This window comes from Calliopsis andreniformis, chromosome 5 (genome assembly GCF_051401765.1).
Source record: "Calliopsis andreniformis isolate RMS-2024a chromosome 5, iyCalAndr_principal, whole genome shotgun sequence".
Classification (NCBI taxonomy): Eukaryota; Metazoa; Arthropoda; class Insecta; order Hymenoptera; family Andrenidae; genus Calliopsis; species Calliopsis andreniformis.
This window is the reverse complement of record NC_135066.1, coordinates 12,725,005-12,982,763: the sequence shown is the minus strand read 5'-3', so window position 1 is coordinate 12,982,763 and position 257,759 is coordinate 12,725,005. Positions and strand designations below refer to the sequence as shown.

At 31.5% G+C, this 257,759-nt stretch overlaps 39 protein-coding genes, 4 long non-coding RNA genes and 1 other non-coding gene across 85 annotated transcripts; 22 read left to right on the top strand and 22 right to left on the bottom strand.

The window, feature by feature from the left end:
• The first annotated feature begins 2,665 nt into the window (after positions 1 to 2,665).
• LOC143179488 (spliceosome-associated protein CWC27 homolog) lies at positions 2,666 to 9,233 on the top strand. 2 transcript variants are annotated; one of them, XM_076378750.1, is made up of 7 exons: positions 2,666 to 2,894; positions 3,223 to 3,432; positions 3,505 to 3,705; positions 3,791 to 3,930; positions 4,005 to 4,259; positions 4,330 to 4,488; positions 4,555 to 9,233. In XM_076378750.1, the coding sequence occupies exons 1-7, from the start codon at positions 2,853 to 2,855 to the stop codon at positions 5,075 to 5,077; spliced, it is 1,530 nt and encodes a 509-aa protein (XP_076234865.1). In that variant the 5' UTR covers positions 2,666 to 2,852; the 3' UTR covers positions 5,078 to 9,233. The 2 variants fall into 2 exon arrangements, with proteins under 2 accessions (XP_076234865.1, XP_076234866.1); XM_076378751.1 differs by lacking the exon at positions 2,666 to 2,894 and having other exon boundaries at positions 3,263 to 3,388.
• Positions 5,833 to 16,046, top strand: LOC143179487 (uncharacterized). Of its 2 annotated transcripts, XM_076378746.1 has the most exons (7): positions 5,833 to 5,938; positions 9,731 to 9,948; positions 10,483 to 10,664; positions 10,751 to 10,901; positions 11,622 to 12,329; positions 14,024 to 14,253; positions 14,880 to 16,046. In XM_076378746.1, the coding sequence occupies exons 1-7, from the start codon at positions 5,905 to 5,907 to the stop codon at positions 15,205 to 15,207; spliced, it is 1,851 nt and encodes a 616-aa protein (XP_076234861.1). In that variant the 5' UTR covers positions 5,833 to 5,904; the 3' UTR covers positions 15,208 to 16,046. The 2 variants fall into 2 exon arrangements, with proteins under 2 accessions (XP_076234861.1, XP_076234864.1); XM_076378749.1 differs by lacking the exon at positions 5,833 to 5,938 and having other exon boundaries at positions 9,938 to 10,072.
• A 2,245-nt stretch (positions 16,047 to 18,291) lies between these two features.
• On the bottom strand, positions 18,292 to 18,749 carry LOC143179867 (uncharacterized). Its single transcript, XR_013002033.1, has 3 exons — positions 18,639 to 18,749; positions 18,379 to 18,556; positions 18,292 to 18,318 (listed from the first exon to the last, which is right to left on the bottom strand). It is a non-coding gene; the product is annotated as an uncharacterized LOC143179867 (long non-coding RNA).
• A 4,562-nt stretch (positions 18,750 to 23,311) lies between these two features.
• On the top strand, positions 23,312 to 26,171 carry Hlh3b (Helix loop helix protein 3B). The gene is made up of 3 exons (XM_076378939.1): positions 23,312 to 23,599; positions 24,289 to 24,500; positions 24,860 to 26,171. The coding sequence occupies exons 1-3, from the start codon at positions 23,312 to 23,314 to the stop codon at positions 25,569 to 25,571; spliced, it is 1,212 nt and encodes a 403-aa protein (XP_076235054.1). The 3' UTR covers positions 25,572 to 26,171.
• Positions 26,172 to 26,279: 108 nt separating this feature from the next.
• LOC143179831 (uncharacterized) lies at positions 26,280 to 28,187 on the bottom strand. Its single transcript, XM_076379218.1, has 2 exons — positions 27,921 to 28,187; positions 26,280 to 27,488 (listed from the first exon to the last, which is right to left on the bottom strand). Exons 1-2 carry the CDS (start codon positions 28,092 to 28,094, stop codon positions 26,895 to 26,897), a joined length of 768 nt encoding a protein of 255 aa, XP_076235333.1. The 5' UTR covers positions 28,095 to 28,187; the 3' UTR covers positions 26,280 to 26,894.
• A 1,206-nt stretch (positions 28,188 to 29,393) lies between these two features.
• LOC143179828 (ADP-ribosylarginine hydrolase CG2909) lies at positions 29,394 to 38,051 on the bottom strand. Of its 3 annotated transcripts, none has more exons than XM_076379212.1 (10): positions 37,901 to 38,051; positions 33,704 to 33,976; positions 33,010 to 33,273; positions 32,266 to 32,435; positions 31,928 to 31,999; positions 31,115 to 31,401; positions 30,706 to 30,867; positions 30,525 to 30,635; positions 29,812 to 29,996; positions 29,394 to 29,531 (listed from the first exon to the last, which is right to left on the bottom strand). In XM_076379212.1, exons 1-9 carry the CDS (start codon positions 37,904 to 37,906, stop codon positions 29,812 to 29,814), a joined length of 1,530 nt encoding a protein of 509 aa, XP_076235327.1. In that variant the 5' UTR covers positions 37,907 to 38,051; the 3' UTR covers positions 29,394 to 29,531. The 3 variants fall into 3 exon arrangements, with proteins under 3 accessions (XP_076235327.1, XP_076235326.1, XP_076235328.1); XM_076379211.1 differs by lacking the exon at positions 37,901 to 38,051 and adding an exon at positions 36,400 to 36,717; XM_076379213.1 differs by lacking the exon at positions 37,901 to 38,051 and adding an exon at positions 36,242 to 36,353.
• A 110-nt stretch (positions 38,052 to 38,161) lies between these two features.
• Positions 38,162 to 40,955, top strand: Tango4 (transport and golgi organization 4). Its single transcript, XM_076379214.1, has 10 exons — positions 38,162 to 38,798; positions 38,880 to 38,986; positions 39,058 to 39,182; positions 39,255 to 39,532; positions 39,622 to 39,771; positions 39,857 to 40,051; positions 40,133 to 40,251; positions 40,324 to 40,503; positions 40,577 to 40,730; positions 40,816 to 40,955. The coding sequence occupies exons 1-10, from the start codon at positions 38,796 to 38,798 to the stop codon at positions 40,873 to 40,875; spliced, it is 1,371 nt and encodes a 456-aa protein (XP_076235329.1). The 5' UTR covers positions 38,162 to 38,795; the 3' UTR covers positions 40,876 to 40,955.
• On the bottom strand, positions 40,727 to 42,163 carry Tbcb (tubulin-binding cofactor B). The gene is made up of 6 exons (XM_076379219.1): positions 41,954 to 42,163; positions 41,732 to 41,875; positions 41,573 to 41,657; positions 41,320 to 41,511; positions 41,160 to 41,232; positions 40,727 to 41,087 (listed from the first exon to the last, which is right to left on the bottom strand). The coding sequence occupies exons 1-6, from the start codon at positions 42,071 to 42,073 to the stop codon at positions 40,970 to 40,972; spliced, it is 732 nt and encodes a 243-aa protein (XP_076235334.1). The 5' UTR covers positions 42,074 to 42,163; the 3' UTR covers positions 40,727 to 40,969.
• A 12-nt stretch (positions 42,164 to 42,175) lies between these two features.
• Positions 42,176 to 45,476, bottom strand: LOC143179827 (uncharacterized). The gene is made up of 3 exons (XM_076379210.1): positions 45,157 to 45,476; positions 44,956 to 45,046; positions 42,176 to 44,846 (listed from the first exon to the last, which is right to left on the bottom strand). The coding sequence occupies exon 3, from the start codon at positions 44,734 to 44,736 to the stop codon at positions 42,988 to 42,990; it is 1,749 nt and encodes a 582-aa protein (XP_076235325.1). The 5' UTR covers positions 44,737 to 44,846; positions 44,956 to 45,046; positions 45,157 to 45,476; the 3' UTR covers positions 42,176 to 42,987.
• A 234-nt stretch (positions 45,477 to 45,710) lies between these two features.
• Positions 45,711 to 48,036, top strand: Tasp1 (Taspase 1). 3 transcript variants are annotated; one of them, XR_013002027.1, is made up of 9 exons: positions 45,711 to 45,976; positions 46,120 to 46,187; positions 46,262 to 46,533; positions 46,600 to 46,679; positions 46,830 to 46,897; positions 46,972 to 47,101; positions 47,184 to 47,370; positions 47,475 to 47,626; positions 47,706 to 48,036. XR_013002027.1 is itself a non-coding variant. In XM_076379216.1 (9 exons), the coding sequence occupies exons 1-9, from the start codon at positions 45,937 to 45,939 to the stop codon at positions 47,796 to 47,798; spliced, it is 1,080 nt and encodes a 359-aa protein (XP_076235331.1). In that variant the 5' UTR covers positions 45,711 to 45,936; the 3' UTR covers positions 47,799 to 48,029. The 3 variants fall into 3 exon arrangements, 2 of the variants coding, with proteins under 2 accessions (XP_076235331.1, XP_076235332.1); XM_076379216.1 differs by having other exon boundaries at positions 47,184 to 47,360; positions 47,706 to 48,029; XM_076379217.1 differs by having other exon boundaries at positions 46,972 to 47,088; positions 47,180 to 47,360; positions 47,706 to 48,026.
• A 22-nt stretch (positions 48,037 to 48,058) lies between these two features.
• Positions 48,059 to 51,237, bottom strand: Sotv (exostosin glycosyltransferase sotv). The gene is made up of 10 exons (XM_076379209.1): positions 50,704 to 51,237; positions 50,422 to 50,628; positions 50,175 to 50,358; positions 49,950 to 50,089; positions 49,637 to 49,862; positions 49,380 to 49,560; positions 49,124 to 49,290; positions 48,900 to 49,043; positions 48,550 to 48,678; positions 48,059 to 48,463 (listed from the first exon to the last, which is right to left on the bottom strand). Exons 1-10 carry the CDS (start codon positions 51,228 to 51,230, stop codon positions 48,242 to 48,244), a joined length of 2,127 nt encoding a protein of 708 aa, XP_076235324.1. The 5' UTR covers positions 51,231 to 51,237; the 3' UTR covers positions 48,059 to 48,241.
• Positions 51,238 to 51,689: 452 nt separating this feature from the next.
• On the top strand, positions 51,690 to 52,787 carry LOC143179833 (RNA-binding motif protein, X-linked 2). 2 transcript variants are annotated; one of them, XM_076379221.1, is made up of 5 exons: positions 51,691 to 51,830; positions 51,910 to 52,005; positions 52,098 to 52,250; positions 52,333 to 52,462; positions 52,550 to 52,787. In XM_076379221.1, the coding sequence occupies exons 2-5, from the start codon at positions 51,992 to 51,994 to the stop codon at positions 52,670 to 52,672; spliced, it is 420 nt and encodes a 139-aa protein (XP_076235336.1). In that variant the 5' UTR covers positions 51,691 to 51,830; positions 51,910 to 51,991; the 3' UTR covers positions 52,673 to 52,787. The 2 variants fall into 2 exon arrangements, with proteins under 2 accessions (XP_076235335.1, XP_076235336.1); XM_076379220.1 differs by having other exon boundaries at positions 51,690 to 52,005.
• A 440-nt stretch (positions 52,788 to 53,227) lies between these two features.
• Positions 53,228 to 56,250, bottom strand: Kat60 (katanin p60). The gene is made up of 11 exons (XM_076377868.1): positions 55,875 to 56,250; positions 55,491 to 55,759; positions 55,278 to 55,413; positions 54,973 to 55,117; positions 54,807 to 54,897; positions 54,613 to 54,734; positions 54,363 to 54,542; positions 54,120 to 54,262; positions 53,927 to 54,039; positions 53,729 to 53,855; positions 53,228 to 53,664 (listed from the first exon to the last, which is right to left on the bottom strand). The coding sequence occupies exons 2-11, from the start codon at positions 55,753 to 55,755 to the stop codon at positions 53,466 to 53,468; spliced, it is 1,521 nt and encodes a 506-aa protein (XP_076233983.1). The 5' UTR covers positions 55,756 to 55,759; positions 55,875 to 56,250; the 3' UTR covers positions 53,228 to 53,465.
• A 297-nt stretch (positions 56,251 to 56,547) lies between these two features.
• Positions 56,548 to 58,702, top strand: LOC143179365 (peroxynitrite isomerase THAP4). Of its 5 annotated transcripts, XM_076378561.1 has the most exons (4): positions 56,548 to 57,386; positions 57,483 to 57,736; positions 57,917 to 58,299; positions 58,373 to 58,702. In XM_076378561.1, exons 3-4 carry the CDS (start codon positions 57,919 to 57,921, stop codon positions 58,499 to 58,501), a joined length of 510 nt encoding a protein of 169 aa, XP_076234676.1. In that variant the 5' UTR covers positions 56,548 to 57,386; positions 57,483 to 57,736; positions 57,917 to 57,918; the 3' UTR covers positions 58,502 to 58,702. The 5 variants fall into 5 exon arrangements, with proteins under 5 accessions (XP_076234676.1, XP_076234678.1, XP_076234677.1 ...); XM_076378563.1 differs by lacking the exon at positions 57,483 to 57,736; XM_076378562.1 differs by lacking the exon at positions 57,483 to 57,736 and having other exon boundaries at positions 56,548 to 57,469.
• Positions 58,703 to 59,217: 515 nt separating this feature from the next.
• On the top strand, positions 59,218 to 64,593 carry LOC143179364 (uncharacterized). 2 transcript variants are annotated; one of them, XM_076378557.1, is made up of 4 exons: positions 59,218 to 59,664; positions 59,742 to 59,804; positions 60,735 to 60,897; positions 61,546 to 64,593. In XM_076378557.1, exons 1-4 carry the CDS (start codon positions 59,594 to 59,596, stop codon positions 64,444 to 64,446), a joined length of 3,198 nt encoding a protein of 1,065 aa, XP_076234672.1. In that variant the 5' UTR covers positions 59,218 to 59,593; the 3' UTR covers positions 64,447 to 64,593. The 2 variants fall into 2 exon arrangements, with proteins under 2 accessions (XP_076234672.1, XP_076234673.1); XM_076378558.1 differs by lacking the exons at positions 59,218 to 59,664; positions 60,735 to 60,897 and having other exon boundaries at positions 59,759 to 59,804.
• A 1,540-nt stretch (positions 64,594 to 66,133) lies between these two features.
• On the top strand, positions 66,134 to 98,292 carry Ampdeam (AMP deaminase). Of its 7 annotated transcripts, none has more exons than XM_076378520.1 (14): positions 66,134 to 66,257; positions 66,689 to 67,192; positions 70,023 to 70,159; positions 80,803 to 80,980; positions 92,356 to 92,509; positions 93,435 to 93,621; positions 94,483 to 94,832; positions 95,276 to 95,473; positions 95,591 to 95,886; positions 95,963 to 96,089; positions 96,165 to 96,328; positions 96,398 to 96,692; positions 96,808 to 96,918; positions 97,014 to 98,292. In XM_076378520.1, the coding sequence occupies exons 3-14, from the start codon at positions 70,027 to 70,029 to the stop codon at positions 97,182 to 97,184; spliced, it is 2,364 nt and encodes a 787-aa protein (XP_076234635.1). In that variant the 5' UTR covers positions 66,134 to 66,257; positions 66,689 to 67,192; positions 70,023 to 70,026; the 3' UTR covers positions 97,185 to 98,292. The 7 variants fall into 7 exon arrangements, with proteins under 7 accessions (XP_076234635.1, XP_076234633.1, XP_076234634.1 ...); XM_076378518.1 differs by having other exon boundaries at positions 66,166 to 66,257; positions 66,684 to 67,192; XM_076378519.1 differs by lacking the exon at positions 66,134 to 66,257 and having other exon boundaries at positions 66,285 to 67,192.
• LOC143179336 (uncharacterized) lies at positions 71,421 to 72,113 on the bottom strand. Its single transcript, XR_013001953.1, has 3 exons — positions 72,066 to 72,113; positions 71,535 to 71,986; positions 71,421 to 71,463 (listed from the first exon to the last, which is right to left on the bottom strand). It is a non-coding gene; the product is annotated as an uncharacterized LOC143179336 (long non-coding RNA).
• Positions 98,293 to 98,802: 510 nt separating the features above from the next.
• Positions 98,803 to 100,923, top strand: LOC143179013 (alpha-ketoglutarate-dependent dioxygenase alkB homolog 4). 2 transcript variants are annotated; one of them, XM_076377980.1, is made up of 5 exons: positions 98,803 to 99,166; positions 99,296 to 99,421; positions 99,773 to 99,865; positions 100,057 to 100,487; positions 100,651 to 100,923. In XM_076377980.1, exons 1-5 carry the CDS (start codon positions 99,065 to 99,067, stop codon positions 100,799 to 100,801), a joined length of 903 nt encoding a protein of 300 aa, XP_076234095.1. In that variant the 5' UTR covers positions 98,803 to 99,064; the 3' UTR covers positions 100,802 to 100,923. The 2 variants fall into 2 exon arrangements, with proteins under 2 accessions (XP_076234095.1, XP_076234096.1); XM_076377981.1 differs by having other exon boundaries at positions 99,296 to 99,435.
• Positions 100,924 to 101,187: 264 nt separating this feature from the next.
• On the bottom strand, positions 101,188 to 114,336 carry LOC143179014 (uncharacterized). Its single transcript, XM_076377982.1, has 8 exons — positions 114,087 to 114,336; positions 111,565 to 111,753; positions 110,875 to 111,045; positions 110,317 to 110,538; positions 102,276 to 102,464; positions 102,000 to 102,170; positions 101,547 to 101,789; positions 101,188 to 101,431 (listed from the first exon to the last, which is right to left on the bottom strand). Exons 1-8 carry the CDS (start codon positions 114,162 to 114,164, stop codon positions 101,243 to 101,245), a joined length of 1,452 nt encoding a protein of 483 aa, XP_076234097.1. The 5' UTR covers positions 114,165 to 114,336; the 3' UTR covers positions 101,188 to 101,242.
• Positions 112,778 to 112,859, top strand: Trnas-uga (transfer RNA serine (anticodon UGA)). The gene has a single exon. It is a non-coding gene; the product is annotated as a tRNA-Ser (tRNA).
• Positions 114,337 to 118,679: 4,343 nt separating the features above from the next.
• LOC143178705 (CD63 antigen) lies at positions 118,680 to 125,109 on the top strand. The gene is made up of 6 exons (XM_076377490.1): positions 118,680 to 118,886; positions 121,303 to 121,491; positions 121,691 to 121,861; positions 122,168 to 122,389; positions 122,583 to 122,644; positions 124,531 to 125,109. Exons 1-6 carry the CDS (start codon positions 118,824 to 118,826, stop codon positions 124,547 to 124,549), a joined length of 726 nt encoding a protein of 241 aa, XP_076233605.1. The 5' UTR covers positions 118,680 to 118,823; the 3' UTR covers positions 124,550 to 125,109.
• Positions 125,110 to 130,261: 5,152 nt separating this feature from the next.
• Positions 130,262 to 133,396, bottom strand: Ubc2 (ubiquitin conjugating enzyme 2). 3 transcript variants are annotated; one of them, XM_076377494.1, is made up of 7 exons: positions 133,272 to 133,396; positions 131,981 to 132,065; positions 131,719 to 131,853; positions 131,594 to 131,644; positions 131,090 to 131,222; positions 130,815 to 130,962; positions 130,262 to 130,631 (listed from the first exon to the last, which is right to left on the bottom strand). In XM_076377494.1, the coding sequence occupies exons 3-7, from the start codon at positions 131,847 to 131,849 to the stop codon at positions 130,534 to 130,536; spliced, it is 561 nt and encodes a 186-aa protein (XP_076233609.1). In that variant the 5' UTR covers positions 131,850 to 131,853; positions 131,981 to 132,065; positions 133,272 to 133,396; the 3' UTR covers positions 130,262 to 130,533. The 3 variants fall into 3 exon arrangements, with proteins under 3 accessions (XP_076233609.1, XP_076233608.1, XP_076233607.1); XM_076377493.1 differs by having other exon boundaries at positions 131,719 to 131,883; positions 133,162 to 133,385; XM_076377492.1 differs by having other exon boundaries at positions 133,162 to 133,385.
• Positions 133,397 to 134,726: 1,330 nt separating this feature from the next.
• Positions 134,727 to 136,060, top strand: Pgrp-s3 (peptidoglycan recognition protein S3). Its single transcript, XM_076377491.1, has 4 exons — positions 134,727 to 134,878; positions 135,329 to 135,536; positions 135,659 to 135,777; positions 135,876 to 136,060. The coding sequence occupies exons 1-4, from the start codon at positions 134,824 to 134,826 to the stop codon at positions 136,058 to 136,060; spliced, it is 567 nt and encodes a 188-aa protein (XP_076233606.1). The 5' UTR covers positions 134,727 to 134,823.
• A 2,438-nt stretch (positions 136,061 to 138,498) lies between these two features.
• LOC143179850 (uncharacterized) lies at positions 138,499 to 139,844 on the top strand. The gene is made up of 3 exons (XR_013002030.1): positions 138,499 to 138,664; positions 139,037 to 139,164; positions 139,535 to 139,844. It is a non-coding gene; the product is annotated as an uncharacterized LOC143179850 (long non-coding RNA).
• Positions 139,845 to 139,956: 112 nt separating this feature from the next.
• Rcd5 (microspherule protein Rcd5) lies at positions 139,957 to 142,585 on the bottom strand. Its single transcript, XM_076379246.1, has 6 exons — positions 142,289 to 142,585; positions 141,529 to 141,901; positions 141,240 to 141,440; positions 140,666 to 141,085; positions 140,327 to 140,542; positions 139,957 to 140,241 (listed from the first exon to the last, which is right to left on the bottom strand). The coding sequence occupies exons 1-6, from the start codon at positions 142,402 to 142,404 to the stop codon at positions 140,152 to 140,154; spliced, it is 1,416 nt and encodes a 471-aa protein (XP_076235361.1). The 5' UTR covers positions 142,405 to 142,585; the 3' UTR covers positions 139,957 to 140,151.
• Positions 142,586 to 143,604: 1,019 nt separating this feature from the next.
• Positions 143,605 to 148,831, bottom strand: Pp4-19c (protein phosphatase 19C). 4 transcript variants are annotated; one of them, XM_076379250.1, is made up of 7 exons: positions 148,693 to 148,804; positions 146,748 to 146,840; positions 145,593 to 145,763; positions 145,364 to 145,516; positions 144,720 to 144,971; positions 144,378 to 144,616; positions 143,605 to 144,221 (listed from the first exon to the last, which is right to left on the bottom strand). In XM_076379250.1, exons 3-7 carry the CDS (start codon positions 145,740 to 145,742, stop codon positions 144,092 to 144,094), a joined length of 924 nt encoding a protein of 307 aa, XP_076235365.1. In that variant the 5' UTR covers positions 145,743 to 145,763; positions 146,748 to 146,840; positions 148,693 to 148,804; the 3' UTR covers positions 143,605 to 144,091. The 4 variants fall into 4 exon arrangements, with proteins under 4 accessions (XP_076235365.1, XP_076235367.1, XP_076235366.1 ...); XM_076379252.1 differs by lacking the exon at positions 146,748 to 146,840 and having other exon boundaries at positions 148,693 to 148,831; XM_076379251.1 differs by lacking the exon at positions 148,693 to 148,804 and having other exon boundaries at positions 145,593 to 145,758; positions 146,748 to 146,965.
• Positions 148,832 to 148,920: 89 nt separating this feature from the next.
• Positions 148,921 to 157,877, top strand: LOC143179847 (protein decapentaplegic). Its single transcript, XM_076379247.1, has 4 exons — positions 148,921 to 149,059; positions 154,495 to 154,850; positions 154,954 to 155,398; positions 155,505 to 157,877. The coding sequence occupies exons 2-4, from the start codon at positions 154,526 to 154,528 to the stop codon at positions 155,902 to 155,904; spliced, it is 1,170 nt and encodes a 389-aa protein (XP_076235362.1). The 5' UTR covers positions 148,921 to 149,059; positions 154,495 to 154,525; the 3' UTR covers positions 155,905 to 157,877.
• A 926-nt stretch (positions 157,878 to 158,803) lies between these two features.
• Arr (low-density lipoprotein receptor-related protein 6) lies at positions 158,804 to 166,515 on the bottom strand. Its single transcript, XM_076379245.1, has 10 exons — positions 166,380 to 166,515; positions 164,469 to 165,494; positions 163,205 to 164,135; positions 162,786 to 163,070; positions 162,306 to 162,586; positions 161,957 to 162,208; positions 161,018 to 161,873; positions 160,647 to 160,882; positions 160,053 to 160,562; positions 158,804 to 159,800 (listed from the first exon to the last, which is right to left on the bottom strand). Exons 1-10 carry the CDS (start codon positions 166,444 to 166,446, stop codon positions 159,427 to 159,429), a joined length of 4,818 nt encoding a protein of 1,605 aa, XP_076235360.1. The 5' UTR covers positions 166,447 to 166,515; the 3' UTR covers positions 158,804 to 159,426.
• Positions 166,516 to 167,258: 743 nt separating this feature from the next.
• Positions 167,259 to 169,598, top strand: LOC143179080 (guanine nucleotide-binding protein subunit beta-like protein 1). 3 transcript variants are annotated; one of them, XM_076378099.1, is made up of 5 exons: positions 167,259 to 167,504; positions 167,661 to 168,073; positions 168,263 to 168,441; positions 168,739 to 169,057; positions 169,173 to 169,598. In XM_076378099.1, the coding sequence occupies exons 2-5, from the start codon at positions 167,930 to 167,932 to the stop codon at positions 169,470 to 169,472; spliced, it is 942 nt and encodes a 313-aa protein (XP_076234214.1). In that variant the 5' UTR covers positions 167,259 to 167,504; positions 167,661 to 167,929; the 3' UTR covers positions 169,473 to 169,598. The 3 variants fall into 3 exon arrangements, with proteins under 3 accessions (XP_076234214.1, XP_076234215.1, XP_076234216.1); XM_076378100.1 differs by lacking the exon at positions 167,259 to 167,504 and adding an exon at positions 167,558 to 167,660 and having other exon boundaries at positions 167,783 to 168,073; XM_076378101.1 differs by lacking the exon at positions 167,259 to 167,504 and having other exon boundaries at positions 168,031 to 168,073; positions 168,226 to 168,441.
• Positions 169,599 to 169,806: 208 nt separating this feature from the next.
• On the top strand, positions 169,807 to 171,502 carry Sicily (NADH dehydrogenase (ubiquinone) complex I, assembly factor 6 homolog sicily). Its single transcript, XM_076378200.1, has 4 exons — positions 169,807 to 170,057; positions 170,318 to 170,540; positions 170,647 to 171,042; positions 171,112 to 171,502. The coding sequence occupies exons 1-4, from the start codon at positions 169,948 to 169,950 to the stop codon at positions 171,289 to 171,291; spliced, it is 909 nt and encodes a 302-aa protein (XP_076234315.1). The 5' UTR covers positions 169,807 to 169,947; the 3' UTR covers positions 171,292 to 171,502.
• Positions 171,503 to 171,737: 235 nt separating this feature from the next.
• Rabex-5 (Rabaptin-5-associated exchange factor for Rab5) lies at positions 171,738 to 174,681 on the bottom strand. 4 transcript variants are annotated; one of them, XM_076377757.1, is made up of 9 exons: positions 174,416 to 174,681; positions 174,092 to 174,207; positions 173,698 to 173,949; positions 173,489 to 173,618; positions 173,320 to 173,417; positions 172,984 to 173,240; positions 172,752 to 172,883; positions 172,425 to 172,670; positions 171,738 to 172,338 (listed from the first exon to the last, which is right to left on the bottom strand). In XM_076377757.1, exons 1-9 carry the CDS (start codon positions 174,592 to 174,594, stop codon positions 171,946 to 171,948), a joined length of 1,803 nt encoding a protein of 600 aa, XP_076233872.1. In that variant the 5' UTR covers positions 174,595 to 174,681; the 3' UTR covers positions 171,738 to 171,945. The 4 variants fall into 4 exon arrangements, with proteins under 4 accessions (XP_076233872.1, XP_076233873.1, XP_076233874.1 ...); XM_076377758.1 differs by having other exon boundaries at positions 173,698 to 173,946; XM_076377759.1 differs by having other exon boundaries at positions 174,092 to 174,204.
• A 450-nt stretch (positions 174,682 to 175,131) lies between these two features.
• Positions 175,132 to 176,894, top strand: Uqcc1 (Ubiquinol-cytochrome c reductase complex assembly factor 1). The gene is made up of 6 exons (XM_076378424.1): positions 175,132 to 175,274; positions 175,686 to 175,892; positions 175,977 to 176,049; positions 176,135 to 176,301; positions 176,452 to 176,646; positions 176,723 to 176,894. Exons 1-6 carry the CDS (start codon positions 175,242 to 175,244, stop codon positions 176,804 to 176,806), a joined length of 759 nt encoding a protein of 252 aa, XP_076234539.1. The 5' UTR covers positions 175,132 to 175,241; the 3' UTR covers positions 176,807 to 176,894.
• On the bottom strand, positions 176,876 to 181,475 carry LOC143179275 (sphingomyelin phosphodiesterase). Its single transcript, XM_076378422.1, has 8 exons — positions 181,390 to 181,475; positions 179,192 to 179,502; positions 178,494 to 178,889; positions 178,245 to 178,417; positions 177,912 to 178,112; positions 177,457 to 177,802; positions 177,151 to 177,341; positions 176,876 to 177,071 (listed from the first exon to the last, which is right to left on the bottom strand). The coding sequence occupies exons 2-8, from the start codon at positions 179,423 to 179,425 to the stop codon at positions 176,939 to 176,941; spliced, it is 1,674 nt and encodes a 557-aa protein (XP_076234537.1). The 5' UTR covers positions 179,426 to 179,502; positions 181,390 to 181,475; the 3' UTR covers positions 176,876 to 176,938.
• Positions 181,471 to 184,302, bottom strand: Nmd3 (60S ribosomal export protein NMD3). The gene is made up of 11 exons (XM_076378423.1): positions 184,168 to 184,302; positions 183,810 to 183,944; positions 183,445 to 183,595; positions 183,248 to 183,382; positions 183,063 to 183,171; positions 182,807 to 182,957; positions 182,466 to 182,608; positions 182,229 to 182,380; positions 182,020 to 182,135; positions 181,781 to 181,960; positions 181,471 to 181,698 (listed from the first exon to the last, which is right to left on the bottom strand). Exons 1-11 carry the CDS (start codon positions 184,206 to 184,208, stop codon positions 181,491 to 181,493), a joined length of 1,521 nt encoding a protein of 506 aa, XP_076234538.1. The 5' UTR covers positions 184,209 to 184,302; the 3' UTR covers positions 181,471 to 181,490.
• A 737-nt stretch (positions 184,303 to 185,039) lies between these two features.
• Positions 185,040 to 189,771, bottom strand: LOC143179405 (protein fem-1 homolog B). Of its 3 annotated transcripts, none has more exons than XM_076378621.1 (10): positions 189,551 to 189,766; positions 188,587 to 189,260; positions 187,486 to 187,835; positions 187,238 to 187,398; positions 187,008 to 187,168; positions 186,784 to 186,927; positions 186,407 to 186,636; positions 186,194 to 186,310; positions 185,731 to 185,837; positions 185,040 to 185,525 (listed from the first exon to the last, which is right to left on the bottom strand). In XM_076378621.1, the coding sequence occupies exons 1-10, from the start codon at positions 189,600 to 189,602 to the stop codon at positions 185,368 to 185,370; spliced, it is 2,154 nt and encodes a 717-aa protein (XP_076234736.1). In that variant the 5' UTR covers positions 189,603 to 189,766; the 3' UTR covers positions 185,040 to 185,367. The 3 variants fall into 3 exon arrangements, 2 of the variants coding, with proteins under 2 accessions (XP_076234736.1, XP_076234737.1); XM_076378622.1 differs by lacking the exon at positions 189,551 to 189,766 and having other exon boundaries at positions 185,041 to 185,525; positions 188,587 to 189,148; positions 189,229 to 189,510; XR_013001962.1 differs by lacking the exon at positions 185,040 to 185,525 and having other exon boundaries at positions 186,194 to 186,324; positions 189,551 to 189,771.
• A 748-nt stretch (positions 189,772 to 190,519) lies between these two features.
• Med14 (mediator complex subunit 14) lies at positions 190,520 to 198,577 on the top strand. 2 transcript variants are annotated; one of them, XM_076377739.1, is made up of 19 exons: positions 190,520 to 190,608; positions 190,684 to 190,864; positions 191,315 to 191,447; positions 191,527 to 191,700; positions 191,785 to 192,090; positions 192,180 to 192,838; positions 192,915 to 193,282; positions 193,372 to 193,794; positions 193,864 to 194,007; positions 194,415 to 194,558; positions 194,636 to 194,808; positions 194,891 to 195,085; positions 195,191 to 195,454; positions 195,537 to 195,783; positions 196,382 to 196,752; positions 196,833 to 196,991; positions 197,067 to 197,336; positions 197,435 to 197,698; positions 198,413 to 198,577. In XM_076377739.1, exons 2-19 carry the CDS (start codon positions 190,716 to 190,718, stop codon positions 198,575 to 198,577), a joined length of 4,608 nt encoding a protein of 1,535 aa, XP_076233854.1. In that variant the 5' UTR covers positions 190,520 to 190,608; positions 190,684 to 190,715. The 2 variants fall into 2 exon arrangements, with proteins under 2 accessions (XP_076233854.1, XP_076233853.1); XM_076377738.1 differs by lacking the exons at positions 190,520 to 190,608; positions 190,684 to 190,864 and having other exon boundaries at positions 191,375 to 191,447.
• Tsp66e (Tetraspanin 66E) lies at positions 198,572 to 220,892 on the bottom strand. 6 transcript variants are annotated; one of them, XM_076377742.1, is made up of 10 exons: positions 220,682 to 220,892; positions 206,200 to 206,291; positions 204,129 to 204,227; positions 202,914 to 203,042; positions 202,764 to 202,838; positions 202,536 to 202,643; positions 202,237 to 202,401; positions 201,651 to 201,792; positions 201,375 to 201,449; positions 198,575 to 198,710 (listed from the first exon to the last, which is right to left on the bottom strand). In XM_076377742.1, the coding sequence occupies exons 2-9, from the start codon at positions 206,257 to 206,259 to the stop codon at positions 201,415 to 201,417; spliced, it is 813 nt and encodes a 270-aa protein (XP_076233857.1). In that variant the 5' UTR covers positions 206,260 to 206,291; positions 220,682 to 220,892; the 3' UTR covers positions 198,575 to 198,710; positions 201,375 to 201,414. The 6 variants fall into 6 exon arrangements, with proteins under 6 accessions (XP_076233855.1, XP_076233859.1, XP_076233857.1 ...); XM_076377741.1 differs by lacking the exon at positions 198,575 to 198,710 and adding an exon at positions 200,139 to 200,844; XM_076377740.1 differs by lacking the exon at positions 201,375 to 201,449 and having other exon boundaries at positions 198,572 to 198,710.
• On the top strand, positions 204,982 to 206,382 carry LOC143178847 (uncharacterized). Its single transcript, XR_013001857.1, has 2 exons — positions 204,982 to 205,033; positions 206,133 to 206,382. It is a non-coding gene; the product is annotated as an uncharacterized LOC143178847 (long non-coding RNA).
• A 1,798-nt stretch (positions 220,893 to 222,690) lies between the features above and the next one.
• On the bottom strand, positions 222,691 to 227,812 carry LOC143178963 (uncharacterized). Its single transcript, XM_076377910.1, is given in 9 exon segments — positions 222,691 to 223,991; positions 224,112 to 224,652; positions 224,726 to 224,877; positions 225,004 to 225,144; positions 225,254 to 225,416; positions 225,505 to 225,780; positions 226,696 to 227,037; positions 227,040 to 227,082; positions 227,412 to 227,812. Coding segments are annotated over 9 exon segments (2,757 nt in total). The 5' UTR covers positions 227,426 to 227,812; the 3' UTR covers positions 222,691 to 222,906.
• Positions 227,813 to 228,991: 1,179 nt separating this feature from the next.
• Tbcd (tubulin folding cofactor D) lies at positions 228,992 to 235,773 on the top strand. Its single transcript, XM_076378535.1, has 10 exons — positions 228,992 to 229,075; positions 229,491 to 229,874; positions 229,951 to 231,631; positions 231,697 to 231,900; positions 231,978 to 232,142; positions 232,222 to 232,346; positions 232,418 to 232,771; positions 232,853 to 233,155; positions 233,225 to 233,542; positions 235,634 to 235,773. The coding sequence occupies exons 2-9, from the start codon at positions 229,533 to 229,535 to the stop codon at positions 233,504 to 233,506; spliced, it is 3,456 nt and encodes a 1,151-aa protein (XP_076234650.1). The 5' UTR covers positions 228,992 to 229,075; positions 229,491 to 229,532; the 3' UTR covers positions 233,507 to 233,542; positions 235,634 to 235,773.
• Positions 233,859 to 242,991, bottom strand: Fuctb (alpha-(1,3)-fucosyltransferase 10). Its single transcript, XM_076378937.1, has 11 exons — positions 242,911 to 242,991; positions 241,804 to 241,852; positions 241,631 to 241,694; positions 239,054 to 239,141; positions 238,251 to 238,364; positions 236,265 to 236,304; positions 236,038 to 236,168; positions 235,613 to 235,832; positions 235,344 to 235,533; positions 235,086 to 235,263; positions 233,859 to 234,403 (listed from the first exon to the last, which is right to left on the bottom strand). The coding sequence occupies exons 1-11, from the start codon at positions 242,989 to 242,991 to the stop codon at positions 233,918 to 233,920; spliced, it is 1,641 nt and encodes a 546-aa protein (XP_076235052.1). The 3' UTR covers positions 233,859 to 233,917.
• Positions 242,771 to 247,912, top strand: Singed (fascin domain-containing protein singed). Its single transcript, XM_076377826.1, has 7 exons — positions 242,771 to 243,017; positions 244,877 to 244,999; positions 245,321 to 245,564; positions 245,670 to 245,803; positions 245,999 to 246,285; positions 246,432 to 247,063; positions 247,152 to 247,912. Exons 2-7 carry the CDS (start codon positions 244,937 to 244,939, stop codon positions 247,355 to 247,357), a joined length of 1,566 nt encoding a protein of 521 aa, XP_076233941.1. The 5' UTR covers positions 242,771 to 243,017; positions 244,877 to 244,936; the 3' UTR covers positions 247,358 to 247,912.
• Positions 247,913 to 249,043: 1,131 nt separating this feature from the next.
• On the bottom strand, positions 249,044 to 253,312 carry Rnasez (ribonuclease Z). 4 transcript variants are annotated; one of them, XM_076378187.1, is made up of 7 exons: positions 253,157 to 253,312; positions 251,800 to 251,997; positions 250,929 to 251,646; positions 250,535 to 250,860; positions 250,036 to 250,428; positions 249,602 to 249,945; positions 249,044 to 249,499 (listed from the first exon to the last, which is right to left on the bottom strand). In XM_076378187.1, the coding sequence occupies exons 2-7, from the start codon at positions 251,959 to 251,961 to the stop codon at positions 249,124 to 249,126; spliced, it is 2,319 nt and encodes a 772-aa protein (XP_076234302.1). In that variant the 5' UTR covers positions 251,962 to 251,997; positions 253,157 to 253,312; the 3' UTR covers positions 249,044 to 249,123. The 4 variants fall into 4 exon arrangements, with proteins under 4 accessions (XP_076234302.1, XP_076234303.1, XP_076234304.1 ...); XM_076378188.1 differs by lacking the exon at positions 253,157 to 253,312 and adding an exon at positions 252,346 to 252,558; XM_076378189.1 differs by lacking the exon at positions 253,157 to 253,312 and adding an exon at positions 252,370 to 252,558.
• A 331-nt stretch (positions 253,313 to 253,643) lies between these two features.
• LOC143179132 (uncharacterized) lies at positions 253,644 to 257,449 on the bottom strand. Of its 2 annotated transcripts, none has more exons than XM_076378192.1 (6): positions 257,191 to 257,449; positions 256,794 to 257,033; positions 256,404 to 256,506; positions 255,742 to 256,006; positions 254,521 to 254,674; positions 253,644 to 254,171 (listed from the first exon to the last, which is right to left on the bottom strand). In XM_076378192.1, exons 2-6 carry the CDS (start codon positions 257,008 to 257,010, stop codon positions 253,975 to 253,977), a joined length of 936 nt encoding a protein of 311 aa, XP_076234307.1. In that variant the 5' UTR covers positions 257,011 to 257,033; positions 257,191 to 257,449; the 3' UTR covers positions 253,644 to 253,974. The 2 variants fall into 2 exon arrangements, with proteins under 2 accessions (XP_076234307.1, XP_076234308.1); XM_076378193.1 differs by having other exon boundaries at positions 255,754 to 256,006.
• Positions 257,450 to 257,759: the final 310 nt, after the last annotated feature.

The following is a 257,759-nucleotide window of genomic DNA, read 5'->3' as shown; positions in this document are numbered from 1 at the left end:
AATTTAATACCGGAAATTGTTAAAGAAATTACAAGGTTGTAAAATACACTTATGAAAAATTAATAACAGTGCTGATCAACTGTTATGCCTCAGGGTGAGGTTTGCTCGTGATTATCTTTTGGAACTCTATTTCTACTAGAACTGTTGATACCTGAGATATCCGGTCACCTGTGGGATACCCAGGATTAGAAAAATTTCCTGAATAGACACAACCCTGGCAAACTACTCGAGATGCAGTTTAAATAATAGACTAAGTTAATTTAAATTCTAACATTACTGAACTAATATGTTATTATTGTCTAAGATATATCTTTATAATGTGTAATACTAATAATAAATAATCAGATATTATTTATACAACGCTCATTTGCTGCAACAATGACGTAACTTAATAATCACGATTTTCCGGAAAATGAGTTCGAATCTTTTGAATCATAATTCATTTTATTATAAGTGCAAAGTATGTGCAGCACGGTCGTGAATTCAACTTTTGACTCTTTTTCGTTTAAGTATAATGCAAGTTTTAGGGCTTCCCAGAATAAATGAAGAATAGAATATGATTAATTATGACCTCGCTATATTGTGGTCTGTGCAATACAAAGTACTAAACTGTTATTCAGTAAAAAAATGGTTCTTTAAATACCAATCACACAAAACTAAGAAATTTGGAGTTGAGTCACTGTTCTGGTAAATGAGTGACATTCAGAAAAAAAGGAAAAATGTGCAATTACAGTGAATTGTTCTTGTATTGTGACAAATCAAAAACGAAGTTAAAATTAATTAAAAAACAATCATTATAACAAGATTCGCAGAATATTGCAGATCAAGTGTCTCAAGTAGTTTATTCGAGGGTCGTACCGCCTTGCAACATTTTTTATTCTCGAATTCATTGTCTCGATATATTTATTCTTTGTTCGATAATACATTCAATACACATTCTTGGAACTACTTCACTTTACCGAGTCCCCGTCTTTGATAAAGCCAATTTAAGTGATTACTGCATGAATTGATCTTAGAATTTCACTTATGTCTTATAAATGCCTAACTGATTCCAACTCGTGAGTTTATAGCGAGACGAATATCTCTTGGGTACTCGGGTAAGATCAACAGCTCTAATCTCTCCCCTTTGTGTCTTTTAGATCATTTAGGACTTAGGATAATTAACCCTAGATTCCATGCAGTATCATGAAGATTAATTATTTCACAAAAACTATATCGACCCTAATGTCGTCCTAATTATCCCATTAAATTCCTACTCTTTGAATCATTTCTACAGTCAAGAAAATTAATTTTAACAATGGTTTATTAGCGATAATTAGTAATAATATATTTCGCTTCTGTTTCTTTGTCATGATAGAGTAAGTGGTTGATTGTCCTTTATATCCACCTTGATTTTATTTTTACAAATAATTTTAAATTATGAGTTTCGTAACAAAAACGACCCTTGTCAATATTTTTTCCAAGAAAATAAAAAATGCACCATTTTCAATCTTTGTTCCATAGATTAATATGTGGATCTCGTTTTTGATTATTAGAACAGTTTTAAATTCTATAGAAAAGATATTGTAAAATTGAACAAAGGGCGTTTTTATCAGTTCTTCAATTTTAGTCTTTGCGTATGGTTTCTTATCGCCAAATGCCATAATAAATATGAGTTTAAAATTGAAGTAAACTTCTTGAACCTAACATATTCTGTTGCGACAGACAAAATTTAACGTGATATTTATTCTTTAGTATCAATAGTATTTTCACGTTTCAATATTACTCCATATGATATATTTCATTCAACTGCTCATTTATTAGATTGCAACATATAGTGTAATTGAAATCTACCTGTAATGTAATCATTGATCAAGATGGCACCTGCATCGTGTCTCATCTCTCGCAAACTTGTAGAAAATCGTTACTGGCTCTGGAAGATACTCACAGAGCAGTAAAGATTTTAACGTCAAATCAAATTATATATAATAAATGTGAAGTGAATGAGCAGAAAATAAGGATTAATGTATGGAATCATTACATATTATACTGGATGCTGAAGAATCGAACAAAATATCCCTAGATTGAAAAGTTTTGATACTTTTTATCCTTCCATCTTGATTATTAGACACAATGTGTGTAAGGAAGAATGAACTTGTGTAACAGCTAAAGATGTTTCAAAATTGAGTGATTCATGAACGTGATATTGTGACAGGTGCAAATAATTATGAATGAATCTGTGGATGTCTGTGAAAATTTTTGTACTAAATAATGATGTATATACAATGAAGGGAGAAATAAAGAATTTAATATTATTGAAAAAGAAAACTCGAAATTTTCCTGTTTAAACAAATTATTTCTTTTTCGATTAAGATAAATGTAATTTAGAATTTAAGAACGAAAAATAAATATTTCAGGGCTTGCCTACTATATTACAGAGTCTCTACATATTATCTTACTATTTTCTAAATTTTTGTTAATTATTTTTACGATGAATAAGCATATTTCAATTTTTTTAATCTCTAATTTTAATTCCTGCCACTTGTAGCGCTATAATCTCATTTCTAGACTGAGTCGGTAATATTGATTACGATAGAAAAATACATTTTATGATAGATCTATACTATACTTTATTAATGGTAATACACAGATAAATAAATATAATTTGAATAATAGCAACAAAATAGTTTAATATCTTCATAACACTTTTATGACAGAAGATTGTCGCGATGTTGTTGATTCACAATGTTAATTACGTAACTTGTAATATCCAACAATAAAAAGTATTGTTTTATGCAAAACAAAGGCCAAAGTGTACATAGTGTTCCTGTTGTCAAATAGTTTTTCATCATTTGTAATAAACATTTGCAAACATGAGTAACATTTACATACAGGAGCCACCCACTACGGGTAAAGTGAGTATCCTTGCATCTCAATATATTTTTATTTTCTTTTTCAACGACTCATGATAAAAATATAACCTATATTACACAATTTTTTAAATTCTAACTTACTAGAGATATGTAAAACTAAGTTTACTTTCTTTAACTTTCTTTTAGTAGCACATAATTTTATTTGCAAGTACTACAAATCAATTTTCAAAATATTTTTCCTTCTTATAATCTGTCGTCTTACTGAAAAATTTTTTGTTCTAAAACTTTTACAGTTTTTCAGTATATAATATTTTTAATTGTACATTTATTTTACAAATATTATAAAACTTAATTTATTTACTTTAAATAGGTAATGATGAAAACAACTGTTGGTGATATTGATTTGGAATTATGGACAAGGGAAGCTCCTAAAGCTTGTAGAAATTTCATACAGTTATGTATGGAAGGTTATTACGATAATACTATATTTCATAGAATTATAAAAGGATTTATAGCGCAAGGTGGAGATCCAACAGGTACTGGCGAAGGTGGTGAAAGTATTTATGATCAACCATTTAAAGTGCGTCATAAATTTAAAATTATAGTTCTTGTATCATTGTTAGATGACAATTAACAAATCTATCTGTATTAGGATGAATTTCACACTAGATTACGTTTTTGTCGGCGTGGTTTGCTTGCTATGGCAAATGCCGACAAAGACGATAATGGATCGCAGTTCTTTTTTACTTTGGGTCCTACACCAGAGTTACAGAATAAACACACAATTTTTGGCAAAGTCACAGGGGAAACTATATTCAATATGCTTAAACTAGAAGAAGCACTTGTAGATGAAGTAAGTTTGTATCTTCAATATAGGAAACTAAAAGTTACTTACAAGACTATGATAAGAAAGTATAGTAATAATTGTATGTTTTTAGAATGATAGACCACTTTACCCTCCAAAGATTTTAAAAACGGAAATATTGAATAATCCTTTCTCTGATATTGTACCTAGAGTAACAGCAAGAAAAGCTGAAGAAGGGAAGGAGAGTACAAAAAGCAAAAAAGCAGGAGTGAAGTAAGATGAATAAATATTTACTGCATCTACTCAGTTATCAATAATATTCTTCATTACGAAATATTTTCTTCCAGAAATTTTAACCTTTTATCGTTTGGAGAAGAGGCAGAAGAAGATGAGGAAGAATCTGTGATTTTAAATAAGCAATTTAGTGGTAAAGGAAAATCGGCGCACGATCATTTGTCTGATCCAAAGTTAAGTGCACAGCCAGCTGTCGAACCAGCTGGTCCTCCAAGTAAGAAGAAGAAGGAAGATCGCAGTAGCGATTGGGAAAGTGACGAAGAAACAAAAACTCCGGAAGAATTGGAAACAATAAAAAAGGAAAAAGAGTAAGTTTATCATATTTAATTTATTTTTAGCCGAAAGAGCATATTTCTAAGTATGATACTATGACTTTAGAGCAATGAAAGAAAGGATTAAGAATAAACTGAAAGATACGAAAAAGGAACCGAAGAAGGGAGAGAATTATAAGGTGGATGATGTTGAAGATGACAAAGATGTAAAAGAAGATGAGTACTACCTTGGAAAGGATAGAGACGATGAGAAGAAAAGGCGAGCGTACGTATTGTTTCTTAATATCTCTCAGGCAATTGTATATAAATATTTATGATTAAACTTATACAGGGAAGAAATTAGGAAAGAAATTCGAGATTTAAAACGTGACGTCAGAAATGAGAAACGAGCAAAGGAGGAGGATAAAAAGATACAACAGGGATTGGAAGAAAAGAAAGAGAAAAAAACAGAGATTATGAAAGAGTACGTTGAAACTCAGGAAAAGTATAAAGAGGCAAAATCAAAACTGCCTAAAAAAGGTAAAAGTCGTGAAGATTTCACGATGGATTTGTTAAATAAATTTAAGTCGAAGCTTCAAAGCGCCAAAGAAACCAAAAAGGAGAGGTCGCCGAGTCCACCAAAAAAAGAAACTAGTAAAGAGGACGATTTCGATCCATCTGATGAATCTTGGATGGTACACGCATTACATTGCGAGGAAAAAGCTCCAGTTCTTGCCAAAGACGCAAGTACAAAGGACGATGACTGGTTCGAGATTTACGATCCTCGAAATCCGCTAAATAAACGACGAAGAGGCGAAAAATCGCAGAAATTAAGGGACGACAAAAGTAGACGAAGTGATTCTCGTCGTAAATAAATTGTATTATATATAATATTACTATTATGTGAAAGAGAGGCATATATATTGCTTATGCACTGTACAGAATCATGTATAGAACGTATATTAGACAAAATATATTTCTTTTTAATAGATGAATACTATTACAGGTTACAACGTTAAATGATTTCTCTCCTAGTAGGTATATAGTCTATTTTAAACGTATACGCACTAAAAAATGACTAATAAGAAACATTGTATTTTAATGCCAACAGCGAAAAAGCGTTTGGATATGTGCCTTCGTGGGCGTATGGTAGCGTTTACCATACCCAACGAGATTACTCAAATATTTTGATGGCAAAGAAGTTTAGCAGTAGCGCCCCGATTTTGTGCAAATAGACGTATAGATCAAAGCTTATCCGAAACACAGTAAAAGTTGATAAGGCGCTGATACAAAGCGTGACATGTACGTTCACTGATTCAGTCGATCTGTCGACGGCGAACGATACGCATCGTGCATTTACGTAACTTCACGATATCAAACAAACGCAGTTGATTGTTATGGTTTTTTAAATACTGTGCAAACACATAATACAAGTTTAAAAATCGTAAAAATTAAAAGACGATATAAAGGACCTCAGTACCTACAAAGATAGAAAAAAATATAACAAATTGGAGTTATATTATAAAAGAAAGTTAAAGTGAAAGATGCGTATTGTAATATTTTCCTGAACAGTACATATTAATATTTCTTTCATAACTTATCACAATTATTCGTGTTTGTGTGCGCTATCTTGTGTTTTAACGTTATCCACGTGGGAAGAAAGTGATTCTGAAAGTGTCTATGCCGCTTTTCTACGAGGAGAATGTCGACAACGCCATTGAAAATAGATATACTCGGTATGCTTTGTTTCGTTAATATGTTTTATCAATTGCTTGGGAAACCTTGCCGCGCAGTGGTGGTTGTTATCTGCGCTGTTAAAAATCCACTTGTTCCACCGCTACAAATGACTAAACTCGAATTTCTATTCAGTATCGAGCATATGTTCGACTGTAATTTTAACGTATCATTGTGAAACTAAGTTATACACTGCAGACGCGTTAACCAGTGTCTCTTAACGCGTATTTCTCTGTCACGCGGTGAAGTCAACTTTGCACGGCGCGCCTGTTGCACACGTACACTACTGCGCATATGCGTTTGAACTTCACAATTTTACATTATAGGAAATTGTATGAAGTACTCTTCAACTAAAAGTCTTTAATATACTTTTACCTACAGACCTTATCTCAGACGACTATCATATAAGGTTTACAAATATTGATCAGAACATCTGATATCAGCTAGCGTAAATAAAAAAGTGTATTTCACGCATTCCCAATCGTGTGAAAGGTTCAACTACTTATGCAGGGTAGTGTGTATAGCGAGCACGTTGCTGAGGTTTAAGGTCCGTTAAAATCATATTAGCATTGATAGCTGAATTACCTAATTATGCAATGACTCTCTATTTACTCAAGCCGCCGTTAAGCAACGAGAAAACGTATCCCCTTTGAGACCGAATAGGGCACATTCACTCTTCAGTCGCATATTCTTCTTTAATGTAGCTCATTTAGTCGTAATAGCAGCTAGCGTATAAATGTCCCTCCACCAGATAGGACAAGTTTTATTTTTAAATCCGTGTATCTATGTAAGGATCGTTTCATATATACAGGGTGACCACGAATTTATTGTGGGAACTTGGCACGCGCCTACGCTCGTCAAAATTAGCAAAAAAAGTGTTGGTAAATAAGCTGTCTAAAAACGAAACGCTTCCGAGTTACAAAATAGAAAAAAACAACGCTGTTTCATACCAAATGCGATATGTCTACAGTTTGGTTGAACAAATAAGCCTGCGTATATTTTGCTCTGATCAAAAAACATCAGTTCTCACTTTCGTTTCTTGACTAGAGCGACAAGGTTAGGTGTAATAAATCACAGTAATAAACAGTACGTAAGAAAAAAATCGTGATTCATTACTAATAATGAATAATGTAATCGACGCACTGTTTGCACAGAATAGGTTTTTCGAGTCAATATTTACGAACAGCTTCTCTGTTTTGTTTTGATGAGTAATGCGTGAAATTGATGACTACCTTGCATGATTGCCTTGGCGAGACAGAAAAAGAAAGACGTCAGAGATATAAAAATTTCACGAATTTTTACATAAGGATATGATAACAGATACGTCGATTCGGTGTTACTAAACAGACTTAGATTAGGGACTTCTCTGGAACGTGTATTTATTTGAATACAAAATGAGCAAGCGTCTTTCGATTATTTGACCGATTATCGAATGAATAATTTTAAATAAGGAGATTAGTAGATTAGATAGATTCTGATAGATTAAGCAGCTAGATATTCGTGCCGCAAATCAGTGATATCTTACCTCTTGTTCTATGCACGTGCCTTTGTTTGCACTAAGAGTATTTGTGCGAGATTCGGTGAAGACAATAGGCTGTGCTGCGACGATCTTGAAGGTTATCGCTTTCATTTGGTACAAAGGTGAACGATGAAGCGATACCCTCTTCGTTTATTCCTCAAATGTGTGCTGCATGAGTTCAATAGCTTGATATGTAATCGAATGATTTGGACCTGATCTGTCGAATCTTATTTGAAAATTATATCTGTGGCATTAAACCAAAATGGTCTACATATATCAGACTTTCAACAAATTCGAGATAAGGCCTTAAGATCTAAAATATTGGATTTATATTTTCAGAAAGAAGAAAGGGTATTAAAACAATTTTTTTATTTAAAAATATGGGTTCAAAAAAGCGGAAATTTATGATTCTTGTTCAAGAACACTAGCATTCGAATCCTTTCTGGTCCTAATCTTTTTTTGTTGATTAGAGTGCCAGATGTACTGAAAAGTCTTTCTGAGATGTTTTTTTGATAATTTCATTCAATTTAGATGCTTTTTTCTGGCCTGGGTTTTGAGAATTTCGAATCACGAAAAAAGTGCAAAATTTCAATTCTCGAAACTCGAAATTTTGTTGGGTTTTCTATTATCTAGATATTCTACTCCATTGTAAGTAGAAAGTTACAACCTTTTTTATTTTAAATACCTATATGCAAGCAGTGGGCGGGTGTTTGATGCATGTCGAATAAAAATTCGCATGATTATTATAGATAAGTATTTCTAGCTGCTAGACAAAAGGCATAAGCCACATTTTCAAAAAAGTTTACAAAATAGAATTTGTATTTTTAGGAAAAGAATGCTTGCGGATATCTATAAAATTTCTTATCTTTAGAAACTCAGTTAAAGAAATGAAATCTTATTAAAGTTTTTCCTTCGAACTATTTATATGTAAAAAAGGGTATTTAACTCAAAAGTTAAAGAACACCAAAGTGTTCTTTACATTTTTGGATACTCTACTCTTTTGCATATGAATATTTACACAACATTGAAAATTTAGGATTTCTTAGACAATTATCAAGATGATTAAAACGATATGTGATCTGATCTCTAAAATCCTCTTAACACAATAATCTTGTGTTTTTATTAATTGATTCTCTATGTTCAAGTAGATCTTCATTTGTCTCGATCTTAAAGCAGACGTATATTTTGTCGTTATTATTAAGCAATTGTTCATTATCCTCAAGATATCGCGATACAAGAACATACAGACTAAATTACGGTAGACAGATATCGATGAGATAACAAAACAGCAAAACATAACCCTTGTTATGTGTAGATGAACATGAAGAGATCTGTCTGTCGAAGAAAATTTGCGGAATTTTCCGTTGCTGTTAGTACTGTACGCAAGAATCTTGTACTGTGTAATCAAAGTAACAAATTAATCTCTTCGAAAGATAACTTACATGATAAAGTACAGTGAACCTAAGTAGTGAATTTTTTTCGAAAGAAACTACTAATGTTCGAGATTTTTACTGTCATAAAATGACGCATTTTCATAAATTACAGCAAGATTCTTTCGATCGTGCTCGTAGAATGACCAGAATATTTAAAGCCTTACTGATAATGAATAAACATTGAATGTTAATGCATTTGGTCACAGCGTGATTGAAATGGTATACAAACATAAGCGATGTTGGAGCGATCACGTTTGCTGTACCTTTTTGTATGAAATAAATTACATTGATGTAACGACAGCACACGTTTGTAATGTAATAAATAAATAAATCAGTGGAAATTGATTTATATCAATCGTTTATTAACCTTTAGATAATCATTAAGTAATGAAGATTGTGTCAAAGATATTTCCCAGATAATTTAATTTTTTTTAAATGTGATGGATGGATTATTAAGTAATTAAGAAAGACTTTACTTTAGTCTAGCACAAAGTGAATGATATTTACATTTTCTTTTTTTTTTTTTTTTTTTTTTTTTTTAGTTTTTAATCAATATGCAAGTTTTTTCATAACATTATTATTAACAATTAAAAGCATTTAATTTCCATTTCCAAGTGTTTTTGTTGTATTATAATTGACTCGATTTCATGAGGCAGGTACTCTAAAAAGGGCGGTATAAATACTATGTGAGTAATATGCACCCTCAACAGTGATGAAGAAGGTTCTCGTGCCACATATTATGTAATCGAGACTTTTAGCGATTAAAATTAACCTCTATTTAAATATATACTTGAGAGATACTTTTGAACGAAGAATTCTTATAAAGACTTTACAATTCGTAGAAGATGGTTCTCGTCCAAGAGATTGGCAGCCTCGTAGATCTCAGTACAAGGTGCCGCTGAAGCTATTGCGATTATGCTTGCTTGGAATATTTCTTCCCGCCGTATTGGTCGCGGGGCCGATGTACTTGCGATACCGCGTTTATTCCGAGCAATTGTACCCTTTAACCGTCTCCGATCAGAGGCTTATCGATGCAAAAGTGTCGACAACTTGGTGCCAGGTAGGTGTTTCCTCATCTCTTTGCTAATCGTTGTTACACGTACAGGATATTCGGCTATAGGTGGGGAAAAATTGATGGCATGATTCTAGACGTTCAAACTAAGGGTAGAAAATCGAGAATAAGGGTACGTGTCCATTTGACAATAAACTTTCATTAAACTTGACCGAAAACTTTCAATTTACGCGTATCAATTTCTAATTTTAGCACTCTTAAGGGTGTATTCTAGTTTAGAATACAATTTTTTTATCTTTTTTAAGATTCTTTTTTCAAAGAAGTTTTAAGACCTTTTCCTGGGCTTTTTAATTAAATTTAAATTATCTTCTTTTATTAATCTGTTCATCCATGTCTATATAATTGTCTTTCTTCCTGTTTAAAAAGATAGAAATTATAAAGGGTTGTTTCTGTTATGAATGCTTCAATTGCGTTCCTGTAGTCGAACATTCCGGATAGAAATGTATATACACCTCAAAATATCCTTAAATAGTTCAGTGAACCTTGAAAAATAAAATGCAACTTAAAATTAACTGTTCGTAGAGCCAAGTGATAAAAGTCAATACGACTTTTAACGCTTATCTGATGAGCGACGAACCAACAGTAAAAAATGAAGCCGTGCCAGTTACTATGACCAGACAACTAATTCTGGAGGACGACATGAAGGAATATTGGGGATTCTATCTTCTTCGAGGTAGCAGCGTTACTGTTTCCACTTGCGTGAGGTAAGAGACGCGATTAACACTTTGAGTGGCATGTTAAATTTAGGAAAAATGTTCCTAATTTTTAAAGAATGTGAATTTTATGGTAGATGGCCTGGCGCTTCGTTGACAATAATTCGTGGTCATAAACACCTGCACGAGTGCGCCTTCATTGGGGATAATAGCAGCGAAGAGATGGAGGAACTCCTCGAGGTTGCTAAAGAGACTGGGTTTCTTACGACCAATGGATCAGCGGTTGAGGTACTATATAATTTTATATTGGGTAATAATAGTATTAGTAACATCGTTCTTATTGCATAGAACAATATAAGATAACATAAAAAATAAGATAAGGTAAACGTTATATAATATAATTTATTAAATATAACTTAAATTAAAATAAGATACAAAAAATAATGAAATACAGATATGGAAAACGAAATGTGGTGTGTAAATTTTAACCCTACCTATTTAATAATCTACTGGATGTAATAGATGGATCACAGAAACGGTTACAAGTTATTTTATAGAATTAGAAAAGTTAAAAGTCAAGATAAATTTCTTTTTTAATTCAAAATATAAAATGAGTGCCTTAAATAAGCATTATTTATTTCCAAAAAGTTATGCCACTCCATAAGAAAAAATGGAGTACCTTCTTCTACCACATTCCTGGAGAAAACTACTCAATCTTAAAGCGTTCAAAAAAATTTTTCTTCAGCTCTAACAGTTCTCAAGGAAATAACTTGTAGCGACTGAGCCATTCCACTTTGCATATCTAGTAGATATTAATGAAAAACTTCGCCAATACAATTGGTACCAATTAATTAAAAAGATGGGTCACTCAGAACCATTAATAGCATTCGATACCTCACACGTCAGTCTTCAGAGCGATTCTTCAACTCAAAAATGCTTCACTGTACTTCCTTTTATTTCTAATACCATTGCTAAACAATGATCGATCTTATGTCTCATTTTGCGCAGAACGAGAGTCCGAGCAACGAGCCTGAGAAAATGAAAAGGGTTGACCAAGGGATACAATTCCTCCACAAAGATCACACCCACCTTCTGAACAGTACCAAACACGCAGCGAATCCCATGTCTTATCACTACAGCAGCCACGAGTTGGACGCCAAGACCATGAGGGCCATTCTCACTGAGCTCTTCGTCAAGACCTTCGACACGAAGAAGAAACAGAAGGAGAATCCTCATCATCATTACGAGGGCACCTTTCGCGAGACTGCAAACATTGACAAACCGCCCACTCAATATTCTTCAGACATCAAAGAAGAAACAAAAAACGTACACAATGATAATAATAAACCAGAGAAGATCGAAAAGCCACATGATATAGAAATTAAGAAACAAGAGCAACAAAATGGTGGAAGCATTCAGTTGCAAGAGAAACAGGAGGGCAAGGAGCCTACGTCAGCAGAGGTGATGCAGGATGTTTTAGGAAAAATTAATTCTTTGGGTTATCGTGGCAAGAAGATTCTTAGGAGACTTATGGACGAAATCGAGAAGAAGGGACCTGAAGCAGGATCGTTGCGACGAGTGGTGAATGAAACGATGAACGATGAAAACTTGTCGGCTAGTGAGAAAAAAAGAAGACGAAGAGACTTGATCTTGTCCTCTCCTCTTCATAAAGAGCTGACGGAGGAAGATGAAGAGAGGGATGTTGGTGTTGAAGAGGTAATAGATACCTATTTTACTTTTCTGTGCGATTAATTAGGATTACGTATAACTTAACAATTAACATAGTAAAATAAGGCTTATTATAGTAAAGTCAGAGTTCAAATACAGATTTTCAAGGATTGAAATTCAGATGATTGAGACGAATACGTAATAAGTCATTGAAAATTTGTGAATTAACAGGTTTCACGATATCTTCGTTAATTGCTCAGTTGCGAAAGCTAAGAATGGCGGGTGCCAAAGGAATTCAAAATTAAGCCACAGAGAATCGTGGAAAATTTTCTTCGTCGAATTTCCTTCGAAAGTCTCCCCAATAATAATCAGCTGATACACGATATTGTAAAACGGCTGATAAGACGTGGGATCGACGTCGAAAAAAGCGATTGTTGATTTGATCCTGAAATTTTGTTTTCTCAGGCGATTGTCGAAGGAATGTGGAACCATCTCAATTCCGTCGATTTGACGTCAGCCATGTAGTTGATAAGAGTCCATTTAGTAGATCGTAATCTATCTTTTATCGGCCAGATAGATATATCGGATTACTTATATTGTCCCCATTAAAGATTACTAAATCTCATAATTGTACCTCGCGTATTATCTGATATTTTGCTCGCGTGTATTTCCATCGAAAACGTATGAGAGTTTTCTTATCAAGATATTATTGAGACAATGTTAATATTTGCCTGAAACGCTTTCCCCCCGAGCAATAAGGAAGACGATCGCGAATTTGGTTGACTTTCTTTGACATCCTATTATGCATTTGCGTAGCATTGATTCATCTTTTTGAGGCAGATTAAGAAAGAAATATTTATTCGAGAACAAGGGATGCCTTTGGAAAGATGCCTTAACGATTTGATTAAGGAATGGTTATAATTTAACAGATTGAGTAACAGATTCGTTTGCCTTTTCTGTTTTTAAATTCGAAGTATATCTTATATCGTAGTATTACTATTATTAATAACAGATTTCTGATTCATATGTAAATTCATATTTCTGTAAGTGCAGCTGAGGCGTTTACAGGCCAAAGTATTTAAATCTACTTTTAGAATTTTTAAGAATTTTGATCTTTAAAATTGTATGACGCTTGACTTTCTATATTTAAAATAACTATAAATATTTTTGTGGAATTAATCGATTTGGCAAATAAGCAGCTCAATTAGACAAATTGACTTTAAATAGAGATTTGTTTTATCTTACAAATATAACATGTACTCTGGACATTTTTTATATGTACATGGTCTGTATTTAAAAAATTCAAACTTTACTTCAGTTATTAATAACAAAATAATGATTTATCCTTATTTATTATCGTCTCTGCTTGGTCGAAGTATAAATAATATTTCTCCCACACTGATCATCTAATTTTCAATCAAAACTTCGTGATAACGTCACTATTTTCTTCGAGCCTTATCAAAAACAATCATTCCATGAACTGGTATTACATTCATACATTTTTAAAAGAACTTATCTCTAATAAAATTCAATACGCTATCTACTGTATACTAAACAGTCTCAACCACTGCATGACTTAACACATTTAGAAATCGCAGCTTACATGACATAATAAAATAACAAGATAATACTTCTTCAAATATTATGCCATGAAGGGGTGAACGACCTCGACATTCTACTAAAATATTTTGCACATAGATAATAAGGTATTTAACACGTTAGTAACTTTTCTCGTACATCAGGGCATAATGCACCCAGATGGCATCGCCGAGGACAGAGGAACAGTGAACGAGACAACGCTGAACGACAGAAGCAACTCCGAGTTTTGGAGCTCCTTCAGCAGCTCAGAGGAACAGCTTCTCAATTGTCAGGGGTTGATTCTGAATCTACCCCTAACACCGCATCGACAGTGCACACCGAAGCACGAGAACGAACATTCCACTGCGTCGTTCGCTAATACTGTCACATACAGGTACCCAAGAATTTCCAGACATATGTGAATTTTTTCCTAAGAGGAGATATGAGATTTAGTCTTTAATTCTTGGAAGTAAATACAATCATAAACTGAAGGAGATACGAACTTTGATGGTGTCTCACAAGCGAAGTAGCCATGACAAGTTTATATGTACTACATCAAAAACTGCTACCACTTGTTTCTTATCTTTTCTATGAGAACTTTGATTATTTACAGTAATGTTGTTAAAATAGGTTCATAAACTGAAGCTTTACATATTAACATAAAACTGCAGATTTTTAGTCGAAATCAAACTTTTATAGATACATTTTAAAAATAGAATCTGAGTAAAAATCATGTAGCATGTATTTTGTATCTACTTTTTTAGACATTTAAATTTACTGTAAATGCATAAAAATCCGCAGTTATCTGCATTTTTAGTTGCTGATTTCTGTGACATTATTTCATGGAGTTCCTGTTAATGGATATTATTTCTTCGGAAACTGCTACGTCTCGTGTCTTATCTCTTCTATGAAAACTTTGATTATCTGCAGTACTATTGTTAAAATAGTTTCGAAGACTGGAGCTTTACATATAACTGATCTGAATCTTTAATTGTTGATTTCTGCGATATTATTTTATAGAGTCCCAGTCAATGGATATTATTTTTTCGTCTTTAACTCCGAGAACGAGATCCAGCCAAATTACCTTCGAGTGCGTTTCGACCTCCTGAAAACCGTCTACAATCTCTCCAATTCAGTGTACTCCTGCGAAAACAGTACAACAGAGTGCTCGTTACCATTAAAGCTCTTCAGCAACGAGAAAACCGTCCTTGAGTTACCATTAAGTGGCAACGACTCGCAATGGAACGAGGAGCATGTGGTGGTCTCAATGTGTGAACCTAGGACGTCGATATACTTGCTATGCATCCTGTTGGTTCCTTTGCTCATCCTTATCTTCGCCTTTCACTGACGTCAACAAGACGAGAGGACAATACAATTCTGATCTAGCAACGAGAACCGATAATGCTCACTTTGTAGATATTAGGATTAAGTAGATGAAAGAGTCGGGACGAACCATGATGGTACAACAGTATTTTTATCGTTTTTCATTGATTAACTGGCAGCTGCGATAAGGTAGCGAGTTTGTGATAAGAGGAGTCGAATATAGACTGTCTGAGATTGTGGTGAACGAACAAATTTGAGGGACAGTTGAAAAGTAACGAAGGGGGAAATTTGGAATGTTGTTGATTAGGAAGTTTTGCAGCGATTCTGAGAATATTACTAATATTAGTATAGCTGTAAGATAGCGATATTGTACATAATGTAAATTGAAATTAATCGATTGGATGCTTTAGGCATGTGCTCGAGACTTTATGAGGGAGTAAGTAATATATGCAACTAGGGAAAGGATTGGATCTTTTGTCATACAACATTTTATGTTTCATTTGGGTTCCCCTACCATCTCTTAAATTATTGAAAAGTATATCGTTTATGCCTTTGTATATACAAAGTGTTCGATAATAGATGGGAGAAAATTTTAACGCTTTTTAGAGACAGAAAATAAGAATAAATTGAAGAGTAACGAGATTGTGTGTGAGGATACTTTTGTTAATTATTAATATTTAAAAAAATGTTGTGCTTGTAATGACTACTAATGTAATGACTTTACCATATTTTTCCAATCTGGAATTTCTAGAATCATCCCTTAAATTTTCTCCCACCTGACGAACATCCTATTTACATGTTACTATATTTATGTAGTATAGTAGTACCTGGTTATAGTTAGGATATTTATTTACAAATATTTAAGAATTCACACATATAAATATTCAAATATTCTGATAATTAAAAATTAAATATTTAAATATTCAAGTAAGTATTCAAATATTTAAATATTGAGATATCAAAATATTGATATATTCAAATATTTAGACATTCAAATTCAAACATTAAGTATTATTATCTTAAAATTGAAATTATTCCAGTATTCTATTCTTCAAACATTTCAATATTAAGTAAGTTAAATATTCCAATATTTAAAAATTCAAATGTAAACAATTTTTGAAGTGTCTTTTTTTGTATCAATTTTCAAATACCAATTTCTCCAAATTTTTCACCAATTTACCTTTTATAATAAGGAGATAATTTCGCATGTTATCTCGAACATCCTAACTATAACCAAGTAATCTTACAACACTCTTTATAAGTTATACTTGCGAAACACGAACAGACTAAACTACCAGACTTATTTGAGACTTATTTGTATATATTAAAGAATAGCGAAATATTTTTATTTTCTTATCCGAGGATAAGTTTTTAGCCAATTTCTATCATAGAAACATCAAAAGCCAAAGTACATACCTAAGTCAATTACTCTTCAATATGGAAAACACAAATTTTTCAACAGTTCCATTATTGTATATTACAAGAATTATTTCCAATTCTTATTTACTCGACAGAACTGCGTCTATTACTCTATTTATTACAGCATTCAATTACTCCTATGAATCAATTACTGTGTATAGAGTTATACATACAATTGTGCAAGCCAGAGACTGTAGAAAGTATTTATATTTTTAATATAAAAATTCGAGTAACCCTCAATTACTATATTTTTATTTTAAACCTGTAAATGCAGCAAAGAGGAGAAGAAAATTTGCACAGTTCTCACTGTTGAAGCTTTCAGTAAGTCGTATCCTTTTGAAAGAAATTTCCTATCGTTTCACAAATATTTTAACTACCCTCATCAGTAGGGGGATAAAAAATGACTAATTTCTTAATTTGTAATTAAATGGAATAGTTTGTTATTTCTAGACAATGATCTAAATCATGAATAGACCTAGTGAGAATTGTATAAATAGGGGCCGTATAATCCTCAAACCTTTGATTAATAAGAAAAATTGTACAGTGATAGCTGCCGACGAAAAAGTGGCGTGACCAAGGCAAGACTAATTAAGCATCCAAGGGGGTTAATCCTTTACTTCTCTCAACATCTTAAGAATTAATCTCCATCCTATCTGTTCCTTTAATCCGTCAGATTAATACTTTATGTCGGTGCAAGAGACTCCCGACAACTTGACCCTGCGATTCCATGGCCGTGGGGGTGCGGAGGACTGCGTCGGGGGTTTCGAAGGCGGAGCATCCCTTATCAGCGGCGAACACTCGCGGCTCGCGCAGCCTCCGTGGCGCCAATGACTTTTTGGGGTGAATTCACTGCTACTACTCAGTTGTTCTTGTACGTGAATGTCCTTGCACGATACTCATCTAGGAATATTACCAAAGGACGTTTTATCTGTCCCCTTAGTTAGGTGACAGCAGAAATTCTATTTAAACTGGAGACACAATTGTCTCCTAGTCTTTGCCGTTTTGTTATGTTGTTCTTGGAACCACGGGGAGGAGAAATGTATTGCATTGGTTTGGAGAGATTTTGATTGAGATAATGTTGTTCCTTTTAAGTTCGATATTGTTAATTTATTTATGTATGAAGTCTGTATTAAATAGATTTTTTTTATATTGATGAGTTTTTGGTTTAATTTTACAGCCACGTTTGTTTGCTATTTACAACCGAAGGTGAAGTATCTTAATAGATACCTGGTAACTGTTATGAATATTCAAATATTTCAATACTTTAATAAAAATGTTTTTAAATATTCAAGTGTTTAAATTTTCAGTAATCTTAATATTTAACTTTGGAAATACTCCAATTTTCAAATTTCGTAATATTCAAGTGAAACAAATTTTTAAATCTTTGCGTTTTCTAATTTGAAAATTTTCAAATATTCAAACTTCTTAATTTTTTAAATTCCTCAGAATCGCTTATTTAAACTACTGTTAACTAAACTATTGTAAGTATAACTAAATTTATCAGAACAACATATTCTGTTTATTTTGAGCGATGAAGACTTTCGTCCTTCTTTTCCCTGCCCTTTAAAATTCAAATGTAAAACTACTCAATCAATATCACCTATACAGGGTGATACACTTAAATAAAGTCACCTACATATCTGTTTCAAATGTGTTAATATACAAAATATTTTACTTGAGATTTGGAAAAGGAACATTCTCTGCAGTATACTGGTCCCTGGTAGAATATCTTTTGTGAGATCATAATTAGAAGAGATATTTAAATGGCTTTACTTACGTCAACTATCCTGTATATCATCAATAGAAGATATCTTCAACATCCTAATACCTTGTGTCCGCCAATAAACCCTGTATCCTTCACGAAAAACTTAAAAAAGCTTCCCTTGCGACATCCAGCAAGTCCAATTTCTTCTTGTTCTTCCGATGTACCGGAACTCCGACAATTGGAGGATTTCCTGCAAAAGTTGGAAAACAAACACTAATAATGGGATTAATATGAGGCGGCTGGTTGACAGCGATAACGAAAATTGATTTCACCCTTGTGCCCTCCCCCATTCGTATCGCTGTACTCCTCGACGCTCACCCCCAGCCATGGGGATTCTATTCGAACGCGTTGACGTTTCATGGGACACTGCGCAAAACCGTCGACACGCCTCTTTTCTATTGGCACGGCCTGCCAACGATATTTCTTCTGCCTCCTCGACCATATTCCATTCCCGTTAGGTTTACAGATAACAGTCTCCCATACTAGCACCATGCCTGTGAACAACACCCTTATGGTATTCGCAAATTTTTCAATTTTATATACAGAAAAATACTGATATATCGCCAACCTCTGAAAGAAATTATTACAAGTTGTCAACCTCCTCTTGACTATATTTTATAATGACATAATTTTATAAGTAACTATATAAATAGAAATTTTCTTTTTGCTTTTCTTGAAAACTTTGTTTTACCATCTTTGGCAATTTTACTTTATTTTAAGGAAAACAGGTTACTTCGTTAAGCACACACTTTGTTACTTATTTTGTATTGCATAAATATGGTCTTGTATTGCATACATTTGTATTGCATAACTATGGTCGTTTTGAACACCCAAATTTTGGGGGTGGTTTGTAAGCTACTTTTACTTTATTTAAACGAAGTTTTAATATAAGTGGGAGGAAGATAAGAATCATTATTAATATTCGATGACCACGCGATTATATTTCACAAAGGACGTTAATACCTAATTTGTATTCATTGCCACGCGCAAATTGAGCTATATGTTACTAAACCTGTGGGAAACCGCTACAAAACCCACCCCTCGCGACTTTTTGCTGCGCTCGGAGTCGAAGCGTTTTTGGGGTGTTTTTATCGATACGATGGGAACTCGTCGAGAATTATAATCGATCAAATTCGGAAGGCAAATTTATTACGGAAAAATTGTATGGTTTAAATTCAAATGATTCTTCATTCTTTCTTTTCCAATATATTTATATTTCTCGAAATACTCCATATACAGGGTGTTCTAAAAAAGAAAAAATTTCTCTGCACACCGAAACAGCGTTTACTCATATTTTATCACACTCTACAGAAGTATCACACACCATATGTGGTCGCAATAATGGATTAGCAGAGATCGAAAAAAAGTCACCCTCAGATCGTCTACGAATAAGGCACGCGGCTCCATTGAAGGGTGACGCACGTGTCATTTATACGCCTTTTATCTCCAGATTAAGGTGTCGATAAAGTTAAAAAGTGGGATCCTAATAACGGTATTAAAAAATACATTTAACTGAATTTCCCCCATGGTTTATATTTGTAGACGCCAAAGTCGGTTCGAGCTGACGATTTTCAATGCTATTTGGATTTGGACATTCAGTGAGCAATATGTAAAAATACATTATTATAAAAAATTATCAAGGTACAGAAGGAAGAAAAAATAATAGTTCTTTAATAAGTGGTGGCTCAACTAAGTGCACCTCCAAATTTTAACTCTTTGTTCTTCTGTATCTCTAGGTGTGAGTCTTTTCTTTTCTTTTGAAGTTTTTAACTTCAATACTGCTTTATGCATTGTGTCTTCTCCAACCCTTATTTTTGAGTGAACAAATTTTTTAAATGCCTCTTTCGAAAATATAAATTCTATGTTCTAGATTTCTAATTAAGGCCTCAATTGGAATTTTTGGAAACGTGACTTAGGTCGTTTTCCCATACAGCATATTTTTATGCAAAAAGTTAAACCTGAGTGTTCATAAATTTTCACTCATCAAATCTGGAAAGCCCTTTGTCCCATCTCTCGACTGAGAACGAGCAAGAAAATCGTTCCTTTGTTATCTGCTGGTCATATGCACGGTGACTCGTGACTAAATCTGTCTCCACCTCCTTCCTGTTTCGTCCCATTAACGTCTGCCTCGAAGATGCTTCCTACACAATTGAAGAATAAACAACATCGACTCGTGCCTTATCTAATCACCACCGTTATCAGAAACGATGAACGAACCGTGCTTCATTTTTTCTTTTCGAGCCATTCGCGTCGGTTTAAATGCAATTTACCCTCGTTCTAGTAAATCAAGTTAATGCAGCCTTACTACAAATATTAGTTTTTCGTGACAGTAGATTGGAAAATTATTCTATTTTGCCACTGCCATGACTTGTGCCTCTTAAGCTTCTGGCGTTTCGTTCATATAATGCTTTGCAAGAATTTGATAGCGCAACGAGGTTTGTTGTGTGAGTCATTGCACAATTGTCATAGATTATAGATAACTGTATGCACATGATGATTCCTTTCTTGGAACTGAGAAGTTTGAATTCTGGATGAAATTTTCTTCAAGACACCGCACAGTTTATTTTTAAGCTTAAGTATTGAGATCTAAATAGGTTCCAAAATTTGAGGTGGCAATTTCAACGTTGAGTAAAAAGATTGAATTTTTTTAAGGATCAGGGGTTTTTTTAATAACTTGAAATATTGAATTCAGCTATTTTATTAGAAAAAGTCAGAAAAAAGTGAAAATTTTGAAGGATTAGAATATTTGTATGATAGTTTTTAAATAATTATTTAATATCTAGACAAAATTAGACCAGCTCCCACGCAGATTGACCGGTAATAGCGCTCGAATGAGCACGATCACAGATTTAATCATTTAATCAGGATGGGACGATGACACCCCTACGATTCATCCCTCTGGAAAATCTGCGCCACCCTCAGGAGGTGTCACAATAAAACAGCTCGTGGCTGGTGGCCACTTGACAACGCCTGGGGTTCAGTAAACTTCTCACCCCTAATGTATATTAAACAAGGTTCCCTTTTTTGCTCACCCCCTCCACTAGTCGACTTTTTGGGGTTTGGCTAATAAGAATCTAATTGTTTGAGAATTCTGAGAGCAAAAGTCCCTTCTGAGTCGATCGATTTGCAGTATTTATTTTATTGTTCTATTATCTTTAACACAATACTTAACACTAAACTAAAGCGTCATTATACATGATTCTAGTGGCTCTATTAGTGGCTAATTTTTTAATTCTCTGTCGACTATTATTAAACCAGAAATTGAATTTCGCTCTTCACAGTTCTCTTATCATTACTAGAATGAATAATCTAGAATCTGGATATCAGAGATCATTATACATCTATATAGTCTACATCTACATAGTAGACAGCATATTTTTATGTAATTTCATATTTTCACGAATACAGTTAAAGAACTGGAGCCTAAATAAAAATTTACTTTATTCTTCAATTACTATAATTCGTACTTCATTCTTCATTATGTAACTTTTTGCACGTCTAAAATTTCCTTAAATGTCTAAAAATCTCCAGTCTAATCATTAGTACCTAATTACAACTCGCTCACTCGAGATCTTGTTACATGTCACTATTGCAACAAACGAAAGATTTATTAATTGCGATTGCATTGATTCAGCAATCTGTCAATTAAGATTTCGTCGAAGGTTCAATCTTTCTCTAAGTAAACTCGTCAAGAAAGAAACTACCTACTGAAATTTGTACTCACGTTGCTCCATGATAAATCGATATTTCTTTTCTAATGTGGCATTTCCCCACCATCCAAGGGTCTAACAGCGACCTAAAGGTCCGGAGGGATGCTGGATGTGTACAATATGGGACGGTCCAGAGAGGAGCTCCACCCATGGGGCCTGCGCTCCGCCTTCGCAAAATTCATTTTCCCGGGGGTTGCAGCGCACTTTCTATTAGTCAAATCGACTCCTCTGGGCTCGTCAGTCGGTTCAACGTCAGCTACAATCTTGACGAGAAATGTACTTCCTTAAGTTACCCTAATCAATTCAGTGACAGTTGTAGTTGCTATTATTCGTACCCTAAATTTGCCAAGGTGGTGAAAGTGAACAAAATTCTCCTAATATGGTAAGCTCTGTTAAATTTAAAAAATCAGTGAATAATACAAGTGACTCTGAGTATTTTGCCCATGTGTGAGGATGATCTTCATGAAATCAGTAAGTTGGAGCAGAATATGAGCCACTCAAATGCCAACTCACGAACTCTGTAAAATAAAAAGCAGAGGAAAATGACGATGCTATAAATGATGCATTTTAAAGTTGAACTTGAAGTAAATAAAAGGATGTGATACAGTGGATTATTTAAGAGAGGATCAAATATCGAATTTTTTTACAGAAACTTGAAATTTGTCAGACCAGCTGCGGAAATATGTAAATTAGGTATAAATGTTAATTAGGTAGAAAAAATATGTAATTTAACAGCCATACAGAGTTTTGTTATTTTATGACAGTAGATACAATTACACAAAGTTATTCTCTAAACCAGAGTGTCAGCGATAAAATTAAAAACTTATATTTATGAATAGTATTTTCTACAAACAGTGCACAAATTTTTCAACAATCAAACTTGGCTTTAGTTTCATAATTTTGGGAAATTTATAGCAATAACATATCTAAAATTTGACTAGTAATAGTTTTAGTTTCTTACTAAAGTTACTGAATATTGCCGTGAAATAGTCTGGCACACATACATATCTAATTGTATCTATTGAATGTCAGGGACAATAGCGCATGGAGGGTGCGATAGTAGCATCCTGTTGGCGCTATGTAGGCTAATTTTATTCGCGATAATTTAGCTAGATTTCCCGCATCTTCTGTCATCAACCATTTAATCGTGTGACTTCACTGACAAACGTCGGAAGATTGATTACAATATTAATTAAAATCGAGAGGGGGGAAACGACTGCGCAAAGTAGAAAAGAATGATTCGAGCGGTTTGTCCGCGTGCAGAGAAGTTGAGGCAAACAATTCAAAAATTCCAGTCAATGCTAACGTACAATGGCTGCTCTGGAGTAACGGTGGACACGGAGAACGGTTCTCCAGCAGAGTCCCTTTTGTCTGCCGAAGGAGAACTCGCGGAGGAAGTCGGAGACTCCCCAGGCACCCCCAGGGATACAGAAGAAGAGGCGACTCTTTCGGATGAATTTTATTCTCATGACACGGATGAGGAGGAGGACCAAGGCAAAAAACGAAGAGATCGTATTAATTCCGTGAGTAGAAGTTTGTTAAATAATACCTATAACTGTAACATAAATAACTTAAATAATCATTCTTGTTCAAACTTCAAATAAACAATAATTCAAAGTGATTATAATAATTGTATCGTCTACTGTGCTTCACTAGTAATATAAAGTTATAAGCTGACTGCGGATTTTTATGTAATATCATGTTTTTATTAACACAGTTAAAGAAATGGAACCTAAATAAAAACTTGCTTTATCTGTCAAATAGTATAATTAGTACTTTATTTTTCATTATGTAACTTTTTGCACGTTTAAAATTTTCATAAATGTATGAAAATTTACACTCTAGGTAGTTATAAGTATAAAGAAATGTTCATTGGAATATTAGTTGGTCCTCACAAGAAACTACAGAAAAAGGTTTAAAAACTTTTGCAAAGATATTGGTATCAATTTTATGACCTCATACGAAAGTATGTACATAGCCATTTTTCTTGTGTCTGACTTATTATAGGTTTCAGAGTGCATTGAATTGAGCATATAGGATTCATCCTTGATTAACAATTTCTATAAATATTAACCATGAAAATACATCATTAAAGATGCATTCACATAAAGTCATACCTTTTTGTCTCATTTAGAAAATTGTCAAGCACTTCTGTTCAATCCAGTGTCAATGTCCCAGATGATTCTTAAAACCACTCGCAATAATTTCATAGCTAGACGGTATTTCATCTTCCGGCGGCGGACACATCGGCTCACCCACACCTCGAATCGGAAACCAAGGTGTCCGAAAACTGTTCACGAATAGTCGTGAGCGTTGGAGGCAGCAGAACGTCAGTGGAGCTTTCGCTGAGCTGAGAAAGTTAGTACCCACTCATCCACCAGACAAGAAGCTGTCAAAGAATGAAATTCTGCGACTGGCCATACGGTAATTCTTCTTCTAATATACTATACTACAAACTATTATATAAGATGCTCTTGGATTAAGTAAACAAACTTTAGATATGAGTTTAGGACTGTAAAACAAATGTTTCCTTTGAAAGTATACTCGCCATTGCTTCCTCCAAAAGATATTTAACTCTAAAATTATCGTTCCTATATTCTTATAACTTTAGAAGTAAATGTCTCATATAGGAAGCATTTGCGAGCATACTTTCAGAGGAAAAATTTGTGCCTTTTATGGTCCTAAATTCATATCTAAAGTTCGACCATTTAACTCAGACACACCTTGTACAACAACTCTTTAGACACCAGATTAGAAGCAGTTAACAATCAAACAATCTCCAGGTACATCCGTCTCCTCAGCAACGTCCTAGAATGGCAGAAGGCGCAAGACCGCAATGATAGCAGTCAACACGAGGTGCGAATCAAGTGTGAGAACACTTACAATGCTCAGAATTCGACAGGCTATTCCACGAAGCTACCAGTGACGCTACTGAAACAGGAAAAGCAAATGAACGAGAACCATGGGTACAGAACGACTTTTCCAACACAGAAACAACTGCAACACCCCGTGACCCACGTGGCCAGCGATAAAAATGGAAATAATTTATTGATGATCGCACCAACTGGTCACAATGTGTCAGGTTCAGTTAACAGAAGAAGCTTGACGCCATCTACAGTCGCTCAAAACATTTTCTCGCCTGCTGCTCTGAATAATGGCAGCTTGATACGTCCTTCAGCGGGTCCACGGCCTTCGACCTTCCCGAGGTCGCCACAGGTCAACGTCCAGGCGGTGACCAGTCCTAGCATTCTGACGAATTGCTCCTCCAGCGTACCTTTGACCAACAATGTCTCCGCGGTCAATGGAAGTGCTCCCAATTGTGGTCAGAAGAGGCTGAAGATCGAAAGAGAGGATGAGGAAAGCCAGGGGAAAGATTGCAAAGGGCTGACGCCTGGGCATAGTGTGCCAGTGAGGAAGAGGGTGAAAGTCACGTTTGTTAAAGACTCGAATTCGGGATTTCGTAGTGATATTCGATCGAATGTGGATCGAAAGTAAGGAGAACAGTGTGGTTAAGATTGACTTTAAGTATTCGTTTATGTCGGTCGGTAATTGATCGATTTCTTTGACAAAAATTGGAGCTGGATTTACTCGTTATAGTCTCATGATTCGTTATTGAAGAAAGAAGCTTTTAAAGTGGAAGAGATGTTTTAAGATCAGTTTATGTGTCGAAGATTTGCGTTTGACTTTTTAATGATGATACTGCGAAAAGGGAGAGTAGTTTTGAGGAAAAGTGAGAGTCAAATGTGCTTATAGCGAGTAAATACTGTAAAAGTGATAAAGAGAACTCCATAGTGTGATTCTTAGATTTTAATTTGTTTTTGCTAATTTATAGAACTCAGTCAAGCTGAATATGCCAATTCTCCTTTTGGGGGGAATAATTTACGAGATATTAAGAAGAATGCCACTATAATTAATTCTTAATATGTCATAAACTATTAGCCATATGCTCCTAAAAGAGCATATTGTCGTATTAAACTTAACAAGTTAAACAAATTGTTAGAGACTTATTAAAAAACGTGCGTTACTTCGAGACCTCTTTTTATAGAGGAATCTTACTGCCAAATAGATTTTGTACATAACATATTCAATTAGTTCTGTTCTCTCGTTGAATTTATTTCATTGAGCACAATTCAGTCACAGACAAAATAATATAACACCATTTCATCAAAAAATTAAAGTTAACTAAAGAGTAACGAACAGCACTTCCTCAAAGAATATTTTATTAGTTAAATCTCATTACAGTACCTAATATTATACAGAATTAGGTGCGCCATTATTTTATAATTTACTTTGCCTTGTAACCATACGTGACAACATACCCTGAACATCCCTTCTCAACAGAACTTCCACGACTCGAAAACTAGATCACACAATTTACAACATCCTCAACAATACTATCAAATTCCATCAAAGTCGATCTACTTCACCATAATCATATTACATATCACGTACGATTCAGCAATCCCACATAGACCCCCGACATAAAAAAACCTCGCTCCCAACGAATAAATATAAAGTCCCACACCAAACTATACCGAAATTCTTAGAAGAATTTCAGTTATATAAGGATTCAATGACTACATGTAACATTACCACAACAATCTTATTACACCAAAACGATACACAGATTCCAGACAGGAGGTGACCATCGAACACAGACTTATCAAACACGCGTTCACCACTCTCACGTGTCCATTGGGCATCCAGTCTGCCACGAGTCATTATACACGAGTGAGCCACTATATCCAAGGGGAACACCACAAAAACTGAATCTGAAAATGGGAAGTTCGCCGTAAGTACTCGAACAACCACGTCCAATTACGTCAGGTACACTTTGTATCTCGTACTGTCCCTTTTCTGGCGTTCGGTCATCAGCTTCACACGAGCAGCCGCGTAGCGATCATCGTTCCATTCGACAGGGGGCACAGGGGTGACAGGCCGCTCCTCCGTTTGGCTGAAGGCCCTCCGCGGCGGAAGTTCCACCATTTGCCTGGTGCTCTTGCAGTCCACGCTTGCTCTCTTCGTAGGATGGCTGCTAACGCTGGCGTAACTCGCGTCGCTTGGTCGAGGATCCCTCTTCAGGGGACTCACCTCTGCATAGCTTCCTCTGGACCTGCTGCTGGCGTCGGAAGGTCTCTTCTGCTCGATCGGAGGGCGAGCTGGTTGCGAGTCTGAGCGCGTGGACCGAGTCGAGTCCCGACGACTCTTCTCCTCGTGGTCGTCAGAGTAAGTTCGTCGTTCTTTCACCTTTGGACGAGTTAGACCGAGATCCTCGCTGTAGCGGAGCCTCTCGTTGAATTTTCGTAAGCGTTCCTCGTATTCGCTATTGAAAATCTCGCTGGACTTTTGCTCTGACTTTTTCTCGGGCGGCTTGGGTTCCTGGTGAACCGATTGCACTTTGGTGTCTTTCAGCTGAAAGTTTAAAGGTGAAATAGTTTTGAGGTTTGAAAGTGTTGGTGGGGCAGGTTGATTAATAGGTGGATAAAAAAATGTTTGAGGAGAATTTTTTTTGAGAATTTTATTCTGAAAATTGAATAGGTGTAAGACCCTTGGCTTCGAAGTAATCTATGTTCTTAAGACTATACATGTACACTTATATAGGATGTTCGACAAGTATCAGGAATTTTAAGAGAGATTTTACATGTCAAAATAGAATGAAAGTCAAGAATCACAAAATTGTATTCAGGGCTTTGTTTCAGAATTATTAATTGCTAGAACATTTATAAGTTGTTTACCACCCACTCATAATGAGTAATAAATTTTTTAAATTTTCTAATCATTTGTATGTCGTTGTTACTGTTTGATGCAAGTATTCTATTATACCTATATAATATAAATACTTACTGTAATCACATTCAATCTATCGTTGAACTCCAAGTCCTGACTATTTCTACGGACAGATTGATTTCCTTTATCCTCTTCGCTGCTGCTCTTACTGATCCACGCATTCTGTCGTCGAACATTCGTCGCCCTCTTTGGCCACTCGTTTTCAGTTTTAAAATCGTACAAATCTCGCATACGTTGTTTCAACCTTTTGGACTGCTCAGTGGAATCAGGGGACAGCTTCTTAGAGGGTGACTCTTGACTACCCTCTGAGTTATCTACAATCACCCAGTTCAGTTTTCATATTCTTCATATTTGATTAAGTTTTATAATTACCCTTAATTACTTAAAAAATTGGGCCATTTTTAAACTCCTCATTTAAAATTTTTAATTTACAACTTTTGAGTCTTTGAATCTTTTTATATACTTCCTTCAATTTTCTTAAATTCTTAAACCTGTGTTTAAACCTCGAGTAACTGCATGTTAATATGACGAAGATGATGTAGGAGAATGAAGAATTATATACCTTGCTTTTGCCCAGTGTCCTTAGTATCCTTCGTCGGCGTCGCAGAGAACTTCCTACTTGGTTCCCACTTGGGCGATTCCTTTTTAGCACCGTTGACCGGGGAACCATCGATCGCGCGCGCCGCCTCCGCCGCGGAGGGCTTTCTTTCCTGATTCATACGCGGTATCGGGCAGGGCGACGGGTTCTTGACGAACGTCATCCACCTGGCCGCGGCGTATTTCGTGATTTCGCAGCTATTGGTGATCCTGGCGAGTGGGGACACGTCGTAGCGGAACCTTGAGGTGTTAATTTGCGGTAGCCACCTAAAGGTATTTGGTATCAGAAAACCCAGTGTCGAGACACGTAACATGTTGCTTAACGCCAGAAACGGTCAGTTAATCAATGCTTTCTCAATAATTTACCGAACGAGCACGGCCATACATACTTCTCTATCCACACAACGAATTCCATTATGTACATACATGATCGCCACGACGGACATAGACTTAACGTGCACCCCTAGCGTGTCTGATTACAGTTTAACGCTCTCTCTATCACGATTTACTCAACAACTGGCACACAATCGATCACGTTCACGTTCACGGCATCGGTTTCTTTTTGACTAGGAAAATGTGCTCTGTCAACCTCGTCGCGACCATTCGGGAGTCGCTGCATTCCGTATGCCTTCGTTCCTCCACGAGCTTTTCGTGCTTAACGTGCCCGATGTCCGTGCTCTGACTCCTGCCCGTCGTCGATCTAAGCGTGGTTGGCGACAAGGTGCCCCTCTCTTCGGCATCCTTCGCCTCTTCCTCCCTGGTAGGAGACAGTTTCTTTGGTGTCCCCAGGCTAGTTTTGCTGCCGTCGACACTCTCCTCGTTCTCTGGTATCGAGCGTCGCTTCTCCTCCTCCTTCGGCGACTTCTGAACCCGAGCAATTGTCTTTGGCAGTGGGATCCACCTGGAAGGGTCCAACTTGCTAGTGTCTGGCACCTCCGTATGCCTCCTCTCCTCCACTCGTCTCTCTGTGTACTTCTTTAAACAATCCACGTCCGCGCTACGACTCCTCTGACTGCGAGGAGACCGAGATGGTCTTCGCTGACCGGTGCCCATTGGGCATGGCTTTTCCTGCTATTGGGTGAAAGTAATGACACTTTTAGTTTCCTGGATTTATTTGAGGGTTTAATAACATATTAGATGCGGGAGTTTTGGAGCAAGCAACATTTTTGGTAGAAGTTTTGTCTGATCGTGTGCTAACATCTTGAATGGCAGCACTGATTCATGTCTTGTATTCTTAAGAAATCCCTATGAACTATTGAAAACTGTTCCTTTCCAAGGTCCAGGTTTTCTACTCGATAAATGTATCAATCTCGCATCCAACATGATAAAGAGGGATGAAGTGAGAGTTTACCTAAGCAAGATGTAGTTTTGCGTAGTCTGATATGTGCAGAATACCGTGCTCCGCTGACGCAACGTGCAAGCTGGATCCGCAGGTTCGGGGGTTGATTCTGGCAGTGTGCAATTCTGCGACCTGGCTACTGCAGGCGGCCGCTGGATCCCCGCTCGACGATAGGGAGCCATTCCAGAATTCGTTTCCTGGTGTAGGAACGGTTCGTCTTAAGTTTTGGGCTTGAGAACTCGTTAGGGTACTTTAAAAATCTCTACAGTAGTGACCATTAAAATTGCACCGTCTTACAAGTATCAATGCTTTTGATTTAACCGTTACGTAAAGAGTAGTCGTTTGTGTTATTTCTCATTAATCTAATTTCCATTTTCAAATGAAACATTAATTTTTATAACAATTTAAATATATTTAGGTATCACGTTTATAATTACTTTCATATTCATGAAATAGTATTTGTAGTGAGCGTTGTAATTTAAAAATTTGAAAATTTTTCAATAATTATTCTTGGAATTTTATTGTCACAGCTTCTATGTGCTATTGTTATTTTTATAACAATTTAAATATATTTAGGTATCACGTTTATAATTACTTTCATATTCATGAAATAGTATTTGTAGTGAGCGTTGTAATTTAAAAATTTGAAAATTTTTCAATAATTATTCTTGGAATTTTATTGTCACAGCTTCTATGTGCTATTGTTAATGGGATCATTTGACAACCTGGCAGTGCGTTTCCATCCCAAGCGTACGTCACCACGAGAAGCTTGTTCGCGTCTATGGCTCTGAACAGCTTGCTGTGAGGCTCCCGAAGAGCAAAGTGGATTTTAATATCTAAAAAGATGAACGATAATTTTGTAATAATTACTTTTGCTAAAGGAATGTATGGAAATTATCAGCGAACCTCCAAGGTAATCGCCGTTTCCCACGTCGCCACATTTTTGTTGATTGAAGTACGCGAACATTATATCGGACACGTATTTTAGTTTCTTGTTCATCTTCTTGATGGCAATTTCGAACGTCTTGAGGAAATATATTTCTTGGTTTTGAATTATTTTCCACACTCCTGAAAATGTTTGCGCAAGAATTAGAACATAGATTCTAAAAAAGACAAGTTAGATAATAAATTAATTTACATTAAAATATAACAATAATATAAAATTGCAAATAAAACTGAAATTGAATTACGAAAATTTAAATTTACTTATATTAGTATTTTGAAATTTAAGTTAGCTCCCGTTGCACTAAATTATATAACTTAATTTAAATTATAGATATAAGTATAGGTGCTATGAAGAATTTCATTAACGAACCGAGACCAAATCCAACGACGTGTAAAAAGGCAGTTGTGTTCTGTTTCTCAGCTCGCGTGTTGGCTTCGAGGAGTATAATTTCAACAGTGAGGAGGGTCCTCCTCATGTAGTTCTCGATGTCGAAAATGGTTTGGTTAGTCAGTGAAAGGTATCTGTTATTGTCCTTCGATCTGACGCGTTTTACAGTTTCCTCGTAGAGCGGATGATACTCCTCACCATAGAATTTCGCCCATAGAACGCGCATATCATGTTTCCCCTCTAACTCTCCACTTGGGGGTGGTCCATATCTATTACAGTAAAGAATTCAATTCTAGATTGATTTAACTCTCAACTATGGACACTTAATTTTAATACGTATTGGTATTAAATATTTATAAATTCAATATAATATTAACTATTATGTATAGATGATGGACGACATATGTATATTACCAACTTTCATACTTAGATGAGGACAATAATAAAAATACATTATGCGAAGTCTATTAGACGTCACGGCAATAGTTAAGGGATAAAATAGACAATATTAGTTGAATCGGGAAGTTGAAGAACAGTACAAGTCCAAAGCTAGCCATTTTCAAATATTCTCAATAGTATATCTGGACTCTAAAAGCCAAAGTGTATTAAGACACACAGAAAACGAATAGACTTAATACACTCTAGCTCTGAGGTCCACATATGTAAAATACACAGAACTACAAGTTAGGATCAAATACCTCAAAATGTGGTTTTTGGAGTTATACAATTCTTTAACTTACCGATTCACTTTCAAAGCGTTACTATACTCAACTAACTAATGATTTCTTAACTCACCCATTTTCTACAGTATTCTGTAGAGGAGTAATTAGGATATCCTGGTACTCCATGAAATGAGGTCTCCCGAACCTATGAACACCAATAGAAAAGACTAAGTTTCTATAAGAAAATTGCTGAAGATGTACTTGGTTTCGCGAATGATAAGTACACTGCGGAATTTTATGCAATTTCATATTTTGCCTTATTTTTCAATTACTGTAACTTCCACTTTATTTTTCATATTTTGTATATTTTTTAATATTATGTGAATTCTGTAATTTTTTACACGTTTAAAATTTCTATAAAAGCATAAAAATCCGCAATCTAATGATAAGCATGAAATAAACATAGAAAACCTTGTTCCCACGACACCTATAATGACTCCTCTCGGCTCAATGGAGTCAGGATCGGTAGTCACGACGCCTCTGTTCTTTCGCGAACCGTCATTTATGAATTCGGTGTGGGAGGACATCGCCAGCATCGCGGACAGCTTAATCTCATCGTAAGACAAACATTTTGTTAGGACCTGTTGACAATAACAATTACATTTACTATTTTGTTCATTCCACTTGAAGTTGCTTATAGGTAAGTAAAAAAAATGTATCATTTGTGATCGCAGTCATTACTCGCTATAGACTCTCGACGGAATACATACTAGTAATGAGCTTATACAGTAAAGAAAGTATGTTTCTGAAGTCAATTGATATATTAAGTATGGGAAATATTGAAACTAAAGGAAAATAGGCAATAATTCCAAGAAATGGTGAAAATACTGATGAGCTTATATCGAGTAAAATAAAAATATGTTAGTACATCTCAAGTGCAGGAAATTTTTCTTTCGTTACATTAGATTATTAAAGCTGTCGTTGTAACTCAAAACTATCAACTGGTAAATTTATAGATAACTTCAGGATAAATCATATCAAAATTAAAATTCGATTAAAATGAAGTTTCTTTAAATTTATATAAAATCCCTTGAATTATATTAAAATTATACATTTTGATCAACCAAATTCGTTAGTTCTTTATAAGTAATTTTGTATTCAATTTCTGATGTTTTCTTAAAGTAATTACTATTCTGAGTTAAATAAAGTACTGACCAAAGGCTCCTTCTCATTATCAGTGCCAACATTCTCCCATCCATCGACGCCTGCCTTGCCATCGATCAATTTCCATCGATCCATAGGCCCATAAAAACATACTGCTCGTTTTTCCAGCAGTCGATGAATAAACTGTATTAAGCCCATGTCCAAATACATTGCTCTTTCTATGGCACTACCATGCATTCGTTTATGATTCAGCCACCGAGCCACCAATGGTAACATTGCCTCGTGTATGAGAGGGTACACCGAATTTGCATTCATCTGTAATTAAAATGAAACATCCAATTAGTGTCTTGAGAATTCATTCACAACTATTATTTTCAAAATATTGAAATTCCGTTAAAAAACTGAAGAGTATAGAACTGTTTAATATTTAATCCTTAATATACATCATAAAGTTCGAATTTTATTGATAATTTTTCACTTGATAGTTTAAAATATACAAAACGTTCAAGAGTCAGCGATATAAATGGTGATAAACACATACATTTTTATTTAATTTAAAAATAATGTAAAATTAATAAATATCAATATGTAATAGTTTTCAGCTTTTTTGAAATTTTATACCATTCGATCTATTTTTGAGTGTTTATTTATTTTCACTGCAACGTCTTATTATTACAAAAAATTGCTTATTAAATTTGTCCCTCAGTTAGTGTTATGCTGTACAATGATTTTAAAAATATCGAACCTCAAGAATCTCTGTACTGACACCTCTGTCCCTCAAGGCGGAGCACCTGACAGTGTTAATAGGAAACTTAATAGGGAATGCTTCGCTTCGCTTGATGATTTGCGCCAAGGTAGTAGGTGCCGGTGCCGAAACGTCGAGGCACTTCTTGAGGAGTTCCTTCGTCTCATCATCAAATGGCACCCCATTTGGAGAACCTAAAGTGTTCTCCCACGATATCTCCGGCGCCTCCTTTAGCAATTGCTGCTGACGAGCCTCCTCCATTCGTCGTTGACTCTGTAAAATCATTTTGAACATATATTTGAAATTAAAAATTCTTTAAAATTTAGAATTTGAAAATCAGGGCATTTAAAGAAATGAGAATTCAAAGATTTCCGTACCTATCTGATAACTGGTAAATTAAAAAATTTGAAAATATTTTCAATCTTCAAGAATAAGAAAATGAAAACCTTTCAAGAATAAGACATCTTTTATTCCAAAATTATTTGGAACATTTAGATTGAGATATTTCTCAAACCAACAAAGACTCTTACCATTAAAAAAGAATTTTAAACTAAAAACATATAAAAATATATACACCTTATTATTCAAAAACTATCAGTAGGTAACTCTCATTTATAATTTTTCCGTCTAACTAAAAAATGTCGACTAGAACTCAATAAACATCGATTCAAAAAAGGAAAGGTTCAAGTAAAATTAATCCTCTGTACCCTACTGGATCACAATCAAATGATCGAGCTTTTCAGCTGGAAATCATTAGGTCGTTACTTCCTTTTCTTTTTATCGTCTAAAATCGAAGTTCGTTCGATCTGTCGCGAAGGAAAACACGACAGCGAATTCCAAGAAAACTCGGAAAATCAAAGTTGTGTTCTATTAATACTCGCGGTGATTAGAGCAAGGACGTGATCTCTTTGATACTTGAGCATGAAATCCGTTAAGTAGCGGAAAATGTAATCGTTCACCCTAGCGAGTTACGCTGAACACGCTCCTAGCATCCCCCTGCAACCCCCAACGCGAACTTAACTTCATTTTTCTGTTTACCGATTCTGCCACCTGAGCGACAGGGGTGAACAAGAATTAAGGCTAGCCCTATGGTCATGGAAAAATCGACGCGACAGACCTTTTTTCCTCGGTAAACAAACAACTTTTTTCTAAGCTCCTTTATTCGTCAGCTGTTAGCCCTACGAGGAAATACTATAGGTAGATGCTTTATATTTTAAGGAACATTTGAAAATTGATTTGTGCAGATATAACTGAAATCGTGTAAATAATTTTAGGCTATTAGAACTTCTTTTTTTATTGGAGCACGGAATTTTGGTGGATCACTTCAACTGTAGAAGAAAGTATAGTAGCATATATGTCCTTTCATATACAGAGTGTTCCAAGCAAGTGGAGTAAACTGTACTAATGTTTAAAATAGTTAGAGATGAAAGAAAATATAAGATGAAATTAAAGGGTATCTGATAATGATTATACCTGGTACTATAATTTTATGTATATATTTTTAAGCATGAGTTCACCTGAAAAGTGCCACTGTGTCTCTTTGAATATTAGAAGTTTTTAAAATTCCAATAATGTAATATTAGAAAACTTGAATATTTACCTAATAAATTATTTTAAAAAGTTAAAAATTTGAGTTTTTCTCTTAATTGAAGACGACAAATTAAAGGAACTTTGATCAAGGTTGCCACAGACCAACGCGAATTTTCTGCGGTGGTAGCGAATTTTTCGTGGCATTCTCTTCACGCCGATATCATTCGTATGTTTGTTTTTTAAGGCTATGATTACAGTGGATTTTGTCAGCGAAGCACAGTAGAAGAAGCTTCGAAGGATCTCGCTATCTCGTATCGAGTATCCTTAAGTACCTAGGTCACACAGTGTTCCAGGAAATGATCCCTGGAAATTACTAATACAGATCTGACTTTTCATTTCGTTTGCTCTCCTCGTCACGCGTTCCATTAGTATTAGTCACCGTCCGGAAATAAGAAAAATTCGTGTAGCATAAGCTCCTCCAGATAGGAGCAGTGTTGCTCCAGCTAAATGGATCCGCATTATTTTTAAGGTAAAAAAAGGAAGAGTATAATATCCTGTAGCATTACATTGCTTCGTACGTTTTGTTTTTATGTTACAATTTAAGTTACATACTTCTGGTTCAAGAACAATTTAGGAGCAGTCACGCTCAACCGATCTACACCGATCAAATTTCAAACATAGAAATTACAGGTTCAATACAGTAATTATATCTAAGAAATAACTCATAGTAGATAATATGCAAGTAACATTATTATTTCCCAAATATAATTACTATACTAAACCTATCGTTCCTATAGTTGAAATGATCAGTGGTGATGACTGACCATGACTGCTCCCTTTGCCTAATCACTCCCTTGAGTATCACTAATTCTGCCCTGTACCCACAGGTCCATTCCCGAACCACGGACCAGTGCACCACCATCTCTGTATCGATCTCTCGCTTTCAATCCATACAAAATTTCAATCCCAGATGAAAAGCACAGAGAGGACCAGGCGTCAAATAAACACCTTTCCAACTCGCGCCCTATCGATCCTCGTTTGCCCATCAATTTCCTGGCGACACAGCGTCGTGAACGTCTGATACAGCTCGTTTGCCCAGCGAAGTGCTGTCCTATGTACACGTCGCATCCAATGAATCGCCCGAGGGTGTAAATGGTAAAACTCACCCGACGGATGCAACAGGCGAACACCGACATGTCGCCTGCTCCCGTGGCAGCTGGTCGAGCGATCGGCAGCGGAAGTCGCTGTGGATGTCGGATTCGCGCGACCGCGGACTTCCGGTACCAGCTACCACTCGCGCGTCGACGCGCGAGGATTCGCCGATTCGACGAGTTTTCGCGGCTAATTTGGATCGCGGCGTCGCACGTCCGCCTCGGGCGAGCTTCTGAAGGAAACTTGTGTGCTGGACGAGGGAATACACATGCGTGCACAGAGGATCCGCGCTCGCGCAGATTTCCTGGAGAAACGTTGTTACGTGACAGTGAATAGCGCTGAAAATACCCGCGCGAGATAACGGGATGACTGCGAGTGTGACGTCATTGGCAACAAGACGTGTCGCTGATAGAGATGGGATCAAGTGGCCAATGAAATTGCATCGCTTCTGGGATATGTTTGCTGGGTGTGTGGGTGTGTGTTTAAGGTGTTCAGGGTCGTCTGGAGCGATGTGTGTTTACAAAAAGTAGAGGTCGATCGAAATTTGTTTTCTTTATATTTTTAAAAGTAGAATCTGGAACTTTGTGAGGTTTCGAATCTCTCGAATCTTTTGAAACTCGAAATTTTGGAAACTGTTTACTTGATTTTGAATTATAGCTCTAACAACATTTTTGTATAAGTCTTTATCGTCTATAGTGAAATTAAACACAGATAAAAAATGTCTGATGCGAGACAGTGATGGGCTAAATATAATCGGAAAATGACTTTTTATAGAATTTAATACAACTGTATATGTATGAAAATTTTTTAAGTTCCGAAAGATTTCCAGATTTCGACATTTCGAGAAATCCATCTTTACAAAAAAGTCCTTAAATAATTATGTATGTAAGTAAGGATCTCTTTCTTTATGAATAAACTAAAAAAATATGATTAGAATTACTTTTCATCTGACTTATAAGAAAGTGTTAATTAAGAAACAACATTTTCTAGATCCGCCTTTCTTATGTCTCCTATAAATTCTGAAAATATTTGGTTAAGATCGCATTTACGAATTCGTGCGATTACGTGATCAATTTTGCATGAAATGTCCATTTTACCTACAGAGCATACTTTTTAGTTGTGAAACTTCAGTTTCAAGGTCATAAAAGGCGTTAAAAAAATACACAGTCACGCTTGAAAACATACAACGTCATTGATGTTATCTCTAACAAAGAAACTTTTTTTTTTCAAAAGTGCAATAAATAACGGAGCTGCTATTTTTGTGTAAGTGAATGTATCAAAGGAAAAATTTATAAAATAAAACAAGGTAATCGTGTCAGATCAGGACACTGGCGTAACTTACGCCATTAATAGTAGTTTGAACGAAAAGTACTTTAATGAAGTACGTTAATGAAATTACCGACTGTGATATAATTATTAAATTATACAAACTCATATAAAGATTAAAAAGGACTGCTGAAATATCGTTACTCCAAAATATAATAAACGGAAAAAATTTCCCGCGGTATACTAGACCTGCATTAGTGATCCTTATCCACGCAGCACTGAATATTGAAGGTATATCTCCTAAATATTATAGGAGACTTGATAAGAGAGTGATTGGACAACTACAGCAAATTACGTCCAAACCAGAAGTAAATACGTACATGCAGCTCACTGCATTCTGCCAGCACGAACATATGTATACATGTATATACGTAGGAGAGTTTACCCCCACCACTGAATTCGGCAATCAGCACTATCTGGTGATGTTTAAACTAACTAATGTCTGTACCAGTGTGACTAGAATGCAGTGAGCTGGGTGTACATGCATACATAATACAAACTATACATAAAAAGAAAACACACGAAACACTGCGGAACACTCCAAATCTATGGGAACACCATACTCTTCTTTTTTCACATTTTTTCTCTTTATCTATTTCCGCTTTAGCATGATCTCGCTGACCGTATATACAATATGTATACATAGCCATTAGTACAGAATAAATAAAATTCTTTGTAATTATCAATTTACGTTTCTGTGCAAAATGCATGATTTGAATTTTCAATTTGAATTTGAATTCGAATTTGAATTTGAATTCAAATCGACTACTATTTCTACATACACGCCTCTAGCGATCACTAAGAGGACTAGCCACTAATAATCAGAGAAATTCGGCTGCTGGCGGAACAACTTCCTATTATATAGTGCATTATATATATACATAACCTAACAAATCTATGCGTCATTGAATTTGTCAATAAGAGTTGTGGTTCAAAACATTATGCGGTTGCTTAGCAATTTTTTCAGTATGTTATGTTAGTACAATTAAACACAATTATTTTAGATAGGATAACAGTAAGGAAATTCTACAGCAATCATTTCGAAACATACATTTAAGCAAAATCAACGTTAACGTTTACCAAAATGGTAAGAATGATAATTTTTATGAAATACTAAAGCCATTTTTTTTTATTAAGACTTACCAAATATTTGTAAATAATTTTATAGGATGTACAAAGGCATTCTGTACATACTCTTGTATTTCGATCTTTAAAAAGAACACACGATATGTTTTTATTAAATCAAGGTACTTTACCACCTGTAGATCCTAATTTGTAAGTACATTTTAAATAATAAATATAAGTGAAAGTTAACCAAATGGTATGATGTTAAATATATTTTTTAGACAGAAGATGAAGAAGTACGTGAAAGCAAAAGATTGCTATGGGCCTGTAATGGAACGTGTAAAAAATAATAATATAATAAAAGCTCAAAATGAAAATGAAAGTGCTGATCCTCCTCCACCAGGCGGTATTTATTTATTCTATATATTTATAAATAATTGTGTTATCATTTTAACAATTAACATAATGTATCTTGTAGATGAATCTTTTGGAGGAACCAACAGTGCTGCAGTTGTACCTTATAATCCTACACCAAATAACTCAATAATATCCACACAATCAAATTCAGGAGGAAATGCAGTTAATAATACTGTACTTATACCACAAAAGAAGACATCATCTATGGCAAAACCAAAATGGCATGCACCATGGAAATTATACAGAGTCATTAGTGGTCACCTAGGTTGGGTAAGATGTTGTGCAGTTGAACCAGGAAATGAATGGTTTGCTACAGGTTCTGCAGATAGAGTAATTAAAGTAAGATTACTGTTTTATTTAAAATTCTCATATTAAGTTACATGTAATGTAATTTTACGTTTCTCACATTATTTTTGTATAAATTTTAGATATGGGACCTTGCAAGTGGTAGATTGAAAGTTTCTTTGACTGGTCATATTAGTACTGTTCGTGGACTTGCATTTTCACAACGTCATCCATACTTATTTTCCTGTGGAGAAGATCGGCAAGTGAAGTGTTGGGACCTTGAATATAATAAGGTTAATGAACAGATTCCAGATCAACTAGTTTTATTATCTTCAGCATAGAATTTGTTTTTTAAAACTCTAATTACTTTATCAATAGGTCATAAGACATTATCATGGTCACTTGTCAGCTGTGTATTCCATGGCATTGCATCCTAGCATAGATGTACTGGTAACTGCAGGTAGAGATTCTACTGCAAGAGTATGGGATATGCGTACCAAAGCAAATGTTCACACACTTGTTGGCCATACTAATACAGTTGCTAGTGTAATTTGTCAAACAGCTGAACCACAGGTATTCTTTACTCAGTTTTCTCGAATTCTACTATTCTCGAATATGAATATTTAATGTTTAATTATATATTTTTGATATTAGATTGTGACTGGAAGCCAAGATTGCACTATACGGTTGTGGGATTTAGCTGCAGGAAAATCTAGAGCCACTTTAACAAATCATAAAAAAAGTGTGAGAGCTGTGACTTTCCATCCATCATTGTTTGTATTTTTTTTTATATTCTACTACTTACATTTCACGTATGTAATTTTCATTACTTTAATTCATATTAGGTACATGTTCGCCTCTGCATCTCCAGATAATATCAAACAGTGGAAGTGTCCAGAAGGGAAATTTATTCAAAACTTATCTGGCCACAATGCCATAGTTAACTGTTTAGCTGTTAATCCCGATGGCGTCTTAGTTTCTGGAGCAGATAATGGTACTATGCACCTTTGGGATTGGAGGACAGGGTAAATTGCACTTTGTATAATTATTACTTTGTTTAAATCTAGCATTGTTTATAATAAACTCGTAAATTTTAAGATACAACTTTCAACGTTTACAAGCGCCAGTGCAACCTGGTTCGATGGACAGTGAAGCTGGAGTGTTCAGCATCACATTTGATATGTCTGGCACTCGAATGATTACGACAGAAGCGGATAAAACAATCAAAGTTTACAAAGAAGACGATACTGCTGTAAGATCATGTCATGTATTAAAAATTCATTATACATTAATTATTATTATGGAATTTTATTATCGTTGAATTTGTCTTTTTTTAGACGGAGGAAACGCATCCTATAAATTGGAGACCAGATATAATAAAACGAAGAAAATATTAGACATTCTTATATGTAATAAATATTATTAACTTAAGATTTCTTATAAGTTCTAATTTGTAATAAAAAAGATATTAATGAAACGGTTTTATTTATTTTAAAGTTCTTCATCCATATCATAATCTTCTTCAGGAAAATCTCCTACTTTGACATGTACTGGTTTTACAAATCCACCATATTTCGGTAAACATTCAAAGTACCTTTTTCCATTAACCCTAAGAAATACACAAAATTAAAAACAATATACATAAAAATATAAAATAGTATATAATTAATAGTGATCTTACATTCCATCATTTTTGCCAAGTGGTTCATCATATTTTACTCCTACCCACCAACCTTCCTTAAAGTGCGTTTTGCCTATGAAACAAGAAATACTATTATTGTACACTAAACTATAAACATAATGTATAAAAATCAGTTCACACAAATTTATATCATACTTACCAACGTACATGATAGTAGCCCTCCGTCTTGGTTGATTTGGTACACAAACTTCACAACGGTCACCAACTTTACACAATTGTGCTGCTGCTTCTTCTGCCTGTTCCTCTTGTCTCTTTTCTTCTGCTTTTTTCCTCATTTCTTCTTCATTGTACTTTCCCAATTTATTTTTCTCTAAAAATGCTTTTACAGTATCTGAAAGCATAGAAAATTGCACATATTGTAATACAATTACATATGCGTATGAAAAGACTACCTGTTCTCTTGGCATATTCTTCTTCAGATATTTCAAATTTTTCAACATTAAGGTTTTCTTCAGTACCAGAAAAGTTGTCTATCACCTATAATGATGAATGTATAGATAAATAATTATCAATGAAAACTAAATTTGTTACTTTCTGTGTATTTATTTTACATGTATTCGCATTCCATCATCAATGGGGTATGATCCCAAAAGGCGTTGTCCATCATCCAATTTGCAAATTAATTTATCATTTTTATCATATACTTCAACTGTCATTGTTGCTGAATTGCCACCAGTAACAAGTTCCAATTTCCCCTTAAATAGGATAGAATAATATCACATTTTAATATCTAACTAAAATAATAATATAACTGTCATCAAGATAATTCTTACCTTAAATTCATCAATCGTTATTCCTTTTTGAAATCTTCTTTCTACGCAATATGATTGCTGACTAGAAGTAGTAATAGATAAATTTACAAAATCTGTTGTTACTACGTTGTAAGTAGTCATTTTTCTTGATTTAAGAAAAAGTTATTGGTAGATCCTCCGGGATCGACTTTCGAGTACGATATGCTATGTATAACAGGTTACTTAGGTTATAATATTTAACTACAACGTTTACAAAATAATTTGTTTATTAAATATTGATAATTACAAATTCTGCCTGTAAACACAGTATTATTTTGTGTAATTCACATTATATGTAACAAAATTTCTGTTGCAAATATGGATAGCAAAGTGAGATGTGTATAGGCACGTACACATATATATACCTCACTTGCAGAACAATAATTCGAAGTAAAATATTTATTCATATTTTCACATTGATTTTATATAATAATTCAATTTTGAAGTACATATCTAAATAAACGACATACATTTGAGATTGTAACCCAAGTGAAACAGCTATTTTTCATGATGTTAATACTTTTGATAAAACATAAATACATATTTGCATTTTAAACAATTTAAAAAATTTACATTTATTCGAAATAATATGTTATAATACATCGTACTCATTTAGTTTCGATAAAGAATAAGTAGCAGTTAAATGTTATTCCTTATCTATTAATTTGTTTATTAATGTAATAATAGTAAAAAGTTATTTTTTACAATGTTGTTTTCAACTTGTTTGCACATGGTACTGTTCCTTTTTATTTTGCAAAACATTAACATTTCTTGCTAAACAAAATATATTTTTCAATAGCACAAAAATGATCATACTGTGCGACTCCGTTTATTATTAAACAAAATGATAAGATGAATATTATATCCTTTTGGTGTGAATGCTGTATTTCAGTGTTCACAACATTCTACACGACAGTAAGTTTTTTTATACTAAATTATTTTGCAATTCATGGAAGTAGCTACAAGCTATGTCACAAGCTTGGTCACAGTCATTGACTATTCAAATAAATATGATTTCACAAGAGCTTGGACTTTAGTATTTCATAAACCATTTTATTTCGAAAATATGGCATATCCTGTTGAGTGAATGTAATCTTTTTGTTTGCGCAAATATATTCAGCAAACATACAAGAAAAAACACCACAGTCACTTCCATTCATTTGTTGCGGAATATTTTTGGCACATTCTAACTTCCAATTACTAGTATCATATGGTTTTTTCTTTTTGTCCAAGCTTTCATCTTCCAAATATTGTCGTAATGCTGATAAACATTTTGGATTGTTGCCACCCATACTATCGTAATAACGGATAGATTTATCCCTGAAGTCAATTATCGACATACACCAATGAATACCTAAATGTATAGGAACAACTACAAGATCTTGCGCAAAAATATCAATTTTCCTTGTCCACCTTTTTAGAGATGCATGCCCACTTGAGACTAATTTTGGGTAAAAGAATGTATTCATAGCATGTACTTTCAGAAATTTATCATTTGTACTTCTAGCTATTAGTAGATTCATGTAAAAATTTATTACTTCATCATTCAACCAATTCAAATCTGCTAATGTATGAATATCCTTTCTTGTGATTCTTAAACCAAAACCTTCAACAAGAACTTCATCTGGTGGCCGAGGGATAAGAGCTTTCTTTACTTCTTGTAACATTTCATCTGTTAAAGTGGGCAATGCTGCTTCTCCTGGCTCTTCCGTTTCATCTAAAACAGCCTCGCATATTCTCATAGACCGAGCTAAATGTTCTTCTAAAGCAGCTTCTCTTGCTAAACGATTATGTTTAGATAGCACACATGTCATCTTTTTGAGTTCTTCTACTTCTTTATGACGTTGTTCTATACGCTGATTATATCTTTTTGCTACTTGAGGAACAAAATCCTCCCTTATTACTGCCTTTGCTGCTAACTGATCTCGTAAAGTATTTGTAGTTATACATTCAATGTCTTTATCTGAAATTGATCTTTCTAAACTGACATTTTTCTTAGGAGACTGTATTCTATTACGAATGGAATGTACTGGTTCATCCTTTTTGTCAATATCCAGAGTAATAACTATTTCTTTACTTTTCCTTCCTTCATCTTTTCTTTCTCTGTTTGGAGTACTCCAACGAGTTTCTAAGGATGTATCACGTTTTCTAAAACTTTGTCTAGGTCTAGATGGAGTAGAAGAATCAGATTTCTCTAGATCTATTACTTCAACTGGCTTTTGTGAAAACTTTTTCTTTTCATGTTTATCGCATATAACATTTATCCTACGTGGAAGAAAGTTTTGTAGTAACTCCTCGTACTGACTTTTCTCTTTCAAGCGATGAGTTTTGGTTAAGGTAGGACATTGTTGGTTACTTCCCCGATGTTGTGATCTCTCACTTTTGTTATTAAAATAACCCATGTTGGATTGTTCATAACACCACTGAGGTGCAGGTGTTGAGTAAGATGATGCACAGCAAGGTGACGTAAATGATTTATCTCTGCTGCTGCATGAACCGTTCATCCTACTAGACGATTTGATTGGTGAATGTTTACGCTTAGTTAGAATTTGGTCATCATCACTGTCGTTATTGTCTTTGATTTCAATGGGTTCATTCTCCAGGTTAATAGTTTCATCATTCTCCAGGTTAATAGTTTCATAATCATAACGGTGCTTCTTCAGATTTACAAATTCCTTCTCCAAACTGAATGAAACGGCCCTTCGTTTTCTGGGTGCTTCATCTACCCATCCAAATATTTTCTTTAAAAAGTCGAATATCACCATGGTTATTATAAGAAAACAACTGCTTATAGCACAAAGCCCAAATGTTTTCTACTAATATGGCCATCCAATATATTATAAATTAAATATGTGCCTTTATTTTCCATGTAATCCTGCAAATTATTCGACCAATTGTACAAAAATATTAAAACATAAAAGAACAATGTACAAGTGAATACTATATATTCTTGAAAAAGTATTATTCTAAATATAGATACTTACATTATATGATGTGAATATTTAAGTATATCACTGTAGCAATCTCTTTTTGACCACTGTATTGAAACTACTAATTTGAGTGACCTAAAGTAACCTATACAATAATTCGATAATACTTAATAATAAATATAGAACATTTAAATGTAAACAATCAGTTGATTTTGAGAACTATGGCTACGTATAAGCTAAAATCAGAAGATATACCTGCAAAATGTTGTATTTGACTTTATAGAAGTTATTACTTTATACTGACGATCCCGGTATTGAAGAGTTTAACGTCATCCCGAAAGAAAATGATAAAACTGTGTAGTAATGTCATGTACTTCACGCAAAAATTTAAACATAACAAATAATAAGCCGTGTGTCTAATTCCATAGATATTACTACAAAGTATGGACTGACAACTCCCGCGTGTTTTATAGAAAAATTTGACGCCCTTCAGTGTCAATTCCACGAACTACGCGCGCCAGAACTGCTTTACAATTTTCAGTTTTAATTTAATAACTGGCCAGATTATTGATAAACAAAAATGATATGTAAATACGAATGAATGCTCTTGTCTATTTTGGTGCGATTAAGTCACGGAACATCACATACAATAAATTTAACATCGTATACTTACATGTGATGAGTAACGAATTGGACGCATGCGTTTTCAATACAACTTCGTGCTCTATACAAAAAGGTGTTTGATATCTTGTTTTTACATTGATTATTACTTTATTACAAACAGTTATCAATGTTCGATACGGATTAAATCTAAAGAAGTTGATGATGAGATGCACCAATTACTTTATATTATTGGGGTACCAAGTTGATTAATATTAACGAATAGAATTTAATGTAATTGTAACATAACATTTTTAATCAATAAAAACTTCAATTATTTTTATTAAATTTACGGAAGAGTAGCAGAGGTTTTTTTTAAAAACAATAAACATAATTTGAAGTAATTCAATATAAAAGAAAAATTAACACAAACTAATGAATAATGTTAATCATGGATTTATTGCTGTGCATGTGGGTAAGTTATACTTTCATTTATATTACTTTATAGGAACGAGGTATTTCATTTATCAAGTTAATTCATAACAGTATTTTGATCAAAAAGAATTATTATGGTCATTAAACTTTTATTAATATATATGATTATACACATTTTTACAGGAGCAGGACAACATTCGACAACCCTTAGGGAAAAGTATCAAAAGTTATGTCGCCAAGCATGCAAAGCAGTAAGTTATTATAGTATTTATGCATAAGATGAAATAATAATTCTTTTTTTCAATTAACAAAGATATTCTTACAGGCTATACAGAATTTAAAAAATGCTGGGAATACATTAGATGCAGTAGTGGAAGCAGTAATTGTTTTAGAAAATTCACCTTTGACAAATGCTGGCTTTGGTTCTAATCTTACTTTGGAAGGGACAGTTGAATGCGACGCCAGTATTATGGATGGTACTACATTACAATTTGGAGCAGTTGGTGCAGTTAGTGGAATAAAAAATCCAGTTTTATTGGCAAAACGTCTTTGCGAACAGCAATCAACTAAAATTGCATATGGTAGAATTCCACCAAGGTAAAATTTAATACCGATTTCATTTAAAATAGTAACATAAATGTTTATATTTTGATAATATATTAGTTTTCTAGTTGGAAATGGTGCACATATATGGGCACAAGAAATGGGGATACAAACATTACCCCCAGAACAATTAATCTCAAGTAAGAAAAATGAAATTTTATTTTATTTTAATAATTTTGTGTTTCATTCTATTCAAATATTTATTTATATCTCATAATGTATATCCTTATCTATTTGTGGTATCTATCTACTGTTTATATGATGAATCAACAGTTTATTACAATTTTTAGTGAAAGCTCAAAAGATATATAAACACTACAAAAGACAAGTGGAAGATTCTGCTGCAGAAGTACACAAGGTAAATAATTTCATGTTTCTATCTCTATATGTTATTCTAAGAATATAATTCGCTAATAATTTATTATATTTTAGTGTGCTAAAAAGAGGATGGATACAGTTGGTGCAATATGTGTTGATAGACAAGGAAATATTGCTGCAGCTTGTTCCAGTGGTGGTATAATTTTAAAATGTCCAGGAAGAGTGGGACAAGTACAATATTTTTGTAAATTTTCTACGCATTATTTAAGTATTCTATTTATTTATTCTTAAATAAAAACGAAAATATTGAATAAATTTTAAGGCAGGCGTGTGGGGATGTGGTACCTGGGCATATAAAGACAAATATTCAATTGGAACAAGTACATCTGGTTGTGGAGAACATCTGATTCGCACTTCATTAGCGCGTATTGTTGCAGAAGCTGTTGCAGACAGTTCTTGCCCCATCACTAATTTACATCGCGCTATGAAAGTTGACTTTATCGGTGAACACCCGTAACTACTTCATTACTACCTTTCATTATCAAACGTTTATCATAAAATATAATCTTAACGATTCATAGTAATTTTTTTATCACTAATTATTCCTTCATCTCTAGATTCCAGGTTTCTGTATGGAGTTGAACAAAAACTTGGAGGTGTTATTGCTATTCGATATGCTGCACAGGAGGGAGTAGGAGATTTTCTTTGGAGTCATTCAACTAACTCAATGATAGTAGGTTACATGAATTCTAGTGAACGAACACCAATGGTATGTTTTATAATATAAAATTTATATATTCCTTTTTTAGAAACAAGAATAGTGTAAATAATATAACAATATTTTTCAGAGTCGCATGTCGGTTTTGTCATCACATGAAGTTGGTAAAAAAGCAGTCGTTGAAGGAACATGTTTTAAAATTGCTGGAAATATCGATACTTAAAAAAAATAGTATCAGTTTCATAGATAATACGGTTACGAAATATAAGAACGATACCCATAAGTTTCATTCAAAAATAGTATAGTTTGCTTATCATCATCATGCAGCGTAAAAACTGAAAACTGCCTAATAAAATAATTTTACATTATAAAGGTCATTTTGTACGACACAGTATGTACATATATATTTTGCTACATTTAACACAATTGTTAAAATGGTGCAAACAAATAAATTTAATACATTCAAATTCTTTTTGTAAAATTATATTCTCTACATACAAATAACTATAAAAAGTAATATGATAAAATTCATTTAATCTGTTATTTTAAAAATAAATAGTGAAGGATATGTTATACTTAACGACCATTTTTATATAATCCTTGTATATTGATTTAATAGAAAGTAGCCTCTTATTAGATACTTATAGGATTGGAATGATCAAGTATTTACAAACTTCCAATATCATTGAACCTTTTCAATTTTTCGGGAAATACATCTTTAAATAAAACTGGGTCCGCGCGAAATTCGACTGATTGTAATGGCATTGATCCATAAATTTGAGAAAATCTATTTATGCATTGTGTGCGTTCCACCATATGTGTTAAATCTGCTGAAAGCATTTCGGTATTCGTACATTCTGGACATCGGAATTTCTTTTTTGGTGTTACCTACAATAGAATTAATTATTTAAATATTATTTCAAGTATGTATTGATAATTTAATTCAAAATCATTTGTAATTTTGAAAAACTTACTTTTATTGGTGCTTTTCCTGTAACATTTGCTACTAAAAAGTTGATCGCTATGTCTTCACAATTCATATGTTCATCAACCCATTCTTTTATATCACCTGGCATAGCAGTAGTATACATATAATTCCAATACTGAAACATTAATGTATTAACGTAATTTCATCCATTGTACCATACATAATAAAAATTTGAATAATAATGCATAATACTTTTCAAATAAGAACGTAACAGGAAATTATATTGGAGAATTGGCAGGGATGTGGGATTTAATAGGCTGTAGTTATAGAGTCTGAAATGAAAATTTACTCAAAATTAAATTTCTTAAAATAATAAAGTGCGCAACATTTTATTACCTTATGATGAAATGCAGCTCCAGTCAAAACCATAGAGATGCTATTAGTCCATTCACTTTCGTACTTCCAACAATTAGTTCCATTGTCCCACATGTGAATTCGGGATGGAAAACCAACTATACGATCTGGAAACTCTCTCCAAACCTGTAATTGTTTTTCTTTTAAGTTTTCGTTATGTTCGTTCCCCTTCATAACTAGTGTTTGAGCAATTACAATAAACAAACCTCGTAAGCAAATTCTACTTCATCAGCGGTCAACATTATAATATCATCATCTATTGATAATACTGCTTCAGTTTCAATTTCATCGTAAGGATAAAATCTATTAGATAACTTATTTTCTTTCGTTTGTATAACTTTTAATGGTTTATTCAATTTCGGCCATCTAGATGCTACAATAAAAAATATTTTAAATATGTTCTTAAATATGTATTTTTATATAAAAATATTCAGTAAGTAATAGTATTAAAAATGAACTTACAATGCGGTGGATCTTTATGTTGATTGTTCCATATTACTAAAACTTTCGATAAACTTGGTACTTTGACAAGTTTGTTAATTAAAAGAAACAATAATTCCAATCTATCATATGTTAAAATTACTGCAGTAAATCCACGAGTTTTCGGCGCCGTTATAGGTAAAAAGAGTGGTGATGTAGTATCCTATGTATAAGATATGAAAATAATTATACACATAAAACATTTAAACATATTAATTATTCTTATAATTTATACTTTCTTTGTGAGGGGGCACGTTCCAAAATGTATAGTCTCTAGCTAAGTGTGGAAATACACGATCTGCAAGGATTTCTAATGTTGTTTCTGTTATTTTCTTCATTGATTTCAAATATCTCTCATAAAGCCATGTTCCTTGCTCTTGAAGTTCTGCAATTCGTTGTGGAGATGCTTTCTTTAAAACTGGTATTATAGATAGTATATCAACTTCACGTACAAAGATAGCAGCTCTGAATAAAATGAATATTTATTATACATAACTCATATAACTGTTAATACCTCATATACGGATATTTAATAACACAATTAATTTCTACCTGGTCCAATCAATTACATCATGAAAAGGCATTGTAAGCGAATCTGCTATAATTACAGGTATAGAACCTGCTGCCATGCATTCTAGAAGTGTACTTTGACCAAGCCTTGCACCACGAATTACTAAACAAAATGTTGCTGTCTAACAATAAGAGTATTAATATAATAAAAGTTTGAAGAACTATTAGCTTAATAACAAACATTTATACGACAATTATTTTACATACCTGAAGTACATTAGGATATTTATATACTTCTTCTCCAGCACATCGAATTGTAGTATTCATTGAATTATAATGTAAACATGGTCCTAGTATCAAAATATCTTTTGGTGATATAGATTTGATTTCTAATAAATCCTGCTCAAAAGCAGAATTAATATTAATTTGAGATGAAATAACTAACCATGACCTAAAAATGTAAAGAATTGATATAATAAATGAACAAATCTAGGATATATAAATATTCTATTACCTTGTACTATTAAGATTTTGTTTGAGACTATTTGCAAGGGGGCTATATACTGGTAAACTAATATCAAATCCAAGTCTGTAGGTCAATGTTGACATTCCTGCACCTGCAATCATTGCTTTCCCAATAGGTATATCAATAATTGTATTATAATCGGGCACTCTTCCAGGAATCATATTGAATATAAGATGATTCTCTCCATTGTTCCAGCTAAAATTAAGAAAATTATGAGAAGACTGTACAGTCTTCTAAGCTTAATTATACATAACATAAAATAAAATTTACAATGTTAATGTCCTTAAAGCTCGTGAAACTTCATGTAATTTTAATCTGTTTTGATTCAGTGTATCAATAGAAGGGATGAAGATACAAGCTTCATATGGGTTTGGTGTATAAAATTTGCTTGAAATGATAGTACTTAAAATTTGATAAAACTCTTTTGTCATTTGACTTGTTACAGGTCTTTCTGAAGCATCGACATATGTTTTTAGTGGATATACATATACTAAAAGCTTACTTCCTTGACTACCACAACGATAAACATTAAAACAGCCAAAATATGTACAAGAAGAATTTGTTGTATCAGCAACTGGAGAATCTGTATTCAATACTTGTACAGGTAAAGAATTCACATCACTTAAAATTATAGCATTATGTACAGAATGTTTCTGAGTACTCCCAAATTTGAAAATGTGATAAGTTGCAATTAAAATAATAAATAATGTGAATAACAACAAACATATCACAAAAACATTGTGATAATGGTATGAAATTCTATTTGGTTTATATGACATTCTTATTGGAGATACCATGCTCTCTTCTCTTTTAGTTTACACTTAATAACTTATTGCATTAAAAATATAATATACAGTGTAAAGTATGTACACAGACTTCAAAATTTATTTTTATGTAATTAGATTCAATTTTCCATTGTTTCATTATATATTTTATATTTCGTTGATACAGCACTAAAACTGACGGTAGTTAATTTTTATGTAAGCCTTGTTTTTATAATTCTTGTAAAAAATCGATGATTGTCATCTTTTGACGGAGTGGTAAAAATATCTGACGATTTATGAACGGGAAAGAAACATAAATATATATGTATATATAGAATAATCAAACTTGTTCTGATAAAGTAATGTCACTTTTATCATTTGTTTCTTCATAAAAAAAGTATTTTTATTAGATTGTTTCTTCCAACTTTTCAACATAAACAATATTTCAGGTTATGTTTTGAAATACACATGTATATGTATATGCATGTAAACGTGTGCGTAATGGTTTTGAAAAGTGTTGGTGTATGTGCATAGCTTGTAAGTGTACTAAATTACACGTTTCACATCGTCGTGATTTAAAATTTAAAGAATTATTAATAAATGTTAATATATAAAACTTTTAACTATTATGAGGTAAAATATTAAATATAGATGTACAAAAAGTATTATGGTTTGTAATATATGTACGTTCACAGTATAAACTCTATCCTAGAGTGTATATAACTGAAGTGACAAATTATACTATGTAAACATACTCGGAATTAGGAATAAGAATTATTTCATATTGATATATAATGAATCCTTTAACGTAAGTATTATTATATTATTTACAAAACATAAATACAAATATTTATTTCTGGAAAAGGAGTATTAATTATCTAATGTAACATGGTTTTGTAGAAATGTAAAAAATATAAAGAAACTTGGGGAACAAGAATTATATAGTAACAGGAAAACTTCTTGGCATGATCAATATAAAGATAGTGCTTGGATTTTTGTTGGTGGTTTACCATATGATTTAACAGAAGGTGATGTTGTAACCATATTTTCTCAGTAAGTTTGAAATGTTAATATAAAAGTACATATAACCTTTTACATGTTATTAGTGTGATTTATTCAATGAATATTATTACAGATATGGGGAAGTAGTAAATATAAATCTAATTCGTGATAAAGATACAGGAAAGCAGAAAGGATATGGTTTTATTTGTTATGAAGATCAAAGAAGCACAATATTAGCTGTTGATAATTTTAATGGTATTAAGGTATAGATCACTTTACAATTAAATATAATATAATTATATTATCCTGTAATGTATCTTAAAAAATATTATGATTACTATATGTTTTAGGTTTTAGGTAGAACAATACGAGTTGACCATGTCGCGAATTATAAAGCACCAAAAGATTCAAAAAATATTGATGAAGAGACCAAACGATTAAGAAGAGAAGGTTGTGCTCCAGAAAGCAATTAATTATGTCATAATTGATGTATTTCAAATTAACACAGAACCATTATATTTCAAATAGATTAAATTTGTAAATGGGAAATTTTACAAAATCATGTAAATACATTTAAAAAAGATTGCATTTTGTAATTTATGTTGAAATGGTGATAATTTTTACTTTTATTCCTATAGAGTTTTAATACATAAAATTACTTCTTTTAGTATTTTATATATTTTGTAAATTTTATACAGTCTTATCTTTTTGCTTGATTTGTTTAATCTTACAGGTATCATTAAAATAAACGTACATAAATTTTAAAATAAAGTATTTTTACAATATATTCAATTATATATATAATTATTAAAGTAGTAACACGTAGTTAATAAAATTGTTTGTAAAAATTTTTTAAAAATTAACAAAAACCTTAATATGCAACAGATTTATACTATTTTTTGTATCTCATTTTTCTACTCCAATAAACACTAACATATATAAACATGTATTTTTGAAAAAATACTTTAATATCATATAACATATACTTCTTAAAAGATAGTGCATTCAATAATTTGATATTAGTTTTTTGAAAAAATTGTATGTAGTGACAATATGCTTAGCAATTTAAAAGCGAATCTTAAATAAGTTGTATATAACAATAGAGTACAAAATATTTTAAAAAGTCGTTAATTAGAATACTGATGAACATGTTTTACAAAGCAAGTATGTATATTTTATATATTAGCGTTAATAAATAAAAGATTCAATTGATTTTAAATTGAATTAATGACTTCTTTGCAATCACATTTTTTGAGTAGAGTGATATCAAGATGAGCCAAATTCACTCATCCATTTCTCATATTTTTCTAAATCTTCCTGAGAAACACTCTTATTACATCTTTCAACAGCTTCATCAAAATCTGCAGCAGATACAGGTAAATCCAATTCCTCTTTTGGTAATTGTCTGATCTGATCAGGCTTTAAACCTGCTATTTTCTTGCGCATAGACATCATAGATGCATCCCTATATGAAATAAGTACAAAGTATTATATATGTACTTCAAACTTTTATGTTAAGTATTATTTACCTGCAAACGTTTGTAATATCTGCACCAGAGTAGCCCTCTAATTTCCTTGCAATATCTGCTAGATTTACAGACGAATCTACTTTTACTTCACGTAGATTAATTTTCAATAATGCTTCTCTTCCTTCATCTGTATTAACACGTACGTACATTAGAAAGTTTAATTAACGTACACTCTAATAAATATATAGTAAAACTCACGATTTGGTAATGGAATGTAAATACGCTTTTCTAAACGCCTTCGAAGAGCCTCGTCGATATCCCATGGAAAATTTGTTGCTGCTAATACCATTACAACTTTGCTTGGATCTTCACTGAAAAATATTTTATATTTTAATCACTTCATATGGTTACATGGCATTTTGTATGGGATGGCATAATATAAATAACATACTTATTCGAACTTATACCATCCATTTGAACGAGAAGCTCAGATTTCACTCTTCGTGAGGCTTCATGTTCAGATTCAGATCCCCTTCTAGAGCATAGAGAGTCGATTTCATCAATAAAAATTGTACTAGGTGCATAAAATCTGGCCTGTAATAAATGTAGATATTACAGCTCCAAGTATCAGAAACAGTATTATCTCAAATATATACAAACTTATGTCTGACTTTACTGTAAAAAAAACAATTACCATCTCAAAAAGAAGACGAACAAGTTTCTCTGATTCTCCCCTATATTTTGAAGTTAATGTAGAAGATGATACATTGAAAAACGTTGTTCCACATTCAGTCGCCACTGCTTTAGCAAGCATCGTTTTGCCAGTACCTGGTGGTCCAACCATCAATACACCTTTCCAAGGACGGCGAATTCCCTGAAAACACAATGTGTATTAGATTTTGAACTTTAAAATTATAAATTGGATAAAATATTTGTATATATACTTTAAAAAAATCAGGCATCCACATTGGAAGAACAACAGCTTCTTCCAGCAAGCGTTTTGCTTCATGTAAATCAGCTATGTCATCCCAATGAATATTTGGATTCTTTTGAACGATATCTCTCTCTATAACAATAACATAAATACATAGTAGATTGATGAAACTTTAAAATATTAGAATAAAGGAACATGTTTTACCTAATAAGTCTACCAAATCTCTATCATTGCTGGACGGCTCAAATTTACGTTCTTCCACTTCCACATCAACTTTTTCATTTTCTGATTTCTCCTATAAAAAATATTTATGAATTCTTATATCACTGTATTATACATAAAATTGATCATAACAAAAAAGAAAACTAACTTTATTTACATCATCCTTTCTTGATACCTTCCTGTCATCCTTCTTAATATTTGTTTTCGCATCTGGTTTCTTTGCTGGAACAACTGATTTTCGTGTATTTGTCCGATTTTGTTGCTTTGGTTGATTTTTCAATGGCCTTATATTCCTAAAAAAGAAAAATATTTATTCATATTAATATATCAAATAATAGAATGTAATTGATAACTTGATATGACTTTAATTTAATTGTTTTTTATGTGAAATCAATGTTAAATCTATGTAATAATAATTTTGTTAAATCAAAACTATGATATATTTTCACATACTTCTGTTCTGCAGGTGTCAAAGGTGGCCACACATCCGGATCTCTAGCTGGTGCTTGATTCCAAGAAGTATCTGAGTTATTATAGGTCCATAAACTTGCATCCCTTGTAGGCTCTTCAAATGACAAACACGAAGTACCTAAATATTTAATGAATTTTTTCGTATTATTTAAGTAAATACTCCTGTTGAATATTTATTGTGAATAATAATCATACCCAACAATCTTTCTCCATGCGTGTCACCTTTAAAAAGTTGTAAAGTATTTGATGTTGCCTTTACTTTTTCAAATTCCTGAACAATCTGATGTTGGACAAGTTGCCACTTTGCTTTACGTGTGGGGTCTGCAATACTTGCAAGCAGTCTATGAATTTGTTGTACTACGCCTTGATAGTAAACTCCAGATGTATCATAATTTCCAGTTAATGCCATTTCACGAGCCAATTTGGTATTTTCACAAATCTCATTGATTGAAACTGCCATAATTCTTTTTAACGCATACACGCGTTTATGTACATATATATGTATATAAATAAATATTTTACACAACTAGAATTACATAAAATATTATTCCTGAACTAAAATTTCAAAAATTTAAATACCATTTGCAGTACATATTTAGAAATGACACATTAATAGACATCTTTTAAGTTGTAACAACATTGATGTAAACCGTCACATGAAATACTTTTACGAAGATATGCGTGACCTGTGTTATGATTAAACGCTATTTATTTTAATAGAGTTAAATATTTCAAATTTTGTGTATCAAAACTATCAACTTTAAACCTAATAAACAGGAACTACGTGAAATTTTTCACTGTTACGATGCCTGTTGCTCTCTCATACAAATAATTATGACGTTACATTTTATGTACTCGTAGTCATTAAATTACTTTATATAGAACGATATTTTAAATATTAACCGTTATATATTATTCGTAAGTACCAGACATATTAGCACGAACGCTGTGAACTGAGCATCACAGAAGAACAGATCAGAGTCTCAGTCTCAGTAGAGACTCGCGCCAAGTACGCTCGCACCACGAGTGGTGGGGATGAATCAATTTATACGTCAAACAAGCGATCCTACCAATCATAATAAATTTAAACACTAGCGGCGGCTGATCCAGGAGAATTGCGTTTCTAGCAGAGCTGGCACAAGTTTATTCGAAACTCCCTGCATTCTCTAAATCTAGTTCTGACAGAATTAGGGAGTGTGCTGTGTAATGGATGCACACACACATATTTCGTTTTGCAACAATATAACTGATATACAAATAGTACTTAAACTTGTTCAGAAACTTGCTTATTCTTAATTAAGCTATCGTAGATTATGATTTCGATGCAAAAGAGCTTACTAAGTACACTTTAAGTTTCAGTTTTCAATTTGTGTATGACTCCTAAAGTGATGCTTCCATGGCAAATTTTTTAGAGCGCACATTGTATATGATTCCTAAAGTGATGCTATTTGGCAAATATTTTAGATCACATATTGTGTATGATTCCTAAAGTAATACTTACGTGAAAATTTCTTTTAGAGCGTACATGGTGTATGATTCCTAAAGTGATGCTACTTGTAGTCATTAACATACTTTAAATTAGTTGAATAAATTAACTACACGAATAACCGTTAAAAAAAATCTACTTAATTATGACAGGCATGTACAGCATAATTTACTCTTAAATTGATAATCGTAGTCCCCATACAATTATTTTCAAAAATTGCAGTTTTTTTGAACTTTATACAATCACTACACATAGGTCGGAACCGTGACAAATTTAATATATCCAATGTGCATATTTCATTATTCCAATTCTTTTACCTAATTTTGAAATATACGCATCATGTTTAATTTGAAAAATTATTATATCGTTTTCTAAAATCAAATATAAAAATTAATGTTATAATGCTGCAGAAAGTGCAGTTCGAAAGAAGGATACACGAATTGTAAAATCCGCATTAATTTAAAAAAAAAAAGAAAAAAGGAACATAGTATACAGTTTTGTGATTTGTCATGCACAAATCGTATACTAACGTGTTATACAGGTTGTACATATGAAGGAAAAATTAATTGTATGCGATAACATATTTTGTTATAAATTTTAAAATGGTACTACAATAGTATAAAAACAAAATTTAAAAAGAAAAAAAAACAAGAAAGAAAAATCTTTCAAGTGATAATAAAATATTCCGGTAATTTTTACAGGTAAAATATTTTTCAAAATTGTACAGGATAGTTTCTTGAGAAACTGAATAATATTAACAACAGTTTGACAGTACTGTATTTGAGTGTCATGCGCCGATTTTGAGAAAACTGCAAATTTGTAGGCTACATAGTTGAAAGTATTCAACATATTTTTTTTATCAGCAAAAATTTAAAAATCTGAATTTATTATTAAAAAATACACATTTACCGATTTAAATGACTTATACATACATATATACAAAACAGTTCCCGAGGTATTGTGGAAAATATCCTTTTTACCTACAATTTTAGAGAGTACTTCCATGCTAGAATAAGACATGAATATTTGTTAATAAAAAAAATACACATCTGTTGAATATTTTTACTGTTTTAGAAATTTGCAAAGTTTCATGAAAATTTGTGTCTGACATCTAATAAAAGTTTTTGTTCCTTAGATATGAATCGATTACCAATGCATGAAGCAATCAAGCCATTAGCATGGCTGAAAGGCACTTGGGTAACTGATACTCCTGGTGTTGGTATATTTCCAACAATTAAATCGTTTAAATACCATGAAGAAATATCTTTCACATCAATTGGTCAAGCAATGTTAAATTATTCAGCAAGAAGCTGGAATCCAGAGACAAAGAAACCAATGCATTATGAAGTTGGATATTTGAAAATAATTCCTAATACAAATAAAGTATGTCTCATGTTATCGCATAACATTGGTGTTAATACGATTGAGGAAGGAGTATTAGGAGATAAAGTTATTAAATTGAAAACGACTAGTGTTACAAGACCAACAGAAGGAGGACAGCAACCTGCAGTATGGGAGGTATAACTATTTAGAATGATAAATATTGTCTATTAAAAAAATTATTATACATAATTAATGATTATTTCAACAGTTGCAAAGGGAATTCAAACTTAATGGAGATTGTCTGGAACATACATTATATATGGCTACTTCAAATACACCAGAGCTGCAAGAACATTTACATGCTACTTACATCAAAAAATGTGAGGAGTATGAGTAAAATGCACTATGTGTATATAATACTTGTACTGTGTACATGGGTTTTAGTATATAGTGGGTTCCATAAATTATGAGTAACTTCTGAATATCTAATTTTTATAGAATTTAATATACAAATTTTTGTACATCTAGAAATTATATGATAATAATGGTACTGTAACACTGATTTACTGTGATGATAATATAAAAAACTACCTTATCAGATAAATATTTGTCCTTTAAGAATATTACTATACTGTTTTATTTTCATAATTTATTAATTATTTCTTACTTTCAGTATTTTTAATTTAATAAAATAAATAGTTTTACTTACAGATTAAGTAAGATTTAAAATGCTTTTCAAGATTAATTACTCATAAGTGGAAATAGATTGTGAATTTATAACATAGGCTGATAACTGGCATTTTAAGCAAGTGCAGTTTTTAGGTAAATAATATAATTAAATTTTGATAAAATAGGTAAATAAAATTTTAACTTAAAATCGATTAAAAATTGTTTTTATTGATCAATTAAAATTCAAAAAATAAAAAATTCCTTTTTATTGTTAATGTCAAATTAAAATAATATTTTACACATAGGTACGTACCTATTTTATTAGTACAGGAGTAGGGACAACACCTGCGTGTTTACCTGCTGAAACACCCCCAACCCTACCGTTATACGCCGTCAAATACGACAGTTGCTCGCTGAGTCGACACTAAGAAAGATCGTCGCAACTACCATTATTGTGTGATATTTTTCGAAATTCATAAAACTGAATTAATGTCAGGTTACATTATTTAAAAAATTGTTACATACATTGTTATCTGAACACAGTGATCGTAAATTATATTTCATTCGCCAATAATTTAAACAGTACCACAAATTATTACGACGAGTATGTGCTGTCACTGGAAAAATAATTTGTTCATAAAATATCATGCGATATTTGTGCAAAACTCATTTCATAATTTACAATCATAACGTTTCGAACTATCGTTTAAACAATTTCCGCTTCGGAAAAAATTTGTTTCGTAGTAAGCGCCACATATCGAACATCGATACAATCGACTACTTCGATTTTTTGAGTTAATTCAAAGTTGAGTCCAGTATTATGACCTCGTTTTATGATAATCATGATTATTACAAACAAATGTTGGGGCTGCAAGAGAAATTACGGAAAAGGTAAGCACGACGTCTGCTTTTTCAGCTTTCCTTTAAGTTCCAAATTTATTGCATTCATTTTGCACCGATGTTTGCAGTGAGGAAGAAAGGATAAGATTAGAGGAGAGATTCAAAATACTTGTGCAAGAATCTCGTAATAGGTGAGTGTTTAAAGAAAATGTTCTTCTAACTTAGTTATTCCTATAATTGATACGTGTTTTCGTATTGTTTACTTGGGGTAATAAACCAGCTTATACAGTATGGGAAACATTGCAAAAAAGAAAGTTGGGATTTTATAGATGTTTCCCAATATAATTCAATACTTTGATCGTCGGCGTACTGGCATTATCGATTTTATTTCCCTCTTGCGTAATAATAACACGAAAGAATTTGGGAGATTGTGTATTGATTTGGTAGCGACCCAGTTTTAGGGAATGTCGCAATCAATATACACGAACATAACCTTTGTCTCGCTATTTGCATATTTCGAATGCGAATTCCTTTGTGTTCTTCGTCTGTTTACGTTCTGAAATATGCCCTAAACCAAGCAGACATCGATCGCATACATAGAGAAACTTCACGGATACACTGTTTTGATTTGGCACTGCAGTGTTCGTGCTTTGTTATGGCTGCAACCTGTATATACTATGCGCGTATAGACTACGTTTGCAGAGGACGTGACCTTTTGCCAATGTCACGAAATGTTCTTCGATCGTGCAGACATTTGATGAACCGCTGTGGTCTCACGCTCATTACCAAACTATTTTTCTGTTTTACATTAATAATTTAATAATACACTGACCATGTTATATATATCTTTAATATGATTAATTTTACTATAGATTTTTTGTATATGTACACCCCCGATCAAAAGTATTAGGACACGCTTAATTACAGTCAAAGTGGTTATGACACTGTTAATAATATACAGAAATTTCAAAGTAAAATAATTGTAAAGTTAATCGAATAGTTTCCTAAATATTAGTTATTCAATGCTAAGAGAACTATCCTATAAAAAGAAAGAACTGTTTCGTAATATATCTATAAAGAGTAGATTATACTGAAAAATTATAAAATTATTAACATTTCAGGCATGACGCTTGTATAAATCGATTACGTATGAGGTATATAGAGTTTTTAGAGGAACAGCGTTCGAGAGACGAAAGGAATCACAAGCTCCTCGAAGCATTGGATAAAGTAGACAACAGTCTTGCGTTGATGACTGTTAAAACGAATAGGCTTAGTGTACTTAGAGTGAGTTCTTTTACCGTCTGAATTCCATTTTAAACAAATGATTATACTAACATTCTAAATTTCTAAATTACTTTTATTTTTGTAACATTCATTCTTGAAATCATATAGCAACATATTTTAAAATTTACTGTATGCACATATTTTCCATTTATGTGGATAAAAATATAAAAGAACAAAGGATAAATCGAGCTAATAGCGAGAAAATCTTATATTAGAGAGACGTCTTCATCCAAAAATAAATAAAAAATGTAGAATAAAATTGTTTCACATAATAATTATATTTTTGATATAATTATATTGTATGAAATGTATATTTGTTTGTTTTAGTATACTGTTTCTTTTATATAATCACGTAAAATAATTATGTATTATTTTATATTTTGTGTGATTATTGAAACTTCTTATTCATAATGATAACTTAACTTATAAGCTTAAAGTATAATCTGATACTCAATTAAATAATTTTATTCTGAAATCTATACTTTGAATTATAACTATATAACTTACCTTGAATTACATATTAAATTTAAAATATAATTAATTTTATTCTATATTATTTACTAGTTTCGCCTTATTTTTATCATAAATCGCAATACCAATATAACTAAAAATACACTTCGCAATCAAAAATTTGTAATTATTTTCCAGAAGCAATACGAGACATACCTTCATCGAATTTATGCATCTCCTAGCCCACCAAGAAGTAATAACAATCACAACAATATGACAAATCAAAACGAAGATAAGTACTCAAACATAAGTACAAGTGCAGCACAAATCAACATTCCTCCCGAAGTAAAAACTGTCACGTCTTCGCCAATTTTCCGACCGACACATCAAACGAGTCGACCTATCCCCTCTTCCAGTTCCAAGTTATTTCAGCCCATGCAAAATACATATTATGAAAATCGTCATCAAAATATGCAGCCAAGGATACCAAATCGCCACCTGAATGATAGTCAAAGTAACATACAGATACATCCAGCGATACAACGAAACAGCATCGAATTATCTCAAAATTTGCCGATACCAGGTTTTCAGCAAAGACAATCATACTACAAAAACAATGCACGTTTTGTTTCCAACAATTTGCCAACTGATCAAAATTCGCACGCGCAAATTGATCAAAATATGCATCTATTGACAGATTTACGTATCCACACATTAAGCCAGCAGACAATTCCTCATTTCAATGAACCTTTAAAGCACCGACTGGGACTCATGCAAGCTGGCCTTGCAATACCTGATGGTACTATCAGTATATCGCCGTATAAATCACTGGATGCACCACTAGATACGCCTGCAAGATCACTGAAAACGACTGCATCGCGTTACATCGATTTACCAGTAGACTCCTTCCCGCATCAAAATACTGAACCACTACTGACTAACTTACAAACTGAGCTAAAAAACAGCAACGATATGTCTCCAAACTTCAGAAGCGCGATGGTCGCAGATCGCAACGTCTCTGCTACACCATCGTCGAACCCACCCTTAACTCCATCAAAATATCTTCAGAATCACTCGAATTATTCCTCAAAAGTACCTGAGTATTTCGAAAAACCTGATATTCCTGCATGTTCGTTTAGGACTTTCGACGATGACCTGAAAAAACGAGCGGAGCGTTTCACCCCAAAGCTTTTGAACAGCGCCAGAACGAGTCGCTTAGGCATAAAGCAAGCTCTAGCAGAAGTGGACGAAGGTAGAGCGACGACAATGACTATAGAGAACGAGCTGGACAGATACATCGAGAAGATTCGCAAGCTTCACCGTGACCTTGACGCAGAGAGTCTAGAGGAGATCGATCACGAGCAGAATACCAGCGGAGACATTCTGAATGCGAGCTTATCGGACGACGATCTGAAGTTCTCCACGGGGGAAAAGGTTCCCAAGGAAGTTGAAAAGGTTTTAGCCCTGGCGGACGATCTGGCGTCTAGGACGGTGGATTTGCACGATGCCAAAGCGCCGGAGAAAGAGGGCAAAGATGAAAATAGAAGTCTAGAATTGATTCGTACCACGCGAAACCACAGGCCAATTTCTGAAGGAAGTCCTGCCTTGGGCTCAGGTAACCGCGAAGGACGCGCGGCGTACGCGAAAGACAGAATTAGCGGGGATATTACGTTACACTGGCCAGAATTAGAATCACATGAAAATATTGGAAAGCTTCAGGAACGGAATTCTCCTGGTTTAGGTAATGCTAATCGAATGGAACAGTATGACCAGCAACTGCCTCGAATGGAAGATGAACACGTGATTTCTGCCGTGTCTTCGGACATGCTCACAGAACAGGACAGCAAGGACACTTTAATTGAAAAGACCGAGGGGGAAGAGTATTATGAAAACATTCATGTTGCAGAGGAAGTGAAGTTAGAACAATATACGTTTTATATCGCGGAGGAGTTAGAACCGTGGGATTTGGATCGTGTTGAAAAGCGGGTGAGAGAGATCGAGTTGACTGACATTGAAGAAGAGTCGATGGAAAATGAGTCGGTAGTTGAATCTGAATTGAACGAGGGTGATAGAACGGAAACTGAATATTCAAGGGATGTAGACATTATGCAAAGTGAGGCAGATAAAGTCGAAGCGATGAATGTGGAAGAAGTGGATTTGCGTAACGCAGATCAATCGCAGTCAGAGAGTGTTAAAAGTTTAGAGGCAGAGAAAGATATGGCAGAAAAGAACGAAACCGAAGCAAGTGAAATATCCATTTCGCAGGATCAGGAATTGGAAAGGGAAGATGGGAACCAATCAGGTGATGAGAAGATACAGGAAAATTCAGAGCCGATGGGTAAAAAGTTAGATGAACAGAAGGATAGTCAGAAGGAAGAATATAATGAAGCACAGCCTGCTCCTAAAATCGATCAAAGTAACCAAGAAGAAATTGCAAGGCAAGGTGAGGAGTATAATGATCAGAATTATGTTGCAGAAACTGATCAAACTCAAGAATACACGCACAATACTGAAGCAGAGTATGCAAACCAGGAATATAATTATGATCAGAATGCAATGTATGGAAATGATCAAAATCAGGAGTACCAAGGCTACAGTAATCAAGACTATGCAGAAGGATCGAATGAACAGTACGAAGGGTACGCCAATGAACAATACGATCAATATGCTAACGTCTCTGAGGGCCAATATGAACAAGATCCGAACGCGCAATACCCAGGGGACGTGAACCAACAATATGCTTATGCTTACGATCAACAGTATGATCCTAATCAAGTCTATGAAACTGACGCGAATCAACCTTACGAATACGCCAACAATTATGATTCTAATCAAACAGAGAGCGCACAAGGACAAAACGATCAAACAGAACAAGAGCAGAATCAAGATAACGAAGAAGTGCAAGAGGAAGTGAAGAACAAAGAAACAGAAGAGGCCCTAGAGAAGGTTGAAACGGGTCAAAATAAAGATGATAATGCTTCCTCAGAAAATGAACCGAAGAAGAAGAAGGATGTAATTAAATCTTTGCTAGATTCTGATACGGATAGCACAATAGAACGGAACGTTTCAAATACAGAAAGTGATTTCGATTTCAATTGAACGTAAAAAATAGCAGTTGCAAATGAGGATCTGTTCGGAACTGTGTACGTTTTTTTTCTCTGTTTCGAAACCCAGAATTGTATTATACGTGTCTAAAATATGCTCGTTTAGATTGTAACTTTAATCTGATATAATAAACTAGGAAAAATTAAATTTTTATGTTGAATTACCCAAAAAATGAAATTAGAGCTATTTAATTTTTAAAATTTCCGCAAAAATAAGTATTTTCAATACTATGTGTTGAACTACTTTAGGGTTTGGGTCAGGTTTAAGTTGACTTAAAAAAAAAGTATTGTGCACTATACAGAGTGTTAGATAATAGATGTCAGAAATATTAAAAGGTGATTCTACACAGTAAAATAAAACAAAAATCAAGAATGATAAAAAGGCGTTGGAGACCTCGTTGCAAAATTATTAATTTGAAAAAACGCTTAAAATTCGCGTGAAATGTGTCTGTCTCAGGACTCATTCTACTGATTTCGCTGTATCTGACTTGGCCAGCGTACGTTATTAGTAAAGTCCCAAGCAGGCACATTTTCAAACGTATTTTAAGCGTTTCCTCAACAATTGATAACTAAAATGAAGCCTTAAATATGATTTTGGGATTCTTAATCTTCGTCATATTTTGCCATGTAGGATCATTTTTTAAAATTTCTGACACCTGTTGTTGAACACCCTGTACACATTAAACGTTGTAATACATAAGGCAATAATTATTGGATAGAGCGTCCTCGATCAACATAGATTTCAATACCTTGAAATATGTTATAGGGAACAAGTTTTGAATAATTTCATATGTATGATCGCTACGCCAGTCGGTTTTAATTTTTGAGATGTACGAAAAAATATTTGTAATACTGAGAATATCGTATTCTGAAAGTTTAGAATAAATATAGGTTAAGTTTAGTTTGTTGTGTACTACTATGTATTAAGGTTTGTATTTGGGTTAGTTTAACACTGGCTAGTATGTGCAGAGATGTGTGGTATAAAATATAAAACATCCCTTCGATGATTAGAATTACAAAGACAAAAATGAACTATCTCAATCTCCCTAACTTAAACTTCGCATATATAGTTAGACCACCGAAATTATAAAAATAATTAACACCACTTAACGTTAACCACGTATCTCACTAACCATAAACTAACCCAATCGCAAAGTAAATCTGTATGTACTAAACTTAAGCTAAACATATCCCAAAATGATGACACAAAAGAAATCAAAAACTTTATGCCTGAGTTAATAAAACTGAAACAGCTATCAAGCATTTTGAATCCAATCCAAACCAGACTATGCCTCACTGTTTCACATATTAATATACATATACACGTTTTTGTAAGTACCTCGTAAATTAATCTCGAACGACGCTCATATAGACTAAATACATATATTTATATTATTATGTCCTGTACCTAGATATAAAATTCAAATAAGACACCGACTAGATATACAATAAGGAAAAGTTGTTCAAAATATCTTCTTCAACAACATATTTCATGGTTATTGAAATCAGTACTGTGGACCCTATTCCCAATAATTACCATATATTATTATTAGCATTAAGGGGGGACATTTTGGTCATAATATTAAGTGTACTTAATATTAATACACTCTGACTCTGGGGTCCAGAATTTCGTTTGTTCAAAGGGCACACCGGCGGCGGTCAGTCGCGCAGTATGGATTTTCACGAGACCGACAGACAGGCGCGAGTCTGCGCCAGTCGTGTGACGCGCTCCGCGTCGCTAGCGTTATTCGACCAATCGTGCTCGCCGCTGTAGGTCCCTCGCTTCCAGTACTGTTGACGTTCCAGGTGAAGGATTTCACAATTTTCAAGCATGTCGACGCTTGCTGCGTTCACTGTATCACTATATCTACCTTTTCGCTCATATCAAAATTAAAATTCCTTCGAACGCCATAGAAAATATCGCCTCAAGACATAGTAACAAAATTTCACTAGCCATATAATTTCAAAATTATAGAAGATTCACGTACACCTTGACTTAAAAATTACCGAACAAGTCTTTCTGTATCTCCCTAGCGTCAGATAAAAGGGTTTCGCGTTCATGTGTTCTCACTTTATCTCATTCCTCGGTTACCGTGTAGTGGGGCCATAGAAGTGGTATTAATAACAAGCTAATTATACTTATTAATTGAGGGAGACTAGCTAAAATTAAGTAAACCTCTTTGCTATCGAGTCATATGTATCGAGGGGATTAAAGCGTTTTCTTATTTTAAGTTCAGTCGTTTGGCTCGAGTTTGCACGAAGGCCCCTGGAAGGGTAGATACGATCCTACTCGTATGCATCGTGGCTGAAACGTGCAGTGACAGTTGGTGGCTAACAGCACGCTCCAGCGTGTTGAAGGTTCCTCGCGCGGTGTGCTTCGACGACTGGTGAATCAGGGACGCTTCTTTCGACGAAATTTACGCTCCTCTTTCGTAGAACAATTCTGTAACAACCGGGCGTATGCGAACCTTCACTTCTATATATGTCGTTTTATCGCGACACAGTGAACTCGTATCTAAGTACAAGTAAAGCTACTCGAAAAGGGGAACTGAATGCTTCTAGGAATCCAAACGTTTATCAAAACATCGAATGTTAAGAAAGCAGTGCGTTGTGACCGTTTTGGCCTGTCTACGGCGCCTATAGTTCGCGACCACGGTTCGTTCACATCGTTGTGTGTATTTCCTGATTCATTGACAAAGGGAACGTATGTTCGAACTTTGATCTCCAGGGACAACAAAAATGTAAGTGAAATTTTTGGCAAACGTTTCATTTATTTGGTGCATTGTTTTTATAGGAGTGTTTAATTGTTTTATTTAGAACCGTAGTGCACATTCAACTGAATAGAACAATTAAATAATTATGAATTAATTCATAGTTTTATTTAACGTAGTAAGAATGTTTGCATCGTTTCTTCCGAACGTCTTTTCTAACTTTTCTGATGCTAATTTCAACGTGTTGCACAAGTATGTACATTCTTATGTGAGTTATGTTTACGATTTTAAGTGTGTACGTCACTGATAAATGTATTCTTCTTACGAGTGTTTTATTTATCCACTTAATCGCGGTTAAGTTTCTTCTTATGGAGTCCAATTCACATAGCTTCTTATATTATAATAGTGTTTATGATTGAGATGGTTAAGAATAAACACAACAATGGTGGCAAGAATTTTCGTAATGGAAGCCGCATTTCATTTATTAGAAGGAAAGATATTTAAGAGCGGTATCTCTGATCGAAATAGTATTTTATATTACGTTAAAATATTGTGATAGATGTATGTATAAAGAATACGTTTATTATAATTATATTTTAAAACATTTTAATATACTAACAAAACCAAGGAGCTACAGTAAGTGTTTAGATGAGCTGAGGTTTGGCCACCATTGGAATGTTGTTTTTACAGAATTGTTTGGAATAGAATAATTTAGTATAAAAATATAATCATTTTTAAAAGTTGTGCAAATCCAATATACGAATATAATTACGTACGCATTTTTTCAGTCGAGGTAAAAAGAGTGAAATATAAATAAACAAGTCTGTGAAAAAATGAAACACATTGAAATTAATGCACAAATGATAAAACTTTGTATTATAAAAATAGAAGTAGAAATTCATAGCAGGAAATAAATTATTTAAATACGAATTCCAAAAATATATAGTCACCGGATATTTATTACAATATTCGTTTGCTCAGCAGGATCGGTGTCTAGTGTTTTCAAAAGAAACACGCATTAGTCAATGAAACAGTTATATTAATATTCGTGCAACTTGAGTTACGAAAGCATTACATTATTCGCAAACTTTTAAAAATGTTAATTAAATTTAAAATATCTTTTACAACGCTATGTTTATATTCCAACATTTTAAATAAATTTTCTTATATAAAAATGTTATCTAACTAAATAAATGTTGTTATTTAAGAATAAATCAATTGTAAAATTATTGTAAGTATTATAAAAAGTAACTCCACATATAAATAAAAAGAAAAAAATTCGATCAATTTATTTATTTATTTTTTAATTAAAATTTAATGTCGCATCAGAAAGAAAAATGTTTTCATTCGTTTCTATTCTAATTTCTATTGAATTATCGGTAACCTTTAATACTTCATTAACCTTTTAATTGTTCCAAATACACATTGAATTATTTCTTAGGTCGTACAGGTAGAAAAAAGAAAATGCAAGGTAACATTCCATTTTCTCACTTGCAGCTAGTTTTATGAATGTGAATCACGTTTATGTTCATCACGGTAATTGCAACTGACCCCGAAGTCTTAACAAGCTTGATTTGTCGTCAGAACAGTCAGGCAATTACTCTGTTTAAATGCGTGTAGACCGTAAAACCAATTTCCCACGAAAAGAACTTAGACGCCCACCCGTGTTCGATTGAATATTGTAATTAATTTCATCCAATTCGGTATGTTTTTCTCCATCAACCAGTTTCCAGTTATAATGCAGCCTTCATCTAATAAATATTCTACTGAATACATTTTTTGTTCATGATACAAAGTTATTCCATTCATCAAGTATTATTCACAGCAATTTAAATTTATTTGCGCTGTTACGATGTAGGAAGAAGTAATGCAGAGATTAAACAACTTTTAAATCATTTTTTATATATACTATATTTCTTCGATTTTCTTCTCTCGTATTCCATAGTGAAAGATAACAATAATTCGAAATTTTTGTTATTTTAAATGAAATCGACAGTTAAGCACTAAATCCATGCTTCCTAGTTTAATTTAAAATTAAATTCCCCTGAGTTTGATAAATGAATAATAGCATGTTTCGTGCACGCTTAACGATGTTGCACGTGTGGCGTGATATGCAACGAGGAACTGCAGCTGTGAATAAGGTTCAGGGTTAATGTCTGCTCGTCACGATACCTAATCAGTACCATCGAATTCTCCCATTTTTGTATTTAGTTTTTTCTTAATCGATTTATACTATTGTTAAAATGCAGTTATACGTATAGATTTAATACTATTTAAAAGGATAAAAGTGCTAATTGCCATGTGCTGACTGATTACTGCCCACCTCCTTATTTTCACATATAATAAGATGTAACATTATTAAACTGAAAATATTCATGTTTTTCAGTAAAATCAAATATTTTCAGTTTAATAGCGTTTCATTATTTTTACATCTTGTCATACATAAAAATACAAAGGGGGACACAATAATTGGGTACCTTTATCCGTCAGAATAATGATATGAAATCTTTACAATTTTCAATCCACATCAAATAAAAGTTAAAAAAAAACAGGAATACATATAATTTTTTATTTTATCTAATGATGCGCGTTTAGAGGTTAAGGTATAATAGATATATTATTCTGACGTCCAGAAAGAATTATTTTAACTGTCACATATAAAAATAATATATATGTATGCGTTCATTAGAATTTCAAACATTAAAATATAAAACAAGATTCTTGTTCAAGTTCAATGTTTCCTCTCTATCTGATTAGTAAATTGCGTTTATGTATGTATGTTTGCTGTCCACTTAACACGCGATAATGCGATTTGACATGTGTGTCATGCATGAGCGAGTCAAAACACGCCTGTTTGCAGAAACATGGACAATTTGGTAGGTGTGAACGGCGTGAAGGAAGTGAACGGTGAAGCTGACAGAGTTTACTACGAATTAGATGGTGAAGGTGATGCTGACAGCTCGACGACACCGCACAATGTTGATCCCCATCGTGATCGTAAGTTTCATCTTCATTTTTTGTTTAGTAGGTGTAATATCTTTTATTACATGTTTCGGAATTGTAACTCGCGAGACAGCTGCTTTTAAACACGAATCACATATATAATAATAACATAGAATTATGATTCTTTTTTATGATCTTCTTGTGAATAATTTAGTATGAAAAGGTAAAAAGTTATTGAATATAAAATAATCTGATTTTAAAATTACCGATTTTGACAATTTGAAACTTCATATTTTTCTACATATATCATACCACTTTTTAATATTTTCAGAAAATAATTCTGAACTTATATTCCACTTCACATTCCTCGATGCTGAAAGGAATCCACTGGTATTTTTAGAAATTTGTTTACAGGTTTGTTTACGATAAAGTCTTTGGGGTATTGCAGGAAATACTTTTTAAAGTGTTCGTAGTTAATGAACTATTCAAGTGTATGATTTGCTTTATTAAACACTATAATGCGGTAATCATAACACCGTGGATGATTATTTTCCTAAAGATAGCTTTTATTGAGAGGAAATTGCTGAAAATGGTAATTTTCCAAGCGGTACTTCACATTTAAGGGAGTTTTCTAATTTCCAATTAAAAAAATAGTACTTTAAAAACTTTTCGTCCAAATGCTTTGTACCTGAGAAATATAAAAAAAAAAGGAGAGAGAGAGAGAGAGAGAGAGAGACCTAAGAATTTATTTTTCGAATGTCAGTTTAATGTCTTAGGGGCATGCTTTTAGCATTTGAAACATCTCTAAAATATAATAAGAAGTAATCGGTTGTTTGAAATTCAGACTTAGTAAAAAGTAGAGGACCTTTTCAAGGCGATCAATAGCTTCCAATAGGGTGACATTAAGGAGGACCTTTGTTTCATTGCATCTTAATCGTTTCGATAATAAATTGTGTTGCGACGTTCCGGAAATGCCTGAGATTACAAAATTGCCCTATTATCGTTCCTCATTCTTCTTTTTGTACTCACTTTCCAAGCGTGTCATTTCTATCGATCGCCTCCAGGTCACGTACATCACGAACTGTAATCAACTTGTTCACGAAACACCTTCGAACATGTATATTCTTAGATGTTGTATTACAGTTTTAGAGAGTTTTGAAAGTTTCGTGCTAGGTATCCACTTAGGCATTACCAATTTAACGTGACATATCTTTTGTGTGTGTCTAACTATAAATAATTATAATTACAATTTAGTATTCCACAAGGTGTAAACAAAGTTTAAGGATAACACTCAACTTGTCTTCCTTAGATTTTTACTTGTTTTAATAAGGTGATAACGCATAGACATCTGCTACAGTCTGTGAACAAATTTTTAATTTCTAGCATTTTAATTTAAATCAACAAATAATGTTCTAAATATGTATCTAACCTTTACTTTTACAAAAATAGTAGTTTCAAGTATGCCATACTTTATGGCATCCCACTCAGAATTATATAGTCATCGCGCACTAATTCATCCAACAAAAAGTAGCAACCAACTCAACCTACCCTAAAGTTGGCCAAATATTCGAACATAATTTTCAAAAGTACCAAAGAAAACATTAAGATTTTCCGAATTGTCGCGACGCCTATTATCGCGCGCGCGCAATTCGTTATTTTTAGCGTTAACAACATTACCCTGTGACTATATGAACTTATGCACGATGGCGGTATCCGTCAGGTACCGTTCTTGATATTTGGCCAAGAGCCTACATCCTCCTTGTCTTTGGCGTCACTCTCACCTTCCTTCTCTGACTGAATAGTATTTTTGCCAACGCGCGAAGGTTCCCCTGGTCGTTCGGGCGCAGTGTGTTAGGTTCTTCGACTGTTTCGCCAACGTGACTAAAGAAACAAGACAACTTGTAATTTCCCATCGCAGTGTGTGTACTCTAACTCGTCAGCTAAACCACGACGGACTCACCTTTCGATAGCACTAGTTCCTCATCGTAAACTCGCGAACAGTTGTAAAAGTCAACGTATTTGCCGATAATCTGGCTCTTATCGCAGTATTCATGTTCTAGACGGCTGCTATTAACCAGTCATTTTTCGTAAATTTGCTGTAAATAACGATCACTTGGTCACTCGAAAGTACCAGCCATCGCGGCGATTCATTTAGTCGGTGTGCTCCTGGTGGTAACCAGTGATTTCACAGTGACTTCACAGTGACTTCACAGTGACTTCGTTTGGTGCGCCTATCCGAACGAATTATGGATGCAGCGTCGATCGAGTAACATTTATTCGGGCATTAGCAGCAATTAGCACGTGTGTGTTGCAACATTTAGGACAAGTACGCTATAGTCCAGCCGACGTCAAAACGTTAAATTCAGTTGCTCGACGAGCGCCTATCACTGAGAGCCGTCTAGCGCGGTTGTTGCGAGAGAAAACGAAGGAGATTAATGCACTGCTGTTTTCTTTATTGAGAGAGAAGATTTTGGAAATAGAGCGACAGGGGAAGAGTGGTAGGAAGCAAAACTGATCGTTTTGTTGCGAGTACAACTCGAAGAACGGAAGCTGAAAGATGTCAAGTAGAGGCCTTAATCCAACCCAGAATGAGCTTTACCTTTCCTTACGGATACCGAATTTTTTGATAGATCCTGAAGATGATGCAGGTAAACGGTCAGTTGTATTGTTTGAGGGGAATGGTTGGATTTGTTTCAGTGTGGACAAATAGAGGAGTATCATGGTCCACAAGTGTCTAATTGGGGAACTGTTGTTACTTGGGCGATTAGGTTAGACAGAGACTGTTGACGTTGTTAGAAGTTCTAATTGATGACGAAATTATGTGGGAAGTGTTAGGTGCTAATGAGTTATACAATAGGAAAAATAAGAGCGTGAAGATTTACACTGGGATCTAAAAATGTACACTTTTGGACCATTTGTTAATTTTTATTAAAATTGGTATGTACAGTAATTATCCTTGATTAAAAATTAATATGACTGAACAAATAAATATAATTGTCTATAGTTTCTCAAAGTTCTTTATTTGAAAATCAAATTTTTATTTTACTTTGTTTGCATAGTGGTTCCAAACTTTCGATCATTTTTTGTCGATAGTATACACCATAATTTTTTGTTATTATTACAATATGTATTAATTTACATTTATACAAGATCCGTACATATAATGAAGTGATTGTAAGGAGTTTAGTCTAAACTTAATCTTTGTAGTATCTAGGTACATATTATCTATACTAAAGCTATACTAAAGTATTTTTAAACAAAATTTTATCAAAACATTAAAAAAAGAAGTAAAGATGCAATCGTTACTTTTAACCATACATACGTACGTACTTTATGATAGCAAAAATAGTTTAGTAAAACTAAGAAATTAAACGAATGTTTAAGACATAATAATACAGTTGATTAGCTACGTTCAATAAGTTTGTTTTTTAAATGGATTTCAGTAAAATAGACGATAAAATATTTAATAAAGTTTTCGCGTTATTAGCATTTTCAACGAATGTTATAGTCATACCTATAGAATCCTATAATTTCAGATATGTTAGACAGCAATAATAGCAGTAAACATTATAAATCCGAGGTGTTTCTAGGAAAGAATTTCTAAGCTCGATGTTAGCAAGCTACGAGCTTATATCGAGGGAATACTATATTTGTATTATATGTACCCACCAATATATACAAATTGCATGTTAAAATACTTACATTACTTTTAAGAAATTATTATCCACTCGAAACTGGAGGCAGATCAGTCATTTTGTCACAGAACATTTCTGTGACAAATTTCTAATTTCTCATTATCATAACTAAACTGTGGATGTTCATACATTTATGAAAATTTTAAACGTGAAAAAAATTACAAAATTCAAATATATAATACTTATTAAAGAATGTAACTATGAAAAGTAAAGTGCAAATTATAGCATTTGAAAGGCGAAGCTTTTTATTTTGGTTCCATTCCTGTAGTCATGTTTATGAAATTATGAAATTGCATAAAAATCCGCAGTCTAATTATAATTAAACCACGGAATAACATGATTAGTCACAAGAATCGGATCATCTTTGTTATTCTCTGGCCTGTATGCGCACTGACAATAAATTTCGTAAGTGAACTTGAAACATAGCACCTTGTTTTCCGTTGTTTGGGCAATTCTCAGGGTCGATCGTGATAAGTTATCAGCAACTTAAGCGAACTACGTACAATGGTAATGCTGCACCGTTGTGACAGTATGTATGTATGTGCAATTTATCTGCACCAGCACAGATTCGTAGCAAAAGGAAACATGTTTTTCCATAGGGATCGATGACGACTCGCAATTCAAAGCGTCAAAGTGATAAAAGTGTTTCGGCAAACCGTGAGATCTCCTTAGAAACGACAGCGCTCGCGTTATTGCACGATCGAAACGTTTCTGTTAGCGCTGAATTATTGACAGGGTATAATTATCCGTATCTGTTTCTAAAAATAAGCCAGTGGTATCGGGTACATGGTAGTCGACGTTCTTCTGTTTTGCAGTACCTGAAATTTCACCTCGAACCGTAAAGGAATTTCTCGCGCGTGTCGTTGAAACTGTTTATGATCTGAAATGTTTGCACATATGTACGTAGTTCGGTGAAACTGGTCGCGCAATTGCAGTGACGTTGTCTCGTAAGTACGGAGAATCTGGATAAGTGGAAAACGTGATTAAAAAGATTCCTTGTGCCCCGTGAGATGAATCGTAGGGACCAATCATGAGTAGTGATTCATCGTGGAAAACGATTAGAAAACTCCATTCGCAGAAAAAAGGTGGGAATTTCACGATATTTTTCCTATGAATCTCTTTTTAAAGTGAATAAGTTTCTACTTTTTTTTTTCATTTTCTTGTGAGTTTGAATTAGAAGTGCGAAATTATGAAAATAAATATTTTTCGTGACGCAAATTTATCGTCGCCATTCAGAAACATACACATTTGTGTTATATTTGCTGAAGGAAACTGTGTATTTTTAAGTCTCCGCGTTATTTACGCGCTTGGCAGGAATCTGAAAATTTTAACGGAAAGACAAATTATTGAACTAGATGAAAATTTGAAGTCGTTGAAAGTTCATATGCGCCACGTATATATAGTTAAACTAAATGTCTGTTAGTATTGATCTCTCTTTCAGAAGAAGCAGTCTCTTGGCACTCGAAATCGAGACTTTGGTCAAGTGCCAAGAACCCATTCGCGAAAATTCAGAAATTCGCCAAGGGAGTCGGAGCTTGACAGTTTTATACTTAGCTTCATTCAAGCATTAATATATTTCTATCATCGAAATGCTGTAGTTTTATCTGGTACAAGTGCTTTTAACAGAACAGCATCATTTCTATTAACTAATCTAAATAATTAAATAAGAAATAGGGATGAACGATGATAGCTTTTAATGAACGCCTTTAATGAACATATACCTATCCATTTCCATTTTATTAATACATGAAATTCCTACTCGTTAAAAAATATCGTTACTATTAGTTCATAAATTATTATTATTGAATACCAGAAAAAGATTATCAGAAATAAATAGTTATTCTAAATTTTTGTGATCCTTTTCTGTTGATTCTTAAGTTCGAATTATATTTCTGCATTTAGCTTAAATATAATTATTAACAATTCACTTAAATTTACAACATTGTAATATAAAAAATGAATAGAGCGATAATTGAATACTTTTATCGTTATCTTAAGGCTTAAGGAGTACTCAAAGCATTTGCATTGTGATACGAATCTTGAACTTCTATGTTGAACTTGTATCTTTATTTGAGCTTAATATTTGCTACGATACTTGTGCGTTAGCCATATGTACGTTTTATTCGCGTACCGCTCTGGAATGTGGGTCAAACGAGAGTACGCACGCCAATTACAAATATCATGTAGGACTCGTTCCATGTGTACGTGTGCCTACGTGTTGAAAATCACAGCAAATATTCGATTTCATCGTCATTTACATCGTCTAACGTTTCCATCGATTAACCAGACACTCGCTTCCTATGGATATTAATTTTAAGCATGTTTGCGTCAGAGTTCTGGTACATTTCCGACCGCTTAATTGGACATATATGTATACATATTGAGATTAAAAGCTATATACGTGAAGTTATGACAGATAGTACAACTGAGTAAATTATTTGATGTATAAAAATAACTGAAAAATACATGATAAAATTTCGTTATGTAGTACTTTATTTCCAAAAAATATTCAATTTGTAAAAGTTAGGTTAAGTTACAGGTCTCAAAATAGTATACATATGCTGAACATAGAAAATAGATTTCTAGTTAGTCTTTGCATTAGAATTGTTAATATATACGTAGAGGTGTAATAAGAAATGAGAGTATTTTAAGAAATTTAGAAAAAATTGAAAAAATTCATTTTTAGTTTATTCGAAAATATAGTCAAGGTTGGCACAACTCAATAAATTTCCCTATGTTCAAATACTTATGCAAACTTCCAAACTAAATAATCAAGTAGACAGCAAATATTTATGCGCTTATAGAAAATTTAAATATGCAAAAAATTTAGAATGCATATATCAAAAAGTATGCAAAATATCCAAAGTAAGATTCTGTTTCTTCAATTCTATTTATAGTAACATACATTTGCGTAAACATCTTTAACCTACTAATTGATCCGTTCCCAGGCCGAAGTGACTTCGCTTGTTGAATTTTTTTAAATTTGAATGTCAAAGCGCTCGATCGATACTTAACTTTTCATATTTAAAATAAATACAAATATTTTCGTTTTGAATATCAAAATGCATATAGTATAACAATGAAATAACATCATATATATGTCAATCTATAACAAATATAGTAAGAAACAATTCATTTTTTAAAATCAGATCCATGAATAGAAAAACGTCGAGATCTATTAACAAGATTGGGTGGCGTTTCACGTTCCCTTCATAACTGCTCCATGATCTCGCGCTTTAAGCTTTTTGCCAGAAAACGGTTGGTAGTGACGTGCGTGTGATACACGCGAGCGTATGGGTGCACGTATGGATTCTACGATGTCTACCAAGTGCCAACTGCACGCTACAGTCAGTGTATTCGATACTTGCGACCAGTCAACGTGGTCAGTGCCCTCTAAAGTACAAACTAGGCACGCCTTCCTCAGTTTGCAGTCTATCCCTCTCGAAACAATTTCTCACAGAATTTCCTGGACTTAAAGTGTCACTTCAATTTAACAAGACTCAGTGACATATATTTGTGCTTCGTGCGGTATTTCGGTTCTAAAAGTCGTGGTCAACGCTTTGATACGTCAGTGTTATACATATTTGTGAATCTCCCAAAGTTTCTGAAAACGTCGATCGTCTGTTTGTCGATAGGATTTTAACCCGTGCACGCGACGCTTAGTATGTTTCGTGTACTCTAAAATTCTACACTCTCATTGGCTGTTTGCAGTCATCTGCGAAGAGGGCTTTGTTCTCTGTGTTTACACGCGGCAGAAAAATTTGAATGGTCGAAGCTCCTGTTACTTTTCGTTTGTTATTACAGAGTTAAATGGCAATAGCCTTTTTTCATAATAATATATAGTTTCTTTCTTTGTAGTAAAGAGTCATAAGAAAAACGTCAACTCGTGGCTTCTCTCGCGATCCGTGATACATTCTCCAAAATTATCTGGTGTGTCATATCTTATCTATAGGCTGTCAGTATCTAAAGAGCATGTAAACAACGAGCTTCGGTCATCATTGGCACAGATTTTTCAAGATTTGAATTTCCAACTCGCAATAATTGTCCAATATGAAGTCTGTCTGATAAGAGAATACTTTTCGTAGTAACAGTTCTTTTCTAATTTAAAAGCATCGAATTCGCGATTCAATAAAAACACAGGCTCCTCTCGCGATCCTTGATACATTCTCTAAAATTATCTAGTGTGTCATCTCTCATCTATAAACTGCGAGAATCTAGAATGCGTAAACAACGACGATTTATCTTCAGCGGTAATCAAGGCGCAGATTTACAAGGATTTGGATGATGTCCAAGATGAGTCGCGATGATTCATGGAGCCAGGGATTTTTTTCTAAAAGCGGCCGTTTTCAACGCACTGACCTTGCCAACTGGGAACCACGCTTCTAAATACACGCGAAACAGTCTATTTTTAAACGCACGCGCGAAACCTGCGCGTTCAGTCGATCCGACAGGGGCTCGAGAAACGTATAGGCCGTGTCCCAAGAGAAGTCTCGTGGAAAGTATTGTTCCTAATGCGTTCCGCGGGACATCTTGCGCGACACGAACAGCACGTAGCGTGCTGCGCAAAAAAATGAGGCTAACCTCGGTCGTCACGTTTGTTCTGTCGGAAAGCCAAAACACTTTGTTGTGACTAGACTCTGCGCGTGCGTGCACGTGCCTGCGTGTATTAGTTGACACTAATTAGTTAGGTATATGTGTATTGCTTGGCAGCGCGAGCAAAAAAGTTCGCTGCACCTACTAGCACAGCTGGCGTTGCCTCTTTGACTCGCGTTGTTCCCCGCGCGTCGTGGCATTCTATTAATACTTCCCATCGAGTTTTGCGAACCTGTCGGTGGTCGCGGGTCAGGATAAGCCTATTGGTTTATCAGCTGTCAGTAGTATCGCCAAGAGGGCAGGTTAAATGTTTGATAGCCTGCCTTTCATATGTGTAATCAATGTTTTCACAGAGTACTTTAACCTTTTATGACCAAATGATTTTTTGAAACATATTTTTTATTTTTTATTTTTGTTAACTCATTAAGGCCTAAAGTTGCGTAAATGTATCATTTCATTTGCTATTCTTTTTTTCTTTTTTTTTTTTTTTAAGTTAACTTACATCATTAAATTCTGTATTTTTTCGTGTTACTATTATGAAAAGGGATCCCAAAAATTATTATATTTTTTTCGTGACTATTTCTCCTTTCTCTTTTAGCTTCTACAACGTTTTGGAAATTGAGAAAGTTGAAATATTTATAACACTAGAGTATACGAACTTTTTATAGGTTAAATTTTTTCTGTAATTCTTTTTTATTTAGTGGGAGCTATATAATGTCTATTAGCATAAAATGCTTTTCTGTCTGTGTAAAATAATGTATAAGGTGTATAATATATAGGACGTATATACTTATGTATTCACGCTTTTCAATCACATTGCATTTACGCAACTTCGGGCCTTATTGGGTTTACTAGCCTTCCATCACTTTAGATGGGATCGTAGAAAAAAATAAGTGGGACATACACGGTTCCATTAGTCACAAAAGGATTGAATAAATAAGAAATAAATGAGCATTTTAGTGACATAAGATGTATGAATAAGATATTATCTGTTACTAAGAATTGAATTTTGTTTGGCGGAAAAATACTATTAAATATTTGACAAAGTGCTTTCGATTAATTGTCACTGATATATTCTTATCGTGCAGGTACAAGTATACCACTTTATACTAATTGAATTTAGTCGTTTGCAATAATAAACTTACTTATTGTAATATCTATACATAATTTAATTTAGCTCAGTTGTTTACTCAGTAAGATTAATAATTTGGAAACATATCAGTATTTAGCAGATTAAAATAATGACATTATTTTTCAAAATTACGAAGATACAACTATACTTAACTGGTAGTACATAGATATCTTATCAATAGTTTGACAATCAATTTAGAATAATTATGTTTAATTCGTCATAGCATAGGCATAAAGGATTGCTGTTTTACTTGAATCGTGTTTTGATTTAATAAACCACTGTATTTATTTTATTTCGCAATGATTGCACGATATAGGCTTTGTTTGTGTCCCAATATTTAGCTAAAAGTTTATTGCTCTCTGAGAAAACTGAAGTCCCGATAAAATGTTATTGCAATTAGAAATAGTGATATTTGAAAAATACCATTTACATACGATATTCATCCCACTTTTTGAAATGATTCATTGTCGATTTAAGTGTGTATTTCCTATTTACATACTATGAACTCTTAACTATTGACACCCAGTTTTATTCTTGAGAATGCCACGTTGTAAACAGACGATCGACAGGTTCGAGTTACGAATGCGTAAAAATAGGTTAGTTTCCTATTAGAACCGTAAAAATGTTTCTAGACGCATAAACCTATTCGCGCGATGGTGCTGGGTAGTGACAATGAATACTTAACTGGATATAAGCGGAATTCCGTAACTGAATGGTTACAGAAAACGGAGCAGGCGAAACACGATGGTAATTTCCTCGTCTCAACGTATCTACATACATACGTCTATTTACTTGGAAATAGGAATCTAGCGAAAATACCGTGGACAATAAATTGCTCCTCGTGAAGCTTTATCTGCAATTCGCGTCAGGAATTTAAGCGGATGATGATACCTTTTTTCTTTTTTAAGTTAATTATGCAATATTTATATCCAATACTCGGATTTGAATATTATATGAATGAAAAAATTCCATTTGCAGTCGTACATTCCTTGAGCTTGAAGCCTTTCCCCCCCTCTTTTTTAACAATTTATATATTCTAGTTCAGAGGAATTGTTTTTAATTTTAGTTATATTAAAAGATAAATTGGATCCTGAAAGTAACATCTGTATAAGTTTGTAATGCATTTGCCTAACTCTTATAGGAGAGTAGTGCGATTTACTTCTACCTATTACACATATCTTGAACATTTGTTTTCTCAAGACTTTTCTTAAAAGGTTTGCGCCACGTTCTTTTATATTTCGGTGGTAAAACTTCAGCGATCACGTTTTATGTTACAGGAAGCGAAAGTCCAGTTTTTGGCTTGGAAGGTAGTGGAGCAGGTGCTGCTGGTGGAACCTCCTTAAGGATCGCAACACATGAATTGCCAAATGAGATATCAGCCCCCTACGAAGTTCCTCAATTTCCAATTGAGCAGATCGAGAAGAAGCTCCTGATACAGAGGCAATTGACTGTCAAGTAAGTAAAGTCGCCCATAACTTTCATCATTTTGTTGTTGGGAAAATATACATATTTCCAATGTTGAAAATAAATATTCACAGACGTTATAAAATGATTATTCGGCAATCATTGTCTTTTGAAATATATACATATATATATGAATTGATTCTTATCGTTAAGAATAATTAACTTTTCTATTCATGTTATTAACTAAAAATAAGCAATTATATCTACCTACCAATATGAAAAATATCAAATATCACAGATACAAAAATCAAATGTTGATTTTTCCACTTAAATTACTTTAACACTCGCAAAATTCTTAGCACCAATTAGCGAAAAGTGTCAATTTTATCATTAATCGCTTTTCAACTCATCCACTACTTCGAATCGTGCCAGTTATCTCAACTGTGTCAATAGTTCTACTAATCATTCTCATGTTCCACGAATTTCATATCATTGTACTTATACTATTCCCATCAAAGTCCACGCACAATTCAATGCATAAAATCACAAAGAATCTCCATATGCAAATGTTATCTGTCGACTCAGTTTGCAAATGATTCGTACAGAAAAATTGTGTTCCAAAAATATTCGTCGATGTTCAATAAATTTATAAAACCACAATTTCTTCGTGTAATATTTAAATTATATTGGCTCCAAAAGTCGTTTAAGATTATGCGTACATATTACGGGATAAACTAAACCCCGCTGCTCCAGGATTCATGAAAACTCAACGTTGGAACGAGGTCGCTCCTCTAACCCGCTGCAACTGTTACGTGGTAGATGCGGTGCTTTTTAAAGTATTGCCGAGGAAAATGAAAGAAAAATGTAAAAGTACGTTTTTAGCAGCTGCAGGCGTTAGTTATTTCATATTCGTGGCGCGGCATTAACACGATTCTTAGATCATTTTTCTCTATTGCACGCCCTCGAACTTTCTTCTACATTTTCCTGACCGCGTTCCGAGCGAAATGAAAAATCTCAACAAAATCCAATTAACATCTCTCCCTCTGTGCAAGTTATATTAATCAGTAACAGTTCGCCATAGAAACTGTCGCAGCAGTTGGGAAAAGAATTTGTAAAAAACAATTCAGGAAACTGTTTTAATTAACACGAACAGCGTGAAATAAAAGATCGAACTTATCTGAAACCAATTAAAGTCGCTAACAATCCATCCCAGTGGCTTTATGCGACGGTGGACGATTAATTGGAAAAAAAATTGTCTGTTGAATTTTGTATAGTAATACGAAATTGTTGATTCGTTTTTTATTTCAAAATTATAGAGGGAATATTTTTTGGGGGAATTTGAAGTTTTCTTTAGGTATGTAAATATTTGAGTCGGCTGCGCCTTTTGTTAGCGATTGTAACTCATGTTCCGTTGAAATCGCATAAATTACATGGCTGCGGGTAGATATCTAAACGTGGTCACAATTTACGGTCTCTTTTTAAGTGCCGCCTATAATTGGAATTATCAACGAAGAGTCGTGTACCTAATTTAGTTCTATTCTTGGTCACTTCACAGTTGTTAGTTCCATATCATGGTTCTTGATGTGCGTCGAGGAGCTCTCGAAATAAATTTTCCTGTTTCGCTCCATTTGCGATTATATACTATCGTTCAGATCTGGGCGTCGCACCAGTTCTACGATCGTTACTTGACTTATCAACGGATTATTTATTTGGCTGTTAAATCAGCTTTTACGACATTTAAAATTTTATTTCAAAATTCTTGGCATTATAGAAATATTAAGAAGATAAAGATTCTTTAACCCTATTATCCATAATTTCTTATCTCGAAATACAATAATTTTTCCCCTTTCTAAAGTGTGCTCCAAAATAAGAGAAAAAGAATTAAGAAATTGTTTTTCATTTTTTTTGTCTTTTCGTATTAAAAATATGTTGTGGTTCACAGATGCATCATTATGGATTTTAGAGTAGATTGAAGTAGTTAAGAATTTTTGAATTCGTTTCAAATATTTAATTAAAAATGGCTTTGTTTTACTTTGTATGGAGAAATTGTCTGTGAATATATTAATCCATCAATTTGGAAAGTTTTCTCTTTGACATTTGAAATAATTCCTATTTAAGCTTGATTATGCAAAACCCATTATACAGGCTGCTTTGATATGTCCCTTAAAATGATCATCGACGAAATCGTCTTATACAATAGAGGCCTATTCCGCATATAGTAAAGTACCGATCAATAATTCAACCCAGAACCTGTCTGACTAAACTCAGTGTTGTTTAGCGTAAAGTGACAGTTCATTTAAGAGTGCATATGTAATGTGTACATAATATGTGATATGCTTAAGATTTGTGCGATATTGATAGTGCTCCTGAATGTCATTCAAGATTACAAAAATATACTAAATTGTTCAAAATTAAGTAAGTTACTTTACATAGTTTTTAAAATAAATTATTATTTTCTTTGTTCCTGAATCTAATGCGAGTGTGAATGTTTTCCACAATTTTTTTGCAAATTTTCTGTGTTTAACCAAAACATATTTCTGTTTCATCTATTTATAATCTATTTTTAAGAAAAGAATCAGCAGTACTTTTTAATCTTAATATAATACATTTGTTATCGAAAGTTGCGTCTCTCTTCACTTGTAAATTTTAATTGAATTTGTAATTTTACTTGTAAAAGTATTTTTAGGTAACATTTTAACAGGGATAAATTTTGTGTGTTGAAGATTGTTTAAACGCTCGAAGTTAATCTGTGATGATAAAATTTCTCTTGTGTCAGTAGTTATATTATATTCTTGTAAATAACTACTTATATTTGAGTGAATGTGTTCTTGACATCTAGAGGAATGACCCTACAGTTAAAAGATAACTAACATTATTCGAAGTACAGAAACAAATCAAAGGTATGGAATAAAAAGTGTTCACATGAGTTTTCGTTTTATAAAAAATATCGTTTAAAGAAATTCTAATTTAATAGCACTTCAATAACGGATCTCTACTCATATTTCAGTTTCGAATCTGTGCAGAATTCACTGAAAAATCGTTCAGCGGTGTATATTCAAATAAACAATCATCGTATTTAGTACCTACGTATTTGTTTATTTTACTATAATTAGCAAAGTACTTTTTCAGACAAAAACGATCAGAAAAATGTGCTAAATTTAGAAAATTAATCAAATTTCAAGGGAATGAATGCTTTTTTGATACGATACGATAAATTTGGCAACAAAGGTAATTATTCCCGAATTTTATCGGCATCACTCATGTACAATCTCTTTTCCCTCAATTGTTTCAAAAACAGAGACAAGTGGAATATTTTAAATTCTCATAAAAATTCTCGTTCATAAATATATTGTTGATGTCTACTAGTTTTAGTACGTGACGTGTGTCTTCTCCTTTTTTATAGTATATTTTTCTGTAAAAAATAAAGTCCAGATGGGACATCCTGAATAATATTTCAAGGACTGAGACAAACATTATTATTCTTAAGCCGTATCAGTATATATTACGTTCTCTGCGCAATAGGGGTATATCTTTTCACAACACTTTTCCGTGATCTACATTTAGAGTAAATAGTAAACGTTTACGATAGCTGAAGTGGATGATATTAAAAGCGCAACGACAGGTTGCTACCGGGTGGAAATAGAATGTATTATTACAATGTCATCCTGTCTGGAGCAAATGTTATCATATTTAAAGCAAGCAAATATTATTTATTAGGATTTTCAATGTATAAGTTTGTTAATCTGAGTTGACGGAAATTTTTGGATTAAATTCAGCGGTGAAATTAGTCGCGTTTATTAACCTCAAGACCATAATTCACATACAATGAACAATAGGTACAATAAGGTACAATAAAATTACGTAGAACTATTTTTAGTGGCGAAGTACACTTCCCATTTACTCTTTGCCCTCTCTGACACGCCACAATGGCAAAAAGGTGGTGGAAGTGATCCGCCCACTGAAGCAACTCTACGCAATCTAATTCAATAGAAGTTTGCTATGATAATTCGTTATAACACACAGAATTTATACAGTAACGTATCTCTTTCGAACTTTTTATCCTTCTTTGGACTGTGGTACTTAATAATAGAAAAAAGTGTGATTTGAAATTGAAATTCATATTACATTTTGTAACATGGTTGTCATTTTCAGATAACAGTTATATAGAGGGATAAATTAGTTTTTATTTGATTATGTTGGCCTTATTCTTCTAAATTGAAGAATTTTCTACTTAAAATTCTACATAAGAATCATATCTTTTTTAATAGTTCTAACTTGTCTCAAACTTACTTTCTTATAGCCTGTAGAGACACATATTTTAGTTTAACAAATACTTCTATTTCCAGTTTAACTATGCTTGTTAAACGCACCTTCGGAATCCATGCTCGCTACATTTGCCACACCCCATAGATATAGACGATTAAATTTAATACTTTTTTAGTCTCTACATATTTAAAAATTCAAACGTAAAACATGATCGTTAACAAAATTTCTACCAACTTGAGTGGTCCCACCCCTGTTGAGGCAGCGATCCACTAAATACCACCGACTATTACGAATCGTCATCGACCAGCCATCAAAATTAATACTCACAGTCAATTGCGCTGTAATCACCAAATGGTCGATGTTATTTGGACTACGAATATAGTTACAAATCCATTCTCATATTCTAACATCATTTTCAATATTAATATTTCATATAATATTTAGTCAACAGAAGATGATAATTGTTTCCGAATTTAATAGATAGAGGTTATATTCAAATCCAGTCTTTTAAAATTATATAATCTGGGAAATTTCATTTTTATTTGTTTCTAGTTTAAAAGTCATTGAATGTGTTTGAACAAAACAGAATTGATATTTTGAGATTCCTTAGTTATGTGCTATTTTACATTGCGTAAAATGCTGGCCCATTTCTTGCCTGCACAGTGTGTTATTCTCTTTAAGGTCCTACTAGGCCCAAGGATATTCCAGCCCCTTGAAAGAGTGGCGCACAGTGATAGATTTTAAAGAAAGTATCACATTGTACGTGATATAAAATACTATATAACTAAAAACCTAAGTGTTTCCGAACCTATCCTCCAAAAATGTCCCACACATTTGGAAACACCCTACCATAGTCTACTCTAGTACTCTCCCTACTCACCAAAAAACAGCAAAACTGCGAGAGTCCGATTTTATACTTAATAGAAAGAATACACAGCATTCTGTGTCTCTGTCTATCCAGTGGAAAATCAGGCAAAATTGCTATTTTTCGTTCAGCATAGCTAGTACCAGAGTCTGCTGTGACCACCCTGTATATAACAAATACAAGACAAAATATAAAGCAGTGTTATTTGGTAATTATTTATGATTTATTTATTAGATGTAACTAAGGCATTAAATCCGTCATTTCTACGTTTGAAATTTGACCAGTGTCTGTCGATCGGTGACGATGGTTGAGCGTGACCGCTCCCTAAACCACTCCAAAAGCCTCGTGCTCGCTACTTTCTTCACACCCCGTACGCACATGCCGCAGGGAGAGAAGGGGTTGCTTCACCGCACCGACCCTCACGGGTCCTCCTGTTCAGTCGTCGTGCGACCGTCGACCCGATAAGACGGCTCTCGCGTTTCGCATAGTGCGTAGTTCTTGCTCGATTATTTCCAGTCCACGATCACTGGTCGCCCGCGGACCCGTCAGCCACGTATGATCCTCGATCGTCCCTCGATGCTCTCCGATCACCCCCAAACGAGGGTTCCCCAGACCAGGGTGCGTGTGAGTCGATGCGTATCGATCCATAGGAATCGCAATTCTCGAAAATCGCGTCGACCGTGTCGTCGCGGAATCGAAGGAGAAACGAGACCTCGTCGAGGGCAATGCCTTTCGATGTTGAAACTTTTGAATCGTCATCCTATCAGCTCTATTCACGATGACCTTTACTCCTCGAAAGGGTTGGCGACGACTTGAATATCCGTCAATCGTTATCCTTGGTCGATAATAAACGATGAACCCAACTTAGTTTCTGTCTACGAACACCTGCTGTGCCAGGTCGATCTCTTATGAAAGCTCACCAATGTTATTTGTGTTCCATGTATTGTAGTTTATGGGTTACCTAGTTGAGAAATGGTGTATAGACAATATTCACCACCAAGAGTTGCTGTTATTGGAAGATGATGATGATTCTGTTTGTCAGGGTCTTGTTTGTTCGTATCGTTTTGAATTCTGCACCCGTTAGACTGCAGAACCACTGTGCGTTGCTCGGAATTGCGGCAACGTATGGAAGGCAACGCAATGTTACGGATTTCTGTTCTATTTAATCCTCATTGATTTGTGGCACTGTCGCCTAAAGCTTTTTACTCCAAATAGGTTTATCTTTCTGTATAGGCATGTGGCGTGTTAAGAAGTAAGGGTTCATAATTCAGGGAGCAGGTACAGTACTCGCTGAACTGCGTAAGAAGTACTTGGTCGATGGTGTGTTTGGGGAATTAACCCTGTTCGAGTTGGGAACCGATTTCGCGTTTGTTGATATCGGCGATTGGTTTGTTCCTTGTCCTCGTGGTTCGTAAGCGAGTAGAGCAGTTTTATTTTCAACCGTGGATGGTTTTCCTGTGCTCTTTTATGTTCTTTTTATTTTCGTGGATATTTTGAATCGTAGGATCGTGTGTTTTGAAGAATCTCTCGTCTGTCCTTGGTAAATCGTTTCTACTAAAGGAAATAGTAGATAAAGTGCACAAGGGAACAAAATATGAAATATAGAAATTTTTAGGAATTCTTTGGTAAAAAAGTTGTTCGTTATTTGTCAAACGAATTCATCTTTTTAAACTCCTTTTGTCTGCGGATTTTTAGAATAGTTTTCAATAGCAGATTCCACTGGTATTTTTTAATTAATTTACTATGATACGAGGGTGAATCAAATATAAACGAACTTTTTCTCGTAATCTTTATTAAGTTATTATTTTTCAAATATATATATATATGTCATCTTTTTACATAGTTTCTGCTAACATTTAAGCACCTTTATCACTGGATTGGAAGTTATTTTCCAGTATCGTAAAAAGTAATAGGACGTGACTGAAGTCAATTGCACACGAAGTGTTCCACTTCATCATCTTCAAACCGTTCTCCTCCTAATGCTTCCTTAAGTGATCCAAACAATGATAATTACAGGACGATAAGTCAGGGCTATAAAAGGAGCATGTTCGATAGTTGTCCAGTGTATTTATGTTACCTTTTCTTGCGTTAGAGCGACGTGGAACCCATCATGCCGAAATTCTGTGAAACCTTAGTTCGTGCCGAATGATAAACTGCACATTACCATGGCTTATCGCAATTTTTTATAAACTTTGTCTATTGTTATTAGGCGATCACCTTCAATAAAGTCTTAAATTGCCCAAATGTTGTCTAGCGTGATGCTGGTTTTGGGACGACACGGATGTGTCAAGTTTCGTATGCCAGAACGTCCATCAGCAAACGTCTTATGCTACGTAAACACTTGTGTCTTTGACAACATTTCATTCTCAAGCTGTTTACGTAATTTTCGTAAAATCTTGATTGGTTTAACACTTAAATTAGTTAAAAATGTGATTATAATTCGTTGTGCAAAAGTATTAGATACTACTTGCTCCTTTTATTGTACTAGCTATTAAAGAAACAAATGTCTGACGATATTTCAATTTTAAACACTCATTTGTTTAGCAGTAGGGAAAAGTTCAGTCTGTATTTGACTGACCCTCGTATAATAGAGCTTTGAGAAAAAGTGATAATTTGTTTAATTATCTTTTGTTATAATTCTATAATCCTTATAATAAGAATTTACAATGTAGTAACTATAACAAGATATGAAAACTACAATTATTCAAGAATCATTTCTTTACACTTGCTTTCGATTTGTCACTGTACATTGCACTATAATGATAAAAGATGTGAATATTACATCTTATTAACCCAGATAATAAAAATGTTACCATATTTCATAATTAAAATTTTTACCATGTAGCAAAATGTTCTATACATCCAAAGATGAATTTTCGCAAAGGTCATAAACACGTCGCTGAAGAATTATTTGTTTTAAAGGTCAAAAACTCTGTCCCTAGCATTAACTATTCCAAAGTTCCACCTCTGAGAGTTATTTTCCCAGATACACTAAACGTTCCACTTCGACGAATTAATTTTAATATTAAAAATTCAACTCCCAAGGGTGAATTTCCCCCACCACATCTAACTACGTAACTCTTCCCTCATCGTCGGCACATCGAACACGAAATTCATTCCGAGTCCTTTCTTCGACGCTTCCATGCAGTACCATCAAACTACTTTCCCGCAGAATCGATCACATTGCTACTGTGTGATGCTCAACGTTGTGTACACGTGTTCGTTGAGTCACTAACCGTGCAGTGCGACTATACTGGGAATTTTGACTCATTCCGATAAAGTCTCGACTTTCAGCGTATCAGACTACTACTTTTTTTTTTTTTTTTTACTTCTATCGTCAAGAAATATGAAAAGCGAGGATAGCCTTCAATCTCGTATCCACTGATCGTAAATCGTAGAACATGCGTCTCGCGAGTGCTGACGAGGTCCAATCATGAAATGAGTTCTCGCTGTGGAGCCCGAATGACGAGGACGAGGAATCTTCTTGAATAGTCAAACGTGAAACAGAAAACTAATAGTGAAATAAACCATGATAAAACATGGTCTAAAGTAATCAATAAAACACTTATTAACAGTAGAAACGGGTGAACTTCGCTGGTGTTAAGAAACTGTTGCGAAAGTCGTTTTCGTAGTTGTTGTTGAACGTCTGTGATCGATCCTTTGAAGTTCGAAGTAAATCGAAGAGGAACAAAAGGAGCTGGGGTAGAAAGGGAGAAGATAAGGGATAAGACGATAGACGGGGGAGAAGAAAGTATCTTTATGAAGTGTCTCGTCTTTTCGGCGTTATTATCGTGTGCGCAAGAGGAGTAGAGAACGCGGAGGATCGTGTAACATGTTCGCTGGTGCGAACGAATCGAAACGATGGCTCAGGGATAATAGGATACTCCTGAGGTAAATCATACGCGCTAATAGCGATTGCTACCACTCCCTTGTAGATATAGCCTTTACTCGTTATAGTCTCGCAATTCGTTATCAGCGATCGACATATGCTTCTGAAATGAAATCGTATCCTAGTGATTCATATGTGCCAGATAAGGATCCCGAGATTTGGTGATGAAGAAAAATGTAGAAATACTAGAGCAACGAGCTGATAGCGAGTAAATCATACATTGCAAACTGTAGGTACAAGTTACGTTTTTCAAATATGCATACGAAAGTATTGGTAACGAAATGGGTAGTATTGTTTCAGGAAATGAAATGCAGAAATTCAAACGGATAAAATAGATTTGAAGTGTTCTTAAATTAAGAAGTTTGAAAGTGATTGAGAAGTGTAACATTTAAATATGTATTTAAAAATTCGAAAATTTGAATGATCTAAAAAATTCGAATTTTTGAATAAATATTTGAAAATTTGAAAATTTAAAATTATTTGCACTGACAAACAAAAAGAAGTATGTACTGTCACGCATAATTACAACGTGGAAAAAAATCGTAACTGTTACCTGGCAGCTCTGTATTACGTTTGAAAGTTATTAAATGAATGAACATAAAGAAATATATAAACTGTGCAAGTTATGATACGAATGTATGATGCAAAATTTTCAGTGGTGAATTTGTTTACAGTATTAAAAATTCTTCTGATTACCGATTACCAAAGCTATGTTATTAAATCTATAAATGTAACTACGCTATCGGAATTTGTTCTCAAGCATGAAGTCGTAATACATGATTACATTATCTCGTGTCTCGTTCGAAAAGAATCTTTGGCGATGTACTATAAGTTCTTTATATTCATGAAATGAACAGATTGTCACGTTAAAAGTCTTCTTATCGTCCTTTCGTTTGATTAAGCAATAATATGCATATGTTTGATATATGAATGATAAACGCTTTTACTAATAGTAATACAAATATCAGAGCCAGAATTATTAAATTTTAATTCGTCAAACAGGAATATGTGTTTATACACGTACCTACGTCTTATTTATATTCAGGATTTGTATCTTGATATTAATAAATTAATATAATTAAGTATTATATATTGCACAGAATATTAAGTATAATAAAAATACCTTATGTAAAAATGTGCTGTGAATATTAATATCGAGGTTGCAGCATATCGGGACATTAGAAAATGATTATTTAGCTAAAAGAGTCTTTTTTTATTTAGCTAAAGAAAGTCTTCCCTAAAAACGATAGTACATAAAATACAAATTCACAATACAAAACAAAAATATAATTTACACTGCTTTCCTTGATAATTACAGATTCATTGTCTTAACATTTTTTCTATAAGTTGTAAATAGTATATTCTCTATAATACCTATAGGGCTGTGATCATCCTCAAAAGTTCGCACTATGCTGTTGCATTCCACCCTTTACAAAAAGAACAAAAGAAAATTGACTGTCAAGGTCAGTTCCTCGGCCATGAACACGTTGAGCATAAGCTTCGTTTTTATGCCGTGTTTGCCTCTCCATTTAAAGAGGGAACTGTATGGCTGCAGATTTGCGCTTTGCAATTCTCAAAGACCAGGGAGGCGGAACGGGGAGGTGAGAGATAAAACAACGTGGTAGTGATGGGGATGACCCCTCATAGTGACCTTGAGAAACTGATTGATTCTGTCTCCGCTTTATAATAGTGATTCATGAATACAGATTGATATTTCAGGATATCTTTATGTTAAATCGGTCAGAACAGGATGAATTTTAATTTCTTATAAATAATAATTGATTAACGCCGACAATTTCTAAAGTAAGGAGCACATTTTTTTTTTAGTGAAATCAAATAATTTTGTATTTTTTCTGCTTGAAATATTTTACTTAAAATGAGTACTGACTCAACATATGTGGGTCAGGATAATTAGAACGATGATTTTTCAAGATGTATTTATTTATTTAGATTCGTACTGAATTCTCGTTTAAAAATATGTAGATCTTATTAATATTTGTATATCTTTCCTTTTTTTTATTTAAATTTTTAATAAATTATTACAATATTATTGGCAATTATTAGAAAATTGTTAGCAATAATTCTGTAAAATTTGTATGTTGAACTTCCTGAATGTAAAAGTGAATTAGTACCTTTTTAGTAATTATGAACGTGCTAAATATAATTTACTCGATCTTGTGACGAAATAAAGCCTCTGCGGCAAAATATTCAAGTGATGTTCCATTCTTGTGAGAAGGGATTTAAAAAAGTCAGAGAAGAGGAAATTTGCATAGACACCAAACCAGTTTTTTTACACTGCTATACATGCTGCATATCACTCATTATCCTTCTAATAAGAAACATATTGTTCGTTTAAATATTTCTCGTTACTTCGAGTAAAAAATCATGTTTAGGATACATTTTCAGAGCTGCCAAGGACTTGGAAGAACGTCGTAGCCACTATGAGCCTTCACTTGGACCCGGTGTACCAGATGACGTTGATCATCTTTTCAATCTCGAAGAAAATGACTTTGTGCCACACTTCCAAAGGGTTTCCATATCTGGGGAAGATACTTCTGGGGTATGTGTAATACTTAAATAGGAATTAAACGAATTGGGATTTAGACCAGCTATTTTTTCCATTAAACTGTAATATTGGTTTTTTAAATTTAAAAAGAAAAGAAAAATATTTTCAGGATTCTTTGAATAACACCTCTATTTAGGAATTTTAAAAATGCTTGATAAAGTGCTTTCTTATTCATTTTATGATGAGGTGTTACGTTCCGAATTCTGCCACAATTTATACAAATGTTTCATTCATGATGAAAGCATGTCTCGCTGACTCGCAGAAACGATGACACAACTAAAAAATTGCAAATTTTGTATTGAGTACGTTTTAAAAATACATAAAACGTACATAAAAATATATATATAATATGTATAAATATATGTATAATACATAAAAAACTTTTATTGGAACTTTTATTTTATGATTAATACACACTAAAAATTATTGAAATTTCTAAAAATTTCTTCATTCAAAATCATCAAGCATTTACCTATCTTTAATTGCAAATATAATAGAGACTAACTTTGGTTTTCTTCGTCTTCTAAAAACTGCTGATCCTCTAGATCAGCTGTGTAATGAATCAAATTCATGATTAAGCTCATACATAAAATCTGTGTTACGTAGTCGACTATGGCTTTTGTGTAATTTGTAAGAAGAAGCCAAAGAGTGCTGCATTACGTAGGAAACCCTTCTCAACAACCATCACCCTTTCGTCGTAACTACCTCCAAGTTCCATCATGCTATAAGAGGCTCTTTAATCTTCAAAGAGTTATCCTTTACAATCTTCGATAACCTTGTCGCATGTTTCATTTAACTTCAATAGAATGTTGTACGTAACGTAACTTTTAATACAAATAAATGTATCGCGAAGACGTGATTGGGTTTCATTGAAAACCTCGAAAATTGCTTTTCAGTTATGATCTAACTTTTGTTTCAGGTGCCCTTGGAAGATCTTCAGCAGGCGTCCCAGATGCTGGTTCAGGCATTAGCAATACGTGAAAAATACATGAACAATTCTAAGCAGAGCTTCCCTTCTATAACGTCACGATTTCTACGTAGCATCGATAAAAGGCCGATAAACAGTGACGATGAAGTTCAACACGATGACCGTAAAGCAATCGCAGGTATCTATCTCAGAGTCATAAAACAATGTATTGTAACATCTTAATGTCTAGTCATTTATAGAGATACTAAATTCCTGAATTGATTCCATTATATAATTTGTCTTCTCTGAAAGTGTTAAAAGTAGTAAGGAAATTTTTACTATAGTTAGATTTACTGGATATTTTAAAAACTTGAATTACAGAAATTCACTTATGTCGTAAAATCGAACGTTCTTCATCCTTCTTTTTCAATTTCGATTTTTCCTTCCTGTTGGTAAGGTGGAGCCTGTTTAAGTAGAGAAACGTCAACACCATGTGAAAACGAATTTATGGATATTCGATCTGATGCAGACATCGATGCTTTGATCAAAGATCCCTATTGGAAAGGTTCCTTCCCCTCCTTTTATTGTTGTCTTTAAATTCCAACTCCCTAAATTTTATTATTTTTCATATTTATTCATTTTCTTTGTAAAATAGGTGACTACAATTTTGCCTGTGCTTTTAAATTCGTCACCCATGATAAATCCATAAACTAATAATTAAAATTGCAACATACCATTAGTGTTCTAGGTGTCAAATAAGACTTTAAATTGCGACTCGATATGTTTACATTTATACAGCATATAAAATCAGCGTATAAAATCATGAAAAATTAGTTGAAGTTTCTAGAGCAAGAATAAATTGGAAAACTCCAAACGATATAATTGTGACTAGACTGTTATACCCGAAAAAAAATTAATTGAAGTGCAAAAGGTTAAACGTTAGCATGGCGAAATTGTGGTCACCTTAGTATGCATTTTTTTAAAAAATAATGAAATATAAATGCACAAAATTTTATTTAAAAATGTGTTAACGTATAGATCTATTAAATTTTACTATCAGATCACCCTGTGCATGCGCCTGCTTCTCGAGGGGATCCGTGGGAATGCGAATTTCCTCCAACGAAAAATTATAAAATCTCTCCTGTTAACGGAGTCTTCAACCTGTATGCCAGTGAAGAAGATTTGGCTAATGAGAAGCCACTTCCATACTCGTACCCCGATTTAGCAACTTTTGTCAGAGATATGAACCTTCTCTGCGCAATGATCGCCGATGGCCCATTAAAATCCTTTTGCTATAGAAGACTGAGCTACCTTTCGTCGAAATTCCAATTGCACGTATTGCTGAATGAGCTTAGAGAGCTTGCCAGTCAGAAAGCAGTTCCACATAGAGATTTTTATAACATCAGAAAGGTCAGGACAAGGTGCAGAAAAGAAAATACAGAATGGTGCTCGCTATAGCGCCTAAATTTTTACCCACTTTAACATCCTCTGCTATTCCCAGCAACTCTTGGAAACGGAGTTTCAGAGTGAGTTTAGAGCTCCATATTTAAGATAACTAAAAAGCAATTGAAGTCTACAAGATAGAACTTATATTTCTGACAGAGACAAATTGAATTAAAAGAACTATCTCTTTAAATAGCGAAATTACAATAAGGATTTATAACTTTGTATGTCGATATCTTCAAAAAAGAAATTTGTGATCTATCGTTTTTGTCTTACACTCAGAGATTTATTTTTATAACCTATCGGCCAGTCCAGCTATGATTTTGGACTGAAAACGTTAAAGCGGGCACCACTGTATTAAAATTTATAAAAAGAATTGTAACAGAAGATAGACATTGTCTTCCTTTCAGGTTGATACACATATTCACGCCGCATCTTGTATGAACCAAAAACACCTACTCAGGTTTATTAAAAAGACTTTAAAGAATCATGCAGACGAAATTGTTACGTGTTCGAAGAACGGTGAAACAATGACTCTTCGAGAGGTGTTTCAATCTATGAATTTGACCACTTACGATCTCAGTGTTGACATGTTAGATGTACATGCAGTAAGTATTTATTAAATAGTATAAAGTATTTCAAAAATTGCTGTATATTAGGTAACATATAGTAAATTCCAAAAAATGTCTTTATAAATTGAGTCTATGTATCGAATTTATTTTTAGGATAGAAATACCTTCCATAGATTTGATAAATTCAACGCAAAGTACAACCCAATCGGTGAGAGTCGACTTCGCGAAGTGTTCTTAAAGACAGACAATTATTTGAATGGTAAATTTTTCGCGAGTATAATTAAAGAAGTTGCCAGTGATTTAGAGGAGTCGAAGTACCAAAACGCGGAGTTACGTCTCTCAATTTATGGGAAAAATCCCGAAGAATGGGACAAATTAGCCAAATGGGCTATTCAGAGTGACGTTTATTCAGACAATGTGCGCTGGCTGATTCAAATTCCTCGACTTTAGTAAGTTTATTTCATATAAATTACATATATTTTTATCTGTAATTATTATTTGTTAATTGATAATCGTTATATACAGTGATATCTTCAAATTGAACAAATTGATGACAAACTTCCAAGAGATACTGAATAATATCTTTTTACCTCTCTTTGAGGTGACAAATGACCCCAATTCTCATCCAGAATTACATAAATTCCTTCAATATGTAAGTAATTTTAAATGCAAATTATTAGAAATACTTATAAGATTCGAATAAATAATTTCTTAACTATTGTTATAGGTGATAGGGTTTGATTCCGTCGATGACGAAAGTAAACCTGAAAATCCTTTATTTGATAAAGATGTTTATCCACCAGCAGAATGGGATGATATCGAAAATCCTCCCTATGGCTATTATCAATACTACACTTATGCAAATATGACTGTCTTGAATCATTTTAGAGCGTGAGTATTATATTTAATAATTAACATAGTATTTTGAGATAATTTTTTAATATGCAATACGCTCTATAGGGAACAAGGTTTCAACACTTTTGTTTTGAGACCTCACTGTGGCGAGGCTGGTCCTATTCAGCATCTTGTCTGTGGTTACATGATGGCAGAGAATATTTCTCACGGTCTTTTACTTCGAAAAGTTCCAGTACTGCAATACTTATATTACTTAGCGCAAATTGGAATCGCAATGTCACCACTCAGTAATAATTCTCTGTTCTTAAACTACCATCGTAATCCACTTCCAGAATATTTGGCAAGAGGATTATGCGTAAGTCTTTCTACGGACGATCCTCTACAATTTCATTTTACCAAGGTCAGTGTAATATAATTGTATGAATTTTTTAATGCGTATTATTTTACTGCAATGCAGTTACACACTGTCATAATATATCTAGACTACTATTTAGAGCAAGAATTATTTTTTATAGGAACCTTTAATGGAAGAATATAGCATCGCTGCACAAGTATGGAAACTTAGTTCGTGCGATATGTGTGAACTAGCACGTAACTCAGTACTTATGAGTGGTTTCCCTCACAAGGTATCGTATATTTAGATGAAAGAGACTTAACTCCGCAAAAAATCATCATAGGATCATGACTTTTCTTTTAAATTAACATTTGTTTTACTTTCTAGAGCAAACAATATTGGCTTGGACCGAATTATACTAAAGAAGGAGTAGCTGGTAATGATATTACTCGAACAAATGTACCAGATATTCGGGTAGCCTATCGATACGAGACATTAGTTGACGAATTGTCAAATATTTTCAAAGTCGTTGAGAAACCTGAAGCCGTTCCATTTTAATCCTTAGCGATAGTACAAAGAATCGTAAAAAGTATAATATTCTAATGATGACAAATGGTGCCCACAAAATTTGACGACATTCACGACGAATACTGTAGTGCGAATTTTGTGACGTAATTATGCGATTTTATGCTAATGATTTTTCTTTACTCACGATGATTCCCTTACAGAAGATATTCTCATTATCAAATATATGATAACATCAGAGTTATTTTTTTAGTGCTAGATATAGAAAGATGAAACACAATTTATTAAATTATCTTGTTTAAATATTGTCAGTACCAAATGACAAAATTTTCATATTTTCGTATTTTAAGGTGTATCGAATACAGAAAGAAATATCTTATTAAAAGTAAATGTAAACTGAGTTACAGAGTCTTTCATTCAGATTGCAGTTTTGATGCAAAGCAGGGATAAATTAATCTGAAATTTTTCATGTATGTTGACCAATTTAAGAATAGATAGGAATTTAGATAGGGTTCAAATTTCAATTATTATAACTTCGATAGTGTGTATTAGTTTGAATACTATTATAGGTAAATTATAATAATTATAACAGAGTGAGTATTGTACTAATTTTATGTTAGAAAAGAGGAACATTGTATAGTTTTGTGTGTCAACTATTCATTTTCCATATTTTAACCACACAAAAAAAATTGTCAGCCCAGCTTTTTAAATTTTAGCTTTATTTTCGTACCTTTTTGTACATTTATACAACTACTGTGTATATTTGTTTTTAGCAAGCGTATTTGACTCGTCTATGAGTAGTTTATTCATAAAATGTATAAATCACATTACCTATACTTGATCTTTAATTATCAACCGATATGAACGTTACATTTAATTTTCAATTAATTAAGGTCGCGTAATAATAAAATTATCTATTTTCGAACTATTAACAAAGAATCATTAACTTCTGTTTGGTATTTAGTCTTCAATACGACTTTCCAATCAACGAGCTTTTATGGACAAGTATATAATAAAATAATTAATATTCATAACGTGACCTAATATTGCATACAAATTGTTATTAGGTAGAAAACAAATATATTTATTGTATAAAGTATATTCTATAAAAGAAAAAAATATACTTGTATCGTTAAAGTAATTTGTGTTCTCAATACAAAAATAATTGTTAAAACATATTTTATATTCTTCCAGTACACTTTTTGTGAAATGTTATTATAAATAGAAGTTGTAATAGAAGAATCTTATTCAATTAACAGAATAAAATGTATTTATACGATAAAAATTGAGTTTTTTAATATTACAGTGTTAAGAACACCCATGTGTTTGTATACTGATAATGAGAACTCTGTCTTTGAAGAACTCTATTATTTCTCAAATTACAAGATTGCAAATTTAATAAAAATTATAGTTACGATCATTATGTTATGAGAAATATCAATTTTTCGCAAACTATGTATCTTCGTAAGTTTTATACAAATTTTAAATAGTTCTTCGCGAAGTCGGTATTGTTCAAACGTGCTTTTGAATTGCATAGTTCATAAGTATTGTCCCTAGATGGCTATAGATTATAGATGGCCATTCCATGAACCTAGTGACACCTAGTGGCTATTGAATTTCCATGCTCATTCCATAAGTAACATTCGTTGAAATGCCTTTTAGTAACAGATGAGTAATTTTCACTGTTTAATGTACATATGTGACACTATGGATTACAGAGTCTTGATAAATGCTGTGAACCCTTCTATTAGAAACAGATATACAGAAAAAACGTAGGAAGTGAAACTTCCACAAGTGGCTTTCACCTATTTATACGCGAGTATCAAGTGGTTAGATTCGGGAGTGATATGTGTTATTATTACTAGTGTTTTCTGTTGTGATACTTAATTATTACATATCAGTTTCTGTTAAAAATGGAGACAGTCCGATCTTGTGGTTGTAAAGGCATAAGATCCTGTCTCCTCTGTGAAATCGAATATAATATAACGAAACCAGATCTAAAATCTCAGTTAGAGGTTAGAATTGGTTTTTCTACTATATATGAGTGATTATTAACTAATGTTCTAATTATATATCAACGAATTTGTAAATTTTTGTATGTTGAAATATGTTTTAACTACTGTGTTATAAATATTATATTTCAGAAGTATCCTAGCTATGTCTACTGTCCGCATTGCAATAAGGCATGGCCTGGTTGGGACATGGACCTTTACAAAAGTCATCCAAATCACCAGGGAAAGGCTATAGAGTTTCCTGGTGTTTATATACAGGTGTTAAGTTTGTAGTTAAGAAATTATTTTATTTAAAAGATTATTTTTTATTATTTAGAGTAAATTATTTTACATAGAATGTCCAATATTAATTCCTACAATTTAAAATTGGATAATTATTATAAAGAAATATATTTAAAGTGAAAATAGTATCTTTTCTGTGTAGGACTTTGTCTAAGAAAAAATTTGCTCTGAAAATTTGTACAAAGCAACCTGCATTTTTGAAATTGCATTTATGATAATTAAGTATTTTGTGTGTTAGTAACAGATGATTTTATTTTTTATGTATATTAACAATTTTTTTAGATACTTCATATTTTAATAATATATTTTATTTTTGTAAATAAACAGCTAGAATTTTTAAATTCAAATGAAATTGCTTCATTGATGAACTCATTGGATGAGATACCTTGGGAACCTTCTCAAAGTGGTAGAAGAAAGCAGGTATTATGACCAAAACAAATTAAGACTACTTATAATAAGTGTTTTAAAAATAATTGTTTTAATAAAAACAATTAATAAACTTATTGAATTTCAAAGTGCTAAAAATTAATATATTCTTTGAGACATTAAATGAAAAAAATTAAGTAAAACAGTGTGATTGGAAAATTAAAAAGATAATTTTATGAATTTAGAATTTTGGTCCAAAATGTAATTTCAAGAAGAAAAAACTTCGCTTGGGCTTCTTCAATGGTTTCCCAAAATGTACTCAATTTGTGCAGCAAAAATTTTCTGAAGTTCCCTTACTCAAAAATTTCCAAACAATTGAGCAATGCACTTTAGAGTATGATCCACTACGAGGAGCATCAATAGACCCTCATATTGATGATTGCTGGATTTGGGGCGAAAGAATAGTTACAGTTAATGTTATGGGTGATTCAGTTCTAACAATGACTCCTTATTATGGACCAGACACAAAATACAATTTGCAAAGTACAGTAGAATATTCTATATCGTGTAGTAATTTGAAATTTGATGAAGTAAATAACAAGAAGCATACTGAAGATATAAATGTGAGATTACCAATGCCAGAAGGATCCCTCATGGTTCTTTATGGTGCTGCAAGGTAGAAATATACCAAATAATACATATGTTATAATTGTGATATAATATGAAGCTTCGTTTAAGAAAGTAGTGTATTAGGCAATACTTTTTATTTATATTGATAATTATATATATATATATTGCATCGATTTAGCAAATGCCAGAATCTTCTGAATGGTTTTTAGGTATCAATGGGAACATTGTGTTCTGAGGGAAGATGTACAATCTCGAAGAGTTTGTTTAGCTTATCGTGAATTAACCCCTCCTTACTTAGATAACTTGTCAAGGAATGAAGAAGTTGAAGAGATTTTACAGAGAGCTTCAATCTTTCAATAAAATTGCAAAGACCAAATTTGTAAAGTATCTTTCTGATAAAATGTACATAATTGTAAAATACATAGTAAGACTTGTAGATTTCTTAACATATTATAGAAATATATTCAATATTTTTACACACATTATCTGCAATTATGAAATTTTATAAACATAACGTTATTGAAGTTAAAATATGCGATAACATGAATTTCAAATAGAACTTTAATTAAATATTTCTAAAACATTTTAGGAACCTTCATATACAGAGAAGAAACAAAAAAAATACATTTCAAATGAAAAATAAAAAAATTAGGGATCATAAATAATATCTCACACTAAATTAAAACTATTATCTTCCAAAATTGTAGGGGATGAAAAGGTATTAATACTTTGAAGAAACATCACTGTACAAAATAGAGCATTTATGACAAGTTATTAAATAACAGAATAATAGATAACATTTTAAGGAGTTTTTAGAGGGTCAGGGGAGGACATGTAAACAACGGGGAAAGTAGTAAAAGGATCTGCTTTTCCCAATGGTTGATATCCATTCACCAAATTTTCTCTCAATTCCCAGCGACGTCTTTCTCTTTCTGTTTTTTGTCTTCTAATCGCTTTGCCTAGCATGCAGGCAAACATTATTCCTGTAAACTGCAAATAGAAGAGAAGAATAATTTTTTACTTTGCTGGATTTTTATTAACCTATTAATTTCTTTCAATTCATTTTTTGGTTTATTAGAATAGCAAAATGAACATAAACACAAACCTGGATAAGAGCAATAGCCAAGGCTCCAGTACCGATATAGAGTGCACTTCTATGAATGATATTTGAAACATATTTGCCACATCCAGTGCTGTAAGGGGTACATGGATAATCAATGCCACCAGGCATGAATGTAATGTTAACAATGTAAAGACCCATAACGCAACAAGATTGTGGGAACTCAGCTCCAGTCTCTTTCATAATATCTGTCCAATCTTCGTATCCATAATATCCACAGCAATGAAGCTGTAAACATACAAAATGTATTCTCTAATGATTTTATAATTGTGATAAATTACAATTCTATAATAAACTTAATGAGTAGTAATTAAATGAGAAAATTCTTGATTTGTTGCTAGTAAAACAATATTTTAATATTTAACAACATTAATACTAGTTTAACTATTTAGTAAAAAATAAATTTATTTTTCTGTATTTCAAAAACTCGAATATTACCCTGGATTGTATGAAGTCAACAGCATCTGTAGATATATTGTGTCTTCCATAATCGTGGATTGTCCTTAGAAGATGTTCAGATAAGGATCTTTGTATATCATTTTGAAGGGCATAAGCTGTAATTGCAGCAGCTAACTCCAGTATAAGAACTATTGAAAGAGATACTGCAAACTGTAAATGTAATTATGCTTATTTAGTTCCTCTAAAATTGATTCATATATAACATAATAATATGTTGGGCAGCCCACTTTACAAAATAAATCATAAAATACTTACCACAAGGACCATGCAAGTACTTTCTCTGAGAGCTCCACAACATCCAAGGAAAGCTATCACAAATACAAGGATTCCAGCAACAATTAGAATAGTTGCTGGGTGTAAGTAACGTAAGTCAGGTGAATCAAGGAAGTTTTCATTTACTGCATAAATAGTTGTGCCAACAGATATTATCATAATCCCAGTTAACTGTAATATTAAAATATATACAAAAAATTAGATGGATGAAAAATGAATGAAAAGTAGAAATTATTTTTTTTAAACAAAGGTGAAATTGACTTTATCTAACGATGTTATTAATTTTGTTATTTCATTGAGAACAAATTGTCATTTTTGAAATTTAAACGACGATTACTGTTTTATGCAATAGAAAAAGATGATAGAATTCCCTTATCTGTATCAAAAAGATTAGTTATCAGAACTGATAAAACGATCCATGCACGTACGTACATATGTACATCAGGTGAAACAACGATTTCTCGTCTTAACCGAAATCTCATAAATGAAGAATTCCAATTGTTTCACAGAACAATGAATCTATTTTATTAACTTCAATGTTTTATCCCTTTTATACTCATTCACACCCTGACGCATTCTCTAAGGTCATTCTTTTCTCTTTCACACCGTATCGCTTTTGTTCTAAACATCCTCTCGAACTTTAACATATCGATCATCCATTCCAATAATCTAAATATTATTAAGGATACGTGGCGACGGTTTGTCGCAGCCACGCAACCTTTCCTTGTTCTGACCAGGGGTACCCCCACAGTACTATATACCATACTTGAATTCAAGTAACTTGACCATGTAATCTGAAACGAGCCTTTCAATTAAATAACTCAACTCGCGTGAAGATAAATTTGAAGTGAAGTAACATGACTAATTTAAAGTAGCTTTTAATTCAAGTACCTAATTGGCTACTCTGAACGAGCCTTCATTTTCATTTCAATCTTATAAATTTTCGTAAACTCATAGAAAACAGAGGCAAAGAGGAAAAATAAAAAGGACAAGGAAATGCAACTTGTCGATGGTTCGCGACGTTGCAGGCCTTTGCTATGCAAGGTAATAATTCATCGGGGTCGACCTCACCCAGCCGATATCGATCCACCCTGCTGGCCACACGAACGACAACCGTAGACCTATGATCCACGTTCGTACATCGAGGGTTGACCTAACTTGTTGAATCTCAGGGCCGAGCATGGTTATTCTCGTTACTTTTTCTCTTCTCGGCCAGCAGGAAAAATCGACGTCGTCGCAGTTATTGTCGTAACGTCAGCCTCGACCGCATTTATCGTTCTCGTTTTCTCATTTAAAGAACTTAATTATCATTTGCATGTATCCACTGTCTCTTTGTTTGACTGTAGATTCTGACATTACTCGAATCACATATTTGGTTGCTGAATCTGGCTGTAAGGCAAATCAGCATAAGTCACGCATTTTATTTTTCAAGCTTTCACGTTCGGTATTTTCAATTTTATATACGTAGATATATACACTGCATTTATAAATTGTGGCTTAAAAAATTTTTGGAGAGACATTGTATCGTAATTTTGACATACGATAAACTTTTGTTTCGATTTTATGTTTGATGTATCCTTACCCTTGTAAGCCCTTAAATTTAAGGGCATGTTTGTCAATGAAAATTGCAAGGTTTAACAGGATACACGAATCTGGTAAAATTTTTTTCAGAAATGCTGTTTACAGTAATTTAGAAAAAGAAGTAAGTCGTTTTGATTTTTTTTCGCAAATACAATACTTTAAAGTAGACCTTGCATTTTTACTGTATAAAGCGTGATTTATGTCGTTTTGCATTTTGATCGTACAATTATCGGAAATTTTTTCTATTTTCCTATGTATTTCTGTCTTAACAAACTTTATATATTAGATTCAATGGACTTAAAAAAAAAAAATAGAAATAGGAAGCCAAAATGAAATGACAATTTTAAGAAAATGAAATGACGCTCTATTGTTATTAAGTTAGGTTCTTGTTATTAGTTTTATGCTAATGGGGATTCATACATTTTTAGTAGGTTTTATATAGAAAGTATTAAAAAATGGATCTAAAACTTGAGGAATTTACAACAGTTGCAAAGTAAATAATTTATTTAATTAAAGTATACGACTGAAATACGAAATACTGATTCCACATTTACAAGAAATGTTCTAACTAGGTTTTTAAGTATTTCTGTTCTGTCTCATATAACTTCCTGTTGTTATATAATTTTTATGTAATGTATGCAATTACGTTGAAATAATGTCTACTTATATCTGCTGTGCTGCAAGAAAATCCTACATTACCGAGTGTTTGTATAAAAGTGACATATCAAGCATACATATATTTGTTAAAGATTTTGTGCTTCATTTCTTAACCTCTCATATCACTGTTTCCAGATTATAAGAATAATTCGCGTAATGTTCACAGAACACCCAAAATTCTCGTTTTTACTTTAATTATAATATATGTATATAACAGTGAATTATTTTTAAAGAAAATATGTTCGTTATCAGCCTAACCATCGATAATAAATTGACTCCTTTATATGTTTTCCTGTCACTGTTTCCAGACTAACTTCCAAAAAACATCTAAACTACGAATTAATGCATGAGGCTGTTATATACATATAAAAAAGTTTAAAGTCTAATAATTTGCATGCTCTGTAATTTATTTTTTATTTTTTTTTGGTCTCGTCACTCTTCATTCCCAGCTATAGCTATATTTACCAATCTCTTGTGCCTGTGAGTAATCAAGCTAGTAAACAAAAAAGTTGTACCTACTCGAGCGCGAAGGCCACTTCATTTGAATTGTGTATACATTATTTTGGAAATTATCGAAAAAGCAATCGTCGCAATTTGAAGCGAAAAAGCTCTTTCGCGAAATAATTACACTAACATAGAGACTTTAAAATTAAGTTGTTTCACTATGTGCGTATATACCTCATAAAGCTATTAACTGACTAATAGGAATCCACTTTCAATAGATTACTAGTTTCCGTAAGTGTAATATGTATAAGTTCAAAGTTTTGCAACTTAACTCACTAAATTCTGTTATTTTAAACTTAAAAATAATCTTAACGACCTGTCATCAAAATGCGTTATACTATTTACGTTTCCTTCTAACAATAAAAAGTTTCTTATATGAATATCTAATTTTCATTGACTTTCCGATAACGTAATCGACAATTGCATATACAGGACGCCATCGAAATAAGTCCCATTTTGCTAATTTACTCTTGCTAAGCTAAGGATAAAAGAAAGTCATGTAGACATAAATATAATATCCTTATAGTATATTTATTATTATTATATATATTATACATTTATTATTCTTCAGAATGAGAAGGAAAATTTTTAATTCTTTCGCGAAATCCCCTCCCTTCAAAGGATTGGTCACCGCGTCGCGTCGTCCCAAATTTTTTGTTGAAAAATATGGCCACCTTACTTTAACCTTATTGTTAGTAGTAGGACGATCTTATTAGTAGTGGGACGCAGTAAGATGCAGTGCTAAAATTGCCGCGGACCGATCCTTCGGTACCTACTTTGAAACTTTTAACTTCCAATTTTTGTTATTAAGTGTGTGGAAAGAAATTGTGCAACTTTTTTTTGGTTAGTGTACTCTGGAAGAATTTGTCGACGCGTGGAAAAAATTTTCTTTGTCGATAACATTATTTATGGTGAGTACAGAATTTGTTCTAGATCCACGAAAACTAAATAAATATTGACTTGTCGAATCTCGCTGTACCAGTGATTAGGGGGTTAACTTTAAAAAGATTAAGTAAATTTCAACCGTTTCTAAAATATTCTATAGTAAACAAAAATGTCTTTCTTGAAATGAATCAAAGCAAAATACCAAAAAAATGTACCAAACGTTTTAGTGAAACACGTTGTAAATTTGTTGTGGCGTTATTAAAAATAGTCTTTTCCGACTTGGGTTATTTAACCTATTTTTCATTTTTAAGAAGAGTAGAATAGAGTAAGTGTACCGAATACTAGATATTAGCCATTAGTTATATCTTTAAAAACTGAAACGCAACAAAGTGACAAAACTGCAACAGTAAAGAGGGGATTCCCTGCTACCACTTTTATAGTTTGACCGCTTCGTTGCGTTTCATTTTTTAAATATATAGCTAATATCCAGTATTAGGTACACTTACCTTATTTTACTCTTTCAAAAAATGACAAAAGGTTAGGTCTTGGTTAAGTTATGCTAGGTTAATAAAGTAGGACCACTTATTTCGATTCTCATTGTACTTTTTACTGTATCCTTATTTGTATTTTTTATCGCTCACAAAGAACGATAAATTATTTCATATTTGATATAAATTGCGTATTTGTTTATCGTGTGTTCAACCTTTCCGGGAAATTGATCATTGACTCCTTATCGACGATAAGTTTATCCGTTTGATCGATATGCTATCATCAGTTCTATAAACGCATCATAACGTAGAAGCTAGTGGTAATTGAAAGGAGTCAAGTCAGCAGATTTGAATGATGATTGCTCGATCAATTAGAAACAGTCTCACATTCGTGTCCTTGCATTCAAGCCTCGTGCCATCTAATTAATGTGGCCATGCTCGCGTTCGGTGAACATTTGTTGAACAATGACAGATTACTGCGAAAGCAATCAGATGAATAGAAAAAAGAATGGATACGAGCAAATAAACAAACGAAACAAATATTCTATCATTGATCCTCACGCGAGAGTTATGGACAGCTTCGAATATTTACGCATTTATGAAAATTTGAAACGTGTAAAAAGTCGCAGCATACATGTAATAGTTTAAAAACATAGAAAATATAAAAAATAAAGTGGAAATTATAATATTCGAAGGATGAATTAAATATTTATTTAGACTTCATGTCTCCAGCCGTGTTCATAAAAATTTGTATTAAAAATTCGCAATCTAGTTATAAAGAAACTTTGATTAATCGAGTCGTCAGTCATCAGTACATTACATATTGAGCAGCAACACCCGATAACTCGATCGAAATGCGGGATTAACAAAGCGTTTGATAACGTAACATCCCGACAAAAGAAGTCGATAACGCGAAATAAAAGAAAACGAGTAGATCGACAATTCGCGCGAGGAAAATTTGCATAAATAAAATAGCGAGATACTAGAATAAGTGGCAATGTTGTTCGATATTCAAAATGGACGGACAGACCATTGCAAATGTCGAATATTTGTTCAGTTTAATCGATAGAAGATGGTAAGCGTATTCGTAGACGATGCGATAGTAACACGTTTGAATGATAGATGAAAAGGAGACGAAAGAATGTGGCTACGAACCACAAAGAGGGCGTTAACTGCGCAAAGCAGGTACTTGATGCAACGCAGGCCAACATCGAGGTGCGTGGCAGCCATTTTGGTGCCCGTTTTGCGAGGATCCTGTTGTACGCAAGTCCACCACGGGAACAACACTGTCCCTTCTCTCTCTCGCGAGCGACGATGAAGCACCGACTGAACGCGGAAAACACCTAAACTCGATTCGATATATCGCATTATCTACTGATAAAGAACCACACACGTACTGATCGTGCACGTAACGCGACGCTCGCTACGTGCCTTCCTGAAAATCTTTTTCTTCTTAATGTTCGTTTTTCATCCATTTAGATTAGATTTTGATGTACACTGTAGCGGAAGCAACGTTGAATTTTATAAGGTCGATTTGATTTTTTGAGCAACTTCTTATTCAAATTGTATTTTCGAACGAATTATTTTAAATAATTATTGATATTCTACTACTTCTATCCAAACAAACGAAACGAAGTTGTTGAAAACATACGTAATGCAAAGGGGATCGTTGTTCGTTTATAATCGAAGCGTTCTTGTGGAAGGCAGTGTAAGTGCCAATATTGAATAATGTTTTCTCGTTAAAAAATTTGTACGTGCCACATTGAAGATTTTCTTAACAGAAAAAATTGTTCACTTTTGATACTTACGCTACTTTTCATAAGAACGTTGTAATCGATTTTTGGTGTTATTTTTAGTCAATGAATAATAATTGTAATATCCTTGAGGAATGAATCACATAAGTGTATTTTTTTTATATGAGCTTGGAGGTCTGTAAACATCCTATCAGGAAGTGGAAGAGATTATACTTTCGTACTTATCATTCTTACTATTATTTTTTAGTTCCACATTCAGATTAATAACTTTGAGATATTAGATATACTGAGAATTTAGATATACTGATTGTGAGATGACAATTGTAATTATAGGAACTCTTCAAAACAGTTGGAGGATACCACTCCATGTTGTTGTTCCACGTACATTTAAAAATATGCAGATTTTGTTTCTCAAATGAGAAGATAAACTAATTCAAAATAACAGAGATTTTTTTCTGCCATTCAATAAATCTTAGGAATACAGTTTTCTGAAGCTTATTATGAAAACTAACATATAAATACATTTAAAATTAGTATAATTTGTTTCATTTTCAGCCATTTCTTCTTGGTAGTTTATTAATTAGTCTGTACCTTGATTATGTACCGTCAGTTAATTATCATTGAAAACATATGAAATGTTTACCATGGGGAGCCTCGAAATGGTCGGCACTGGAACACATCGACCGGTTTCTACGCCCATGCGTGAAAATACAGGGAATATGACTCACGCGTATCATCGTGTAGGTAATTCAGAACACGTTCATTATTCATAAACAGGAAAGTATTACAAGCCAGGGTAAACTTCATTTCCAACCAAGATTCCTTCCTAGGCTGATATAACAGCTTTACTCAATATCAATATTGTTCCATTTCCCAATTCGTTCTAAGGAAAATTCTAAATCAAGCGAATGAATGACCTTTGACCTTTAAAAATGTTTCTTTAATCTTAAAATATTTCTTTAATCTTTAATCTTTAAATGTATTCTTTCTCTAAACGACCTATGTCACATTTTCAAAAAAATTCGAGTTAAAGTCATAATCAAGATCTAGAATATAGAATTTATATTTGCAGAAAGAAGAAAAGACATTAAAAGATTTTTTTTTATTTCAAGATAGAGGTTCAGAAAGACGCGAGTCCATAAGACAGTATTGAATTGAAAACTATAAACGCTAATATCTGGAAAATAAGAACATATGATTTAGATCATTTTGCTTTACGACCAGATACGTATGTATAATTAATTTGCTTCATTAATGTATTGATGTTGTCAGCAGTATTTTGAAAATGTATTGCATTAAATAGATTACTCAATTGTGATTTGTTAATATTAAAAAAGTTGATTAAATATTATTTAGGTTGAGATATAAATTTAATAGAGACTTCGATACGTGAAAGTGTCTAGTACGCAGGCGCGCTTCGACTGCTGCGCAATTACATAGACCAGCAATTGCGCAGCTTGGCGGGAAAATAATCTATTTGAATATTAATTAAACGGGGATTTCATTTAATAGTTTAACAATAATAATACAAATATATTACAATAAGATCTCTTAAAAAATAGAAAAGTCTAGTTAACAGAAGTTGAAATGTTTTAAATTTGTTACAAATAACAATACAACCAAATTGTTAAAGGAAATTTCTTTCATAAAACGCTGTTAAAAAATTTCATATTCTTTATTTCATTGATCTTCTGGATACAGAACGTTTTTTCACATTCCTGACAAAATTGTCACGAGAGTTTTACATGGATGTATGTATATATACATTATTATATATATTTTACTGCATTATGTTCTATGAATTCAGGATTCCATGACAAAATGAGACAACAATATAAAACATCTTAATCGTAGTGATATACTTTGTGATAAAATCACTGTAGTTATAATTTTTTTTTGCAATCAGCCTTTAAAAACAGATGTTTCTTGCATATAAGATAATTTTTAAAGTTCCACAAAATCCTTATACAACTTCGTAACTGTTCTTAATTGATTGTGCTAAATAAACTGAAAACCAGATTCCCATTGCCTAAAAAAATAATGGAACTCGTTATATGATGAAAACGGAAATAGTAACTTAAATATTAAATACTTTAATATTAAAGAGGTTACATTGAATACTTCAATATTAAAGAGTTACCGCATGCTAATTACCTGAATGAAAGCAATGCCAATACCAACACCACCGAGTTGTAAAGCGTGAGACTTTATGAAAGACAGGAACTTCTGGTAACAGCCCTCGGAGCGTAGGTTGCTTGAATTCAGGGTACAATTACTACTTTCTATCGCTCCCACTGGATCTATACAGCATGAAACAGGAAGGCCGTCTAGGGTGTTGATCCAATCGGACGCGGCATTTGTTCCGCAACAATCGAACTAAAATAGCGAATATTTAATAATTAACGTCATAAAAGAAAAATGTTATTTTTCTTTTTCACATTGTGAATAAATTAAATATTTATTATGTCAAATTGCAGCTTGTTTTCCTAGAAAATGTTTAATTTTTATTAAAGAAGAATATAGGGTAAAAGACCCAATTACTATCAATTTAAAACTATAATGGTATTTTTCCTCCAGATAAATTACGATTTTAGTTCTATGCGAATTTTTTGTAGAGGATTTCGGAAGGTCTATTTGTAATTTTAACGAAATAGCTTAGAGTAAAAGTAATTGGATCTTTTAGTTTGTTAGAGAAAGAGAAAAAGACATTACATCGCGCTGAAGGTTATCCCAGATCAACTGTATTTCGGTATTATTCTTGTATATCGACATCGTATCCATCATTTTGCTCTCGATGATTGTCCCTGCCCTGGCTCTTAAAACATATCCAGAAATACCGCCAGACAATTCCAAAATAAAGACGATAACCAACAGTGACGTAAACTAAAAAAACAAAATACAAAATTGAAATTTATTGTATAAAGTAAGCCCATATACTAATAACTGTAATGGATTTAGAGAAATTTTTCTCATATCATGTTTATAAAACTATTCCAAACTTTATTACAAAAATTTTACAGTGCCTTCAAAGGCAAGAAAATTCTTTAGATGCCTGAATTTGACTAGATTGTCCTGTATATATGCTAATATCAATTGATATAAACGCGTAAATTAAACACAGGTGTGCAAATAAGGTACTACGCATGCGTATAACAATTATTGCGTGTTACTCACTGCGCAACCCAGCGGGAAGTTTGTTCATTACTTCACAATTATAACTATGTATAGTAATACTTTTTAAATTGATATTAACAAATAATATAAAATACAAAGAAAGATCTATGAGAATTCTTCTGAAGTTGAAAGTTACCGAAGACAAAAATTCATTCGTCATTTTGCATAAACGGAAAATCGCTTTTTTATCAGTATTGCAGGAATTAATGTTAGTAAATCATAAATTACCGTCACTATCATGCAATAATTCTCACGGACAGCGCCACAGCATCCGAAGAATGCAATGAAGAAAATAATTGCTCCGATCGCGATAAGGAGCGAGGGAACTGAGAGAAACTTATTGTCCAGGAAATGTTGATAATTGTGGTAGACTCCATGAATTACCACGCCGATGGATAACAAAATTATTCCTGTTATCTGAAAGCAGAAACATTTTCTTTATACATTAGACTCACTATTACAATATTATTTACAAAGTAGCTTTTTTTATTAATCTGTTTTATTATCCATTTCCTCTTCTTTCACTCATAAAGAACAGCTACTTAAGTTTGTTCAACAAGTTTTAGTACTTTCTATGCATATAAGTTAATAAATACATTTTAGATCGTTGAGCTTGCTTAGAGTTTTATGTAATTCCTACAACGTATATATATTGGTATCAATTTAAACAAATCCAAACAGTTTGCTCTAAATCGTTGGTCGACTAAAATCGGCTAGACCTGTTTACATAGCAAACTGGATCAACATTGGATGAAGAAAATGAGATTAAAAGCGCCGCATATCCAATTACAGAGCGATGCGAAAAATGAGGCTAAAACGAAATTGTGCTTAAAAGTATCTAATTATCTCAGACGAATTAGTTCAACTAGTGATAATCAATATGATACAGATTTATTGTACAAATACACTGATTGTTAAATTACTTTAACAACAAAAGTAGATATAAGTATAAATTAAAATGAGGTTAGGTTAGATACTATTACCAATAGTAACTGTTTTATAAAATTATAGAATGATAAGGATGCATTTAACAAACGTTTTTGCAATCGTAATAATTATTACGAATCACAGTAAAATAATACAAATTGTTATTGTAAATTCATCAATTTCTCTAAAATATCCTAAATAATTGATACAGTTAACGAAACTTTTAGCAAATTACATTTTCACTCTATATAAAAGATTTATAGAAATGAAATAGAATTATGAATTAAAATTACGAATAGGAATATTACTATTCACTACTACAGTATACTTAAAATAACGTATTAAAGTAGTAATTCAATAATGAATTTATGGAAAAATCATGAATTTATTCGTTTCTGTTTAATTTAAAAAGATATTTCTTAAAATAACATTAAGTAATAATGTATAAATATTTATTTTGAATATTGATTGCACGTGCACCTTATATCCCTTAAAATGAAAAGTCTTTTCAACTGCTGCGGTGTCCGAGCGGTTAAGGAGATGGACTTGAAATCCATTGGGTTCTACCCGCGCAGGTTCGAATCCTGTCCGCAGCGAAAAGTTTTTTTTATAGATAAAAATTCAAGTATCAGTATTCCACACAGGAGTACCAACTCCCCTGTTCATACAAAGCAATATAAAATTTATTGCATCATTTTCACTAACCTCTTTCAAACAAAACTTACACTAAGTATTTCACATACGTTTCTTATTAATAATATATTTAAACAAACTGGGTTAAAAGCAATTTCAAAAATCCAGGGATCAAACTAACTCCTTTTATCTATGATTCATTTCTCTACTCATGAGGATGATAAAAACGTCTGAAAAACTTTTCCGCGTAAGAGGCAGATTCTTTCTATCTTTTTTGTATCATTATTGTTCCCTTTCGTAGACGGTATATTATCAACTGGCACACTGTCAATACATGGTTTGTATCTCTTAATTAAAATGTAACGCAATAGATACGTCGGAGGAGAAAGGAAAATAATAAGTGTGTACTCGGAGTTTGAAGTTGAAAAAACACGTGACAAATATGCAAGCCCAATATGTTAATTAGTTTCAGCCAATTTACAACCTGTTTGCTCAAAAATTATATACTCTATAACGTAAGATGAAGAAAATAAGACGCAAATGCGTATGCATGAATATAACCTGTATCGATATATTCGATCTATGCATGACGCATAACAACGTGATCTATATAGCGGGAAACGAATTACTTTACTCTGACATCTGTCAACGATTAAATTTCCGTGTTGATATAACGTCTATTTAATCTTGCAGTTGAATTATTTTGACATCGCCCACGGGATTCTACATCAATATTTGTGTCGATATTTAGGTTATATCGCGGTTAGGATAACACTCTCTTAATCAAAGATAAATATCGAATTTGTGTAGATAAAGGAAAAAAGCTAGAAAAATTCCTTGCGTACTACAATTACACTAAATCACACAATTGTTATGCTTAAAATAGCATAACAATTAATCTATGTTTATATCTAGAAGGCTTTTCTGTAATATGAAAAGTAAGGGAAAAGTCGAGTATGACACACGAATAAGAGCTTAACTTATCACTTTCCGTATGGGCCCTCCAAGAACGTGCAAACAAGAGATTTATCACAAGTAAACGTTCTCTTAGGTTTTAGCAAAAATTTGATATAAGAATATATCGAAGGAATTGAGCGTTTCTTAAGAATCTATGTGTCGAACATACGCGGGTGGACGCATGACATCGCTCGAAACAGGAAAATGATAGGAAAAAATAACAAATTACTCACAACGAACAGCAAGTTGAACACGAACATCAGATATTTCACGCATCGTGAACCGAGAGACAATTTCATAGCGTTAACCATCTTTCCGCACTTACGAGTAAATAGAGTATCACACAGTGCTTTTTAAAGAAATAAAATATCAAGAGTACTTATGGTCCTTCTTCGTTATTACAACGATCAAAAAAAAGCGCATAGACCGGCCGAGAACATTGCAACGACGATTCACTACTTTTAGACAGTTATCGCGTGGCTGCGTGTTCAGACGCATGCGCCGCAATAATACTCTCAGCCAAGGTTACGAAACTTCAAAGGTTACCAACCGCAAATTTGTCTTTTTTTTTGTCTTTAACTTCCATTATTCTGTCTTTTATCGTTCGTCTTAATTGACACGTTGTTGCAAATAAAATCAAGTGCATGTAGGTAATTTTACGCATTCAATTTCATCGTTATATAAATAAAAAAATTGTAATTTTCAAATACGATAACGATGAGATTCAAAACTACGCGTTCCATATGATATTTGTTATTGTGTTTATTTATGCAGCTCATTTAAATAAAATTGTCGTATTCTAGTGTGTTTTAAAGGATTGTTTTTTATAATAGAGAAATAATGTTAACTTTATCGTAGAATATAGAATAATGATTGTGAATCATCGTGAAATGGAGAAATTGAATATTTATAGTGATAAAGGAGAATATTTCACGTGTTTTTAATGCATTCTAATGTTTACTTTTAATGGGATTATTTTATGTAACGTGTAATTTAACTATGGACAGTGGTCATTTATTTTTTACAGCACGTGGATGAAATGAATTCTCAGAATTTTGTAAGATTAATTTACTAAAACACAAAAATGAGTTAAATATTATAAATCTGTGGACTTCAACATTTTTGCATGTAACGATACCTATAATAATCTGATATTGTCAAAAATAAAAAAGAATTTAGTTATAAATGTAAAATAATACAAAAAAATATTCAGAACTTTGCGTAAACTGCGCATGTGTAGTAAATTTCACGAGAATATGGCGGAATATAGGTTATGTTCAAATCTACTAAAATACACCGTCTCTAAGAAAGAGTCTTGTTTCCTTGTCAATATCATTCTGAATTTTCTTTCTGGTCAAAAATGTCGAATCATTTTTTAACGAATTTTTTCAGAATTACAGTTAATTTAAATTAATTATTAACTATACTAATTAAAATTAATGTATGACTAACACATATGAATCCTGTGTATATGTGGATTGAATTATCATGAAACGGAAAGAAGATAGTTAAATAATTTAAGCTTGTCCATGTTTGTAATAGCTCCTACGTCGTTAAGGAAAATGAAAAACTGCTAATTTCGTAGAGATTGCCTGTAACACGTTTATCGATTAATAATTACGTCTAATTTGAGCAGAAACCCCAAATAATTCAAAGTCGATAGTAATTCTAGAGCAGACACCGTATCGAACTGGCACAGGTGACGCGCAGTACATCGTCCCTATTATAATGCAAAGAATCAGTGTTAAGAGATTATAAGGACAGACCTAACTGTGAATACAGAACGCTGTGTTACGATTACAGCAACCTTTTCCTGTCGGTTTTTCGTGTCCTATTTCAGAATTGAAAAAACCTTGCCTAAGATTTTTTTATTTCAATTATAAATCTCAAGGAATCAGAAACTATCAAACCTGTCATTATTGAATATGAAGTAAAATGCTCCATTTCATTTTTTAACATATATTGTAACATGTAAAAATCCAAAAGAAAATTCGTATAAATTGTAATTTTATTAAAATTCAATTTTCTGTACAGTATTTATTCTTTTTTATACGTTGATCTATGTTTCCCGGAACTTCAACATTTATTTTACGACAGATAGATCAGAAGAAGTCAATGAAATAATAGAAATTTTACAGTTTATAGATTGCATGATAAAAACGGAGTGATCGATAGTAAAATTACACCGTTACTCGCCATGATACAAACGTAAGGTGCAGAGTCGTCGAACGTACGTGCATTGTGTGCACCCAGGGCCGTGTGATCACTTTTTCCGTCAGGTACTAAAGGAAGCACAAGCAGTCTTCCATGAAATTTTATTTTAGCCTTTAGGTGCAAACTTTTTTTCAGTGCTTTTCGCACAGAAACGCTCAATTTTACAGCTACATATCTGACAATAATACGACAGGGAGATTCTTAATTAAGTATAAAATATTACTTAATGCTTAACATCCGATAGTATAATACTGTTATTTAGCTTCATTGCTTTCAATATTTTTTATGGGTTACTATAACTCGCAGATTTTTTAATAATTCTTCCACTTTATATATAACTGTTAGAGCAATTCATTTTTAGAATTCTATTTCAATTTATTTTTTATAGTTTTAATACTTCTCCATTCCCTTCTCGTCAAATAGCTTTTATTTCGGCTGTTCTACTTTAAAAAGTGTAAAGTGTGACCATCTAGAGAAAACGCTAAAAGAGCAATATCGAAATGGTATTCGATTTTAAGTGAATAAATATTTACAAAATTTTTACCATTAAAATTTCATTTATTTCTTTGAATTCGTGAATGAGAATTTTATAAAAAAGAATGGTTTAGTTGAAAAAATAACTCACATGATATTAAATGGTTGTTTTCAGTACTTCGTAATGTATTATCAGTTTCATTGAAGTACACCTGTAATAAATATGGATATTTATATTTTCTATGCGGTTTACCTCGGATTGCATGAACACGTGAAAGACCTTGATCTGCTTACGATGGTCCAGTAGCTTTAAAACAAACATGTAATTTTATTACACTTAATAAATCTTCTTTATCTTTTTTTTTTCTTTTGAAAATTAATTTTAGAGCTTGTACTTTGGATAAATATACAAACACTCTTAAGTGTCGTTTAAATTACTGTTGAACAAAACTAACGAACTGCATTTTTTATCACATAAAATAGCGTGACGTGTATTTTCATATAAAAGATATGCCCTTCGAGTGATAAAATTGTAAATGTTAAAAGTAATTAAAGATTAAAATCTCGTTTCGCGTTAAATTGCCTTGCAATGTACAACGTATTTATGTAATTATCGTGTTCATAGTGTAAAATAATAAAACGTAGCAATAAGAATAATGGAATTATGAACTTAATAAAAATAATTGAATAAATAAACTTAAACCTTTGAGGAGCTTAATATACCGACTTAATACCAAATTTCAAAATGAAACACTTTGCTGACGACTACTTGGTATTTTTTACACACTACTATTATTAAAAAATTAGGGTTCAAGTTTCAGACAAGGTTCTACTGTAGATACTCTTATTCTTAATACAGTGTATAATTAAAAATTCATGGATTAATCGAGATTTTATTGTATTTCCATAAGATTTATGGTAGTTACGTCTATTCTGAGTTTTCGAAATATTTTGGATACATTGTTAATACGATTCTTAATTTATATTTTTTAAATAAATTCAAAATGCATTGTTAAAAATGTATATTTTAAACAAATTAAAAACTCGTAGTTAGAGGTCATAAGCTTTTCAGTTCCCCTCTGATGTTCATGTCCCTAACTTAGTGTCCCTACTTTAGCATAATAAGAATTAAGGAAAAGTTCCTTTGTTCGAATGTTTTTTGCTAAAAACATAAATTCTATTTTTTGTAAGTATAAAATCAGTTTTTATTAACTCTTTTTGCATAGTGAAGTTTAAGGACTTTTTCTTCCCTCAATTGAAGAGCTTATAACAAAAGCAGCCCTTGTCAAATTTTTACGATTTTTTAAATAAGAACTCTGGTCGGAAGCAATACATGTATTATGATGAATTATGATGTATTATGATGAATATTTTATTTAAAAAAACATTAGTTAATTGAACAAGAATTGAGTGGCTCAGATGCCAAACTGATTAACTTCCTAACAGGAAAAGTAAAGAAAAGTGACGATACAATAAATAATATATTCTAAAATTAAGTTTTTTAAAAGTTTTAATGTAATGTAAAAATTTGTTATAAAAAAATATTGCATAGTTAGCTGTTTAAAAGATGACCAGTTTTACTTCTGAGATATTAAATTCTTGATTAAAAACTTGAGATTCGTCAAAATAACTTCAAAAATACATTAACCGTTATTTATCAATTATACCATATTCAGTTATTAATCATGCTTCGGTGATAAATTCAAAATTTGTACAGAAAATGGAGTTGATAAATTTGTCTCCTGAAAAGCTCAATTGAACCGTTTACAGGCCAAAGTGATTAACTCCACTTTTTGAATTTTTTCAATGTTAGTGTCAAAGTACTTGATCGATGCTCAACTTTTCATATTTAAAACAAGCATAAACTTTTTCGTTTCGTGAAGTTAATCAATTTGGCAGACGCTCGGCTCAATCAAAGACGCCACAAGACTTCTTTCACTCTCCTAGAAAAAGACAAAAATCAACAAGGATCGTTTTTCTCGTTACGAGGTTTTCAATTGTTAAAATTGTTGAACCCCATGGTTCTACGATACACATAGTCGGCTGTGAGTAAATTACGGGGAAGGTGCGCACGCATCCAAGTCAGCCTGGGTGGACTGACGAAAATACGGCTATTCTTCAGCGAGCCCTCGAAGCGTTCGAACTGTGCTGTTGCTCACAAATTGAATGCAATCGTAGAAACGACTCAAACAGACATTTTCTCTCTTTCTCGCGTCGGTGTACGTACTTTCTCTTCCCGATCTCGTTCGTCTCGATCACAGTGAAAACAGTGAGTGTCAAAAATGGTGTCCGGCGGGATGGCTTGCATCAAATACATGTCGTTTATTATCAACTTGATATTCGCGGTGAGTACTTCACGTTGTGTTCGTGTATCACATATACACTTATACCTTCTCCCTTCATTTTTATTCCTCGTCGATGTTAGCCTTTTTCGTACGCCTCGAGCGAAGTCGTTTCACCCTGACGAAGCGAAGAACTGACGTTCTAGGTCCTAGGGGCCCTAGAGATTCAGATTTTTTAACAAATAATAGACCAGTCACACACACCTACAAACTTGCGATCTGTAGCTACTTGTAGAGTGTCTTCTTCTATATACATAATGGACGTGACTTCGACTTGACTCTATAGTTTGAACAAGGAATAATTTCTTTACAGTTTACCATTTAAGGGTGCGTAGAGAAACCCCAGAAGCAAACTGGATATCCTTAGAATTAGAACATGTTTGGTTCTGTGATGGATTACATTATTTTATTTGGAGGATGTGAAGTTTCTGATAGTCAAAATATTGTTGATAGCTTTGACTCGAAATTTTCTTAGATGCAACATGGTTTTAGATTACTGAATATCGTTTTTCTTTTTCGAATTATAAATAAATATATTTTACAATATTTTTAATTCGATAGAGGAAAATGCGAAGCTTGAAATTACAAGGTATTATATTCATCGACCTCGAAACGCTAATGAATTTAAAAGAATTCTTTCAACGAATATATTTGTATATATTTTGCTTACAATTACATTTAACATAAATTTATTTTCTTCGTTTCATTCCTCTTTCCACAGAATTAACTTAAATTTTAAACAGTTACCAGTTCCACCTACTTTTATTTCTGCACATGTGTGTGGGTATGTCGCTCATTTGCTGAACAGTGACACAACTCACAATTTGTCATTTTTAAGCTATTGTTTACATACAAAAGCCGACTCGTGCAGTGAACGACAATAACATAGCATTTCTATAAAAGTCACAGTTTTTGAATCGTGTCATTACTGAAGCAAATGGACGATATGTGGGTTACGTGAATTGCTCCTCTGTTTGCGTAGGTGTTTATACTTTTGTGGATTACAGTTGTGTCTGTGCACGACGAGTCTCTTCCATAACTTAGATAATTACGTACATATATATGTATACTGTACGGTCGAATCCTTTCGTTGTGAAAATGGATGTACAGCGTTATAAATTATTTTACACTGCTGCGCTTTGCGTAACTTCGAAAATCATATGCGCGCCCTTTTCTGCTCCTTCATCTTTACGTTGTTTTAGTATTGTTTTTCGATAGGAATTGTCTTTGAATGTTTAGCTTTTAATTACCCTTAATTACCCAGTTTTTTAACGTAATTCATTAAATTTCATGTACACGAATTTTTATTAAAAAATGTTTTATAGTTTCATGAAAAGTACAGAAGTGCTCGAAATTAAAGTCGCGAGGAAAATAATTTACTGTTATTGGTCTTCATACAAACATCCTTCTTATGAAAAACGGAACAGTTTTTTTAATAATGGCACTTACAGCCTTTTTTATTTCTATTCTTCAATTTGTAGTGGGAATAATGGTAAAAAAATGTAGGTATCGTATGAGGTGTGTGACATTTTTCATTGAGCGAACGTGATTTTATTCCGTGTTGAATAAAGTTCATCTGTATTTACAGATTGGAGCAATAAACAATACCAATTTGAAATGATAAATCATTTCAACAATATTATTATTTTATTTTAGAAATAATATGTAATCTAACCGAGACATTCTGAGCGAATCTTTATTTCTAATCTAGTTGGCAGTATTGACACAATGGAATTAGAAATCATTTGAGAAATTGTTGCAGGGAAGATTTAGTAAAAACGAAAAATTAAATAAAGTTAAAGATTATTTTATTTGATAACCAAAAAATGAAACAGTTCGAAGAAAACTAATATATGATTATATTCCCAAATGATTTTTACCCAGCTAAGATATTGTATTACTTAAATAATAATTTTTTAAGCATTTTATTTAAATAATTCCTTACTCAGATAAATAGTACCTCTTTTCTACTTTACACGCTTGGCGCGTTAACCGCGGTGAAAGTGTTAAAATGATTATGTAAACAATTAAAATATATTATTTGATAATTTATGTTAACGAAATTATGTGGCTATCATTAAATTATTAATATATAGCACAATATTATACATTTATTTACACGTAGTTTGATTTAGATTTGAATTAATAATTTATTTGTTTAATTGCGTATAAAACAGTTTATGTAATGTGAGTTTAATATGAAATACATGTATACATTATTTTTATTATAATAAACTTTAAAAAATAATATAACTTTGTTAAAGATAACAAATAAGTTTAATTTTTCTGCTGTAATAAATAAAATTAATTTAGTATATATAACTATGAACAACAGTTTTATGTATTATGTATGAAATATTGTTGCACTTTTAAAATCTTATTCATTTTGAAAATTCGTAATAAATTTCTTTGTTTGCAGATAACTGGGATAATCTTTGTCGCAGTGGGCACTGTAATTCTTGTCGTCTACAGTGGCTATAATAATTTTATGGACAGTTGGTTCTTTGCAGCACCAGTGTTAATGATTATAGTGGGTGCTATTGTGTTTATTGTCTCATACTTTGGCTGTTGCGGAGCTATCAAGGAGAACCATTGCATGATAATTACGGTAATTCTCAGTTTATATAATAGAGAAAATAATTTCTTTTTGTTTAAATGTTTAAACAAGATTGAAAGTAAAATTAATATCAAATGTACATCCATAATTTCCATCATCTATTACATCCCATAGAAGATGCTTTAATTTTCTCTTAAATGCAGAGTTAAAAAATAAAATTCAAAATTTTGTGGTTTTCTTCTCAATATAGTTCTCAGTATTACTCCTCATAATCTTTGCATTGGAACTTGGTGCTGGTATTGCTGGATATATGATGCGTGGAAAGGTTCATGCAATGGTAGAAAATCGAATGAATAGTACTATGGAAGAATACTTATCCAATGATGATATCCGTAGGTCATGGGATATTATGCAACATGATGTGAGTACATATAATAGTGCTTTTTAATCAAATGAATTCTAAATATGAAAAAATATAGCACAATTAGAAACATGAAGTATAAATGAAATATTATATTAAATTCCTAACTTTTTATAGAATAGATTAATAAAAAAAAGTTGATATTGAAGAATCTCTTAAAAATGTTTATAACATACTTTAAACAATGTTTGTATTAAAATAAATTTCTACAAATTTAGATCTTAGAACCCTTTTTTAGAAATTTTTAGAGATTTTTTAGAACCTTTTTATATAAAAACATATATGTGATAAATTGTCACATTTCAGTTACAATGTTGTGGAATGAATTCTGTTAATGATTGGGCTCAAGTTGGTTTCTCTGATAATACTGTACCAGACTCCTGTTGTAAGGAAGTACCAACAGGAAGTAAATGTGACTTAAATTCAATTCATATACATGATGATGGTTGTATGAAAAATCTTCAGGATGCTATAGAGCATAATGCATTAATCTTGGGTGGTGTGGGAATTGGCATTACAATAATTCAGGTAATCTTATTCATTTTATATCTGTCTGTAGTTGTACGGTTTTTCAATCTTTTTTTCTTTTGTATTAAATATGATAATTTTATTAATATGAGATTATCTAAAAGTTTAATAATTAAGTGTTGTTCATTCAAATAATGTCACTAGTTTTAATATAGAGAGTTTACTGATTTTAATCAAATTGCTTTTGTTTCAGTTAATTGAAGTAATCTTCACATGTTGTCTGGCACATTCAATTCGTCGCGAGTATGAGACTGTGTAAGCACACAGATACCTACAATTTTAATGCCTAAAAATTGCACTCAAACTCCGAAATGTGCTCTCTTTCTTTCGCTATCACACATTATGTGTCAACTTTTTCTATTTTTCTCTTTAAGTAACAGAATATTGCACAAATTGCACATGATATATTCTTTTTCCATGCTGCACAAAAATAGGCAACATAAGAAATTGACTTCTATGATGAATAATTAATTAAATTTATTATTTGTCATAAAATTGTAAGTTATGTGTTTTTATGTATGTACGAAGAGTCATTTTCACTTTTATCTCTATTCTTGTTACTATGACTGCTATTATTAGTATTAAGATTATTACGTCCATTTTGAATACTGTTCAGGATATATACATATTTCTTTTAATGATAAAACTTTTGATATAAAATAGAACAAATATTTTTGTGCAGTAATATGTCTATATGACTGTTTTAAGACTGATCATTTTTATTCTATTTAATGGAGGAAGAACTTTTTGTACGTTGTTAATAAACTGCACGCGGAGGTTCAAGAACTATAAACCGAAAGTAATATATTTATGTTACAATATCGATGTTAAATATATAAATATTAACTTTTCTTTTGTTACTCATCGCATACTTCTTTGGAGGTTTGTTTTGCCAAACATGATTTTGAATGATAATATTCAATCTGTTTTCATTTTATTTCTTATGAAATGAGTTACTATAAGTGTTGGAAATATTAAGCTTTCAGTATCAAGTATTTTTTAGCTTTCATTGTTCAGCCCAAGCTTCTTTGCAATTATATTCGAAGCAGTCTTTTGCCATGACTTTTAAAACCTTGTATGGTATTTTTTGAGCCATTGTTTTATAGATTGTAAATCGAGTTTAAGAAAAATACCATACAAAGGTAAATATAATAGAAATCGTAATTTTTAATTAAAATATCAATAAGATATCACAAGTAACTTGTAATAATTATACTGCCTTTTAAATTAGTTTTTACTTAAATTTATCTTGATGATTATGTCACTCAATTAATGCACTTTATTTAAAAAAAGAAAAAGAAAAGAAAAATATTAAATTGCCTCAGAAAAACGATCCGAGGAGGTCTATATACGAAATAAAAAAGCGTTTTATTGTTCATACAAAGTTTACATAGCGTTGATACAATAAATTAATACTACAATTAATAAATTTAACAATATAATTATATGATTGCACGATTGTATGTTAACGAAACATTACGGTTCGTTCTGTATGGAACGACGTGACTTTTGCACTGTTGCAATTCAATGCAGTTAATAAACAACTGTATTCGATTAACACTGACGCTGTCCGATTCTTTAGAAACTTAATTTTTGTATGCACGCTTTCCACAATCTGGACATTGAATTAACTGTTAAAAAAATTAACTAATTATACTCTAAATTATTTGAAGTATTCAATTTTCAACTTTTTAATTAATACAAAATTAAATATGTATTATCAAGATTCTTTCATAGTTTCTTGTATTCGGTTACAAAATTTTATGGTACAAAACATATATATTCAAATTGTTATAAAAAAATATATATATACATATAAGATTTTATTTATTACTCTGTAAAAGTTCTACATAAATTATTATTTGTATAATCTGTATGCGTGTTTCAGATGCTCTGAACGTAATCATTTTGTTATAAACTAAAACATTAAATACTGAACCGGGTTATAATAATACTAATGCAAAAGTGTGTAATTAATTTAACATTATAATGTTATTTATGATGTAATGTTAAAGATTATTAGGGTTCCTTATTTTGGAAAGCGTAAACTGTGCACCTTCTCGCTTTGCCAATTGTGACACTCAACGTATTCTGTCAGAAACTTTGTGGTCACAGGTGATTTAATTAATTTCTACTTCCAGCGAGACTGCAGCGCACTGATCTGACACCCATTAGGAGGCATTATAACTCTAAGTATTGTTCGTCGTGCATTCATTAAGAAAATAATTCTAGAGTCGTCGCAAGCCCATTTACTTAAAGCTTGGCCGCAGATTAACCAATACTTATCTGCAGTCTAGTTTGAGAAGAAAGCAGACTATTGGAAAATCTAATTCAATTTACTGCCATTATCTGCCAAATGGTTGAAACCAAACTTCTTTTTCTTAAACTGCGCTTTATATGAAATCAAAGCTTGTAAAGTTAGAATATTTGATAAGAACATCAAAAGATTATTATTATATTTTGGCTTCGCGTTTGTCGCAGTCTAAAGAACTCTTTCAGTGCCTCGATTTATTGAAAGGAAGGTCACCTCATGGAATTTTGACTTGCATAACATTCACAATTTTATTTTGGTTACTATAGTTATATAAAATACCTTTCCAAGGTATGCAATGGAGCTGGATAAAGTATATAAATCCTGAATAATTTCATTCGATGAAAATCTTATTTTTGAATTATGAATTATTAAACTTGAGATTTGATGAAAATAATACTTCAACAAAGTATTATGATGTTTTATTTTTGATACAATATTTTGACTTAAATATTGATAATACTATTATTAATAGTAATAATTAAAAGTATTATAGTGATCAACTTAAATGGGTGTTGTTATGGCATTACTATAGAACACGCTTGTGTAAATATATATTTGTACTACAAAAAGTTATAATTGAGATTACGATTTCTGAAAACTCTTGTACTTTTCAAATAAATTAAAAACGGTAATTTATATAATAAATGTCGGTACAATAAAATTAACTTGATATAACATAGTTACTACAAATTTAAAAGTCAATTGCATCTCCATTCGTGATAATAATTCATTAATATTAAAATGATTTTATCCAGCTTCAAAAATTACACAATCCACAAAAATGCTTTTAATTTTAAAAATGCATATCCCTGTTAATTAATGATCTTGTGGAGAAGAATTCACAAGTCTTTACTGACAGGTTTCTTAGAATACTTTTTAACAGTTTTACAAATTGTACTTTTTGTCATACTCTTTTATAATTACAATTTGTACAATATTATCGGAAGGGAAATTGCTATAATATTTTGCAATGTTATAGAGTAAAAAATGCATAAATATTCAATGGTATTGCATTAAGAATTTAGCAAAATGTTCTACTTCTAAGTTGGGACCAAAATTACTCTAATTTTGGTTTAAAAAGGAGGAACTTTTAAAAATCAACGAAAAATCGATTGGCACGAAAGATCGACTATTTTGCGACGACAGATTATCGTTATTATTCACGCAAAACAGCTTCCAAAAACATAAAATTACGACTTCATGGCATTGCGTCGATTTAACGAATTTTATTGTAATTATTGCAATCGCAATTACAACCATTTTTTTCCTCGTTTGAAATCTCGTATATTTTACAAACAAATAAGCGTTGTCACATTAAAAATCGTTAATTGTTTAATTAAATGGAAAATAATTGAAATTGTTCAAAGAAAACAGTAATGAATCTTTCTGCTGGTTATGGTAATTCCTCAAATTGAAACTTAAAAATACTATACGTTTTATTTATGAGTCATAAATCGTTTGTAATTTTTTTTTCTTACATATTCATAAATTTGCATAATTCATTTAATAATTATATTGTTACTTACTTAGTTTTTCACTCGTCATACACGAATAATTGATAAATTAGACATAATAAACAATACCTAGTATTCATAATAAGAAAAACATTACTAAACTGATTTCAAAAATATAAATCATTAATCAATGTGGTAAATAATTTAAGGAAGCTGTTATAATTCACTGTGCTCGTTACTTATAAGCAAATTATAACCAGTTTAGGGGGACAATCAAATGTTTTGCGAAAGGATAAGCGAGGTTTCAATAATTTTGAGGTAATTCAAAATTGCAAGAGAAAATTATAAATATGAATGTTTCTCGATAGGTACTATCGAAAAAGTAAAGTGTGCCTAATTTTAAGCAATCTGTCTACATAAACTGTTCATTAACTTTATCATGTATTGACATTAACATTGGTCGAGATAATTAATTGATATAGTTACTGATAATTTTATTCGAAAACAAACGCTTGGAAATATTTTTTCCTCTGTACTGATTTAATATGTCACAATCTTTTATCATTTATTATTACTTCCTTTTTGAGTTATTCACGTTTTGAATTTTTATTAAACAATGACTTTGGCATTTAATACTAGCATTTTTTTATGTTCAAATTTTGTAAACATCAGACATTTTTTTATGATTTTATTTATTCTTGATTTTTTTGAAATGTATCATTTGTTTAATTGCTACGACTATTTTACTGTCTCTTTAAACTTATATTGTAGTAATATATTAAACCTGTAGCCTTAAGTCGTATAACTTGTACACATATAGCATGTGTGTGTGTTGAATTAATTTTTATGTATACGTATTTAATTTTAGATTACATTAGATTTTACACATTGTTAAATCATAAAATTTTTATACATTTTATGACATTCTCATTTAATGATAAGAGAGATCCGATCAATATTAATTTAATATAATTCCGCGAAAGAAAATTATAATTAAGGCTGAATGTGACGAAAGCAAAGAAATTATAATCGAATGTTATGTCTAATAATCGGCTGATAACAAAAAAAAGGAAGACTGATGATAACATATGTAAGAAAAATGAGAAACAGAATCAGTATTAAATGAGAAACGAAACAATTGTTTTTTGTGACATTTAGTCGCTTACGATATTTTTCTACTTGTAATTTAATTAATTAATCAATATATTATTAACGTTCTTTAGGAGCTGACCACTGTAGCACATCTTGTTCGTATAGCTTTTATCTATATTAATAAAGTATATTAAGTGAATATTATGTGTAATTATTTTGAAATGAATATAATCATCGGTTTCATTAAGTTTGCACGAATATAGAGATTTTTAAGTTGTATTTTGAAATACTAAAAAGATTAACAAATTTAAATTTAAAGGAAATGGAAATACAATAACTTATATGGATATTAAGAAAAAACAATGACGATTTTATTACGATCAGCTTTTTCTTTTATTTCGTTCTTATAGGAATAGCAGACTAACATTCATTAATCATATAGGATGCTCTCTTGTACTGTGTCATACAACTATTTGTTGATGAAATGAATTTTTGAAAGGAATGAATTTACAAAAAAGGATAAAAGAGGAATTCATTTAAACGATCTTTTTTTCATAATATAACTATAAAATGTATAAGAATGATTTTTTCAAATATTTAAACAGTAATTGAATAATTTCTTAAATAAATCTTAATCATGAAATGTTTGATTCGTTTAACTTACTAATATTTAACAGAAAATTTCAAACTTCACTTACTTCAAAGGATCGTTTAAACAATTTCCTTTACAGAATGCTTTAGAACAAATGCTCTGAATTAGAAATGTTTTTCCTTTTTCTGTACGTTTAATTACAAAAGAGCAGATTCTACGTGCGATTTATGTACAGTTTTAGGGGTCCAAAAAATTTGTAGATCATTTTTCAAAAACTTCACAGAATATATTTACAAGAATTTCAACGACAGTAATTGAATAAAAAACTAAAATTCTTTGCGCGTCACGTACTGTACAACTAATTCATTAATTAAAATAGATCCTTAGTGTCCAATTTTGCGTGGTTCTTAAACTGCTATCGTTATTAATTCCGTTTGCAATGTAATAATACATATATTAACGGTCACTTTTTTCTGCAAATTTATGTACTAAAAGGAACCATTATCAATATCTTGCAAACTGATAAAATCATGTAAATAATGAATTACTTTTAACACAATACAATTTAGTACAATAAACTTTTATCAAACTTCGATTTCTCTAATCAAGTCATTCTAGAAAATAATCAACGTTCTTTGAATACTTTTTGCCTAATAAGTTTCGTAATGTAATTCATAGATTTGATGAAAACCATGATGTACCATTTTTCATTAATATACAGAAAATTATATTTATTTACAGTTACAGTGATTTAAATTTTATGGGCCCGATTAACACAGTTTTTAAAGATTTCAAATAACAAATATACCAGTTTTGCGAAATTAATTGAGTGCTTAGATCTAAATAATTACAATGATCACTCGTGTAGTTAATACTAAGTGTCACAATAGTCAATCGAAAAGTAATTTATTCGATCATTATCATTAGTATTCAATAAATGTATTTATATATTTTTGTCGAACAGATTAAGATTCACTCGTAAATGATATTTATGAAACATTCGAGTTTTTCTCTTTTTCATGGTAGAATGCAATGGGATTTAATTGAAAGTAATTTCAACTAAACAAACAGTATTTTATAAATAAATTTTTCAATTTGCATTTTATGAAAAAGTTGCGCAGCATTATAGAAAAGTGAAAATTCGACGGGGCCCCTTATGATAACTACCAGCCTAATTACAAGTCAGATTATTTGTATTCATAATATTGCCTAGCCTATCAATATTATCTGGTACCGCCAATGAAGTACCTTTTAAATACTATCTCATCGCAAAATCTTAAAACGAGCTGATGAACAAAACAAACAGAGGACAAAGAAAGGGAAGAAGAGCCCCTCACTTTCACCCTTCGCTCTCGAGTCACACATTTCAAAAAATTGTAAGAAATAAAGTTCTCTCAGTACAATTATTGAAATAATTGACATTAACATTATACAGTCTGATTATTTTGATCGCTTAAAAAATCTGAGAAATTAACTACTTCTATTTCTTTTCCTTTGGAAGACATTCTACAGACATTCAAATCTAATTATTATGTAAATATGTTTAGGCAGTGTTTATCCTTTTTGCAATATTCTCACATAAAAGTTTAGCATATAATTAGATCTTAAATAAAGTATATTACCTTCTTTCAGACTGTACACGTTACTAACAAAAATGATCGATGTGTAATATGTGCAATGATCGGGCAATTCATCTATTAAAAAAATTTGCGACACCACTGTAAGATTTTAAATACCTTAATTTAAATTTTGATTCATTGTATAGTCTATACTTTAGAACTTTCCTCCTTTAGCCACCTTTTCTGGATGACACAAGGATAATCATAGAAAATCTGTAACGAAACAAATTCAGTGAGATATGATGGTTCCATTAAGCTAATTACGTGTAATATATAGCAATAAATTCTGGAAAATGTAAAATTTATCTCAAGAGTTACAGGGTGAAAAAGAGAGAGTACTGATTACACATGCACGCACATTCATTCATCTTAGGCACATTTACATACTCGATATAAAAGCACATCACATTGATCGAATCGACGATCTTGAGGAGTCTTTCATTTAAAGCGATCCTTCGATCGATATACATGTACATACAATAAATTTCTCGAAGGTGCAGAGAACCAAAATTATGATTATTCGAATGAGCATGTCCATCAAATTATAGAATTACATTTGATATAAAAAGAAATCATTTAGTTACTTTTGTAATTCAATACTTCTAATAATACTAATTTCATCAAATTTACAATTATTATCATGTTGAACCTCTTTGAAAAATAATCACTGATTGACTTATACGTACTTACAATAATTGGCAGATCAATCGAATGTTTATACATTCATTTTTATGAATGTTTATACATTTATTCATGTTTCATGAATGTGATTATACACATCGTAAGTATTATATGTTGCAGATCAAAGAAACAAATATTTTTCAATTCATTAAAGTTCTTCATTAACCAATTCTGTGGATCAATAAAAACATTTCCTAACTGAAACCAAATTAAATAAAAACAGTTTAAGATGTAACATTTATCGAAGGAACGCAAGTATATCTTGATCAATTTATTAAAAATAATTGGTCAATTCGAATAATCAGAATTTTGGTATAATTGAATGGGCTCCTTTTACGTGGCCGTTCTTCGTTTCGAAGGAATGAGAAGGGCAGCTGCTTTAGGAAAGTCGTTCATGTGGCATAACGCTTAGTCCAAAGCCGTGCTATACGATCGTGCTCTTCTCTATTTTGTAGATACTGTGTTGCTATACTTCCCACTAAGGGATCCGCTAAAACACGTAATATGATAAATTTATTTAACCCCTTTTTCGATGTTATGGACGTTATTTGCTATATAAAAATGACAACGTTAATATTATAATGAATAAAATTGAAATTGTATTAAATTATAAACTATATTTTGACATCAGTATACTGATTATTTGTTTGAAAGAATGAATTTTATATTTTACCTGGATTGCAATCTGTTAGAAGTGAACAAATGGATAATAGAACCTTAGAAATGGTGAGCGCAGGCGACCAATTGTCCTTTAATATATCCAGACAAATTACGCCTTGACTGTTTATGTTACAATGATAGATGCGAGTTCGGAATGTGACCTACAAAACGAGACATTCAAAATTAATTAATTATTTAAAGGTGCAAACAATAACGTATATAAACGATAGAAAGTTCTAACAGTATAAATGACAAATAGAAAAGTAAGTTATTAAGTTATTAACCTACCTTCGGAGGTTTAAAGGGATATTCCGGAGAAAAATGTATGTCTAAGAAGAATACTCCTCCTTCATAAACTGAACCTGGAGGTCCAAGTATAGTTGACACCCATTCGTATAAATTATCTCCCTTAGGTCCTGCACTATAAAAAAAATAATAACATTGTGAATTTCACGATGTTACATGTGTGCTGGTAATTATGAAAATGATCGAAACAAATTTTTTTTTTAAATTTATGTTTTCGTTTTTTGTGATTTGACTTATTTCCCTATAATTCAATTAATAAAATGATCTTTTTTAATGAATTTAATTTAATAATTTATGTCAGATTTATTTTTCCATCCTCTGTCAAATCATGTGCTGTACAATATATCTTAATTTCTTCCAAAAATTCCTGTTGAATCTTATTTTTGTACCAAACAAATTAGTACAACGAGAAATTAAATAAGAATAAATATTATAAATAACTGATGAATAAAATGTTCTCATAAAAGTAAGGAAAAGGATGCAAACCTGCAATTTGGCGGTGGATCTAATGTGATTTCTGCCAACTCTTTCTGTATCCTAGAACAATAAGATTACTTAAGTCATTAAGTCTCTATATTAAACTGTTTAATTTTGGTATATAAATGTATTACCTTTTGGCAGATGTTCCTAAAGCTTTTGACATCTTTGGATTTGGCTTCGCTTCTTTGCTCTCTGGCTTATTATCTGCCAGTGATGAACCACGCCCCCGTCCAGCTCCACTTGAACCTGCGCCCGATGACATGGCTCTGGAATAGCGTAAGTCACAGAATAAATTCCTATAGAAAATATAATGAAAAAGAAATTATACATTTTTATTGTCACTGTTTAGGACCAATATTAGAAAATATACAAATTTAAGACAATTAAACATACCTCGTGTCCTAAACTGTGGACGTTGAGAACCCTCTAGGGCGAGGTATAGGAACAAAAATTGTTTTTAGAGGTAGTGGTAGTTGATCTGTAACAAATAGTGAATAAATAATTTCTTGATCTAACATTTTATGAAATGACAAGAAAAAATAACATTATGAAAGAAAACATAAAGAAATTAAGTTAAAGTCAATTAATCGTTCTATTGTTAGGGAATAACTCATTATTATTCTTTTTCCTATTTATGCCTTATGAAATATTGATATTAATATTGATTTACCTTATTCTCAAAATTATCAAATATAACTAATATTCATCTATCACAATTTATATAATTGTTAAAAACATAATTCACATATTCCTCTTTGTTTTCTATTTGTACATATAGTATAAGATTGTCATTTAATGCTGAACAATTGTTGTGATGTCTTATTAATACTTATTAATAGCTACCTAATTCTTAATGATCACAGGATATACTATGTACAATTATATCATGGTTCATTATATCTGTTCACATTATTCGAACAGTTAAAGTCTCTACAAACATGAGCAAAGTTACAGCATATTATTTAAGTACATGAAACATTATCTTTAAAACATTATATGTGATGAAGTTAATGTTTATTTAGTTATCAAGAAGGTTATCCTCTACCACAAACTACTTACCAAGGCTCTAATTTATAAAAGTAACATCTCAGTTCATAAATCAGAGATTTAACACAAAATCTCTCTTACAACCCATCAAACTGACAATTATTTCCCCAAACTATAGTAACAACAAACTAAACTTAGCAAAAAGAAGACACACTACAATTCACACAACAGAAATTACAAAATAAAAACAATTTCAAATAAGCGAAATTAATACCGACCCTTGATCCAATCAAACCCATCAAACCCAGAAGTCTCTAAAACCCTAATACCCTAAAGAAATATCGAAGAATCAGCCAGGAATTATCAAAATCTATAAAAATATATCGACCTTTACAAAAGAACAAGTGGTAATACATTTATTAATTCGTTAATCAGTTCGCACGTTAAATTCGTGAAACGTATTACCCCTAAGAAACGCGGGGGTCCAGTAATCGGCTAACGAGAGATCGAGCACCGGTCATCAACAATTTCTGTTTGAAAAAGACGATCACAGAACCATTTGTGATCGAGAGGAAGAGGTGTGTTACCTCGTTGATAGATAGGGTAGCTTCTCGATCGTTTCAGGACGAACTTTTAGAGCGAGGACCGACCCTACGCTAATCCTGAATAAACCGGCCGAATCCCCTCTCAGACGTACTGTTAGAAGCGAGCGTGCTCCTTAGCTGCTGCTCTGCAGGCTGGCGGGCTTCATCGTCGCTCTCATGTTCCGAAGTCACGATCGCGGCGTCCTTTTTCCCTCGGCGAGCGCCGAAACGTGCGCATCTCTGCGTCGCCGGATGTTGACTCTATCGCCGCCGCGGCGGACATCGGTAGCCGACGCTCCTAGATGGATATACCGTTCTTTCGATTATTTAGGAATATATTGCCACATGGTTTTCTCTTTTCCTAGGGTTCGTCGGGGTGTATTGGCATTCGTGGTGCTCTGAATCGCAAATGAGCGGCAAATTTGAAATTCAATTTTTCGTATACGCAGTTGGAATTTTCGTGGCTATACGGGGTGTGAAGAATATGCGCGGAAATATTTTAGAGTATAAAGTTGTAGAGGATCGAGATTGAAGCAGAAAATGCCCTATGACAGAGTGACTGATATGCCTCCTGTTTGCAATAATAATGCATTAAAGGTGACTTACTTGTACGCTAAACTAATGATTAAAGGATTCTGGATTTTTAAGGATGCATCGGCGGGCAGAAATACTGGAGCAAAAAGGTCTTAACAGGTTTTGTGGTATTTCTTATGCCTAGGTACCACAGGGACGTCTTAAAGACGTCTTAAGGATATCCAGTAAAGTCGTAAGAATATCTAAAAGGCGCCTTTGAGACGTCCAAATTATGTCGTAAGATGTTCAGGCATAAAATGGACATAAAATAGGCGTCTTCAAGACATCGTGTGCTATGCGGGACAAACTTTTTCTTCTCGAAGTTGGATAAAATTCTTCTATTATAGTATCATCACTTTTAGTAATATATACGTGTTTAAATTGTTCATAAACAAATAAATGGTTTTGAATCTACCTCCTAATTTAATAAAAACAACATTCATACAACACTATAACAACAAATGCACTATGTTACTTTCGATGATTTAGGAACATATAGTACCAATTTTTTTGAATAACATTTCTTTCTTATCTGCCAATATATATTTCACGCGAATTATTTGTACACTGCGTATAAAGATATGCGTTTTAAAATATTCAAAATTTCCTTAGGTCAATTATAGGTATCATTATTATTTTACGCGTAAAAAAAAACAATTGCTCAATCAATTATTTAATTTTAACGAGTAGAATACTACTTTACCAAACAAGTGCGATTACGTTATACATAAGATATATTAAAAAAAGCGACCTAAAAAATAATACATGAAACTATATAAGTGAAATTAAAAATAATCGTTAAATACTTGATTTCCTGATAGAATTAGCTTTTATTAATTTTTTTTCATTGTGATATTCGTTCTATGGAACTTGAAATTTTATCCGATTTCGTTTCCTCTTCCTAAAATAGTATAGAAAAGCAAGAAGTAGAAAAAATAAATGAAAAGTTCAAGGTTGGTCAGAAGTACACGATCTTTTGATCTTACGATCGCAAGTGGTCGCTGTTGTATAGATTATTTCATTTTTTAATAAATACGAATCAGGGCAATAAAGTAGTCTCTTGTAAGTGCATATTATTTTAGTTTCGAGGAAATGTATTGGAAAATATTATCGATTATCTTCCTCTTTCTTCATGCTACTATAGCAGGTAAGTTTTCTTAAGTATTGAAAAATATAATCAAAATATTTAAATAATAATTATCCTTAAATGATTTATTAATGATAAATATTAAATTTGAACAGTTTTAATGGTATTTTTTTTAATCTACAAAATGCTAAGAACAGAAGAAAATCCTTTTAATTAGAAATAAAACAAAATATAATGTTGTATTTTTAAAAGAGAAATTATTAATTTTCATATGAAATCATTTTTCTTTAAATTAAAGTTAAATGTTGCATCAATTGAAATATGTTAAATGTGTGAACTAAGAATTTCTAAACATGTTTCATATAGAAACTTATAGATGAATAAAATCATATATCTGAGAAATTATATATTTTAAGATAAATACCTAAATATCATGGTACTTTTACATTTAGAATTCACTATTCTATTGAATTAGGACACAAAAAAATTGAATACTTTTATATTTTATAGATGAGGATCAAAATTGTCCAAAATTTGTTCATTGGAGACGTGGTACACAATCAACCAATGTCAATTACTTGATTATTCCAATTCCTTATGTTATAATTCATCACACTACCAGTCCAGAATGTAATACAAAGGCTCAATGTGTTGCCAGAGTTGAAAATATTTATTCTTATCATGTAAATGACTTTGGATGGACTGACATTGGTTACTCTTGAGTATTTTTTCTTATGACCTGTTAATGATTTATATTCATATATTTAAAAAAATTCATATAATTTCCATACATATTTAATTGTAACAATAATTAACTCTTATTATTTATTAAATTAACAGGTTTCTGATTGGCGGTGATGGTAATGTGTATGAAGGTACTGGCTGGAATAAAGAAGGAGCTCACACTTATGGATATAATAAAAAATCAGTTGGAATTGCCTTTATAGGAAATTATCAAGGCATGTGATAATATTTTTGATACTTTTTATGTGTCTTTGTTAATGGTATATATTTTCTTTTTTAATCATGTAATTCATGATCTTGTTTTTAATTGTAGAGAAAACTGCTAGCGATAAAATGCTAGAAGCGGCACACAAATTAATACTTTGTGGCAAATCACAAGGAATACTTAGAGATAATGTTCGTGTAATAGGAGCTAGACAAGTTGGTAGCACTGCAAGTCCTGGCTTTGAGCTTTACGAGCAAATTCAAAACTGGCCTGAGTGGGTTTCCAATCCTTAACTGCATTGATAATGTTGTCATGATAATTTTAATTTGAGCTATTTGAAAACATATATATATGAGACATATACCAATTAAGAAATTATGTTTAAAAAGTTCAAATGAAAGTAGTTTATATTACATAGTTTTAGTACTCAAATTATGAATTTCAATAAATGAGATCAATTTACAAGAGAAATATACTTTATGAAAATTATACTTTTTCCTATATTATTTCTATATAAAACTCGTTTTAAATATTTTATTCCTTTGCTTCATATGATACTATTGAAAAATTAAATACGAATTCTCATTTCTTTTTCTTTTTCAGAATATTCATAAGATCTTTCTATTATTATCTAAATATTCGTTTAAAATAATCTTAATTTTATAGCTTTTCTTATATAACCTATTTACTACTTTTGAATAGAAATGACATGTTTTTTCTTGTTTTCCAAATTTAGAACCGACGTCACTATTTACGCCCGAGATTTTTATATCTTCTATTTCTATGATAATTAATTTGTTTCCTGAACCATGTTTCTTCCTACGTTTCGTGTTAATTTCATACTTTTTTATAAGTTCTAATACTTTTGTTTTTCTTTTACTCAATGGAAATTTGCATTTTAAATAGCCGTGAACAATCTTTTATTTTTTAGTTTTTACCTCTGCATTGATCCCATAGACAATGATTCCAGTAAAAGTTAAGGATACCTTTCCTTTCGTTACTCTAACCCTTATTTTTCTTTTTGCTCTACTTTTGCTTAACTTTCTCATTTCTATTTTTCACTCTTTTTACGTTAAATTTTCTGTTTACTTATAAATAAATAATACGCTGTCTATCGTTTATATTTATAGGTACTACCACGCAAACTTGAGGTCTGGGCACATAAGCTTTACACTATATCCAGGCTTCAAGCTTATCTGGCATACCAAACTTTTATCACAATTTTTAGAGTGATTACAAAATTTTAGCACATTATAGCTTTAATATTTTCATTTTATTTTTACAATTTTTGCATTAATTACAACAGAAATTCACTTGTACACCAAATCACTTGACAATTCATACTGATCTACGATATAAACTTTTCACCTCACAGTTTTTAAAAATTGATTGTGCAAGCGATACGTATATTAATAACATGTAATAATTAGTGTAAATTACTTTTTATTAACATCTTCTTCACTATGTTAAATATAAGTATATGCACGTGTGCAAACTCTTGCTGTATTTCACGATAAAACGCAATGAGGAAAATTCACCAACCTTGGGAGTCTTCGTCGATTTTTCGTTTATAGCTCCCTTTGTTGCGATGTACAGGATGATTTCTTTACGTTAACCCACTCGGATTGAATAAAATATTCAATAAAAATATTATAATTTACTTTGATTTAAAAGAAATTAACGTTAAAAAAAAATATTGCTTTAAAGAATGAATATTATCACAATTATAGTCAAATGTAACATTCTGTAATTTTTCTTTATCTGATTTTTAAAGACCTATTACTTAAAGAAAAACTTGTTCAATATATGCAAAATATCGTTAAAATTTTTTTGCAGAACCATGATAATAATATATGTTTTATTTCATTAAAATAGCAATGATTTTAGTTATCACTAGATATGTGTTTAAATTAAAAGTTACAGTTTCAACCATTTTCTATGTGTTTTTTATTTTTGTATGGAATGAATGCTTAATTTTCGGAAGCAATAAAGACACTCGAAATTTCGCATAAATTTTATGCAAAATCAGTTCGTCTATTTCTTTTCTTTAACAATGGTTATGTTGTCAAAAAAAGAGTATATATATATATTTATCTCTACCCTTAAAAAAACTAAACGACTCTTGGTTCAAGAGAACTGGAATGTAACCTGCCTACCTTGAAATCTGCCATGGATTCACTTAATATATTGACCTTTCCTTTGTTTAAAAGTAATTGAACAAATGCTGTATCACAAAAAATTCGTGCATTCTCTTATTAGACTATTCCGATTTGACATTCTAATTCTGTCAAATGTGCTCCAGTCAAACATGTTTACGATAGAACAATCTTCATCACATATATGTTCAACACTGAAAAATAAAAACAATACAAACCGAAAATAATTAAACTCTAATAAAGACAAATATTTTTAACATCTTATATCGTTTCGTTTCTATGATTATTATAAGAGAACTAATAGAGCAATAATAATATACATATTACACAATATCAGAATTACAATATTTAATGCAAAGAATATAATTGCATTAATAGTAAATACAATATTTATTTAAAAGATAAAACACTGAATGATAATTCTATGCAATCCTTTTTCTTAATCCTGTTTCAATCGAAAGAATAACTGTAATCATCATAATAATCTCTGTAAATTTGTTTAAAGAAAAATCAATCTATGTGTCTATGGCACTTTATAGACCACTCCCCATAAATTACTAAACAATATATTCGGAATTTTCAAATTTTATTTCTCCGTTTCGCCTTTCATTTTACTTTGTTTTGAAGAAGTTTTAACTTTATGAGGACTTCCCCGTAAGCCTTTGTGCATCACGACACATATATAAACCCGTCCTGAACGATGAGATCTCAGTTCTCAATATGCTGCGACCAGTGCATTTGGTGAGTAAACACGCATCAACTGTGTGTATAAATTCAAAAGTGGTATAGTAGCTAAATTTATTTGTGACTCTTTTTTTCTCTGACAACATGACTCATCTTTGACGAAACATTTTATCTAAATAATAAAATTCTTCCTGTAAATATAAGTATCTTCTAATTTTCCATCTTCAGTCAGTTTCAAGTGAAGCAAATTACGTGATACAGAAGCGCAATTTAAAATAGTGCAGAAATTTTGCTGTGCGAATTCATCTTTTTTTTTTATTTCAATTCAAAATCAATTTTAAAAACTATAATATATGAGAACAGATGATATTTTTTAATGGTATTATTCTTTTTCAGTTCTCTATACTAATAAAATTATTTTGCATTCAGGTACTTCTACTCTTGATGGTGGTTCTGGTGGCCGCCTCGGAGGAATCGCCTTCGGAATCTGAGCGCGCGGATGCTAAGCCTTTCTTAAGCAATGATAACGATTTAGAGGCAGATGCAAGCTATTGGGGGTAAAATATAATTGATTAACATAAACTCCGAAAGTTTATCACTGCAATGCTTTAATTACAACATTAGGTATCCAAGCATAGAGACTCTAAAATAGTTGAACCAGTAGTCGATCATTTAGTAAGAGATGTCGATTCTTTTACCGATAAAATTCGTTTAGACTGGAGAAAAAGGGACCTTTTTTAATATTCAAATTACATTGCTAAAATTAATATTTACTAATAAAGAGGAATTGAGTAGCTATATGTAATTAGTAATCATTATTTTCTATATTTCGGAAATTAAAAGAGTAACACATTTGAAATGCTTTTTTCACTTAAATAGAACATTTATTTAAAAATTTTTTATTGAAAAATTCTTTGATGTTTAAAGATATTCTAGGCCATGGCGTTATGGCGGATGGAGAGGCGGTTGGGGTGGATGGAGAGGTGGAGGTGGTTGGGGTTGGGGAGGCAGAGCATGGATTGGAAGAGGCGGTTGGTGGTAAACTCCCAAGTGAGGATATTTGAGTACGAACAACATTGAAAATGTTGCAACTGCATTGGAATACTTATAGCATTGTTTCTGTCAATAACTGTGTATTTTATTACGTGACTTTTAATTACAAATAAATTGCTCATTTGCAAATTTACGTGGCTACAGTGTTTGTAACAAAACATTTTAATAAACACATTCTATGTAATTTTGTCCGGCTGGTAGTTGAACCCTTAATCATAAAAATATATTTTTTCTAAGATCACTTTTCTTTCTAATACTTTCGTATTAAAGGATAATTAAATTTGTAACTTTTTAAATTTGAAACAGTTTACTGAATTATGTAATCAATAATGAAGTAAAAAACGGTGATATAGAAAATTGAGCAAAATTTATTATTTTCTTACTTGAACAATTGTACTGTATTTCATATAAAGCTTCTGTATAATGCAATAAATATTGGATAGTATTCTGCTTATAATGCTGAGTACTAATTAAGGAATGAAATAGTATGTTTATGGCTTCAAATTCAGTTTCACTGCTTCCTGACGTATAACAGAAATAAGATCTTGATTAATTAAAAATATGAATCTGAGACCCGCAATCTAAAAAAAAACGGTATTTTATGATTACAAATTTTATTATTGGTATTAGTAATAAATAGTTACTTCGTTATTTCAATCTTATTACCTCAATTACACTATTGTTGTTAAGTTTCATTTTATTTCCAGCAAGAATAGGTCTACTGTCTACAAAAATTGGTCGTTTCCCCTCTGATGAGAGAAAAAAGTCTCCATTATTTCTTAATCGAATTGTACCTTGCCTTCGCGAAACTTTCCAAGCTGGTCCTTCTAATGTTAAATCTACGTCCACGTTATGGTCTTTCGTCGAACGGCCTACGGTAATCTAGACATATAAGTAAATATTTCAATATCAGAATTATATAAAGAATATTTAAAGAACATACGAAAATTAATTGAAGATAATTACAAATAGGAAAATTACTTTACAATTTTAATACAGAATTACCTCACGTGACCGCATTAAATACCTAACAAGTCTTCCTCTAAGAATTGCTAAAGTTTGATTGTCAAAATCTGGTGGATTTACACCTGTTACACTGTCGACTAAAACTTGCCACCTACTTAATTCATTTTCTAATATTTTTATTTCTCTTTTACTCCTTCTATCAGCTGCAATAAGTTCTGCATCCACTAGCTCATCTTTTTGTTCAAGCAGCTCTGTATCATTGATCATTTCCTCTGCATCAGAAAAATTAAGAACATGTTCGCCCCGTGGCAAACTCTGTGCAGTTTGATCAGGAAGAAGATGATACTGTTTCATTAACTGCCAATGAGCTAATAAAGCTTTTGCAGTTCTAGCAGAATAAAATGTATGTGCATTTGCTTCAAGAAGTTCTTGAAAGATTTCTAATGTTGGTTGAGAAGTCTGGACAGAAATAAAAGATATAAATTAATGTAATATTTAAGTAAAATAAATATTTTAAAAAATATCAAAATAACAATACTTTGTACAAATAATTACTAGTGTACTATGAAAGTAAAACCATCTTTACTAAATTAAACCATTTCATATTAATTACCGATTTTATTGTGCCAAGAAGATCCTCTTCTGCTTTACTATATAATGTCCTAGCTTGAACACTAGCAATTAGCTCAGGATGTAAATTACGCATAGCTTGTACTGCTACTCTTGAAACTGCACTATCATACAACAAAGCGTACCATCTTTGCTGTATTTCTTGCAATGTGAAACGACAAGAAAATTTTGTACCTCTGTGAACCTATTTCATATCAAAGAAATCTATATATCTCATATTTCTTGAATTTTTATATAATTCTTAAACATTTATAACCAAATTGAGAAAATACCATTCTCAAATCATTTGTTTGTTGTACACCAGTGATTAATGCTAGATCATCTGTAGGTTTCCACCTTCCTAAATCCTTTGTTGCATTCACCGAATGTGAATGATTTTTATTCTTTTTGTTTTTTCTCCCAGGCGCATTTGATCCTCCAGGTCTGCTTGTTCGTCGATTACATCTGTCCGATTGAGAAATATTTGTTGAAACTTGAATAGGGCTAGGAACATTTTGTTGTGGAACAGATTCCATTGGAACAGTAGAAATTGAAATGGTTCTGGATCTCGAGGCAGATTTTGTACTTGTGGCTGGTGGTTGTAAGTTAAACGTTGTTTCAACAAGCTCATCATCAAATTTTCTGCGTTTTATTGTGCGTGAAGAGCTACAATTTTAACAATGATAACATATAATTGATAATTCTTATGAATTTACATTTCTTTATTATTTTATCAATAGACTGGGGATCTTCATACATTTATGGGAATTTTGAATGTGTAAAATGTTACAGAATGTAGAATACAAATTACAGTATTTGAAGGGCAAAACAAATTTTTATTTAGGCTCCATTTCTTTAGCTGTGATTCATGAAATATATATATTTGCATAATAATCCGCAGTCTGCTTATTAATATTTTCAAATTTTTTACGAAAGTAGTGATAAATTGATTTATATTACTTTATGATTTGAAGAATGCATTAGGTCTGACGCGAAATGATAGTGCAAGAAAATATAATTCATTCATAAAAGATAACAAATAATAATAAACACCTTCTACGTTTTGTGGATAATGGATCCAAATTTGTAGATTCAAGAGGTATATTTAAAAATCCATCAGTATTGTGAGGAAATCCATGATTTACGTTCGAAGGAGTTGGAATATCCATAATTTTATAGGTTAGTTTTATGTAAACAAGAAATTACGATCGTGCACGAAGAAATTGCGTCATTATACAATTAATAATGCAATAGCCACAATACACTAACAAATACAAATTGTAACACACACTTTATTAATTAATGATCATTTTAATAAATGACAGCACAATTCATACATGCTATTGATGCTATTTATTTTTCAACAGTAAAAGCAACTTTCGTAAATATAGTAGTATTACCAACATATGTCAAAAAATGAAACTATTTTTAATATAGTAATACACTAGTTATTTTATGTTCGTAATTCTTAGTGTTATTCTTCCACGTGAACGTTATTTTGAAATATTGAATTCAGAACCCGTCTGAAATATAAGGAAATAGATATTTTACTAAAAGAATATGAAAAGATTAATTAAACGACAATTTTATTTGCAATCTCCAACGTATCTGTATAAGTATAATGAAAAAGATTTAACACTTTGTAAGATCCACACGATCAACGCAGTAAAAATAAATAACACCGAATATTTATGTACAAATTCTGAAATTTATCGCTTAGAAACCATTAACTATTGATCCAATGTTGATATATAACTAGTTTTATAAGTACTGGATGAACAAAATGAGTTGTTTTGTTATAAGAATATCTTATGTTTAATTAGAAGTAAAATGGAAAATGAAATTTAACAACCAGAAACATATTTTATTTAAGACACACATAAGAGATACGTAAAGGAAAACAACTTTTCGCTTATATAACTTGATTATGTAAAAATCTGTATTTAAAAATATTTTAAAGTATTTGAAAATAACATTTTTTGACAATTTTCCAATTTAGAATAAAGAGTAATTAAAATATACGTTCTGGATACATTAAAAATTTTTATGTACCTACATATTACAGTATAAAAATCATAAAAATGTTGATGTATTTTTGTATTTGTCCATGTATGTTTTTATTATTTTCATATTACCTTCTGCTATTTCGTGTAAATAAGAATTGATATTATGTAGCTTTAATTATGTACAATTTTTTTCATGCAAAAATCATCTACTATTATAAATACATTGCGTTATACATAACGATATTGACTGATACTTTTATTGATGACTATTTAAATTATTATTTACACAGACAATCAGTAAATTTAACAATTATAATGATATTTCAAATGTCAGCATATTAATTACATGAAATTTTCCGAAAAAACTATAGTTTATATTATCTTTATAAAAGTCAAATGAGCAAAAACAATAACTACTATTATAATAATTTGTTGTAACTTTCTAATTTTGCTGCACTTTTTAAACTTAAATGAAACTGAGGATTTTCGTTATTATAAATTTATCATTAAGTAGAACAACATTATGTGTAACAAACTGTTGAATATTAATCAGCTATATTATTAATAAAAATGTAATATTGAGAAACACATATGTTCATAATATTTATTATATCAAATTGGTATTTTGAATACCGTTAGCACTCCATTATTGACAGCGTTTATTACAAACTGATCAACTTTGTCATTTCTTCTATCATATTTTTGCAATTGAATTACTTTCTTTTTCATTACATAACATGTTTTTATGTGTCTAAATATGTACCATGCAATCATTTCAAATGACTTCCTTCTTTTTAAAAAATATTTACGGATGTTTTGGTTTATACAGTCAAATCAATGGAAATTTTGTTTATAAAAAGTAATCAGCCTGAGGTTTTTTACTGGGTATTCCTCGACTTTCTTGTGGCGCTGCTTCGAATATTGTGAATTCTCGTTGAAGGAGTTCATTTAATTCTAATATTGCAGCTACATTTCCGCACCTATTAAAAAGTATTTTATTATAAATATTAATGTATACAAAATTTTAGCATGATTTTAATATAATTACGCATAATATAGGAAGACACGTTTTACTACTGATATATATAGTTACTAAAAATTTATGTAGTTTGTTAAGTTTTAAATAATTCATGTACCTGTAGCAATAATTAGGTGCTGACCAAACTGTTAAAACAGTCTCATTAAAATGCCATTTGTAACCTTCCATAACTAATTGATGTGCTCTACATATCATATTAATATCATTTGCAGAATTAAACTGTGCTACAACATCACTTCCAAATAGATAACCTGCTCCTCGTGGTGAAACTCCCCAGCCCTGAGTATCCTCAGGATCTGACCAAAGTAAATCACACATTGGTCCATCATGTGGAACCTGTAAATGATGGTCCCTAGCTGTAGTTTTTAATTGCAGTTAAAATAATATGCATAAAAATTAATTTCATTATTTTAATATAAAAAATATATTTCTTATGTACTTCTTGTTTTCTATCTATAGTTCTTATTTGATCAAGGGTTTGTATACTAGGAGACAGTCCCCCATGAACACAGAAAATTTTTCCATCGATTATAGCAGAAAGAGATAAATAGTCAAATATTTCGGTACAATATCGCCAAACTGTAATACTGCCATATTTACGTAGGCATTCATCATAAAAGCCATAAACTTGTGTAATTTGTCGAGATTCGTGATTTCCTCTTATTAAAGTAATCCTGTCAGGGTACCGGACCTATAATTACAATTATATTTACAAATCTAATTATTACAATAATTAGGAGTTAAAAAATAACATATGTAATCTATACTGAAACATATATAGGGCGATTCTGATAACTAGGTCAGGTTATATTTCTGTTTCAAATAAAGTTAGAAAACATTATAGAGTTTTATTTAAACAAAAAAAAAGTGTAATAGCACTTTGCAAGTGTTCTAATGCACTTTTGGAAAAATCATACAGCAGAATGTTGAAACTTATTAAACAGTGCAGAACTTTCCTCTACTGTTTTTTTAACTTCATTTGAAACAGAGCTCTAGTTTAGCCAAGTTGCCAAAATCATCCTGTATATAATAAATTCCTGTGACTTAGAGTTTACATAAATTAATAATGTTATGACTAATTACTTTTAATGCCAAAAGTAAAAGGAATGTTTCAACACTATAGAATCCTCTGTCAACAAAATCACCCATGAACAGATAATTCGTCTCAGGAACATTACCGCCAACTTTAAATAATTCTTTCAAATCATAGAACTGTCCATGAATATCTCCACATACCTGAAAGAAACAAATTATATCTCGTGTACCTTATGATTATTATAATTTTTTATTTCTTTCATTAATGAAAACATACAGTCACTGGAGAATCCACTCTTTGAACATTACTTTCTTCAATGAGAATTTCACGGGCCTTTGCACAAAGAGCTTTAACTTCAGATTCTTTGATGATTTCACATTTCTTTAGTTGTTCTATCTGCCGATCCAAATCACTACAATCAGCCATCTTATAGGGTAATTACCTGTGCTGAAAATTATATTCTTTATGTTTTTCTTTGTTGGATAACAAACTATGCATTTAGATATTTAATTTTTACTAATTATGTTAAGATGCATATACACATAATAATGTAATAAATCTACACAATATAGATTATGTAATAATGATAAATTTTACTTATAATAAATAATTGTAACTCTTATCCTTTATCTAAAATAAATGTTATACATATAGAGTTCAGATGATCATAACCTGAATTTTCTGACCAATCTATTGTACTCCTTTAATATTAGTGTAAAAAATAATTTTAATAAATAAACAATATTTCATGCTTTACTTTATATATTCTATATAAATTGCATATACCGTGTAAATATCTATTGAAAAATTAAATAAAATACTATTAACAGAAAGTTCTCAAAGAAAATTTCAAATTAAAACTATTCAACTTTTAAAAGAAATTAAACTCATGTTCCATTTAAAAGTAATTATTTTATAATCATATATAATAATATCAAATACCATTTACTTTTACATTTGTGAAACGGTTAGACCATCAACCAATAGTTTTGGAATACATCACCTATAATTCTTACATTAGATAAATAATTATAAAGAACTGTTATGATACCTGTGTTATTTTCTCTTTAATTATAAATTAATTTTTAAAATGATTACAAAATTATAACATCTAACAGCACAAACGGGAAACATTAAATAAACGTATATAAAAAGTATGTAAGAATTGTAAAATAATTACTGTTAACACAATTGCAAATCAAAATAGTTAATATTTTCTTTCTTTCGAAAATATTTCCGATATCTATTGCAAAGAAATTTTATTGAAACTTAAAATTTGTAAGATATTACTTTTTGAAAAGCTATATTAATTGCTAACAAAAAATATGAATGTAAACAGTTTTGATATCGTAATGAACTAGATAAAAAAGACGTATCCAATATAACGATATAATATACAAATAAATAATGTAAGGAAAAAGATAAACGTACCTGATCGAGTAAAAAAGTCGAAAACTACTCCGTTCAATGAATAAAACACATTTAAGTAAAAAGCTTGCAATTAAAATCCTCTCTACTTATTTCCTATATAATAAAACATTAACGATTCATTATAGACAATCAAAAAACTCGTTTTAATAAGCGTCGAACATCACAATATAACTGACATTACGATCCAAGGAAGCCGAGAATAAAAATTCGAGTGGTCTGCCATAGATTAAAGTAAACAGAGGAAAGAAATTTTACTGAATTTGTTTCTACACTAGATTGAATAATATAGTGACATATCTAAATATGCATAGTTTATTTAGAGGAATTGTAGAACCTTGTCTAGTGAATATTACAACTAGTCATTTCTATAGTTTGTGTTGTTCTTAAAAAGTGTTGTTCATTCTTTTGAAAAAAATTAATAATTTGATTTACCTATAAAAAAAACCTTTGGATTATAAAGCTTAGCTCTATATTTAAAAGTTTTCCTATTGAAACTTTATTTAATAAAATATTTAACTAAAATATTATTTAAATAATTTCAATTACACGAGCCGGCAGATGTTTAAAATCTACCTTTAAGTAATATTCTTACACCATGGTAGAAGTAAGACACATTGTACATATACTTATAATTTAATTATTCTTGGAATCAAATAATATTGATTTGAATTTAAAATTAAAAAGCAAATTTTATGATATGTATACAACTCAGTGCTTTTAATCAGAATCTCGAAATAAAAGCTCAAACTATGATTTGTTCCGCCATTTTTCAACTAAATATAGCATTATAATAAATATACTGTTGTGTTCCCACTCTTATAATTATATGAACATAGGTTTATTCCGGAGGGAAATTTAAATTTAGACTTGCTACATGTTTCATGTAATATAAAATCAATAATATTTATAGATAGTTAATTATGTAACATACTCGGTATAATTGTAATCTTTCACTTATTTCCTTATAAATATGTAAAAAATATAGAAACACAAAACATGCATTAATAACGTTATCAACGCAAAACTAAAGAATAATATATTCTATCATGAGAATTCAAGCTATAAAGACGTACATCTGAAACATATAAACTTTGCCAGAGAATTTGAGCATAAAACTTTTTTATCCAAATCAAATATTTTGTGCATTCATTAATATAATGCTTTAGCACTCTACGGGCAAAAATCCAGTCTTAACACTAAATAATTAATCATGTTCTTTCTTCACTATATTTTCCTCATATGGGGATGGTTTTTATGCTATGGAGATAGAGTACAGTTTACTAACATTAAAAATGTAAATTCTATCAAAGTAACCCAACATGTATATATTTTTGTAAAATAAAATTTGAACGTGAGTGAGCAAACACACTATGCCCATGTAGCACAGAGATGTCTTAAAAACGTCTTAAAAACATCCAGTGAAGTTTTAAAAATGTCCAAAAGACGTCTATAAAACGTCCGAAGTAGCAAATCAATGTCTTTAAGACGTCTTAAAGACGTCCAAGTCACTTCTAAAAGACATTCAGGCAAAAAATAGACGTCCATGTAACGCGTCTTTGAGGCGTCTCATAAGCGTAAATGTCGGAAGTCTTTAAGACGTACGCTCACGAATATTTTTAAAACGTCCAAATTATGTCATAAGACATTCAGTCATAAAATGGACATTAAATAAACGTCTTTAAGACGTCGCGTGCTGGATGCCTTACAATTCCAATTTCGTAATAAGCACGTCCACTCCACGATCTCAGGCTTTAGTTTACAGAACATTCGCACGCGGCGCTAAACTTGTATCTCCCGCTATTAGGATCGTGTCTTTCAACAGATCCTCTCGCTCGATCCCTCTGTCCTTCTCTTTCCCCCCCTCCCAGCCTTCCTCGGTTCTACTCTTCCTCTCGACTTCTCGAAGATTTCCGCGTATCGAGTCGGGTCCAACATCAGTGCGTACCGTTCGAAACGTTTCCTCTGTTCGCACGGGGGCCAGTGTTCGTAAAGTCAGTCGCGCGTAGATCGTGTTTCACGTTCCTCCGCGGTTCGCCTGGACATCCTCGGGAGCCAAGGACCACCTTCTCGGAATCCTCGTCTTCCTCTCCCTCCGTCCGACCGTTTGTTTGTCTTCTCGGCTCCTCTTTCACCTCGGGTGCGCGAGTGCGCGAGAAATAATATCAGACAGCGCGACGGAGAGCACCGACATCGATGTATCGATACAGTGGTCTCCCGGGGGCGAGGTTTTGAGACAACAGTGACCGATTAAGGTTACATGGGCTCGTTGAAATGTCGTGGCTCCTCGTACGACGGACTTACGATTAGCTCAGGTGAGTTCGGGCTCTCGCGGGGCCGAGCCGCGATCATCCGCCTCGCAACGGGAGAACGCGTGGTTGTCCATTGGTTCGAGGCAGTAGGTTCGCCCGATCGCGGCTGGCCCGATTATTTTAGACGATGACGTGCTGCTTATGTACACTACTCGACACCACGTATCCTTACTCTATCCGTGCCGCATTCCTTCGACGAAATTGTGCGATATCTCAGTTAAGGGGGGAAACCGCTGAGAAAAATAAAGGCTATTTTCAAGAATATTCATAGGAGCAAATTTGGAATTCTTCGTGGAGAATCTTTAATGCTTTCGAAAAGTATGTTTCTTGAGCTACTTCTTCTGAAAGGTTCATAGAGAAATAGTCATTGTTGCAATCATAGTGTTGCATCTGAGAAGCAGATTAATCTGAGCCTGTTTTTTTTTTAATTTAGCTTTAGTAGCATCTTATTGCTTCCTCTTCATCTTATTAGAATCAAGGGAATCTATTTAGGTTATAAGTGAAGGAGATTTAATAGTATAAACTACTAAATAAGTGATGTTTGTTTTCCTGCTCTCCTGAAAAATAAGGAGAACTTGGGTTAGGTTGACTCTCGGCTACAGAGTAGGAACTAGCGCGAAGTTTCCAAAAATTTCTTGAAAACGGACGTTTAATTTTTACTGCAAGTTCTGAAATAAAGAATCATGTCATTTTCTTAAACTGTGAGACAGTAGCTTCAAATGCACGTACTGATGAAAAAAACGCAGTTTGTTATCAAATGCTAGAACTTCGAATAGAAAAGGAAAAAATCAGAATTTCTTCTAACATTATGTAGGAACTACTTATTCAGTCGAAAATTCCTTAGGTGCAACTGAAAGGAATAGTATTACAAATTGCTATCTAAAATTTACAGTAAATCAGATGAATATTAATTGAGTTACTGATCTACCCTGTTTGAAGAACATGGTTTCGAGAAAAACGCGTTTAAAGTTTAAAGCGACCACTTACGCATTACGCATTACGCTAAATCTGATAAAACTTCTGTAACTTATTTATGTATTTCAAAGGATGATGTTTGAAGTTTCAAATATTAAAAATTGACAAAATGAAATTTTTTGATTCTTTTCAATCCGTTGCAGTGGTTTCCCTCCTTAAACAGGATATATCGGCGCTTGCGCTCCGCCGCTGTTTTCTCGATCATGGAAAAACAAATCGAACGAACACGAATTGATCGATAACCACGTTTATACGCTCTGCACAGTATCCCGAAATATTATATTTCATCGTAATAGTGCATAAATCATTGAGAGCAAGTTGGTTTATTTACAACAAGAATCTTGTACCAATAATGAAATTAACAGTAACTCTTTCAAGGATGGGCAAACTCTCTACGTAATCAGAGTTGGATCTATTTTAAATAAATTATGTAATATAATTATTCGAATAAATTCAAGAATAGAAATTTATTCATTATTTTTATTTGTCTTTCGTTGCCTACATAAAATATTGTCCATCTCTATATGTAGTTTACAATCTATAACTACTGTATAAACATTGATAATCTTTTATTCTTCCATCTTTTAATTTTTATGATCTTCAAAGCAACATAACTTCGTAGAATAAGTAATATACATATAATAAAGATTTTAATCGAGATTTTTGGGAAAATAATATCTTGATGAAATTATGAAGTTCAATTTAAGGAACGTAAGAGAGATTTATTTTATTCCATTCCAGTTTACTTGGGATTTCTGTTTTCGATGCAATTTTCAATTTGTTGTTTCAGAAGTTATTTTAATATTACATCGGATATTGAAAACTTTGATTGTTCGTGACTTAATCATTCTTTCAACGATTTAGTTAATAATTTAACGGAAACGGAAATACGCGATTGATATTGTTTTAACACAAAGCGGGACTTTTACGTTCACTTTTAAGGGAAAGGAACCACCTACGTTCAATTTATTCTTATGAATAACACCATTCATTGGTAGCATTTTCTACGATTTCGTTAAATTTACAGACAGCACTTATCACAATTCTTTCCGTACAGTTAGTCGTTATTCTATTACTTTTCATGTACTACAATGGCAATCTTTGATGTTGAGTGGACAATCTGTAACTATAATGAACATTTCGAAAATACTCTTTTTTTCGTGGGGAACTCAAGGTCACCTTACGTTTTTTAAATTGAATCATACAATCTTGTCTTTTTGCTACATATATTTTAGAAGAAATCACGAGAAATTGAACTACTATAGAATATTATTTATTAATTTATTTTCAAAATATTCAGCCTGAAATACTGGACATACTAAATCTATAACGAGTACCTATATTTTCAATTCATTCTACTTTCATGCAACCTACATATTTATGATTCGACACTAATTTTTATATCTGTTATTTATAATTTAAAATAACATTAAACCTTTGTTTTGATGTTTCCCACATCTTTCATACAAATTCGCGTGTAATTTCTATCTCTTTATACAGATAGAAACTCATAAATTTGTATTAACATTGATAATAGCATTCATTCGTCAAGAATCGTATTGTCTTAATAAGATATTTATAAATCACTTAAAGAAATATTATTAGTGTCCTTTTGTCGAACATTCTCTAAGTTATTTTTTAAGCCAATAGAAGTTAAAGAGTCAAAAAGGCAGACAGGATATAAACGGTTGAATTATTTTCTAGGGAGCAGGTAGAAACTTTGGTTCCTGGAAGCGGAATGGTTCCCTAAGTATGAACCTAATAGCTTTCAGTTAGCTTCGCGTTTAGGTATGCCGGAATATTTCGGGTGGTCGTGCATTCCTGCAACACGTTAAGGCTAGATGCGCACTAGCAACTTCGGTTGGGCAATTATTTAGTTACCTGGAATGGATTCTATTGTTTCTCACGAGGAAGCGTGACATGCGACTTTTTAGTCGTATCGATGACTTTCTTAAATTTTTTTTACTGTTGTTTTCAGGCAGACAGTGCTTTCGACATTTGCCAAATCGATTGACTTCAAGAAAAAATATTTTTGTATTTATTTCAACCCTTTTAATACGTCAGAGCGGATATCTTGGCTTAATATTTTTATACAATTTAAACATACGTAGTAACGCTTTATTTGTATGAAATAAGTTTCTATAATGGAAAATACGTTTACCGAATCGAGTATATTTTACCAAGTTTAGGGGAATGTGTTAATTTAGTAAAAATTTCCAAAAATGCATATTTCTCAAGGTATTTCTGGGTAGTACTCGGAAAACTTGCAGGGTACTAAAAGGGTTGAATAGAAGAAGTTAAGAATCAATCAAGTGCTTTAATACTACAATTCAAAAGAATTCAAAAAGTAAAGTTAATCAGTTTGGCCTGTGAATGACTCAGCTATTGAAAAATGCTAGTAAGGATCAGAAAAGAATCATGTCCTCCAGAAATTATCTTTCCTGAAGAAAATATGCCATGGCAGCCACGTATTTTCTGATAAATATATATATTTCCATGAAAGGAAGCTTTTCTTCTATATTTCATTTTTATTGTTTGTTCTATCAAAGATTCGTTTACTGTTTTTCATAGAAATGACACTAGTTTGTAAACTAATTATCAATAGAATTTTTTTTATTGTATTCAATAGCAATTGAATAGTGTTCTCAGTAAGAGTCTAATTCCAAGTAGTGGGTAACTATTTTATTAGACAACTTTTTAGTCGCAGCGATTGAAAAGTCGCTAGTGGCCTAACGAAAGAATTACATCTGCCTTTCTCGTATCACTTTGAGCGTGTTTACACGAACGTAATAAAATTAACACAGATTCCAATTCTACGTTTACGTTCGCTTTTCTAATGGAAATTAATTATTAGCAAACACGAGTGGATGTAGTGAAATAACGTATACTAGAATTCCGAAATTCTAGATCGTTTCGAGGTCTTTTTTACAATTAAACTTTCAATATTTCGGTATTTTAAGAGTATAAAAAACGACAGATTATGTTCACTTTTCTGTATGAAGTATAATTTGGTTGGGAAATGTCATAACATTCTTAGAGATTCGATGAGGGACAAAGAGAGAAAGACAAACGTATTTTCACTCTCGGACAGGGCCGCGTATAATCGAGCGTTGCAGTGAAAACAGGTTCAACAGTGAATTATTTAATAATTTTCATTCTCTACGCGCGACTTGCATGTAGGCGGTTCTGCGCGTAAAATGGCGGGAGGGGGAGAAATACGTGATTATGCAGTTTAGCAGCCTTCCACTAATACAATTTTACGGAAATTTCGTAGAATATTATTTTAAACTCTAAAAACATGGTACTATATTGCTATAAATCGATACTATCCTTTTTAAATATTATAATAAAAAATATTCGCTTTAAATAGTTTGTATATTTTTTCATATTATATACATTTTGTAGTTTCTTGCATATTTTAAATATTCTATAAATAGAAAAATATTGTTTTGTAGAAAAGTGATTGTAATATATATATATATATAAAAAAAATAAAATCTTGAATTTGAGTATTAATTTGATGTTTAGTTTTACTTTTAAATTAAAAGTGTCAATAATTATTTTATAGTAAAATAATTCTGTAAAGAATTGTTTCTTATTTTAGATAATAATGAGATAATATATAGTAATAGAATGTATTATTCTATTGAATAGTTTCTTTTGTTTTCGTCCAAATTATGATTCAGTTTTTCTGTATACAAAATAAGTCCATGTTCTTGGGCACGCATGCGTTGAAAATCCGCGATTAAGTTAATCTCTCAATCACTCAGTAGCAGACAGCTTGGCACTGCTTTCATCTCCGTCTTTAATAGACTGCGAGTCTGTCTCAGTGGTTCTCAAATTCATTTTATCATTAAATAAGTCCGATCTCTTTTTTATGTCTAATAAAATTTAGGACACTTATTAACTGAATTTGATATAGAACAAATATATATATTTAAATATTACCTAATGAACGAATAAATAATTTCTTAATAAGTATGCATAACATTTTCTAACAATACAGTTTAGAGCTAGTAAAATTAATCATTTCAAATAAAAAAGTTAAAAAATTATAGTTTTAATACTTTTGAAAGTATTAAAATTATTTAAGTTTTAAAATTTCAATTTTTTAAAATTATGCTTATAGTTAGACTGTGAACATTTATACAAATTCCTATTTTCATAAATCCAAATATTGTGAGATTTATTTAATTTTTGATATGTTATACACTTTTACATAAGAATCTCTATTAATTATCATAATTTTACTTTATAAAATAATTTCTACCTTTCGAATTTCTTTTCAAATTTCATATTTAACTTATTAATTATTTGTTCAATATTAACATATGAATATGACAGTACATCTATAATTAAGATTAAAATAAATAATAGTTGTATATAATTGTTAAATAATTGTTATTTAATGTGATTTATTTTTAATTTGAATATTTAATTTGAATTAATTGTTTTTTAATTAGGGAGGCAACATCCGTGAGCAACGACATCACAATGCGCATGTTGCTGCCACTGAGATTGGTTTTAGTCGCAGCAGGCTTGCTGCTGGCAACTACCAAAGCAAACGTTCATATCCACTTGCATTCTGACACTGCCAAACACTTCATCAGTGAACGTGACCAAGCAATTGCTGGAATGGAGGCTAGCCTTCTTTCGCTTCTTGGTTTCACAAAAAGGCCAAAGCCACAAGGACCAGCTTATGTTCCAGAATCATTAAAGAATCTTTTTGTTAAACAAAATACTATTGGCATGGCTGATATTGCTAAGCCAGGAATTCATGCAAGATCTGCTAATACAGTCCGCTCCTTTTCTCATGTTGGTAGGTATTACTCACTTTAATTACTGCATATACTAGCAATAATTACAATAATCTAAATAGTCTAAAATTATTAATAATAACATGATTTTTCTTTTTAATATAGAGACTGACCTGGATCATAAATTTCAGTCCCCAAATCGTTTTCGTCTCTCTTTTGACTTAAGCAGTATACCCACAGAGGAAAAGTTACAAGCTGCAGAATTGAGTCTTTCTCGTGTACCTATTTTAAGTGAAGAAGACTCCACCCCAAAGCTGGGTAGAATACTTGTATACGACATTTTACGTCCTGGTACAAAAGGACACAAGCCTCCACTGCTACGTTTAATTGATAGTAAACCAATAGATACTAGAAAAAATGGCACAGTTAGTTTGGATGTACATCCAGCTGTTGAGAGGTGGATAAAAGATCCCAAGAATAATCATGGGCTCTTGGTACATGTACGTGGAACCAAACAGGAGCATATACGTTTAAAAAGGAGTGTAAATGAAAGGAACGACACATGGGTTGTTAGCAGACCAATGTTATTTACATACACAGATGATGGCAGGTATGAACTGTCAGCTTAGCAAATAATACTAAATAAATTCTAGTTATATATTCTTTACATTTAGATAAAATATTATACGTTAATAATTTCTTTTATAAATGTACAGGTATAAAATGTCTTCTGCAAGTCAAATAATGGACCGTCGCGCTAGAAGAGCAGCACTTCGTAAGAATCGTCGAAAAGATGGCCGTGAGAATTGCAGACGACATCCGCTTTACGTTGACTTTGCGGATGTTGGTTGGAATGATTGGATTGTTGCCCCTCCTGGTTATGATGCTTTTTACTGTCACGGTGATTGCCCTTTCCCTCTGGCAGACCATTTAAACTCTACTAATCATGCGATCGTGCAAAATCTGGTTTATTCAACGAAGCCAAGCATGGTACCAAAAGCTTGCTGTGTACCTACTGCGCTAAGTTCAATATCCATGCTTTATCTTGATGAAGAGAATAAAGTGGTTTTGAAGAATTATCAGGACATGGCTGTTCTTGGATGTGGATGCCGTTGACCATTTATGGACTGGTTTAGTGAAATATTGTGACAATGAAGAGAGTTTTATACATAGTAAAAAGTCAGAATGGTCGAAATGGCATTAGTAAAATGACTAAATGATGAGTACAGATTTTATAATATGGAATGGCTAATAGACGAAGCTACCTTTTGAGGGTACAATAAGATGTTCATTGTGCGTCTGTATGATTAAGGCACAGTTAAAAATCTGAATCTCCAACTTTTTATTCAAATCGGAAGCTTGTTTTCTATGAATGAAATAGAGGGAAGTATGAAGATTTGTATTATATATCGAAAATTTGATTTATTAATTGATCGATAAAAGATTTAGATAGAGACAATAAAATATTTTGATATAAATATTTTGAACTATTCCAATTTGTATGTACATGAAAAAAAAATATATAAAGTCATTATTATTATTAAATACAACGATTATAATTGTTACGCACATAATCAAATTAGTTGATGACAAAGAATTGAAAAAGACAGTGTTAGGCAATTCAGATTTTAATCCTTGTTTGTATTTGTGCCTTATTTTTTGTGGTTTATATTCGAGAAAGGGAAAACATTTTTAAACGAGGATTCAAATCGAGGTAAACACGCGCGCCAAAATTTTAAGTACTCCTCTTATTGGGAACATTTCTAAAACAATTAATCATTGTAGTTGTTGGTATTGGTTATTAATTAACCGATAAATCGATTTTTGGTTGTTTAGATAAAGCAATTTTATTTGAACAAATATAATCGATTTCTATTGACGGCAAGGAAACACACTATAATATAATTTTAATAGATAATCCTAAATCCGCCCTTAATTATGAAATTCTCTATAACATTTAATTTGATAATTGCAATTGTTTTTAAATCTTTCTGCGATTATTTGTTTTTGCATTTTATCTCTAAACTGTTTCTCTGTCAATTATGTTGCAGTGATTTAAAACATTCTTTGTATTAGATTAATATTCATATGAAAATAATGAAAGTATTCTTTCCTTTTTTCATAATTGGAATATTATTTGATATATTTTATTTAAAATTTACACTGAATAAAGAATTTATATTAATAAGATACCATCAGATATACTACAAATTGTTTTAATAATTAATTTTTTTTTAAAACATGTGTAGAGATAACAGAACAATATTTTCTATTTCATCTCATCTAATTTATTTAAGATACAATATTTTATATTAAGATACAATGTATTTTAAGGGGCTGCACACAGCAATTTTGAATTTTGTAGTTTCATTGGAATTAGATGCTAAGACATCAGACTTATAACATTTTTTAAACTTCAGTGCAGTATTTGCACGAGTGTAAAATTTATTATAGATAACAAAGATATAGTTTTTAACTTTTTAGATAATATGAAATTTTCAAAGCAGTTCATAAGAAAGAGAAACATTTAATATTAATATTTTAATGAATATTACACATATATAAAATGTGTAATGTTTCATATATTATAAAAAATTCATTTTCTGTTATTTATACATATTTTTTATATTGATCTATTTTGTTCTTATATTAATTTTTGACAATTGCTTTGAACTAGATTCGTGAAAAGTTTTAAACTTAATTTAACAACAGGTCAAATTTGTAGATAAGATTTTTTAAATACATAATTGATTCCTGCCGTCAAAAATAAACCGTACCTGCTTAAAGAACGATTATTTATTCTGTTAGCAATGAAATTTAAGCATATGTATATTTGTACAAACAACAAAATAGAAAGAAAAAGGACGTTAAGAATTGTACGTGTTAATGGCGCGCGTCAGCCTGTAAAATCTGTAAAATAGGTAGAAATAAAAAAAGGACCAATGTAAATAGTGCGTTTGTATATTGCATTAGAATACGTAGTATTTTATTCGATGTTTTTATTGCTATTTTTACGTTCTTCGATTGTACACAGATATTGCGTGTGTAAATAGTAAACAAATTTTAATAAATAGTCATGTTAAATTACATTTATGTTTTTGTACTTAGACAGAACAAATAAATGATAGTCCTATGCAAACGAAGAAGGAACTTAATGGAAGAAAGAATCGGATTCGACTAATTGATTGATAACTTATTTCTTTTTACACTTTTGAAGTTTACAGTGATAGATAAAAGAAAACTAAAAATTTGTATTTGTATATATAGGTATTAAAAAATTGTATACTAAATATTTTACCTTGTACTGATAACAGTGATCTTTTCAATCTTGATCTCTCTTTTAAAGACAGTCTTTTGTCCATCACCGTATAATATAATATGCGGAATAACAAGTGTTATATAAAATATGTAACAAAAGTTTTATTTCTTTATACAATTATACTACATACATAGGACAATGCACTTTTCATTGCAAATGTAAAAAAAATATAGAAGAATTATTTCAGTCTTTAATGCTAAACGAGAATAATTTAATAGAAAATCTACATATTCAAGGCTTGTATAATGGCTGTGCGAGGTACAAGTCATGTTTCCACAAATACAGTAGGCTGTTCGTTTCGCATACACAGCAATTTTGAATTTTGTGTTTAATTCGCTAATCACCTTGAATCTTGTATGGCACAATCCGATTATAAATTGCAGGAACAGTAATGTTTAATGTTTACTTAATAATTTAAAATTACAACTCGTTAATTTTCACCTTCTCATTAACACTTACATAAAAATGCAAATAAATGCTATAGATTTTCCATGATCGCTGCAAAACTTTAAAAAATGTTATACATCCTACGAACACATTTTAGACATTTTCCGCATATTTACTTTAATCGCTATATTTCCATTACTATTATTTTGATTTCAATCTTATTAGAAATAATTTTCAATTTTTCTACTTATTTAGAAAGATTTTTCTTAACGATTATTATGTTTACTTTAATTTGTATTATGGATTTTGATATGTTTTGGTTGTAGTTATAAAATCATGTTCTCGTATAGCATATTATACGTATACAGTTAGAGCAAGTGTATAATAATCAAGTACCTAAAAAGTGGTATAGATACAAAAATGTATCCCTTTTTAAACAATTTGTATCGCGACGACTACAAATCATATACAATTTTTATACATTGTTACAATATTTACAATATCTTAAGATTAAATCACTTATAATTATGTTACAAAGTTAATAGGCACAATGGTACGAACTTCTTTACAAAAATTATTCATAGAGAAACTTATTCACATGTAAATAATATTACGAACAGATTTAACCATGTTAAAAAATGCATTTCTAAAAATCTCTTTCGTTGCGTTAGTCTTACTTTTTAAAAGTTATAGTTAAAAAAATCTCATCATGCAGTTGAACATTTACTTCCGTGTCTCGTTTAACTTATAAATATGAATAAATAAAAATTTTCCAGTATTCACTTTTTGAAATTTTGAATACTAACAACAATTTTTTTTCTAATAAAAATACGAATAGTATAATAAAACTATCACGTTCCTTTAGAATCCTTAAAAATTCTTAAAAAAGTATGCTTGCTTAAAAAATAAAATACTAAAACATTGTAATAAATTTATGGGACAGGAGAAGGGGGTGGTGGAAGAGGACTAAAATATGTAGAGGATCTTGAACTGGGCGATGGAGGACAACTAATTCCTGCATCACTCTGGTAAACAGACCTCGGAGTGGGAGGTGGAGGAAATGGTTCAGTTTCATATCTATATCTTGCTGGATAATTACTATCTGACTCATCACATACATCCGTACTGCAAGGAGTTGGAGGCGGAGGTTGATTAATACTTCTATAATGTCTATAAGGTTTATATCTAGATGCATTGCTGCTTGAGCACCTGGTAGAATTAGCTGTCGTTGCTGGGCTCGGAGGAGGATTTAATGTTTCTTGGGGATAACCCCCAGCAGAACTGCCTCGAGTTGAACTTGATGCACCTTGAAGTTTAATTTGCATTATTGTGATTTCGAAATATGTTAGTATAATTGTTGTTAAGAGGAGGTTCTGGTCTAAAACTTTCAGAAATTCTAGTTCTTTCAGATTTTTCACTTATACAGTTTTTAGTACTTTTCTTTTTTATCTAAATGGGATAATAATTCTATTTCCACATTCTTCTGTTATTACAGAAATACGAAATATATAAAAAACTGTTTTTGCATACATGCCGCGCACAAAAAGAAAAGACTTACCAGTGATGTGACTTCGATCATAACTTGATCCAATACTGCTACCATTTAACATTGACATTCTTACAGTTTCCATTCCCATTTTCAAGTCCTTTCGACAGTTCTTCTGTGTGAACATAGGTTTCGCTAATCGTGCTGGTTTCGGTGATAAAGGATCTCCGGCAGAGTCATGTAAAATGTCAGGCAATTCCTCGTTATTTGTTAATTTCCTTCTACAGTAATACAATCCAAACGCGATTGCAACGAGCGTTGCAGTCACTCCAATGGATACAATAACGTAGGTAATTTTTCCTGCTTCTAACGAATTGTTTTCTTGTCGAGGGTTGTTCGGAGGTATGCAAGAAGATGCTAGTTCGTCACTGCCATCAGCACAATCCTCCCAACCATCACAAAGAGCTGAACCAGATATGCAAACGCCATTTCCAGTACATCGAAATTGGTCTGGGCGGCAACAGTGAGCTTCGTCTAGACCATCGTGACACTGTGCTGTTCCATCGCATACCCAAGACATATCTTACAAATGAAACAATTTTTTATGAATCATAGCTCTCTTAGTTTTTATTAACAAAATAAAGCTGGCTTTTTTTATATTCTTACCAATACAATGACCGCTTTGACACTTGAACTGTTCACGACTACAAGCTGGACATCCCAATTCATCGCTCCCATCGGGACAATCTGTTTGGCCATCGCATTTCCATGTTGCAGGTATACAATCTTTCGCAACTGCAGAACTAGGAGCAGCACAGGTAAAATGATCTGTTCCACAAGCTGGCGCAGCTCTACAAGTTTTCTCATCTTCGGATAAAACCAAAGACTTTGGACAAGAACATCTGAAAGTAATTTGTAAATTTGGTTAAGGCATATAAAATTTATATGTACATTCGTTGTTAAATATTGAGCCATAATACTAATTTTTATAATAAAACATTTTTCAAACTGTATGACAGTTTGAATTTGTATCTTACTTGGATGAAGTAGTTCCAATGCAAAAGTGGGAGCATCCCCCATAATCTCGAAAGGGACTACAAATGTGAGTTTTCATTATGTCATCTGGTGGAGTGTTTACAGTAATTAAATCCGAAAGTATTTTATTCATAATCACTTTTCTCCCATTTCCGGATTTATTAACACGTTCTAAACTTGATGTTTCTCTATCGAACCAATAAATGTAGTCATAGAACACAGTTAAATAAACAGTCGAACCCTGTAAAACAGGTGAAACTAAAATTCTCCTATTATTTCCATCGAAGTCTGCATATTCAATTCGGTTTCCATGTGCCCAATACACAATATTTGAGATCGTGTCAACTGCGATACTTGTTGGCTGTTCAAGATCACTTGCGATTACAGCTCTTTCATTTCCATCCATTTTGCTACGCATTACTCTCATCTTTCTTCCAATGTCTGTCCAGAAAAGTAATCTCTTTTCAGAATGTATTGCAATATTCCTTGGCTTTTCTCCGTCGCCTTTAACTACGATACCCAGAGCAGAGCCATTGTCAAGTTTCGTAACATTGATAGCGTCATTTATAGCGCAAGACCAGAAGAGCAACCTTCCCAAGGGATCTAAAGCAAGATCCACAGGATGTCCAGAACTCCCAGATACCATTATACTCGAATGTGTTTTGTTTTCCAGAGTTTTTCTTATAGATAAAGTTCGACCATCTATCCAATAAATGTGTTGAGTTACAGGGTCGAATTCTATAGACCGTACGTTTTTTAAACCTTGAATTCGTAAAACAATGTCTGGACAATCATTGGTATCAGGAAGGAAGCGAAAAATTGCATTGCGTAAGCTGTACATCATGAAGTTCTTTGGTGCTATAAAAGAAACAATAGCAGTTAGATATTTTAAACATTTTTTAGACAATAGCTATAGTTATAAAAGTTTTCAATATACTAACCAATACAAGATTTATTATCCTCTGCTAAATTATAATGAGTAGGACATCCACATTTAAAAGAAGTAGACACAGTTTCATTGTCTCCCGGCAAAGCAATACAAAGATGACTACAGTTTCCATTATTCATTGCACAGGGATTCCATCCTGCTTGTCTAGAAGCATGAAAAACTAGTAAATCCGTCACAGATTCTAATTTATTATGTATCTTCACTCTGTTTGCACCAGTCGTTTTATTAGCTTTCTCTATGTCGCCTGTTAATCGAAGGAGTATTTTAATTACACATAACATAGAATCTATCAAAATATTAATATAATAAATTATTAATCGATATTTGTATATATTTTTTACCTGTATTCCAATCTGTCCAGTAAATATAGTCTTGATATTGAGTAATACTAAATGGATATACAATATTTTGAGTTATAATTGCAGTTCTTTTTCTTGTACGTAAATCGAAGCTATCTATAGCTGGAGTGTGTAAATCTGCCCAGTATAATTTTCGCGCTGAATGATCAATTGTTAAACCATTTGCTCTTCCGATGTTCGAAAGTATTATTTCGCGATTTGTACCATCTAAGTATGATCTCTCTATACTACCTGAACTTCCCCATTCTGTCCAATACATGTGGCTAGAAGAGTTCAATTTTTGAAATACTATTTTTGTTATACATTTGTATATATTAAAATAAACATTTTAATTACATATATAATAAAATACAAAAAAACGGTATTATTTATTTGAAATTTCTAAAATTATCCACGAGAAGATTACTCCTACATTACAAAAGAATTATTTTGTGTCTATAAAAATTTAAAAGCTATAATTACCCTCTTCCAGGATCAAGAGCCAAACATCTAGGTTCAATAATATTATTCCATACAAGAACTTTTCTGCTACAGCCTTCTAATCGAACCATTTCTATCCTTCGAGTACCTGTATCGCTCCAGTATAAATTATGAGCAATCCAATCTATTGCTAAACCTTCAGGTGTTTCTAAACCCAGATCAACAACTCTTTCCATATCAGAACCATTTATAAAGGCTCTTGTAATTGTTTTTAATTTAACATCAGTCCAATAAATACGACTGTCTGCTATGTTAAAATCCAAGGCGCTGATATAAATAAAATATTTTGAATTAATAAATTTGTATTAAAATATATTTTAAACGCGTTCCATTTAATATTTCTAATAATATCCTTATTAATACTATGACTCAAATTTTTAATGTGGACTTACAAAATTTACCTTGCATCTTTGACACCCGTTAATGGAATAATATTGTCATTATTTGCATTTTCAATGCTGATTCTTCCGATATTTTCTTTTTTCGCAAATAACATAAATGCATCAGGGACAACACAAGTTTTTTTATCCTTTGTTAACTCATATCCAATTTGGCAAGCACAAACATATTTATTTTCTGGACGATTTAAACATAAGTGACTACATCCTCCATTGTTTCTTGCACAAGGATTTGTACCATTAACTTTTCCTAGATGTACAGCCTTTAAACCCATAACATTCGAAACTTGATCAACAATAACTTCTCTTTCACCGCCCGTGAGTTTGTGGGCTCTATCTACGCTTCGTCTCTGCCAGTCAGTCCAATATAAATAATCTCCTAACAGACTTAGTCCAAAAAGATGTGGGAGATTTTCTGTAATTACTTCTCTTCTATCCGTGCCATCCATGTTACAAACTTCAATTTTATCCGTTTTTGCATCGCACCAATAAATCTTCCACCTTGCAAGATCTAAGGCAATTCCATTTGGCCAAACAATATCCTTAGTTACTAGAAGAATACGTTCTGTTCCATCCAGGTTACTTCGTTCTATTTTCGGACGTTTCTCATTCCAGTCAGTCCAAAACATCCAGCCAAGTTCTGGAGCCAGAGCAATTGCTCTAGGCTCAATTAAGTCTTCATTTATTAATACTTTCCTGCTTGTACCGTTTAATCGTGCTACTTCAATTCTATCTGTTCCAGTGTCAGTCCAGTAAAGATTTCGAGCCAACCAATCAACCGCTATTCCATCAGGATTTTCCACTTCAGTTGTTATAATGTTCTCTTGATTAGAACCATCAAGAGAAGCTCTACGAATTGCACAAGCTTCTTCGTCTGTCCAATACAGCATCTCTTGTACAGGATCGAAATCAATTGCTATTGCATGTTTAATACCTAGTTTTGTTAAAACAGACAAAAAGCATAAAAAAATCAATTTTACAAAAGCATTCAGCTACACTACCTTATTACAGTTTCTTTCACAATTTACATTCTTTTCTATGGAGGCTATAAAACAGTTTCATGCTTTCCATCTAGATAACAAAGTGTCTCATTTTGTTAGTATATTCTGTGTATAGAGAAAAAGACAAGTTATATAAACACAGGTCATTTGACACTTTATTAAAAAATTATAGTAAAAATATGATAATGTAGATTGTGAAAGAATTACATTTTTAGCGTCTAAAATATTATTATTAGCACAGAAAATATAAAAAGAAATCATTATACCTGTTAGTGGTAACACAAAGTTAGTATAATCAGGGGAATCTAAGGATATCCGACAAATCTCATTTCTTTGTACTATTAATAGCAATTCTTCTGGTCCTTCTGCACAAGTCAAATTGTCTACTAGTTTAACACCAGTAGGACAAGCACAAGTATACCCAGGTTCTGTCATACTTAGAAGACACAAATGTGAACAATTTCCATTATTTTTTTCACAAGGGTGAGATCCATGAGGTTGTCTCCTAACATCCCAGACTTCTATATCCCCAGGAATATACTCTCCATGCAATAATTCTCTAGGATGTGCTTGATTTTGACGCACATCATATGAATGGATGCACCAAGTTTTCCAGTCAGTCCAATACAATTTATGATCAAAAAATGTCACTGCAAAAGGATAATCTAATCCTTGCTCTACCACTTTTCGTCTATTTTTCCCACGATAATCCATTACTGCAATAAATTTGAGTCTTCCATCTACCCAATAGACTAATTCATTTTCATAATCTACTGTTAAACCATTTGGCCAAAATATGTCATCAGAAATGATGACCTCTCTCGTTGCTGGATCTCCATTCATTGCAGCTCTTTCTATTTTGGGTACATCTCCCCAGTCAGTCCAAAAGAGTATACTCTTCATTGGCACAAGAGCAATAGCTCTTGGCTGATAAATTTCTGTCCAGAAAAGTACTTTTCTATGTCGTCCATCAATACTGGTCACTTCTATCCTATTTTTTTCACCATCTGTCCAATATAACTTTCCTGTATACCAATCACAGGCTAAGCCATCAGGGGATATTAAACTAGAATTCACTACAACTGTTCTTTCACCAGTATGGGTGCCATTCGTTTGAACACATTGAATTATTTCTAAACCACTGTCTGACCAACATACTAATTCATGTTTAAAATAAAAATCTAAAGCAGCACCCTCTGAGAGATCTTTTATAATAGTAGCTACTTTATTAGTGCGAGAAGCATTAGCCATTCTAATATCCTTTTGTGTCACAAAGAGAAGTGTTGGCGATCCTGGAATAATTATTTATATTACATAAATTATTAAAACTATTATCAAACAATATAGTTATATTGCCAGCAATTAATGAAGCAACAGAACAAATTTATAATATAAACATGAAAGGAATAATCCCCTATGTTAATACATTTCATACTATACTCACAAAACAGTCAAATTTAATAATAATATGATTTATTGATTCAATAATTGTTATTTTTACTTTGCAATAGAGTCTAACTATGATGGAAATATGAATTAAAACTCATGAATGACTATCTATAGCCCATGTAGTTTTAATCCTATAATAACAAAGCAACATTTTAAACATTTCACAGCTATCAAAACAAACAAGGCTTTCATTATATTCAACTATTTAATGTATTCCTTTCATTTTCCAATGAATGAAAAAAATGTAACATTCATAATATCTTTCCACAATACATATATCTAATAAATGCACATTTATCAAGCAGATACGTGAGTGTTTCTTTTTTACTTTACATGATAGCTTGTTCCTTTGCTGGTTCCTAATATAAATTTGTTGTTGCCACAACATAGTTACAACAAATAGTAATATGTGAAAAGCATTATACACTAACAAATGAATGTCAAAATAATTGTATTAATTAATTTTACTCAGTAAAATCATAATATAATCGTTAATTTAATGAAAAGAATAAAATAAAATAAGGTAACAAAGAATTAGAGTAGAATGACTAGAACTGATAGATAATCATCGAATATCATCTACGAGATAAGCAAGATTCTATCATGTAATTGTAACACGAAAAATAAAGTATAATATTATTAATTTATACTTTTATAGCAAGCAGAAAGTTAGAACATAACCTTCATTCTAAAGTCATAGTCAAAATAAAACAATAAATGTGGCCTACCATTTGAGAAGAGAACAAGCCTGAAAAAGCACGCCGTCAGGACAATTATTAAACTGATGACAGCCATTCTAATAGATCCGATAGAAACTAAATAGACGCTCCATTAGAAGCACCATGGTTTTGATAACCAATTATCACTAACCGTCACATTTCCATATCAAATCTTCACATTGCATTTCCGATTGACAATGAAGCTTAATTGAATGTGACGTCACGAAAACAAACTGAACAGATCATCAACTACAAGAAGCTTGACTGCTCACATAGAGTGGAAAGTCTATATAACGTTTGGTCAAGCTCTATATTTATTCTTTTTTTCTAATAAAGATTACTAGCAATCCTCTGCTAGTAATTTTAGTATTGTTAGTCATTTAAACAATAATATTATTAATTAATTTCTTCCATAAGAATGTAAAAATTTCTTTTTTTGTAGAGAAATATTAGCGTTCACAAGCAGACGATAATGCTAATTGAAAAAGTGTAATTTATTTATTTTGGCGGGAATTTTCAAAAGAGAGAATTGTAGTATATATATATATGTTTAGTATTGTTGTGTGACAACGTGTGACACTAACTTCAAGGCGCGAAGTTCAAATTGAATGTAATAGAGAAGGCGTCAAAAGTGAAGTTGGAATAAGTTTATATGCTTGAAACCAGTTATAAACATTACTCTACAGAATATTTCAGAGTAAAGAATAAATCAATATCTCCTTAGAAACACTTATTTAAACATTCAAATCTCACCTTTTTCCCCTTCTCTAAGGAATTATCTCCAGCGCCAAGATGTAAAAGACTCGCAAGCTAGAAATCGATAAATGCTGACGATAGTTTTAACGAATTGCAGTTTATTAATTATAATATAATTATGTAATTGGTTCCTTGTTACTAAGATACCAAAAATTAACAAACATGTATAAAAATTTAGCGAGAAACCATTTTGGTACGCTCTCTTCGTCCCAGTCCTGTGAACTGATAAGACGTGTTTTCCCTTGGTTCAAATACAACAGTTTAGTTTGAGTTTAAATTTGTTTCATTTCTTTACGAGCAGAGTGCTTTAGCGCTCCACGGGCACGAATCCTTCCCGGGTCCAAATAAAAATCCCTGAAGGCCACGCAACAGTATAACGTGTGTACTTACAATATATGTATTTTATTTGTTTTTCAAAAATTTTTAATTTTCGGAGATACATTTGTAATTACTGTATATTATTATACAATGAAATAGCAATAATAAGATTATAAAGAAAATTAAATAATAATTATTTTCTGGTGTTTCCCATAGGTATTAAACATTGTAACCTTTTAGTAGTACAGTTTGTACATACCAGTACATACATATGTAGATAAATTTAACTTATTAATTCAAAAGTAAACAAATGCGTTCATTTGTCTATTTATATTTAGAATTTAAAGCATCTTAATCTCTGAAGAGAGTACTGTTTGAAAATACATTTTCAAAAAATATTCTTCAAAACTAATGTCTCAAAGACATATTAATTAATGAAGGAATATTCAGTATCATAATAAGCAGATCATAAAAAATTGGTTGCAATGGCAGTACCCTGCCCTGATCCAAAATATCTTTTTCGTGGTGATATGGGTTGTGTTCATTGTATTCTTTTTCAAATAAACTCAACAACAGAGCATCTTTACGCAGGCACTGCTAAAGGAAGTGTTCATATTTGGGATTTGCAAGTAAATAGAATATAATAATTGCAGTTTATTTATATGAAGATTTAATCAATATTTTCATGCGATATACTTGTAAACTGTAATAACAAATTATATAGAAATGTGTAGTATTAGCTAAATATTGTAATTGAATTCATATATATTGTAAAGTATAGGTTTGCAAACATAACATAGTTATTTTATATGTTAAAGACACATAGAGAGATATGTTGCATTGAGTCAGGACAAGATACTTGTTTAAATTTGCAAAATTTGAGTGATGATACTTTGTTTATGCAACATAAATGTGGTTTGATAACTGCATATAAAAAGGTGGAATCTGAATGGACTGCATTTAAATCTGTTAATATAGATTTTTATCATTATTGCAGGTATTTATCATATAAACATGATCTGCATATACATGTAGAATAATATTCTGTCACTGTTATTTTAATTGCACATGTGATATTTATTAGTAAAATAAAGTAAATGTAAACAATTAATGCTTGTTAATGAATTACTTGTATACAGAAAATATTACAATAAAAATTGAATGAAATAACTGTTTACATAGATTAATTTTAAGATTACAAATCTTTTGTAAATTCTTTCTCCTTTTGATGAATTTCTAATATTTCTCTTCAGTTTACTTATAGTTTTTAAATATAACAAACTATCTATAACAGGTTTCAAACATTTTCTGAAAAGGAGATAATTGTGCCAATTAAAGAATCCAATGTTGGGTTGTTATCTACAGATACCTTTAACGTGGAATTGAAATTAAACCCTTCTAAGTTTGAAAAACTGGGAGATGTAATGGTCATTAAGCCATTGAAAAATGATAAATTAATCTTGGTTGGCTATGAAGGAGGCAAGCTGATTTTGTGGGACATTAGGCAAAAAAGCACTTTGGATGTTTTGCCTGTAGAAACATGTCCAATGGCATTGGATTTTGATACTACTTTAATGAAAGGGATTATTGGTAATCCCTCTGATCAACTACAGGTAAATTTATAACTGTAGATTGATGTTTGTGTTAAATAATTGTATCTATAAAAAGAAAAGAAATAATAGAAATTATACATATTATTTAATATAATTGTACATACTTTATTTATAGGTATTTGGTTTATCTGATCACTCACTATGTAACAAAAACAAAATTTCATTGAAAAATGCAGGTACTTCTGTAATTGCAATACGGCCTGATGCAAAAATTGTGGCAGTGGGAGGATGGGACAGTAGAGTTAGAATATATTCTTGGAAAAGTTTGAAACCATTAGCTGTTTTAGACCAACATAGAGATACAGTACAAGATATTACTTTTTCATTGCAAAAAATAAAGATGTACAATAATAAATGTATGATGGCTACTGCTGCTAAAGATGGTTACATCGCATTATGGGATATTTACAATTGAAATTTGCTACTGAAGTATAATACAAGATTTGTATATATTTATATATATGTATAATACAAATAAATTTTTACTTATATTCTTATATTACTTTTAAATTAAAGTTTAATGCTAAAAATTATAAATGATTTTCAAATGTATTACTTTTACTATAATTATAAATGTCTTAAACAAGAAAAGAAAGAAATACTTTTTAGATTTAGAAAAGAAATAGTAAATAAAGTTAACCTAAAATAACTGAGATCGAGATATATTGTATTGAAGACCAAGTTTTTCATTACTGTTATATATACATCCTTTTAAGTTACACAGGTATAAAATTAAATTCAGTACTATCTAACAATAATCATTCACTTTTTAGTTCCTACTCTATGAAAAAGTAACACTTTACCGGCATAATTTTATCTAAGATAACTTCATCTATTAAAAACGTGATCAACTCTAGCTGCATTGTTATTACATCGTTTAAAAATTCGTTATGAGTCGAAGTTTATTGTATCTTGAACGAAATGTGTTACTACATGTTTCAAAATACTCGAGTGTAGCTAAAAAACAAACGCCGAGTGAATACTGTATGGAATTAGTTAGGTACATCGCTATTATGAATCATGATTTATGAATAATATTTTTTAACATTTAGATTTTTTTTCAAATACAGTAATGCAATAAAATAATACCTGTTTCACTTTTAATTTCCTTGTTCACCTTAGAGTCAATTAAGATAGTTGTATTAGATTACAATAATTGTATCAGGAGCTCTATACCTTTCTATAAAAGATAAATAGAATGTGTTTCAAATGATTGAAATAATAAAAATTCATTGTCTTATTTTTATTGATGTTCCCCAGAAAACATGATTATGAAAACTTTTTATGTACATTATTACTACCAAGTGAGATTAGAACTATTGCGTTTGCAATTCGTGCATTTAATGTGGAAGTTGCTCAAATACAAGATCAAGTACACGATTATAAAATAGGAGAAATGAGAATGAGGTTTTGGACAGATGCAATAAATAACACATATAAAGGAAATCCTCCAAGAAGTCCTGTTATGTTGGAATTACATAAGGTATAATCTTATATCTTTTCCTAATTATTTAATTTACAATATTTGATGCTAGAAATTTAGTAATAACTGAGAGAACTACTATTGTTTGTAATGAGATAATTTACAGATTCTGCAAAAGCATTCTCTTTCCAAGCATTACTTCAAACGTTTAATGGAAGCACGTTTAGAAATACTTAGCAACTGTTCATTTCCTGACCTAAATGCAATAGAAAAATATGCAGAATATAGTACTTCTTCTATCTATTACTTACTATTGGAAGCATGTAATACAATCAACATTGATGCAGATCATGTTGCAAGTCACGTGGGCAAATCACATGGAATTGTTACGCTAATTCGATCAATTCCTTATAATGCAAGAAACAGAGTCAATACACTGCCAGAAGATATCTTAATGAAGTATGGTGTTTCTACAGAGGCTATATTTCAAAATATATCAAGTCAAGATTTACAAAATGTGATATATGATGTAGCTTCCCGTGGAAAACTACATTTAGATAAGGTAAATATTTTTTATGAATAAAGTGAGATATAGAATTATTTTGTATCATTACATCATTGTTATTTTTAGGCAATCTCTCTCAAAGCCAAAATGAAAAAAGAAGTAAATTTGATTTTCTTACCAATAGTTTGTTTGGAAAATTACTTGAGTGAATTAAGGAAAGCAGACTTCAATATTTTTGATGCAAGACTCCAAAAGAGAAATAGTTTGCTTCCTTTTCGTTTGTTGTGGAGGAAGTGGATGCGTTAAATTTCATTTCTAAGTCTGTTAAATAAATCACTTTGTACACATATGTATCATATTTAAAAATTAATGAACTTTTAGCCATTGTACATATTTATAATTATAATTGCTCTACAATAAGTGAAGTAAATATTATTTTAGTACTCCTGTGCAATTGTTTTGTGTTTTTCCATGCTAAAGATATATTTATAGTTATTCTTTTATTTATTTCGATGTATATTTAAAAAAAAAAAAAAAATTTATAGATAAACAATGCATTCATTATTTTACATTATCTCTGACAATAATCTTGTTAAAAATTTACAATACTATTGACATTAAAATTCATGATTATTTATGAGTAATACTATGGTAACCAGCACATTATTACTTATTTAATACTTACATACGAAACAGATATATGTATGTATTTGTTAATGCCATACATTTCTTTACAATTCTTATCATTTTTATTCATGTTTATTTATACACAAATATTTAATTTGATCAAATTGAGAATTTACAAATAAAAACTCTTGTATTTTATTAGCATGTTCATAAGATTAATATAATTTAAATTATTTATATCACAAGTAAATATATTCTATTAATAACATTATATAAGCAATATTTCTTAAGATATATATATATTATTTTATTATTATAAAGTTAAGCTTTTTATTATACACTATGAAAATAATTTGTATGACTTTCAGTGTCTCCTTCTGCAGAATTAAGGGACAAGTCTCCAGTATTACAAGGAATTGTAGGTATACTTGAACCCTGAATAGTAAATCCATGATAATCTTCTTTTTCCGATTCTCTTGCTGAGGATAAATTTAAATGTGTAGACGTCAACAGATCGCTTGTAGGTTTTTCTTGTTGAGTATCAAACTCGCATTGTGTGTCCAAACTTATGAGACTAGTTTCATCTTCTGCTTTGCTTACATCAAAGCTGTCATCACCCATAAAAGAAGGAAAATCAAATGTAGGAGATGGTGTAACACAATCTTCTATTAAGGAGGTTCTCACATCACTTTGTTGCGAGGAATTATTAATTACGGTAGAACAAACCTGTAATCAATTATTAAAATTGATTGCATACAATAAATCATTTTCTAAAAATAATTACGAGAAACTATTACTGAGAAATAATTTACTTGTGGAATGATTGGAGGTGGTAGTTGATAACTTTCAATGTCTTCACAATCTAAATTGGTAGGCAATCGTTGACTATGTGTAATTAACAATGGAGTTCTTTCCAAAACTGCATTTACTTCTGATTCAATTTCTTCCTGAAAGTGTATCATTTCTTCTTTCAAAGCCAATGCTTCATTCTGTATCTGTACAGTATTAGCTTTCATTTCATCAAGAAGTGTAATGTCTTCGCACATCAAATGCAAACTCTATACAAAATAATTATTTAAGATGCATTGTATAAGATTCTTAACTGATTTAAAATAATTAAGTAAAAAGAACATATTTACTTCACAAATCATTAGAGCAGATTCCCAAGTATTAGCAGGTACTCTCTCTCCAGACATATAAGCATTGAACTCCTTTTCATCCATATTTAATGATTCGGCCGTTAAATTTTCAATGAAAGATACAGCACAGCACTAAAAATTCGTACATTATTGTTGTTAATTTCAATACTGTTCGAAGATCTTTTTGTATAATATAGAAAAATAGTATATTTAATAAAAATATGAAAATTACCAGATTTGTGAAGTAATATCCACCTTCTCCAGTCATTAACCTTCTTGCATTACAAAATCTAGTAATGAAATTAATGTTGCTTTTAAGACGCGCAGGGTTAGCTTTCAGAACAATGAAAATTAAAGCTGGAAGAAATTCGTCTGCAGATGCAGGTCCACCCACAGACTGTTGTAACATTAAAAATATATTGCGACAACAATAAATAACACAAGAAAGTTTTTCTTGAGGAGCTTTTGCAGAATCCATATTTAAAAGATCTGTAACCATTTAAACAATGTAATTAAATTAATTGGAGCAAATTTTAATTACAGTATGAATTGAAAATGAAGTACAAACCTGTTATAGAATTATAGACTAGTTCTCTAACTTCAGAACTAGTTTCGTGTATTCTGCATTCTAAATTCTTTCCACTAACCCAATTCAATTGACGGATTCTGGAAAAATATTGTATTTTTATTTTTGTCTGTATGAAATTTATTTATTTTTACTTGTAAGCAAAATAAACCTTTTCTGTATTGCTAAATCCTTTTCTTCATCATTTGTAAAAGGTGGACAAAAGAGTATTCTATAAAGTAAAGTCATTGTGTATCTTTCTACATAGTCTAATAATTTTTCCTTGATTTCTGGTGTTAATTCTAAAATAATATAAAAATTGTTAATATAATTATTATATTCAAATTATTTTATTTTATGTTAATATCTTTCTACTGTTACCTGCATATTTAACACTGTTCTCTAAACGTTTCGCAAAGACTTGATAAAAATTCTGTGTAATCTCTGAAAGTTCTTCTATCCTCTTGACATCTTTATTTTGAAGTATATCAATTATGAAAGAATGCATACATTTTCTAACATCTCTTTCCACTGGTGTTTTAGATAATAGTTCACGATTTTCAGCTTTGACTTTTTCTAGGTCTGGATTGTCTTTTGTTAATTCATATAGTAGTTCTTGATATCCTTGTGCTTCTTATAAAAATGAAATATTTTAGGACAGTTTCTAAATGAATTATTTTAGAAGGAAATTAGGCAAACTTAATGGAATTCAAATTGAACAAGAAAATTTCATTAAAATGCAAACATAAAATATTGAAAAATTAATATTGCATACCTTTCGCAGCTGGCTTGCGAAATGATAAATTTAACAATTTATACTTTTTTTCTTGTTGAACTTTTTTCTCTTCGTACCTTTGTTGGGAAGTAACTGTAATCCTATTAGTGGAACTGCTAAAATAGTAGTAGCAAATATTATTAACAATACAATACTATTTTAATTCTAGAATATATTTAGCAATAAAAGGCATGAATATCTGAATCAACAAAAGATATGGCAACTATGTCAAATATCCTGTCAAATGTTATTGACATGAAAATTAACAATGTTTTAACTGAAAATAATGTAACGTATTTAATATGAATTAATTGAAAGACGTACACATCAGATCCCTGAACAGAAGCATTGCTTTCTGTTTGTGATCTCTGTTTTTGTAAATACTCTCGATGACATTTGCTGCAATAACCTTTCCACTCAGCATTTCCATAAAATCCGCAACCATTTTTACACTTCAAATCAGCCTCATCGATTCTTAAGGTAGGTGTTTTCGTTGAATACATTTTAACGATCGTATTTTCGCACGATTTTAAAGCTGTCTTTCCTATGCAATTTACATTTTATTCGCGTAACCCATTTGACGCTTCATAGTCATACAGTCATTATTCGTTCGAGAATGCGGCAAACACGAAAACGCATGCGTAAGCCGCTGCCAATTAAATTATGCTTCTATGTGCAGCTATGTATATATAAAATAGTATTATTAGGAGAATATTTATAATAAACATTGGATAAAAAAAATTAGACATTCCTTTTAAAAACACAAAATTGACATTCATATGATGGACATTTTCAAATCTTCTTCATGCCTCCATCTACATCAATCTACATGCTTAATTTCCATTCATCTTTTATTTTTATCTTTTATAGTACGGTTTACAGTTTGTATTGTTTAATAAATTTTCAATAATAGTTGATTATAAAATATTTGTATTGTTAGTATGTGAAGTTAGTGGATACACACACACATATATATATATATATATGAGTAAGTTAAATTTTACCGCGCTCCATGTTAAAATTAATGAAAATCATGTCGTCACCTTTGAAACGGTAAAGAGGGTTATGATTCTTTCCTTGATCTAAAAATTCAAGTAAATTGAAATTTTTAAATGATTGATTGAAAATTTGAAATATTCATAACTAAAGAATGCATTGTGTAAGAATGTTAACGCTCAGAAAGGTGCGTCTTTATGTAAAATACAAATATTATAATATAACCTCTTTATATGTACTAACTAGTAGTCATGCATCACGAAAAGTCTAGTTTTTATAATTTTTCTATATAAAAATCGATTAAGTATTTACTTTTTGTGTTTATATTTCTATCAACATTATTTACATACAATATAATTTCACCCTGAAATGATGTATTAATTTAATATGTATGTACAAATAGATTTTACACAGTTTATATGTTTGTTTATTGTTGTATATTTTGTAAAATTCAATATTTTTGAAAGTATAGATTTGTATGTTAATTTAAAGAAAATAATTATTGTAAACTTTTATCAGGTTTAATCTATTTTATCTAAGTAATTAAATCTGTTTTCTTTCATAATGGTTAACACTTGGAAACTATTTGCTATGAAAGGCATCTTTATCTTCAGTGTTGAAACATGCCATAGAACGACAATATGTAGCCAATTGCATTATAGAATTTAACATAAGTCATCAATTACGCCAGTTTAGCGAAAATGCTAAAGTAAAAGATTTATCTGACAATGTAAATTCAACAAAAAATAAAGATGGATTATTTATAAAATTATTACGTAAAGTTGGTATCCATAAAGAAAAATATGTGAGTATATTTATTTTTTTTTAGCTGAACGAATATATTAGTTAAAAATATTTATAAAACTACATAAACTTATCTATGTTTTAGCAACTAATGTCATTAGGCTATTTTCTTTATGAAGACATAATTGACAGAGTCAATTATTCAGTATTTTTTAAAGGTAGATTATTAGTTCCAATTCAGAACTATATTTAGATTTTTTTAATATATTTTACATGAAATTAACCTGATATTTTATTTTTTAGATTTTAAGATGCCAGACACATTTTACTCCTGGTTCTTAGTGACAGAATTACATGTTTGGATGCTAATGGTACGTCTTATGGCAGAGGGAGAACCTGGTAAAACGGCCAGAAACAATTTAGTTGAAGCTTTGTGGAATGACGTTGATGCTAGAGTAAATAAACTTGGTGTAAGTTATTATTTTACTTACTTAATACAATCAAACTTTATTAAATATATATTAATTCCAATGTTACGGAAGTATGCTCTGTTTAAACTTAAATGTGGTCCAATGGTTTCTAAATTTCATATAATTATATATTTATAATTTTCCTATCAGCCAATTCACCCAAGGATAAAAAAGAAGCAGTTAATGGATTTATCTGGCCAATTCAATGCTGCTTTAATTGATTATGATGAAGGAATTTTATCAGAGGATAGAGTATTAGCTGGTGCACTATGGAGAAGGTTCTTTTGTTCAGAGTGCAACAATCCAGAACAGATTGAGAGACTTTTAATCTATGTAAGAAAACAGGTAACAAAATTCTTTCACTTTTCATAAATTTTAATTTATAATTCAATGCCAATTTTAATTTTTTTTTTACTTCTAGATAAATCTATTGGATAAGATTCCACCAGAAGAAGTTCTTTTTACAAAAAAAATTGAATGGGTAGACATAAGGAATGTTAGGTAAAATTTACAATTATTGTACACTATATGAATTTGTAAATATAAATTAGGAGAAATTCATGTAACAAATATATTACGCTTATATAGTAAAATTTTATTTTTTATTTAAATTAATATATATTTTTAAAGAATGCTTTCAACCTTTTAAAATGTTATCACAAAGTACATTTTTATTTCCTGCATAGGCAATTGTACGACATAGATATTGTTTCTTGCAATCTACATTACAATTTTCTTGCAATGATGGTTTTGCTAGTTTGTAGAAATTCCTACAATTAAAAATTAATTATTATATAATAATAGTTAAAATATAATAGAATTATAATTCATACTTTAATTATGTCTTACCTATAATACTTGTTTAATAATGTTTCATTACTCGCTACCTTATGGAGTAAATTGTTCAGAGATGTAGTAGAAATATTTGGAAGACCATACTCGTTTCTAAATGAATATGATTTATACCACTTTGGTCTTTTGTTGATATTCTGATTGGCAGATCCAAGATCATACATCCAATTTTGATAATCATTCACTGCCTATAAATAGTAATTCAATTTTAAGTATCCATTGTGTATGATACAATATAAAAGATGTACTTATTTTATTATTTAAATTAATACGAATTACATAGTAAACGTAAATATAACTTACATAATTGCTGTTATTCACTGTATAAATCTTATAATTTGGGTTTAGTTTTGAATAGGCAGTTATGCTACCACCATTCCAAGCAATATTTTTAGCTACACCATTTGAATTATAAAATATTCCAATTTCATCAGTATGAGTATGTCCATTGAATTCAGCTTTGATCAGATGAGAAAATCTATCGATTATTTTTAGGTATTCTTGTTTCCATGTATTTAAACAGCTGTTACTATTAATTGGAATATGCGATAAAATGTGTACAAACTCTTTATTTTCTTCCGCCTTAGACAGAGTATTAGCAAACCATTGTAACTGTCCATCTGGATCTTTTGGTCTATATAAAAGCCACCTAAACATAGACAATGATTACAAAATTTTATCCTGTTTCTTATTATAGCAGAAGAGTAGATTATGCTGTTATGTGATAAAATTAGAACATTTCACTTTGTTCAACGTACCAATTGTAAGAATAACAAACATTACTATTTAAAGCTATAATTCTAAATCCCTTTTTTGGGCTAACAGTATAATACCCTCCTTGATGTATAGTACTACGTGTAGATTCTGGTAGCCAACCATAACTAATCCATAAATCTGCTAATAATTCATATAGCCAATTTGTAGTTAAATTATCATCTGTTATGGTTTTTGGTGCAAATCTGTAACAATGTAAATAATTCATATATTTTTAGTTCACTGAAATATAAATACAAAAGAGAAAATATTAAAGTACTTCAATACATGTATACATTATATTATTATATTTTTTATACATTGTTTAATTAACTTACTGATTCAAAGGATGAGGTTCATGATTTCCAAGAATTGGATATACTTGAGTGTCTTTGAATGTTTCACGAATTTTGTTGTATACTTCTTGAATGCTTCTTTTATTCCTATTTTTTGAAGTTTCCCATACTCCGTGATCTATTATATCACCAGTAAAATATATGTAATCTATGTTCTAGAAATGAAAGAAAATTTTACTTAAAATTTTATAAGATCAACGTTAATTTGAATTATTTAAAACTAATTTGTACCTGATGTGTTTGCTTGATATGACTGAAAACATCAATGATGGAATGCCAAGGAGTATCACATGATGCATAATCTCCCCAAAATCCAGCTAACGAATTTGCATTAGTTGTATTTTGACCTTTTCTGCAACAAACAGGTTCTCCACAATTTGTATTACCATTTGGTTCATACTCAGGATCATAATGAAAATCTGTTAGTTGTAAAATATTTATTTCTTCTGTTACATTATGTTCTGTTACATTATGTTCTCCCACTACTACGTTAGGACCTTTGTTAATATTAATGCTCCAATTATATTCTGGATTAGTCAGTGGACAGGATTTTGATTCTAAGACGACACCACAAATTGTATTAGCAGTCAAGTTTGGTCTAGAATCTACTATGTACATAATGATTGGCTGAAAAATTAATTGAAACTTATAAACACATATGTATTATATTATACGTATACATATTAGGTCATCTCATAAATAATGCATCAAAAAATCATTTTATTTGCATAAAAGTTACAATGTACTGTTATTTTTAGTCACAGTTCTTTCTAATATTATATTCTACTATTAATTTTTACTTAGACAATTTTTGAGGCTCTTCTTCAAAAAATTTTTAATTTTTTAAAGGCATTTTTTAAGACAGAATGCAGCATTATTTATGGGATGACCTAATATATTTTAATAACTTTCACTTATATGTATATTACCAAATTTAATTCAACCACACCCTTACAAACTCTTGGTGTTTGGATGTTCATTAATGTACACAGATTAATTATCTTTTTTGCTATGTCTTGTTCAGACATTCCACGACGCCGTAATTTTATAAAAGTTCCCACAGTTCCCTGGCATATTGTACAAATTGCAGTACCTTTCTCAGCTGAAAATGTTCTCCAATCAGAGTTCTGAAGTTCTGTAGGAATTTTTAGGTACTGTGTCATCTCTTTGAACAATTTTGTTTCATAACGTAACTGGGCCCATGTTTCAAGTTCATTTGTGAAGGAAGACACACTGATATCTGTCAAGAAATAAATTCATGAGTGTTTATGATACAAACAATTGGTCTATTATTTCCTGTATTAGCTATTTAGTTAATAAAACTTTATAAATATTAAATAGTATAAATATTATATTATATATTAAATAGTATAAATATTAAATAGTATACACAGAAAAGAAATTTCTTTTTACAAGATTACCAAGGAATTTCATTTTACTTTTCTAGATTTGTAGATATATAATATAAAATATAGAAAGTCATTCAATTTTTTTTACATGTTTTATTGTTAATTTGATAAAAAATATTCTATTAGTACTAACAACATTAAATTTAATTTAATTTTGTACATTAAATTTAATTTAACGTCAATATTCGCGCCATGCCCTAAAACTCAAATGAACAGTTAAAATCTACAACTGAAATGAATTCTGTGTGTTACTCAAAATATGTTTATTTATGTTATATAAAAATAATTATTTTAATTATGTTTTCGTACCTTCTACTTTTCGAATAGATGAGCCACTGACGTTCCAAATGAACGCTAGAAATATTAATTTTTTAAGCCACATTTTCGCGCTAAATTCTTCGATCACACTTGCCTTATATAGCAATCCACTGATTTTTTACCTTTTGTTATCTGTTTTCATTCTCAATTACTGATAGCTTAAGATTGATACTACGTTAAAGAAATTTATCATTGGAAATTGCAAAATGCTTTTACAGTATCAACAAAAAACTATCACTTTAAGTTTCAACAAAATTAATATTAGAAATTAATAACTGCTATCGTGAATTATTCATCTTCATAATTGCTTCCTAATTTTACTTATTCATTACAGATAATCTTGTAAATTAGATTGCAAATGTAAGTATACTGAAACTCACGGTCTAAAGATTTAAAGCTTTTACGGAACGTAATGTTTTTTTTCTAATGATTATATGTTAAGAAATGTGTCGAAAATGTAAAGTAAAACTTTGATATTATGCTTCGTCTTTGAGAAAGCTCGGATTGAAATTAATCAAATAAGAGCACACAAAAGTATGTGGTTTTGGGCTCTTGATGGGGACCACGAAAGTAACGGGATCTCAGACGCCTAAAACTGTACTTTGATGCATGGGACTCATTTAAAATTCAAATTCAATTTCCTCGCAAATGAAGCGTAATATCAAATAATTTTCTTCTATATTTTCAATCGATTTTTTCATGTGGAATCACCAATATTCCACTAATGTCATCAGTTTTGCCTATATACAATTTAGTAGAAATGTAATAATTATGAATGTCAGTTAATGTTTTGTTACGATATTATAAATATGTGTTTCTTAAACCAATACATATTTTAACAAGTTTGTCTTGAATACGTGATATCTTTGCCTGTCAACGCTCAATGTCCAGTCACGCGATATGGCATGGTTCTAATATATAAAGTGTTTCATTATCTCTCATTATCTTAATTCTTAATAGAACATGCGTTTATTTGGCATTTTTTTTTCATTATGTTTAGGCAAACAATCAACTCGCGAATTGGATCCCACATGTTATGAAACACCCTTATACATTATCTCAAAACATAAAAATTTCTTGATAAAGAACGCGTTAATGTATATCATGTACTGTCAAACTAGGTGGATATACTTGATCATTATCACTGGTAGTAGTATTATCAATTATTTTAATTTAAAATCTTAGCTGATAAGAAAACAAAAAATTAATCGTAATTACGTAAAATTGAAAAACTGATACAGTATTTCTTCTGCTTTGTAAGTGTTTTGATTCATACACATACAGTTATTTTTTGAATATTTTTTCGTTCGTATATGAACACAGTTAAGGTTTTTCATTTGAAAAACTTAACAGTAATAAAACAATTGCATTATAAAAATAATAATAGTAAACTATTTTACCTTCTTCGTTCTGTTTATATTATTTTAAAAAGTTTTGTCATCTTTCAAAGATATTGAGGATATAATTAATAAATGTATGAATAATGTTTAATATCTGTTTATTAATAATCTGTATCAAAAATTTGGGGTACTTCAACATCATCGATCGCAAGGTCGTCAAGCATTTCCTCGAGTGTGATCTGTGGGCAATTAGGATCAGATAATTCATTACTATCCACAGGTATTATTTTCTTGCGATCTCGGAAAATATTTATATTTTGTCTCATTTCGGTGTCTTCTTCAAGATCTTCCAGAAATTCGCAGTAATCACTGAAGTACGAAAATAAATTGATTGTAGCAAAAAATAATTATAGTAAAAAATTTCATTCATTTGACATGAAAATTGACTTACTTATCTGCACTCATATTATCTACATCTGTTATCATGTGTTTTAATTTCCAAGCTCTCATTTTACGACGTGCCACTCTGTCCTGCGCATAGTTTTTCTTAGCTAAAATTACGTCTGGAACTAAATCCTTATTCAAGTTTTCAAAATTGTCGTTGTTTATATTACTATCATTAAGAGCGTATCTAAAATCAAATGTCATTTTTAAGCATTATACCATTTTACAGTTTGCAAAATTACTTACCCCAAAGCAGTATCGCCTGGCTTTAATATGTGGCCAAGATGAGTACGTGTATGAATTAAATTATCATTAATTCCTAAATCACAACTTTTAACCAACCACACATCTGCTATTACATGCTAAAAATGAAAGAATCAATTTTAATTATATATTATTTCATACTGGAAAAATATTTTCTATTTGGTGAAATACTCAGGTAATATAATATTTACTTTATTAGATATGGCTCCCTGCCCTGGAAAAAATCTTCTATCTTTTATATTTATTGGCTCAATATCCATTACTGTATACTCTACTAATTGTTTTGGATCACAAATGCTATTGAAAGCGTGCCGCCAGTAGACTACAGCATTCACTTCTGCAACTGTGTTAACAATATTGATACATTTCAGAAACTTAATAGACAACTAATCGACTAACGTAATAACATTTTTAAAAAGTTTACATACTTTGTCCAGTTGATACATCTATTAAATGAATAGAATTTGTGATTTTATATACCAAGCAAATGGAATTTATTCCTCCCAATTGATGGCTTAGCTTTTTTGGTAGACATACTAAGCTTTCTCTTGATATTGGTACTATTTCAACACTGTGAAAGAAAATTAATACGTACTAAATAAAAAGAAACAAATGTAATGAACAAATAAACTTCAATTATGTTATTTTGAAGAGAATTAAGTCAATTTATATTAGCTTTTTAAAAAGTAGTAACAAATATAGTTCATGTTTTGTATAGAATTTTGTTGCAAATAAATACATTCTTCTTATTTTGTGTAATTCATCTTACCTGAATGTGAACTTATAATTATAGATGTTACTATGGATATCATGTGATATTAGTCTCTTAGAATGATCATAGCGGCAAGGTACAACACTTGAAAGAAAATCAACTAGTTTTCGTGCTGCTGCTTCATTTGCATAGAAAAAGTCAAGTCCCTCTAATAATAAAATGTATAATTTATTGAAAAATTCATGATATTAATTAAAATAAAAAGTTGTATGATTTATTTCATATCTTTAAATTATATGAACGAATTCGTTACCATGAATAGGTTTTATGCCTAAAGTTTGTTCATGTGCTTTATACTTTAACATCAACTGCTCTAGATAATAAAATGTTTTCTTATTTGTTGCTCGTTGTCGTACTTGTACCTATTATAAAGAAATATGAAAAAAATGAGAACATACTTTTAATTAAAAAATATTACTAATACTGTATAAAACTTACAACAGCACGCCAATAATCCTTTGCTTCTGTTCTATGACAATCATCACACATATGATGATTTACTGAATATTCCACAATAAACACTTGCTGTAAAACTGCACCACCTATTACTTCTGCTTGCACTGTTAATTTCACCTAAACAGAATTATACAGTAATAACATGATACTTTGTAATAAAATGGTTAAATAAGAATTACCTTTAATCTCATTGAATGAGGTTCTGTCCATACAAAGCCAGCATCGATTAACTTTACACGATTTAGACCTTTCAATTTTTTCAGACATAATGTCAATAATTCCCTAGATTCTAATGTTGCATGAATCCATTCTGCTGGTGGTTGTAAATATCTGAATAAGTGAAAATTAAATTTCATTATTTATAAACACAATATGTAGATAGGCTGCAGTCCCAAATTCAGCTAAAACTGCTAATATTACTGAAGCTATAATGTACCATGTTACATAGTATAGCCAAGAGTTTTGGCAGTCTCAACTAATTTCTGACTCCAGCCATAGAATGATAGAAAATCTAACTGTGTAAACTTAGTTTTATTTATATTACCTTTCACATCCTCTACAAAACTGAATTGTTGCTTGCTTTGGAATACCTTCTGTGATGTCAATCTGAGTTCGTAAACACCCTACACACATATTTGCTGGATTTGGTTCAATAGCAATGCCACAAATGCAACACAATCTATAAACATGATGATACTTACTAAAAAATTGATATTTTAAGACTAATTACATTATACATTTAAAAAGGAAGTAATGAATACCTAGTGTGGTAACTATTTAAAAACACAATGTTACTTTCAGAGTGTATAAAAATGAATTACAGAATTGGACTTTACTTACATCTTAAATTTAATATTATTGTTCTTAATTCAAATAATTTTGTTTGGGTTATGTTTACTTACACCATCGCTTCTTGTCTAATAGGTTCTTCTAGAACTTCCATTATTTATATGTATATTTATATATATAATGATATATAAATATTTTTTTTAATATAATGAAATAATACGAGTAAGGATAAAAATGAACAATACAAATTATAATTTGCCCATCTACCACGTGTAATAACCTATGAAACTATTGAAACTATCAACTTCAAGGTTGTCAAAGCTTATAGCCCCCTCTACATGTTACAAAAGCTACTATTTAGTCAAAAATATCGAAACAGGTATATTTTATTTTTATACTTAAACTTTGAAATTCTGGAGCGAAAAACATATTTTTTACAATATCTTAGGTACTATTTCATATATATTTATCAAACAGATTTTCAAAACTTTAATTGTTTAAAAAGATTTATTATACGTTTGAAAACTATAGGATAGGAATTAATGTTTATATAAATGATGCATTTAACTCTATTACCATACAAACTGAATTAAAATATTTATACAATATTAATATTATATTTTTATAGTGTCTTTTATGGAGAAAATAAAGTATCAAAATTAAATAATGTTACGAGTTAAATAATATAAGCAAGGAAATATAAGATAAAATATTAGTTTTTATTTGTAAAGTTATATATACAAATTAATGAACAAACAGGATATACAGTCTTTGTATCCAATTAAAAATTTGTTAAATACAATTGTATAACTAACTATTTGTTTTATTTTAAAAAATCACAGTAATCATCAGTTCACAATTTATTCCTTACGTCAAATATTTAATACTATACAATTCAAGTTAACTTAACAAAACAGTTATTAATAAACTTTACTTCTCTTTAACTTACAATATATATTAGTTAATCACTTTACTTGACTTTGGTTGTTAAAAGTTTATAACACTTATTTGTACAAAAAACATGTTTTACATCAAAAAATAGATATCACACAATTGAGTATTTTTTAAATTATATATAGAAATTTATATTCTCAATATAAAATTCTACTAGGAAGTGACAAATTACTATTAAGTAAATTTGTCTGAAAAATTAGTCAAAAACTGTTGGTACATAAATCTTTCTAAGTTTATACCATCAAAAATAAGTACTTATTCATTGTTATTTTCAATTTATTATTTAAGCTTAACGTTACAACTTAACTGTACGTTTACTTTTGTTTAGTAAAGCCTGTGTTATTCAGTATCATTCAGTTTCAATCATTTTTAAATCCAAACCCATGTAATTCAATAAAACTTTCTAAGAAACGTGGCACTTTTCCGTGATAAGCCAAATTGTACGTTTTTACTGCTTTTGCAGCCATACATTTTAATGAAAGTTTTGTTTGAGTTTTCAATATTGTTTTTACTTCACCTATATAAATAAGAATAATTTCAATCATTAATACATTAATGTTATTATATTAAATGATTATAATATTATTTTATCTAATCAATGAGAAAATATTTTCTCTCTGAACATGTAAATTTTCTGTTTAAATTTGCATATTAACTTATAAAATGATAAGTCTGTGAAAATAAAAGAGACTAACCATCTAGAAGATTAAATTTAAATATACCTGTAATGGCAATATCATATGGAGTTAGCCCGCTACTATTTACAGTATCCATATGTGCTCCTGCTTCTGTAAGCTCCATAACAATGGACTGAAGTATTGCAAAATCACTGTGAAAATTTAAATTTATTTTATATATAAAAAATAATTAGTTAGCAGGTGATTAAAAACATCTGTTTTATTTCTCTATTTCAATTATATTAACTTTTTATGTATTAATGACGCCTAGACTGCAGATTTTTATGTAATTTCATACTTTTATAAACATAGTTAAAAAAAAAGGAGCCAACATGAAAATTTGCTTCATCTTTCAAATACTGTAATTTGTATTTTACTTTTCATATTTTGTATATTTTTTAATATTAATATGGATTGTGTAATTTTTTGCACATTACAAATTTTCATAAATGCATAAAAATCGGCAGTCTAATGATAACAGTAATAAATAAAGATGTAATAAAAATACCTAATTAAGTTTCTGCAACTAATGATTGTATGCAATGGTGTATTATTTTTATAATCCATAGCATTAACATCAGCTCCGCAACGGATAAGTAATTTTGTTGTCGCTACACAAGGGAATCTGTAAAAAATTTACTTTAAAAATTTTATTTAATAATAAGTAAGAAAAGCAAATCTCAATTCTAATTATAATTCAAAATCTTGTTTGTAAACTAACTTGCAAGTGTCATTAATATGATCTGCATCTATAGAAGTCTCTGCATTTACAGCAAGATGCAGTAACGTTTGACCATCATTCAAACGTAACTGTAGGCCACAGATTTTGTGAACTAGATGATATGCCTTACTTTTTTCATGATCTGTGTATTTATTTCCATGTGATTTCAGAAGTTTCGTTAATATTGACAGTATGTACAGCGTACTTGTGATGCTCAATTCCATTTCCTCCTAAAATTTTCAGGTCTTTAGGAAAATCTTTTTTTTAGTTTTTATTTGAAATTTTAATTGGAATTTGATTGGAGAATTTAAGACACTAATATGTATAATTACACGAATATTAATCAAATATCTGTAAATTCTTTTATTTTAACTTACAGTATGTTGTTCGAAATCTTCCTCAGAATCAGGATTACTGATTTTAGATTTATTGTGACCAAATTCTTTGATACTAGCTTCTAAAACACTCAAGATCTGAGAACATTCAAAACTTGTTCCCACAAGTATCATGTATGAGAATACCTATCAAAAAGAATTGAGGAAAGATAAAGAAAGAATTCAGAACAGTTTCATTAAGTAATATAAATATTTAAAAATGGTACCTGTGCACATCTAAGAAGATCCTTTGCAACTGATAGATTATTCAGTTGTTTTAGATGTAGGGCATAAAGCCATAATTCCATGCACCTATCAAATCTACCATTGTTTGCAAAATTCGCACCTCGAAATATTATGTGATTGAACACTCCTGGATTATGCTTTCCTAGTATTAAAATTTATTTAATGGATATTGTGCAAAATTGTAAATTATTTATGAAAGTAAGATAAAAACCTAGTATCCTTTCTCGAATGGCCAGCGATTCCATATAAATAGCATTTAAATTGTACTCAATGCTTTTCAGACTCTCTATTGTTTCGCATTCTTTCCAATGATCATATGCTTTCACTGTTCTACCTAATTCTTTATAGATAATGTTGTTAGGATCTTTGTATCTACAGCATTGAAGAATTATCTAGTTGACTCTTCACATAAAATATTAATTTTTATCTCATGTTACATTCTAACAGGTACATACATACCTAAGTTCCATTGCTTTTAACAAATACCCGTATGCTACTGGTACATAGTAATACCCTTTGTAAGCATTATTGACGTAAGAAGCCCCAAGAAGTTCATATACATCAATTTTTTCTTTTCTGCTGATATCCAGAGATTGTAAAAAGCATTCTACAACTTCTGCTCTAGCACGTTCTGCTGCTAGTAATAGTGGTGTCATTCCATTAACATCTTTCGTCATTTTTGAACCATATTTTAATAATTCAGATACTATACTAGTAGGCCCATATTCTGCAGCTAAATGTAATGCAGTACAATTGTAACAATTTGAGTTTTCATTTGGATTTGCACCTTTTTCTAAGAGAAATTTGACCTGTTTTGTAAAGGTATACATGTAAAATACAGTTCAAATTATTGAAATTAACTATGCTAAAGCTAGATTCACATGTATCATTTCTGTGATGGTACAATGCAGTCTGTGCCAGTGATAAAAATATTATTCTTACTTTATAATGAAACAGTTCATATTAGACTATATCTTTCCTTCACTGTTGGATCTTTATCTTTAAAGTGAAAGTTAGACATTCTTGGTCATGATAATTTGTTTTTTTCTCTGAAGCTCCTTTTTCTATTACCTTGATGAGTTATTTTTATAGATCCTTTAAATTCTATAGAGAATCTAAAAGAACAGATAAGACTGCAATGTACAATAATAACCAGAGACCATCTTAATTTAGCTATAAAAACATTGAAAAGCATTGTATGAAATGTGTTCTTCATACAGAATGACAAGAAGATTCAATTTATACAAAAAAAGTATGTAATCTATTTAAAAAGCTAATGCAACTACTAAATGTACATGCATTATTGCACTTACAAAAATATATAGTCCTATAAATGTAGTACTCTTTGAACCATTCATCTTCTTCCTCTGACATTTTTTTTTAATTGCACATAGAATGGAATTATAATTTGAAACAATTGCATGGACCACCCTGCAGATTCAAAAACACTGAAGAATTCAGATATGTTTGAATAGTTGTCAATGAAATTACTGACATGGAACTAACACAGAACTATCATAGAATTGATATATGTGAATCCAGCTTCAGAATTATACTTACTATATCGAGATGACCTTTGTAACTAGCAAGCATCAGGCATGTAGTATTAAAACAATTAGGTATATTTAGATCTGCATTATGTCCTATTAAGTATCTGACAATGTCTAATCGTCCATCGAAACATGCTGTTCTCAAAGGGGTGGAATGATTTTCATTATAATGATTAACATTTGCACCTGCCTTCACCAATGTCTTCACAACTGTCAAATGTCCTGCACTAGCAGCACACCAAAGGGCACTAGCCCTTTTGATGACATGTCCATCAAACTTAACTATACCTTCTTCTTCTAAATTAGGTTTGAATTTATCAAGCAATATTTTGACTACCTTATCATGGCCGTATCGTGCAGCTATTATTAAAGGTGTGCAATAGTGACCATCCTCTTCCAAAACTTTTTGGTTAATCACACGATTAATTTGCTCAGGAGATTGATCTCTGAGAAGATCATAAAGTGCAATAGCCATACCATCTTTTGCAGCATAATAAACACGCGTTACGAGTAACTCTGGCATTTCTACGCGATCTTCATTTGAAGTGACGACTTTCTCTTTGTTTAGTGCTCTGTGTATATAACAAATATCGTATAAATATACTTCTGTTCTGCCTCCTTTCTTGTTGAAATTTGTCGATGTCATTCTAACCTCGAATTCTCCATAACACGCTTCAGACAAAGCTGTAAAGTTATTTTGAGAGCATAAAGCCGTGTCTGCATCTACGATCTACCGAGCACACGCGACGAGCACAAAGCACAACTATCGAATGCGAACGAGCAAGTGAGGAGGATGTTGCGACCGCGAATGAGAGGCTTAAGACAACATGTTGATATTCCTGTATAAAAATAACATTTAACCTAGTTCAATCGTATTAAGCAAGTGCTGTTATAGTTACAATGGCTTATGCGCAGTAGTCATTACATTTTCTCTCATTTTTCCTGTTTCTACTACCATCTACTTTTCCTATTACCTATCCTCGTATTTATTCTCGACTCCCTTCTACATTTTCTCTCGTTGTGCATGTATGATATATCATCATCATGACACGTATTTATAATTAATGCTTTTTCTTGTAGATATGATGAAATTTACACACTCTAGGTTAGTTCTTGTAAAGTATTATTAAATTCAGAAAATTGGCATTTCATCAAGTATAGCGGCAGATAAGGGATCAAAGTTTGACGTTTGCAAACAACGCCAACATCACCATTCCTCTGGAACACCATGGAAGATTTCTACAGAGATCATGAAACTCCGATTTTTTTAGGCTCCAATTTCTGTATCACTATGAATGCAGCGACAGTTAAATTAGGAACGAAATTCAAATTCGTTCAAATTAATTCTTTATAAATTTCTATTACGACGCGTTATAAATAGAAGAATTTTATTACGAACATTACAATATTTATATAAATTTCAAATATGTAGAAGTATTTAATATTGTATAAAGGTACACTTGAAAATGATGACATAGCTTCCACTTTAGAAGGCCCAAACAAAACGCCCAAAATTTTGCCGTAAACATATTATGAATGTATAATATAAATATGTATACAACCATTTAAAAATTATGCTAAAGCTGCCTTCACGTGATACTGTACCAAATAAAAATTTAGTGCGCGTCAACAAGAGGGAAAAATAAAATTAGGTGTTCCATCTAATCTTTCAGAGTTTATGATCTGTTTGAAAGAGTCCAAAGAGTTCCTTTCACTCACTGGCGTAGTGAACATTGTCGCAGAGTTAAATACTGAGCAATAAATGTTGAAAGTGAGATTACGTTTATTTAACGTTATATTTTCTTACAATTTATTATTAGTTCGAAATATATTTTTATACTTGAGAGATTTGTTAAACCACAAATAAGTTATTAGTCATTCTGTTATTTTATATACATTCAAAATATAATACTAGTTTATACTTTAAATACAATACATTATAAGTAATATATTACAATTAGTTTATAAATAATGTGTAGTAACTATACAGTATTATAGTGAATTCATACAAAATGTAAAAAGTAAAAATGTTGTATGTGTAAGGCTTGATTCAACAGTTAAAGGTTCTTGTATTTTAATATTGTGTTAACTGTGTATAATTTATAAGTTTTAGATTTCTTAAGACAAGTAAGGCACAAAATGGCTCCAGTGCCTTTAGAAGGTCATCAGACCCCTGTTACCAACAATATTCCACAAGAAGGAAATCGTGGTGGTTCTATTTCCCTTGGCGTGTTAATTGATTTTATCATACAACGCACTTATCATGAACTCACAGTTTTGGCTGAATTGTAAGTAAATTTGTTCTGATATCAAAGCCAAAAGTTAAATTATAGTTTTGAAAAACTTGAAGTTTTTTTATTTTTTATGTACTAAATATTTTTTGCTCAAAAAAGTTAAAAAATGTCATACATATGTATTATTCTTTACAATTCAATTTTTAATTTCTATATAATCCAAAGACTCTTTATAGACTGTTTTTTTCTGTAATCTATATGTCTACATATCTAATTATGACTTTAAATATATATGTATTTTGTACTATTACATTATGATGAATGTATCTAATTTTTTCTGTGATTTCATCTAATTTCACTTTAATAATTGATTAATGCTCCAAATAATCAGTATTATAACATTATATAAACAAACTTTATCATGCATTTTTATTAATTATAATATACTTGTATGCAGTATCATTTTTCTGTAGAATATACATTTTAAATTAATTTTTTTTACAGATTACCTCGAAAGACTGACATGGAACGTAAAATAGAGATTTACAACTTCTCAGCTAGAACTAGACAGCTGTATGTAAGACTACTAGCATTGGTTAAATGGGCTAACAGTGCTTCTAAAGTCGACAAATCTGCGGTATTTTTAAATTTATCTTTTGTTATTTATTATAATATTCTAATATTCTTATGTAGTTAATGTAACAATTTTTTTGCAGCATATAATGGCTTTCTTAGACAAGCAGTCACTGCTTTTTGTTGATACGGCTGATATGCTTGCAAGAATGGCTCGAGAAACATTGGTACATGCCAGGTTACCTAACTTTCATATCCCTGCTGCAGTAGAAGTTTTGACAACTGGAACATATAGTCGTCTACCAGCATGTATACGAGTAATTTGACATTAATATATACCATCATATAGTTAAATCATTTTCTTACATTTAACATTATTTATATAAATACTTTTTTTATAGGAAAGAATAGTTCCTCCAGATCCAATTACACCCGCAGAAAAAAGGAGTACATTGCAGAGATTAAATCAAGTCATTCAACATAGATTAGTAACTGGAAATCTACTCCCACAGATGCGTAATTTGAAAATCGAAGCAGGGAGAGTAACATTCCTGGTAGAACAAGAATTTTCAGTATCGCTTACAGTGATGGGAGATGGTCCAACTGTACCCTGGAGATTATTAGAATTAGAAATCTTAGTTTCAGACAGAGAAACAGGAGATGGAAAAGCTTTGGTACACCCGCTACAAACACGCTACGTGCATCAAGTACTGTTTTACTTTTACATATAAACCATAATATTAAGTACATATATTCATGATTACATATTATTAAAATAAATTATTTGTATCGAAAGGTGGTTCAGTCAAGGCTGGCAGAGAGTACAAATCCATTATCAGAAGTTTATCATATTTTGCATTATTTCTGTCAATCGTTGCAATTAGAAGTACTTTATTCTCAAACGTTACGATTAATACGAGACAGATTGGATGATCACATTCATGTTGACGAATATACACCAGGAAGATGTCTTTCTGTATCGTATTGGAGAGAATTGACTAATAAGGATCCTCGTTCAGAATTGGGATACAAGCTTACAGTACAAGTGGATCAACATGATCCAGCCAGGCCTTTGGCAATAGTTCACGTTCCATCATTAGGTAGCAAGGAAAGTGAAATAGCAGACAGAGCAATCAGATCGGATCAGTTATCAATGGAATGTCTATTAGTACATACAATTTACGTACGCACACGAAGTAGATTAATGGACCTGAAGCAAGAGTTACAGGCAATGTTGAAAGATGTTGAGTGTACTTTAGCTGGTTCACCTGCGATTCTTTCGGTTCCGATTTTGCAACCGTGTTTGAGAGCAGAGCATCTGTTAGTCACGGTTGATACTCATACTGGAATGTTACAATGTCATGTACCTCAATACGAGGCACCTTTAGTTCCAGAACTGACTGTTGCTTTAAACGGTGATCACTCCCGTCTTCCAACTCTGATATCAGAACTCAGGTAACTTTTTTTTTTGTTAGTTGATTTCATTTTATTTTTCGTATTCTATAGCTTTCTGTTTTATTGTGTCCTACAGATTTTGGATAACCCAGAGAAGGTGTGAGAAAACATTGCAGCACCTTCCGGCTACTGCTCATGAACGTTTGCCAATTCTTCATCATCCAGATCATCCAATGTCTAAAATTAGCAGACACCGAATGTTCGTTCAACTTCATCGACATCCTACAGTAATCTTAATAGTAGCATTTAAAGAAAAAGAGGCATCACCGTGCGAGATCGAATGTTCATTTTACCTTGCGGTAGTGAAACATAGTTCTGTTGAAGACGATCCTCATGATGATAACATTGAAACTGAAATTCCAAAAATGTATTTAAAGATTCAAAGTTTGATCGAATTTGACACGTTTGTCATAACTCATGGACCCTTTACCAGCGTTGATACTGGTGAGTTTCTGTTGCTTATAATACCTATTATAATACTATCATATCAAATAGAACTTTAAGTAACAAAAGCTTTATCTGATATATGATAGAATCTACCGAAGTAAGCGGTATTAAACGCAGAAGTACGGGACCTACTGGAAGGACTGATGCCAGTACCACGTTACAAAATAGGAGATCCAAGCAGCCTGCGTATTTTATTCCAGAGTTAGCACACGTAGTCGCTCTTTGCGATGAAAGAATACCTTTCGTAACATTAGCACAAGAATTAACTAAAAGAGACATAGCTCATCAAGGATTACAAGTAGAAGCAAATGCTACTGCATTAGTCTTGAAATTGGTCCAACTGCCTGCTCCTTCTACTGCAATAAGTTCTAGCTGTGCATGGCACGCGCTCCTTAAAAGACTGCTCAGTGTCTCGATCAGAGTTCAGGGTAAAGGTATGGCCAAAACATGGATGGCAGAGTTTGTGTTTTATGGTAGCCCTTTATCTAGCAGTCATCCAAAGGAGCAAGGTAATATATTATTAAATGAATAAAAGAAGTTGAATTATATATTTCATAACGAACTAAATTCTTTGTTAGGACTAAGGAGACCAGTGTATTTTCAATATGAAATGGGAACGGCAGATACTGTGTCACGTACGATAGATGCATTGCTTAGTGATTGGGCACAAATTGTACATTTGTATTCTATAGTTCATGATTTAGCAGAATATTTTAAAATGGGTATGTATGATGACTCTATTACAAAAAATACGTGGTATTCGTAGAGTAAGTTCCCGTGTGAAACACATTTCACGTATATTTTAGACGTCTTTTTAACTAAATAACTTGGAAACGAAGTCTCAAACACGATTTCGTAATTGTTTAGTTTTGTCTTATTTCGAGATATAGGATCATCCTTTAAAATTTCTAATATCTACTGTTAATTCTGTAGTTAGGTAAAACGATCTTTTTCACTTAAAAATAAGGTTCAAGGAGACACAAATCCATAACACATTATCAAAGTTGAAAACTTTAAACGTCAATATCTCGAAAACAAAAACATGTGACTTAGATCATTTTGTTTTGCAATCACAGAATGACTCTTTATAACTTTGTAATAATTAATTGTATCTTTTTTAACATTTCAGAGAAATATAATTTGCGTAATATGGTCAGTATAAAATCATACAATTATAGTAAATTAGTTTTAACCTATGGTCCAAATCGTGGTGCTACTGTTTCTGTGCAATGGAATACGAATGACAAAGCATTCAAGTTGATTTTTGGTAAAAGTTAGTATTCTTTTGCAGTTTTACAATCATTGAACTAGTTATATGATTATTTAAATTTTCTTCTTGTAAATACACAGGTTCGACGAGTACTACAACAAACGCTCATTCAATCATGAAAGAACAACTTGAAGCTCACTTGAATAGGCATAGAAATTTAGCACAGCTTATACACATTCTTCATGAAACACTTCAACCTCTTACATCTATCAGCAAATTACCCATAATTCCACAACTTTGCGTGTATAATTCGGTATGAATCATACATTTTTTGCTCTTTTAAAGCTGTTTTTATATTGTACAAATATTAATAATTTTTTTCGAACATTTTATAGAGACCCCAAGTACCAGTACAAACCTTTACTATCATGCCACAGTGTGTAACTTTAGTTAGAATTGCGTATCAGGGTATGTATTGTTTGGAACTTCGTTTACGAGGAGGTGGATTAGTGAGTTTAAGAGATGGAGCATACAGTCGCTTTGATAGAAGTTACGTTGTGGATGAATTTACTCCAACACAAGGTCTAAAGGTAATCTAATATTTGCACAAAATTTTTATTTATTATAACAACAATAATATCTATTGCTTATCATAGTTCTTTATACGAATTGTTTATGTTTAATGATTTATCTAGGCATTTTTATCGAAATACGTGGACGAGAGTGCAGTATTTCGTAGAAGGTCTCAATCAGAAGATGACAATCCTCCTTCTCCTGTAACAATGGATAGTGATGGTGGTAGCGGGAGTGGAAACGTAGGTTTCTTAAGTCACCATAGAAGTGGTCCACAATCACCCGCACAACAGAGAGATGGTTTAAGATTTCATCCACCTCTTACTCCACCGTCTGGTAGCAATCCCCACACTCCAGCTAGTCCACATACTGCTAATATATCACAGGTACTCATTCAATTAGGCTGCATACACGTTTCAATATATATGTATCTACATTCTACATGTATTTCTTATTTGTGTTCTTTAGACAAATCAACATCAGAGTTTCGGAAGCAGTCCAGCCACCTCCTTTAATTTAGCTTCACCACCATCCCTACCACCAAACACACCTAACATGCTACCCCATCCTTCACCAGGTTCTGGTTTAGTTGCTAACAGTCCCCTGAATCCGATGCACGTTCCTAGTCCAGCTGGATTGATGCCTACTTCTTCACCTGGGCCTTGCAGTAACGTTCAAGTTGGACATTCCCCTGCAGGATCTTTCATGCAAACTGGTAAGAACCGACAATAGCTGTTTTACATTATACTGCATTGGTGGCCTAACTCTGGCGTGATAGAAACCATAACTCGCCTATCAGAAGCATTCGAAAACCACATCGCAGAATTAAAGGATCACTAATTTTGGGTTAAAAAATGTCTGATATTTGAGCTGCTGTAATTTTGTGAAAAATAATCATACAGCAGTGAGCCTAGATTCATTTTAAAGGGCAAAGCTTTTCCATGGATGGTTTTCTATTTGAAAAATTTTCCTATGAGGAATTTCCAAAACCCAGAAGCTACAAGAGGTATCTACAAGAGCTATCTGCGGCTTGGGAGCCACGGTTTGGCCATCGTTGTTACATTGGGTTGGCCAAAAAGTAATTGCGTTTTTTAGATAAGAACTGCTTTCACCGCGGAATCAGGAAGTTGCTTGAAAGATGGTAAAAGGTAATCGAACAAAATGGTTTTTCATGAAAAATTCGCATTCCATTCATACGGAAAAGAAACGCAGTTACTCTTTGTCCAACCTAATAATTGAATCGGTAGTTTTAAAAAGGGAAGAAGTCCAAAAGCACGATGACAGTCTGAAGAAGGAATTAATTACTTATTTAGGGCACATCGATGGAAGTCCATTTCCGTCTTCTCAAAGTATGGCTTCACCAGCAGCTTCTAATTGGCCAGGGTCACCTAGTGTACCCAGACCATCTCCAGCACGTCCTGCACAGAGTCCAGGCCATGCTGCATTGCACAGTCCTCAAGCCTCTGATCATAAAATTGGAACACATATTTCAAGAGTGTTGCCACAACGTTCTTGGGCTGGTGCAGTGCCTACACTTCTTACTCACGAAGCTTTGGAGTTACTTTGCTGTTCTTCTCCACACCCCTCTGGACTTCCTGGTCCTGATCTCTCCCCATTAGAAAGATTTTTAGGGTGCATTTACATGCGTAGGCAGTTTCAACGGTTCATACAGACAGATGATTGTGTATGTACTCTATTATCATTATACTGACACATTATAGTTTCCTCTGTTTAACGTATATCAATGTAAAATATTGTTTACAGTTAACAGCGATCAACAGTACAGAACCAGGTGTTGTTCACTTTAAAGTAGAAAGCTTGCAGTGTCGGGTTGGTTTAAACCCACAACACTTACAATCTCTTCATATAAAAGTGCAACCTCTTCCAGAACACAAGGATCAATGGACTCTTGAAGAGTTACAAGTAATTGCTATTCCATATTTTTTATTTTAGTGTTGCGTACTTTTTGACATTTATCCTACATTTTTTCATTTATAGATCATAGAGAAATTCTTTGATACAAGAGCAGCAGCTCCACCATACAAGCCGAACACACTTTCTGGCTTTGGCAGAATGTTGAATGTTCCATTCAATGTTTTGAAAGACTTTGTGCAAATTATGAAATTAGAACTTGTGCCTGGATTGGCACAGCAACAACAGCTTAAGTGGAATGTGCAATGGTGTTTAAGGATTCCTCCTTCTGGTACTCCCATCGTACCCACTGGCATGGCTGCTGTGCTAGTTTGTAGAAATAAAATCCTTTTCTTTGTGAGTATATTTTATGTTTGTGCTACAAAATGCTTCTGTTATCTGAAAATTATTGAATTTTCTAATTTATCTAATCGATAAAATAATTTACTTTTCAGTTACAAATCACTAGAATTGGATTACCATATCAAGGAGAGACACCTTCTCTAGTTTTACCATTAGTTTATGATGTTAGCACGAATTTAACACAATTGGCAGAGAAAAGAGATCCTAGTCCTGCTTCTGCGATGGCTGCTGCATCTCTTCAATTAAAAAGATTTGCTGAATATGGTGCAAATCAATCCGAATGTTCTCTTTTTCCTGCTGTCAGGGATTTATTGGCTAATTTAACTCTTCCGTCAGAGCCACCAGTTATGTCTCAAGTAAGTAGACACTAACTTGAATAATATATATTTTCAAACAGGAATGTTAAAACTGAAAGATTTTTCAATATTAGTTTTGCTTGCATTAAAAACTAGTTAAAGTTATGAAAATACAAATGAAAACAATCATTTTATTACGTAGAAAAGAGAATTTAATACATTTAAAAAAATATTAGAATACTTGGTTATAAATGCAAATACAAATAGTAATGAGTATTATTCTAAAAATATTTACATACTATTTCGTAACGTCTATATATACAATGTAAAATTGTATATGCATTATTACAACGTTGCATAAATACTTTTACAAAACATGATAAAATATAACATAATAATAATACAAAATAAAAAAGAGAACAAATATAACAATATACATATATAAATTTTAAATAATTCTAATAGAAAATATTAACGATTTATAAAAAATTAAATAATATCAAATGGAATGTCCGTATAAATGTAATAATTAGACTGCCGATTTTTATGCATTTATGAAAGTTTGAAACTTATAAAAAGTTACAGAATACATATGACATTAAAAAACAGAAAATATGAAAAATAGAGTACAAATTATAGTATTTAAAAGACGAAGTATGTTTTTGCTCAGGTTCCATTTCTTTAACTGTGTTTAGAAAATATGAAATGGCATAAAAATCCGCAGTCTAGTAATAGTAATAATTATGTCTGATTATCAAATTTATTTCTATACAGGTGGTTCCATCGGCAGCTGGCGGACAGGTAACACCAACGCAGCAGATTCAAAGTCCTGCCATGCAGTTACATTCTCCTATGGCTGGTAATCAAGGTCCTCCACAAGCTCCATATGGAATCCAAGGTATGCCACCAATGGGGATAATGGGTGGACCACCTCAATAGGACATGCTTTACTCTCCTAGCCCCGTTTGTTTACCGAATCAGTCGGCCTGGATCAACTGAGTCGTGTCATAATGTCCGTTTTATAAGTGCGTTTTTTGACTCCGACGGACCATTTTGGGGAATTTTAGGAGAGCTGTTTTGATGAAAAAGCTTATTTGGTGAAAAGCCTTACGAAAAGTTGCAGTTGTAAAGATATCTTAGCTAGAAGTTTGCGTACACAAGTTTAGACGCAACAGAGAAATAATGTGGTATACAAGATAATATAAGGATAGCGAACTTAAGGTTACGTTTTTAAGTATAATTTATTATTAAATTTACTTTTAATACGATCCATTTATCCTTTAATTATCTTGTATTTCTGCATACATTAGGCATGCATCATAATCTAACATCGGAATCGATAGCAAAAGAAGACTTGTACTGTACATTTTTCCAAAGTACAAATTTTACATTGTATCACTGACTAGGTTTTGTAAAATTTATCAATATTTATATAGTACTTCCTTTTTAATGGATAAATTCAAATCTACGAGTATTGCTTATTAAAGGAAGTACTGTAATGTTTATTTAATTAAGTATAAAGCAGTTAATAATTTTCTATTATTTTCACAATGATTTCATATGTTTAACTTCTGGATAATTATCATTTCATCTGTAAATGTAGAGTAAGTTATCAAGAATTGTACCTATGACAAGAAAAGGATTTTTTTTATAATGAACGGTGACTGTGATACTAGTTCAAGCATAGAATAATGACTAGACTTAGTATTCTGAAATTATCCATGGAATTCAGAAAAATATAGTTCTTAAATATTGTTAAGATATAAGTAATGTGTTGATTAAAAAACAAATCGCTTATTTTACAAAGATGTCAGTACCATTTAACGAGTACGAATTCAGTAACCTTTAACAATACGATAAATTAACTATCAAATTTCAAAAGTGTTTAAGATATTCTCTTCGAACTATTTATAAAGCATTAAAATTTTAAAATCAATCATTTTCCATATATATTTTATAAGGAAAATATATGTACATATAATTAAATAAACAGATATAATTAAATTACGTGTTGATGTAGTAATTTTTACTGTTTTAATAATAAAGGTTTTACTGTCAGACATTTCGAGTTCATTTAACGAAAATGTAATCATGAAAAATCTGAATTGAAATCGTACATTTTGAACTTCTTTTTCAATTGAAAAACTATTTCATACTATAAGAATAAAATATTTGCGCAAAGAATTTTCAAATTTTTAATTGCCAAGTAATTATAGTATTATGTGAGTGAAACGATAATGCTTCAAATACATTTTGCAATAAGATAACTCAAATAATGTGTTGTTACAGATCATTGAATTCCATTTTTATAGTTTTACTAAGAAGTTATTTACAATACAAAGATTTGATGAAAGTATCCTCACAAAATAATTTTTATAATGCAATGTTTGATAAAATGTAATTTAAAATAATGAAATATGTTTTAGTTTATAATTTGTACATAAGCGAGTAGTTCATCGAATGATTAACAGGATTTACAAAGAAATTCTCCTTTTTAAAAAGAATACAAAATCTTTATCAAGATTCTTGTACATTAAAAAACAATATATATAATATATATATATTATAAAACACTACAAATTTTCATGTACAGCTTAATTCTTTTACAAAGAGGGGAAACTTTAATATAGATCACCTATACTCTAGTGTAATATAGTAAATACATCTTAATAAAATAATGCAATATAATATTAATTTGTGTTAATTATTTTAAATATATACACAGTAGTTCAACACGGACATGTGTAACTCTCTCTTCTTCTCTCTCCCTCTCTTTCTCTCTATTCAATCTTAATCTTAAACTTTATTCATTTGCTTTTGTACTAATTCACTTGTTTCCAAAAATAAGACTATTTTTTGTACAGAAACATAGTTTGAAATTGCGAACTGTAAATTATTAACAAAAATTTCTGTTTGAATGATCTCAAACAATTGCTATTCTTGTTTTATAAAATAGCCTCTATATTATTTCAATCATATTTCATTTGTCTGTATACTTTAAATAGTTATTTGAAAAAATTGTCAATTTTGTTAATTTTTTTAAAAATAGTAAATTAGAGTACGGATGGTAGGTGTTGAACGTATATCCTGAGCTAGTTTCGAGCAAGCGTAAGCCAATGATTCGCTTCTGTGAAGATAGTTGCCAAGAAGTTGCGAAGAGCTCGCTGTAAGTGTATCTGGTCAACAGCAGCACCAACAAGTTAAAACTGTAAACGAAAATGTTTCGTGTGCGCGGTATGAACTAATATGACTGCATGAACAGTTCCGATTCGTTACGATTAGAACCGCAAATAATAAACTATAAAAATCATAAATCTCTAACGTTCCCTCCTTATTTAATTTTTCCCTATATTCTATATGTTCAATTACGTAAAAAATTAATACTTCAAATATAATAAGTGTATTATCATTAGTGCTATAAAAAGTTTAGAAAGCTTAAATCGTTCAGTAATTAAAAAAAAATTATCTGAATTCTATTTTTAATATTTATTACGACGTCCATTTGAGACCTTTCATAAACGATATTAACATAATTCTCTCAAAATAAATTATTCTGTATTATTAATAAATATGCAATTACCAATCGTGTCTAATCGGAACATCAATATTGTCATTCTTCAAAGATTTTGATGTTACTATTAAAATACTGTTAAAACGAAATGGCCATGCAAAGCCTACTTCGGATCAACATAAAATTTGAAAAATGGAACGCGCAACACCTTCTGCTAAGGCTTACTTGAAAAAGTAAACACCAACATCTTCGTCGTTGTTACAGTTCACCAGGCCTGTCTCGACGACACGTCGATGCAAGCTAAAAGAATGTTTTTATCAAATACTTCGAAGGAACTTTTCTAACTTTTCTAGGGACGTACTATGTCGCTAGGGAAGAAAGTTCTCTTCGATTATTCTTCGTCGTCTTCTGATCAGTGATTCAATCGTATTTGTTCCGAATTTTTCAATGAAATATGTTTTTCATATGATTAGGAGGCATTAGTAAAAAGTACAAGCCTACCGTGTTGTGGTCGCCAATAGCAGCAAGCCAAATGCAGCGCTAAAATAATCACTAGGATTTCAATAAACGCTAATCCTGCAGCAACACCGATTACTATTGCCTTGTTTTCTTCAATTGTCCTCATTATTGCTTCGTAACAACCCTGTGAAACATATTTAAATTGATTGAATACAATTTTACTAGTTTTTATCATTATTCAACTGTGAATGATTTAAATGTAGCATATAAAGAATATTCAGTAAAAAGCAGAACAAAGTTTAAAAGGTGAGTTTACATTATAAAATAAAAGATAGCCGATTATTGCTGTCTTATTTTGTCATGTACAATCACTTCTTAAACTTTTTCTTACTCGTTATAATAGACTGCAGATGTTTATGCAAATTCGTATTTGTATACACATAGTTATTGAAATGGAATCTAATTAAAGACTTGCTTCACTTTTAAAATATTATAAAATGTGTTTATCTATCGATAATTTCTAAATTTTTTCATATAGTTTATACATTGAAATTTACCATAAACGCATGAAGATCAACAGTCTAGTTGTAGAATTCTGTTTTATATAGCATTTTACATAGTTTCTGACCTTCTTATAATAAGAATTACTGGAAGTAGGGCTGATAGGACAAGTAGGATCCTTCAAAGAATTATTCTCCTTTATGCAACACGCTTCTGGAACAACGTGATCTGGAGACGTCCAATTTGCAACTTCTCGAAAGTCAAGGTAATTTTCTACCCCGCAGCAATGGAGCTACAAGTATAAAATGTGATGCTGCATTTAAGATATATTACGTAACGATATTTAATTTCATTTACTTCAGGTATTATGAATTTAATCACTTTCCATGCGCACTTGACTAATTAATCCATAAAGTTTTTAATAACCTGGGTCATTATGCCATCCCAAGCAACTGTAATCGCTTCGGCCTTGTCAGAATTACTGGCGTAATACTTGATTGTGGATTTAAGGAAATCTTGTGTGCCTTTCTCTGCCTAAAGAGAAATCATGATACATAGTTTTTCAAGTGAATAATAAATATAACACTTATAAAATAATACGAATTTATAGTCTATTGAAACACCATAGAGGTACAGAAGAAAATAATCACTCACATCTCCTTTGAGTCCAAAAGCTAATCCTACTGCCACACATTCCAAAATCAGTACTAAGAGGATAAGGACTCCATACTACAACAAAAATTCCAGTTACCAAACGTTTACGTTTCATTTTTCAATGTGAGAAAAAAATGTAGGAATACTTACAACGCAGAGGAGACATCGAGATTCGAACATTGCTCCACAGTAACCCAGGAAACTGACAAGAAAGGTCAATGCTCCTGTCAGTATTAAGATGTACGATATTATCCTGATAACGTTTGCATCTGTTTTGTTCTGTAACATAATTAACAAAATGAGTCTTCTACTACTTGGCATGTACTCTTCAATTATTTCAATTAGTAGACTACAGATTTTTATGCAATTTCAAATTTTTATAAACACAGTTAACATGTTGATTGCCAATCACGAGTTAACTCGTAGTCGGCTGTCTGGCCTAGGAAGCCCACTACGAATTATCTTGTAATCAACGTATCTTGACAATGTTCTGTTTGGCGTCTTCTATAAGTCTTCCTGTAATATATACAATGCAAAGAATCATGTTGAGCCAAGAATCTATCATGTGAAAATCTATCAAATAAAATACTTCAAATGATTTCAGATTTTTGGCAAGATTCATTGAATTCATAGTGGCAGTCAATGTGTTAAAGAAGTGGGAACCAAAATAAAAATTTACTTGATTTGTTAGATATTATAACTTATACTTTAATTTTCATATTTTGCATATTTTTTAATATTATACTTATACATTCTATAATTTTGCATAGAAAGTGCAAAATGCATAAAAAATCGCAGTTTATTAATAAGTACTTGATGTTTACTTGTTCTCCTTATAGAGTTCACAATTTAAATAAAACAAACAGCTGCTACATATTAATATTACATACATTTTTATTACAACTAAGACTATAAAGGAACGAAAATGAAATCGAAAACATGAATGATAAGAGCTTGCGAGTAGAAAGTACCGGATAGTCTTTCTGAGCGGTTAAACTAATTGGCAACGCTTTCGTGTCGCAATCAACGGACCGTGAACTCGTTGGAAAAATTTCTTTCGCTACCAATAGAGGGTATCCATGCAGAGGGTCGTTGATTGTCTTTTCGTGTCTTCTCGCTCTCAAAAAGAAGAAAACGATCGAGACTCCTCTCTTCTAACAATAGCAAAGAATGAACATGCTCTTTGGAGATTAAATAGTAAAATATTTTTTTGAATGAAACTACGGGACACTCTGTTACGTTTCATAATATAAATGAAAATAAAACTCGTTTGGAATAGAATTGTTGCTTTCAATGGTCACAGTTTATTTTTGTCAGTAACTAAAATGCAAATTGGTTTTGGAGAAAAAATCCTCAAAATTTTACCAGAATATCCGACTGGTCAAGCTTGGCTATGAGATCAGCAAAAGAATTGCTGTCCACGAACAGCCAAATTCCAACGGCCAATGCTGCTCCGCCAGCAACCTGGAAATCGACAAATTTCTTTAAAATATTGACGCAAAAAATGTGTATTTTTATAAAAAATAATATAATCAAAATTTCGATTACTCAAGTTAACTAAGATAATCGAATACGTCTTTTTTTATAAAATAATTATATTTGCCTATACATTAGAAATGATATGAAAATTTAGTAATTTTTGGCTGCTGCAATTTAGATCGAAATCAATCTTTTGAGAATTATTATTTTTAGCTTTTAGATGTATGTGTATTACAACTTATTATTATAGTTAGATTTTTTTATATTTTGTGTTTTGAGTATTTTTTCCCCAACTTCGAGGACTGCCTATTTATATGAGAACTATTTATTAGGTAGCAAAATTTTACCAAATTCGATGATTGTTATTTTAGAATATTTTTTTATTAATTTGTTAGACTTTTTTTATCTGGGACGATTTAAAGGAGCTACTGAATATAATAAACTTGTTTTTAAAAGAGAAGTTGGTGCGTGATGTATCTGCCAATAATGTTCACGAATTTGACCCCGATTCTTGTGTTACTATCGTTTGAAAATATAATAAAATAAGGTTTATTACTTTCGAGCAATCTTGCGTTCTACAATGAGCTAGATGGCAATCTCCGGAACATTTGCATGTACTTTCTACGTCGAAAATTTGAAATGTATATATTGGTTGCATCTATTGGCACGATATCAACATTCTCTTCTCGAACATCTTGTATGATCTGTTCTCTGTGTCTAATACAGACTCAGATAATATTTCTAAGTAATGTAAAGCAGTCTTAAGAGAGTTTGAATAGTGCCTCGAAGAGGTATTAATATAAAAATTAAATCAGTTTAAAATTAAAAAGTTAAATTCTATCATATGTGCAATAATTCTAATTAAAAATAATATATATATATTTTTCTATTCATTCTATAACACAGTGCTTCCTTAAGTATTTAGTTAGTGTTATTCACGATAAAATAAAGATTGCCACACAAAAATGAGTGACATGGTAGTCAAAGTGTTAATAAACTCATTGAATTGAAAATTTTTAGATAATATTTGACTCTCATTAACATTAAGTGACATTTCATAATTAAGATTGTTAAAAGTGGTAACCAAATACAGATACCACATATGTAAATTAAGACACTGCTAAAATTTTAAAAAATTCTTAAGAAAGTCTTTTTGCGGGACAAGTATCTAATTCATTAATAAAATTTCTGTACACATTTTTGTTTCGTAATTGTTATGGCTGTAAGACAAAACGACATATGTCATATTCATTCGAATTAAAGTCTTAATTGAGATCAAAATATAGAATTTATATTTTCAGAAAGAAGAAAGGATATTAAAAGAATGTTCTCATTTAAAAATAAGTTGCCAAGAAAACACAAGTCTATAACACAGCATTTAAGTTAAAAACTAAGTGCTAATATCTCGAAAACAAAAACATGTGACTTAGATCATTTTGCCTTACAACCACAGATTTAATATTGCAATCTTCTTTGTCATCGGTACTTGTTTTATTTTTCTTCGGCCGTATTAGTTAACAATAATTAGCACACAGTTTTTGTAATGAGCTCATAGAGCGTTCTTAGAATACTTGGAACAGTAGATGAACAATATGCAATACTGCGTTGCGAAATTGTATTTCCATGTGCGTCCTAGGCTTAACGTTAACAATATTAATATTATTTCTCCGACTGGCTTTAACATACATTAGTTAATACATATTAATTTGAAATATAAAAAATTATCAGAAACAAGTAAGCTTATTCTATTCATTATAGTCAATAAATAAACAATAAATAGGTCTTTATTTTGCTTAAATATAAGAATGAAATTTTTTAATTCAATGAATTCATTTTAACTTGATAAGCAGCTTACACACGATGACTTAACACGACTTCTCTGATTAACAGGTTAAAAACAGAAACAAGGAGATAATATCTTCATAGGAACCACGGACAGACACGATGTTATACTTACAAAGAAAATAAAATTGAAGAAACAGAGAAAATACTTGGCACACTGTGAGGCACAACCCATTTTGGCTTCGTTCGGTCGGATAGTATCTGCAACTAAACAAAACAAATCTTCTTTAAGTATAGTTAAGTAATACACTGTAGTACGATATGATTCATCTCAATACAGTTCGCAGTCTATCGGTCATTCAATCTGCAAGCCTTATTTATCGCAATCTCCCCTTTCAGTCTATTCAGGGATGAACTGGTCGAAAGCAGAGAAAAATTTATCTGTCTTAAAAAATCTTCGCAATGAAAATTTTTAGTCCTCAATATTGTACTCGTTTTTAATCAACAGTTTGAAATAAATTATACGACAAATATAAGACGAACTCAACATCTTAACAAAATTTTAACGAATTAGAGTTGAAATCTAAATTGAATGATTATCTTAAATCAACTTATATAAAAATTCAAATTAATTTTAGTATTGTGTAAATTATTTTTTCAAACTATGAAATTGAAGTGCTTATAGCAAAAACAGCAGATTCAAAAGAGCATTAATCAATTAAACAAGAATTAAAAGTGTTACAGTATTTTGTTTGCTCTCCTGGAAAAAGACCAAAAGCGGCAAAAGTTATTTTTATTATAAGCTCTTCAATTTATTACTGTTACATTATGACAGAGGGGAAAGCATTATCTATCAAATTTTGACCCTCTCTTTTTTTTAATTTCTCGAAGCTTGAGGTTCCCCTGAGTCCAAAAATGCCAACCAAAAAACGATGTATTGTGAGCTCATAATAGCAGTAATTATATGATTTAGTCACGTAAAAGAAAACATTACGAAGTTGCTCACGAACGGGATTAAAATAAATTCTTGCGTTTATTTGTCAGAGGCGTAGTTGCTTGTCGTCTGGAAGGAAGGTCTCTGCGATGCTCCAGTTACTTAATTAAGACGTATTTGTCGTCAGAATGATCGTAGGCGGGAAACAAAAAGCAACGAAAATTGGGCGAATTAGGACGAATTCTTGTTAATCAAGAATACAAGCGTCTTTCACGGTTGCACCCGAGATGCAATCAGCATCAATAAAGTTAATGCATCGTTCGTTCATTGTGCAAATCTGTTATCAGAACATGAAAATATCTTCTTTTTCAGTGAAAAAGATTTGTTCTGAGGCGTTATTCTACCTTTTTAATGAATTTCTTACGTATTTACAGAGTACAAAAATATTAAAGTTAATAACACGATTTTTACTCACTCTGATCTCACGATTTCGTTATCAGCCATACCTAAGCGTAGGTTCGTTCCTAAAGTCAATTTATGGGTTAATGACTTACGTTTATCTTGTCAGAGGTGAGATAGTATAGATAACAATGAGCTTATAACGCGTAAGTATTCTATATAGTTATAATCGTAAGGAGAACTGTTAAAACAGATAAAACGATTGATGCCTTTATTTATTAAAATTAATTGAATTTTAGATTAAATATCATTAAACTTCAATTTATACATTTGATACCGCAGTTAATTTTTTGTCTCATTTTCCATGCGATTAATTAAGTATTTAGTCTAAACGAATACTTCTGCTTTATTTGCAATTCGTCATTTTTGTCCTAAATGCGCTGAATAACAAACATTAAAAATTTCTTTTCCATGTATCAATTTTTTTCATATTTAGTTTCCACTTTTTTTTTACTAGATTTAATAATATTAATTATAATATAAATGCAAATTATTCATATTTTTGCTACGAAGTTGCGTATACCACCGTATAATAATTTCGCCAGTTGTAACTTTAGGCTATTTTTGTTCCAGACTATTTAAAGACCACTTTTTTAGATATTAATTTATTTTAAGTGTTAGACAAGATACTAAACTATATGTATAAAACATTTGGGAAATTGATTAAATGGATGCTTACAAAAATTATATAACATTCTGAAGATTTGCATGACGAAATTGTGCACGCCTACCTTACTTGAACGCGTAATTAGTGAACAGACTACTATTCTATTCTGCTGTCTATTAGAGAGCCTGCAGGAGTCTCACCGACCGAAGTTAATTAGTTTGCATAGCTTCGGCGAAGATAGGGACAGCAGAATTTACATCTAACTAAAAATGGACAAGCGGTAAAATTTCTTAATCGGTTTATTTATACTAAAGCTCGACTGATTGCAATAATGTTATCAATAATTGAAGCGTTATTGTGAAAAGTAGCGTAAGTATCAAAATTGAAAAATTCTGTTTCTTGTTAAAAAAAGATGTTCTATGTGTCACATACAACAGTTTATTAACAAAAAAAACATAATTTTTCAATTTTATCACTTTCGCCATTTTCCACAAGAACACCAATTCTGTACTCGAGAGTCAACCTGTTGCAAATCCTTTTTTATGAGAGCAGAAAAACTGTGATTACTTATTTCTTAGCATAGCATTTGAAATAGTTTATACTATTAAATTTCTTTTACTTGCCACGTAGCTTAGATTCCTGTTATTATAATAAAACGAAGAGAAAGCAGTAAGATACTGTATAAAAGTTAATTTTGGAAAAAAATGAACTTAAGTTAATCTGGCTCTCAGATACGGTTTTTCAGAATAGTTTCACAATGCAATTAGCATAAGAACGACAGGTACAGTGCAACTGCGAAATATTGCGTTCGCTCACAAGGTAACTTCACCTGAACGAGTCTTGAACAGTGGAGACTTGACGCGTCCTTGGATTATCTTTTGCACGATGCAACAATTGTCAATCCGGTTTCTTCTTCCGCTAGCATCTCATAATCCGTTCACGGCATCCTAACGACATGGATACCTGTATGGTTTACATATTACGTTTTCAACACATTACGTAGTATACATGTCATACATATGTATACAAGGTGTCCCAGAACTGGTGGCACAAGCGGTAAAAAGGTGACTGCATGACAAAATAAGTTGAAAATTTAGGATATTTTGTGATGTCATTCTTCGTTTTCAAAAAAACTGGCTTTGAATTTTAACCAAATATGAATACACTGAAGTACAGTTTTAGCGTAGACAGTCAATGGTCAGACTGCGAGTGTTCCCATGTACACTTCAAACAAGGAAAACTGTATTTTCGTAAGTTGTATTCGATCATAATTCAAGCTCAATTTTTTCGTAAACTAAGCACAATATCAAGAAAGCTTGTTCTACATTTTTGAATTATTTTTTCATGTAGAATCACTATCATTCTGCTTGCATCACCAGTTCTGGGACACCTTGTATACTTTGAAGTTGTACGACGATTAGTAGTCCACATCATGAGCTGATCTCATAAGATTCTACCAGTTGCACGTTTTTATAGTGGCTCTTCAGGTATCCATGTATCTGAATAACAAATTAATGTACCTGTATGTATATATATAGAAAATATCGAATGCATAAACATTTTTAAATCGTTTTCCAATTGAATCTCTTTTAGTTTAGATTTACATTCGTTGCAACTCATTTAAATCTAAATTATATGTTCTAAATATCATCTTCTTAGTATAGTATAAGAAAATAATTTATGGTAGAGAAAGTTAAACGATTTTTTATCTGGAAAATTAATCTTCCATTCAATAACTAACTTACTAATAGATGCGGAAACGTATTTATAACACTCCATAAACTCGGTACTGATAGTAAATCACGAGACTGTACGAATACAGTATTTACTATCACTTATCACTTAATTCAGAATACATTAGAATCACTTTACTCTTGTTCATACTCCTGTTCATGTATTTGTAGTTCATATAATACTATTTATGCTTTTTACATTTTACTACATATGAAAAGAAGCTACAACTTCCCCCACTTTTTCAGACACTTTCAGTTACTTCTTAATAGTAAATTTTAATGGTAAAAAACTAAACTATATAGCCATAATTTAATAGCAAGAACGATAAACGAGTGTGTTTATTTTAAATGAGAAACGATCGGCTAAGCAGTTCTTGTTTCTTTCTTTCTTAAAAAGGTCCTCTGTTCTAGGTCAACAAGGTACAAAGCCCCTTAAATAAATATTCTAATCGTACACAATCTTCACCTCAATACGAATCGACCGTTTCCAACAGTTTTCACTTAAAACGTACTGATCGTCACCCAAGAGGCGTCTTTTTAAACGTCTGTTCCGCGCCAGTGAGTCGCGTGCGTGAAAACGCAGGCTTCGGTCGATGCACAGTCACGTGCGCGCGCGTATCCCGTGAATATTTAAATTAGAGTCCCTCGAAAACGGAGCCTCAAACGAGAATTTCCAATCGCTGTTTCCGCCTCGCTGCCCGACGAGTCGTCGAGCCTCGCTTTTCGGCGTTTCTCGATACGAGAAACTTTTATCTTCGATCCTGATCTAAATGTCACTGTAACCTGGACCTACCAGTTACATTAACGCCGATTATTGCTCGGCGTTTAAAATCTGCTTAATTTTAGCGGTTCAACGAGTTCGACAACTTTCGACGATGACGCAATAACCGTGTCCGCAAATGTATCGTATGCTCCCCCCTCTAGTTGCATAATGCACACACTGTGCAAGCTTAGAATGCACTCGCGCGAGAAATTCAGCGTCCCGCGACGGCGATTCCTTCTCGGCCTTACACGCTGCCCGCTTTTCTGTCCAATTATTCTTCCGTGCGTTCGATTGTCCAGAATTAACGCCACCACGTGCGGTTGCACGAGCAACAAGTTCAAGATACACTCTCGATGCGCAAACGAAGTGGGAGTGATCGTTATTTGAATAAGTGGTAGTATAGAGCTGGGTAAAACACAGGGTGATCAGATTTATGGGAAACCCTCTGAGCGCTGGCAACATTTATTGTAAATGCTGTCAGCATTGTAAGTGCTGTCAACACTCATTGCAGGTTTCCAGTTAAACTGATCATCCCTGTATGTATTACTTTCAATAAGATGTCTATAATAAGATGGCAGAACCTGATATCATGTTTTCTAATTTTTCAGTACAGCGATTTTAAAGTTAGGTAAACCCACATTTCATGAATTACCATTTTGTTTTTTCTTAAATTATTTGATGTGATATAGGTTATTATATTTTGCAAACTGATAGATCTCATGTAGATGTATATGGAAGAGTATACGTAATACCTCGATTTTTAAAGAAAATGACATCAGGTTTTACAATCTGGCTACAGGAATACACAGTAAACAGAATGTTTTACATATATTAGATGAATATTATTTTGAAAATAAAATATTACATTTCTAGGAGGAAGTTTTTAAAGTAGTTGGTATCTTCTTATAGGTAGGTATTTCATTAATATTTTTAGTACTATTTTCAATTTTCTTTCCTCGTAACGACCTCATTATTTCTACTACTTTTCTGTCATTATCACACTACTGACCTCATTCACAACATGCCATTAATTAAAACAAACTGCAGTCTCAAAGTCTCCTAATCCATCCTTTCGTTTCAAAATTTCAGAATGAGAACTCTAGGTTCTAACAAAACCTCGTTTCGCATCAATAAACCGAGTAAAAGTATCGAACCGTAAAAATTGCATTCGCATTGATTTCTCGCGAATTGGGCGGTGCAATATGCACCACGAAACATTTTAGAAGCGAAACGCACTATCGTCGCGCATCGGGACTGCGAAATTATGTAGGTGGGTCTAATGAACAGCAAAGAAAGGTAGACGAACGCAATCGTACGCGTAATGGTCATTCTCAGAAATAGCAGGAAACGCGACCGGTGAAAAAGACCTGCAAGCCTTCTTAGAAGCAACCAATTGGTAAGGTAAATTCTCGTCCAGAGGACAATGACACGTGTAAAATTAGGTCAACAGACTTGAGACCGTGTCAATAGGTCGCATCAGCATCGTTCCTTCCGTTTGATCTTCGTAGCTTCAGTATTTGCTTTTCCTTCGTGTTAATTACAGCAACAAATTGCTTCTATCTTTCTATCCCCTTTACTTTTTACAATCGTTAGTTTAGTATCATTTTATCATTAAACGTCATGTTATATTATCGTTAAAAGTAATGTAATGAGTTATTAATTCGACAGAATGGCAAACCAGTTAATCAGTATTTTATGAAATGAGTACTTTCTATACCAATTTTTGTATAAATTGACATATGAATATTTATTATATTTAAACTTGTGGTTTTGAATTTATCAGTAAGTATAATAAAGAAACATATTAGTTTTTACTATTTAAAATTTTCATACTTATTTTGTAATTATTTTGAACAAGTATGCCTGTAAATTTATTAGTGTCATTTATTTGTTTCATTCTACAAACGATAAGAAATTAATTGAGAAAGAAGTAGTGGGTGGTCCAGTTTAAATCTGTTAGCTTCTATTCATATGAAGACCACAGGGAAAGAACTTGAGTCACATTTCCTAAATTTTAAAGCTTGAAATAGGTCGCTACAAAATACAAAAGATTTAATAAAATTATTAAAAGCTATTTAATGACTTTAAATTTCTCATCAAATTATCAAATTATTCTTCTGTTTCGTGTGGACTTGTCAAGATATTTCCCTGTGCACTCACTATGAAAATGGTTATATTTTGCAACTTGTCAAAATTTTCATGTTTTCAACGTTAACATGTAAAAACAGTTCCTTTTAGCTACCAGCTAGCACAATAAAAAGGCAAAACACCGACAAAAATGGACTTATTAAATCCTTTACATATGTATGGCCCTTCCCCTGCGGTTTTCATATGTACATATAACATATGTACCATAGTCAGGTCTGAAAACAGATGCACAGCCCAAAGTAAATTGAAAATCTGTAAAATCTGGGTCACTGATTTCAAGTTACTCCACGCGCCCTTTTTCCCTATGCATTCTCTTTCTCAGTATCCTCTGCCATTCCCACGAGAATCGTCTATAGAGGGATTTTACATAATTAATGGCGTTAATTATGAATTATGTTCGCTGGTGTGGAGGCTTGATTTCCTTAACAGTATACCCTGTATGACTAATACCATAGTAAATTGCAACACAGTGAGAAAATTCTTCCACAAAACCTTGTTTTTCTTCGAAATCCATGGACGGAGCAAGCAAACTCGAGTTAAGAATAAAATACAATTCTAGTAAGGATAACTTCTACGATGTTTAATCTGGATATATCGAAATAATACAGACGATAGATACTAGCAATTTTTCTCGATCATCTTTTTTAGATTTTGGTAATAATAGAGACAGACTATAAAAGTATTTTAAATAATTCAATTATCGTAGGAAAATTTATCCAGAAAATCCCAGAATACACTTCAGTATTCAGAGGGTGTAGAGATACGAGATACCCGCTTTATTTTTTGACCTGGAGTGTCCCAGAATAACTATAAATGAAAAATCGGGCGAGCCACTTTAGGGAATTTCTTGAAATGCGAAATACTTTCATTTGAAAGACTCAGTACTACACAATAATAAAAAAATACAAGAATAATAATTTTCGAATTAAAAAGACTTTTATACTGAAAATAAATTCAAGATTTCTTTTAGATATGTACAGAAAAACTACATAGGTTTTACGTATTTCTTTTCAAATTAAAAAAAAATTAATTTAGCATGTATTCAGAAACTCAGACGAGCATGGAAACTGGGTCCTGTACCTCATATAGACTGTCTCTATTATAGTATTATTTACATTCTCCACAGTATTTTCAACTTTTGCTTATGGAAAGCTACTCCAAGGAACAATCAGTTGAGTAGGCCTGCAATAGAGCGTGAGACGCGCTTCTGAAGTCGATTCACGTGTCAACGATACGTAGGTATTTGTTTTATCAAAGGCAAGATTGAAAGAGAACGACGAAGGCGCTACAAAGCATAGACGACCCTTTAACGAGTAGACAGCGTACCGTCTTGAAGGGGCGAACAGTGCCAAGTGTTACTGCATTTTTCCGTGAGAAATAATTTGTCGTCTCAATGACAACGAGGGACCATACGATGGCACCAGGAGGGAGAGGAAATCAGCTGAGCGGCTCACGAAATAATCAGGAAGCTATTAGACCGAGTTACATCGCGGTCCCGTTGCGAGCGTCCGCCTGTTCTAGCTCTTTAGCTCTCTGTTGGCTCACAAAGCGATAACGCGTTTTCGTCATTAACACATATTTCGACTAACGGGTCTTATCTCCCTCAGGTATCGAAAAAAAAATTAAATTTTATTAGACGGTACAGTCTAGCTTGTACGTCACCGTGCATAGAGTCTAACTGTGGTCAACTTCATGAAACAAACCGCAGAGAAATCTAAGAATAGGATAAGTGATGCATTACAAAATTGTAGTGCTGAATGCAAGAAGGAACTCGTCAGTGTCAATAATGAATTTTGAGAAAAGTGTCTTCTAGCTACTATGAAATTATTGTGGTCTATGTCAAACATTTAAAAAAATTGAATTTATCATTTATTTCATAATATCAACTCTTAATATATCAAGATATGGCAATTAACGTTCCTTATCAAGGAGGTCCTAAGAGACCCTATTGTTTTTTAAGGAATCTGGGTTCATGAGGGACCCCCTTGGTATGTTAAGAAATCTGGGGTTGTGAGGGACCCCACGTTGATATATTAAAGGTTAATGTGTGTAGTGCAAAATAAATGATAAATTCAACTTTTTCAGATTTTTTACTTAGACCACTTTTATTATTATTAACACATATGTAGTGCAATTGTTTTGAGACTTTCTAGGATAGTTAGAAATACAATGTTTCTCCTCTGTATTTTCATTAGTATAACATGAATAATGTAATAAATGAATTAGTAAAATTAATTTCAGTTATGACTGTTTCTACAAATTCTAGAAATTAATTTTTTCCAGAATTCCATGAAATTTATACCTATCTTAAGCTTAATAAAAGGATACTTAGTAATAACAGTTTCATAAACCTCTAAAATTAGAAGATGCAATATGCAAGTTTCATTAAATATTGTTATTTCGGCGTAGTTAAGCTAAGAAATTTTGCATCGTTGTGAATATATATTTCCGAGTAAGCGTATTGTATTTTTTTTCTTTTTTAATTTGTGGCTTGAGTTGCTGTTCCACATCCATTTGCCCATACTTTTCTGTGGTAGCATGTCCCTGGTAGGATTTTCATGCATACATTTTATGGCTTGCTGAGCCTTCAAGGGCAGTTTAAATTTGTGTACGACTAGTCGCGCTTCAAACTTTCCTACCGTACCTCGTTCAATTTACAGTAGGAATTCCATCATAAAGATTTATTACAGGTAGTTCAGCTGGAAAGTATTGAAAAAATTTGTTTATTTAAGATTAAATCTAGAACTATACAAAATCTGTTCGCTATTTACTTTATCGAAACTATATTAATTAATTTCTAGTCAACATTATAATAACAAACGCTTTGGATTTTTAAAAGCCATTAATTGTATGAATAGCTCTAATTTAAACCCATTTGTCATTTTGAATTCATTTAAATCATTCAGTGAAAGGAAATTATCTTTGTATATTATGAAAATTTTTAATCTTTCTTATCCAAATATAGTATGGTTTAAGCTTCAGAATATAAGCGATATTTATAATTAGTATTAAGATACTTTTATAATTTACTAATGTATTTTTGTACTACAACTTATTTGTAAGGTTCATGTTAATTAATTTCTCAAACTCTAGTTACATATTTACTAATTGTAAGTTGAATAGCACTAGAAATTCAAATAAAACATGGTTTAAACATTCAAACTGAATCGAACCATCTCCAAAAACATAAAATATTCGAAGATATTCAAATATACGTCAAGTTACAATCTGCTGCGAAGTTACATAGATAAAAATAGAGGTTGGTGGTTTTCAAGGGACGCGAAAGAAAAAAGCTGAGGGAGCTTTGCTATATTTAAGGACTAAAATACAACGTGTCCAATAATATGCTACAATCAGGAAATAAACTCTTCCTTGTGTAAAAATAAGCCAAAAACGTGGATCGAAATTTCATCATAAAAGCGACACTCTAAAAAAATTCATTTTCTAAATATCGATAATCGATGTTTTCTTTACGAAAATTCTGTTTAAAAGAATTTTTGAATTCTAACTTTTGAAACAAAAACAGAAACGTCTATTTCCTTTTGAACAGCTCGTAGCTGTAAAACGTAACTACATAGATTGTAAACGTCTGTAATAGGATCTTGAACGAGTCATCGGCTGCAAATGTTAATTTTTCTATAACACTTACTAGCCGAGACAAGTAGAGGCATCAGTAGCTCTTTCGCGTACAGAGGAAAAATTATATTTTATTAAGCGATACAGTTTTTATACCAAAAAGATCAAAGTTATAATATAAAACTATAATTTTCCACACATGTAGGTACTTCCAAATAGAACTGAAGCACAGTTTGTGGGACCAGTTGTCCCAATACGATAAGATATCAAAATACTAGAGAATCTTAACAGTTATCTATTTATGGAGAACTGACTCATTTACAATCTTCGATCATTTTAATAAACTAATATTAGGAAATCTTGATAATGTTATCTTTTGACGAAGAGCTCAATCAGTTAACATTTTTCGATTGCTTTCACTACCGGTGTTACTAACAATAAGGAATTTCACGGTAGTGTTCATTTCTGAAAGAAAAAACGAAGAAAAAAAGAAATATTCCTGGAATACAGGAAAAGTACATGGTACTTTATATCAGAAAATACTTGCTCTACCAAGAAACCTTTCTACAGTAGGAATCAAAATTTTTAATGTGAGAATTTTTGATACGAAGAACTTTTTTTAAAGAAAGGTCTAATGGTTCGTGTCTGAAATAAAATCTATTAAAAAGTTCCATAACTGTTTCGATCCATGTTCTAACGAGAACTAAGTTTCCTAAGAGTGTAAAGCCTTAATAGCTCGATTTCTTTGAATTAGACCAGATTATTTGTGCATGCCTTCCGTTCCGCGCAAGTTCAGTCACGTTTTTCCGTGTACTCTGTATGTACAATATTAGCGCAAAGTGCGATCACTGTTTGTTAAACGAACAGACAGAGCTACCCCCTGCGAAATGTTTTCGTTCAAGTCAGCCTCGAACGTGTACTGCAACGAGGGCATTGACGTTGTGCACAGTGTATACCGTGTGTCGTTATGGTAACGCGGTTCATCACAAACCCAATTTTTTCTTTTCGATCCCCTCTCATTTCCCTTGCATTCTGTCGAATTCGAATATATAGGACATATTTTCCATAAGGCTAATCGGGTAAGCTGGGGCCTTATTTTAAAACCTTACAAACAACGATATAGAGAACAGCCTAGTGTAGGAAAGTTCCTTAAAATATATCTCATTGCACCAGCCTCTTAATACAACAGGTGTATTTATCTTAACTGGGCAATTTGGTTAGTACTTGGTTTTTAATTTAAATTTCACTTAATTTATTTTTATACCTTGTTTGATATAAATATGTGTACTAATGTTGGTATTTTTATTTTATTAAAATGAGTTATTGCAGAAATGTATACTATCATTTTTAATAAACTTGAAAAACGATGAGTATGAGTTTGATTAACTGAAATAAATTTGTATTTTTGAGACCTTATAATGGTATTGCGCCTGGGGCTTTCAGAAGTATTAATGCGGCCCTGTGAATAGACCTACGTATGTCGAAACACATTAATAAATAACTTGTAGTATAACTTCCTTATTTCACTGTTACGCTAAAGTGTTGATATAGAGTTGAAAAGTGTAAATAGCTATAAAGGGGAATGTATTTAATTAGCGAGAAATGTTAGTACGAAATAAGTGTCGACAAGAGTATGTACATACAAGGATTACTAGAACAGCAACAAGTGGTGGTAAATAATTACGGTATGTAGATTTATATCAAAAACTTTCTTTCTTAATCTCGTGAAATTAATCGTACAATAATTAAATTCGTGACAAACAAACACTATATATACTTTTAATAATATTATATCATTTTTTTTTTGATAAAGTTATCTTTAGAATACAATTATTTAATTAATGGATTTCTATTATCCTGATTAAGCAAAGGAACAATTTTCCCCGTAAATTCTTTATTATTTCAGTAATACATGTCTATTTAATTTAATAATACAGTAATATGTACGTGACACAAACTAATCTTTTTTATTTTGCTTTATTACATTTTAGTTTTTATCATATTCTTTCATTTTTTTTCTCATATTAGATTAGAGAAAAATTAAAATACGATTTTCCGATATATTTATGATATACATAATTTCCCAGTTTTTATTTCAGACCACTTGTCTCCATATATCCCTACAGACAATCACAAGTTGAATTCAGAATTTAAAAATTAAATTAAGATTCGTTTTCCCTTAATACACTCTAAACATTCGTAACATTGCAAGGGGCGATAGCTATGAGTCGTTTATGACTGTAATAAAAGATAAGACACTTTCATATTGCACTCGAGGTAAGATCCAAACTAAATTTCTTCAATCACCGATTCAATCGGGCACTTCTGTATTTAGATCGAATAAAAATGTTTCCCCTATATTCCCCTAGCTTTATTTACGTATCATGTATAACAGAATCATCGAATTTTCTGCTAATATTAGGAACAAACACGAAATATATAAATATGTAACATTATGTACACCTGAATTTCCAGGTTTCGTACCTTCCGTATTCGAATCTCCTACGAATCTAAATCTTTATGCGCATCAGCGTGTATAGTTTTACGTAAGACGGAAAATGCATAGATACACTGTACATATAGTAAATTACACGCTGAATTCGAAATTTAAGTCAATTACATACGATGTAATCGTACGTTACATTACAATTATACATTACAATTTATTAAATCAGCTCGTACAGGAATCAGTAACTATCATATTACTTATTAATCAATAATTCACTAATAATTATAATAATTAATTAGTTTAAGTAACATTCGTGGATAACAATTTAGTTAATTCAAATACAATATATCATTTCAGTTGCAATGTATATCTGATTAAACATTGAAAATAACTATAGATGTCTCTTCATATTCTATTTATCGTTTATACATCATACCCTAAATCGTAGTATTATATGTTTTGAATTATTTATGATTATACATATATGACGACACCTGACACATACATGCAGTACCACAATACTGTCCTGAAATATGAAAAAAGAACCAAGAAGGTTGGAACAGGTGTCCAGAAAGAGAGAGAGAGGGAGGAAGGGAGCGACAGAGAAAGAAAGAATTTCCAAGAAGGGAAAGTCGCGCAACTCGTTACAAGCAAGTATAAAGCACTAAATTGTCATCTCAAGGTACAGCAACAAAAATTCCCTTATTTTGAATGAAATATACTAGCATTTTTACGCTAGAAATATACAAATACCCAAAGAAAACAAAACGATTCTATCTTATGTACGTAAAATTACCATTAAGTCGTAAAAAAAAAGAAAACTCAACAGACATGTAATGTCTTACACGTAAAAGGAAGTTGCGAGTACATATGTACTGCGTAATATATCTACTGATTGAGATAAATATAGATTCGTTTCGTGAAGAAACAAAGACGTAAGACTCTTATTTTATGAAATAATTTTTAATAACTTTAAACCTACACCAAGAGAAACCCTCGCCACACTTGTCTATACATTTATTATCGATATATGCATTGATCCTAATCATCGGGACAAAAAGATACATATAATCACAATTCTAAATTGGAATTTATTGAACCCCATTAAGCTTCTATTCCTACCTTATGAAACCGATCGCACATATATACAACCATTAACAATTTTTAAACTTCGTCTAGTAAATTTGAAATGAGTCGCTCGTTTGCAAACTCGATGTACTCCGTATAAAAAAAATACTTATATTTCTTTTAAACATAAAACGTAAGCATCTCAATCAAGTGCTTTGGAAGTAAAATTTACAAAAGAAATTCGAAAAATGGCGTTAATCACTTCAGCCTGTAAACGGAACAAATACAATGCGTACTAAACGAGTTTGAAAACAATCGCGAACAGTGAACATGCAATCCCCCTGGAATAAATTATCCCATTGCAACAGCAGTTACGCGTATGGTACAAGAATGCGGTGGAAGAAGCACGATGTTAAAGAAAACAGAGAAACAACGTTCAAAACGTGGACGAGATTAAGACGAAAAAGTACTGACGAAAATGACAAACGACTGATACACATTCAGTCTTTAAAACGAATAATCTATAACTATTACAATTTTCCCTAATTCATAGTATCACTATACACACACATCGCTACTTTTAACGTTATCAGTAAAATTGCAACTAAGATATAAATACGAACCAACTCTTGCACCCCAAATCTAGAAAAACTAATTCCTTAAAGATCTGACGTTCACGCTGCGGGAGGACCAAACGAAACACTCAAAAGCTGAAGTATTAAATCTCACGTAAGAGCAACCGAGGAATTTGAACTGAAATAAATCATTGTAATAAAATCGTACGTCCTGTGGAGGCAAAAAAGTTCAGTTCGCAGAAAATCTTCGTGGATTTCAGCATTGCACGAGAGAGAATATGCGAGTGGGAAATAATCCTTAACGAAGGATAGAATAAAGAAGAAGAAAAAGAAAATGCAACTTACGGTTACGATGCTGCGCCTAGGACTCCCCAGCAAAAGAGATTCCGGGAGGCTCGGGGATGCAGGAAAACAACGCACTTCACACAATGTCACCGTTTATCATCGTTACAGACGTGAAACAGTAAAATCGTAACAGTTTCATCGGCGTCATTCGTACCAACGAATTGTCGTTGTGGTCCTCGCGGAGTGAAGGAACGTCGTTACTCCACGCTGTTTGCCGCGCATCTACCACAGATACCTGCCGCGGCAGCCTCCTACCAATGGCGTCGCCTCTGCTCTGATAGGATCCTTATCGGCCAATCAGCAGGCAGCCTCTTAAACGTCTACGAATCGCGGTACAGCAATTTCGCGCCCTTGCGTGAATGTGTAGGTACGTGCAACATATATGCGTCCCTTTTGCCGAGTGATTGTGTTTCGTGCAGGGTGGACCATTATTTAAAATATGAATTATTTTTTCTTATATTCTTCGCTGCGAGACGGAACGACGTAAGTAGACTGCAGATTTTTATACAGAATTTTATAGACTTTATACAGTTTAAAGACAGTCAGAGTAAAAACTTGTTTAATTTTTTAAATATCGTAATGACAACTTTGCTTTAACATTTTATATATTTTTGTATATAGTGTGCATTTTGTATTTTTTTCACAGTTAGATTTTTCTATAAATGCATAAAAACACAGTTTAGATATAAGTCTTGTTTTTAAGAACTTGAGTTTTTGCTTTTATTAAAATCTACTTTTGGTGTTATAATAAAGGGAGATTAAATTTAACGAGTGTTTCACTTAAAAATTAAAATATAAAACGGTGTAACTCCATGATATAAATCTTAGATTGAGAGTTCTGAAGCTTAATGTTTCGAAAATAACAATAATGTACGGACACATCGAGAAAGATAATGAATCTTCCTTTATAATTTCGCGTTATATTATGTTTGTTATTTATTTATTATTATCTATTTAAAATAATTCACACTTTGACTATATTTTCACAGTTGTACTAATGTATTCACTGTTCAGTAAAGAATAATTGTTTCTACAAAATTTTCCTGTAATCATTGTGTATTTGCAATTCATTGTACTGTTTGGTTTTATTTTGGAGAAAAATTATTTGTAGGATTTTTATGTGTAGTGTATGTTATGTAATTGTAACAGAAATGTTTAATTGAAAAGTTTAATCGGTCTTTCATCTTTATATAAACTTTATATAAAAAGATATATGAAAGTTGTTTTATAACATTTAGTTGAAATAAGCACATATGTGTATATAATACATGTAACATATTTCATTGCACTGTTAGATTTTTTCTCAGAAACTAAGTAAAACATCAAATCTGTAATGATATTCTCAGGATATCAGAAAAAAGGCAAAAAGAATTCTTTTTATTACTCTACTTAAGGAACTAATAGGTCGAGTTAGTTAATCAAACGTCCTTATTAATTGTAACTATTTGCAAAGTACGTTAAGATAACATACATATAACAGCAAATTAAATTTATTTAATTGATTTGGGTACAAATTATAATTCTTTATTATTACACAAAAATTGAAATGAATTTCAATATAACTTTAACAACACAATTTCGTTTGTTATTTTTATATAATTTGCAATAATGTAAATTACTTTTACTTTTTATGAAACAATTCAACAGTTTATTTAGAAATTTATACCTATAAAAAAATATATGTTAACACAAAATTTTGAAATTTTATGAAACGTTAAATTAGTTCATGTATTGCTTCAAATATTTTAATAAACCTCACTGCCTATAATTGATGTTAACCACAGACAGAATATTATATAAATAATTTTTCAATATGCTAAAGATTAAAATGGTATTTTTGTGAAAATACAATTATAATAGATATTGTACAAGTGAATTGTTATCTATATTTGTTATAATTACATTTCAAATAATTCTGTTGTTATATATATCTATCTATATATATATAAAGTAAAATTTATTATGCAGTATTATAAATTTTAATTTATTTATTTGCTAAAGACAATAATATAATGAAGAACTAAATTATTAAAAATTACAATGTAAATAGAAGTAATGGCAATATTCAAATTTCTTAATAAACAATTATATATTACATTATATATGTAATTATGACAAACAATTTTCAATCTATAAGCAAATAATATCTTGCAAAATGAATAACATTAATTAAAGCAACGCACTTTTTGAAGATCTTATCTCCAATTACAATATACTTTGTCTAACTAGCTGTGGCACTGAGAAAAGGTAAGACGACCCTTCAAATTCTCGCTTTCAAGATCAATATTACATTCATCTATTTTCTCACAAAGAATAGAGACTCCATTGTTTTGTAAGGGTTTGAAACGTTTTGATGGTTGTTCTAGATCTTTGTCCTTATCTTCTTCTGGTACCACAGTTTTTCTGGCAAGTGATTTATTGAAAGATTTCATAATTAAAGGATCTTTTCGAAATGCCACTTCCTTTAAATCATAAATAAAATCTTTGTTTAAACGTTTTATCTTGTTGCGAATGGGTCTTTGTGGTTTTGGATTGTCTTGTACAGATGTATTACATTCTCTCAAATCAGACTCTGTTTCAGCATCTTCTTTATTTTTTATTTTTGGGTTTGTATCTTCTAAAAACATTGCTTCCTTCGTTTGTCCTTGCTTCGCAGAATTTGTTTCTGAAGATCCAAAGATAACTTCCATTACCATTCTTCGGAGATCAGGATCCAGCCCCAACATGTTTTGATTTTTAATATCATTACTGATATTCTCTTCAGTGTCGTCACTCACATTAACTATTTCTTCAAGCACCACTGGATTTACATCTTCTATTTCTTCTTCTGCTTCATCCACAATTTTTTCTTCTATTTGGATTTCTGGTTCTATATTTCTGATTTCTACAGCTTTCGGAACAGGAAACTGTTTTTCTACGTTATTTATGGTTAACACTTCGTTCTGTATAGCATCAGATGTACATTGATTCTCTGGAATCTGAGTTATCATGTCCTCTATAATAACGCGGTTGTTCTGAGCATTATGTAATTTATTACAATGCGCCACACAATCGCACTTATCAAAACATTTGAAGTTACAGAGTTTACATTGGTAACGATTCCAACCAATATGAATGGCAGCATGTCTTCTGAGATTAGTTACCGAAGTGAATTTTCGATTACATGGAAGGCACTGAAGTTTCTGAATATTTACCATTGAGGCTACTTTTTTTTCCATTGCTAATGGATAATCCAACTTTTCAACTTCTGCCTCTTGTTCAACAGTAATTTTTGAAGATGCGTTCCACGGAGGCGGCGTTACATTGTTTCCTAAAAAGAATTTAATTTCATAATACACGCGTAAAAACTTGATGAGATAATCTTAGTTTTACATCTATAATATGTTACTGAAATTGTCTTTCCTCAGTAGAAGGAAGATATTGTTTTTACCTGTATTGGTAATGAGCTTCTTTGCACTATCTTTGTTTTTTCTTTTCCTACTGCCAATATTATTTTTTTGTTTATTTATACTAGTATACACAATTTCTAATGGATCAGAATTATCACTTGCAGGAGAACCATTACGTCTTATTGCATTTTCTTTTACTCCATTTGTGACGACTGGTTCGTCTCCATTGCTCGTACTCTGCGAGGTTGCTTCTTCACCTAACAACTCCCAATCTGCTTTACTTAGAGTGGAAACAGTTTCAACGCGAATAGACATTTCATTAGTGTTATTAATTTCTACAGAAACAGAATTTTGAACATCTGGCAACTCATTTTGATTTTCCATGACAACAGGTTCCGTTTCGTTTACAACACATGGCGGTAGTTTATTTGTTTTTTTAACTTTAGTTGTACTTTCACAGGCTGCGACACGTCTATGACAGTACTGTGAATGAGAAGATAAAGCTGCCTTTCTATCAAACCTTTTCCCACAACCGCCACATCTTTGTAATTCTGAATCAGATTCTAAGTGATCCATCCATTCCTGTTAAAACACTATGTTTTATATTGACAATACTTTATTAGGAATTTAAAGTTTTTTATGATAACTAGCATACCTGTGTTTCATTAACTCGTAGTGCATTATGTAATAAAATTTTATTGGCATCTTCTTTTTGCAAATCTTCAGCAACAGTAGTATCCTTAAAGAATGCTTTCTCTTGAATTTGTGCTCTAAGCTTTCGCACTTGATCATTAGATTTTCTGTGAACTATGTTTTATATCAATATTAATTATTGTGATCTCTTAAATTTTATCCTTTCCTCTTAATATTTTATAATAGTAATAAAATCTAACATCATCATTACCATCTAAAATTGTAAAATTCTAAAAATACCTTTAAAAAGGTGCCGATAAGTACTCCAACTATTTGCAAATGTACTGGAACAACAAGGGCAAGGGTAGAATAATCTATGAGCTGTATGCAGTGTCCTTGTATGGACTGATAATGTTTTTCGTGTTGAAAACTTTGCACCGCCTATTAAGAATATCACAGTATTAATGTGATTGATTTTTATAATTACAATCACATAAATATATTAAAATATACACTAAGAGAAAAATAAATAAGTATAATAATAACGTACATATTGAGCATGTAAGTTCAGTTTCAGGAATATTACTAGTATCCTTGTTGCTATTATCCTCAGTTACACTGTCAGTTTTCAATTTTTGACTAGGTTGTATAAGTTGTCCATTCGGACCTAACACTCCAACTTGCCCATTTATCATGTCTTTTAGCTCCACTACCTAAGGTTGATTATCCATATATTTAATGGCCTTATCATAAAAACTGTAAGAGCTATCTTTAGGTTAACTAACATATATATAATTGTACCTGTGTCTTCATTAGATCTGTATAACTTTGTGTAGAAACCACTGGCTCCACTGTCTGATAAACAGCAGATGAGTTTGATTGCACAGTTTCCAAACATAATCGCTCTGTATTTGTCTGTAAATTCTCTATTTGTTTCTTCTGTAGCATATTAACAACTGCAGTGAGATCTTTTCTTGGCTGTTCTTTATCAACTTGACTTCTCAGGATTCTATCATTTCCAGAATTCTCTTCGGGGATCTCCTCTAGTTTTTGAACATTCAAGTTACTTGCGAAAGTCTGCAACACATGTGTACTTTTTATATTGAATTGTTCTGCAAATTGAAAATTATACAGAGATTGGAGTAAAATTAAATTGCTAGTAAAATATGTTTGTTAACATTAACTATCTATTAAACTTACAAATTCATCAATTACCCCTTCTACTTTCTCTATTTTTAATCACCCTTAATTACTAACTAAATGTATTTTAAGATCAATTTATATTTTTAACTTTAAATAATTGAAATCACTCTTCCCTTATTAATATTATATGTACAAACTCGTTTTATTCTATAAATAGAAGCTGCAAAGTATAACTTTCAAAATTTAGCAATTGTTTGTAATGTAAATAATTAATAGATTAAACGATATTTTATATTTAAATTTTAATAACTTAACTTTGACAATAAAAGCTAGATATGCTGTAGGTATGCTACACCTAACTTCAAGTGCAAATTTTGTTAGGATTATTATCTAAAAAAAATATAAAAACGAGTTTATAAAATTTGTATAAGAAGAAAATTATCACTGTATGAGATCTAATTAGAATTTAAGAGTGACACTTCACAATTTCTATTTATTAAAATGTGAGTCGTTAAATAATCTTAAGGTTGATAAAACAAGATTTTTGTAATATCATATTAGGTAACACATTCATGCCAATATGTATATTATAATATAGATATGGATTCTCCTGACAGCATAAATGATCGTCAATAGAAAATTTTATTGTTTATATATAATTTATAGGTGTAAACAAGGCACCCGAAAAATATTAAGGTAAGTATTTTTATGTATAACATAGAAAGTAATGAATCATAGATAGCATAAATGTGTTAATTTTTAAAATATTATATAAAATTAACAATTTTAGATAATATTATAAAATTATATATTTTATTCTTAATTAGAAATGGATAAAATGAAACATACTGTATCATAATCAGTGAGAGAATTTTTCGCAAATGTGATGTTAAATTTCTTTTTGCAGTAGATCCGTTTATGAGAGATAAAGTTAACTAGACTTCTGAAGAGACTTCGACAGATACGACATTCATATATCAAGTCGCATTCATATGCCAGAATGGATTTAACTTCGTCACTACCATTCTCTAAAACTTTGCTCACACGAGACAAAGTCGATAAACTTGTATCTATTGGTTGACTTAATTGTGATAAATCTGGGTCAACAGGTGCAACTTCTTTAGTAGAAAATTTAACCTTTCCAAATTTGCAGTTAGATTTTTTTGTCTTTGCCTTTGCTTTCATTGATTTCATTTTTCACATGCGTTAAACATCCAATATATCATCTTAGTACAACTAGAAAAATTAACAATTGATAAAATTAGACACGTTATACAATACTGAAATAGAATACAATGTAAGCTTCAAGATGAATTAGTACATTTTACAAAACAATTAATTATAAGTTATAGTAATAAGAAAATTAGATATTTTAAGCCAGAGATAGATTAAAGCAATTGCAATGATGTAACTGAAAGTGATATTCAAACGAATCTAAGGATTATTTTAAAAGAATGTAATCTAAATATAAAAATACATTTTCCAAAATATATTGCATACATAAACTTCCAATAAAATTAGTAAATTTAAAATTGAAACGAGAAAAGCGTACGATAAAGATGTACCGTCTCTCCTGCATTTTACTGCGTAAGAATTGGTTTTCACTTCGTAGATTTTGATGTTATGAAGAAAATAGGGTACCAAGAATCGAGAAAGTATATTAGAAATCGGTTCCCTCGTAATAGAAACACACGATTCAGTTGCTATTGAAGAAGAAGGATTCACGAACTCGATCGAGCTACGACCTCCATTTTTCCGAAACCTAGAAGTTCTTAGCTCTACCGTTCCGCTGAAACGGTACCACGAGCAGCACATTCAGCTTATGGATAAACAGTTTTAGCTACTCAAAATCATTAGATGCTGCATATTTTTTTAAATTGACCCAAATAATTAATTAATTTGCAGGAATAGTTTAACGGATTAATGGAGGAAGCAAACTGTGTATTTCATTTCATTTAGATTTCTTTATAAATTGTAATTCACGAGGTTATGACAGTGAAATTTGTGAAATGAATTTTTAGTTTTCAGTATATACTTATTTGACATTATATAAGATTAGTTTTTTAGGAGAAAGGAAGGCATAAGATAATAAGAATTATAATTGACACAGACTTTTGGCAAATATTCTCTTTGTAATTTAGTTGAAAAGTATTATAAAAACATAATTGTTTTATACAATAGCAAATAGCAACAGCAAAAAGTTAACAAATAATGATAGCATTAATCAATGAAAATTAAGTATTCATTACCTTATGTCCTTTGAAGTAATCACCCCTTGTTAATCAATCTTTTTATAGGTACAAATGAAATGACATTTGATGAAAAAATTGTCTGTAACACATTTAGCACATCCAATTTGACGATATCAAAATGTAAAGATTGGAGAATCAATTTCACATTTTGAAGCTTTTATTTTGTTTTGATTCTGAATTTTTATTTAAGTTTATTTTAATATCAACTACACTTATGATTTTGTTAATAAGTACGTTACAGTTTATTTTTGTCTGTTTCATTTTATTTAAAGCAAAGTTTTACTTTCAGAGGAAATTTTTAAAAAAGAGTAATAAGCTATAATGCAATAAAAAGATAATAATTTTGTTTAGAAGAAAGTAACTTTGAAAAGAAAACAATAGTCATTACTAGCTTATATACCTTTATGCTTCTAGAAACTTATAGAATGCATATAGTACACAAAATGTAAAAAAATACATAAATTGTGTTTATATTTGAAAACTGAAACAAATTTTTATTTAGATTCTATTTCTAATTTATGAAAATATGCATTTATGTAAAAGTCTGCTGTCTATTCATTGTTACATTTATCTTTGTAGCTATCTGCAGTTTATGTTTTGTATATTCCAAAACAATAGGAGATCAGAAATAACTCATTTCATAAAGATGCTCCAGTAACCCATATGCTTCTGAGGGTTCTAATAAATATAAAATTGAATGTTTATTAATGAGTACTTTATAAATATTGTATTTTGAAATACAAATAACTAGTTAAAAAAACAAAGTAAGTCTATTATATGTTGTATATACATAATTGTAAAAGGTGGAAATGTAATTAAGTTCAATATATAATTATAAATCTAAATAGATTTTAAGATTAAAGTTTTACTTTATCCAGTTCAAAAACTGCTGACTTTCTTGTGCTTGCAAAATTACTTGGGTCAAGCAAGTCGATGCGAAACTGTGATATCAGTTTCTATATGATTTGAAAACATAAGTAAGTATAAATACTTTTATTTTTTAGAGACTAAAATTTTTCATAAGTAGAAATCCAAAACTTTACAAAAACAGAAGATACAATATTCAGTGAGAATTTTATGAAGTCAATTAAAAAATTTCTATTTAAATATTCCTAACAATAGCAATTTATAAAAGATTCAAAACTACTTTTATAGAACAAATAAGTTTACTAAAGATGTTTGCAAAATGCTTATAATTAGTAAGATTTTTGTCTCAAACATATTGCAAGTATACAAACTGATATGTTCAGTATAATATATAGAAGTACAATTAAAAATCGTCGCGCATGCGTCACAATCTGGCATCGTTTTTCGTGAAATCAAGAGTTTGTTCATCATATTTTTATGTTTTTGTCGGCAAACTTAATCACTTATGAATGAATTTTAATTCAGTACAGTTTTTGCAACTAACGAGAAAAAATAGCGAGAAAAAAAATGGTGCTAAATGATTGTCCCGATCCAGAGACAATTGGTTGTGGTTTCAGTGCTTTTAAGGAAATTGATGAAGTGACGTTTCTAATTACGGAATTAAAAAACATTAATCTTTCACCGAGTCTGATCGAGAAAAATCGAGATCGGTTTAATTTTATCCTCTCACAATATCAAGATCAAAGGCAATTATTGGATCCTTATTTGGACGATATTTTACTGCCACTGATTGATATTATTAGAGATGAAAATTCCACAGAAACCATGCAGCATAACGCATTCAAATACATTTTTATTGTTATGTCTGTCAAGACATACAAAAAAATTGTTACACATCTTCCACATGAGGTATATAAGTAGACTAATGTATTAATAACATATTGTACTAGTTCACATTTAAACATGTGTTTATAATCTTACATAGGTAGCAGATCTTCTTCCTGTTCTGCGGATGCTAGAGAAGCAAGATCCAAATGATGTGGAAACATGGGAGACACGATACGTACTTTTAGTATGGCTTTCTATAATATCAAAAATACCATTTCCACTTTCGCGTCTGGAAACCTCAGATGTTAATTATGAAGAATCCATAATAGTTAGAATATTAAAAGTATGCAAATTATTTTGTTTATCGAAGGATGCATGTGCTGTTGCTGCAGTATTTTTAATTGCCAATTTCTTGACGAGATCAGATGTTAAAAAGTTATATTTGAAAGAGATGATAACATGGAGTTTACAATGCGTGGAGAATGATCCTTCAAGGCATGGGCCTTTAGCTGTTATAGCGGCAATATTAAAGCACAGTGCAAGAGAAGATGTTAGGCCATATACTCAAGAAATTTTAGATAAAGTTTTACAATTTCATTTGAACGATAATCCTGCAGACCTGATTAGGAAATTCGGAATGAAAGTTGTACAGAGAATTGGACTAGTGTTGTTAGGAACAAAGTTGGCATCATGGAGATATCAAAGAACTAACAGACCTATTTGTTTGTTGCCTAATGCAAAAAGTACTACTAATGTAGAAAATTTAGAAGAGATTAAAGATGTTCCGATTAATCACGATGAGCAGGATATACCATCAGCAATAGAGGATATCATTGAACAGCTTATACAAGGTCTTAGAGATAAAGCAATTACAATACGATGGTCTGCTGCAAAGGGAATTGGAAGAATAACAGCAAGACTACCAATGGATTTAGCGGATGATGTAGTAGGATTTGTGTTGAATCTTTTCTCTGGTCGAGAGTCAGATTCTGCTTGGCAGGGTGGATGCTTGGCATTAGCAGAATTAGGAAGGCGTGGGCTTCTTTTACCTCATCGATTGAATGATGTAATACCAGTGGTTCTCCAAGCTTTAGTATTTGACGAGCCAAGAGCATATGGATCAATTGGATACTTGATCAGAGATGCAGCATGCTATATATGTTGGTCATTTCCTAGAGCATATGATCCTGATATTATTCAGCCATATGTTAAAGAAATTGCAGCCATGTTACTAGTTGTTACTTGTTTTGATAGGGAAATTAATTGTAGAAGAGCTGCTTCTGCGGCTTTCCAAGAAAATGTGGGCAGACAAGGAAATTTTCCACATGGAATTGAAATAGTAACTATTGCTGATTATTTCGAAGTTGGAGTTAGAAATCATGCATATTTAAGGATCAGCACACAAATTGCTCAATATGAAGAATATAAAAAGCCCCTCATTGATCATTTAGTTGCAAGAAAAGTCACTCATTGGGATACTGCAATTAGAGAACTCTCTGCTAAAGCACTCTTTAATTTAACATCTGCTAACCCAAGTTATATTAAAGATACAGTTATTCCAAATTTATTAGAAATGCTAAACTCTATAGATTTAAACATTAGACATGGTGCAGTATTAGCTATTGCTGAGATTTTAGAAGCATTGCACAAATGTTACAATGACAAAATTGAAAATATAATTGAAGCAACAGCCATGGAAAAGATAAGAAACATAGTGAATGTTTTTCGAAAAAGGGGGCAATTTAAAGGTTTAGGAGGAGAATTAATGAAACAAGCTTGTGCGGTCCTTATAAAAAAATGCTCCATTGTACATTTTCCAATACCTATGGATGTTATTTGTAAGTGAATGTTGTCGATATGTTAGTAACAAATTATTACAGAAATAAAACATAGCTTTTTGCAGGTGACTGGCAAAATCTGTTAGAAGAATGTTTGGGACATGAGGTGTCTATAGTAAGGTCAAAAACTGCAGAAGCACATACAGAATTTTTTACAAAATACTATACTGATATGGACAGTAATACTCGTGATATTGTTATTAATCGTTATCTTGATAACTTGCAATCAAGTAATCAAATCGTCCGCATAGGTTTCGCTCAAGCCATAGGTACAAATATTAATATGTTTACGTATTGCTTTCTCACTATAATTTCATTATCACTCATTAATAAATATATTTTATAGGATATTTTCCTCTATTTGTAATTCGCGAAAGAGTACAAGACGTAATAAAGGTTCTCATTAAATGTACTGAAATATCAGAAAATACTCTCAAGTGGGCAGAAAGTAGAAAGGAAGCTATTCATGCATTAATATTGGTATGTCAGACTTTGGGAGTGAAAGAAGCAGGTTTGTTTTTATTTTAAAGTTGAAAGTTTCTATTACTTTTATAGAAAAATGTTTATTATTTGTATTAATATTTTTTTAGATAAATGGAAAATGTTCGTGCCCAATTTGTATGATTGTTACTTATTAGCATTAAAAGAATACACGATAGATAGTCGAGGTGATATAGGGGCTTGGGTACGAGAGGCAGCGATGAGTGGCTTACACGTAAGAATAAATATTTCACTATTTCGTTACTTTTAAAATAATTTAAATTAACATTCTTGAAATAATTTTAGACACTAACGAATTTAGTATTTCAAGCGAATTTAATATCTGTGTTAACTGAAGATTTAATGGCAAACATTATTGGAGGAATTGCACAACAGGCTGTTGAACGAATTGACGGAATCCGAGCACAAGCTGGAACCGTTTTTAGTGCGCTCATCCACAGCAATCCTCCCTTACCAAACATTCCATATCATGCAGAATTAAAAAGCATTTTCCCTTACGACGAATGTAAAGAAACTATAGAATGGCGAATGGAATCTGCTACTTTTCCTCGATTTATTAAAATGTTATCTTATCCACCTTATACAATGAATCTTTTACGAGGAATTATATTTAGCGTTGGCGGCTTAAGTGAATCTTTGGTAATTATTGTTAAGGATACAAATAATTGAATTTTTTAAATATTTCACTTTTAATATAACAATTTTTATTTTTTATTGCAGGTAAAATATTCCAGTGTCTCTTTATTTTCTTACTTGCAAGAAATAGATGAGGAAGGTCTCAGAAATTTGTGTTATAAAATTTTAAATATTTTCGAAGAGAGCCACAAAAATGACAGAATGATTACATCAATTTTGGCTTTTTTGGATCGATTACTCAGTTCTGGTTGTATTCAAATTATTCTCGACGATTCCGAAAATGGCATTGCAGAACATATTTTAATGTTACTAAAACAGGAAATAAAAAATTCGAGTAACACTAAGTTGCTAATTAGCAGTATAAATGTTTTTTGTCTACTCTTACAGGTATACCACAGTTTTAAGATAAAGCAATAACAAAATAACCTTATAATAACAATAAATATATTCTATTAGGTACGTGGACCAGTTTCAAAAAGAACATTCTGTCAGTTAAGCATTTTTCTTTGTCATAAATACAAATGTATACGAAAAGTAGCCGCAACAAAAACATATGAAGCTTTAACTCTTTATGGAGAAGAAATGGATATTCCTGAAGAAGATTTAACTAAAATTTTGACTGAATTAAATGTTACTGATTGGGAAAGATCAGTTACAGAACTTCGACCAATTAGAAATCACCTTTGTGAATTGATGAAGGTACCTGCACCTATTCTGCAAAATAAGGTTGTGAACTGATCTTCATCTTACATTCTGTATTTCTTTATGTAATCGGTAAGTGAAATTTTGAAATGAAACATTTATTGCGTTTACTATTATTGCTTTAATAAAGAGTAATTGTGCATAATATTTCTGTTTAATGATATATAAAAACATGAAATAGTAAATAAAATGATATAATATACAATTTTATACAAATCTTTATAATGAAAGTACATAAATTGATATAAAAGTATTTAATGAATAAATTATTTCGCTCTAGTCCTTTTTCTTGTAGTATTCTAACCATAAAATATATTTAATAAAAAAAATTTATAAATTAAAACTGATAAAAGCTGATTAATAGAAAACATTCAGTGGTTTTGATTATAAAAATATAGATTACATATTTATTAAAATTTAAATATTAATAATAGAACTAATAGTAGTTCAACACTTATTTTGAGAATATAATTTCATTTTATCGCTTTCAAACTTTTCTTTTGTAATTGTAACGTTAGTTTTTAAAAAATTAACTAATACTTTTGCACCACATTTTTCCAAAATCCATTGCTTTGTCCACCAATCTTGATGATCAATTGTATTTGTTATTGGATTTTTTGGTAATGGACAATCATAATGTTTTTTATCAACAATTTTTAGTTTTTGTTCCTCTATTTTTTGTATATTTTCACAAACAAAACATTCAAATTCTTCTACATAATTTCCAAATTCACTCCGAAACCATTTATGTTTGTACTCTAATGCTTTCTTTAGTCTTTGATTAGCTATTTCATAATTATCTATCAATTTATGTGATAAATATTTATTGTACTCAGTTTCATTTTTAATAAGATCAAGTAAAAAATTGGCTAGGGCTCTTGGATTTTTAAAGTCAAGTATAGAAATGGCAGACATATTATTTGGTAGCCAATCCTAAAAAGAATGAGCGAAATTATTAAAATATGTAAATTTCTGTATGAAGTATAATCTACTTATGTAGACCATCTAAATAATTTTTTAATAGGAACAAATATTATATAAAACAACTTATGTCTCAAACAACTTTTTTCATGTTTTAAAATAAAATTATTTAAATGGTCTGCTTTAAATATCTCTCACTGTACATTGTTCATATGGTACGACTATTTCCATTATTAATGACCCAATACGAACTTTTAAAGTAAGAAGTACAAAAGAACAAAATCTAATGTACAACGAAATCTACTGTAATGTAAATTACATCTTTTCTTTATTGTTAAATATCACCTTTGTTTTATTAAATAAATTTCTGACTATTTATTATATAGTCCATCAAAATTGAAAAAACTCAATTACAAATACAAAAACATATTTACCTTATTTTTATGGAGCACCTTAAAATATAAGATTTAAAAATGTATTATAAAATGTTATAATAATAGTCTATGTATTAAGTTATCTAAACTGTAGACAATACTTGATTGATTCCTAAACAATGGAAACAGTCAATTTATAAAATTTAAAATAGGTTTATAAGTTACTGTATCAGTGCAAAGAGAAAGTGAAATAGTAAATAATAAACTATTTCAGATATATTTAACATTTGTTAGAATAATAATTATTTAAATTGTAATACTTTAAAAGATGGTGATCCATAATATATAGGTACAGATCCAACGATAAGGGGCCTCCATAATTTTTCTGTGATATAATCCTGACAGACTGCATTTTCAAAAGCTATTGTAAACTTATAATTGGCAGTGAAAGAGAGAAAATCTTCACTGTTTAATACTTCGAGGTAATTTTCTTTTAGCCTATGATACAATTACATTATTTACGGATTTAATGTAATCAGTACAATTGTTACATCCTTACATTGGTAGAAACTATTTACCTTTCGTCAAGCTGAGCATTATTTAAACATGTACCATATGAATCTACTTTTATATACTTCATTAATTCTGCAACATAGATATCTCTATTACTTGCTGTATCACAGTCAGATTGTATATAAAGCAAAGGTGCAAGATTCTTTGTATACATTAATTTAGTTTTTTCGTTTGTTGGTATAAAATATTTTCTATCTGAAATATTAAAATCCAACATTAAAAGAAAATTTAGCATTTACAACAGTTTTAATATTTTGAAATTTACTGTATTTACCTAATAATTCTCTAATTCCAGGTAGATCAATCAAAGTGAGAGGTACATCACTAAATCTGCTAAATGTTGAAGAATATGTAAAAAGATTTAGTGTTTCTTGCTGAACAAAGATGGGATTATTTCTCGGAGACTCCTCATGAATTAAACCCCATGGAACTTTATCAGATTTCCATTTTGGTAAATCATCAATTTGAAAACTGCTGCCATAAAATAGGAAACTCTGAAATTTCCAAATATATAATTCTATACCTAATAATAGATTGATTGATTTACCATAAAGAAAAATATAAATAATTAATAACTAAAAGATTTTTTAATAATAAATTGGCTTAATATAATAATAATTGAAAAATTTTATTACTGATTTATATTTATAACAAACTAATTAATTTCTATAGAATGATATAGAAAGTCAATAGAATTACGCTTATTTTTTGATGAAATTGGTAAGTTCGATTACTCGTAAAATAGCATTGATAATTGTCACATTTTCGAAGTTTATTATCATTTCCAAAAGGAGTCCACCATAAAATTACAGGCACATTCAAATGCAATGCTAAAACAAGAAATTATGAATGTTTATTTTACTCTTATACATTTAATTTATATAATACTTTAAAATAGTATTGGAAATTCAATGAATTTTATATACCTGAATAATATTCTTCATTGTTAAATTGAATCAAAGATACCTAAAACCATCCATTTTCATAAAATAGAAATTATTCTTAAGTGCTACTATTTGATATAGCATTAGATTTATTTATATACGTTATTATTTAATACAACTGTGATATATTTTATATTCTAAAATATACCTGATAAATTATTATACTCGCGGTTAAAATAACAACTGTCACAAATATAATATTCAATTTTCGTTTGAAGAATATCATGTTAAAATTCAACAATTATTATTTAATTTTAATGCTCAATACAAAGCCAATTTGTATCTTTATTAGTTACCATAATTAATTACGTTTTAATTTTAATTAAACGTTAGAGTGCTTTCTGTAAAATATGTTCATTATTGAAGTCAATAGTTTAACAATTTAAATCTTAATATTTTTTGTAACTGTGTAATAAAATCGTTTATAATTATATTTTGTTGTAACTTTATTTTATTTTACACCCTAAATGTAATCATATATCTCATTCATATTTTCTTTTTATCAGTTTACACGCGACGATAATTACAGACTATTTAATTATAACTTAATTAAAAATTCATTGAAGAAATTTGCAATTTTACACTTTGAGGTTAAGTTACAATTATTCTATTAATCGTTTTTATAAAAAGAATTTTTTTTCATAACTAAAAATCGTTAATATATATAGTTTTGTTACTATTTAATAATTACAGTTTTAATTAATTAAAAGTTAAGTAAAAAGAAAGTAAATAAAAATCTTGTTGGTATTCAACAATTATTCATTTGCAGTAATTCTACATAAGTATACGGTCAATCATTTATAACTTAACAACCAAATTAAATATGAAATAGATAATTCTTAGTATAGCAAGAAATATCTTCACAAAAAGTATGATATGTTATAAAACTTATAAGTGCTTTGAATTCTTTCTGATGCAATTTAATTTAATCACAAGGATTGTACAAGACTTCACAACTGTAACGCAAAATATATGCCTTATTAATTATAAACACTTTAATCATTGACATCTTAAAGCATTTCAAATGAACTAACGGAAGTAGCAAACGTGTCAGTACACAGTGCATATACATATGCATACGTATCTATACTCCGACTGATATAGTAATCTCACATTCTATACATGAATACTGTACGAAACATGATGAAGAACGTGAAGAACACACATAAATTGTGATTAATCCTTTCGAAACCATTTACACATATTTTAAATCGGTGCTGGGCAAAATCTTACTTGGATAATATGTAACGGATATGTTTATCGCTATAACGAATATGTAAATATACTTAATTGAATAAGAAACGCTTCGTATAAGAATTTATCAAAGCAAAAAATTATTTCAATAAATTATTCATATAAAAATGTATTTATATTATTTTATATCCCAGAATATAGGACGTGCTAAAAACGAAATATTTTTTCAAATATATAATCAGGAATTAAACATTTCCCATATAGCACAGAGATGTCTTAAAAACGTATTAAAGACATCTAGCAATGTCCTGAAAATGTGCAAAAGACGTCTTTGAAACGTTCAAAATTACGAATATTAGTATATCTTTAGGACGTCTTAAAGATGTCCAAATTATGTCTATAAGCATTCAGACAAAAATAGACGTCGTGTGCTATCTGGATTTGGAGCGTAAATCTATAGATATATCATCGGCAGAATAGTTAGAAATTGAACTGATTGTGAATTTATGTTACTGAATGTATCTCTAAATCAATCAATAATTATTCTCATTATTATTCAAATTTGCGAACTTATTACGAATAATTATTATTATATTTGAAGAATTCGTTCAGCAAAATGTATAATTTCAATGTTTAATTACTGTATCAAAGTGATTCATAGTTGCAATTCGAAAATCGCGTTTTTCAGTTGTATCACTTTTGAAATACATTCACGGTATGTATGTAATGCATAACTTTTCTAAGAATCTATAAACGCAAGTCGGTCATGGTTACGATCACGGTTGCGATCAGGATTACGATCACAGCCACGGTTACAGTCACGCTCCTGACTTCTCTTTGACGGTCAACGAACTCTCTCGTTCCATCTCTTTTTCTCCGCTCGTTCTTCTATTCTCTCTATCAGTTACAGTTTCCCTAATAACGTTACTATTTAGATGCATCTAGGTTATCGCAAAATGAATTTTCGTTCTTGACCAAGTTGAAGGCGCCAACTACTCGCCTCAAAATAAATTTATAATTTATTTAAAATAATGCTAACGCCATACGAATGAGAATACGAGGCATAAAATGCTTGTCTTCGTATTTATGTATTGTGCATAATGTATTACCTCCTGTGTCCAGATTTGCAAGCGTTTACAGGAAACTTGTGTTTACAATGTTCAATGAAAAAATTGTAATTGCTTTTGCAAGAAATTGTCTTCAATTTTTACATTCCTTTACTCATGCAAATATATATGTATAATTAAGTCCAAGAGTGTTTCATAATTCAATAATATGTACATTTGTCAGTTTATGTAAAATCCTACCTGTATTAAGGTTGCCTAAAAATTGATAAACGTTCAGGTTTACATATTGCAAGTGTTGTAGAAAACAGTACTAGTTCAAAGTGTCAGTCATCGGTGATCATCATGACGGCGATGTGCTAAGCAAAAAATAAATGCCAGCTTGTGTTTTATATACTTAGGTTATTACGTGACATTATTAGAAAAATCTGTAGTTTTACTGTATATAAACGTGTTCGCGTTATACGAGTCTTTCATTACAAGATGTAGATCCATGTACAAATAGATACATACATAACATGTGTCTATTGGAATTGTAGATGAGACAGCAGTAATACAATTTTGATTTATAGAAGTTAATTTCGAGTTATAGAGGGCTTCTCTGTATTCAAGTTACAAACCAAAGTAACACATTTAAATACATATGTACATAGCAAACATTTTAATTCTAATTAAAGTAAGGTTATCATTTCAATTTACTGAGGATTTTACAATAAAATAAAAGGGACTGAAAAAAATTTTAGTTTTTTCAGAGGTTTTTAAATTATAGAGGTTCTACTGTATTAATAAAATATATTATGTATTATATTATAAAATATTGCAACAATGTGAAAACGCGAAGTTGAAATTGTTGCAGGCCTATATATACTATACACACATATACATATTGAAATCTTACATTGTTCCTTTCTTGTAAATGGAAAAAACACTTAGATAAAAATTTGAAACCTAATTGCAATCTATAGAAAGAAATTTAGGATTGTTCTGCGTCCGCGATTTTCGAGGAAAAACTAAATTAGTGTGAGCTTCTCGTTAGACACGCTCCAAAGTTTCAGACTTCCTGAACGAAATCGGATAAAATTCTGGTTACCAGATTAATTCAAATGAATTTTCGGTAATTACGTATCCTTAATCTATTCTTGCATGCATACCATTCTTTAAGCATGTTTTTATCAATTGCCTAGCAATATAACACATGAACAAAAGTTATCATTATTATTAATAGTATTGGTGGTAGTATAATTAATATTTTTATTGTATGTAAATTCGGGAATAACTATTGTTCATTTTCTAGTGGAGTTTCAGAAATTTAAAAATATATTTTTAATCGTCTTAAATATTTCTTCTAGGTATAAATGATTTAGAAACATATTACAGGGTGAATATGACACGAGAAATTCTTTCCAAGGTCACAGTTAAGGTTACCCGTATTCTCTTATAATGAAAACGCGATACGACTACTGATAAGGAAAGGGAATTCAGCGACGTGAAATGATGTGACCTTGAAATGACCTGCTCAACATGAAAATCTATTTCTGAATCAAATTCGATAGTTCTTGAAACTTGCAAACGTATTTAGTAAATATATATTTCGTTTTGCATATTAAAACATTTTAGACTACGTACGCGAATATTATTCGAATATATTTGCATTGCGAAATTTTATAGAATTAATATGAATCGCAATGTTCCTTTATGCAAGAAGAAAAATAGAAATGCTCTGTCAGGATAAACAATTACGATTACACAGCGAAATATTTGTGTCTTTAAAATACTGCTTCGCGGAAGTTGAGTTCTTTGAAAGAGGTGCATTCGCGACAGACATTATTCGTGTTGAAACCACCATCGATTTAATACATAGAAGAATGAAAGATGTTAAGTGAAAAATTTAGCATGCTTTTTGTTATTTAGTAATAGGCATTTTTCGAAAAGTCAGTGATTATATATTTAGTTCGACATACAGGACTCCTATTAATACTCGGACCTAGTAATGAAAGTGTATTACACAATATTATAATACATACAGTATATAGACAGAATTATTCAGATACTGCAAATTTAAATAATTAAACTTGAATAACAATATATTTGAACAATTTGGTATGTTAGAAAATAATAATTAAAGTTGCTATTTCTTTGTCTTAACGACGATTTTCCAATTTCTCTGTAATGTTTATCATTGTTTTTTATTAATTGTACCGGTCCAATTTATTCTATAAAAGTTATTCTAGATTCAATGACTTAGAATTGCACCGTATCCGAACACTTGTGTGACATTAGAATCTACATGTTTTCGAATATTTTTCAAATATTTAAACAACGATACATGATCAATCAACAGATTTTTCATTTTGGTCATCTGTGTACTGTAAGGTGTTGTAATTTACTTTTGCAACATTTTATATAGTGAGAATTATAAAACTTAGAAATAAAAATTGTATTCGTGTACAAATATTAATGGTAGTCATTAGTCACTGTACTTATACCGTTCGTTATTTTAAATTGGTGAACTCTCAAACGCGGTTTGAAAAAAGTTAATTACCATCGTACAACGTCTATATAACAACATAAAGGGGACGAAATAACTGTATACCGTTTAACTGTAAACTGTCTATGCCGGTAAGATTAAGTTGCTAATTATACGGATATCTGTGTCTATTAGAAACAAAACAATGCAATTCAGTTACTCTTTCTATGTAAGGCACACTAATAGATTCATAAAAGTATAACTTAACCTTAAATACAACATGAAAAATTCTTCATAAACCTGATTTTATCTATTTATGTATCTTAAATTATGTTACAGGTCGAGTAACAATCGCCGGATATATGTATCAAATAGATACCAATGTTTTTGTAAGGTACGAGAACAATTCAGTTTTTTAACAATGGATTTACATGGTATACTAAACTAAAAGTTAAAAGATGCATAATTGCTATCACGTCTGGTATTTTTTGCGTTATTGTGGATATTTGAGCCGAACCTAAGTACAATAATCGCTATAGTCTCGCTATTCGTCACGAGCATTATTTTCACTTACAGATTTTATGAATACGAGTTTTTATTTTATACGAACGAAATTTTTGTACCTCATTAATTCTTTTGTGGCTACTGGGGCATTCATGTCCCACTTAGTTTTTTCTGTTATCAGCCCTAAAATGATGTTGGAAATCAAGTTAACAAACAAAAAAGAATAAAAGATGTTAAAAAAAGTCATTCAGTCACAAAAGGGTTAACTAAACTCTTGTTGAGCTCCTATTACCTGAACCACTGTGAATCGTCACTTCATTTATATGAACGTCTAAATTAAGCTATTAAATAATTAAAAGCACAAATCGAACCAAACATAAACGATAATATCTAAATTAGAATTCAGTTAATCATCAGACACTCACTAAAATTTCTCTTATATAAGAGTTCTACTGTAAGGTAAATGTCCCAATACCCGAATTTTAATGCCAAATGTTTCAGTAAGCGATAAACCTAAAAATGCATGTTCTGAATTGTAACGTCCCAGTAGCTGATAACAATACCAGTGTTTCCTCGATATAGGTTCGCTACTTACTATAGGTGGGACTCATTATGGTGGTCCACACATGGTCATAGAACCCCACTTTGTTCTTCCCAAAAATGGTGAATAACAGAACTCTCAAAATTCTCAAATAAAGTTCTTTTACTCTAAATTTCGAACTCTAGCGAATGTACCAACAAGTCTATAAAACACCGTACTATTTTTTCTTTTTATTTAAAATTTAAGCTTAAAATTAAATAAAACTAGCGTCAGTGTTCAGGTACCAGGACGTAGTCGACTACTGGGACATTTACCTTCACAAAAAAAAAGGATCTGGTACAGAGGCATCAGGAAGCAGCTATCACAAAGTAAAGTAGGGTCGTCGATCCGCAGTTCACGGCCCTCCGGAAAGTCGACAGTTCGATGTGCGCCTGTTCCCCACCGTCCCCTCTACTATATCCACTGTCTTTTACGAGCCCCTTATTAAAACGGCGCATGCGCACGATATCTTGACAGAATTTCACAGGGACGTATAACTACGACGAAGATTCCTCGAGTTTCCTTAATCCACTTTCACGCTTAACCTCATCCAACTTGACACTTAACCTCTACGATTCACCTCATCATAATTCAGTCTCACTGCACGCTAAACTTCTTCGACTTGGAGGTGTCAATCGTTAAAAGAAATCGGCGTGGATCTCTTCTAAACAGATCCCTGGTAATATTGCGCCTTATACACGGACCTGATACTATGGTGGGATCAGGCACTGCGCATGCGCCGGAAGTCCTGCGGGATCCTTAACACAATCGGGAGAGGACAAGTGAGTCGAGTCAGTCGCCGGGTATCTTTGTTGTGACGAACGTAATTTGTTGTTCGTGATTTTGCGCCTCTATCACGTATTCCTCCCTCGTGTCTCTCTCAATATTCCTCCGCGACATTTTTATCTTTTCTACACCTCCGACCGGTGAGTCCACAAATCTGCCTGGCAACAATAGCGTAAACGCTTCATCGAGGATTTTCTTTATTTCCTCTTTAATATAGACGCATGTACGTGCATCTAGCCACTGGTCTCGGGAAATTGAGATGCACGCATATACGTACATACAAACACTGTTATTGATTTATCACTTACTCTCCCGAAGAAAGCTGTTTTCAAGATCTTCGGGAAAAACAGACGTCGCAATGACACCGCGCGATCTTTTCTTTTTATTTATATTGTTGGATCGTTAAATACCCGAGACGGTTCTCGATTTTAATATCGATTGTCTGTATCTTCGATCTTGAATACTGATGTTTGATACGTTTAAGCTCGGTGTCGTTTTGTAGGATCGATTTATTTTGAATGCTGATTACTTCGTATTTTGCGTTTGTTATTTTAGTCTCTGGTGCTATCGATTGAGTTTGTTTAGCTTGCCAAGATGACTGGGAAGCTGATTTCAAATTGAGGGAACGAAGCTTCTGTCATATCGTTCTATCGTATTATTGATTTTATGGTTTCCAAGTCGAATAATTTAGCAATTTTGATGGTTCATTTTTTTTCTACCTTAATAAATAGTTATTTTTGAGTAAAATTGTGTATTTTTACTATTTTAACTGTAAATCATTTACTAAATTTAAGGTTTCTTATTTAGTAAAGGAATGAATAGAATTAATTTTATTTTGTTGCACAGACTTTCTTTTTATTTGAAATTTGGTTTGAGAGTATAGTAAATATTTAATACGAGATATATGAGCGATAGATTGATACATCAATTGGCAGACTTAATTTGTGTTTTGTGACGAATGAAAAAAGGTAGTTTTCGATCAAAATGGAACGGTTCTTTTGTCGTCTTTCCATTGGACGAGTTGGCCCCACCCAGACGGAAGCCACGTAGAAATGAGTCACTGAGTTGGGAGTTGAAATTAAAATATCCCCTGGGAGAGAAAAATATTTCGAGACGAAAATAGCGATATTCAAAGTTAAAGATGACCGTACTCTCTGGGTAGGTCAGGCTTGTGTCTTCATGGGAACATGACCCTGAACCTTGAAAGATGCTATGGCGTTCTGTTGCTATTTTATATGCTTCTTTTCCGCGAAGTGGATTTAAATATCTATTGAATATAGCTGTTTACAGAATTAAATTATATTACGTTGAAATAATTGAAAGCAATGATATATTAAATTTCGAATCCCCTTTTTAGGTCTTTATGGGAATAATTTTAAAACATGTTTTTATTTTTATAAAAAGGTTTTTAGCTTTTTAGAATATTATCGAATTGTTGTGGGTAGAATTTTGAGCAACAAAGTAATTTGTATTCAAGCTATTAAATCTAATGCTAAATTGTACAAAAAAGTATAAATGACTAGAATATATGCTAGGTAATTATCATAAAAGTTTATCAATATAAATACAAGTATACATACTAATACGCATAAATATACATTATGTTATTTTTATATTTTCTTGCCTATAGACTTATAGTCTGAGGTATTATTTAATAAGAAAAATAAAAGTAAAAGTTTAGCAATCTTTTAACTTCCTTTTAAATAAATATTTTGAATTTTGTAAATCTCAATACTTCGAATGTGTAAAATTATATGTATCTGAAAATAACGTTTATTAAAATTCGTTATTCTATATTTTATGAAAACTTTAAATAATCAGTTTTTGTTATTAATTTTTAAATTGGAATTTTTTAAACCATTACGCTTTTCACATTTAAGTATACATATATTTATTTTGATAAAATAAAGACAATATTGTTAATTTTACGTATATATTTAAATTACCGAAATAGTATTTATGTAATATGTTATATTTGACCATCCTTATTTTATTACAGACGTGATCTGTAGGATTCTTACTACACGTGCGCCTGAAAGTCAATCGATTGAAGTAAACGATGCAGACTAACGGTTCTGAAAATGTCGGGTCCGAAAATGCAAACGACAAAACAGGGTGGACGGTAACTTTTTTCATTTTTCTAATAGACAATCGCATTTTCTAACAAGTTTTTATGTTTATACCGTACATTCATCAGAAACTGTTTCACTTTAATTTTTCCAAAATATGTACTGAATTGAAATCGGAGTATATGTACATAAAATATTAATTGCAACATTTTATTTCAGAAAAATGAAAAGTTAATGCTTTTTCGTCAAATTATTTAATTAGATTTTCAGTAATACACGAACATTTCATTTTTCGAAAATTATATTTTTAATTTAAAAAAATGCAAATATAATTATTATAAATTATAATTGAATAGTTACTTTTTTGTGTTTAGGTGGGATTGATAAATGGAAAGTTTAAATACCTTACAGCAGAAACATTTGGATTTAAAATTAATGCGAATGGCTCTAGTTTAAAAAAGAAACAATTGTGGACTTTAGAAGGTAGTGAACAGCAAGTGTATCTTCGATCTCATTTAGATCGCTATTTAGCTGTGGATCAGTTTGGAAATGTTACATGTGAAGCAGAAGACCCTAGTGATCCTGGTTGCGCCTTTCAGATTCAACTTGCTTCTGATGGTATTCATCAATTTATTTCTTAATATTACGTAATTGTAACTAAGTAATTTTGATAATAGTAATTTTTTATATTATTTGTAAAAATTTAATTCTCTAACAAAATAGGAAGTGGAAGATGGGCTTTGAAAAATATTCAGAGAGGATACTTTTTGGGTTCAAGTCAAGATGAACTTAAATGCATGGCCAAAGCTCCTGGTGAAGCTGAGTATTGGCTCGTACATTTAGCAGCTAGACCGCAAGTAATTAATGTTCTAATTACTTCACCTTAGTAGATGTATAGTTTAGGTGTATAGTTTACACCTTAGTAGGTGTATAGTGTGTAGTTTGACCTTAAACACTTTCAAGTTTTCGTTCTCACAAACTATATATACATTAAAATAAAACATCTTACATGTAAATTCTTATGAACTAATCTAAGAAAAAATGACTTTTAGGTAAATCTAAAATCTGCTGGGAGAAAACGTTTTGCTCACTTAAGTGCAACACAAGATGAAATTCATGTTGATGCACCAGTTCCTTGGGGAGAAGACACACTTTTTACTTTAGAATTTCGTCCAGCCTCTATAGAAGATGATCATGATCATAATAAATCTGAAGGTGGACACTACGCTCTTCATACTTGTAACAATAAGTATCTAGCACGCGATGGAAAACTCTTAGATACCTGTACACGAGATTGTCTTTATGCTGCTGAATTTCATGCTGGCTTACTTGCACTCAGGTTAGATTAATTTATTTTTATTTTAATATTCTATTGTACAAACAACACAAACGTTTATTTCCCTTTATTTCATTCGTTTATGTTCATGTATATACATATGTATCACTATAATAAAACGCACAATAGTAAATCTGAATTTATTAAAGGGATTTGCATGGGGCATATTTGGCACCAATTGGAAGTAAGGCTGTTCTGAAATCAAGGTCGACAACAGTTACAAGAGATGAATTATTCTCTTTAGAAGAATCATTGCCACAAGCTTCCTTCGTTGCTGCTTTAAATCAACGATATGTATCTGTGAAACAAGGAGTTGACGTAACAGCCAATCAGGATGAAATTTCTGGGCATGAGACTTTCCAACTTGAATTTGATCGTGTAACTAAAAGGTGGTACGTTCGCACCATGCAAGATCGTTATTGGAGCCTTGAAGCTGGTGGTGGTATTCAAGCATCAGAGCATAAACGTTCCTCCAATGCTTTATTTGATCTGATTTGGCAATCAGAAGATGGCACAGTAGCTTTGCGTGCTAACAACGGCAAATTTTTGGCAACCAAACGTTCTGGACATCTTTATGCAAACGCAGACTCTGTGAATGGATTGGATTCAGATGCTAGCAAATATTACTTCTACTTGATGAACAGGCCTGTTTTAGTTTTACGTTGCGAACAGGGTTTTGTGGGACCTAAAAGCTCGTCCAGTTCGAAACTAGAATGTAACAAAGCTATCTATGAAACTATTAGAGTGGAGAGATGTGAGCGTGGAATCGTCAGATTTAAAGGTAAAATGTTTGTTTTTACTAAAATATTTAACAATTTTTTATTTGAATTGATAGTAATACAGAATCTTCACAACATTTATGTACTTAGGTCAGAATGGAAAGTATTGGCACGCGGATAGTGAAGGAGTAAACGTAGACTCCGATGTACCTTCTGATGGGTTTTATTTAGAATTGCGAGAGCCATCTCGTATTTGTATCAAACATACTGATGGAAGATATCTTACAGCAGGAAAGAATGGAGCATTGCGTCTTGGAGAAACAGATTATGAATCTGCTACAAAATGGGAATTTTAATCAATCGAATAATCATGTGAGAACTGTGCTCTTTTCAAACTTCTTTCAAATTAATCTTTTTGTTAATATATCTGAATTCATAATATTTATACCGATACATAAAATACACAGTATAAGTATTATAGTAAAGGAAAGCACAAAAGCTCTTTTCATGTACTAATGTGAAATGGAAAAATTGAAAACAATTGAATTTCTAAAAGTTTTGATTGAAGTTTGAAAAGAACACAGCTAAAATCCACTGCCCTTTTTATAGCTTCGAATGTAATCTAATATCATATTTATAAGTACAGGAAGAACTCCTACCAAGTACTTAATTAGGAGTACATTGTCGAATTGACTTTTCTATGTTTAATTCTTATTTCTACTCGATAACTTTTTCCACTCAAGAAATATTGTATAAGACTGATCATTCGCATGTCTACAGACTAATTAACGGTTATTACATCGTTTCTTGATTTAACAAATTATTTAACTTTTTAGTATTCAAAAATTTTATTTGAAATCTTATTTATTTCTTAATATTTAACTCTTAACCGATTGGCAATTTAAATTTCAACGACGATTATATCATTCTCAGCTTTGTAATTTTATATTATTATGACTTTTTTAGTTAGGTTGTATTTTAATGGAGATATACATGGTAATAATGATTCATAATAACAACTGTTACTCGAACAATTATACTTGATGTACATCCGTTTTTATATTCTTTACAATCCAATCGTATAATTAATGATATTATTTAATAAATGTTTTATACGTGAGAAGTGAAACAAAAAAAGTATTAACAACCTGGCCGATCGTTTAAGTGTTTCAAACAATCGATTTTCTAGTCTTCATATTAATATTAATATAATTTTTGACGCTTGAACACTAATAAAACAATTTATACACTAGACAGCATATATATATCAATCAACAGAATAGTATTTCAGTTGAAGAAAATAATCATTCCATATTACACATTTATTTTTCATAAGTCAAATATGTACTAACAATATGAACGCACAAACTCGCGTCACTAGTTGCTATCTAGTGTATATGCCTTTAAAAAATCGATGCAATAATCGAATTAATCTGTGTAATTTGAGGTCACGCTTTTTCTACATAAGATTCACATTCCGCGAGCTGTACAATGGTGGAACATTTTTACAGCTATTTTTGTGAAGGGACTATGCATCATAACCCGCGTAGAAAATATTCAGAACATGAGTTTTGTAACATTCAGTAACGATTTTATAGGCGTGTAACTTATCGATTAACTTATAAATACACAAAGTTTTCCCTTTCTTGTCGAATTTCGATATTTTCGAAGTGTACTGACGTTTCGATTCGACGGAAAGGGACAAATTATTTTTCGATCTGCTTTTTACCTTTTATACGATATTTTATTACCTGCTCTCTATTTTTTATATATAAACAAGATTCATATTAGGATCGATGTGACTAAAGAAAACTACCTGTAATTTACGTTATTTATCGTATCCAGGAAAGCGGGATAAAATGAGTGTACTATGTAAGCAATAAATTCTGCTCTCAAAAATTTCTTTAGCGTAATTTATTAAATAATGCCATAATACCTTTACTCTGACTCATACATCATGTGTAATATGTAGGTATGTATATATGTTATATAGTAAAATGTCTAATAAATTTGTAGCATTGAATTTGAGGATAAAACAACCATTTTACATTATAAAAACTATATTTCTACAAAATAAACATTTTTAATAATTAACAAAATATTCTTAGGTAATACAAAATTTTCAAACTGCTAATATGCTCGTAGTAGCGCTATCCGATATAATCTTAAATGACTCCTTGTATATTAGTTTTAGACATGGATAAAATAGATGTAACAGTGGCAATTGTGACAATTTGATTTGCATGTTATCATAAGCCAATCCAACGTTTTTTTCTTCTTCCGACCATATAGGAATTTTTGCGTAACGCTGACTAAAGTGAGTTAGTAAATTGAATTTTGCATTCATCAATTGTCCAACTTTAATTGCATCAGAAACTGTCGAGTGTAATTTTTGTGTTGCTAACTCTTTAAGCCCATCTTCCATTGTTGCTTCGTGTATTAATAGATCACAATCTTTACCTAAGTTTATCAAATTCTCCGAAGGCATAGTATCACCGCTAAAATAAAAATAATTATTTACTTTCATAGTTTCATATATGAATTATAAATAGATGTTGTAGGGCCAGTAATTTAATTTTATGCAATAAAATTAATATTACCTATAAACGATTTTTTTGTCATCTTTGAGAATAATCGCGATGCCATATGAATGTTTACAATGCCTAACAAAAACTGTGTTTATATCCTTAATATTTAGTAATGTGCAAAGCACTGTTTCGAAAGATTTGGTTATTTTATGATTATGTAAATACAAATCGTAATTGGATACAAAAGTGTATAGGTTCGAAATAGGTTCATAATTTAAATCATAAAAATTTAACCATTGTTCAAGTTCATGTGGTCCTATTAAAAATAGCTTCTCATCTGTACATTTTTTTCTTCTTTGTAATACGCCAATTAAGCCTATATGATGATCTGTATGCATATGTGATATATAAATAGCCTGAAAAAAGTTGTTCTTGAATTTTTAATGTAAGATAATAACTAATAATTGATGAAATTAAATACAGTAATTTTGTGTTAGCATACACACCTGAATACTACGTAAAACATTGTCAAGTTCAGAATTTCCATAAAATTTGGTCATCTGACCTATAGTACCTTCTCCACAATCCATTAAGATGCTGCTATCTTTATCAATCCTCAAGAGAATACCGCTTGTATTTCGTATTTTATTCGGTATACTAGAACCAGTACCTAACATAACAATGCACGGATATTCTGGAGTATTTTTTAAGTTATATTTCTCTGTTAGTGCATTAATATTACTTTTTAATGTTTCTAAAGTTTGTGTAAAATTAACAATTTCAGTAACTTCTTTAACATATGATTTTGGATTTGTGTCATCAGGAAGTAAATCAATATGTTTTCTAAAAGGACGTATTTTTAATGTCTGCATAACTTTTCCACGATGTATATTCTGTGCCTGCATGAAAAAATGTTACTTATGTTAGAATTTCCAATAAAAATGATCTTAATTTTAATACCATCTATAAGTATTTTCAATTGCCTGTTAATTAGAAATATCTTACATAGTAATTGTTTTTGAGACATTCTTCTTCGTGTAGTAAAGGAAATATTTCTGGATGTAACATGTTCAAGAGATACTGATTCTTATGAACAGCTCTGCTGCTAATACCAGAATTTTTACTGTTCAAAACTATATGCTGCGTGTTTGGTGGAAATTTTGTTATCCAATCTTGATACTGTGGAGTACTGAAAATTTCTTCAGGAGTGATATGGAATATACAATGAACAATTCCTTCTTTGTTCTCTGTTGATGATGTAATCTGGTATTTTGAAAAGGCAGAATGATTTACAAGAGAATCTAAATAATCATCTGAAGGACATTCTACAACTGAAAACAAAATGAATATAGACAACACAAAAGTTTTCTAGCATATATTTTAAAACATTTTAACATACCCATAAAATTGATCTTAGAAGAGTCAGGCATACAAACATCTTTACTAAAAACAACTATTCCTTTCTCTGTTGTAATATCTATTCCTTTTTTTAATAATCCATAAATTGGACCAGGCCTTATACCAAGTTTGATTAATTTATCTGTTAATAATTTCCCAGGTTTTGGTTTTACTTCACAGATGAAACACATTAAATCTGAGTCTACCTTCAATTTTTTTGCTTCTGTTTCTGGATGATCGTCTACTTTCTTAACGTCAATAACTCTTTTCCCATTTTTATTTGAACAATAATTAGTTTCATTGCTAGAATCTGGATTATTTTCATAACTATTCTTCAAAGCTTTTCTTATGGGAACATACTGAATCGTCACTACTTTGTCTTTATATGGTTCTAATTCATTAATAGGAGCATAGGAAATGTTCATATCATCCAGACTAGCAAAGTGTTTAACTTCTTCTATATACTCTTGAATCTTACTCAGACAATGTATATTTACTTTAGATACACCAATGCTTTTTACTGTTAAAAGTACACCAAGAAGTCCTCCAATGTTTGACCACGATGGTTTTGTTACAAATATATGACTTAATTTAGATAATTTTATTGAATATTCACAAGCTAATCGTTGCATGCCTTCTCCACAATTAAACACATAATTTTCATGATCAGTTGACATACATATAGAAACTGGTGTTCCAGGTGCTCCATTTCCAATAACCTATTTTAAAAACAGTTGCTCATAATAAAGTTTATTAAATTTAATTATAAATTATATAATATTAATGAATAGATAGCAAACTGCATGATTAGTTTCTAATTGCTTAACAACAGTCAACAGTTGTTTATGAAATAGAAATAAATAAATAATTACTTGTACTGTTATGTTGGCACAAGGGTAAGTCAGCTTTTTGATCATTTGTCGTTGATGCATAGCCATTATAGAATTCTTGTGCATCAATTGGTACTCTTTCTTAACTTTTTTACGAGTGGCAGCCACAGAATTTTTACATAGCCATACCATTAATCGAACCATCACAGACTTTGTTCGATATTTATGCTTCTCTTAAACCTACAAATATTTTACCATAACATTTATCATAAGTATGCTAAATATACCTTATTTTCAGTTATTTCAATAACAATGTTGACCCTTGCCAATAATACGATTTTCTGATCTATCAGTAACTATTTTATATTAATTAAAAAGCAATTAAAACAAAAATTTCCATACATAAATGCACATATTATTTTATGTTACAAGTACTTAAATTAGATGCATAATAGGCACCGGAAAATGCGCAATATGTTAACAAATCTATAAACAAAATGAACTAAATAGAATACAAAACTGACTTAAATATTTAAATATTTTTATCCAATATAAATAGTTTTATTTAATTCAAAGATTTCATCGTACAAGAGTATATAAACGATTATGTACAATTCAACAAACGTTTGTCACATTATTCCGAATGAGTGATGGAAACTTTTAAAATTCGTTTCTTATTCAAAGCAACCCAACTATTCGTAATACCGTGCGCATACATCAGTAGTACTACTAATATGTAGTATGGAGGATATGGACCTGGTGCACATGCGGTTGATAATAGCATGAATGAGTTATAAGCATAGATAAACTATAATCTAGAATTCATACTACAATTCACTTTTGATGATAGGTAATAAGGTTAGTATTTGTTCATTTTCATGAACATATAAAAAGTTATGAGTGCATTTTAAAACCACAAACATTATTTGTCCTATGATACATTATTATAAACATTATTGCATTATTTATTCGTGTTACTTAATATTGTTATTATTTACTGATTTATTTAGTTATTACTGCGAAATAATTATACAATTTCAGTTAATATGTAAAATATCTTCAAATTTCGCAACCATTTTAATCACTAAGGTTTAAGGTCTACTATTTAGTAAAGAGATGTTAGACAGATCGTGACCAATAACTGTCATCGTCGTCATATGTCATAAGTCATAGACCATAGATCATAGTCCCTTATGGGAAAAGTGGAGGGTACTCCATAGTTCTATAATCTCAAAAATTGGATGGCACAGACAACCAAGCAACATGGTGGGAGTATATTTTCTAAGCGCTTATGCATTTGTCAGTATTTATTGGTCTAAAGTTCAATGAGTTGAGTATAGGTCCTTAAGATCTTAAGATAACAAGCGCGTACCAGCGCGTACTCAATACCAATAGTTACCTGAAGGTGTTGAAGGGGTAAACTTCCCCTTCATACATTTGCAATGGAGCACAAGTTTAAATTTCGTTCGCCACTGTTAAACAAATCAAATTAAAAGTAGTCATGGTGAAAGACTGTGCTGCAAGACTGAGGACGCAAAATATTTTGAATTACCCCCTCCACTACACACACTGACGCACGGGCCGCGTATCCGTGAGCTTGGCGCTTCGGGCAGCTTCGTGCAGCTTCGGGAGTTTGAAAGGGAAGGTGGAACATGATGCACACTCTCTCATTCTTTGAAATGTTAAATCCCAATTGCTAGCAAGCGGCACCTCACGCGAGCTTTTCGATTGCTCAGATATTTTCAGTTTCCAATTTAGAGAAGTATTCTAATGAAAAAAAATTTCGACAAATTTTTGTTGCAGAGAAACTCATTTAAAGATCACCTAATTACGTTTTGACTGTTAAGAAAAGAGCTTTCTTTTAAAAACCTCCATGTAAGAAATTCCAAATCCATAATTCTTAAAGTTTTATTACGTATTTAATATGATATCTCATACACAATACAAATTTAACATATACGTAGCATTTTATGTATATATATTTAAATATGTCCAACTCGATCACAACGCTACTTTTGTAGTTCTTAAATGAATAAAAAAGGTAGTATATGCAATTCACATACACTATTTAACGACTATGTCGTTTGATTTAATTTACATAGTTATATTAGGTGCTTCGAGTGATTAGACGTGAAGATAACAAATCGAGAATGTACTGCCGTTTACGCTGCTTATTGTATAAGCCTTTAGATATATAACAGAGATCGGACGTGAAATTTATATGGTAGGAATATACGTGGACGACGTGATGCTACTTCTTAATAACGTATCTGAAGCTTGTGGCGTAGCAGAACCCTTGCGAGATGAACGTTTGTGTGGATGAAGGTTGAGTGGTGGCAAATTCGGATGTTCGATTCTGGTTGGTGAACTGACGCGGGGACGCAATGTTCCCCTTTGTTGAATAGTAAGTATACCTGTAATAATTCGAACAAATTATTGAAATATTTGCATCAGTAAAATCTATCAACTAACATAGTTGTAAATCTTGAACGCTTGATGGAACCAGTGACGAATTAAAAATTCGGGCTCTTAATACTATGACAAAAAGAGATCTTATTTTAAAACGAAGAAGTAACTAATACGAAAAAGATTGTTATGATCAAAAAATTAAAAATAAGTAATCTTTTGCCAGTTTTTACTGTTTTTGTATGTACGTATAATCTGCCACTGGATGGAGTCTTCAAACATTCTAAGGGGGGAAGTCAAATGAATAAATTAAATTCAATTTAAAATTAAATTAAATTGCACGAGATGAAATATTGCCTGTATCGTTCGGTTCTAAAACGTCGTTGAGCTGGTAATAATCAGTCTTTATTGATAGAGGTTCTTCGTAGTCTACGAACGCCGTGTTATCAAAGGCTTTGTCATCCTTCGGCCGGTTTTGGATCGGAGTAGTCACCGGTGGATCCGCGTATGTCTGAAAATTCAACGACCTATCTTCAGATATTTTAAACATTTGCCTTGTCTGTGAAAGAGAAATGTAAATACTTAATTATTAGTTAACTAATTGGACACAGGAATTGTAGACCATGAAATATTACAGTAGACGAAGTATAATATGGTATTAAGGATGGGCTAACATTGTGATGCTGTCAGTACGAGGAAGAATTAAAACTATGATATATGTACGTAGAATTTTATTACAAGAGGAATAGGTTTCTAGCTCATATTTAGTTCATAGAAAGTTCATATTTTAGTTTATATGTATGCATATACAGAGTGTCTGGCGAGAAGTGTCCGAAATTTTAAGAAATGATTCTACATGCCAAAATAGAACGAAAATCAAGAATGACAAAATTGCGTTTAAGGCTCCGTTTCAGAAAGAACGCCTGAAATTTGCGCGAAATGTGTCTGACTTGAGACTTGTTTTACTGACTTCGCTATTTCTGACTTAGCTAGTGTACGTCGGTAGTAGAAGAAGTCCAAAGTCAGACACATTTCACGCGAATTTCAGACGTTTTCTCAACAGTTAGTAACTCTGAAACGAAGCCACAACACTTAAGTGGACTCTTAGTCTTCGTTTTCAGCAACTGAATTATTTAATTTAACATTAATTTTTACCAAACTCGTAAGTAGCAGTATTTGAAACATAATGAGCCAATGAAAGATCACACAAATCTTCAAGTAATTACATTGGCACATATTAAACAATTATTAGTTTAAACTTGTGGAGGGTTGCAGTGACCTTGATAATCCATTTAGGATAATTATCGTCAGTCTTGGTTTTCTCTGACACCTGTTGTCAAACACCCTATACAAAGTGTCCCAGAACCAATGGTATATTCATAGTCTGACCAGTAACTCTATCTACTGTGAACTAAAATTATTTTATATTTTCGACTTATCTTTTAGATAGATTTACCATATTTATATCTATACTTCGTCTACAGTGTTATTTTACATGTATTTAAATGCATCTTTTAGTCGTATAAAACGCGTGAAAATACTATAACTACATATACAAACGTAATATCAGTAGATTGCCTTAAGTTTTACATGTTCGGTTGGCGTAGTAGAACAGGCGCGCTTATGAAATTGTCCACCGCCGATCGTTTCATAGGTATGTTCTTCTAAATAATGTCTTGTGGTACCCCGTGGTGTCAAAGTAGCCCACATAACACGGCTATCCTGCATAGCATCTGTCGCGCAAGGATAAAGAACAGCTTCGTTTTGAATCCTTCCATTTTTCGTTTGCATACTGGAAGCTGTGTTCGGCATGGAAATCACTCCGTTCTTACCATTTCTATTACTACAGAATAATAATCGGTTATATTATTAGTTCGAAGATCTTGTTCTCTTTTCACTATCATTTCTAATTTCTATAAAGCAGAGTTGGATTAAGATTTTATATGGCTCGAGGCTGATATTATACTAAAATATTCCCTACTTTTTGAAAGCATTTTATAAAGGATAACTCTTTTTAATCCTTGGGTCACAGTAAAGTTCAAAGAAAACATGATTTTTCAAGAAAATCATTGATAAATCGAAAATAATTTTTGTCTTAAGTATTTGCAGAAATTTATTTCAGTATATGAAAAAATGAAGTCTTTTAAAGGGTGAGACCCAGGGTTATAGTCCTCCCCTCTCCCAGCCTTCCCCTTAATCCAGTTCTACTATAAAGAAATAAAGAAACAAGCTGTACTTACAATTTGCATTTCAATAGCAATGTCGCTAGGATTACTCCAATTAAGATGACACCGATACAGGATGATATTAAAACCAGCAACCACGTGTCATCGAAAACTGTACCTAAAATTTCGAAATAAATATTATCTCGATTATTACGGGCGAAACAAATTTAATTTAAACTTTAATTTAAATTAGTAATTGAATCGGTGAGTTGAAGAACAGTACAACTCCAAAATTAGGACACTTTGAGAGTACATACTTCGCAAGCGATTTCATATTTTCGTTTCGGCTTTCAAATAAAACACTCTGGCCAGATATGTAAAATGCATAGAACTACAGGTTCAGCTCAAATATGTGGTCTTTCGACTTGTACTATTTTTCAACTCGCCAACTTAATTTAAAGATACCTTGCTGAGGCATTTCAATGTATTGCACCCCCTCGGAGCGGCGATCGCAGAAGTGTTTGCATGGGCTGTCATTGAGATGCGGTGGGAATGACAGTAGGTCTGTCTGAGGATAAAAATCCGAACTCTGTTGAAGAATAGCCGGGAACGGTGGTGGCGGTATGTGAAGAATATCAGGCGGAGGTTCGAGCGTGCAAGATGCACACTCCGAATTATTCATCTCGCCAAGAGCAAATCCCTTATCTGCAATTAAAAAACACTCACTCAATTGTTACAATATTTCAGAATTATAAAAGAAACTTAGTTTTAACATCCAACTTCAAAAGACTGTACAAGAAACAGAAAAAAATAGTACAACTTATTCAATACAAATTAACAGATTATTATTTTTTTAATGTACATTCTTATCGCGAACGTGTTGCAAGCGTCTCAATTTAGGTAGATGATATTCGATGATAGTTGTTACACTTTGCTCATCCTCCGTTCCATTGTCTGATGATTGGTTGAAACGTCGACCTCTATTATTTTTCACTACATTATTATTTCGGCTCGTCAGAAATGTGTTATACGTTTTCGAGAATGAAACATAAAAAGCGCGACTGTCAGCGTTAAGCAACAACCCCGTGTAGAAGTAGTATTAGGGTGGCTGCTGGCTTCCCCGTAAGAAAAGCGCACGCGTTGTCGTATTGAGCGGCGGAGAAAGTATCGCGGTCTGTGTAATACAGAGCATGTACTACTGTATACACGTCTACCCCATAACAATGCCGATAACCCTGCAGCATTGCGCACTGGGGTCACTTTTGTGCCCGCGATGCTTTTTTGACTTTGCGACCTGTTACGCTGATGACTTGCACCTATTCAAATTTTGTGGAGCTTAAGGAATAGTAAATCGAATATTTGATTGTGTACTTATAATGTTTAAGTACATGGAAAAACGTTAGGGGTGTAAATAATGTAGGTGATAACATT

Excerpts from the sequence above, each read along its gene's own strand:
- LOC143179847 (XM_076379247.1), top strand. The coding sequence starts at position 154,526 with ATGCGCATGTTGCTGCCACTGAGATTGGTTTTAGTCGCAGCAGGCTTG. Across the intron at positions 154,851-154,953 it reads CCGCTCCTTTTCTCATGTTG|AGACTGACCTGGATCATAAA; the intron begins GTAGGTATTACT and ends TTTTTAATATAG. Across the intron at positions 155,399-155,504 it reads ACATACACAGATGATGGCAG|GTATAAAATGTCTTCTGCAA; the intron begins GTATGAACTGTC and ends ATAAATGTACAG.
- Nmd3 (XM_076378423.1), bottom strand. The coding sequence starts at position 184,208 with ATGGAAGTTCTAGAAGAACCTATTAGACAAGAAGCGATGGT. Across the intron at positions 183,596-183,809 it reads TTTTGTAGAGGATGTGAAAG|ATATTTACAACCACCAGCAG; the intron begins GTAATATAAATA and ends TCACTTATTCAG. Across the intron at positions 181,699-181,780 it reads GATAATATGAGTGCAGATAA|TGATTACTGCGAATTTCTGG; the intron begins GTAAGTCAATTT and ends TTCGTACTTCAG.
- LOC143179405 (XM_076378621.1), bottom strand. The coding sequence starts at position 189,602 with ATGCACAACGAGAGAAAATGTAGAAGGGAGTCGAGAATAAATACGAGG. Across the intron at positions 186,311-186,406 it reads CATATTAATGACACTTGCAA|ATTCCCTTGTGTAGCGACAA; the intron begins GTTAGTTTACAA and ends AATTTTTTACAG. Across the intron at positions 185,526-185,730 it reads ATATGATATTGCCATTACAG|GTGAAGTAAAAACAATATTG; the intron begins GTATATTTAAAT and ends TTATTTATATAG.
- Tbcd (XM_076378535.1), top strand. The coding sequence starts at position 229,533 with ATGGTGCTAAATGATTGTCCCGATCCAGAGACAATTGGTTGTGGTTTC. Across the intron at positions 229,875-229,950 it reads TTACACATCTTCCACATGAG|GTAGCAGATCTTCTTCCTGT; the intron begins GTATATAAGTAG and ends AATCTTACATAG. Across the intron at positions 232,347-232,417 it reads CAGCGATGAGTGGCTTACAC|ACACTAACGAATTTAGTATT; the intron begins GTAAGAATAAAT and ends AAATAATTTTAG.
- Pgrp-s3 (XM_076377491.1), top strand. The coding sequence starts at position 134,824 with ATGTATTGGAAAATATTATCGATTATCTTCCTCTTTCTTCATGCTACT. Across the intron at positions 134,879-135,328 it reads TCTTCATGCTACTATAGCAG|ATGAGGATCAAAATTGTCCA; the intron begins GTAAGTTTTCTT and ends TATATTTTATAG. Across the intron at positions 135,537-135,658 it reads TGGACTGACATTGGTTACTC|GTTTCTGATTGGCGGTGATG; the intron begins TTGAGTATTTTT and ends TTAAATTAACAG.
- LOC143179275 (XM_076378422.1), bottom strand. The coding sequence starts at position 179,425 with ATGACACAGTACCTAAAAATTCCTACAGAACTTCAGAACTCTGATTGG. Across the intron at positions 178,418-178,493 it reads ATATCAAGCAAACACATCAG|AACATAGATTACATATATTT; the intron begins GTACAAATTAGT and ends TTTCATTTCTAG. Across the intron at positions 177,342-177,456 it reads CAGTGAATAACAGCAATTAT|GCAGTGAATGATTATCAAAA; the intron begins GTAAGTTATATT and ends TACTATTTATAG.
- LOC143179364 (XM_076378557.1), top strand. The coding sequence starts at position 59,594 with ATGACCTCGTTTTATGATAATCATGATTATTACAAACAAATGTTGGGG. Across the intron at positions 59,665-59,741 it reads CAAGAGAAATTACGGAAAAG|TGAGGAAGAAAGGATAAGAT; the intron begins GTAAGCACGACG and ends CGATGTTTGCAG. Across the intron at positions 59,805-60,734 it reads GTGCAAGAATCTCGTAATAG|GCATGACGCTTGTATAAATC; the intron begins GTGAGTGTTTAA and ends TTAACATTTCAG.
- Ubc2 (XM_076377494.1), bottom strand. The coding sequence starts at position 131,849 with ATGTCATCGGGCGCAGGTTCAAGTGGAGCTGGACGGGGGCGTGGTTCA. Across the intron at positions 131,645-131,718 it reads TTAGGAACATCTGCCAAAAG|GATACAGAAAGAGTTGGCAG; the intron begins GTAATACATTTA and ends TTATTGTTCTAG. Across the intron at positions 131,223-131,593 it reads GATCCACCGCCAAATTGCAG|TGCAGGACCTAAGGGAGATA; the intron begins GTTTGCATCCTT and ends TTTTTTTTATAG.
- LOC143179365 (XM_076378563.1), top strand. The coding sequence starts at position 57,919 with ATGAATCGATTACCAATGCATGAAGCAATCAAGCCATTAGCATGGCTG. Across the intron at positions 58,300-58,372 it reads AGCAACCTGCAGTATGGGAG|TTGCAAAGGGAATTCAAACT; the intron begins GTATAACTATTT and ends TTATTTCAACAG.
- Rcd5 (XM_076379246.1), bottom strand. The coding sequence starts at position 142,404 with ATGGATATTCCAACTCCTTCGAACGTAAATCATGGATTTCCTCACAAT. Across the intron at positions 141,441-141,528 it reads AAACAAATGATTTGAGAATG|GTTCACAGAGGTACAAAATT; the intron begins GTATTTTCTCAA and ends GATATGAAATAG. Across the intron at positions 140,543-140,665 it reads ATTTAATGCGGTCACGTGAG|ATTACCGTAGGCCGTTCGAC; the intron begins GTAATTCTGTAT and ends TTATATGTCTAG.
- Ampdeam (XM_076378520.1), top strand. The coding sequence starts at position 70,027 with ATGGACAATTTGGTAGGTGTGAACGGCGTGAAGGAAGTGAACGGTGAA. Across the intron at positions 95,474-95,590 it reads ACATGTTAGATGTACATGCA|GATAGAAATACCTTCCATAG; the intron begins GTAAGTATTTAT and ends ATTTATTTTTAG. Across the intron at positions 96,090-96,164 it reads TACATAAATTCCTTCAATAT|GTGATAGGGTTTGATTCCGT; the intron begins GTAAGTAATTTT and ends CTATTGTTATAG.
- Rnasez (XM_076378187.1), bottom strand. The coding sequence starts at position 251,961 with ATGGTTCGATTAATGGTATGGCTATGTAAAAATTCTGTGGCTGCCACT. Across the intron at positions 250,861-250,928 it reads TTCTAAGATCAATTTTATGG|TTGTAGAATGTCCTTCAGAT; the intron begins GTATGTTAAAAT and ends TTTTGTTTTCAG. Across the intron at positions 249,500-249,601 it reads GACAAAAAAATCGTTTATAG|CGGTGATACTATGCCTTCGG; the intron begins GTAATATTAATT and ends TTTTTATTTTAG.
- Tango4 (XM_076379214.1), top strand. Across the intron at positions 39,772-39,856 it reads GGGACCTTGAATATAATAAG|GTCATAAGACATTATCATGG; the intron begins GTTAATGAACAG and ends CTTTATCAATAG. Across the intron at positions 40,052-40,132 it reads GTCAAACAGCTGAACCACAG|ATTGTGACTGGAAGCCAAGA; the intron begins GTATTCTTTACT and ends TTTTGATATTAG.
- Tasp1 (XM_076379216.1), top strand. The coding sequence starts at position 45,937 with ATGAATAATGTTAATCATGGATTTATTGCTGTGCATGTGG. Across the intron at positions 46,188-46,261 it reads GTCGCCAAGCATGCAAAGCA|GCTATACAGAATTTAAAAAA; the intron begins GTAAGTTATTAT and ends ATATTCTTACAG. Across the intron at positions 46,534-46,599 it reads TATGGTAGAATTCCACCAAG|TTTTCTAGTTGGAAATGGTG; the intron begins GTAAAATTTAAT and ends ATAATATATTAG.
- Hlh3b (XM_076378939.1), top strand. The coding sequence starts at position 23,312 with ATGATTCGAGCGGTTTGTCCGCGTGCAGAGAAGTTGAGGCAAACAATT. Across the intron at positions 23,600-24,288 it reads GAAGAGATCGTATTAATTCC|CTAGACGGTATTTCATCTTC; the intron begins GTGAGTAGAAGT and ends ATAATTTCATAG. Across the intron at positions 24,501-24,859 it reads ATTCTGCGACTGGCCATACG|GTACATCCGTCTCCTCAGCA; the intron begins GTAATTCTTCTT and ends AACAATCTCCAG.
- LOC143179831 (XM_076379218.1), bottom strand. The coding sequence starts at position 28,094 with ATGCGAGATTTGTACGATTTTAAAACTGAAAACGAGTGGCCAAAGAGG. Across the intron at positions 27,489-27,920 it reads ATAGATTGAATGTGATTACA|CTGAAAGACACCAAAGTGCA; the intron begins GTAAGTATTTAT and ends TTAAACTTTCAG.
- LOC143179080 (XM_076378099.1), top strand. The coding sequence starts at position 167,930 with ATGGCAGTACCCTGCCCTGATCCAAAATATCTTTTTCGTGGTGATATG. Across the intron at positions 168,074-168,262 it reads TTCATATTTGGGATTTGCAA|ACACATAGAGAGATATGTTG; the intron begins GTAAATAGAATA and ends TATATGTTAAAG. Across the intron at positions 169,058-169,172 it reads ATCCCTCTGATCAACTACAG|GTATTTGGTTTATCTGATCA; the intron begins GTAAATTTATAA and ends CTTTATTTATAG.
- LOC143179014 (XM_076377982.1), bottom strand. The coding sequence starts at position 114,164 with ATGGTTAACGCTATGAAATTGTCTCTCGGTTCACGATGCGTGAAATAT. Across the intron at positions 102,171-102,275 it reads GTACTTGCATGGTCCTTGTG|TTTGCAGTATCTCTTTCAAT; the intron begins GTAAGTATTTTA and ends TTACATTTACAG. Across the intron at positions 101,432-101,546 it reads TGGCTATTGCTCTTATCCAG|TTTACAGGAATAATGTTTGC; the intron begins GTTTGTGTTTAT and ends TTCTATTTGCAG.
- Sicily (XM_076378200.1), top strand. The coding sequence starts at position 169,948 with ATGAGTCGAAGTTTATTGTATCTTGAACGAAATGTGTTACTACATGTT. Across the intron at positions 170,541-170,646 it reads TTATGTTGGAATTACATAAG|ATTCTGCAAAAGCATTCTCT; the intron begins GTATAATCTTAT and ends GATAATTTACAG. Across the intron at positions 171,043-171,111 it reads GAAAACTACATTTAGATAAG|GCAATCTCTCTCAAAGCCAA; the intron begins GTAAATATTTTT and ends TGTTATTTTTAG.
- LOC143178705 (XM_076377490.1), top strand. The coding sequence starts at position 118,824 with ATGGTGTCCGGCGGGATGGCTTGCATCAAATACATGTCGTTTATTATC. Across the intron at positions 121,862-122,167 it reads GGGATATTATGCAACATGAT|TTACAATGTTGTGGAATGAA; the intron begins GTGAGTACATAT and ends GTCACATTTCAG. Across the intron at positions 122,390-122,582 it reads TTGGCATTACAATAATTCAG|TTAATTGAAGTAATCTTCAC; the intron begins GTAATCTTATTC and ends CTTTTGTTTCAG.
- Arr (XM_076379245.1), bottom strand. The coding sequence starts at position 166,446 with ATGGCTGTCATCAGTTTAATAATTGTCCTGACGGCGTGCTTTTTCAGG. Across the intron at positions 165,495-166,379 it reads GCTTGTTCTCTTCTCAAATG|GATCGCCAACACTTCTCTTT; the intron begins GTAGGCCACATT and ends TAATTATTCCAG. Across the intron at positions 159,801-160,052 it reads TGATCGAAGTCACATCACTG|GTGCATCAAGTTCAACTCGA; the intron begins GTAAGTCTTTTC and ends TTAAACTTCAAG.
- Tsp66e (XM_076377740.1), bottom strand. The coding sequence starts at position 206,259 with ATGGGTTGTGCCTCACAGTGTGCCAAGTATTTTCTCTGTTTCTTCAAT. Across the intron at positions 203,043-204,128 it reads TTGACCAGTCGGATATTCTG|AACAAAACAGATGCAAACGT; the intron begins GTAAAATTTTGA and ends ATTATGTTACAG. Across the intron at positions 202,839-202,913 it reads CTCGATGTCTCCTCTGCGTT|TATGGAGTCCTTATCCTCTT; the intron begins GTAAGTATTCCT and ends TTTTTGTTGTAG.
- Rabex-5 (XM_076377757.1), bottom strand. The coding sequence starts at position 174,594 with ATGTATTCAACGAAAACACCTACCTTAAGAATCGATGAGGCTGATTTG. Across the intron at positions 173,619-173,697 it reads GAACAGTGTTAAATATGCAG|AATTAACACCAGAAATCAAG; the intron begins GTAACAGTAGAA and ends ATATTATTTTAG. Across the intron at positions 173,241-173,319 it reads AGTCTATAATTCTATAACAG|ATCTTTTAAATATGGATTCT; the intron begins GTTTGTACTTCA and ends AAATGGTTACAG.
- LOC143179488 (XM_076378750.1), top strand. The coding sequence starts at position 2,853 with ATGAGTAACATTTACATACAGGAGCCACCCACTACGGGTAAA. Across the intron at positions 2,895-3,222 it reads AGCCACCCACTACGGGTAAA|GTAATGATGAAAACAACTGT; the intron begins GTGAGTATCCTT and ends TACTTTAAATAG. Across the intron at positions 3,931-4,004 it reads AGCAAAAAAGCAGGAGTGAA|AAATTTTAACCTTTTATCGT; the intron begins GTAAGATGAATA and ends ATTTTCTTCCAG.
- Med14 (XM_076377739.1), top strand. The coding sequence starts at position 190,716 with ATGGCTCCAGTGCCTTTAGAAGGTCATCAGACCCCTGTTACCAACAAT. Across the intron at positions 195,784-196,381 it reads AGGATCTTTCATGCAAACTG|GGCACATCGATGGAAGTCCA; the intron begins GTAAGAACCGAC and ends TTACTTATTTAG. Across the intron at positions 196,992-197,066 it reads GGACTCTTGAAGAGTTACAA|ATCATAGAGAAATTCTTTGA; the intron begins GTAATTGCTATT and ends TTTCATTTATAG.
- LOC143179132 (XM_076378192.1), bottom strand. The coding sequence starts at position 257,010 with ATGAATAATTCGGAGTGTGCATCTTGCACGCTCGAACCTCCGCCTGAT. Across the intron at positions 254,675-255,741 it reads CCGAACATGTAAAACTTAAG|ACATACGCGGATCCACCGGT; the intron begins GCAATCTACTGA and ends TTGAATTTTCAG. Across the intron at positions 254,172-254,520 it reads TTTAGAACCGAACGATACAG|GTATACTTACTATTCAACAA; the intron begins GCAATATTTCAT and ends GAATTATTACAG.
- Kat60 (XM_076377868.1), bottom strand. The coding sequence starts at position 55,755 with ATGGCAGTTTCAATCAATGAGATTTGTGAAAATACCAAATTGGCTCGT. Across the intron at positions 55,118-55,277 it reads TTGACACCTGCAGAACAGAA|GAATATAAGGCCATTGAAAA; the intron begins GTATGTGAAAAT and ends TTTCTTTTTTAG. Across the intron at positions 54,735-54,806 it reads AGATTTGGTAGACTTATTAG|AGAGAGATATCGTTCAAAAG; the intron begins GTAAAACATGTT and ends TTATTGTTATAG.
- LOC143179487 (XM_076378746.1), top strand. The coding sequence starts at position 5,905 with ATGTCGACAACGCCATTGAAAATAGATATACTCG. Across the intron at positions 12,330-14,023 it reads GGGATGTTGGTGTTGAAGAG|GGCATAATGCACCCAGATGG; the intron begins GTAATAGATACC and ends CTCGTACATCAG. Across the intron at positions 14,254-14,879 it reads GCTAATACTGTCACATACAG|AGTCCCAGTCAATGGATATT; the intron begins GTACCCAAGAAT and ends ATTATTTTATAG.
- LOC143179828 (XM_076379211.1), bottom strand. The coding sequence starts at position 36,429 with ATGTCGGTGTTCGCCTGTTGCATCCGTCGG. Across the intron at positions 32,000-32,265 it reads ATAGGTGTCGTGGGAACAAG|GTTCGGGAGACCTCATTTCA; the intron begins GTTTTCTATGTT and ends TGGTGTTCATAG. Across the intron at positions 29,997-30,524 it reads GGATGGAAACGCACTGCCAG|GAAACGAATTCTGGAATGGC; the intron begins GTTGTCAAATGA and ends TTCCTACACCAG.
- Singed (XM_076377826.1), top strand. The coding sequence starts at position 244,937 with ATGCAGACTAACGGTTCTGAAAATGTCGGGTCCGAAAATGCAAACGAC. Across the intron at positions 245,565-245,669 it reads GATTCAACTTGCTTCTGATG|GAAGTGGAAGATGGGCTTTG; the intron begins GTATTCATCAAT and ends CTAACAAAATAG. Across the intron at positions 247,064-247,151 it reads TGGAATCGTCAGATTTAAAG|GTCAGAATGGAAAGTATTGG; the intron begins GTAAAATGTTTG and ends TTATGTACTTAG.
- Sotv (XM_076379209.1), bottom strand. The coding sequence starts at position 51,230 with ATGGTATCTCCAATAAGAATGTCATATAAACCAAATAGAATTTCATAC. Across the intron at positions 49,863-49,949 it reads GATGTAATTGATTGGACCAG|AGCTGCTATCTTTGTACGTG; the intron begins GTAGAAATTAAT and ends CATTTTATTCAG. Across the intron at positions 49,291-49,379 it reads ACATAAAGATCCACCGCATT|CATCTAGATGGCCGAAATTG; the intron begins GTAAGTTCATTT and ends TTTTTATTGTAG.
- Tbcb (XM_076379219.1), bottom strand. The coding sequence starts at position 42,073 with ATGACTACTTACAACGTAGTAACAACAGATTTTGTAAATTTATCTATT. Across the intron at positions 41,876-41,953 it reads TAACGATTGATGAATTTAAG|GGGAAATTGGAACTTGTTAC; the intron begins GTAAGAATTATC and ends ATCCTATTTAAG. Across the intron at positions 41,233-41,319 it reads GGCTACTATCATGTACGTTG|GCAAAACGCACTTTAAGGAA; the intron begins GTAAGTATGATA and ends CTTGTTTCATAG.
- LOC143179833 (XM_076379220.1), top strand. Across the intron at positions 52,251-52,332 it reads GTTGTAACCATATTTTCTCA|ATATGGGGAAGTAGTAAATA; the intron begins GTAAGTTTGAAA and ends ATATTATTACAG. Across the intron at positions 52,463-52,549 it reads ATAATTTTAATGGTATTAAG|GTTTTAGGTAGAACAATACG; the intron begins GTATAGATCACT and ends TATATGTTTTAG.
- Fuctb (XM_076378937.1), bottom strand. The coding sequence starts at position 242,991 with ATGTCGCGGAGGAATATTGAGAGAGACACGAGGGAGGAATACGTGATA. Across the intron at positions 239,142-241,630 it reads GCCACAAAAGAATTAATGAG|AGAAGCCCTCTATAACTCGA; the intron begins GTACAAAAATTT and ends ACTTGAATACAG. Across the intron at positions 236,169-236,264 it reads CAATGAAGAATATTATTCAG|CATTGCATTTGAATGTGCCT; the intron begins GTATATAAAATT and ends TTCTTGTTTTAG.
- LOC143179827 (XM_076379210.1), bottom strand. The coding sequence starts at position 44,736 with ATGGTGATATTCGACTTTTTAAAGAAAATATTTGGATGGGTAGATGAA.
- Pp4-19c (XM_076379252.1), bottom strand. The coding sequence starts at position 145,742 with ATGGCTGATTGTAGTGATTTGGATCGGCAGATAGAACAACTAAAGAAA. Across the intron at positions 144,972-145,363 it reads TTTTACTTTTGGCATTAAAA|GTCCGGTACCCTGACAGGAT; the intron begins GTAATTAGTCAT and ends TTGTAATTATAG. Across the intron at positions 144,617-144,719 it reads CTATAGATAGAAAACAAGAA|GTTCCACATGATGGACCAAT; the intron begins GTACATAAGAAA and ends CATCATTTACAG.
- Uqcc1 (XM_076378424.1), top strand. The coding sequence starts at position 175,242 with ATGCATTGTGTAAGAATGTTAACGCTCAGAAAG. Across the intron at positions 175,275-175,685 it reads GAATGTTAACGCTCAGAAAG|GCATCTTTATCTTCAGTGTT; the intron begins GTGCGTCTTTAT and ends TTGCTATGAAAG. Across the intron at positions 176,647-176,722 it reads TAATCTATGTAAGAAAACAG|ATAAATCTATTGGATAAGAT; the intron begins GTAACAAAATTC and ends TTTTACTTCTAG.
- LOC143179013 (XM_076377980.1), top strand. The coding sequence starts at position 99,065 with ATGGAGACAGTCCGATCTTGTGGTTGTAAAGGCATAAGATCCTGTCTC. Across the intron at positions 99,866-100,056 it reads AAAGTGGTAGAAGAAAGCAG|AATTTTGGTCCAAAATGTAA; the intron begins GTATTATGACCA and ends TTATGAATTTAG. Across the intron at positions 100,488-100,650 it reads GTTCTTTATGGTGCTGCAAG|GTATCAATGGGAACATTGTG; the intron begins GTAGAAATATAC and ends AATGGTTTTTAG.